The 288358-nt window shown below is 38.5% G+C and overlaps 2 protein-coding genes across 3 annotated transcripts; one reads left to right on the forward strand and one right to left on the reverse strand.

Annotated features, from left to right (window-relative positions):
- Positions 1-23870: 23870 nt before the first annotated feature.
- Positions 23871-206101, forward strand: LOC149264036 (putative magnesium transporter NIPA4). 2 transcript variants are annotated; one of them, XM_089427459.1, is made up of 10 exons: positions 23871-24685; positions 72423-72479; positions 95780-95870; positions 96013-96173; positions 96399-96526; positions 96656-96793; positions 144613-144705; positions 204856-204930; positions 205117-205240; positions 205480-206101. In XM_089427459.1, the coding sequence occupies exons 1-10, from the start codon at positions 24508-24510 to the stop codon at positions 205575-205577; spliced, it is 1143 nt and encodes a 380-aa protein (XP_089283585.1). In that variant the 5' UTR covers positions 23871-24507; the 3' UTR covers positions 205578-206101. The 2 variants fall into 2 exon arrangements, with proteins under 2 accessions (XP_089283585.1, XP_089283589.1); XM_089427463.1 differs by lacking the exon at positions 204856-204930 and having other exon boundaries at positions 23876-24685.
- Positions 206102-218705: 12604 nt separating this feature from the next.
- LOC149264037 (uncharacterized) lies at positions 218706-219836 on the reverse strand. The gene has a single exon (XM_089394196.1). It carries the CDS (start codon positions 219834-219836, stop codon positions 218706-218708), a length of 1131 nt encoding a protein of 376 aa, XP_089250322.1.
- Positions 219837-288358: the final 68522 nt, after the last annotated feature.

Genomic DNA, 288358 nt, shown 5'->3' on the forward strand with positions numbered 1-288358 from the left:
GTACCCAGCTCTGAGGATCTTATGGGCAGTGGTTTTCCAATAATGGTGTCCTCCACACATGCTGGAATGAAACTGCTGCATAACTTCTATTGATTGTTCTTTGTCCAGACACCTCAAAAGGACTCCAGATGGATCCCTCCAGTAGAGCAAATTTTCATTAATACAATATTTGGCTACTCTAAGCTTGATAGTTCTGGCTTGACTTGTGCTTAAGCCTGGAGAGATTTCTAGCTTCAGTAGGAATTTAACTATTGCAGAATACCAATCACAAGAAGCTAGATTTTCGGCCACTGACTGCTTTCTCTCTGGTTCAGCTGCTTCCTCTTCTTCATCTGTCTGACCAATTTCTGCAACTGTGCACAGGAAATCTATATCCAATGATCTGCAATTTTCTTCAGCTAACAATCTAGCAAGACCCTGACCTCTGACCAGCTTGGTGGGCTTTAATTCTATATTAAATTCAATCAACTTTGCAATCCATTTATCCCTTCTTCCATTAGCATCAGGTTGTGTTAAGACATTTTTTATTGTAGCAGAGGGCACATATGCAATTATCTTGGAATGCATAATGTAAACTCTGAAAGCTTTCAAGGATTTGATAAGAGCATATGCTTTTTTCAATAATGTCATACCTCAGTTCTGCATCCCTTAAGTTTTTGCTGAAAAATGCCACTGAATGCTCTGAACCTTCTTCATCTGCTTGCAATAAAACTGTTGCAATGGTGTCTTCAGAGGCAAATGAAAATATATGGAACTCCTTGCTGTAATCCAAACTTATTAAAGTGGGAGCTTCCATAATGGCTTTCTTGATGGACTCGAAAGATCTTCTTGCTGAATCAGTCCATTTTATCTCTGACCCCTTTCTCAACATGGAGGTAATATGCTTCATCAACTCTGCAAAATTTGGTATAAACCTCCTCACAAAATTAATCTTGCCCAGAAAGGACTGGATATCCTTCTTTGATCTCGGGACAGACAAAGTCTGTATTGCTTTTACTCTTTCTGGATCAATTCGGACACCTGTAGCAGAAACGACATGTCCCAACAACTTGCCTTCTTCTAAAGCAAATTGTGATTTTTTAGGATTGACTGAAATTCCTTTAAATGCTGCAAGTGATCTTGATGGCTGCTAGAGTATACTGTTATATCATCAAGGTAGATAAGGACAAATTTATCCTTCTCTCCCACAAATGTTATATCCATAGCTCTCTAAAAGGTGGCTCCAGCATTCATCAGTCCGAAAGGCATCTTGGCATACATAAACGTGCCCCAAGGAGTGGTGAATGCAGTCTTCTCTTGGTCATCTGGATGCACAGCAATCTGATTAAAGCCTGAAAATCCATCCAAGAAAGACATTACTTTGGCTCTTGATACCTTCTGCAGCAAATGCTCCATCTTGGGTAGAGGATAGTTGTCTTTTTTAGAGCACTTGTTCAAGTTTCTGAAATCAACACACAGTCTGATTTCTCCACTTTTCTTCCTTACTACCACCAAGTTGGCTACCCATTTTGAATATCTGAGAGGGACTATGATCTTGGCAGCCAGCAACTTTTTAATTTCTTTTTCACTCAGAGGAAGAAGTATAGGATTTATTGGTCTCAGCTTCTGTTTAAAAGATATGGTGTCTTTCTCCAGAGGGATTTTATGCTGAATAATCTTTTTGTCATAGGTTTTTAGGTCACTATACTCCCAGGCAAACACATCAACAAATTGCTTCACTAGAATGCAGTATTCAGCATTTTGGTCAGCAGACAGATGGGAAGACAGATTTATGTATCTAGGCTGACCTGGACTCCCTATGTCATGCTTACAGACTGCAGATTGGTCTTCTTTTTGGGCAGCCTTGTAAGGCACATCATTTTGGTCAAACAGTCTTTCTAAAGGAATTAAACCCTTAGGAATATGATTGTTGGGAAGCTGGACAATGCTATTTTTTCCAATTTTATTTCTAAGTTGGGACTGGGGTTTTTCTTCCAAAGCTTCATTTTCTTGGTCAATTTGCATTTCAGAAAATTCATCAATGACTTGGAGAAACCTATTTATTTCATCATCATCATCAAAAACTTTCCAGTGCTGGACATTATCAGGCAAGGATGGTTTGTATTTCATTTGCACTTCATAAACTAGTCTGGGAGGCATGGGAGGGATAAACATGCTAGCAGACACAACAAGGGAATAAGCAAGTTGATTTTTGGCTCTAGGGACATATGAGATACAAAAATTATCAAAAGAATCTCTGAGTCTCCATACCTCATCTCTGTACGCTTTCAGCCTTGGGTGCTTTGCCTGAAATGTTTTATTTACTTGCTGAATGATCAGATCAGCATCTCCAAACACCTTTATGTTCCTGATTCCTCTGTCTTTAGCTGCATTAAGGCCCAATATTAGAGCCTCATATTTTTCTATATTGTTGATGACTTTAAAATCCAGCTTGAAATACAGATGTGTGCTTTCTTGCTCTGGAGATACCAGCACCACCCCTGCTCCTGCAGTCTCCCTGGAACATGCTCCATAAAAGAACATCTCCCAAACCTGACCTCCTTGCTCTCCCTCGGCCTGATTCACTGGTTTCCTAAGCTACATTGAGGCCTTTTGGGATTCTTCTATTTGGAGGATACATGCTCCAAAATCAGTGTCCACAGCATAAATGGGATGATTAGTAGGATTCTTCTCATCACTGATGATGTATGCCAACTGTGCTTCTCAGTACAATCTCCTGATTTCTCCTCCAATAACTGGGACAGTGGCATAAGATAGATCATTCTGTAATGTCCCACCTAGTCTCTTAATCCACCCTCTGGACAACAGCATGCCAAAATTGGGAGGGACATCTGCTACCACAATATCCATCATCATACTCTTCATGGGCAGCTGAGTTAAGGTAATGGCCAAGTCTTTTATTAATCCTAGGCATTTCACCTTCCTTGAATCAAAAGAGAATAAATCATGATATGGTCTAGTGATGTCAAGGCCTAACTCTTCCATGACAGCTTTAGGCATCAAATTGTGTCTAGCAGACAATTGTGGAGGATTTTATCATGAGTGGTTAAGGAGACATAAAAAGATGGAGAATTATTATCAACAGGTTCAATCATGGGCCTAAGCACAACAACAAGCTTGTCATCTTGCAAATTGAAAGAGTTAGTGGAGGTTTGTGTGGCTTCCAGCTCAAGAGCTTCGAGGATAGGCTTTCTAAATACTTCACTCTTTACCAACTCTACCAGAGGCACAGATAGTTTCAACTTATGAACTTCTTACTCAACGCTGAAAGAGGAAGGTAACTTATCAAAACCTCTTACCTCTTGAACTTGAGCTTTGAGGATGGTTGGGTCAGCTGTTGGTCTTCTTTGTCTCATATTCTGTAACTATGTTTGGATAGCAGCTCTTTGGGCAGGATTCTCCTTGACATTTTTTGCATTTGACCTCAGATTATATCTTTGTTGTTCACCAGTCTGCAGAACAGCCTCTCGTCCCATTCTTGACTTATTTGGTCCTGTAGCAGGGATTCTTCGTATGCAGCCAATGTAAAAAATGCAGCACTGCCTTTATCTTCCATGCAATGAATTTCATCCTCATCTTCAAATTGTTCCTCCTCCATGACTACATTCTGGAAAGGAGCTTTAACCTTTTGTTCTTCATTTGTTTCTTTACCCCTCTGAATTATTTGTAACTGTTCATTTTCTCTTCTGAATGGATTTGGATTTCTTGGAGCAAATGTGTTTTGTTGCCTTGTCTTTCCTGAATTCTGCTCAACCTTCAGCTTAGATATTTCAGCAGCCAATGACTCTATCATCTTAGTCATTTTATCTAATTTGGGTTCTGAAGATGAAGCAGAGGAAGAAGAAGCCTCACCTCTCTGCCTCCGTCTATCAGCATGACTCTTTAGCTTTTCTGTAGCCATAATGTTGGATTCCACCTCTAGTGCTACATCCTGCATGTCAGCTAGAGTGGCACATCTTCTTTATCTCAATAATAGGCAAAAATCAAAGTCAAAAGCATTGGCATAAGTGAGTTTGGCAGAGGTGGGGGTAGGCTTTACCTCAGCTGGTATCTTACTAGACATACGATTAAATCTTTTATTAAAATTAGGCAATGATTCCCCATTTTCTCTCTTCAGGTTACCAAACTCAGTATGATAATATAGCAAGTCCTTTTTATCACCCCAGTGTTTCAAAAATGCTTCATCTAAGGCTTCAATATCAGCAATAGACCTAGGGGTTAGTTCTCTGAACCACTTTCTGGCATCTCCATCAAGGCTCTAGACAAAAACTCTCATCCACACATCATTTTCACTTATATCTAAGTTATCAACGTAACTGTAAAAAGCCTCAAGGTGTTCTTCAGCTGTTACTCCCTCTGTGCCAATGAATTTAGGAATATATTTTTGATATTCTCCTGTTGGCATAGCATTTAAAGGAACAGGCAGGACCAGGGGTCCATACCTGGCAGCTACAATTCTTTCTATCTTCGTAGGTGCTTGCTGTCCTGGCATGACTGGGATATGTGGAAGGACACTGGTAGATTGAGCAGTAGGAAACAATGAAATGGATGACAGAGACAAAGGGATGCTATGGACTGTATGGGAAGCTTTCTTTGGACTGAGATTCAATGCTCCTTTCTGTAATGTTTTCTTCGGTTTAACAATCTTCTCATGGTCAGGCATTGTTTAGCTGGTGATTTCTGAGGATTTCTTCGTGCATGTCTCATAAACTGAGCCAGAACTGCAATGTGGAGTAGCCAAAGGTTGGTCTTCCTCCAGTAGAGTCGCCAGATAAATGATTACAACCAGAAATGTGTCCAGACCTTGTCTATCATCAAAATCTGGAACTATGTCGTCTCCCAGGGAAGCTGAGCTTCAATCTCCTCTCCCTGGCAACGATGCCAATTAATGTTATCACCCCAAGAAACTCTCCAAGGTTGTATCTAAGAGATGCTCGGGAACATTACAAACTCAACAAAAATGTTGGAAATAAGTGGATGAATGGAAGGAATGATGCATATTCAAGCCAGATAGCCACTTCTACTATGCTTAACCCTAGACATGGGTGAACACCCCCAGACTACAAGGCTTTAGACCACCAACTACTCACAGTTTGAGGATTAGGTGAACATGAAGAATACTGACCACACCAGCAGACACAAGACCCTGTGATGGCCGGCTGCAACCAGTAAAGAGGTCTATAAATCTATTTCCTATTGCACAGACAGGATGACAGCTCTCTGGCACCAAGTGAACAAAAACCTGCATAACACATTCAATGATACATACTAGATTCTAACACAGAGGTGGGATGACAGCCCCTCTAATGCTAAACATCAAGAGCACATGAAAAATGTATAACAGGCACAACCTAGAACATAGCAGAAATGGAAAGTGAGCAATTAACAGCAAAAGAAGCTTGTATTAGCTGAAAATGAAGACCAGACGCTGCAGGTATCACAGTAATTACAATCTCCAGAAGTTGAACCTTACATCAAAACTACAACCATCAACCTCATTACATCTTGTTTCTGGGTTTATATAGAGATTGATTACAAAAAATGCTCTGCTATCCTATGCGTGGAGGGGTCATAATGGACCACCAACCACCTTAACTCTCTGATATGGGTCTCTGATACAATATGTTGCTTCAATAAATTAATTTGACATTCTCTGTTGATCGGCCGTCCTTCCTGCACAGGTGGAGTATAATATGAAACAGGCTCCATTACTGATAAATGCGTTTAACCGCTCGAGGCACGTCCTTCTTACTTTTTGGCCATAATACTCTTGAATTTAGTTGTTGAAGAATAACTGCACAGGATACTGGTAGATGGCCGCCATTGTCCTTCGGAAGCACAACTCAGTCAAAGGTGGTGTAGACTTCATGGCGGGTGGACAGAGTAAATGGAGGAAAGAGGCAGACCGTTGGATTGCGTAGATCAACAGCGGAGATAGCGCGACAGGGGTTATTAGGAGGTATGTGAGCGGGATAGACGAGGGCCGTCAGATCTTACATGGGTAGATCTAACAGTCGTCGGGGGTGGAAGATACGTGGATGATAACGAACGGGGGGGGGAAGGTACGATGGGCGGTAAGCCGTATTCCCCGCACCGCTATCGGGGTCGGGCGGTAAACGTACACAGCTGAGCGATCACAATAGGAGGACGACACGTGGCAGATGGGACCAACGGGAAACCGCTTTCCCCGCGAGTTAAAGCGCAGGCAACTCACGACATTGGGAGGAGCAAATGTCGTCCGATCGCGCAGTAGATGATCAGACAGCGGGAAAAACAACGGGCAAGTTATGAGCGGCGGGAACCGTTAGATTGGGCAATGTGCGATCAACGGCTGCAATTGCAGCAGAGGGTTATATGGGCGCGGGTTCGTGGGTTAAGCGCCCGAGGCTTAAGGAAATACAGGTTTATAGTGAAATATAGGTTCATGCCGATTTTTTGAAGGAAAACAGGGCTAGCGGGGGGGTATGGGAGTGTGGACGAAGTGATGGGGTAGGGGAAGAATGACAAATGCGAGCCCTCTTAGAACAGCAGCAACACGGCCACGCTTGCTTGCTTATGACTTCCAAATATTAAAAATGTAGCAGAGCTAGCATACACAAACCTACTTATGAGAAGGAAATGTTAGAAATACTACATGCACTAAAACAATGACAACCTTAACTAATGGGAAGACACTTCAAGGTAAAAACAAATCATGATAGTCTTAAATACTTTTTGGAACATAGATAATCTTCACAAGAGCAGCAAAAATGGGTCACAATGATGTTGGGTTGTGACTTTGAAATCATCTACAAAAAAAGGGAAGCAAAATGTTGTTGCATATGCACTCTCAAGAAAGGATGAGGATGTGAAAATATTGTTTTGTGCCATTTCTATTATCCAACCTGATTGGATAACCGAAGCAAGGGATGAATAAAAGAATGACGAAGAGGTGTGGACACTCATTCAAAAGTTACAACAAGATACCAACACATCTGATACATTTAGCTAGATAAATTATTCATTATGGTACAAAGATCACTTATATCTTTGTAAGAATTCGCAACTCAAGTAAAAAATTCTTTTGGAATTGTACACCTCCCCCTTATGATGGAATTTACAACTTTTAAAAACTTACCACATGGTCAAGAAGGAATTTTTTTGGGATGGCCTTAAATCTGATATTCAGAAGTTTGTGGCAGAATGCTTGGTTTGCCAACAAAATAAGTTGAGACAATTAAGACCCCAAGTTTGTTACAACCTTAAGCAATTCCAAGTCATCGTTGGGAGGAGGTCTCAATGGATTTTAACATAGGTTTACCCAATTCTGAAGTAAATAGTGTCATCATGGTGGTAGTTGATAGACTTACCAAGTATGCATAGTTTTGTGCATTATCTCATCCTTTTAAAGCCAATACAATGCTACTAGATTTATGGAAACAATTCAAAAACTACATGGAAACCCAATGATTATTGCAAGTGACAAAGATCCTGTTTTCACTGGAATTTTTTAGACAAAATTATTTTCTTGTCTTGGTACTCAATTAGCTCATAGCTCATCTTATCATCCTCAATCTGATGGGCAAACTGAGATAGTGAACAAATGTTTGGGAGGATATCTTCGTTGCTTTGTATATGATAATGGTTACCTCTAGCTGAATGACGGTATAACACTTTCTTCCATATTGCAACAAAAATGACCCCTTATGGATATCATCCACCATCTATCACATCATCTTTAAGAGAAAATTATAATGTTAAAGTAGTGGAAGATCACATCGAGCATCAACAACAAGTTCTCCAACTCTTAAAGAATAACCTCATTATGGCATAGAATTGAATGAAACAACAATGAAATGAGCATCGCAGTGAAAGAAGTTTTGATGTAAGTGACTGGGTATTTTTACGGCTACAACCATACAAACAAACATCTCTCAAGCAAACTAAGAAGGATAATAAATTATCACCTAAGTACAATGTTCCTTAAAAAGTGTTACAAAAGATTGGTACTATGACATACAAATTGGAGTTGTTTGCATCTTCTCGAGTACACCTAGTTTTCCATGTTTCATGCTTAAAGAAGGTTATCGGTGACAAGCTCCCAGTTCAAATAATTTTGCCAGAACTTGACGAAGAAGGAAAAATCATATTTGAGCCTGAAGTAGTCACAAAAACAAGAACCCAACAGCAACACAATTGATTAATTTATGAGTATCTCATTAAGTGGAAGAACTTACTCGTTGAAGATTCCACATGGGAGGATGAGAATTTTACACAGAAACATCTAGAATTACTCAAGCATTGAGGACAACACTGTTTGAAGGAGAGGGGCATGTTAGGTCACTATAATACTAGTGTATCCCCCTTTTTGTTATTGTTAGTGTAGCCCCCAGTTGTTATTGTTGTGCACATGTACCCCCCATGTTGTTATTGTTGTGCCCCATAGAAGCCCATTATTGTTATTGTTGTGCCCTTACATTATTATTGTTATGTAGGATCTGATTATATTGTGACCCCTTCAACTCCTATATACGCCAAGGAGGTTTTATCATTGGTATCATCAAAGAATTGTTCATTTATGTGATGGAAAGGAGGTTTCCCCCTCAAAGATGTTATTTCTCAAGTCGTTGATCTATCTTTTATTTTATTTTGTGCACTAATTGCATAACAATTAGAAAGACAAAGAATTAAAATACTCGAAAGACACATAAAATATTAAAAAAAAAATGTTTAAAATTAAGACTAACTAGATCATAACGTAAATAATTAATAATATTATTATCTAGCAGGAGACAAAGTCATTAAATCTACATTATTTAATAATATTATTATTTAGAGAGTAGCCTTGGGTTATTAAATACTATTATTTAAAAGGGAGGTAAAGGGAGATTGAGTTATTAAATATAATGTTAAATAACTATAAAAATATAACATAATTATTTATTAATATTTATTAAGAAAGTTATAATATTTTTTTAAGGTAAATTAGAAAGAATAATTTGAAGTAAAAGGAAAAGAAATAATAAAACTTGAAAAATTAATTATATTAATATAGAAAAAAATAAAATTAAGATTGAAAAGGTAAAGTTAAAAAATTAAATAGTTTGATTAAAATAGAGCCTACATTTTCTTCTCTAGGTTTGATTTTCCAAGGCAATTTTGGCATGGGGGACCATTTCTGCCAACAAGATGATATGACAAGGAGTTATGGAGGGGGTAGCATGGCCAACCCCATGCATGCTTAAGGATGTAGGTCCTTGATTTTGTCATGGTTCTCGACTTTAGAAGAAGGAAATCTTTGTACAAAACTAGGGAGAGGTGGAGCACTGATAGGAAAAAGCCAACTGCCCTTAGTGTGGAGGCTCCACCTGGTTTGAAGTTTTTTCGAGTGCATGAACACAATTGCTAGTATACTGTGTGGTGGGATTTAAATTGGCAGCTAGGCTTGGGAGAGTTGGCTTCTTTGTGCATCCTCAACTTGAGACTAAATTTGGGGAGGTTGTTTCGTAGGTGACATATTATTTGTTGTGTGCTTGGAGATAGTAAGATCGACATAGGGGCTAATTAGCAAGGATCCACAATCAATTGCGGTGTCAGGAATACATAGTTTGTGCTTTCATTGTTGGGAAGATTGGCGGGTTGTCTCTAGAAGGCCTGCAACAATTCGGTAATCTCGAACAACCATCCCCCTTTTTATTTTGAGAAATATGTTGTGTTAGAGGTAGGATTCTAGTCTTATAACTCTTTACTTGGGAGTTTTGTAGTTTAAGAGACTCTAGCATTATTTGGGTGTTCTTGTCCCTTGGGAATTGGGTGTGCCACCTCGCCCCAGGTGTGCGTGTTGGTGGTCAAGGTACTGTATTGTTCGTAGGTGGTTTCATTGGTGGTTGGTTTGTCAACTTGGCTTGTTTGAGTCTCGTGGCTAGAAGCAAGACAAATCCTTGGCTTTGTTTTCTTTGTTTGGTTCTATTGTGTATCGACCTGTTCACTTTCTCTGGTTCCCTGGGCTGCTGAAACTTTTGAAATTGTTGTACCCTTGGAAACTCGTGATGAAATCCGCCATATGGAAACCTCAATGGTAAGAGAGAGACTGGCTTTCTTTGACTCATAGATTTTTTGTGCTCTTGAACAATGGGTCCATGACCCAGGAAACACTAGGGGCAAAAGAAAATAGTACATCAATGCCCTCTCCTTGTACTAGAAAATGAAAATCTTGTTGGACAAGGTGTTGGATGAGAAATAAATGGAGAATTACAATATTTCTGCCAGACTGGAGGAATCTATAAAGGTGCAACAAAACCAACAATTTAGTTTGGAAAGGGTTGATGCAAGATTAGATCGTATCGAGCATCACATACCATGCATAGTTGTTGCTATAGCCTTGTTAGGTTCAAGTGCAAAGAACCTAACCCCGATCACCTCTTTAGAGTCCTAAGTAGTTCATGTTTGGTCTCTAGATGTAGTTTTGGGACTTGTCTGTTGCGAGTAATATTTGACTTCTCTTGCTCAAGATGTTTAAATTTTGGACAACATACTTGATAGGGAAGTGACAAAAAATACTTGGTTTCCCATTGGGCAGGTTGAGGCCACCCCTACAGTTTTGGTTGATGATGATGGGTTGAATAATGTAACTATTTCAAAGTCTATGTGAGGTAATACAAATCAATACACAAAAAGAAAATATAGTCTACATTTAAAAGATATTAATGCACAACCTTACCTTACACCTACACATATCCCCCATACTAGGCTTTAGAGCACCCCTTGGCACCATAAACCAACTTATATTCATCTTGGTTCTTTTTAAGTCTAATAAATTTGCACCTTACTTTCCTTTTATCCCTTTTGTTACTTAATATATTAAAAGTTAAAATGAATCTACAATTATAACTAATCTAAATGAGAATGTATTACTTAAATTAGTCCAACCACATCCACACAAAAAATACCATCCACCGTCATGCATAAATGCTCACCCTTATTCCTCACCAAAATAAAAAGTAAAAATGTGTGTGTGTGGGTCTATTTAAAAATAAAAATCTACATCTATGTATAAATCTATTTAAAAATAAAGATATGCATCTATATGTGGATCCCCTCTACAAATAAAGACATACATTTGTATCCCAAAATTCATAGAATTAATAATAATTATAAATCACAACCCTTTCAAAAAATAAATAAATGAAATTAATATTTATTCACACAAACAACCACACACCATTTTTCTACCATACATCCTGACCTGATATTCACCCTATGAGTGACATCAGTTAAAGATTTATTAAACTAAGGTATTATAGACTCATGTGCTGGTGTGTGTTCTATGTTATTGAAGAAACGGATCGATTAGATTGCCAATATACAGACAATAAAATGGAAAGACAACAGAGAAATACAGTAAGAAACACAAAGACACAGACAATTTTAATAAGGAGTTCACCCTATTCTCTAGGGCTACGTCTTCGGTCCAGCTCTCAATGGTGGCCTTGTTTTATTGTGTCTTTAAGCAGAGAAATTACAATACAGGGACTCAATGTGAGTTCTCCTGACACAGGTTTTTCTTGGCAGGGTGGTTTCTTGGATTCCCCAAGCCACTTGGAGTACACAGACTCTTCTTCTTCCTACCAGCTTTGACTTTCTGGTCTCCAGTGGAAAGAGCCAAATGTGACACTCAGTCCGGACAGATTCCTCTATGAGAAGGCTTGAATCTTCAAGCTCTTTGGTGCTCGACGCTGCCTTTGGTCAGCTCGTCCCTCAGTCTCTTCTGCTTTGCGTTACTGCTCTCTGTGTTCAATCCTCCTCTCCGCGTTCATTGTTCCACTTTGTCTCTCAACTTTTATCTCTCTCAACTCTACACTGACTAATTCGATTGTCTCTATTCATGGCTTTAGCCATTCGGGTCCTATGCCTATTCGGTTCCTCTTCCGCCTGTCGATTCACCTTCTCCAGCTGCACTTGGATTTCCCTGTGTTCGACGTCATCATGAACGCTCAGGGAGTGGCCACTTGTCCTCCTCTAAACGGCGCCATCAATGCTTCGTCGATTCGTTCCTTTAGTTACTCCGTGGATGCGTTCTTCCTCCACCGTGGCAGTCAAACGGATTCCAAATCCCTTTAAAACACGACTTAATTCCTTGTTGATTCCGCTTCCTCCATCAGGCGCGATCTCAGCCGTTCGATCTGGGCCCTCCAGATCCAACGCCATACGCATATTTCGTGCGATTGACTTGCTCGACCGATAGCACGTGATCAACGGCGGTTTTCTCTCACCTCCGCCTGCCACGCGTCGATCGGTGTATGGAATCGCTCCGCTTTCATCCAAAACCTCTTACCGTTCAAGGGCACCCCGATCAAAACTGTCGGTTTCCAGAGTGCGGGTCCCACCATTTGTGTTTAGAACTTTTTCCCTTTTCTGCTCGCGGTCCTCTGGTTCCCCCACGCGACCGAGTGCTCAGGCTTTTCCTTCGCAGCCCTGTTCACCTAGCAATGCACAATTGCGCTTATCAATCATCAAAAATCACTTCCTTTTCCCATTCCGGGGCTCCCAGGGGCTACTTTGGCCTCCTGTGCGGTCTCCATGGGCCTCGGTTAGCGCGCTTTGACCGAGGTCCTCGTCGTTCCAAGTTGGTTGCCATTGCCACTAGTTCAAGGTGTTTTTTGATCGCTATTTTGGATTTCTTTAGAGATTTGTTCGACCTGATACAGTCATGGTTCTTTGACAGTCTTTCACAGATATGATTCAGATCACAACCTGCCCACTGAAAAAGCTTTTGGACCACCAAAAGTTGGTTTTCAAGCATCGACTAAGTGAGGATACTGTTTCTTCACTTGTCCAATCTCAATCCACTTTGCGCTACTCGGCTTTGAACCTTTGAGCCCAATCCTGAGGTGCTCAACTTCTCCCTTGCGCGTTGTCCTCACCTTCCTGTCCAACACCGTGTCTTCCTGCAACTCATTGAGGTATTCCAGTAGCAGGTCATCAATAGAAGGCAATTGAATTTGCTCTTCAGGGTCCTCAATCATTGAAGGTTCAAACAATCTCAAGCAATCTGCATTTACGACTGAGTAGATGTGCATGTAAGCTGGTAAATCAAGGCAAAAAGCATTTTCACCAATCTTCTCAAGTATCCTAAAAGGTCCATACCTGATAGGCTTTAGCTTTTTACCTTCACCTTGCATCCTGTCTTTGCTGATATATAGCCAGACTTGGTCTCTAACTTGAAAACTATGCTCCATCCAATGCTTATCATGCTTAGCCTTATACTTGGCCTGGCTCTTTTCCAGATGTTCCTGTACTGCCTGATGGATCTCCTGGATCTGTTCAATGAACCTAGTTGCCTTATCCACATCACTGTGTCCATCAACCATGGTATTTTTACCAAAGACAAAATCCAAAGGAGACCTTGGTGTGAAACCAAAACAGGTCTCAAAAGGAGATCTCTATGTGGAAGAGTGTTTGGCTCTGTTGTAAGCATGCTGCACATAACACAAGTGTTCATCCCAAAGCTTAGGATGTTTACTGCAATATCCTCTCAGTAACTGGATCACGGTCCTGTTTACTACTTCTGTCTGGCCATCTGTCTGTGGATCAAAAGTTGTGCTTTTCTTCAACTTGGTGTCCATCAGTTCCCACAGACTAGACCAAAACTTTCCCACAAATCGGGTGTCTCGATCAGATACAATGGAAGTGGGTAATCCAAAATGAACCCATACATGTTCAAAGAACAATTTTTCAATCTGTTCAGCTGTGATCTGTTTACTACAAGGTATCAAAATACACATTTTGCTAAACCTATCCACAACAACATATAGATAATCATGACCTTTCCTAAATTTAGGCAGTCCTCCAACAAAATCCATGGAAACACTTTCCCTAGGGTGAGAAGGAACTGGCAATGGAGTGTACAAGCCTAGTTTTCTATTGCTGGGCTTGCTTTTAGCACACATGGCACACCCTCTTACATATCTAGAAACTGTCTCATTCATTTTTGGCCAATAGCAAAATCTCTGCAGCTGTGCAACTGTTTTACTTACCCCAAAGTGACCTAATATTAGAGAAGTGTGTGCTTCCCTAATTATCTTTATTCTCTCAGTTTATGGAATGCAGAGTTTCCCACAATGATATAAGAGTTGGTCCTTTATGTGATAGTCCAATTCTTCTATTCTTTTGCCTTGACTTAAAGTTGCATATACATCTTTAAAATCCATATCCTAAGCATATTGTTCTATGTAGCTTTCGTGTAGCACAAAATTATGCTTAAGTATGGTAGATGCATTTATAATGGGTCTAGATAACATGTCTGCAACCTTGTTATGTATGCCCTTTTTATATCTGATGACTAAGTGAAACTGTTGTAGAAAACCCATCCATTTGTAATGTCTTGATTGCTGCAACTTAGTTTGGGAGTGTAGATATTGAAGTGGCTGATGATCAGTTTGTATTACTGTCTCTTTGTCCATTAAATAATGTTTCCACTTTTTCACACTCTGAACTAATGCATACAATTCTTTGTCATATGTAGGATAGTTAACTACTGCAGGGTTAAAAAACTCAGAATGATAACATATGGGTTTGCCGTGCTGTGTCAACACTGCTCCCATGGCATAGTCACTGGCATCAATTTGGATCTCAAATGGTCTTTGCAGATCTGGCAGTGCTAGTACAGGTGTTGTACTTTTTTCTCTTTCAAGGTGTCAAAGGCTTTTTGATGTTTGCCTTCCCACTGAAACACCTTATTCAATCCTGTTAAAGCATGTAAGGGAGCTGCAATTGAGGAGAAGTTAGAAATGAACTTTCTCCAATATTGTGCTACTCCTAGGAAGCTTCTCACTTCTGTAGCAGACTTGGGTTTAGGCCAGTTCACAATGACTGCCACTTTAGAGGAATCTATTTTCAATTCACCTCCCCCTACTATATGACCCAAGTAATTTAGAGATCTTTTGCCAAATTCACATTTTGAGAGTTTAACATAAAGTTTTTCTCTTTTCAAAACATCTAATGTCTACTTAACATGCTTTAAGTGTTCTTCCCACGTTTTACTAAAAATTAGAATGTCATCCAGATACACAATAACAAAAATCAAGAAAAGGTCTGAGTACATCATCATTAATCTCATGAAAGCCGCAAGAGCATTAGTTAAGCCAAAAGGCATAACCAACCATTCATACAATCCCTGTTTTGTTTTGAAAGTAGTCTTCCATGCATCTTGCTCTGCAACTCTGACCTGATGGTATCCATTGTGCAAATCCAGCTTGGTGAAATAAACAACTTCTTTCAATTGATCTAGAAGATCATCTATGCGAGGAAGAGGATAACGATTTTTTATTGGTATCTTGTTTAGTGCTCGATAATGAATGCACATTCTCCACGATCCATCTTTCTTTCTCACCAAAACGATTGGTGACCCACATGGTGATGTGCTAGGCCTGATGAAGCCCTTCTTGAGCAACTCCTGCACCTGCTTCTTGATTTCAGCGTTCTCTAAAGCAGACAACATGTACATCCCAATGTTAGGCAATAGAACATCTTGCTGCAAAATAATATCATGTACTATTCCCTTTTTGGGTGGCAGACCTTTAGGTTCCTGAAATAAGACATCATACTCTGAAACAACCTTTTCTATATCAGCTTGTTGTTCAGCATTACAACCCTCAAATACATTGGTTTTATCAGGTTTCTTTTCCTTTACAACCATCAGTAAGAATTGTTTACATGAATTTATCATTCTTTTCATCTGTCCTGAATTTATGAGAGTATAATTATTCTTGAGCTTATGAGCTCTTACAAAGTATTCGATTCCATCTTTAACAAGTAGATACTTGTTCTCAGCTCTATAAAAAATAGCCTTTCTATCATACAAGTAAGGACTTCCTAAAACAATTCCACATATATCCAAACGAATTATGTCTAACTCAACCTCATCTACAAATGCTGACCCAAAAGAAAACTTGAGTTTGCACTATCTAGTCACTTGTAGTTGTTCTTTATCATTCAACCATCCTAATGGGTATGGTTTCTTGTGAGGTGTAGTTGTTAATCCCAAATTCTTTATAATTGCTTCAGAAATCAAATTTACTTGAGAGCCACTATCAAACAAAGTATCAATCTTTTGATTTTTGGAAATAACTTGAATATGGAAAAGCTCATGTCTTTTTCTCTCATTTTCTTCATCAATCACAGATTGAACATACTTACTAGTAGATGCTTCAGAATTCTTACCTTTTATACCTGTGGTTGCTATAGTTATTTCACCTCCTAAGTCTGACCCCAAATCTCTCTGAATAGTTGCAGCTGTCTTCTTCTTCTTGCACTCAGACTTCTTAGGTCTCAACTCTGGATGTAGAATCCAACAATGCTCATCATCATGCCCCTCCTTTTTACAGTGAGTGCATGAAGCTTTGGCTTTCTGTGCAGTGTTAGCCTTCCTTGCTTTCCACTTCTGTTTTCTTTTCTCCTTGCCCTTACTTACAGTGGGTTGGGATGGTCCCCCAACTTCTAGATTGCCATTCTTTCCTCTAACCTCTGGATGAATAGCTTGTACAGATACCTCATCTATACTAGTGGGGTTAAACATGAGGATGGTATGCCTCATGTAGCTGTGTAGACCACCAATGTACTTCAAAAGAGTCTCTGGTGAGTCTAATGAGATACCCAGCATCAATGCTGTCTTTCTGAACTCTTGAGTATACCCTTGCACACTTTGCCCTTTCAACTGTCGAAGAGTTTTCCAACTCATCACGGCTTGTTGCATGTAGGCCAATGGATAGAACTGCTTTTTTATTGCAGCAACAAATTCAATCCAGAAAGAGATGGTCCTGCCATGTCTTTTCATGTCAGCTTGGGTTTTGCCTTCCCACCAAACCAAGGCAGTGCCTCCTAGGCGTAGGCTTGCCAGTTGAATCTTACTCTTGTCTGAGTTTATGTTTTGTACCCTGCAATACACATCAATTTGTCTAATCCAGTTGTCCAACTTTTCAGCGTTTAGCTCTCCATCATATATAGGCAAATCAAATTTAACATCTAACTTAATCAAAGATGCTTTCTTATTATGCACAGGGCTATTAGGAGGTGTGAGAAAGTTTTCCTCTTTCCCCTTTCCTTTGGAGTTGTCATGGAAGTGAGACTCAGCTTCTTCTTTCTCTTGCTTGGAGCCTGATGCATCTTCCACCTTTTGCTTTCTAAAGTTTCTGTACATTTCTTCAACCATAGAATTTATGGCTAGGAAACTCTCTATGAATTGAGGGTCTGGCCCTACAGAACCTTCTTCTGACATGGTCTTTCGAGGATAGACTCTCCCAATTTCAAGATTAGTTTCCACCAACTCTCCTTCTCCTAATTTGAGCTTTGATCTTGTGAGCAATCACAGCTAAACCAACACAAGCTTGTCTAACCTTTCAACCTAGAGCTCTGATACCACTTGATCTAATATTCACCCTATGAGTGACATCAGTTAAAGATTTATTAAACTAAGGTATTACAGACTCATGTGATGGTGTGTGTTCTATGTTATTGAAGCAACGGATCGATCAGATTGCCAATACACATACAATAAAATGGAAAGACAACAGAGAAATACAGTAAGAAACACAAAGACACAAACAATTTTAATAAGGAGTTCACCCTATTCTCCAGGGCTACGTCTCAATCCAGCTTTCAGTGGTGGCCTTGTTTTATTGTGTCTTTAAGCAAAGAAATTACAATACAGGGACTTAATGTGAGTTCTCCTGAAGCAGGTTTTGCTTGGCAGGGTGGTTTCTTGTATTCCCTAAGCCACTAAGAGTACACAGACTCTTCTTCTTCCTACTAGCTCTGTGACCTTCTGGTCTATAGTGGAAAGAGCCAAATGTGACGCTCAGTCCGGACAGATTCCTCTATGGGAAGGCTTGAATCTTCAAGCTCTCTAGTGCTCGACGCTGCCTTTGGTCAACTTGGCCCTCTATCTCTTCTGCTTTGCTTTACTACTCTCTGTGTTCAGTCCTCCTCTCTGGGTTCACTGTTCCACTTCGTCTCTCGACTTCTGTCTCTCTCAACTCTACGCTGACTGATTCAACTGTCTCTGTTCATGGATTTAGCCATTCGGGTCCTATGCCTGTTCAGTTCCTCTTCCGCCTATCGATTCACCTTCTACAGTTGTGCTTGGAGTTCCCTATGTTCGGCGTCATCATGAACGCTCAGGGAGTGGCCACTTGTCCTCCTCTAAACGACGCCAACAATGCTTCGTCGGTTCGTATCTTCAGTTACTCCGTGGATGCGTTCTTCCTCCACCGTGACGGTCAAACAGATTCCAAATCCCTTTAAAACGCGGCTTGATTTCCTGTTGATTTCGCTTCCTCCATCGGGCGCGATGTCAGCCGTCTGATCTGGGCCCTCCAGATCCGACGCCATACACACGTTTCGCGCGGTTGGCTTGCTCGACCGATAACACGCGATCAACGACGGTTTTCTCTCACCTTCGTCTGCCACGCGTTGATCGTTGTATGGAATCGCTTCGCTTTCATCCAAAACCTCTTACTGTTCAAGGGCGCCCCGATCAAAACCGCCGGTTTCTAGAGCGCGGGTCTCGTCATTTGTGTTTAACACTTTTTTCCTTTTCCACCCGCGATCCTCCAGTTCCCCCACGCGACTGAGTGCTCGGGCTTTTCCTTTGCGGCCCTGTTCGCCTAGCGATGCGCGATTGCGCTAATCGCGCATCAAAAATCACTTCCTTTTCCCATTCCGGGGCTCCAAGGGGATACTTTGGCCTCCTGCGTGGTCTCCATGGGCCTCGGTCAGTGCGCTTTGACCGAGGTCCTCGTCGTTCCACGTTCGCTGCCATTGCCACTGGTTTAGGGTGTTTTTTGATTGTTGTTTTGGATTTCTTTAGAGATTTGTTCGACCTGATACAGTCATGGTTCTTTGACAGTCTTTCATGGATCCGATTCGGATCACAGCCTTCCCACTAAAAAAGCTTTTGGACCACCAAAAACTGGTTTTCAAGCATCGACTATGTGAGGATATTGTTTCTTCACTTGTCTAATCTCAATCCACTTTGTGCTGCTCGGATTTGAACCTTTGAGTCCAATCCTGAGGTACTCAACTTCTCCCCTGCACGTTGTCCTCAACTTCCTGTCCAGCACCGTGTCTTCTTGCAACTCATTGAGGTATTCCGGTAGCAGGTCAGGTCATCAATAGAAGGCAATTGAATTTGCTCTTCAAGGTCCTCAATCATTGAAGGTTCAAACAATCTCAAGCAATCTACATTTACGACTGAGTAGATGTGCATGTAAGCTGGTAAATCAAGGCGAAAATCATTTTCACCAATCTTCTCAAGTATCCTAAAAGGTCCATACTTGATAGGATTTAACTTTTTATCTTCACCTTGCATCTTGTCTTTGCTGATATACAGCCAGACTTGGTCTCCAACTTGAAAACTATGCTCCATCCGATGCTTATCATGCCTAGCTTGATACTTGGCCTAGCTTTTTTCCAGCTGTTCTTGTACTGCCTGATGGATCTCCTGGATCTGTTCAATGAACCTAGTTGCCTTGTCCACATCACTGTGTCCATCAACCATGTATCTTTACCAAAGACAAAATCCAAAGGAGACCTTGGTGTGAAACCAAAATAGGTCTCAAAAGGAGATCTCTGTGTAGAAGAGTGTTTGGCTTTGTTGTAAACATGCTGCACATAACACAAGTGTTCATCCCAAAGCTTAGGATGTTTACTGCAATATCCTCTCAGTAACTGGATCACGGTCCTGTTTACTACTTCTGTCTGGCCATCTATTTGTGGATCAAAAGCTGTGCTTTTCTTCAACTTGGTGTCCATCAGTTCCCACAGACTAGACCAAAACTTTCCCACAAATCGGGTGTCTTGATCAGATGCAATGGAAGTGGGTAATCCAAAATGAACCCATACATGTTCAATGAACAATTTTGCAGTCTGTTCAGCTGTGATCTTTTTACTACAAGGTATCAAAATACACATTTTGCTGAACCTATCCACAACAACATATAGATAATCATTACCTTTCCTAGATTTAGGCAGTCCTCCAACAAAATCCATATAAATACTATCCCAAGGGTGAGAAGGAATTGGCAATGGAGTGTACAAGCCTAGTTTTCTATTGCTGGCTTGCTTTTAGCACGCATGGCACACCCTCTTACATATCTAGAAACCGTCTCATTCATTTTCGGCCAATAGAAGAATCTTTGCAGCTGTGCAACTGTTTTACTTACCCCAAAGTGACCTGATATCAGAGAAGTGTGTGCTTCCCTAATTATCTTTATCCTCTCAGTTTGTGGAATGCAGAGTTTCCCACAATGATATAAGAGTCAGTCCTTTATGTGATAGTCCAATTCTTCTATTCTTTTGCCTTGACTTAAAGTTGCATATACATCTTTAAAATCCATATCCTGAGCATATTGTTCTATGTAGCTTTCATGTAGCACATAATTATGCTTAAGTATGGTAGATGCATTTATAATGGGTCTAGATAACATGTCTGCAACCTTGTTATGTATGCCCTTTTTATATCTGATGACTAAGTGAAACTGTTGTAGAAAACCCATCCATCTGTAATGTCTTGATTGCTGCAACTTAGTTTGGGAGTGTAGATATTGAAGTGGTTGATGATTAGTTTGTATTACTGTCTCTTTGCCCATTAAATAATGTTTCCACTTTTTTCACACTCTGAACTAATGCATACAATTCTTTATCATATGTAGGATAATTAACTACTGCAGGATTAAAAATCTCATAATGATAATATATGGGTTTGCCGTGCTGTGTCAACACTGCTCCCATGGCATAGTCACTGGCATCAGTTTGGATCTCCAATGGTCTTTGCAGATCTGGCAGTGCTAGTACAGGTGCTGTACTTATTTTCTCTTTCAAGGTGTCGAAGGCTTTCTGATGTTTGTCTCCCCACTGAAACACCTTATTCAATCATGTTAAAGCATGTAAGGAAGCTGCAATTGAGGAGAAGTTAGAAATGAACTTCCTCCAATATTGCACTGGTCCTAGGAAGCTTCTCACTTTCGTAGCAGACCTGGATTTAGGCCAGTTCACAATGACTGCCACTTTAGAGGGATCTATTTTCAATTCACCTCCCCCTACTATATGACCCAAGTAGTTTAGAGATCTTTTGCCAAATTCACATTTTGAGAGTTTAACATAATTTTTTTCTTATTTTCAAAACATCTAATGTCTGCTTAAAATGCATTAAGTGTTCTTCCCACGTTTTACTAAAAATCAGAATGTCATCTAGATACACAATAACAAAAATCAAGAAAAGGTCTGAGTACATCATTCATTAATCTCATGAAAGTAGCAAGAGCATTAGTTAAGCCAAAGGGCATAACGAGCCATTCATACAATCCCTGCTTTGTTTTGAAAGCAGTCTTCCATGCATCTTGCTCTGCAACTCTGACCTGATGGTATCCACTGTGAAAATCCAGCTTGGTGAAATAAATAGCTTCTTTCAATTGATCTAGAAGATCATCTCTGCGAGGAAGGGGATAACGATTTTTTATTGTTATCTTGTTTAGTGCTCGATAATCAATGCACATTCTCCACGAGCCATCTTTCTTTCTCACCAAAACGATTGGTGACCCACATGGTGATGTGCTAAGCCTAATGAAGCCCTTCTCGAGCAACTCCTGCACCTGCTTCTTGATTTCAGCATTCTCTAAAGCAGACAACCTGTACATTCCAATGTTAGGCAATGGAACATCTTGCTGCAAAATAATATCATGTACTATTCCCTTTTTGGGTGGCAGACCTTTAGGTTCCTGAAATAAAACATCATACTCTAAAACAACCTTTTCTATATCAGCTTGCTGTTCAAGATTACAACCCTCAAATACATTGGTTTTATCAGGTTTCTTTTCCTTTACAACCATCAGTAAGGTTTGTTTACATGAATTTATCATTCTTTTCATCTGTCCTGAATTTATGAGAGTATAATTATTCTTGAGCTTATGAGCTCTTACAAAGTATTCGATTCCATCTTTAACAAGTAGATACTTGTTCTCAGCTCTATAGAAAATAGCCTTTCTATCATACAGGTAAGGACTTCCTAAAACAATTCCACATATATCCAAAGGAATTATGTCTAACTCAACCTCATTAGATCGATTAGATTACCAATACATAGACAATAAAATGGAAAGAGAGCAGAGAAATACAGTAAGCAACACAAAGACACAAACAATTTTAATAAGGAGTTCACCCTATTCTCCAGGGCTACGTCTCCGGTCCAACTTTCAGTGGTGGCCTTGTTTTATTGTGTCTTTAAGCAGAGAAATTATAATACAGGGACTCAATGTGAGTTCTCCTGAAGCAGGTTTTGCTTGGCAGGGTGGTTTCTTGGATTCCCCAAGCCACTTGGAGTACACAGACTCTTCTTCTTCCTACTAGCTCTGTGACCTTCTGGTCTACAGTGGAAAGAGCCAAATGTGATGCTCAGTCCGGATAGATTCCTCTATGGGAAGGCTTGAATCTTCAAGCTCTCTGGTGCTCGACGCTGCCTTTGGTTAGCTCGGCCCTCTGTCTCTTCTGCTTTGCTTTACTGCTCTTTGTGTTCAGTCCTCATCTCCGGATTCACTGTTCCACTTCGCCTCTCGACTTCTGTTTCTGTCAACTCTACGCGTACTGATTTGATTGTCTCTATTCATGGCTTTAGCCATTCGGGTCCTATGCATGTTCGGTTCCTCTTCCGCCTGTTGATTCACCTTCTGCATCTGCGCTTGGAGTTCCTTTTGTTCGACGTCATCATGAACGTTTAGGGAGTGGCCACTTTCCCTCCTTTAAATGGCGCCAGCAATGTTTCGTCGATTCGTTTCTTCAGTTACTTCGTGGATGCGTTTTTCCTCCACCGTGGCAGTCAAACGGATTCCAAATCCCTTTAAAACGCAGCTTAATTCCCTATCGATTCCGCTTCCTCCATTGGGCGCGAACTCAACGGTCCGATTTGGGCCCTCCAGATCCGACGCCATATTCACGTTTCGCGCGGTTGACTTGCTCGACCGATAGCGCGCAATCAACAACGGTTTTCTCTCACCTCCGCCTGCCACGCGTCGATCGTTGTATGAAATCGCTCCGCTTTCGTCCAAAACCTTTTACCGTTCAAGGGCACCCCAATCAAAACAGCCGGTTTCCAGAGCGCGGGTCTCGCCATTTGTGTTTAGTGCTTTTTCCCTTTTCCGCCCGTGGTCCTTCAGTTCCCCCATGTGACCGAGTGCTCGGGTTTTTCCTTCGCGGCCTTGTTCGCCTAGCGATGCGCGATTGCACTAATCGCACATCAAAAATCACTTCTTTTTCCCATTTTGGGGCTCCCAGGAGCTACTTTGGCCTCCTGCGCAGTCTCCATGGGCCTCGGTCAACGTGCTTTGACCGAGGTCTTCGTCGTTCCACGTTGGCTGCCATTGTCACCGATTCAGGGTGTTTTTTGATCATTGTTTTGGATTTCTTTAGTGATTTGTTTGACCTGATACAGTCATGGTTCTTCGACAATGTTTCATGGATCCGATTCAGATCACATCCTCACACTCCAAAACCCATCCTTCAAACAAAAAAAGACTTGAATACGCCAAAACAAAACTTTTTCGATCATTGGATGATGAGAGTTTTAATCCTCCGTCTAAACTAACATAAAAAGAACTAAAAAATTGACACTAAAAAATTTGAAAATATTAAATATCTTTAAAAAATTAAAAAAAAAAGCAAATTAAAAAGTCAATATCACTCTAACTAATAATATATATACATACTCAATGGAAATGAAGATACTTTTCTCCGTCCTCCTCCTTAATAATTAATATAATATGTATTTTTAACCAAATAACTACTATAAAATCCAACGGTTCTTCCCTCTTGATTTCTTAATCACCCCAACACTGCAGTTCTTTCCTTTTTATTTCCCATCACCCCACCTGCTCCTACGGGCCTGGGTTACCTTAGGAGGGACCCTCGAAAGTTCTATTTTAGCCTTCCTATGTTGGAGATTGGCACGATTGGACCTGTTGATTGGCTCTTATGATCTGTAAATGGATGGAATAGTGAAATTTAATGTGTGCTGGTTTGCCCCAAACATAACATGTGTAGACAGCCCTTTTATACGCGTTTCTTACTTCTTTGCTTTACGCTTCCACGGACCTGCATTACCACTGGGCACTTTTTGTCGTGTTTCCAAGTGAAATAGTAGGATGCAAAATTTCACGGCGTCACTTTCACACTGATCATAAATTCCGTCCAGTTTGAAATCCAGAGAATTTACAGAGCGTTCATAGTGCGTGGGCTTTCTTCTTCTGCCTTATTCTGTGCACGCGGGCAGTTGAGAAAATTGCTTTTGGAGTTGTTGTGGAGGATTGATGCTACACGTTCTACAACAAGATCTACAGTTTATATGTACATTTCGTATTCCAGCTGTGGACAGAGATTAACTGCTTTTGGTTGAAGCGACCAGCTAATTTGTAAGAGGAATAGCAAGTTCGGATGGATTGTGCTTTGGACTGAAGAAGACCACAGTGGTTTTTTTAAAGCAAAATGGGTCGTATGAAATTGGCAGAGTCATCTGGTGGGTCTTCGATAATCCCAATGGCCATATCTTCTGATAATGTAAATGGGCTTGTGCTTGCCTTGTCTTCAAGCCTTTTCATTGGTGCCAGCTTCATTATCAAGAAAAAGGGCCTTAAGAGGGCAGGTGCTTCTGGGGTTAGGGCAGGTATGTATGTTTTTGTTTCTCGTTCTCTCGATACCTTCAACTCGTTTTATGCATTTTTGACCCTCTAAATTGATGTAAATGCGTCTGAACCCCATTTCCATGGTTGCAGTGATTTTGTTATGTCAGGCGGCAAATTGTTTTCTTTTCTGAAAAAATTATGATTTCTAATTTTTGAATTTTTTGGTTATGGTGATTCGAATTGTATGCACTATGGTTTCAATTTGCCCATGTGGAATCCATTGTGAAAGTCCTCCTTGTTAGCAGATGGATTCAAACTGTTGGAAACTTTGTGAGATTCGTCTTACTAATTAGACAGATGGACAACCCCCAAACGCTGTGGGAGGAGATGTAAAAAAACAATTTACCGATCTGTTCGCTTAGGAAAATAATTAAAAGAACCACAAATCCGTCATTGTACTGAAAGAAGTGGAATTCGGAATTCCGTAACTCAGTGCAGTCAAGGGATTAGTGATTTAGGATTTTCTATCACACAGATCCTAAAACACAGGCCTTTCTTGTCCAGTGAAAAAGTTATGATAAGAATTAACTTGCTGGCACAGCTATACCGAAGAATTGTCAGCGGATAGACTGTCATGATTAGAATTTGTAAGATGCCAGTTCAGACCTCCTCTCCGAAAACGGTGAGAATGTGGGTGCCTGATAAGCATGGAGTGACCTTTGAACAACGCAGTTCAAAACCATCTCAAATTTCATACTTTAAATTTTCTTATTTATTGAGCTGAGATAAGCAAGGTGCATCGTTAAATCCGTGTCGGGGGGAGATCTTCAACACTTTACAAAGAAAAATCTGGCTGACCTAATACATGAGCAGACCTTAGTTAAAAAATGACCGCACATGATCAAAGAGGACTAAAAATATGTCATTCTACTGAAAGAAGACAAATTCAGAATTCCATAACTTAGTGCATTTAAGGGATCAGTGATTTTAGGATTTTATATCACACAGATATTAAAAGACAGGCGCCCATTGTCCAATGAAATCAGATAATAAAATTATGATAAGAATTAACTTGCTGGGACAGCTGCACCGAAAAATTGTCAGAGGATGGACTCTGGTGATCGGACGTTTGTAAGTGGCCAGTTCCGACCTCCACTAACCATGTTCAGAATGTGGGTGCCTGATAAGCATGGAGGTACCTTTCAACCCCGCAGTTCAAAACCATTTCAAATTTCATACCTGTATTTTCTTATTGATTGAGCTGAGGTAAGCAAGCTGTATCCTTAAATCCAGGTCGAGGGGAGATATTCAACACTGTGTGCATATAGCTATGTATCGCTCAAAGAAACAACAAAAAATATGGCTGAACTAATACATGAGCAGACCTGGGTTAAAAAACGAGTGCACATGATCAGAGAGAATTATCATAGAATTATCATAGGTCGATGATTGTTTTCTGGGTTGGTGAAAGCGGGGTGCTGTTATTGCCCCAATGGGGTTCAAGTCTCTCCAATGACATGCTCGTGCTTGTTTGCGTCACTTATTGTGAATAGCAGGTGTTGCTGGGTGCAAGCCTTGGGCGACTTTGCTGGATTAGATACACCCCCACTCACAGCCTTTTAGCCAAAGGTGAGTAATGTAGCATGCTGAGATGTTTTTGTCCAATGAATATCTCATGTAAAATAATTGTCACTTGCTCATGTGGATTGGAAGAATTTGGTAAACACAAAACTACCATAAATCCATTTTAAACCTAGATATTCAACGTGTTGAGAGAGAAAAAAATTCAAGTTGCTAACCTCAATGCTTTCACACCCTTAAATACTAACCACATTGAGGTTTGCACCTTGAGTTTTTTTGATCCCTTGCCATACTTAATAAATCCAAGGTTGTGATGGATTTATTATATTTTTAGTTAGTTTCCCTCTAATGTGATCCTTGTGTTGCTCAAATGTTCAATCTCATTGGACATCTCCAACCATGGTAAGAATATGGGTCCTTGATAAGCATGGAGTTACCTTTGAGCCCTTCACTCTGCACTTCACATCTACATCCATTTTTATACTTTTGATTTTCTTATTTATTGCTTGGAGAGATGAAAGTGCATTCTTTCGTTAGGAAGGGGGATATTTTCAACACTTCGTCTGTGTGTGTATGTAGTTGAGTAACACTAAATCAAACAAAAAGAATAGCTGACCTAAAACACAAGTGGGCTTGGATAAAAAAATGAGTAGATATGTTGCAATAAAATTAGCATACATCCATCTTAACTAGAAAACTCGAGTGCAAGCCTCAATGCTTGGGCACCCTAAAATACTATTACACAACATTGAGGTTTGCACCTTGAGTTTCTTGATCCTTCTCTATGTTAGTATATCTGGGGCACCCTTGTTTTTAGTATATGCTTGGGCACCTAAGTCACCTGACACGGGGATTCGGGACACGTAGGATTCGGGATTCGTGGTGTCGGATTCGGGACACGCTGACCCCCCGGAACAGGACACGTTATATATTATTTTATTATATATATATATTAAAAATTAGATATTATCATATTTCTTACACAAATTTTAATTAATGATACAAATTTATTGATTTCAAACATAGATCTTGATTCTTCATCTATAGCTATGCCTATTAGCAATTACTAATTAGCATGCATAGTACATACAAAATTCAAATAAATGTCAGTGGTACTGGTCACATAAATGATAAATTTATTAAAAATTTAAATCATGATTCATAATTCATAACTGAAAGACAACTTACAACTAGATTTCACCATTTTTTTTAAATGGTGCAACCCTTTCAAAAGAACCAGATAAAAACTGAATCAATCAAGGTGGCACATCATGCTTGTTTGACCTCTAAATATCAACAATAATATTTGACCACTTTTTTCTCTGTAAATAACGCTGTTCCCTCCAAGCAAACCAGATTCAAGATGAAAAGATATAATGTTGTCCAGACTCCAAACCTTAGGGTTATATATCTCACATCTATACTCAGGAAAAACTGAAAGCAACCACTTCGTCAAATGCTTGCTTTGATATTAAAATATTGAACTCCATGCCAATCTCAAGCAAGGAATCTCAGTGAACCAAATCCCATTTATTACAGCAGCATTCCTTTAGCAGCATTTAGCATCTCAGTGAAGCAAGGGTTGTTCAAATTTGGCTCTTGAATATGCAACTACATTCAAGACAGAGGCCATATTTCATTAGAAAATCATCCAATCAATCAAAGAATAAAACCACCATTTCACACAGTTAGGATATGGAAGATACTAGAATAGGCCTTTCTTTTCTGGCAACTTATAATCGATTCATTAATCGCCAATCTTATGAACAGTACAAAAGAATGCTGAAAACTCTGGCTTGACACGTCCCAAAAACAGGACACGTCCCAAAAATCGCGACACGCACTGCAAATTCAGGACACGTTATAGGACACGACGTGTCCTGAAGTTTGGACACGAATCCGCAGAGAATCGTGTCGGATTCACTGGATTTGCGATTCGACAGGGCTTTTGGACGAATCCGGTATCTTAGTTGGGCACCCTTAAATTCTATTACACAACATTGAGGTTTGCACCTTGAATTTCTTGATCCTTCTCTATGTTAGTATATTTGGGGTTAAGATGGATCTATGATAGTTTTAGTGAGTTTCCCTCTAATGTAATCCATATGTTGCTTGAATATTCAATCTCATTGGTCATCCCTCTGTGGATAGTCAGCAAAATTTCCCAGTTTTTATTTTGTTTTATATCCTGTGGTCATTATCACAATTATAGACATTATAATTGTAGTTCCATTCACAGGAGTTGTTGGCCAAAGACCTAGATGCACTACTAAAATATTTTTTTTTTGGTGAGTAAAAATCCTTATAACAAGGGATTTAAACATCTCTAGTGAGTGTACACAATGATGAAATTGATTGTTGCTCACAATTTAACAACACTAATATCATACCATGAAATTAGGAAATTGAGAAGCAATGCTTGATTTTCCATTTATTGATTTCCCAAAAATACTTGATTACCCATTTATTGACAAGTTTGGAGGTTTTTTTGTTTATACTGCTCCTCCAAATTGGTTTTGGGTCAGTGTGGCACTAACTTAACTTGCAGTCCTAGAAATGGAAAAGAAACAAACAAAAACAAGCCTAGTGAAAGTACAAGAGTGTTTCTAAACCCTAAACCTACCTTATTTAAATATGAATCCCCCATTTCATGCTTCTCATTGAGTGTTTGTGAGCATTTGAACATTTATGATTTGTAGTGAGACTTGAGTTGATTTGGAGTTTCTTGTGCCTTCCTTTCAGTAGAGAAAGAATCTACATCAATGATCTACATATTATACAAGCAAAAAGTTTCAAGTCCTCATTGTCTTTCTATATAAACTTCTTGTTTTTTACAAATAAATAAAAGGAGTTTTTATTGTTAGACATTCTCATGGCTCCCAAGAAAGATAAATAAGAAAACTAGAAATAATTACCCTTAATAGATAGAGTAACCATATAGTAATATGTCATAAAGAAATTCATTAGTTGGGTCATTAGTGCTTTTAACTCCACGACAAAGCTCGAACCCACAAGGACTGAATATTTAGATTGATTAGAGGCCTTCCATGCATTTAATTGCCCCTCCTTTGTAAGATAGAAGTGCCAAAAGATTGAATAAGAACTATTTATAGGTGTGGGTTAAAATTGAGAAGGCATGTGGGGGAAAAGGGTGAGTGAAAAAAAGGTCAGTTAAAAGAAAGGAAGGCCAAGAGTTGAAGGTGGAAAGCAAGCCTTACCCATCATCATACGTGAGGATTCAAATTGATCCATCATGGTGGGGGTTCAAATTGATTAATGATAGTGGGGGTTCAAGCCTAGCCTAGTCAGGAGTGGTGATTCAAAGCTAACTTTACTAAGCATAATGGGGGGTCCATAATAGCTACCCTTTTGGGGGTTGGTTCATAGTTAACCTTAGTGGGGGTTCAAGGGCAGCTTAATCATACGAGTTAAAAGCCAATCTTTATGTGCATCTTTTCTCATCAGCTTAGTTCTTGGCTAGCTTTTGTCTTTCCTTGCTTGCCTGAAGTTGGTTAAAATCGAGGTGGTGTAATTTCTTAGGGTAAATTTTAATTGTAATAACCCGGGGATTTTTTTCCTTATTCTGCCTAGGGTTTCCAACAAAGCTTAATACATTACAACAAACATTACTTCATAAAATACATAGTTTATTTCAATAACAACAAAGGACAATAATTTTCCAAGATTCACACTGAAGAGAATGATGATCCAATGCACCAATATTCAACCAATACTTTGTAGATCCACACGTATGAACCCTACTAATAATGTATGAAATTCTTGCTAATTCTACTGACAGAGGAAATGCTCTTAATATGCCTTCTCTCAGTAATTTAGAACAAAACCCTTATAATATCACCATACTGAGTCTTGCCTGCCTTAGGGTGGATCAACTTGCTTGAAAAGATTCTACTGCTTCCAAGGTTACTTAGCAAGTCTCCAAACAAACACACATCTCAGAAAGGGTTCTATCTGCCTTGCACCCAAAGAATCTCGGTCTATTTAGGAGTTAACGTTGGTCAGGAACTGTCTCAACCTTGCCTCAGGAAATGGTTCGAAAATCCTTCAGAAAAGTACAAACTTGTGCTTCAGGAGGTCGAGCTTCCTCAGAGATGTTATAGGGATAGCCCTTAGGGTGATTTCCTGCTACAAATATGGGTGACAAATTGATACCCTAGTAACGCTGAATGCACAATAGATCCACCCCATCGAATTTACGAGGGTGCCGCACAATCCTGTTATGGAGAAACAAACTGCCACAGAGTGATCTTGCAGAGATTTTCCCTAAGAGACTTCAATTGTTGGATGGTGTTGTCATTGATGTCAACCCATGGAGTTGACTGGATTTGACTTTGACCAAAAACACCAACCATTGATGTCAAATCGTTAATGAACGCTTCTCAGTAATTGTCGAATTACATCAAGATGGCAGCTATACCATTGGATGGTTGAAAACCCCAGTCCTAGGGTTTGGGTTCCTTGGATTGAGGATGTACCACGACTTTGTTGAGGGTTTTTGGTAGGTCAAATAATTGATTTTGGGTCGGAGATCTATGTCATTAGTTTCTCCTTGAAAAGATGTTTTTGTTGACTTGTGGTATGCCCTAAGAGGCCTCCTGGTTTGAGAGATATTCACAATTGAAGTTGGTGACCTCAGTTTCTAGTCTAAAGCCTAAAACCCCAGGGGTAGTGACATGACACCTCCTCCTACGATTGTCAATATATGACATTGTTTATCACCATGATCTCACCATGTATAAGTTACATAACTTCAAGAACCAAAGACAATAAATCAATCATTGACTTCATGCACCCATGTGTCACCTACAAAACACACCAAGAAAGGGTTAGTGTACAAAATCCTTAGTATTTAAACAAACAAATAATGATTACTAAATTAAATTAAATTTATTAATAATAAGAAGTTTTTAAAACATCCTAAAAGGATGTACCTAATGAAGCCCCTAAAATTTCCTCCAACGTTCATCTAAAGAGCCCCTCACTTACTATAAAAGGGTGACCAAATGAACTCTTAATTGGCATCAATTTCTTAACAAACACTCTCTAAAAATTTATGTCTAGCTAAGGAACATTCTCTATGATTTTCGGCCTTCTGTGGTAGGAAAATCTCGACACCTTTGAAGCATAGTGCAATGAACATGTTTGGGAGCTAAGGCTTGTTGTTTTGCGGTCTTTTGAAGAGCGAAGGGACTAGTATATCCCTCTTGTGGCCGAGTGCAGGAGGAGCTCTCTAGGTAGTGAAGACCACTCATTTAAGGTATGTTTTCTTGTGTTTAGTGTGGGAAAACACCCTATGGCTAGGGCTTCCACAACAACCACAGTTAGGGCACATGAAGCATGAGTTTGTTTCATGTTTGGTTGATGACTTGATGCACAAAAGTGATGAAGTAGGTCTATTCCTTTAGGTCTCATCATGACATAGTAACAACAATGAAACAATCTTGCTAAAAGACAGATGCATCCTTTATCTTTTGATGAAATTATGCTACAATGAAAACCTTGATGATTAATGCCACATCATGTGGAAAGACGATCTCCTTCCATAAGTAACTCGTTGTTTTTATTGACATTAACAATGACTTTAATTTGAATTTGTTGACCTTGACATGATACAATGACAAGTATTTATATGTTCTTGCAAAAATAGTGACATAGATTTAACAAGCATTATTGAGATGATTAGTTGATACATTGACGTTGGATGTATTTGTTGTCTTCAACATTACTTTCAGAAGTTGATTTCTTGATAATAGGTTGGCAACTAAGGTTTGACAGATTGGAGGAAGAGATGAAGTATAATACATCAACTTATGATTGTTTACATGCATTCCACATAGTGTGGCCTTGTTTGAGTTTAGACTTATTAAATAAAATTGACATTTCAAGCAAGCATCTATGAATGTTTGACCTTGACCCTACTTGACTGTGACATCATATCACTGACATATCAACTATACCTTGGCCTTGATCTTTACTCTTGATGACAAGTACCTTTACTTTGACAATAAAATTTACATGCAAGTATCTTAACCATTGACCATGATGTTTGACTTTTGCAGTAACAATGTTTGACTTCTGCAGTGATAGTGAATCTTGAGACAATGATGATGGGATATCAATCCTTAAAGAAATGTTTGAGTTGACCTAACTTAACTCACTTCATAGTTAGCAGTTCATTCATGACAGTTGACAGGATCCTAATAATTCATCATTGACTTGATTTGAATTGATGACAATTGGTTGACTTATGACAATTGACTGTGAATTGGTTTGGTTTGTATGATGACACTTTGACTTGACTTTGACTTTTTGAAAGCTAAATAGACATAAAACACATGACCTCTCAACTTGATCTCGGATTGCAATAGTGACCATACATTTAGTGATGTGTCTTTATATCTATTTGACATGTACTTGACACCTGAACATTGATATGACAATGTTGTAGTACTATTGAGGACATTAACATTTGTGTTAACACCTGAACATTAGAATGAAAATATTTGATGTTAAAATTGGCAACTAGGGCCAAATTCCACCTTAGGACAACTCATTTGGAGATGATGATTGCATTAAATTCCTCTTTTCGAGAGAACCAAAATTGATAAAAAGATCATCCAATTTGGACAAGCGAAAATGTGTTTTTGAATTTATGCCCACACATGTGCAAATTGTTTAGGTCAGCCACATCATGACGTAGGCTGAAGCCCAATGGACGTGACTCTTCACCCACAACGAATTGTATAAATACAAGTGACCTCTCACCTCATTTGGCATCATCATCACTCACACATTCTCTCTCCATCCCTCATTGGTTCGTACAACTATTGGGCTCTTCTTTTCTCTCACACGTATGGATTAAGAAGGACGAATTTCAAAAGCTAAATTATAGGGCTGAAATTACAGAGTTGATTGTAGTTTGACCAACATTGACTTTGACCTTCCAAGGAGAGTTTGACTTTAATTTTTTTGGGAGATTACCTGTTTGGGTAGGTCGCATCTTTTGGCATACAAACCGAGGTATTTTGAGCACTTTGACCGCAAACCAAAATTGCATGTTGACCGTAGATTTCAAGACAATAGTTTGACTGTTGAATTTGTCACTGTTTTGCGCTGACTTTGACCTCCTAATCAGGCCGAGTTTGACTGGGGAAGACTGAGCTGTTTTGAGGACATTTTATTCCTTCTTTGACCAACGTTGACTTTCTAGTTAGGGCTGTTGACTGCTGCAGAAAATTGCGGATTTGACAGGGTTGTTTTAACAATGATTTGGCAAGTCAATTTGACTTTTGTACTCTCTCTCTGAGTCTTTGCTGAAGATTTTGATATAATAATAAGAAGAATTGATCAAAGGGTTTTCCCCACATTGGGGTTTTTCCCTAGCATCCGCCAAATCTGGTTTCCTCTTGTCTTGGGTTGTCTTCTGCATTTTGTTTCATGTTCTATCTACTTTTATTGTCAATGTGATTAATGGTTAATATGATTGCTACAAGAAATCTAAATTGGAAATTGTCATTTGGTTGTTAAAGGAACATTGAAGTAATTGTGCTAAGCATAGAACATACCATTATTAACTAAAATTAACATGGTATCAGAGCACAGGTGAAGACAAAGCCCAAGCAAGAGAGAGAAAAACAATCACTAAGAAAGTGCTGTTGGACAAGAATATTGGTCTAGCTTCAATGGCGACTACATCATACTTCAAATCTGAGGATAAGCTCAAGGACAAATTTGACTATCATGCATGGAAGATGACTTTGGACTTGAATTTGGAAGAGAATGATGCTATGGACTATGTGCAAGGAAAAGTGGTGGAGCCTCCTTCAAATGCACCTGCTGCTGCAAAGACAAAGTACAAGAAAGGTGAGGTCAAAGCTAAAAGAATTATCATTGATTCCATTCAAAAGCATTTAGTTGCCTATATTTATGATTTGGGAACATCTAAGGAGATGTATGATAAGTTGATTGGGATGTTCAAAGTAAACAATGCAAACCAAATCCTCTTTCTCAAGAACAAGTTGAAGGACATCAAGATGGATAGATTGGAGTCTATCCAGTCCTACTTCATGAGGATTACAGAAATTAAGAATGATCTTCTATCTATTGGTGAAGTTGTTGCTGACAGGGAGCTCACTCTCATCGCTCTTGGAGGTCTCACAAGAGCATGTGATGTCTTTAACACCACCATTCTTAACAGTGACAGGATTCTTAGTTTCGATGAATTATTGGCTAGATGCACTCAAGAAGAGATGATGATGATGGAGAGAGGCAAGCCTTCAAATGGAAATGAACCTATTGCTTTCTCCACTCATGCAAAAAAGAAGAACAATGTTGGTCTAAAGAGACAAGGTCAAGGATTCAAGTAGGGATTCAAAGAAGGAAGAAAAGGAAGGTGCGACAATTGCAATAGGTTTGGTCACTATGCTAGAGAGTGTCCTCACAAGAAGGATACTCCACGGGATGGCGACAACAACAACAACAATCACAACAATTTCAAAGGCAATGACAATCAAAGGAACAATAGGTTCAACAATAAAGGAAAGAGGAATGCTCCTGCTGCCCCATATGGTAATGGTCGAGCCCCCAAAAGGACGAGAAATTCAGGTATGAGGAAACTAATGTTGTAGAAAAACAAAAAGAATTTTATCTTATTTCTGCCCTTACTATTGCCTCTCCTCTGGATAGTTTGGATGATTGGTTGATTGATAGTGGTGCCTCAAGGCACTTCACTGGGTAGAAGGAGGCCCTCTCAATTTTAATCGAAAAGAAGACTAATTTGGAGATCATACTTGGAGATAATGCCACCTATCCCGTGAAAGGAATAGATACTATCATCCTTCACTTAAATCAAGGTCAAACCCTTCATCCACAAGAAGTATTGTATGTAACCGATTTGAAGAAGAACCTAGTGTCTATTTCTGCAATGGAAGACAAGGGCTTCAAGGTAGCTTTCATTGATGGAAAGGTACGTATTTGGCAAAGAAACTTGAAAGATGCATTTACACTTGGATTTAGGGTTGAAGGTCTCTATCAAGTTGGAGGAAGTCCTTTGGGAGCCTTAACCTGTGATACTTCTCTTCAATCTAAATTATGGTACCGAAAGTTTGCTCACCTTCATTACAAAGCCTTACCTAGGTATGCCCAAGTTCAACATAAATCATGAAGGTTTTTGTTAGGGTTGTGCAACTGGGAAACTTACAAGGGGACCATTCCCTTCAAGTGAAAGTCAAACAACCAACATTCTTCAATTGGTCCATTCTGATCTATTTGGTATGTTCCCTGTAACATAATTGGGCGGATACTTATACTATGCAATTTTTGTGGATGACTTCTCTTGCAAAACATGGATCTATTTCTTGAAGAAGAATGATGAAGTGTTCAAATGGTTATGTCCTTTCAAAGCCTTGGTTGAAAATTATCAAACAGGGAAGAAGATCAAAATATTGAGGAATGATAATGGAACCGAATATGAATCAAATGAATTCAATGACTTTATTAAAGAGGCTGGCATTAAGAGGGAGACCACCACTCCATATACTCCTGAGCAAAATGGAGTTGTTGAAAGGAACAATCGAACAATCATAAAAGCCACTCGTGCCATGCTTCATGACCAAACCAAGGCCTACCAAAGTTCTTACGGGGTGACGCTGCCAACACTGTTGTATATGTTCAAAATAGAAGCCCAAATCAAGCATTAGATTTCAAGACACTTGAAGAAGTTTTCACTGGTAAGAAACTTGATGTTTCTCATTTTAGAATATTTGGATGTCCCGTGTATTTTCATGTGCCTAAAGAGAAAATAAACAAGTTAGAAGCATCTGGGAAGAAAGGAACATTTGTGGGCTACAGTGAAAATTCGAAGGCATATAGAATCTATGTGCCTGGTCAAAGAGAAGTGGAAATAAGCCATGATGTCACTTTTGATGAATATTTTGCCCATGGGAAAGCCAAAGATCTCCCTTTCCCAAGAAAGGACAATGATAATGTTGTAGGAAAGCAGGATGAATCTTCGACATATGACTGATGCCTGATGTTGAAGGCCCGATGGATCCCATTGATCCACCTCTTGATGATCCCTCTACCTCAAGGAAAAGATCTTTGTTGCTCAAAGACACTCTCGAAGATGATGAAAGACATATTGTTCCAAGAGGGAAATTTTGTGAAAGTAAGAAGCCGAATAAGTATCAAGGTTACTTAGCTGCTATGAGTACAATTGTTCAATCTGAGCCATGTACGTTTGAAGAAACCGTAAAACACCAAGTATGGAAGGATGTGATGAATGAGGAATACGAATCAATCATGAAGAATGATGTCTGGGACGTGGTTCCTAGAGCCAAGGACAAGTCTATGGTCACTTCTAAATGGCTATATAAATTCAAACATGGAGTTGATGGGAGTGTTGAAAAATTCAAGGCTAGGTTCGTTACTCGAGGCTTCTCTCAAAAGGAAGGAGTGGACTATGATGAGATATTTGGATCGGTTGTCCAATATACCACTATCTGATCTGTTATGGCTCTCGCTGCCTCTCAAGGATGGCTTACACCAAATGGACGTTAAGACTGCTTTCTTGCATGGCTCGCTTAAGGAGGAAGTCTACTTGAATTTCAATCGATAGTAAGTTTTCTCAATCCTTAGGCCAATAATGTGATTGGCATTTTGAGGCCACCAAAACTTTTGTGCCTCTATAACACCTTGCTTACTTTTGTAAATACTCCTAACCTCAATGAGGTCAGACCAAACACATCTACAACCACGAGTCATGACTAGCAAACTATAAGAAAAATACCAAACTGCACAATGTTGAAGACAATGTTGAAGACAATGATGATGACCTCCTCTGTAAAGGTAGAGAAAGAATAATTGCAAACATAAACCCCTAGGCTGACACCTCCATTGCAAAGGGAGTTCAATGCACAAATAGAATTTGTTGAAATTGGCACCTTCGGTCAAAATTTTCATTGGAAAATCATGAAGAAAAGTCCAAATTTTAACTCTTGACCAAGTTAGCCTAAGGAAGACAAGTCGACTACACAAGTGGAAAGGCACCTCCAAACACTCATATAAATAAGACCTCAAATGGACCTCATTTGGACACACATCTCATCATCTCATCTGATCTGAAATAACAAAAGTGAGTTCACACGTGTGAAGGAATCTGAAGGAGAATCTAATCTGTGTTGACCAACATATCTTTGACTTGGGATGGTTGTTTCTATTTTGACCGAGATTTTGATTGAGGAAAGAGGCTAGATATTTTGTGGAATATTCTTCTGCGTTGACCGAAATTCTGATTGTCTTTTTGGGTGTTCACTGTAGGATTTGACTGGATTTTCCGAGGCAAATTTCAGGATCGAATTTTGGCCCCTTTGTTCAACTACCACAGGCCGAAATTTGGCCCTATGTTGTAGATTGTAATCTTTGACTAATGTTGACTTTTCTCTCTCCTCGTTGACTGGTTTTGGCTGGATATTGTTAAGGTCAGATTTGGAATTTTGTTGGAACATTCTTGATGAACAAATTGGATATTGTATCTCAGCTGAACATTGAATGAATATCTCCTAAGAAGAAGATTGATTTGGGTTTTCCCCCTTGTGGGGTTTTGCCTTGGTGTTTGACCAAAAATCTTTGTGCATGGCTGTCTTCTATTGTTCATTGCTATTACTATTCTCTCTATATTTGCTTCACTGTTTTGGGGTGAATGTAATTGAATGAAATATTGCTTTAAGTAACTATAATAACAAAGAACATGTGGAAATTAACAGAATCAGGCTGCACTGATAGCACCAACAAACCACATGCTATTAAGAACCATAAAGCACATTCATTGAAGAGTTGAACCATCTTGATGTTGAAATGTCTTAGTGTAAAGGAAGAGAGGCATCTAGAGTTTAGGGGAGTGATGAGCCATAAATCATTGCCCCAACGAGTTTGTGTGACAAAACTAGTGTAGAGCACTCGTCAATTTTTAAATGCAGGGAATTATCATGGGAGAGGAGACAAGATAGGCACCCCCTTATTCTTAGAGTACCTTCATGCACGCCTATACTAACTTTAGACACGAGACCTACATCACTCTTATGGGAGTGCAAGACTTTGAAGAATTCAAGTGTAGTCAAGTTCGTGGCCTATGCTTTTAGCAATAAAAGAGTCTTGATATATAGGGGTTTTGAGATTACACTTGTTGGTGAAGGAGCTTGATAATTATTTATAAGTATCCCACCATTACTGCATGTCTCACTCCATGCTCCTTGAGAATCTAGAGGTCTTTGTAAACAACGAATGCCTCTACCTCATTGTTGGTAGTGACTCTTATTCCCCATGCAAAGTTTGCATTCACATTTCCTCTAGGATCATAAATGATTCCTCTTGCACCTGCCACTGCTTAATTTCCTTATTTCCTACCCATGTGAAGATATGTTGATTAAATGAGTAAATGCACTCAATCTTGTGAAGGATGCATAGTTATTATTTCAACTCTTGGATGGATTAGTTTTGGAGGTTTGGGGGCAAATTTTGTACATGTCCTCCTTATGATACCTCTAACTATGTTCTTGCTAGTAAGTTGTTTGAGGAGAAATACCTCACTATTTTTTGGGCCCCATGTGTTGTGCATTACCTGGACTTGATGCTTAAGGATATAGGCAAATTTTGATTGGGTGAATATAGTTGTAGAGCAACCTGAAAGCACTACCAAATACATCTACAACCACACGTGGGTCTTGAATTGTTTGAAAAAAACACAAGGGTTAGGGAGCTTGTTAGCAAATTGTCATTCAATTTGCAATGGACTTCCTCATGTCACAATTTTTCATTCCCTAGAAAAATAACTTAAGATATTTACTTGTGATGAATGGAATACATCTTTGTGCAACCACATGCTTGATGGGCAAGACATTGGTGATAGTTTGTGAAATCTTATAAGATCTCTTTTTGGCCTTTAAAATAGAAGAGATTGCTAGAATCATCAAGCTAATTGCTCAAGTTTTGTGGATGGTGGATAGGGATATACCCACCATGGTTATATTTATGGGGCCATGTATCATGCTAAAGAGAAAATAGAGGCAACATACAAAGGTAAAAGGCAAAAGTATATCATTATTTGGTAGATCATTGATTAGAGATGGAACAGGTGACTCCATCAACCTACACATGTTGTTGGATATTACCTATATCTAAGACACTGTTATATAAGACTTTGAAGCATATGCATGGTCCATCCGAGTGACTAGAATGTTATACACAATAAGCTCCTAGAGTACAATGAAAACAAAAGTACCTTCGGCAAAACAATGGCTATTAGGAGTAGAAGGAAAGGCAACTAGGTAGACAATTTTAAGTTTATAAACTATATTATCCATTATTCTAGACATTATAAAATTATTGTCAAAGTTTGAATCTCATTTCTTGAATTTTATAGCTTTATCTTTGACTCTTATCACATCTTATTAGGGGAGTTAGTTTGGCAACCAATGCCGTAATTTGCAAGGGTTTGCAGTGAGGAGCTTGACCTAGACATGTAGTGCTTCTAGGTGTGAGCACAATTGGAGTGTGTTTGAGTGCACACACATGAAGACGAGAATTGAGAACATCAATTAAATGATTTAGTCTTCATGTAGTACAACCTAAGATACCGGATTCATCCAAAAGCCCTGTCGAGTCGCGAATCCGACACGATTCTCTGCAGATTCGTGTCCAAACTTCAGGACACGTCGTGTCCTTTTATGACACGTCGTGTCCTATAACGTGTCCTGAATTTGCAGTGCGTGTCACGATTTTTGGGACGTGTCAAGCCAGAGTTTTCAACATTCTTTTGTACTGTTCATAAGATTGGCGATTAATGAATCGATTATAAGTTGCCAGAAAAGAAAGGCCTATTCTAGTATCTTCCATATCCTAACTATGTGAAATGGTGGTTTTATTCTTTGATTGATTGGATGATTTTCTAATGAAATATGGTCTCTGTCTTGAATGTAGTTGCATATTCAAGAGCCAAATTTGAACAACCATTGCTTCACTGAGATGCTAAATGCTGCTGTAATAAATGGGATTTGGTTTACTGAGATTCCTTGCTTGAGATTGGCATGGAGTTCAATATTTTAATATCAAAGCAAGCATTTGACGAAGTGGTTGCTTTCAGTTTTTCCTGAGTATAGATGTGAGATATATAACCCTAAGGTTTGGAGTCTGGACAACATTATATCTTTTCATCTTGAATCTGGTTTGCTTGGAGGGAACAACGTTATTTACAGAGAAAAAAGTGGTCAAATATTATTGTTGATATTTAGAGGTCAAACAAGCATGATGTGCCACCTTGATTGATTCAGTTTTTATCTGGTTCTTTTGAAAGGGTTGCACCATTTAAAAAAAATGGTGAAATCTAGTTGTAAGTTGTCTTTCAGTTATGAATTATGAATCATGATTTAAATTTTTAATAAATTTATCATTTATGTGACCAGTACCACTGACATTTATTTGAATTTTGTATGTACTATGCATGCTAATTAGTAATTACTAATAGGCATAGCTATAGATGAAGAATCAAGATCTATGTTTGAAATCAATAAATTTGTATCATTAATTAAAATTTGTGTAAGAAATATGATAATATCTAATTTTTAATATATATATATATATATATTTTTTTTTGTGTAAGTCAGCATTTGATATTAACAAAAGAAAATATAGTACAAAACCTCTGCAACTGCAGATTACGGGCCGCTTAACAGCAGGCCTATCTTCAGGAGACTAAAAAGAGTAGGCAGAGAAACTGAAAACTAAGATCAGCACACCGCGCAGGGCGGCAGATAACCAGAACTATCAGAAGGACATAATCATCAAAATACTTGACAGAGAAGACACTAGACACCAAAAGAAACATCTTCAGAATCCCGAAGAGACCGGGCAGCCGGAAAGGATAGACTATCCACCTCGGCCCCGAAGAGAAGTTAAGAAGAGAGCAGTGCTAGGCAAGAAGAAACCAGAAGAACAGAGAAACAAGAGCAGCACCACGGATTCTACTCAACGTGGGTAGAATCAATTGTTCGGCCTTTTTTTCCTTTCTTTTTACCAACCTTGACCCAACCAAGATTACTCTGCTGGGCTGGCATGATTTGTAAACTGAGCTGGGCTGAAGGAGAGATCTCCTTGTCTGAATCCGAAGGAGATGATTCATGAGTTCTTTTCTGAGAATTAGGAGGGACAGTGGATTCCTCAGGACCAAACGAGGGCGCATCCTGTGCCAGCGTTGCGTCCATATCTTCCTCAACTTCCTCATCCTCATCCTCTTCATCTGAGCTAGACTCAAAAACATCCAATGGGGGAGGATCATGAGGTTTCCAGCTTTTGGATTTTGGCTTAGAATTGGCTTTCTTTTTTTGGGTAGGCATCGAAGGACACGAGCTCTGAAGGTGCCCTGTGAGATGGCAAATTCGGCAGCGAAAGGCTGTGTTCTCGAAATCCAGGGTCTGAGTCCAATGGAAGTCTCCAATTTTGAGAATAATCTGATCAGGTAGACCTTTGCTTATATCTATTTCTGCACAGATTCTGGCGTAGGTGTATATGCCCTTTTCCCCTCTAGAGGTATCTGTATCAAGAAAACGTCCTAGAGAATTGCCTATTCCTTGAAACACAGCAAAGTGCCATAAATGCGCCGGGAGGTTAGGGAGTCTGACCCAGATGGGGAGTTTGGTGATAATTGCTGTGGAAGGATCAAAATCTGGGAACCAAGGGGTTAGGAATAAACCCGCTGAGTCCCAAAACCATGGGCCTTCAGTTAATGCTTTTTGGTAGTCCTTACTGCAAGCAAACACTACAATGAAGAAACCTTTTGAGCAGAAAAGAACCCTGCAATTTTTGGTCCAGTTAGAGTGAATCCATTGGTAAAGATCTGCTGTGCGTGGCCATAGCCCATTGAACCTGCAAATAATGCCAAGCTCTGCAAACAGTTGGTATTGCCTGTCCATCGTAGGATGCATTATTTCAATGGAGGGGGTTTCCTCCAGTTTGTCCACCAAAAAAGGTTTTGGAGCCTGATCTGGTGGAGCTGTTTTCTTGGGCATCTGAGCATGGACAACATCTTTGTAAGAAGAAGCTGCAGCTGAAGATGATTGTCCTACAGCTCCCCCTCTCAAATGAAGGGAAAAAATAATGGATGCATTTCTTTGAATGTTGTAAAAAGAAAGGGGATAGAGATCCTCCAGTTGTTTACCTTTGTAGAGGAGTCGTTGAGATGTTGAGGGAATCCCCATCTTAAGTTCCAGGATCTGCTTGAGGTCCTGCACAAGATCTAAAGAGCTCACCCACTGTAGCAGAGTTTTGCCAGAGAGGAGCACAATCAAGATCTGGAAAGATGCAGAGAAATCTACTTTCTGCTTTCCTCTGTAAATCTGAGACGAGAGGACGCTGGTACATGCACAGCTTGCTGAGGGCCCTAACTGTGCCTGTTTTTTATTTTCCTTCACAGGGCAGCAAGCGATTTTAATCGCTAAGTTAGGCTTGCCTGGAGTCAAGGCCCCACTGAAACCCACGGCTCCATTTTCTGCAAGGTCGAGCAGAGGCCATACGGCAGTGGAACACTGCATCTCACGCAGGTTTCTCAAGACCTCTTTCGAAAAACCATTCTGTGCAAAGAATGAGATCAGGCCCCTCCAGGAGACCAAATCTCGGTAAGGCATTTCTTCAAACACTTGCCTCGCATCCTCTTTGGATTTGATATATGAAGACATCCGTTGCTGGTCCAGGAAATCCACGAACCGATTCTCCAGAACCTTTAAGTTCAGTTCCTCTGCTTCACCATAGATTTGCAACAACTTAATGACCCTCATCAGAAGCCGCTGCTCCACTAAATTCAACGTTCTGTCCTGGAAAATACTCGCATGGGGATCCGGCACCGGCATTAACCCTTGGCAGAGCGACGAGTATCTTATCGATATTAATTTCTGGGTTTGGCCTACAACGCGGACAGAGGACTTGCTTTCTTGCACAGCCACAGAAAGCTTGGCTTCGAGGCGTAGTGCCAAGTCTTCAAGGCTTGCAGACCGAGTTGAACTTCGAGGCTTAGGCCGAGCCTTGTTTGCCAACCACTCATGAAATTGCTGGCGCCTGAGGCCGGCTTCTTTGAGCTTAGCTTCAATTTCTTCAAGACTGGATGGCGTCCTGGGCTTGTTTTCAGGCTCCTCCAAAAGGTGGCGTCTGACCCTCTTCGGCAAACTTTGAGGCGTCCCATAAGAGTCCGTCACGTCTACTTCACAGGCCATCCCGGCAGCAGGGCTTTCGCCGCCAATACCCACAATATCCAGGCTTGAAGAACCGGCCATTTTTTTTCCTCTCTCGGCTCTCGCTCTCGTACAATTCGTTATTATTCAACTATATTTAACTTCTTTTGAAATATATATATATATATATATATATATATATTTTTTTTTTTAATAAAATAATATATAACGTGTCCTAACGTGTCCTGTTCCGAGGGGTCAGGGTGTCCCGAATCCGACACCACGAATCCCGAATCCTACGTGTCCCGAATCCCCGTGTCAGGTGACTTAGAGTACAACCTTTGGTTGATCCATGACTGATTGTTGAACAAAACACATGATGTAGATCACATTGCCTAGAAAGTTATTGATCCTTCCTTGGAATGCGTCGTGGAGAGTTAGCCTAGTGAGTTCAAATGATGACTTTAGTTGGAGGGTCATGCAACCAATTCCATCATGAGAGGTTCTAGCCACTAGTGTTGTATAAGGATTGAATTGAGAGGATGATAGTGATACCTAAGTAGAGGTTGTTGATGATGATCTGGATCAAAGGAATGATCTTAGATATGAAAGTGATTAAAAAAAAATTAGTTGCTTCATATTCACAGGAAAATACAAGTTGATTGAGTGTTAGGTTGTGTTGTCGCACAAAGTGTCTAGGCACCGCGACAATGCTCATAGTAAGGGCTGTCACTCTAATCCTTACTCCGTTTAAACTCTCTCCTAGACAAGTCAAGGGGGCTAGTCCCTAGGTGAAAATGAATGAAGGAAACCTGTGGAACACAGGCTCTAGAAGACTAAAGGATGAACAACTTGACGAATATAAAATAAGTCTAGGTTAACCAAGATGGATAGATCTAACAATTAAAACAAATAGGACAACCACAAGATGGAAATGATTTTCAGACCAGTGCATTAATATTCAATTAACCATAAACTAAATGAAAACAAGTTATCCAGGGCAATTTATAAATGAGATGAAAGTGACGATTATGAACGATTAAATGTAAATGTTCAAAAATTTATTATGCAAGATATTCTAGCAATTAAATACCATGAAGAGCTATGAAATTTAACTGCTAAGCAATATATGATTTTAGAAAAACAATTTTCTTCAATAACTCAGATCTAGAATTTATCTTTTTCCTATAGTCAATTTGTAGATAGGATTCTAAAACATAAATCGTGCTTGACAATAGAGAAATCAATACCACAAAATTTTACACTTGAAATTTTACACTTAACACAAAAATGACACCAAGGAACTTTAGATTAGAATTTAGTTATCACTTAGATAAATTTTTAATGTACTAAGCTTATGAAGCAAATATGATGTGGCAAATGTTTAATTAATTTTTTTTAATGTGACCAAAGATAAAAATCAAAAGACCTTAATTAAATTTAAATTTGTTATAGGCGATAGGCCACATAAAAATTTAATTGTTTAACTGTGAAAGTGTTGGTCCTCTTTTGATTTAATTCCTTAGTAATCTCATAGTTACAAAAATGTTTTGTTTTGTTTTTTAGTTTTTTAGATGTTTTTAAATGTTTCGAAAAAAGGCAATCAAAACATAAATCAAAGTCATGGGTTAAAGAAAAAAATGTAAAACAAAAACAAAATTAAAGTCAAATCAAAATAAAATAAATCAAAAAGTAAAAAAATAAAAAAATAAATTTTGATTTAATCGTGAAACCTAAACCTAACTCAAACCCAAACAATAAAGCAAATAAAACCAAAGTCGAATTTTTGTGAGTGTTGTGCAGGTCGAGAGCTGAGCAACGATGACAGAGGCAGTGTTTGGAGGAGAGCGAGGATGAGGAGAAGGAAGCCGTAGAGTGTAGCGAGGAAGGGAAGGAAGGGCTTGAGGGAGGTAAGACGGGCTGCAAACAAGGAGGGATTGGACTATGCGAGTCTATTTGACGGCAGAAGGCTCAGGCGTTAGGGAGAATGGCGACAGAGGAGAAGAGAGACAACAATGAGGAGCTACAGGTAAGGGAGAAGGAGTTGCGAGGGTGCAAGTTGAGATGGGAGTAAGGCAGTTTTAGAAGACCACGGGGATAACAGCGAGTTTGAGCAACACACAAGAATGTTAGAGAAAATGTAGGTTATGGCAGCTGCGAGGGGGAAGTGCTTGAGTAGCGAGGAAGAGGGAAAGGTTGGGAGAATGGAGGAGTAAGGGGTTTTTGAAAAGAAATTTTGAAATTTGCAGCAGATCAAAAACCTCAGGTAGTATTTTTTTTTTTCGAAATTTTCCAGAGGAAGAAAAACGCAGCCAAAAGCTGGTAGTTCAAACCCTTAAAAAAATTTCTCAAAAATTTGTGATTAAAGGGAATTCTTTTGCTTCAAATTTATCCTTGAAACTCTTATAAAATCTTCAGATTTAAATTTTAAAACCCTCAGACTGCAAACTTTTCTAAAAAAAATGTCCCTGCAAAATGATACTAAGGCTAGATCTTACCCTCAAGGGCCTAGATTTGGCTTCAAACAAGAATTTTCCTTAAGATCTGTACCTGCAAATGACAATAACACCAAAAAACGATATATACAATGATAAAAAACCCTAAAAAAACCAGTTAAATAATTACAATAATGACAAGCTAAAAGCTCTAAGTAGCAAGATCTATCAGTGTGCCACACACATATATATATATTTTAAATTTTAAAGGAGGTGCTAACTCGAAACCCTCATGCATCAATAAAACAAAAAATCTTATGATAAGCCCGAGATTAATTTAGTTGGCCTCTTTAGGAAACATAGATCGGGAGTTGGTCGGTTCAACTAAAAACTTCCCCTAACGCCCGAGGATTTAAATAAAGATTTCCATGCAAAACTCAATCCAACCCTTAAAAAAAGGGTGAGAAAATAATAATAAAAGTTAGACAAATAGAGATACTTGCTATTACGTTCAAAATTTAGATTATTATTCAAACCACAACGACTGAGTAAGATACTTGTACTCAAATCACTCGTCATAAGCTATCATCAATGGCTTTAGAAAAAATCAAGCATGAAAATAAAACATCTTACAATATTCCCATGAAGATTAACATTAGTAGAATTTAATCCCAAAGTTTTTGTTTTTTTGTTTTTTGTTTTTTTTGTTTTTGTTTTTGTTTTTAATTACACCAGAGCCTCTTGTTAAGCACACGACTCAGACATTGGATGGATCGACTGACAAATGACCTCCTATTTAAAGATAAATCCTCCAACGGCTAGTTTGAGTGATTCTCATCAAACCAATCTCGACCGTTGATGAAGATCAAAATTTCTTTTAATCTCATCCGTCGAAATATTTAATTTTTGAGGAAATTCGAAATTTTCATTTAAATGTATTTTAATTAACTCAAAAATTAAATTTTTGAATTAATTTTCCCAAAAAACTGACTTTCACTTAACCCCAGGGATCAAAGGTTTAAAATTTATCAAAATAATCAATTTACTTTAGTCCCTAGACCTCTTAAAATTTAATTTTTTAAGAGGCTAGAGCTTACCCTCAAGGGCCTAGATCTGGCTTCAAACAAGAATTTTCCTTAAGATCTGTACCTGCAAATGACAATAACACCAAAAAACGATATATACAATGATAAAAACCCCTAAAAAAACTAGTTAAATAATTACAATAATGACAAGCTGAAAGCTCTAAGTAGCAAGATCTATCAGTGTGCCACACATATATATATATATATATATTTTTAAATTTTAAAGGAGGTGCTAACTCGAAACCCTCATGCATCAATAAAACAAAAAATCTTATCATAAGCCCGAGATTAATTTAGCTGGGCTCTTTAGGAAACATAGATCGGGAGTTGGCCGGTTCAACTGAAAACTTCCCCTAACGCCCTAGGATCTAAATCAAGATTTCCATGCAAAACTCGATCCAACCATTAAAAAAAGGGTGAGAAAATAATAATAAAAGCTAGACAAATAGAGATACAATGCTATTACGTTCAAAATTTAGATTATTATTCAAACCCCAGTGACTGAGCAAGATACTTGTACTCAAATCACTCGTCATAAGCTATCATCAATGGCTTTAGAAAAAATCAAGCATGAAAATAAAACATCTTACAGTATTCCCATGAAGAGTAACATCAGTAGAATTTAATCCCAAAGTTTTTTTTTTTTTGTTTATCCAAAAAAAGATTACACCAGAGCCTTTTGTTATGCACACGACTCAGAGATTGGATGGATCGACTAACGAATGACCTCCTATTTAAAAATAAATCCTCCAATGGCTAGTTTGAGTGATCCTCATCAAAGCAATCTCGACTGTTGATGAAGATCAAAATTTCTTTTAATCTCATCCGTCGAAATATTTAATTTTTGAGGAAATTCGAAATTTTCATTTAAATGTATTTTAATTAACTCAAAAATTAAAATTTCGAATTAATTTTCTCAAGAAATTGACTTTCACTTAACCCCAGGGATCAAAGGTTTAAAATTTATCAAAATAATTAATTTACCTTAGTCCCTGGACTTCTTAAAATTTAATTTTTTAGGACCGACGAATTTTGCCTTTGGAGAATTTAAATTTACCTAGGACCTAGAATTAATTAAATTTTTTGCTTAGGATTTTAATTTTTGGGCCAGGAAATTTAATTAATTAACTTATGAGGGGATAAATTATTTTTTCAACCCTCAAGACACTATATCATGATTTTCATATTTTTTACATCATAAGGGGAAAACCCATTTGTAATAGACCCTCACAGATTATCCATTTCCGCGACACAAGAATAATCCGGCCGACCAAGTAATTTGTAATTAAATAATCTAACCAAATAGTTAGGAATAATCCCAAACTACTTTTACATAGACTGGATCTAGAACACTAGGACTCGCGTAAGATCCTAGCGATTAAATCCATTCCAGCTTTGGGGTAAGATTGGAGGGAAAAACTATGCCGATCATCTGAAAATGAATCGATGAGACAAAAAACCTCCCAGAATGGAAATTGTCACTAGAAAGGTAGGTTTACCTAGGTCGTTACATACATGATATGGGTTTGCTAAGATTATTTACATTATACACATGCACAATGGGTTTACATAACATCTTGGAAGTTAGGTTGATGATAATAGCTTGGACAACACGGACACATTCATTAGGCGCTATCCCTTTTGCGAAAAAAGCGGGTGTGTTGCTATGGGTTGTTGACACGTAGTGGTCTACATCTGGCTCTACTTGGGTACACGTTGCTGCATCAGAGGAATGTGAGAATTCATAATTTGCATCCACGCAACAAACAATATAATGTAAGTAACGTCCATCCAAAAATCATCATACAAAATTAAGCATAGGAAAGATATGAACTCTTCATTTATTAACTATCCTAATAACATGAAAAACACAAATCTAACTACAAAATGAAACACTGAAATAATAGGGTATAAAGTTAGAAATACAATACAAAGATGCTCCATGGCATCAAATGTGTTCAATATTAGTGCATCCTGAGCATTTGCCTGCTTTTAGGCAAATATGTTTGTTGTTTCTCGGATGTGCCATGTCTAATCCTGCACACGGTAGGACTTTTTCCTATCCGAAAATCAAGTTGCTCATGGCCATCAGATGGATCAAACAGCTTTCTCATTCTCTTGCACATTTTCTTTGTGGCAGGGTGTATCACTGATGATGTGGAACAATTTGCTTGAAAACTCTCAGATGAAGAATGAAAGATATGCGTGACATGTCTTTCTTCATTCTGCATCTGCTCTGTCAAGAATGATGGATTAGTCTCACAGGTGTTATGAGTTATAACTTGGTCCTTTTCAATTTCTTCTTTGATCATGTCATCTTCAGCGAAATCTTCATTAACGGGGTCAACCACTTTCTCAGGATATTCACGACAAGACGGGACTTGCTTTAATGGATCGGGAGAGTTATGATCTGTTGAAAGCTCCTTGATTTTCTGACATCTATCATCTGGATCAGATTGAAACTTCTGTACTTGTGATTTCGCTTCTTCCAACCTCTTATGTATGGAATTCATTTCTCTGGCATGCCTTACCATTAATTTCGCTTGATTGAGCTCAATTTTCACAAATCTGTCTTGCAGAGTGATATGATTGACCTCCATATTTTTCATTTCATGAGTGTGCTTCTCTTCCATTGCAATTATATGATTCTGAATAATGGACATCTAATTAGAATGATTAACTTCCATTATCTTTAATCTGTTTTCGATGGTATCCATTTCTCCCATATTTATATCACATGGTGCTTGTTTTTTTCTCTATGGCCAATAATTTATTCTGAAGAGATATTTGACCAACTTCCATGTCCTTTATAATTTTATCATTCTTCGCTTTCATGCCCATGAAGCAATTTTGCATATAGTTTATTTCTTTCTCATGATGATTCTGCATGTTGGTCCTCATGGCCCATCTTTAGAACACACTTTTCTACTATGGTGGCTATGCGATCGGAGTGATTAATTTCCATGATCTTCATTTCCTTAATGTGTTTTTCTTCTATAGCCAACAACTTATTTTACATAAAACTCATTTCCTTGGCGTGATCTTCTGTTAATCTAGCTTGGTTAAGGTCCATGCTCTTGATGAGCTGAGCTTGGTTGTCTTCCATATTCTTGATTACCTGCGCTTGATTTAGTTGCATATCCTTCTCATGGCCAAAATTATTGATACTATAGGAAGATGTAAAAGGTCCAACTTTTTGACTATGCTTTTTAACTTCTGACCAATTTTCTTGAGACAAATGATATTCTTTACCAACAACATTGACTTGATTATTTGTCCTTGCCATTCTATTATCTATGATTCTTTTGACAACATGGCAAGTAGCCTCTTCATGAAAAGCATCGCATGCCCTGCAATAAGGCGGAGCCTCATTTACTTGATTTGCAGATTCAAGCGGATTGGGAGGTCTTTGCTCACTAGATTGGCCTTTTCTCTGCCAAGTATTATTACTTCGATTATTATCATGATTCCTAGGCTGAAAATTCTGTGCTTGAGCCATTTCCATTTGAACCAACCTAGACTGCAAAGTACTTATCTCCTTAGCATGGTTATAGATTAATTTCGCTTGGTTAAGTTCCATGCTTTCAAGTTTTTGCAGTAATTTTTGCATAGGGTCGTCATCAGATTCTTTAACCTCTTTTTCTTTAGGCTCTTTCAATTTGGTCGAAGCCTTATCAAAATCTGGGATTTTAGACTTCCCAGATGCTTTCTTATATTTTTTAAGCTCTATAGTTAAAGTCTGAGCAACTTTATAATCACAATTCTTAGCTCGTCTCAATTCATAAGATGTATTAGGATTAAAAGCATCGATATAAAAATCTAGAAGAGATTTATCAGGAGGCTTATAATCTGTATATTTCTTTAATAATACCATTAAATCTCTTGTTGAACTCTTCAACCGTCTTGTTTTCTCTCTTTTTTATGACACTGATAGCTTTTACGAGATGTTTCTCTTCTCTCTTCTCTCCATACTTTTCCTTAAAGGCATTAATAATCGATTGCAAAGAATCAAATGAATTATCAGGCTTTTCCGTAAACCAATCCAAAGCATCTTTCTCCAAGGTAAAAACAAAGAGGCTCATTTTAATCAACAACCCTTGCATACTTACCTACCCAAGAACCAACAACTTTCAGATGAGCATCAACACTAATTGTATTATTGCCTTGAAAAGAAGGCAATTTATCAATCCCATTCTCTGGAAGATCATTAGGATAACCTTGAATATTAGCAAAGTTACAAGGGGCGAAGTTGCGAACACATCCATGATGACTTGCTTAAAGGGAAATGGAGGGGCCAAATAGATGCTAGAGAGAGAGATCCTTGCTAAAAAAAACAAGAGATCCACAAGAAGGGAGCTTCTTGCAGAAATTCTTGTAAGAAATGAAAGAAGTGGAGTCGCCATTTGAACATGAATCTATCTTCAAGATCCAAAAGGCAAAAACTGAAATGTTAGTCGAGGAGAAGCAAATGGATATCAGGGAGGGTTTCTTGTCTGAAAAATAATGGATGAATAAGTGGAGTCGCCACTCAAACAAGAAACCAACCGAAATGTCCAGGTGCTAAATGTGCAGATAGAGAAGATGAAAGGATTAGTGAGAGGAAAAAGATAAGGCGATGAAAAGATGAAGAGATGAAATGGCATCATAAATTATTGTGCCGCTTGACGGGCTAATGAATGGCGGAAAAGATTAGATGATTAGAAAAATGTCGTGAGGATCAAGGTCAGAAAAACTCTATCTCTGGCAATGACACCAAAAAATGTTGTCGCACAAAGTGTCCAGGCACCGCGACAACGCTTAGAGTAAGGGCTGTCACTCTAATCCTTACTCACTCCATTTAGAATCTCTCTTAGACAAGTCAAGGGGGTAGTCCCTAGGGGTAAATGAATGAAGGAAACCTGTGGAACACAGGCTTTAGGAGACTTAAGGATGAACAACTTGACGAATATAAAAAAAGGTCCAGGTTAACCGAGATGGATAGATCTAACAATTAAGACAAATAAAACAATCACAAGATAGAAACGATTTTCAGACTAGAGCCTTAATATTCAATTAACCATAAACTAAATGAAAGCAAGTTATCCAGAGCAATTTATAAATGAGATAAAAGTGACGATCATGAATGATTAAATGTAAATGTTCAAAACTTTACCATGCAAGATATTCTAGCAGCTAAGCAATATATGATTCTAGAAAAACGATTTTCTTCAATAACCCAGATCTAGAATTTATCTTTTTCCTATAGTCAATTTTTAGATATGGTTCTAAAACATTATTCGCGCTTGACAATAGAGAAATCAATACCACAAATTTTTACACTTAACACAAAAAGACACCAAGGAACTTTAGATTAGAATTTAGTTATCCCTTAGGTAAATTTTTAATGTACGAAGCTTATGAAGCAAATTTGATGTGGCAAATGTTTAATTAAAATATTTTAATGTGACCAAAGATAAAAATCAAAAGATCTTAATTAAATTTAAAATTTTAATGGGCCATAGGGCACATAAAAATTTAATTTTTTAAATGTGAAAGTGTAGGTCCTCTTTTGATTTAATTCAGTGTTACTTGGGAGCGGGAGCGAGAGCGAAAACAGGTGTAGTAGTGACATTTTCAAAAGCTCTTGGTTTGGGAGCAAACCCTAGAGTGTTATATATATATATATATATTATATTTTGATACAAATATGTCAACAAAAACATGTAGAATGATGAATTAGATATAAAAAACATAAAAAAAACATAGATTGATCATTGAACCATATAACAACAATCATCTAGAAGTTATAATCTTCATCAACCACGTCCACAAGTTAGTAACATACAACATATTGAGTCTCATGAATCATGATTCATCAATTATAAAGTTTCAACTTCAAGCTTTCAAAATTGAAAATTGAAAATTTCAATATATAACATTTATAATCATTGATCACCAAAGTTGTACTTGTAAGCTAAGTTTAACCATTACAACAAATAATATCTAACATGAAATGAAATGAAACAACTTTCACAAAGCATCATATTCATAATCCATTACCAATGAGTTATAATTGCCAACTTCAAATTTCAAACTTAAATTGTCATATATTGTGTACAAAAAATATCATAATAAATATGAAAGAGTCAACTGTCAACAGTTATGAAAACTACTAGAAACTAGAAAAGACAAGCAAATCTATTATCTAATACTTCATGGTGGCCCTTGCCACGAGAAATGTCTGATGTATGAGCAGGTCGTGGTGGTTTTCTAGGAGTCTCCTCCCGCACAGACTGACGACTAGAACCAGAAGGCACATGCCCTCCACGTGAGGGTAGATGGAGGCGGCGACAGCAAAGGAACAAGACTCGGAACTTGAGCACTGCTACTGGATGGTGGAGGTGGCATGGTTGTCGCTTCATCTTCCTCTCTCATAAGTTTCTTTTCCAGTTCTTCAAGATGTATAGTGCCATCCTCCAAATTATCATCCTCTGGGTGGTTGTCCCAAATTTTATATGTTGGATTCTCATAAGTCCAATCACAGTAATGACTCAACAACCTCAAGTTGTAGTGCACATAAACCAAGCGTTCTGCCCGATTTTCATTGAGTCTGTTTCTTTTCACATTATGTATGAAGCTGTAGGTGCTCCAACACCTCTCTGTAGAAGAAGTATTTACAACCTATGAGAGAACTTTTTTTTGCCAATTTTGGCAAAAGTCCTTGGCCGCCATATGCTTCCCACCATGTGAGAGCATCAAATCTGTCTCTATCTTCCATTGCATGGAAGGTACCAAACAAACCAGTGCAACTGAAGTATCTGCCTAATTCAAGACGCAGACTAGCATATTCCTCCCTGTCAGGTATCAACATGACTAATGCTTGCAAATATCTTGTAGATGCCTCTTCATCTATATGGGGTTTGACCCTAACCCCACCCTTGGTGCAGGTTGGCCCAACCAAGATGCAGAGAAGTATTTTGGCGTAAGGATATACGCCAAGGCATGTAGTTGAACATTATGTTTATCCCACCGTATACACACACAATTGTGAATCAGTGTATACAAGTTGCGATCATTTTTATGAACAAGATTTTTTATTTGCCCCAACCTGGTATCCATCTGCTCATACACCTCCCCAATCACTAGTTTATTTGTATCTGCAAATCGAATCTTGTGATAAACGGACTTGGTGAAATCCAATACTTGCCTCACAGGTGCCCAAAACAGACTCTCAAGAGCGGTCTCCTCCACCTGTTCAAAAATTTGCCTGTCAGCTGCATTTGTAGCCTTTTCCTTTAATACCTGCCAGTGTGGACTTGATACCATGTTAGCCAATGACTCTCTTACCTTCAAAAGGCGCCTGAAGGTGAGGTAATAGCTACCAAATCTAGTCCTCGCAATCTTCAACAACTCCAATCTTGAGTGACTGCGGAAAAGGCCATGGGTATTGCTATGATTTGTAATAAATTTTATCATTTCTTTGCCTCTCTTGTACAAATAACCAATCCATTTGTGTTGTTGGTTTTTGTTCTTAACAATATCATGCATCAAAAGGGTTCATTGTGTGAACCAAACACCCAGACCAAAATATGTTGGGGTATTTATCCTCAATAATTGCTCCTGCTGCCTTACAATTAGGAGCATTATCAGCGATGACTTGGATGACATTGTATGGCCCAATGCGGTCAATTGTTTCAAGTAATGGTTCTGCAATGTTGATGCCGGTTTTGAACTTGTTTGAGTAATCATATGCTGAAAGAAAGATGGCACCACTAACAGACATAGCAAGAACACTTATCAATGACTTGCCTTTTACATTTGTCCATCCATCAGATATAATGGACACCCCATGGTTAGTCCAAAAACTTGTCATTCTACTCAAAGAATGTGATATTTTTGCTTTTTCATGATCAAGTCCAATGGTTCTAGCCTTGTCATACCTAGGGCTCTTGTATCCTTTAGGGGCATCATTTATGGTAGAAACCGTTTTGTGCGAATAAGTTGAGCGAAGAACATTGAATGGTATCCCACATGCATAGAGAAACTTGTAAACTTTTGAATACACATCATTCTTACACCCTTTATCAAGGAAACCTGATATGCTTCTACGCCTTAAATTTGGTGACCCTGTGCCTCCATATCCACTGCCACGGGAGGATGATGAAGGAGTTCTTTGTGCATGTGATTGTGAGCTTGGTTCAAAGAAACCCTTTGATCTTTTAGATTTTTATTGGGCTTCCTTCTCTTCCCTTATGTATTGGCTCTATCTGCTGCTGACACACATGTACAAGTTTAGATTCCTATTTGTTTATCTCCATCCCATGGCCTTTTCCCGCAGAGGTGCTTTTTGGCACGGGTGTATGAACCTGTGTAATTATTGTTGCAATGGCGGCAATGAAATTTAGTGGTTCCACCCCCTTTCCTTGCTTCAGGCCTATTAACATATTTCCACAATGGGGTTTGGTCTTGTTTAGTTTTTTGACCTAACTCATGTTCACTCTCCTCCAGCTCCTCCTCACCAAGGTACTCCTCTTCGGGGTTTTCATCAAATCCACTATGACCCACTTCTTCATCCCCTTCGTCATTTTCAACCCTCCTTTTTCTACTCTCCAACACCATAATAACCAAAAAAGGAACCAAGAAGAAGAAAATGCCAAGAAATATAACCATGATGTTTGAAATTTGAAGCTTTGAATTTGCAAAAAAATGGAATGGGAAATAGAGAAAAAAATTTATTTATTTATTTAGGAATGAACATTAAAAAAAAAATTGCTAGAATAGAGTGTAGAGCTGTTAAGTTTAGGTATGTTCTATGCTTAGAGCAATTTATTTCAATTTTCACAGTTAGCTCAATATCTTCTCTAGATTAGCAATCACATCAGCATTAAAGTAAAGTGCAGATAGAACATAGACATAATTCACAGAAGATAAGCCAAGACAAGAGGACACAAGATGTGGCGCTAGCTAGGGACAAACCCCAATGTGGGGAAACCCTTGATCAATTCTTCTTATACGTTCTTTAATAGTTACAGCAGAGAGAGAGAGAGATAGTACATTTACAACAGAAGTCAACACTTTGACTTATCTAGATAAGAGCATAGATCATCTCTAAGAAGATGATACATGAGATCAGTTGAAGACATGTTGCTTCAACTGATTCTCCAAGGTGACTCCTTCACCTATCATCGTGCTGCATCTTGTCATCATGCTGCACCATGCTGCACCCATCATCACAATGCTGCATCTTATCATGCTTCATCAATCATGACAATACCCATCACTGTACTACATCATGTACCCTCATGTGCCATTGCTGCACCTTGTTTTGCCACCATGTGCTTGCTGCACCTTGCTTACCATACTGCTGTCCCAATTGCTATTGCAGCACCATGTCTTGCTGTTGTCCCAATTGCTATTGCAACACTATGTCTTGCTACTGCCCCAATGCTTACTGCTGTCCATGTGCCTTTGCTTCCATGTCACAGCTCTCCCATGTATCTATACAACACTATGTACCTTGCTGTCCCATATATCTTGACAACACTATGTACCTTGCTGTCCCATATATCTTGACAACACTGTGTACCTTGCTGTCCCATATATCTTGATAGCACTATGTACCTTGTCCCATATATCTTGATAGCACTATGTACCTTGCTGTCCCATATATCTTGACAACACTATGTACCTTGCTGTCCCATATATTAGCACTGCTGTACGAGTTGCCTTGCTGTCCCATGCATCTAATTATCAGTCCACAAACAAACCTCAATTCGCTGCATGCTATTGCTGAATTCTGCCTAGGGTTCTGTGCATGTACTTGACTGGTTAAGGCACACCAACAAGCCTAACGTCTAGGGATAATACCCTTGTTTGCCTTGCTGTCCTTAGAGATGACTGCCGTCTAGTTAGGAGGTCCTTTCTCTTCCAACAACTACTGTATTAGTCCCTTACTGCGTCCCTATAAATAGAGATATACACCCCAATATCATGCATAAAACCATCATGAAACTCACCACTAGTCTGCGTCCTGATTTGCATGGTAAGACTGCTCCAATGTGTCACCTCAAGCCATCCTTCTTGCCTCATGCAATGACTAAGAGCTGCAGCGCTTCTTTGCTCCAAATTCGCACTATATTTCAGACCTTAGGATTGCATTAGGGCATCCAACGTTAGCGCTGTTTTAGGTCTGTGTTAGGGCAGCCTTCCATGTGTGTCTAGGGCAGCCTTCCATTTGCGTCTAGGGCAACCTCTCTTTCTCCAATGTCTAGGGCAACCTCTCTTTCTCCAATGTCTAGGGCTTCCACTCTTAGATTTCTCTTCCACTAAAACCCAAGACAAGTGGAGAGAAATCAAGATAGAAGTGTGTATGAAATGACTCTCAAGACATCTCCTTTTATACTAAAACGTTGAACACATGAGGGGTTTATTTGGTTGCTGGCCGACCTTGACGAATTGTCTTATAACACAAATAAATTCATAACTCCATGAATACTAATTGGAATCGAATAATCTTTAGATCAATCCTACACCTCTCGATGAGAGGGATCCAAGAAAAATATCAGCTGCCATAAATAAGATGACCCACATGGAGTTTGGCCCTAGTTGCCAATTTTAACAAGTGCCTACCTCTTTGGCCTCCAATCTCCCTTGGAAAGCTCTTCAATCTCCCCTTGCTCCTTGCTTTCTCTTTCTCCTTGCTCCTTGCTCTCTCCTTGCTCCTTGGTCTCCTTTGCTCTCACTCTCACTTGCTTTCTCTTGCCCCTCACTCTCTCTTGCTCCTCACTCTCTCTTGCTCTCTCTTGCTCTCACTCTCACTCTCTCAATTTCTCAAATAATGAAATTCATTTGAGGGAGGGTTTAATTATATTCCTTCCCTCCCTCCCTTTTGTTGTTGGTTTTTTTTTGCTCTTGTTGTGTTAATTTGTTTAATCCGGTGTAATTTTTTTTCCACGAATTTATTTATTTATTTATTTTTCGTACGTTTTTTTTTTGGGTGTCGCGCTCCTTAAAACGATTTGGAAATAAGCAGGGAGCACAATTTTTTTTTTTCGAGAGCACACTCCCGACCCGCTCCCGCTCGGAGCACGCATTGGGAGCAGGATCAAGGGGGGTGGCGCTCCCCCGCAACACTGATTTAATTCCTCAGTAATCTCATAGTCACAAAAATGATTTTTTTTTTTTTATTTTTTATTTTTTAATAGTTTTTTAGATGTTATTAAATGTCTTTTTTAAATGTTTTGAAAAAAAAGGCAATCAAAACATAAATCAAAGTCATGGGTTAAAAAAAAATGCAAAACAAAAACAAAATTAAAATCAAATCAAAATAAAATAAATTGAAAAGTAAAAAGAATAAAAAAATAAAATTTGATTTAATCGTGAAACCTAACCTAACTCATACCCAAACAATAAAGCAAATAAAACCAAAGTCGAATTTTTGTGAGTGCTGTGCAGGTCAAGAGCTAAGCAGCGACTACAGAGGCAATGTTTGAAGGAGAGCGAGGATGAGGAGAAGGGAGTCGTAGAACGCAACGAGGAAGGGAAGGAAGGGCTCGAGGGAGGTAAGACGGGTTGCAGGCAAGGAGAGACTGGACTACGCAGGTCTACTCAATGGCGGAAGGCTCGAGCGCTAGGGAGAATGGCGATAGAGTAGAAGAGAGACGACATTGAGGAGCTACATGTAAGGGAGGAGCTGCGACGGTGTATGTCACACCCCTACACCTGCGGTAGTCTCCCAACCGCTTGTAGCAAGGTGCGACACCACCGAACGCTTTCTTTTCACCAATACTAACATTCGTGGACTACGCCTACTTTCACATTAACATTACTTAGCTTGTGTTTCGCAACCAAGTAAACATGCAATTATCCTTTATACTTAATGAAGCCCATACTCATTCATTATCATCATGCAATTATAACAAGAACATCAACAATTGCAACAAGTATAAAGGGGAGGGGCAACTCCCCATAATGTGAGTCTGCTCGATAATATATTAAGAATATCAGATTACAATACACAAGCGTGTCTTGGCCGAACCAAGTCTCACACTTAACCAAATAATACAAAGAGAGGCAAACCTGCCTTTTACAACAGTCTTGTGCACCTCTTGCACGAAGGACGGTGCTCACCCGAGCCACCTAAAATTCCAAGCCAAGTCTTACACCAAAACCGCACCTCAGAATCCACCCCGGGCACACTTGCCCAACCTTCGACTTAATTACAAGACTCCACCCAAGCGTACAGTCCTCTTAGAGCAATGCGCATGAGATATGTGCAACTCCCTCTTTAACTGCGCACTTCCTTCTTGCTCCTTGCGAAGATGTAAGAGTGAATGAGATGATGAGTTATGAGCTCTCATGCTCCGCTCATATATATGCTTCTTTGTGGGTTTACATGGGGTGTGCAGCCCCTTGGCCGACCCCCAAAGCCACTAACATGCGGCCACATAAGGGTCTTTACCAAGTCGGCTTGCCCTCACCGCAAGCTCCTTCCAAGGCGTTATATAAAGGTTCAACACTTAGTCGCATTCTTAAAGTGTCGCTGGTTTCGTCGCACATGACTCTTGTAAACGTCGCATTTCTTCTGCACTCCCGTCGCACTTCCGTTCGTCGCGCGCCCGTCGTGCGCCCGCCCACGCCCTCGTGCACGGCGACTTCGCCCAGCGCCCATCGCACAATCGCCCGGAGGCCTTACATCCTCCTCCACCTGAAATCGTTGTCGTCCTCGACAACATACCATCCCGGTAGCCATCCACCAAGATCATCATCATCCACGATGTTGACTTCTCCACACAAATCAAACATCCTTGCAACATATGTAGAGCCTCATCTCCATCATGCCTCGACTTAGTGACCAACTGCCACCAAGCTCACCATACCAAGGTATGCACCTCAACGGTATGCTCTCCATCAGATGTCATCTCGATCCATGATTACCTGACCCTCTTGTCTTCATCATGTGTCCCCATGTGAACCTCTGTCATGATACTCCAACATAATGCTAACACATCTCTGCCCACTGCATGCCCTCATGTCTCGAACTAGTCGGGTGATCAGTCCAACTATCACGCTCAAACCATGAGAGTGAACATCCTCATGCCATCATCAGTTGTTCCTCAAACATCTGCCACATCCTCGACTCATCAAGAATCTATCTCCATAATCCATGCTCAGGTCCATGGAACTCCATCCATCTCATCTGCAACATGCTGTCCATGATGTTTGGTGTCAATGTGCTACAAGAAATCAGCCACATCTATCCCAACATCATCATCTATGTGTGTGTCTCCTCCATATGAAGAGACCATCTCCTCAAACATCGACTCTTGATGTGCCACATCCAGGTCCATGAAGCAACCTCCATCATATCCGCAATGTGCCATCCCTCAAGTCATCCATAGAAACAAGTATGCACTTGTCTCATCTATCCATGTGCCAAAAGTAGTTGAGTCTCGGCTCAACCCATGCCCAAGCCAAGGAATCATCATCATCATTGTAACTCCATCACTCCAAAGTGTCTCATATTGATCCTCCACATCAAGTCACTCTTCCAAGCCATGCCCATACATGTACTTCGAAAGTATGCATCCCATACTGCATCAAAGTCTCTTGACCTCAGCTCCTCAATGCAACATATCCTCTTAAGTCCACCATATATGAAGTCCCTAAAAGTCACAACAATCTCATGTCATCACGAGCTCCATAATCTGCTCACAAATCCATCCAAGTCCATGGCCTTGTTGTACATAAGTGCACAACCTCTCCATCGGCTCATAAGTAATAAGTCTCCATGTCACACTAGCAAATCCATCTGCACAACACCTCTGCCTTGGCACTCCTCATTGGATGCCCATAAGTGACACCTCTACAAGTGCTCCTGCATCATGTCCCTGCATAAGACTGCCATGCTTCATGTCTCCAACCTGATGTCCATGACTATGTTGTCCATGTAGTCCAACCAAGTAGACTCATCACAACAATCGGTCATCCTCATCCAAGCTGCAATCTTCGGTTTAGTGAACTCGATCACTCAACCATGTCATCATGTCATGAGTCCCTCCATCATAGCTCCTCCACCAAAGTGTCCACCAAGACTATCTCTTGGTCTCGGCCATGAGAAGTCCACCCAAGAGTGTGCCCTCCAATCTGTCCATGAGTCATGCCGGGCACTTAGCCAATCTTCCATATGGCTAAAGCATGACCCAATCCTCCACAACGATCATCATGTTCCTCCCTTGTCAAGGGCCTTTGCACCTTCTATCATAAGGTCACAAATAACCCCAACAAGTTTTGCAACAATCAACAATCCTTGCTTCTACATACAAGGTCTCATCCTAGTCATCCATGGCAAGATCCTCCATAGCATAGGCAAACTGGCTTTGCCTCTCCCTGCATATGGTCCATCCACCAAATGCCCAAATGAAACACAAGTATCAATACTTACTTCATCATCATGAGGCTCCTCCATGTGAGTGTCCTCATCCATCCATGTTTGCAAATTGCACGATCTTGGTCCAACTTGATCAATCTCAAGTTCACCAACCATCGTTGTCATGTCTGCAACATCTTCAACTATCATCACTTCCTCTTCCTTGTCAGCACAATCTGCAACTTCATCTTGCTCCATTGTCCAACCAAGTTGAAGAAGCTCTTCTTCAACATTCTTTTCCAAGACTTCAAGTTCCTTTTGGATCCGGGGCTTCTCTTCCTTCAACCTCTTCAACCTGTATAAGGTAAGCAAGAGCTTCCCTTCACCTTCTCCCAAACTTGCCATGCCTTGTCGTTCAGCTTGGTCCAAGCACTAAGCTTCACCTCTGCTAAACCTGCTTCCACTGTCACGAGCAACCCTGCTCAAACCGAGTCTTGAAACTACCTTCAAATGCTTCAACACCTGAACCTTGTTCAAGCCTCAATATCACCTGTCATCAACTGTCATACACTTGGAAGTTCACTTACTTCACCCAGCTTCCTGCAAGACTTCTCCAAGTCTTCAGACCTGCTCTGATACCAACTGTCACGCCCCTACACCTGCGGTAGTCTTCCAACCGCTTGTAGCAAGGTGCGGCACCACCGAACGCTTTCTTTTCACCAATACTAACATTCGTGGACTACGCCTACTTTCACATTAACATTACTTAGCTTGTGTTTCGCAACCAAGTAAACATGCAATTATCCTTTATACTTAATGAAGCCCATACTCATTCATTATCATCATGCAATTATAACAAGAACATCAACAATTGCAACAAGTATAAAGGGGAGGGGCAACTCCCCGTAATGTGAGTATGCCCGATAATATATTAAGAATATCAGATTACAATACACAAGCGTGTCTTGGCCGAACCAAGTCTCACACTTAACCAAATAATACAAAGAGAGGCAAACCTGCCTTTTACAACAGTGTTGTGCACCTCTTGCACGAAGGACGGTGCTCACCCGAGCCACCTAAAATCCCAAGCCAAGTCTTACACCAAAATCGCACCTCAGAATCCACCCCGGGCACACTTGCCCAACCTTCGACTTAATTACAAGACTCCACCCAAGCGTACAGTCCTCTTAGAGTAATGCGCATGAGATATGCGCAGCTCCCTCTTTAACTGCGCACTTCCTTCTTGCTCCTTGCGAAGATGTAAGAGTGAATGAGATGATGAGTTATGAGCTCTCATGCTCCACTCATATATATGCTTCTTTGTGGGTTTACATGGGGTGTGCAGCCCCTTGGCCGACCCCCAAAGCCACTAACATGCGCCCACATAAGGGCCTTTACCAAGTCGGCTTGCCCTCACCGCAAGCTCCTTCCAAGGCGTTATATAAAGGTTCAACACTTAGTCGCATTCTTAAAGTGTCGCTGGTTTCGTCGCACATGACTCTTGTAAACGTCGCATTTCTTCCGCACTCCCGTCGCACTTCCGTTCGTCGTGCGCCCGCTCGCGGCCTCGTGCACGGCGACTTCGCCCGGCGCCTGTCGCACAATCGCTCGGAGGCCTTACAATGTAGGTCGAGATGGGAGTAAGGTAGTTTTAGAAGACCGTGGGGATAACAGGGAGTTCGAGTAGCACGCAGGAATGATAGAGAAAACGCAGGTTATGGTAGTCTCGAGGGGGAAGAGCTTGAGCAGCGAGGAAGAGGGAAAGGCTAGCAGAATGGAGGAGTAGGGGTTTTTGATTTGTTTTTCTTTTCGAAATTTGCAGCAGATCGAAAACCCCAGGTAGTAAAAAAAATTTCGAAATTTTCCAAAGAAGGAACAACGCAGCCAAAAGCTAGTAGTTCAAACCCTTAAAAAATTTCTCAGAAATTTGTGATTAATGTGATATTATTTTGCTTCAGATTTATCCTTGAAACCCTTATAAAATCTTCAGATTTAAATTTTAAAACCCTTGGACTGTAAAATTTTCTAAAAAAAGTGTCCCTGCAAAATGATACTGAAGCCAAATCTTACCCTCCAGGGCCTAGATATGGCTTCAAACAAGGATTTTTCTTCAGATCTGTACCTGCAAATGACAATAACGCCCAAAAACGATATATACGATATATACATCAAATGAAATATTTAGTCTATTAGTGGTGAGGTAGATAAGACTTCCTACAAGTTGTCTATACTTGGTTGCATCCTCAAATTCATTCCTTTCTTTTGAAGTGAGCTTCAAATTCTGTTCCATTGGAGTATATGAATGATTGCATTCAACTATGCCAAACCTATTAAACAATTCTCCAATGTAGTTCTTTTTGAGAGAGGAATATATAGTTTGGATGTGGAGTCACTTCAATGCCCAAGTAGTAGTGAAGATTTCCCAAATTCATCATCTCAAATCCTTTTTCCAACTCTTTCTTTATGGATGCAATAGAATTTTCATTGTTCCTTGTTATCAACATATCATCTACATATACCACATGGTAGACAACAATTTTGTCATTTTGATAGAAAAACAAAGTTGCATCATCAATATTAAAGTGTTTGAAATATAATTTTAGAGGATGCTCAGTCAACTTTTCATACCAGGCTTGTGGTGCTTGTTTTAGGTCATATAAGGATTTGATGAGTTTGCATACTTTTTGTTCTTGTCCTTCACAATAAAACTTTCTGGCTGAGACATGAAAACATTTTCTTTCAAGTCTCCATTCAAGAAAACAATGTTCACATCCATTTGATGAATTGTTCATCCATTCTGAGTTGCTAAGGGCAAGAGAGTCTGTATGGTGGCCCATTTTGTTGTAAAAGTCTCCTCATAATCAACACCTTTTTGTGCAAATCCTTTTGACATGAGCCTTGCTTTGTTCTTGTCAAGTGAGCCATTTCATTTGTACTTGTTCTTGTAGACCCACATGCATTCAATTGATTTTGTTTCAAATGGAGGGTCAATCAACTTCCATGGTCTATTCTTTATGAGAGCATCATACTCTTTTTGCATTGCTTCTTTCCATTCCTCACGAGAAACATCTTTAAAGGAAGTTGGTTCAAAGTTTGTAGATAAATTCAATTCACAATGTTATGAAACATCTATATTATGAATTGAAACATTCATATTATTAACTGAATCAAAATTATCTACGTCACCTTCATCTTGTTTGGTTGAACTTCTGGTTCTTGTCTTCTCAACCTCATCAGAATGAACACTTTCAAGTGTTTTGGTGAGCCATTTTTGGGGAGCTTTCTAAGATGGGGCTGCATCAAGGTTTAGCTTTCCATTCCTCTCAATCACATCACTCAAAGGGTCTTCCTGATATGAAGAAGTGGCCAAAACTTCATGAGGGGGAGACAATGCTTCAGAAGGAGATTCCATAAATTGATCCAAGATAGGGATCTCCCCTTCAAGATGTGGAATCTCATTATCAAATTCATAATAAGGTTTTGTATGATTGAATCTATCCAAATGATCACGCTGCTGTTGAACAATTTTGTCAGTCTTGGAAGAGTCCAGAAAAATCACATCTTTAGATAAAACAAACTTCTTATTTACCTCATTGTAAAGACGATATGCCTTGGTGGTATCTGAATACTCCAAGAAGATGCATTTCAAACTCCTTGCATCAAGCTTGCTTCTTTGTTACTTGGGAATCAATGTGATATTCACAATGTCAGGCCAAGTTGATTTTTGTATTGGTGTGAATAAACTTATATTGCATTACAAAGCGACCCTTCATCTTCCAAGGTTGGTTCCTATTCTAACCATTCATATTTCTCCTATTTACATATTTACAAAATATACACCAAATCCCCAAGGATTAGGTGTCTAACAATATCATTGTCCATATCCATTAACAAATAATTTTGCATCCTCTTGCCATGTGATCATTGTCCTTGTTCGCTCCTTTAACACCCCATTCAAGGGTTTGGAGTCCTCCTTAATGATGGTTAGACAATCCCTTTAGAGATGACCAACCTCTAGATCCTCCCAGCTTGTGTTTAGGTCTTTCTCTTCCCTTTTGACCTATTCATTGGTTAGCCTATCCATTGAACGGTGTCTAACACTGGAGGGGGAGGGGGATTTTAAGGATGGAAACTTATGTTAAAGTTTAGAAACCTTAGCGAATGTTACTAGTCCTTAATATTCAAATTGTAAAATGCTTGTCCATATTTTTTTGAAAATATTCAAGTTTATAATGATTTTATATAGTATCTATAAAATTTTGGTGGTATTTAAATTAAAATAATTTTATACAACAAAATTTGGGCAAACCATTTCTAGAAAAAAATGGAAATTGGCAAATCTTTTTTTTTTCTTTTTTTCTTTTTTTGAAAAAGCATGGAAAATTAGCAAACCTGCAAATATTCGCCTCTAAAATTTTCCTTAGTCTAACATGGGAGGGCATGATCCTCAATATTTGTTTTATGGTATCAATGATGTCTATGTCAGTAATTAGAGGCTAGTTTATGGTGTTTTTCTCTCGCTTGGTCCCATTTTGTTTCCTAGTAAGAGAGTTTATTAGGATTTGAGAGCCCTCTTCCACCTCCACTTTGCCATTTTGCAATTTACAACTATTCAAAGGCCTTTTCTGAATCTTTTTATTTTGTTGAATTGTTGGTGTCTTGACCTCTAGACCATGTATAGATTGTGGGAATGGCTCTTTTTTCATCTCTACAATCGTCGTGGATCTTTGAAAGTCTCGGGTTAGCTTTAGACCCTTTGTCGAAGTCAAATTTTATGAATCCAATGAGTGGTGCGTACCATTCCATTGGGAAGTTAATCTTAGGGCTGATTTGCTCACCTCTGCTTTTGATGCTTGTTAGGTTCAATCACCAGGCTGCTAAAATTCCTTTTTCTCTACCCGACATTTCTTGTTGTTCGCAAGCCAATTTGCTATGTAGATTGTTTCTTGAAAGTTTCCCAATGGTGCCCCATAGCTCTCCCACCTCTATCTTGAGTCTTGAATATGCTTCTGTTTCTTTGCAAATTGTTGACAAAAGAAATCTTGGAAACAATTGCAAAGTATTGCTCAAATTTTGGTTTGCAAATGGAGTAGGTCACCATTTTCCCAAGATAATTATAGTATAATTTATGTTCCTATTGGATTGTCAAAAGAGTTATGCTCCCATGGATTGTAAGGCTACAAAGATACTACATTGTTAAATAGGTATGCTACATTTTCCTCCTTACCTATACACATCTAATTGGTAAATGACCCTTTAAAGGCTCTTCTTTTCGGTGTGCCCCATGCAGGGAATTTTCTTCTTGCTGAGAACCAAAGAAACATAATGATATTGACCAAAGTGGTAGAATTTAAATTTTCTTTCAAACTTTTCCTCGTTCCTCTCCTTGATTAATTGAGCCTAGAGAGGTAAGCTTTCTTGACTAAGTAAATTCCTCCTTTTTGCTATCCCCATCTAAGTATATCCTCCCCATCGTGATGGTGGATCTTCCCTTTTTTAGAATGTTCCATGTGATCTATGTGTTTCCTCGAGTTATATCTATTGACCAAGCATTTAATGGTTTCCATGTTTGCCACCAATTCTCCTATCCTTCCTTCATGTTTATCTTGTTTTGATTGAGGCAACCCTAGTGGTCTACTAGGAGTATATTCCTTGCTTTTAAAAGGCTACGATTCATGTTCAACAGAGGGTTTTGTTGCCAACAATCATCCCAAAAGTGTATAGAATTCCCTTGTTGAACTTCCCAAAAGCATCGTTACTAGGCCTAGTTTTGGGTTTTCCAAGCATTGTTCCAAATCATTGATACTAGACACACTTTGCTCATTCTAATGATATTAAAGCTTCAATGTTTATTTATTTTCATTTAGAACTCTAGTTATATGTATCACACAATGGCATTTTCCTATATTCACACTTGCATGCCATATATATGAACAAACATTGCATATTTGGTTTCTAATGGTTTGTATTACATTGAAGTATACACACACATATACATACATACACATATGTGTGTGTACACATACATACATACACAAATATAAATACATGTGTGTGTGTGTGTACTGGATACTGTGTGCAAACATTGCATATGTGGTGTCTAATGGTTTGTATAACATTGAAGTAGACACACACACACATACATAACACACATAAACATACACGTACATACATACACGTGTGTGTATGTATTGTATACTATGTGTGTATTTGATATTTGAATATTTGATGCCATTTGATTGGTTTATACATTGTTTTTTTGGCTGGTTAAGACTAGTTAAGGTTTTAGTTAGTATTTTTGTTGGTTCCAATTTGGTTCTAGTTTTGACAAGCTTGGTTGGGACCCCAAATATCTGAGTACTGCCCTAAAATTTGTAAAGAGAGAGCTCTTGATTTCTTATTGTTATTCTTCTAGTGAAACATCTTGGGAGGTTTGTGTTCCATGAATTTGGCCCTAATTAGATCTTAGGACTCACTTATGGTGATCCTCCTATATTATTGTTTTTTGACATCCCTTGGTCTTGATCCTCTATCGGAGGAGGAGAATGTGTTGTTGAAGCTTGTTCCATTGTCATCTTTTCTTGCAGAGGGGGATCTATCTTTATACAAGGCTGAGTCAAGTATGGAGAGTAAAGCCTCTTTGTAGTTTGGTGTTGGGGAAGATTCACCATTGAGATAGGTTCCTTAGAAACCTCTATGACTTAGGTTGATTTCATTTAGGCTTCTTAGGAGCTTGAAAATGGTTCATATTTGCTACAATCGAATCAATGTTTACCTTTCCTTTTGTTTCATATTTTGAACTCTATTAAGTCTTCTTTTTGATTGTTCACAAACTGAAAGGGCTTTTAAACTATGTGCATGGGAGAGGAGATTGGGGAGCACCTAGTTCAAAGGATTTTTCACTATATTTTTGTCTGCTTTGGTTAATATTGGCATACATGGTGCCAACTATCTATTCTTGAAGCATACCCTATAGTTGAAGGGAATATTTTTCATATTTCAATTGTTGTTATAATCCAACAATAACTATTTGATTGCGTCAAATTATGTAACTCCTACTTGTCTATCATTACAAAGAACTAAACGCGGTATCTTTTGACTGTATTTGTGAAGAATTCCCTTATACTTATCCCCCACAGGATGATTTTCCTATTACATAGGGTATTTATATAATTAAATTGGCTTGTTAGAATTTGGGTAGCTCTGAAAGTATTTATGAAAGGCGAAAACCCACCAAAAGGAGTTGGTTGGGCAAGTTACCCAAGTAGTTGGGGTTTTGACCTAAAGATGTGGGGTTGGACCCAAGACAATTAATTTTTTATTTTTATCTTAAAGGGTAAGTGACAAAACCCTAAAGGATCTAGGGTTTTTCCCTAAGTTGCATGAAGTGGTGAAATGTTTTGGAGTTTCCGAAATGGGTACATTTGGAAATGTCACCTCCCAAAAATGGAGACGTCAACTGAAACATCACACACACACACATATATCTTGCAAGGAAAAAAAGGGAATAAGACCCATAGATGACAAGTTAGAAGGAAAACCAAGTCTGTATTAACTCTAATAGATGATTACTTGATGGTCGAGTTTCCATCGAGTTTCAGAGTTTTGGGTAGGCGTATGACCTGAAATGCTGGGTTCCTAGAAGTTTCATGCAACATAGGTTTTGCCTAAGAAGTTCTAAGAGAAAAATGTAAATAAGAGCCAAAGGAGAGGCTCATTGTACACAAGTGGAAAGACTCATTTGTGTGCAAGGAGTGCCTTAGAGGAAGGCTGAGTTCTGCTCATGGAGGCCGAGATCTGCCCTTGAAAGAAGACTGCAGCAAGAATACCTTCTGTTCTATGAAGCCGAGTGAAGGATTAGATAAGCAGCAAGAGAGCCAAGATTTTGGAGGGCTGGTTAAAGTCTGTTTAGGCTACAAGGGAGGTCTGTTTAGGGCTAGGTTATGCCCTAGTCTTGGCTGCAGCCATAAAGGTGACCATCCTTGCTGAACAGATCAGGCTGAGCTTGGTTCAGGGCCTGGTCAAGGCCAATGAAGTGATCCATGCCATGCTGCTATGTCTAGAGGGGCTGGTCGCAAGCAGCCGTAGTCTTTGAATGAGGCTGAGTGCCTCAGCCATTGTGAACAGAAGTACTGTGGTGGGCCGAGGGCTAGTTAGAGGGCATCCATGAAGTCTGAACAGAGCTAAGATATGGCAATCCATTCTTGTGAAGAACATTAGCCTAAGGAAGGAGCAGCAGAATCTCAAGGAGAAGCCGAGCTCGAAGAGGACAAAAGGAAGTCTTTTCTGTGCATGTGAAGAGGCCGAAGTCTGTCCAGAAGCAAGGCCAAAGTTCTGTTTCTTTTCTGAGCTCTAGAAGGATTTGTTTATAGGCAGAAATAAGCCCACTGAAATTCTGCCTGAGGTGTATTTTGTTCTGAGTCAAAAGGGGTGGGCCGAAGCCCTAGAAAGAGGCCTAACAGCCTCATATCTGCCCACTGTAGGAAGCCAAAAGGCCTCAGGACTTGTGCAAGAGTTTGTGGGGGGCCGAAGCCCTAGAGGAGGCCAAAAAATATCTCAGCCCTTGACCAGTGGTAGGTGAAGTGCCTTAAATAGAGATCATGCCAGAGAGATTGCAGGGAGGGGGGCACGGTGTGCTGAGATGTTGGTGTAGTTGGATTCCCGAGTGTGTATGTTTGGTAATGGAGATGTGAACAGCATCTATAGCAGCTTATTATGCAGTGAATTTGAAGGACCAAATTGGCTGAGTAGCTGTTGGCACAGAGGAAGAAAAGAGACTTTCTTTGTGATTTTTGTTAGGCAGATTATGGATCTGATGGAATAGAAGCCCCAATTGTGTATACTAGTTGTATCAGGGTTTTATGAAGGGCAATGATCCCTAGTACAGGAGCCCCATGATTCTTTTATTAATGGACCAATAAAGATAGAGTGTTGGGCTCATAAAATATGTGTACTTAATTGCAATGTTCCACCAAGACTCTGGGACAGGGAGACGCGGGTGCGGGGAGACTCACAAAGGGGACGCGTGGGAGTACCCTCAAATTTTAGGGAAATTTAGGGGGGATGGGGGACGTCGGGGTATATAGTTTTTTTCCTTATATATATATATATCAAATTCATATTCTATAATGAAAGCATAAATACAATAATACATACATACTTGAATTAAATAATGAAATACATTGATCCATACTCATCATCCTTACTAATACATACATGATTCATCCATAGACCATGAGATTCAATAATGAAATACTCTGATCCATATTCATTATTCATTATTCACCATTCTAGAATCTACATTGATTTAAAAATTAAATTCAGCATTCTAGATTCTAAATTGATTTAAAATTTAAATTCATTATTCATTGTTCTAGAATCTAATTAGTACTAGGAAAAATAGACTATAATAGATACTGAAATCTGAAGTCTGGAATAGTAAATTGATATAGCTAAAACTCAAAAACAATGGACTCTGGAGTGATGAGTCTAAAAGTCACTTTAAAATACACAAAGGGATTGGTGCTCTTGATTAAATACTAATTCCATACCCTTGTACATGACAAAATGCAATGGAAACATTGCAATCCATCGAATCCTGAATTCCTGAAAAAGTGTTAAGTCTGCTAGATTTTGAGTGAGATCTAAAATTCTACTTTCTCCATATGAATTGAATAGCATTAGTAGGGAAATATGGTCAAATACTAGGTTTTCCCTGTCATAAATCATTGTTTACAAGCAAATTTAAGGGGGGGGACGCATAGCCCATTTTGAGGGGGGACGCCCAGGCGTTCCCCTTTTGGGGAGTCGCGTCCCCCACACTGGGGAAACGCCCCCCTTGCGTCTCCCCGCGTCTCCCCAAAAGGGGGACGTGGGGAAATGTTTCCCCAGACGTTTCCCCATCCCAGGTTCGTGGGGTGCGAGGGGTGCGCGCACCCGACCCTGGGGGACGCGTCCCTGTGGAACACTTCTTAATTGATTTCACTACTGTTATATTTCCGCTGTGCAAAGTATGTGTTGGGGTTCCTAGTGTGTTTATGTGCTAAGATCTAGTCATAGACCAGATCTAGGGCCTAAGGAAAATTCAACATGGCCTTAAAGCTGGATTGCTTCCAGGTCAGCAGCCAGCCCAGATGAACCTTCTAGTACTGATTTTGTTGAAAATAGTTTGCTTTGTGGAACAGAAAATCTTGGATTAACAAATTAAATTTTGTTAACTATATTGAGTAATAAGCATCAAATGATAAATCTCCAGATGGAGACAAAGCATCTTTAATAGCCCCGAGTACTTCTCTAGGGATTATCATTTTCTTTGATGACCATAATGGGGTTGTTGAGAAGTCTTTATATGAATGTGGAAGGCAGATAATATTCCACATCCATTAGCAGTGAATGCATACATGCTTTAGAATCTAGATAGCCATCATAATAAGTTTAAACATAACTATAGTAGTTTACCGTTTATTGCATGAAGAGTGCATACTGTTAGCTAGTAGAAAACTATTTGAAGGTTATAATTTTATTTTTACCCTCCCCTTCAACTAATTTCATGTTTTCGCCCTTTTTGGAAAATCTTCAATTTGTTGTTTAGCAACTTACTCACCACATTTCATTGTATCAATTGTCACTTTTCTCTTTAGCATTTCTGTTTGCTGGTTGTAAAAATTATGATTAAACTTTTGAATCATAGTCTTGTGTATTTGTTAACTACAACTGTGGCAATTAATTTCATGTTCCCCACATTTTGGCAAATCTTCGAATTACTGTTTTCCATTTCATCATTTCCTGTTCTTGTTTCTAGCAACATTCTTACTATGTTTAAGTTGCCACTTCTCCATTTTGCATTCTGTTTGTTACCTGGGTACATATTATATTTGAACATTTGACTTTGAAGTTTGAACCATAGTCCTGTACATTTGATAACCACTACTGTAGCTTTTCTTTGCAAAACGTGGCTGCTTTTTTAAGGCTTACTGCTGCATTTATCATATGGTAGATATGTAATTATATAGATGGATATGGATTAAGATAGTTCATTGCTGTGAGAGTTACTAGCTTCTTTATCCAGAAACTAAGCAAGTAAATGATTCTTGCAGGAGTAGGAGGCTACTCATATTTGTATGAGCCACTTTGGTGGGCAGGCATGATTACCAGTAAGTTTTACATGCATCTACACCTACAATTTATTTCTCCTGAATGGACTTCTTCAGATTTATATTATGAGGCTGATGTTCCATCAATACTGTAATATGTGGCCTTTGTGTTGTTTGTGAAACTGCTAGCCATTCAAGAAAATGATGGTACAGAAGGGGAAATAATAGCATCCAACAATTTATTTATAAAAATGTCCAATAAATGTCATCATAATAATGATAAATTTCAAGACTGAACCTCCATGAATTGATGTATTCTGTAATCATTTAGAACTTTAAAAGCTTAAGAGAGTTGATTTTGCCAGTCCGTTAGTTGCATTTATTGAGTCCATTTGTTACATCTTGTTTTTGGCCTGTTCATGCCCCAGATATTGATATTCGCTTATGCTGCTGTCATCACCACTTTGCTGTCAAGCTTATAATGCATTACCATACATGTTCACAGAAAAATCTTTCAGTGCTATTGTTTGTAGTATTTTTTATGGGCCAATCCTTTATATTATCAGATTCCAGCTTTATATCATCTGTAGCTAATAATTCCTGCTTTATATCATCTGTAGGTAATAAATCCTGCTTTATTTTTAATGCTTCTCACCTTTCTGAATCCTCTAGATCCACTTCTTCCCTGATACCATGGACTTCTGATAAGCAGACTGTCCTACCTGATATTGTCATCATTCCAATGATGGTATTGTTTCCAGCTGTAGACCCATTAGAAGGATGGGACTTTGTTACCGGGCTAAGTGACCACTTGAGAAGATTTATTTGAGGAATTACACAAAATCTCTCTAGAAGGATGGGACTTTGTTACCGGGCTAAGTGACCACTTGAGAAGATTTATTTGAGAAATTACACAAAATCTCTCTAGCACTTGCCTTATCAAACTTCTAGTTGTTGAATATTGTTGATATGAGTAATGTATGCATTTTGAAATTTTTGAATGTTCCATATGTTCTGAGGTTGAATAAGCAGGTTATCTCTTTTCTCTTGCTGGTTATCTGCATGGCTCAGGCTACCATCCATCCCTTCAAATGATGTCGGGTTGAGTATGACTCACTATTGAGAATTATGATGTTCTTTTCAACAATGGTTAGATAGGAGCATCAAATGAAAACCTAAAACAAATCTTCCAGTCTTCACAGGTTGAATACATATGAATGCACTAATTTGGATGCTTACCTCAATATTAAATTAGTTACGTGGGGCAGCAGCCTTTTTCACAGCATACTACATCTGGTGGAGCCTTGATATGTTGGGTGACATGCTCTCAGAAAATTGAAGTCATTGGCCATGAATAAATGCTTGAGGTGGACTATGTTCTCTAAGGTTTATTTGTGACATCTATGGGGTTTATTTGACATTGAATCTGGATTTATTAAATATGAATGCACTAATTTGGATGCTTACGTCAATTTTAAATTAGTTATGAGGGGCAGAAGCCTTTTTCGCTGCATCCTACATTTGGTGGAGCTTTGATATGTTGGGTGACATGCTCTCAGAAAACTGAAGTCATTGGCTATGAATATACACTTGAGGTGGACTAAGTGCTCTAAGGTTTATTTGTGACATCTATGGGGTTTATTTGACATTGAATCTGGTTTATTAGTTGCTGTTAGGTGCTATTTTAATTGAAAATCAGAAAATCAACTTGTGAAATTGTTTGGGCAGTGTCACAGCAAAATAGAGCACCTCGTGCATACTTGCAAAGCCTCACTAGGTGACCTAGAAAATGTGCGACACACAGGAGTGTTACCACTGTCACCTCAGCAACTACTCCCTTCGCTAGGTGACCTAGAAAATGTGCAACACACAGGAGTGTTACCACTGTCACCTCAACAACTACTCTCCTCCCTTTAGTGAACGACACAATCCAACACAAAGGAGGCTTCCTTGGTAGGGCTTAGGAATCAAGTAACCCAAGGATTTTATGCGAAGTGCCCCGTAAGGATCCTACAACATAAATCCACTGAATGAAGGTATAGTGAATTAGGGTTGAAGAAAATACTCAAGGCTGTTATAAACTAGGGTTTTAGGCCAGCAAATTGCAGCAAAACAATAGCTTATAATAGCAGCAAATTTATCTGCGAATAATGATCACACTATCAGAGCTAAATTAGAGTAAGCTAAGGACAATTACAAAAAATTTTGATGGTTGACAAGACATTTAACAACAAATAAAACCTTGATGTCAACCCTAGAAATCACTGAAAAATGTTTGAAATTTTTTAATTTTTCTTCTATAATGAATGTCTAACCCTATGGCACACATTAGCAAGCCATTAAATGCTGAAAAGATAAGATTTTGCTGTAGTTTAACCCTAACTTACCATTAAAAAACGATTTTTATATTTTAAAAGAATGCCAAAAGTGAGAAAGACAAGTGCCTTCTCAAGCTAGGGCATATGGAGTCTAGGTTACAAACTATTTTAGGGATTATTTGAAGTGATTTAAATCTGAACAAAACTAGGGCAAATAAACTAATTTACCCTGGAGTTTGACATTTAGGTTCTCAATTTTTGGATGATTAATGAAAAGAAAAACCTATCCCTATTCCTCAAATACTTGGAGAAAGGGTTTAGCTCAACAAAGGACAATGAAGAAAATACCAAATAAACTAACCTAGTGCAAGAACATTAATCTTGTGGAACATGATACCTAGATAAAGCAAATGAACTAACTTCACCATGCAACATCCTAGATCCACAATAAGCATCCGATCACATCAAATCACAAGATCCACCCAAGACAGTCCCTAAACTAGTCCTTCTACACAAGAGAGAGAAATCACTAATGAATAGAAGTTGTAATTCAAGTGTTGCAATGAATTCAAGAGGTAAATTGACCCTCTAGTTATATGAGAGCAACTAGGTTGATTTATCCTCAAATGAGCCTAAAATCCCTAAAAATTGCTAAATACAAGGTGGATTGTTCATTAAGCTGATGCCCAAAGATAGCCAAAATAATGAAATAACATGAAAACAAGCCTCAATCAACCCACCATGCAAGTATCGAAGCCTCTAAGGGTGACATCATCATCGAAAATACATCTCTCTCCACGAAAAGGTGCAAGGGTTGACCAAAGAGTATATACCTTAAGTCATGTTTCCTCATCCAAATGGTGCCACATCACCAAATAAAACCATGTCAAGCCCAACATCATCCTCAAGAAAGCCCCACATCATCATGAAATGCATCCCAAGCGTGACATCATCATGCTAGGCCATGTTGTCACTATGGTAGGTGTAAAGTACCTTCCAATTGGATCTTGAGTCATCATCACCGTCGAAAGAAGAGCAATGCACATCAAGAAGGTACAATGCCATTCTAGGGGCATCTTATCATCACTTGGGCACATCTAAGGCTCTAAGGCTAAGGGAGGGTCTCATCAACTGTGCCAAGTCACCCTCAAGGTCAACGTCCCTCAAAAGGTGCCCAACATCCTCCGTTAGAGTGCTCCGTGTCACCATCAAAGTGGTTGGGCATTGTCTATGTAAAGTTGGAGAGGCATCACATCATTCCTCAAGGGATCTTAGCTACACTTAGAAGAATCATCTAACACATACTCAAAGAATCAAGTGACATCAACATCATGGGTACAAAATCCATAAGAGCATCAAGGTGGACCATATTTAATGTTTGATCAACTTTGATTGAAAGGTTGCACCAACACAATGCAAGCATCGGCTTGCCCTGGCACCACTTGCCACCTTGAAGTGTTCTCTGGCACCAACTTGAAGGTGACCTCAATCTTCGCATTGCACTACCTGCCACCTTGAAGATAGAAGATGTTCTCAGGCACCTAATTGAAGAAGTCTTCGGTCTCCTCCGTGCACCACCCAACCACCCTTAAGAAGGAAAGATAAATGAATTTGATATTTTACAATAAATACGTTGCACAACCACTTGATCACTGCATTACATAATCACTACTCTGATAACTATCTAATCACTGCTCTAGTTCCTTTGCTATTGTCCAATAGTCACTTATTGGTACACTATCATAACACTGCCACTCTCTTTTGTTGGTTGTTATACCGATGTCCCAAAAACTCTATTTCAACTAGAACTTCATTTTGGTCATTTAACCTTTCCTCGGAACCTATTGACTTCATGTGTTTGATACACTCGCAATAAGCTCATAGACCTTTCAAACATACACAAGAGGTTTTGGTCATCAATCATGAGCAAAAACACTATCAATCATGTCTAGTTGCATCTGTCTCTGAGCTACGATTGCCCAACTTCTTCCGGATTTCAATTTAGATTAATAATGACTTCTAGAACCCAAAATAATGATATAGAACCATGTATTAAATTAAATGTTCTACAATTTGATTCTTTCTAGGCATTTTCCGGCACTGGCGCTACAAAACGCACACCGTCAGTTTTCTTAATTATTCGACAAAATGGAATTTATAACCCAAAAATAAAATGATAAAATTTTGGCCTTACTGCAAGGGGCCTCGAACTTGTGACCTTGGGTGCAAGGTTGCGTGGGAGCGAGAGTGGGGAGCAACATTTTCAAAAGCTCTCGGTTTGTGAGCGAATCAGGAGCGATTTTTTTTTTTATATTTTATATAATTTTATATATTTTGATGCATATATGTCAAAAAAGTCATATAGAATGATGAATTAGATATAAAAAGCATAAAAACATGGATTGAACCATAACATCAATCATCTAGAAGTTATAATCTTCATCAACCATGTCCACAAATTAGTAATATACAACATATCGAGTCTCATGATTCATCAATCTTAAAGTTTCAAGCTTTCAAAATTTGATATATAACATTTATCATCATTGATCACTATAGTTGTAACTTGTACTTGTAACCATTACCATTACGAAGTAACCAAACGATAACAAAGAATATCTAACATGAAATGAAACATTTCAACTTTCAACTTTCAAGAAGCATCATATCCATAATTCATTACCAATGAGTTATAATTGCCAACTTCAAACTTAAATTGTCATATATTGTTTACAAAAATATCATAATAAATATGAAAGAGTCAACAATTATGAAAACTACTAGAATCTAGAAAAGACAAGTAAATCTATTATCTATTGCTAATGCTTGGGCTCCTTGCCACGAGAAATGTCTAATTTCTAAGAAGGTCATGGTGGTCTACTGGGAGTCTCCTCTCGCATAGACGGACGACCAGAACGAGAAGGCACATGACCCGCACATGAGGATGTAGATGGAGGTGGTGACAACAAAAGCAATGATTATGGAACTCGAGCACTACAAACTGATGATGGGGGTGGCATGGCTGTTGTTCCTTGATCAACATCTTTCAAAAGTTTTGTTTCCAATTTTTCTAGATGTAGAGCGCCATCCTCCAAAGTATCTTCCTCTGGGTTGATGTATCATCACAAGCCTGCTCACAATAATGTTTCAACGACCTCAAGTTGTAGTGCACATAAACCAAGTTTTCTACACGGTTTTTAGAGCTGTTTCTTCTCACATCATGGATGAAGCTATAGGTGCTCCAACACCTCTCTGTAGAAGAAGTATTTGCAACCTGTGAAAGCACTTTTTTTGCCAATTTTGCCAAAATTCCTTGGCCGCCATACGTGTCCCACCATGTGTCAACGTCAGATCTTTCCCTATCTTCCATTGCATGCAAAGAACCAAACACTCAAGTTGTAGTGCACATAAACCAAGTTGTAGTGAACCAAACACTCAAGTTGTAGTGCACATAAACCAAGTTTTCTACACGGTTTTTAGAGCTGTTTCTTCTCACATCATGGATGAAGCTATAGGTGCTCCAACACCTCTCTGCAGAAGAAGTATTTGCAACCTGTGAAAGCACTTTTTTTGCCAATTTTGCCAAAAGTCCTTGGCCGCCATACGCGTCCCACCATGTGTCAACGTCAAATCTTTCCCTATCTTCCATTGCATGCAAAGAACCAAACACTCCACTTCTAGTGAAGTATCTGCCTAATTTAAGACACAATCTAGCACATTCCTCTCTATCAGGGACCAACTTGTCTAATGCTGTCATATACCCATTTTGTACCTTTAATCTGTATGGGGTTTGGCCCTAACCCCACCCCATGTGCAGGTTTTCCCAACCAAGATCGAGAGTAGTATTTTGGTGTAAGGATAAACGCCAAGGCATGTAGTGGAACATTAAGTTTATCCCACCACGCACACACAAAATTGTGAATAATATCATACAAGTTGGGATCTTTTTCTTGAATAATATCTTTAATTTGCTCCAACATGTTATCCATATGCCCATACACCTCCCCAATCACTAGTGCATTCATATCTGCAAAATGAAACATGTTTTAAATGGGCTTGGTGTATTGCAAAACTTCCTTCACACGTGCCCAAAATAGACCATCAAGAGTGGTCTCCTCCACCTCTTCAAAACTTTGCGTGTCAACTGCGGTTCGAGCCCTATCCTTTAATACCTGCTAGTGTCAACTTGATACCCTGCTAGCGAATGACTCTATTAACTTCAAAAGGCACCTGGAGGTGAGGTAATAGCTAGCAAATCTAGTCTTCACAATCTTCAACAACTCCAAACTTGAGTGATTGCGGAAAAGCCCATGGGTATTGCTATGATTGGTAATAAATTTTAACGTTCTCTTGCCTCTCTTGTACAAATCACCAACCCATTTGTATTGAGGGTGTTTGCTCTTAATAATATCATGCTTCAAAAGGTTCATTGTGTGAACCAAACACCTAGAACAAAATATGTTGGCCTATCCTCAATAATTGCTCCCGCTGTCTTACAATTAGAAGCATTATCAGTGATGACTTGGATGACACTATATGGCCCAATACTTTCAATTGTTTGAAGTAATAGTTTTGCAATATTGATGGTAGTCTTGAACTTTTCTGAGTAATCATATGTTGAAAGGAAGACTGCATCACTAGTACCAAGAACACTTATTAATGAGTCGCCTTTCACATTTGTCTAGCCATAAGATATAGTGGATACCCCATGGTCATTCCAAGAATTTATCATTTTACCCAAAGCATGTGCCATTTTTTCTTTTTCATGATCAAGTCCCATGGTTCTAGCCTTGTCATACCCAGGGCTCTTGTATCCTTTGGGGGCATCATTAATGGCAGAAACTATTTCATGCCAATAAGGTGAGCGAAGAACATTGAATGGTACCCCACATGCATAGAGAAACTGGTGAACTTTAGCATACACATCATTCCTACTCCCTTCGTCAAGGAAATCTGATATGGTTCTACGCCTTAAAGGAATATTTGTTCCTATGCCTTTATATCCACTACCATGGGAGGATGTTGATGGAGTTCTTAGTCTATGTGATTGTGGGCTAGTTGTGTCATGTTCAAAGTTACACTTGATCTTTTAGATTTGTATTGGGCTTCCTCCTCTTCCCTTATGTATTTGGATCTTTGATTTTGTGACACACCTCCACAAGTTTTGATTCCTATTTGTTTATTTCCATCCCATGGCATTTTCCCATAGAGATGCTTTCTGGCGTAGGTGTATGAACTTGTGTAAGTGTTTTTGCAATGGAGGCATGTAAATTTAGTGGTTCCACCCCCTTGCCCTCATGTAGGCCTAGAAACATATTTCCATCATGGGGTGTTGATTTGGGGTAGCATCGGATGTGCTCTAGCCACGAAAATTGGTGGAGAGGCTAAGGCACATGAGATCTCCAATACCCAGAAAGGGTTTGGGCAGATTCTAAACAGTTTGGGAGATGTTAAAATAATTAATATTTTTAATGGAGTCCCTAAGTCGAAACTTTTAGGGAAAATAAAATATTAATTTGAATTAATATAAAACAATGTTAGAATGGTCCAAAAGGCATGGATCAAGCCAGATATAATCTTAGCTGTTGATTAGGGAACTGATCTCGGCCGTTGATTTGTCAACGAGAAAAGTATAAGAGGAGGCTTGAGGGTCACTTGGAGAACACACCAAGAGATCAAAATTTCGACTTTCTGGTGTTGGGTTCGCTGAGAAAGTTGAGAGAGTGATCAGAGTTGCAGCTAAGGGGCAATGAATACAAAAGCAAAAAGGTAGAGATGGCACTGGGAGGATCAGTGCAGTAGCTGGAGAGAGGGACACAAAAATAGCTAGGGTTAGCCAGTCTTGTGCCGGAACTGTCGAAATAGCAGGGAAAGTTGACGCAGAGGGCAGAAGCTGGAACTGCCGGGAACGCTGACGCAGAGGGCAGAAGCCGGAACTATCGTGAAAGCTGACGCAGAGGGTAGAAGCCAGAACTGCCAGGAACAACCGGAACTGCCGGGAGAGCTGATGCAGTCCTTAGAGGCTGACGTTGGGGTTTCGTGGGGCAGATTGGAGCTGTGGAGCTGTCGGAGTGTTTATCCAGGGTTTCGGCTGGAATATCTGCTTCCGAGTAGAGAGGTGCTACTGCCGAGATTTTTCTTTGTTGGGTGAGCCGGATTTGGCACCCAGATTGTATTCTAAAACTGCTTAATAAATCAAACCCTTAGATAGCTGCACCGGTTTTCTTGCATTGGGTTTTTTCGGGGACATTAGTCTAAAAATAACGATGTCATTTGTGTGCTTGTTTTTGTTTCCTTCAGTTGATGATCTGTAATGTGTTGAGCATGTACTTGTATTTATTTCCAGTATTTACATGGTAAATAACTTGTTAATTAACAGAACAAGTAGGTAGGAATAAATCAGTAAAGTGCATGAAGGGTTTCTATCGTGTCAGACTTAGAAATTCCAACATGGGGTTTGGTCTAGTTTGGTTTTTGTGCCGTCATCATCTCCATTGTCATTATCCTCCTCCTTCTCACCAAGGTACTCCTCTTCTCCAGGGTTTCTTATTCCAACACTCCCCACTTCTTCATCATTTTCATCATTCCTCCTTCTTTTGCTCCCCAACATTATCATAACCAAAATAGCAACCAACAAGAGAATGCCAAGCCACATACCCATCATGTTTGAAGTTTTGAACTTTGGTGGAGTTATAGTTTTTTTTCCTGCAATAAAATGGAGGAATGGGAATGGGAAAGAGAGAAGAGAACATTTTCATTTAACAATGAACATATAAAAAACACAAATGCTAGATTAGAGTCTAGATCCTACCTCTTTGGCCTTCAATCACAAGTTCCAATCTCCCTTGCAAGCTCCTCAAGCTCCCAAGATACCTTCTCAATCTTCCTCCTCAACTCAAGCTCCAATTCGAAAAGTCCTCTCTTGCTCTCTCAATATGCGAATGGTGAATTGTGGTAGGGGAGGAGGGCCTTTTATTTCTTTTGGCCCCTCCCCTCCCCTCCCCTCCCTCTAAAAATTCGTCGTGCCTTTTTGCCCACGGGGAGCGAACGGGAGTAGTTAGGGAGTGAATGCTCCTTGATCGAACCCTCGTTCGCTCCTGATAAACCAGGGAGCAATTTTTTTTAAGTGAGCGTGCTCTATATATTTGTTTCCTGCTAGAGCGAATTTCGGGAGTGTGCTCTCGTTGTTTCTCCTGATCTGCTCCTGCCCCCACAACACTGCTCAATCTCACTTGAAATTATATCCACACAAATTGATTTTTGTTACGATTCTGAAATGGGAGAGAATGAGATTCTATCCTGTATCCAAACCACATCTAGTCTAGCACTAGGTGTAATCTTACATAGTTAGAGTTAATACTAAACATATGTCAACATGTCTGCCGAAAATTGCATGTCATATTTGGAAAACAAAGGTGATGCCCACCATCGAGGCGGATCCAAACTTCAATCTCTACTCTGACCAAAACTTCAACTCTACCTTAGCTAAAGTCGTGGAATTTTGCCATTATAACCGATCTTTTGCTACATATATGACTTGTGCTATATTTATTGCCAGAATAGCATACTATGATATAAATATATTCCCTAACCAACAACCTTCGCTACATATGGCCTCCTCTACTAGATTTGCAACCTCTGGTATGGGACTTTTTATATATATGATCAAATATTTAGGCTCCATGAAACTCGAACCACAATTGAGAATCCCACCTTTCGCGATGGTAAGATCATAACAACATAGCAACCAAATGAAACAACTTCCGTAGTGAAATTCCTTAGCAAGTCAGGTTCCATTCTTTCCATTGGCACCTTGTTAAAGTTGCAACCAAGACACTGTGTTCAAAAGGAGACCAATCACAAGTGTTGCAAGATATGTGGTATATCAATCAAAAGGAAATGCTCCTCGTCGCATGGCATGAAACAACCCTGCCTAGAGAGCTTCTACATAATAAACTTTATCTCCGCCACAATAACTGGTTCGAGGATTCTGCTACAGGAGATAAACCTAGCCTCTGCTAAAACCAAAAACACGGCTTCCAGTTATTTGAAATCTCCGCCATTGTACCCAATCTTTTGATCTTTGCTAAAACAAATCTTTAGGCTCGACTACCAATCATTCGTCCTCGGTTAAAGATAATGGAGTTGTTTCATTATTGTTGAAAATGTAACTAGTATTGGTCTTCATAATTTGGCTCATTCTCATGTATTTGTCAAAAGAAAGAAAAAGAAAATTTATTGTAAAAGAAAATTATTTATTTTTATAAGCATGGGTTTCATGCTCTATTTATTATGTTTCTAAGTCAAGGCAACCATTGTGTGCTTATAGGGTTGAGTCATGAGTCATTGTCATAGTCATCATGTAAAAGACCATTCTTATTTGTAATCATCTTACATCAATTCTTCATACAATATACAGTTTACAATTACTATCCTACGATGGATGTCTTTGTCTACGAAGTATTTTAAATATTTCTGCTACGTATACGACTTTTGGTTGTTACATTGGTATTTGAAGATGAACATAGAAACTATGGATTCTATACACAACTCTACATTTTGGACCAGATGTGCATTTTGTGGAGCGAGAGATCAATATTTATCGATATATAAAAATCGCACAATACCTTGTCCCAAATGTTGAAGATTGTTTACTTTAGAAGAATATCAAGATAGCGCCCAGACACAAATTAAAAAATTAAAAGAAGAAATCACCAAACTCCAAAAAAAGAATGAAGCATTTGAAAAGTAATATAAAGATCTCCAAGATCGGTTTCATGAAAAATCAACAGAAAGCAATGAAGAAATTTTGCATCTAAGGAACCACAATGAGAAACTTCTTACACAAGTCAAAAAGTGTAAAACTAAGAAGCACAAGTTAAAACAAGAAAAAGAAAGCTGTGACAAAAAATTCAACGAAAGTCTATCAAAGAAAGAAGAGGAAAATTTATGCTTAAAAGACATTAACAAAAAATTATTACAACAAATCAAGTGTTTAAAAGACGAGAAGCTTGAAGGTCAAAATAAAGTTGACTCAGAAAATGAGGAATGCTTACGTCACAAAAATCATAACCAAAATCTGCTCAAGCAAATTAAAAAGCTTAAGAATGATAAGAAACCATTGACGAATAGGTTCGAAGAAATTGTCGCAAAAGAAACACTAAAGTTGCTAGATGTAGTAGTCCAAGTTGGGGAAGAAGAAACAAACATTGATTCCACTAATCTAACAGTTTAGGCAAATCTGAACCCAACTGAAGTAAAGACGTACACAAAGGTTGCCGTTCAAACAACGAACATTCCAAGTGATGATTCATTCGCCAACTCAACAACAATAATGCCTGAAGAAAATCAGGAATCAAGCACTAACATGATAAGGGGAAGTCCAACCAAAAGAACTATGTATCAACATTCGAATCAGAAGAGTAGACTTTCCCATCAATCTACGTACCAGTATCATGTGAAAATTCTATCACTGCAGCAACTGATTTACTTCTCCTACTTATTTCATCATAAGTTGTTCATGAAATTACTTCAACAAACATTGAAATAAATACTGCTGCAAATATCACACTGTAATACAGAAACAAACATATGCACACATTGACACAGTTATTTTGGACTAATCTCCCCGGAAAAACCCAATGTGAGAAAACCGATGTAGCAAGGGAGGATTTTATTATTCAACAATTTTCTTGTACAAGAGGGTGCCAAATTGGCTTATTCATAGATAGACAAACTTCCAGCGCTTTTCTAAACCTAGCGTAGGCCCTATTGGCCTTTGCTACAACCTGAAACCCTCTGCGTCAGCCTATTGAGGCTCTGCGCAGCCTCCTTGGGCTTTTGCTTCACTCCTGTAGCCTCTGCGTGGATGACGTAGGCCCTTCTGGCTTTGCGCAATCTTTGCTGCCTCTGTGTGGCTTCCTTTGACTCTGCGTCTGCCTCTTCTGCGCTAATCTGCCATCTCTCTGTTCCGTACTTGCTGCCTCCTAACTGCTCTCCAGACCACTGGTTCAATTTCTTAGCAAACCCCGCTCCAGAAATTGAACTGATTGGTCTCCCTTAGTGTGTTCTCTTAGCTCTAAGTGCCCCTCAAGCCTCCTCTTATAATTTTTTTGTTGACATCTCAACGGCCGAGATTAAGTCTGTAATCAACGACTAAGATTAGATCTGGTTTGATCCATGTCTTTTGGACCATTTTAACATAGATTCATATTAATACACATTAATATTTTATTTTCCCTAAGTTTAGACTTAGGGACTCCATTAAAAATATTAATTATTTTAATATCTCCTGATCTGTTTAGAATCTGCCCAAACCCTTTCTGGGTATTGGAGATCTCATGCGCCTTAACTTCTCCATGAAATTTCGTGGCTAGAGCACGTCCGATGCTACCCCAAATCAACACTCCCTCTTAGCTAGGACTGTGTTCTAGCAATACTCCTCACTGAGTATTACTCTGATCATCTGGCATCGGTACCTGTGCTGATGCTAGGTCTTCCTGCCCAACATCCTCTGCACTATTGCCTCCTGTACTGCTGCCTATGACTTTGCTACTGCCATTGCTGGTCCTTTCTCCCAACATTGCATCCGCACTGCAACTTCCTCTGCATCTGTGCTGCTGTTGGTCCTTTATCCCAACACTACATTTGCACTGCAACTCCCTCTGCATTTGTGTTGTTGTTGGTCCTTTCTCCCAACACTGCATCTGCATTGCAACTCCCTCTTTATCCGTGCTGCTAACACACTACTTTTGAAAGGGGTTCTTTACCATCCCCATCTTTTCCCTAAAGTAGTCAAATTTTGACTTTCCAAGGGCCTTGGTGAGGATATTTGCCACTTGTTCCCCCATAGAAGTGTAGCTCAACTGTATAGCTCCTCGTTGGACACAATCTCTGACAAAGTGACACCGGATATCAATGTACTTTGATCTATCATGAAATACTGGATTCTTAGAGAGTTTGATGCAACTTTGTTTATCACACATGGTCTTAGTCGCCTCCATATTTCTTCTGAATAGGTTTACCAATAGTTTTCTAAGCCATATGGCCTCAAACGAAGCTGTGCTTGCTGCCATATATTCTGCCTCAGACAAGCTCCGAGCCATAGGCTTTTGTTTCCTATTGCACCAGGAGGTTATCCCTGATCCAATGTTGAAACAATAGCCAGAGATACCTTTCCGATCCATTGAACTTTTTGCCCAATCTGCATCAATAAATCCACTCAACCTGATATCCTTCCCCTTGTTGTACAAGAGCCCATAATCAACTGTTCCCTGTAAATACCTGAGAACATGCTTGGTTGCTGCCCAGTGAGCCCTCTTTGGTTCCACCATGAATTGACTGAGGGTGTTGACAGCGTAGCAAATATTTGGCCTGGTATTGACTAGATACATCAGGGACCCTATGAGCTGTCGGTATAGGGTGGGATTGACTAGATGCATCAATCTTCTTCCAGTTGGTGATCATTGGCATAGCCATAGGTCTACAGTCTCCCATCCAAAACCTTTTAAGGATTTTTGTAACATACCTTCCTTGCCCAAGGAAGATTTCTCCTTTCTGCTGCCAAACTTCCAACCCTAGGAAATAGTGCATTCGTCCCAGATCCTTCATATCGAACTCTATGGCTAGATTCTTCTTGCAGTCTTCAATGAGTCTGGATGATCCTGTCAGGAAGAGATCACATATAATACTAAGATAAGTGGCTCACTCTCTACGACCAGATTGTAGAGATTCGGATCTGCGTCACTCTTGACAAACCCCATCTTCTGCAAGTAGCCATCTATTCAACCATACCACGCTCTTGGTGCCTGCTTTAGCCCATACAAGGCTTTCTTCAGTCTGCATACATGAGACTTCTTCTCATGAGGTTCAAAGCCCTTTGGTTGTTCAATGTTTACTTCTATTACCCCATTCAGAAATGCCGTCTTGACATCCGTTTGATGGATCTCCCATCCCATCTAGGCTACAAGAGATATCATGGTCCTAATAGATGTATACCTGGCTACCGAGGCGAAGGTTTCCTCATAGTCAATCCCTTCCTTTTGAGCATACCCCTTAGCCACAAACCTGGCCTTGTATTTTTCAATACTGCCGTCCGCAACATATTTGATCTTGTAGATCCATCTTGAACCTACCACAGATCTGTCTTGAGGCCTTGACACGACCTCCCATACATCGTTTACCATTATGGAGTTATACTCCTCCACCATCGCATCTAGCCAGACCTAATGCTAAGCTGCCTCCTTGAAGCTGGCAGGTTCTCCATCCTAAGCTACTAACGCCTGATACCTGTCTTGCTGTTTTCGCTCCCTTTTACTGTTCCTTGGCTCTTCGATGAAGTTATCTGCATCACGCAGAATTTGAAGAAGTTCCCTGCTGGTTCTTCCTCTGCCAACAAGTGCTTTTGTTCGCTCCTCTTCCTCATCCTGAGAATCTTCCTGATTTGAGGAAGGATTCTTCACTTGCGTTGGTTGAAGAGGCATGACCAACGGATCCTCTTTTGACTGCTCCTTGGAAGGCATTTCGCAAGATCTTCTGAAAGCTCTGTCCTCCATGAACTTTACATTTCGTCATACAACTACCTTCCTGCTTCCTGGAAGATAGATCCTGTATGCCTTAGAGCTCTCGCTATATCTTGCCAGATACCTCTTTTCTGCAGTCTGATCCAGCTTCTTCCTCTTTTCTTCAGGTATGCGACAATATGCCAAACTCCCAAATATCCTGAAATCACTGACTTCAGGTGTCTTCACTGACTTTTTCTAGAGTATTCTTGCCCAATGCCCGATGAGGAGTCCTGGTTAGAACGTAGACAACTGTGTTGCATGCTTCTGCCCACAAGAATTTTGGCATATCCTGATCATACAACATGGCCCTAGCTGCTTCTACAATAGTCTTGTTTTTCCTTTTTGCCACCCCATTCTGCTATGGATTGTAGGGAGCTGTCCACTCTCTTTTGATGCCCTCCTTAGCGCAATAATCAGTGAAGTCCTTATCGACATATTCTCCACCATTATCTGAGCGCAAGACTTTTATTTTCTTACCTATCAGATTCTCCACTAGAGCCTTGAACTCCTTGAATCGACATAAAACTTCATCCTTGGTTTTCAGAAAATAGATCCAAGTTTTCCTTGAGTGGTAATCAATGAAGGTAAGGAAATACTCGACACTGCTGAGAGCTTTGACGGACATAGGTCCGAAGATATCTGAGTGTATCAATCCTAGTACACTCTTGGCCCTATGGTTGCTCCTAGGAAATGTCGCCTTGGCATACTTTCCTAGAGCGCATCCCCTACATACATCTTCTCGTTTCGTACTTAGATCCGAAACTCCTGTTACAGTGCTCCTGAGAATTCTCAGAGCTCCATGGTGCAAGTGACCCATCCTTTTGTGCCATAGTTCGTTCAAGTCTTTGTTCCCATGACTGCTTATTAGTGCCATTGGAGATTCTAGTTGTAATCTGTAGAACCGATTACTTTTGATCTCGATCTGCACTTTCTTTTTCCAGTTCGGGTGTTTGACGTATACCTTTTCCTTGATGAAGTAGACGTCATAGTCCTTGCCTTGTAGTTGTGACATGGAAAGTAAGTTCATCCCCAATCCTGGCACATGCAACACATTTGTGGCACGAAACCGCTCTCCCGATTTTGTCTGAAAAACTATGGTACCTTTTCCTACTCTAGTACACTTTGCCTTGTTCCCCATGGTGATCCGAAAGTTCATCTTCTCTTCTTGATATTCTGAGAAACACTTCCTGATTCCCATCAGATGCCACGAGGCTCCACTGTCTATATACCATATATTTGATGATGCAACACTAGTCATGCACGCCACTTCTTCTTCCAACTTGGAAGCCAACATAGAGAAGTCAGAATCTCTCTCTCTTGTGCAATCTTCTGAAAATCTGCGTGAGTCCCCTGAGGTGGATGCCTTTGCATCGTGGTCTCGCCCCATAACTGATTTTCCCTTTTTGTCTCTGATTACTTGTTCTGATACCGTGTGAAAATTCTATCACTGTAGCAACTGTTTTACTTCTACTTATTTCATCATAAGTTATTCACGAAATTACTTCAACAAACATTAAAATAAATACTGCTGCAGATATCGCACCGTAATACAGAAACAAACATATACACACATTGACACAATTATTTTGGACTAATGTCCCCGGAAAAACCCAATGTGGGAAAACCGGTGCAGCGAGGGAGGATTTTATTATTCACTAATTTTTCTTGTACAACAGGTTGCCAAAATGGCTTACCCACAGATAGACAAACTTCCAGCCCTTTTCTAAACCCAACGTAGGCCCTACTGACCTTTGCTACAACTTGAAACCCTTTGCGTCAGCCTGAAACCCTCTACGTCAGCCTATTGAGGCTCTGCGCAGCCTCCCTGGGCTTTTGCGTCACTCCTGCAGCGTCTGCGTGGATGACGCAGGCCCTTTTGGCTCTACGCAATCTCTGCTGCCTCTGCGTGGCTTCCTCTGGCTCTGCGTCTGCCTCTTCTGCGCTAATCTCCCGTCTCTCTGTTCCGTACTTGTTGCCTCCTGACTGCTCTCCAGACCACTGGTTCAATTTCTTAGCAAACCTCGCTCCAAAAATTGAACTGATTGATCTCCCTCAGTGTGTTCTCCAAGTGCCCCTCAAGTCTCTTCTTATACTTTTCCTGTTGACATCTCAAAGGCCGAGATTAAGTCCCTAATCAATGGCTAAGATTAGATTTGGCTTGATCCATGTCTTTTGGACCATTCTAACACAGATTCATATTAATACACGTTAATATTTTATTTTCCCTAAGTTTAGACCTAGGGACTCCATTAAAAAAATTAATTATTTTAATATCTCCTAATCTGTTTAGAGTCTGCCCAAACTCTTTCTGGGTATTGGTGTTCTTATGTGCCCCAACCTCTCCACCAAATTTCGTGGTTAGAGCACATACGATGCTTCCCCAAATCAACATATCACTCAGAAAATAAACGACAAGTTTATGTTTCCAGGAATATTGAAGTTTGCAGAATCTACTCCCACGATAACGATTCATCACAAAATTTGATTCTGCAGAAGATCAATCTAGGATTGTTCGATTTGTTCTCAGTACGACAATTTTATATATCACCGGAATGAGCATATCAACATGTATCAACAAAGATGACTGTCTTGAGGAGAGAAGACATTCGCAGCAGATAAGAGTTCAAGTCCTTTCATCAACAAGCTTTGAGGACAAAGCTTTTTGAAGGGGAAGGCAGTGTTATGAACATAAATTATGTAAAAATAGATAATAAATAATAATCATAATAATATACAAATAATAATAAATAATATAAATTAACTAATGTTTAGTTAGTTAATAATGAAAAGGCATGTCTTAAAGACATGCCTGTTCGTGAAAGGGTACTTACCTGGCTATATATATAGGACCCTCTTTCTCATTTGTAATCATCCTACATCAATTCTTTATACAATATACAATTTACAATTACTATACTACGATGGATGTCTTCGTCTACGAAGTATTTTAAATATTTCCGCTGCGTATATGACTTTTGGTTGTTACATTGTCCTATATATTTTCATGTGCCAAAAGAGAAAAGAAACAAACTAGATGCATATGGGAAGAAAGGAACATTTGCGGGCTATAGTGAAACTTCTAAGACATATAGAATCTATCTGCCTGGTCAAAGGGAAGTGGAAGTGGAATTAAGTCATGATGTCACTTTCGATGAAGATTTTGCTCTTAGGAAAGTCCGAGAACTTTCTATCCCTAGGAAGGACAATGATGATTTTGATGCAGAAAAGCAGGATGAACCTTCGTCTGATGAACTGATGCCCGATGTGGAAGGTTCGATGGATCTCATTGATCCACCTCCTAGTGAGCCCTCTACTTCAAGAAAAAGACCTTTGTGGCTCAAAGATACTCTTGAAGATGCTGAGAAACATATTGCATCGATGGGGACATTTCGTGAAAACAAGAAGCCAAATAGGTACCAAGGGTACTTAGCTGCCATCAATACAATTGTACAATCTGAGCCTTGCACATTTGAAGACGCCGTGAAACACCAAGTTTGGAAGGATGCAATGAACGAGGAATATGAGTCAATCATGAAGAATGATGTCTGGGATGTGGTTCCTAGACCTAAGGATAAGTCAGTGGTCACTTCAAAATGGCTCTACAAGATCAAACATGGAGCTGATGGGAGTGCTGAGAAGTTCAAGGCCAGATTTGTTGCTCGAGGCTTCTCTCAAAAGGAAGGAGTAGACTATGATGAGATATTTGCACCGGTTGCCAGATATACCACCATCCGTTCGATCATAGCCCTTGCTGTTTCGCAAGGATGGTGCCTACACCAGATGGATGTCAAAAGTGGAAGTCTATGTGGAACAACACGAGGGGTTCAAAGTATAAGATCGTGAGACACATGTATGCAGGTCGAAGAAATCCCTCTATGGGTTGAAGCAAGCCCCTAGGGCTTGGTATGAGAGGATTGATAACTATCTTATGAAGCTGGGATTTACAAGGAGTGATGTTGACCTGAACCTATACTTCAAGGTTGAAGAGGACAAGCCCCTCACTCTGGTCATTTATGTGGATGATCTCTTTCTGAAAGGTGATGACCCTCTCATTCATCAATGCAAGAGGGAGTTAGCTTGTGAATTCGAGATGAAGGACCTAGGATTGATGCATTACTTCCTAGGGTTGGAGGTTTGGCAAAAGTAGGTGAGGTTTTCCTTTCTCAATGAAAATATATTGTGAAGCTCCTTGAGAGATGTGAGATGGTGGATTGTAAGTCGGTGACTACTTCGATGGAACTCAACTTTAAGAAGCTATGTGGAAGTGTTGTTGGGCCTGAATTAGCGAACCCTTCCAAGTGTCGTCAACTTGTGGAGGCCCTGATGTTCTTGGTCAACTCTTGTCCTGACATATGCTTCGCTGTGAACACGTTGAGTCAATTTATGGTTGAGCCTCATCACATTCATTGGATTGCTGCCAAGAATCTCTTGAGATATCTTTGGGGCACATTCCACTATGGAATGAGATACATTACTGGGAACTTGAGACTTCATGGATATTCAGATGCTGACTGGGTTGGCAGTGTGGTGGATCGTAAGAGCATATTTGGTTGCTGCTTCTCTTTGGGGTCTGCTTCAATATATTGGATGAGCAGGAAGCAAAAATTGGTTGCCTTAAGCACCACCGAGGCCGAATACATTACTGTGAGTATGGTCTGTTGTGAAGCTGTTTGGTTGAGGAAGCTCTTCAGTGAGCTATTTGAGCACGTGATGGATACCACTGTGGTCTTCTGTGATATGGTACAATGGGGAGCAATAAGGCTCCAACACATTAGAACAGATGAGCAGGTCGCAAACATTCTCACGAAACCTTTGGGGACGGTCAAATTCTTAACCTTCCGAGAGAGACTTGGAGTTGTGGAACGACCCTCCTATAAGCGTCCCATATGAGTTGGACATTGAGCTCTGGGAGCCCCTGGGGGCTTGGGGTACTTCTTGGAGCTATGAGCGAAGATAGGGTGAGTTTTTCACCTTCCTTAGTGGTGTGCTAGATACAGGGTGAGTGGTTCACCTTCCCTTGTGATACCCCATTATGGTTGACAATGGACATGTGTGTAGGGTGAGTCGTTCACCATCCCCTACCCGGACACATGCATGTAGGGTGAGTGGTTCACCTTCTCCTACGATTGACATATGCATAGGACGAGTGTTTCACCTTCTCCTATGGCATATGAGCAAGATGAGTGGTTCACCTTCTCCTGTCGATGCCCAACACACATCCTACCGATGGATTCCGGGACTCATGGGAAGTACCTCTCATCTGGGCAATGAGTTGGTAAAAGATGGTTAGGGACCATAGCACTACCGATGGATGCATTGTGTACTAATGTACTCCCTGTGACTAGAATGCATGGTGTTCAACAACTTGATCTGGGATCAAGCACTGACTTTTGTTGGTGGAGAATGGTATGATCATATGACTCACTCTTGATCACTTCTTCTTCATTATTATTTCATGGTTCAGCAGAATAGAGCAGGGCAGTGATGGTACAGGGTGGAAGATGGGATGATGATGACAGATGGATTGGCAGGTGGAATTCTCCCTATTTGAGAAGGAGTGTTAAAATTGAAAACTAGTGCCCAATTCCACCTTAGGACAGCTCATATACTTGAGATTATTATTGCATTGGATTCCTCTTTTCCTCTTTTTAGGAGGTCCAATTTTGATATAAAGATCATCTCATTCTGACAAGAAGAAGTGGAATTTTGAATTTATTCTCTCTCATGCCCATGTCAAGGTCGGCTCTGCTTTGACTGGTTTGACCAAAATATTTTGGGCTAACTTTGACCCTTTTGGAAGGTCGAATTGATCTTCTCTTGACCGAGCTGCTTGGTGGACATTTTGGAGCTGCTTTGACCACTGTTGACTTTCTGGATAGGGCTGCAGTTGACTGCTGATTTGACAGGACTGCTTTGGGCAAGTTAATTTGATATTTGTACTCTCTATCTCTCTGCTGAACTGTTGAAGAATAATAAGAAGATTTGATCAAAAGGTTTCCACACATTAGTGTTTTTCCCTGGCGTCCGCCACATCTTGTGTCTTCTTGCCTTGACTTGTCTTCTGCACATGTTTTTATGTTCTATCTGCATTTACTATCAATGTGTTTAAATTAATGTGATTGCTACTGGAAATAATTGGAAATTGTCATTGGGCTGATAAGGAACATTGAAGTAATTTGTGCTAAAGCATAAAACATACCATTGTTATCTAAAATTAACAGGTTGGAAAAAATGACATAAATTTGCGATGGGTTATCCATCCCCAAAGGCTACGTTCACTCTCTCCATCGTTATTTTCAAAACAAGATGAAATTATTTTCTTATTTGGATCGAGTTGCATTTCATTGTATTTTATGAAATGAGTTCTAACTTCTGATCTTTGAATAGCTCAAATCAAAAGAAACACCATTACTTTTGAGTTTTATTATAGGTACTAGAACACTGGGCAGATATATAATTTCAGTTGCATCTTCCCTTGCTACCAACATATTGTAAAAGTGAACAAAGAAATCAATCTCTCAATTTGCATACGAATGCCCAATACAAACTGCATCTATATCATATTCAAGACTGCTTACATTTAATGCAAATGATCCAAGAACATATACTTTTGCACGAGCTTTACTTAAAATAGTATCTTTCTGTGCATACCTTTTAGGAACTTTTAGTAACCATTCCTCAACAATCTGCTTGAGAATTTGAAGCACATTATTCTTCCTGGCTGTGTCATTTTTGGTGTCAAAAACCTGTTGACTCTCCAAATAATTTATCAATGAATTGTTTCTTTCTCTGTCATCTGGAGTTGGAGGGCATAATGACAATGGCGGAGACAGACCACAAGAAAGGGCTGGGAACAACTCATCACTAGTAATTTGCCTCTCTGGCATGTGGGCCATGGTTGTCTTCAGTGTGAAGGGAAGCATGCTCCTTAATATTCTGTCTAACACGATTGGGCAATCTAGATTATAATGATTATTAGAATTAATAAAACCAAAATGATTCTCACGAGGAAAGGAATTCCCTTTGATACCAAACACGACATCATTTACATTGTGGGAATAAATGGCAGGTAAAGAATTAACAGCGAAATTTGATTGTAGGGACAGTGATCAAACATCACTACTCTCAGTGTTCACACTGGGTTTTAATGGCGGATAAGATATCAACGACGAAATTGTATTCATTAAATGCTGGTACGTTGAAGAAACCAACATCGTCCTTAGATTCAGTCTCATGTATAGCTTCTACATCTTCAGATGCTGTATTTTCAATAATTTCATCATTGACGTTAAGGTCAGCTTCTTTTGTACATGCTGGATATGTTTCAAAAAGATTTATTGATTTTGCAAGTATTTCTCTCATTTCCAGTAATAATTCTCAGGTAGTCATATGGTCATACAATGAATGATCTTGGGAATATGTTTCCATGATTTCCAGACTTAAAACTTATGGTTGGACTGTGCAGTGGTTAACGGCCAGAAGATCGAACTACTCTGATACCACTTAAGTAACTAAACTTAGAGTCGCTGTGCCTTTAAAATGTAAAATACACAAATGTATTGTAAATAATATTTTATTAATAAGATGAATGTACAAGGATGATTGAATGTTACAATGAGGGCCTGCCCTTTCATGAATGGACATGTCCTTTAAGCATGCCTTTCCATTTAACTAATGACTATTTAATTATTTATGATTTACATTTGTTTATATTTATTTTATTTTTATATAGCAGTACTGACCAAGGATAAGAGAGAAAGAAATAAAGCTATATTTTGGGAGGAGGCATGGCTGGTGGACAGTATTGTGAGAAGAGAGTCAATAGACAGTGTCATGGAGAATTGACTTTGTGGATGGTGTCTGTCATTTAGGTTGGAGTTCACGAATCCTTTCTTAGAAATTATTGTTTCAAATGATTTAATGAATGCCATAGTAAACTGCAATTATTGCCAGTAAAACACATACAATGTTCAGCATGTCTGATAAAAAGGCATATAGTGCCATGTAGGTATTAACTTTTAAGGATCATTCTATTATTAAATATTTTGGGTTTTATCTGCGTGTGAATTTTTAGGCTCAAAATTCTCAGGCAGATGAACTAAAAATCCTTAGGATTAAGTTGGCAATTTGATTGCAACCAGAACATGATGTCTATTTGACTAGCATCTGCCATCTGTACTTTCTTGTCTCTTGTTGGAGATTTGGCTTTGTACATGTGGCATGTTTACCCTTCTGTCTGGTCTACTGTATTGGCTGTCTGGCAGATTTGTGTATTTTCAGTGCTTTTTGCATTATCTCTTTTTATAAATTTATAGTTCAGTGTTGATGAGCAATACGATATGTCTATTTTAGAACTCTATCAGCAAGCGTTCAATATGATTTCAGTTCCCATGCTATGCAAAAGTGGAGTCTTGTAGCTGCTCTGCTGAGCACTAGTTCAGTTTGGTTTGATGTTCAGTGCTGTGATTGTTTACTACAGTGATTGTTGGAGAGGTAGCCAACTTTGCAGCTTATGCTTTTGCTCCAGCTATTCTTGTGACTCCCTTGGGAGCACTCAGCATCATTGTCAGGTATGGCATGAGATTTTCCATCCGAGGATGGCCTAGAAATTTGCTTTGTACAGGGCACTGTTGAAGAAATCTGAGAAAATCTCATTATAAGTGTAAGTGGAATTTTGAATGACTGACAATTCTGAATGTTTGTATTGTACAGTGCAGTTCTTGCACATATTATTTTAAGGGAGAAATTGCATATATTTGGAATTTTAGGTTGTGTTCTTTGTGTTGTCGGCTCGACCACAATTGTTCTACATGCTCCTCAGGAAAGGGATATTGAGTCTGTCAAGGAAGTGTGGAACCTTGCTACTGAGCCAGGTAATATAGCTTCTTGTAGGGGTCGAATTACCTGCATCCATTTTCTGTTTACTTTTCACACATTCCATAACTTTTGTAGTGACAAGAAATGAGTTGAAGTTATATAGTCTAATTGTGACAGCGATGTTTCTTGTAATATTTGAGAAGAATATGCATTTCTTGAAATATTTTGATATACAACTTGTATTCTGATGGGTTTAGTGGGTTGTTATGTGCTTTGGACAGCCTTTTTGTTTTACGCATCTCTTGTGATAGCAGTGGCTCTTGTTCTTATTTTCCACTTTGTGCCACTTTATGGCCATACACATGTTTTGGTCTACATCGGCATTTGTTCTCTTATGGGATCTCTTTCGGTAGGTAATACTGACATTTCCAGAAGGTGTTTGTGATATCACCCAATGTGTTAATGCTCATCTTCCATATTATGATATTGTTTTTTCACTTTTCTTTTACTGATTCTGATGTCCATTATCTATTGACAGGTTATGAGTGTCAAAGCACTAGGTATTGCTTTGAAGCTGACTTTTTCAGGGATGAACCAGCTAATATATCCACAAACTTGGTTCTTTGCCATGGTTGTTAGTACCTGTATTATTACACAGATGAATTATTTAAATAAGGTGATTGTCTTTTCCTTGAGTGTTGCTTATCAATGCACTTGTTGATTCGCTTTGTGCATTCCAGTACAAGAAGCTAGTTTTAAAACATATTATTGACTATTGTTTCTACATAATATGCATCCATATAGTGGTAAACTTGCTGCATGAACCCAATAATTGTTTAAACTGATTGTAGGCATGTGTTCTGAATGATGTAAAATGTTTTTGAAGTGTTTGAGACAGATAAGGGAACTACAACCTTATATAAATGTTGTGGGTAAAGGGGGATGTTTGAGGACTGGTGTCCTTGATGTTTGAAGTAGTCCTTAAGAGATCTGGTGTGCGTATAGTTTCAGTGTTGATCAGTAGGGTGTGTGTGGACAGTGTGCACTTGGAAAGAATGCCAAGGTTGCTTTTCCAACCAGTGAGAGCAGGTACAAGGGAATCTTGAATCTTGTTCATTTAGATGTGTATCGACTAATGCCAGTGGCATCAATACATGGCTCACTATACTATGTTTGTTATACTATTCCAGGAAAATTGGGTTCTTCTTCATGAAGACCAAGGATGAGGTCTTTAGCTGGTTTCGGTAGTTCAAGACCTAGGTGGAGATCCAAACAGAGAGGAGGATGAAGGTCTTGATGTTAGATAATGGAGGAGAGTATACGTCCAACGACTTAAAGGATTTTTGCAAAGAGGCAGGGATCAAGAGGGAGATGATTGTCTCGCACAACCCTCAATAGAATGGGGTTGCAAAGAGAAGTAACCAATCCATCTTAGGTTTTGCCAAGGCCATGATACTTGACTAGGATCTGCCTATGCCCCTTTGGGTAGAGGCATGTAACACATCAGTGTATGTGAAGAATAGGAGTCCTCATAGGATATAAGGGGAGAAGATTCCCGAGGAAGCATTTACAGGGGTAAAGACAAACATAGGACACTTGAGGATTTTTAGTTGTCCGATGTATGCCCATGTTCCTATGGAGAAGAGGATGAAGTTGTAGCCCTCAGGAGGGAAGGGCATATTCGTGGGATATAGTGAGACTTTGAAGGCATACAAGATTTTCATTCCAACAAGGATGAAGACGATGGTTAGTAGGGATGTGAAATTTGAGGAGGACCTAGCATCTATGAAGTCTTATGAACCACTTCCAGTGCAAGAGGATGAGGAACAAGGGGCTCCAAACAATGAGTAGAGTTCATTAGCTACTTGTAGTTTAGGAAGTTATGTTTCAGGTGGGGAGGAGTCAACAATACCTCCTACCAATTTTGTTAGGAGACCTCGATGGTTTACGTAGACATTAAGGGATGCTTAGGAGCACGTGGAGGCTTCTAGAAGCACATTTAGGTTGAGTAGGTATTTGAGGAAATTTCTAAACTACATGTCACTTATGAGCAACGTTTTTTATTCAGAGCCTCCTTTTTTAAAGGAGGTAGCAAATCCATAGCTTTGGAGGATGCCATGTTTGAAGAGTATAACTCCATTATGAGGATTGATGTATGGGATATAGTGCCAAAACTGGAGTGCAAGTCAGTGGTGAGTTCCAGGTGGTGAGTTACAGGCGGGTTTTCAAGATCAAGCATGCTGCAGATGGTAACTTAGAGAAGTATATCACGAGGTTTGTGGCGAGAGGGTTCTCCCAGAAAGAGGGAGTGGACGATAAAGAGACATTTGCTCCAATCACCAGATATACTTCCATTAGATTTGTCTTAACTATTGCTTCAATTATGAGGTGGAGGATACATCAAAATGATGTCAAGACAATGTTCCTTGATAAGGTGATTAAGGAGGAGTTGTATATAGAGCAACCTCAAGGCTTTGAGGTACATGGGAGGGATTCTCATGTGTGTAGATTGAAGAAATATTTATATAGACTCAAGCAGGTACCTAGGGCGTGGTATTCCAAGATTGATGGGTATTTACTGAGCATGGGATTCACCAAGAGTGAGGCAAATTCAAACTTTTACTTCATACTTGTTGGAGATGATCCACTCATCTTGGTGTTATATATGGTTGATTTGTTTCTCACAAGTGCAAAGAGACTCATAGTAGTGTGTAAGGTAGACTTGGCTACATAGTTTGAGATGAAGGAAATCAAGTTGATACATTACTTCTTGGGATTAGAGGTATGGAAAAGATCAGGTGAGATCTTCCTTGGTCAGGGGAAACATGTAGTGGAGATGGAGGATTGTAGACCTATGGCTAAACTTATGATCACCAACTTGTAGAAAGTTTTGGCTTCAAATTCTGAGTTTATGGATTCCACGTTGTATAGACAACTGATAGGGTCCTTGATGTATTTGGTCAACTCCAGGCTAGATTTTTGTTTTGTTGTGAATAGCTTGGGCTAGTTCATGGTGGAGTCATGGCAGGTGTATTGGATGGTAACGAAGGATGTGTTGAGGTACTTGGATAGTAGTGAATGATGAGATTTTCCTTGGTCAGGGGAAGTATGCAATGGAGATGCTAAAGAGATTTAAGATAGAGGAATGTAGACCTATGGCCAAACTTATGATCACCAATAAGAAGAAAGTTTTGGCTTCAAATTCAGAGTTGGTGGATCCCACGTTATATAGACAACTGATAGTGTCCTTGATGTATTTGGTCAACAATATGCTAGATTTTTGTTTTGTTCTGAATAGCTTGAGCCAGTTCATGGTGGAGTTGAGGCAGGTGCATTGGATAGTAGTGAATGATGTGTGGAGATACTTGAGAGGAATAATGGAGTGTGGTTTGAGGTATCTTGGAGGTGATGGAGTGAGGTTGCAAGGATATATGGACTTAAATTGGGTAGGGCGTACAACGGATAGGAAGAGCACCTTAGGGTGTTGCTTTAGTCTTGGATCAACGATGATTTCCTGGTTCAGTAGGTATTAGGAAGCAAACTTTTCGTGGCACTCAATTTAGTAGAGGCGAAGTATATGGCCACGAGTATGGTGAATTGTGAGACCATTTGGCTTCACAAGTTATTTGTAGGATTATTTTGTAGCTTACGATGATACATTGTGATAATCAAAGTTGTATCAAATTCTCTGAGATTCCACTGTGTTGCATGCATTTCTCTCCTTAATGGCATGAGTTACACTCCCTAATTGGCATATGTAACTCTTCCTCAAGGCATGCGAGTTACTCCTCCTTTATGATTCAAACTCCTTGCTCCTCTTATATATATGTGCCTCTCATCCTCTCTTCTCACTATTTGTGCATTATGAAACAAGGATTCAAACTTGAGAGAGAGTTGGAGAGACTTGAAGAAGATTGTGAGAGAGAGAGACTTGGGGAGTAAGAGCACAAACTTGAAGATTGATTCAGTGTTTGCATTAGCTGCTGCTACCAGTGACCTTCATGCTACAACTTGTTCAAAATTGGGTGAACTTACTCATTTTCTTGATCTCTCATTGTACTTTATATCTATACTGAACAATTGATATCTTATAGAAGAAGAATCTGGTTGGGTTTTCCCCTTGTGGGTTTTGCCCTGGTCATTGGACCTAAATTCTCTGTCTTACACTGTTCTTGGCTGTCTTCTATTGTGTATTTGGTTTATGTTCTATCTACAATTCTTTAACTAATATTGAAACATAAAGAAGTTTTGTAATGAGTGATTGTTATAGCATAGAACTTCATAATTTCAACATGGTATCAAAGCTTTGGTGAAGACCAGCTCAAGAAGACAAGTGCTGCTCCAACCCATTTTTTGCTAAAATATCCCTTTTCGTCCACTCTATTTGCAACCCATTTTTTGCTAAATATCAATTGTTGTCCACTCTATTTGTAGCCCATTTTCTGCTAAAATATCTCTCGCTGTCCACTCTATTTACAACCCATTTTCTATTGAAATATCAAGTGCTATCCACACTATTTGCAGCCAATTTCCCTTTGAAATATCACTTGTTCCTTCTACTTCCTGTTCACTTTCTGCTGAAATATCTCCTCTTTAGCTCATTTACCACTGAAACATTTTTTGCTTTCCTTTTCTATTTGTCGCTGAAATTTTGAGCAGATCAAAATGTTTTTCTCTTACTTTAGGAATGAAGAGAATCTGGTCGATGCTTCAAACTTCTTCCCTTGGATATTACTCTTAAGACCAAATTGGATATTACTCTTGAGGAACATGATGTTTTGGAGTACGTTGAAGGAGAGGTAGAAAAACCAATTGAAAACTCCCTTGCTGCTATCAAGGCTAGATACAAGAAAGGGGAAGTCAAGGTTAAATAAATTATACTTGACTTTCTTGGAGACCACCTCATCACTTATGTCTCTAATTTGAAGAAAGCCAAAGAAATGTATGACACACTGATTGGAATGTATCAAGTTAACAACTTGAGTCAGATTATTACTCTAAAGAATAAACTCTATTAAGATGAATAGAGGAGAGACCACTCAAGCCTACTTCATGAGGATATCAAAAATCAAAGATCAATTGTCAACTTTTGGTGAAGTCGTTTCTGATAAAGATTTAGTGCTAATTATGCTTGGAGGTCTTCCTTTTTCTTGGGAAACTTTATTACTACAATCAATAATAATGACAAGTTTCCTACCTTTGATGAGATCCTGGGAAAGCGCAATCAAGAGGAGGCCAAAATGATTTCTAGAGGAAGAATTCCCAAGCATGAGGAAGGAGAACCTATTGTCTTTGGCTTCTAAGGCAAGAAGAAGAAAGGAAGAAGAAGCAATCGCTATTCGAAAAAGCCTGCTTCCAACAGTTCCTCTAAATGGAATAGAGACTTGTCAAAAGTCAAATGCTACAACTGCCATAAGAATGGCCACTATGCCCGTGATTGTCTAGAAATTAGAAGAGCTCCAAGATCCAACTTCAACAATCATTCCAACAAATCTAATTATAAAAGAAGAGAAGCTCCTTCTACTCATACATGTTAGTTTTTGTAGCATCGAATGTGTTCTGGCCACGAAATTTGGTGGAGAGGCTAGAATACATGAGATCCCCAAGACCTAGAAATCATTTTTTGGAAATTCCACCTAAAGATAGCTTAATTAGATTATTAACCAATTTGTAAATATTTCCCAAGTCTAAACATAGGGAATATGGTTAATTAATCATAATTAATTAAACGAAGGTGAGAGTATTCAAGAAGCTCACGCAGATCAACTTTAAGATGGTCCTAGCCTTTGATTAAGATTTAATCTTGGTCGCTAGAGTCCCAAGAGAGGATAATAAGAAGAAGTCCATGGGCACTTGGAGAATACACACTAGCAGTTCGATTTCCTTGGCAGATCGATTTCTAGAGAGCAGCAGCGGTTGCTGGAGAGCCAGAGATTGAAGCAGAGTTAGTAAGGGGCAGAGATAGTGATCCGGAGGAATCTCTCGAGATCCGGAGAGGTAGCAACAATAGGTTGAGTTATTCCCAGTGGGGCAGTGCAAAGGACTGTGTAGTTGCTTCAGAAGAGTAGCTCGATTTAGCTGGAGGAAAAATCGTTTTCAGTTCTAGAGGCCAAACAGAGGTTCTAGAGGGCCGGAGAAGCGATTTCCTCATCAGAGACTGGCAGAACAACTTCATCAGAGGCAGTTCAGAGGCTAAACGTCATAGGGTTTGCGCAAGCACTGCGCAGAGGCTGACACAGAGGGTCCAGGAGGACAAGTTTCTAAAGGAAAGTTGTGCTGGGGCTGCTTGTGGAAAAATGGTAATTCGCTTAGATAATTTTTGGCCTGATTTTCTTGTTGTTTGGATTGCCAGTTGGGTATCCATAGATTGTACTCAGAATTCACTGCTGCATGATAATAAAATCCGTAGCTGCTGCACTAGTTTTCCCAAGTTGGGTTTTTTTCCGGGGACATTTGTCCAAAAATAACAGTGTCATTTTTATGTGTGCGCTAGTATTTTCTCAGTTTCCAGTGCTATTATTCCCACAGTTTTATTTGTGAAGATTGCATTGTGATTTATTTGATATTTGCTGTAGCAGATAAATTGTTAAAATAATTAACAATTAGAAAAATAAATTCCAGTTGCTGCAATAGGATTTCAGTCTTGAAATTTTCACATGGTATCAGAGCGTGAGTGATCAGCTCGGAAGCTCAAAAGTGGAAGAGAGAATTTTGCTGCTCGGAGGAAGCAGTAGGCCGAAATTCTTAGAGGAAGCATAATTCCTTGACAGGCAGGGTGAATTATTGAGGAAAAAATTCGATTTTTAGTTGCAGGGTTGGAAGAAAGTCGAATTGCCCGAGAGAGTGATTCCAATAGTCAAGAGGGAGAAACAACAACACAGATTTTCGCTGAGCAGATTTTTGGCTGGATGTAGAGGGTTTTGCATCAACAGAACCAGCGGTAGGCTGAAATTCTTAGAGGAAGTGTAATTCCTTGACAGGCAGGGTGAATTACTAAGGAAAAAATTCGATTTTTAGTTGCAGGGTTGCAAAAACGTCGAATTGCCCGAGAGAGTGATTCCAACAGTCAAGAGGGAGAAACAACAACACAGATTTTCGCTGAGCAGATTTTTGGTTGGATGTAGAGGGTTTTGCATCAACAGAACCAACGTCGGGTGGAAGAGAAAAGCACACACAAGAGAGGCAAAATTTATCTCAGGGGACTTCGAATCTCAGAAGTTCGATTTTTCTAGGCATATTGGCAGTAGCAGCTAGCAGATTTGCGCTTTCCAAAAGGGAGTCCAAGTAGCCGAGCAACAACCAAGTAGAGGGAAAGAGGGAGTTTTCGACTTGATCAGAGATGGCCACAGCTAGGCTTAGAGATCAGGATAGGTTGGATGGATCTTCCGACTATGTCATCTGGAAGGCTCGGATCAGTGTTGTGAAAATCGCTATAAATTCAAATTATCCGGATTTTTTTGTTATGCCGATTTTATCGTGATTATTATAGGAAATTATCGCCGAAATTTTTTTTTTCGCTGATTTTTATGAAATTATCGTGATAAAAATTGAAATAATCGTGGGGCTTCGCGGCAGCGAGGTTTTATAATGTTTTTTTGGTTTTTTATGAGTTCATTTGGACAGTCGCGCACGGAGGGCAAAGGAGAGCTAGGAGACCAAGCTGGAGAGGGTTTGACGCTAATTCTAAGTGCTTAGAGGAGAAAATCAAGAGGAGACCACCGATTTCTCTATAGAAACGGTATGTGGATTAATTTTTTTTGTTTTCATTGTTTAAAAACATTGTTTTTGCATTTTTTTCATTGTTTTTGGTTGGGTAACTTGGTATGGACACCATTTTTTTTTTTGTTTTCATTGTTTTTAAAGATTGTTTTTGTATTTTTTCATTGTTTTTGGTTGGGTAACTTGGTATGACTATGGGGACCATTTTTTTTTTTTTGTTTGTTGTTTTCATTGTTTTTAAACATTGTTTATGTTTTTTTCATTGTTTTTGCCATTTGGTTGGGTAACGTGGGTTTGGAATGGTTGGGTAACTTGTGTTTGAACTTTGGAATGGTTGTTTTAGGTTGGGTAACTTGGGTTTTCATTGTACAATGTAAAAATTAAAAATTAAAATACTAAATTGTAAATTTGTAACTTGTAATTTTGTAAATACTAAATTGTAATCCTTATCTTCCCATAGGTTCACAACTGCACCAAAACACCATTCAAGACTTAAAGTTTGCAACTTCAAAGTTCAAAAACAAACATGCCAAGGAAATTAGATCCTTTCTGGGAATATGGTGAACCTGATGCTCCGAATGATAGACTAAACTTGAGTTGCAAGTTGTGTGGCCACCCTATGTCTGGGGGGTGTACAGGTTGAAGTTTCACCTTGCACAAATCCCTGGAAAAGATGTGGGGCCTTGTACAAATACAAATCCTGAACTCATCTAAAGAGCCATGAGAGCATTGGAAAATTTAGAGCAGATTAGAGAGGCCAAAGAAGAAATCAAAAGGCAACTAAAAAGGTCAGTTGAAGCAAGTGGCACTGGTTCTACTGCAGCATCAACCAATCCGATAGCTGCAACATCATTTTTTGTTCCTCGAACCACACATGGTTCACAGCCATCTATCACTTCAATGATAAAAAGAACTGAGGAAGAACAAGCTGACAACTTGCTGGCAAAATTTCTCCTCTGGAGTGATATTCCTTTCAGCATTGTAAGGAATAATCCATTTTTCCAAAATCCCTTCTTATCATGATTTCAGAGGCCAGATTCTTCAAAATGAAAAGCGTGACTGCACCCAAAGATTGGAGGATTTTAGGGCATCATGGGCACAAACAGGATGCACTGTTATGTCAGATGGTTGGACTGACCAAAAGGGGAGAACTCTTATAAACTTCTTGGTTAGTTGTCCCAAGGGGACTATGTTTATCAAATCTGTTGATGCATCTGCACAAATCAAAGATGCAAGAACTTTATGTGATTTGCTAGATGTGTTTATTTTGGAGGTGGGTGCAGATAATGTTGTCCAAGTCATAACAAACAATGCTGCAAATTATGTTGCTGCTAGCAGGATGCTTATGGACAGGCATCCTAGTTTATTTTGGACCCTTGTGCTGCACACTGTATTGATTTGATGTTGGAGGACATAGGGAAAATTCCCTTTGTTAAAGATATTGTTGATTCATCCAAAAACATTACAAAATTTATATATAACCATACATCTGTGCTTAGCTTGATGAGAAGATTCACCAACAACAAAGAGTTGGTGCGCCCCGCCATTACACGGTTTGCCATTAGTTTCATATCTCTTCAATCCCTCTTGAATTCTATGTGGGATGTGAAGAGAATGTTTCTTTCAGAGGAGTGGCGTGCTTTGCTAATGAGTCGCAAACCAGAGAGAGAGGCCGTATGCAGACTAGTTTCATACCAGGAAGACTTCTGGGCGCGAGCGCAGGAGGTGTGCGCCGTTACTGAACCTTTGGTAAAGGTTCTTCGGTTGGTTGATGGTGAGAAGCCCGCAATGGGCTATTTGTATGAGGCCATGGACAGGGCCAAACAAGCCATTCGGGCCTACTATGATGGTAAGGGAGATGATGGGTTTCAGAGACAACTCCTCCTATGGGGAGTGATTGATGAGCGTTGGAACAACACACTCCATCGTCCCATTCATGCTGCTGGGCTTTTCCTGAACCCTGCATTTTCTTACACGTGGGTTTGATTTTGATGCTGAGATCATGGATGGATTCTTATCATGTGTCCAGAAGATGGTGCGATCTCCAGAACAACGTATAGAGATCTCTAAACAAATTGAGACATATAGGATGGCAGGTGGCACATTTGGCTTTGACATGGCTGTCACTGATAGGACGATTAAAATGCCAGGTATTTTTTAGTTTGTAACTTTGTTTCAAATTTCATTGTCTCTTCAAATTCCATTTTTTTCTTATGTTTATTTAAAATTTTATTTGTAATTTTGTTGTAGATGCATGGTGGAAAATGTATGGTGGCAGGGTACCCCTTCTGCAAAAGCTTGCCATTCGCATCCTCAGCCAAACATGTAGCTCCTCAGGATGTGAGCGCAACTGGAGTGTATTTGAAAAAATACACAACAAGAAGCGCAACAGGTTAACACTTAAACATTTAAAATATTGCAAATTTCCAAATAAATTTTTGAATTCATTAAACAATATTTTTTTTATAATTATTAATTATTATTTCATGGTCTTTGTACAGGTTGGAGTCCTAGCGCCTTAATGACATGGTCTATGTCTACTACAATCTTCGATTGTGGGTGAGGCAACTTGAGAAGACACCTGATGTGGAGGCCATCTCATTGGATGGGATTGACACCACTGCTGCATGGAGGGTTGAGATCGAGAGGCCTCTCATGGAGTCTGCTGATGATTGGTTAGTGCAGGATGTAGTGGAGGGGGAGGAGGGGGGGAGGAGCAGGAGGAGGAGGAGGAGGAACAGGAGGAGGAGGTGACACCACCTGCCCGGGCTACCACTGCCACCAGTAGAGGACGTGGTCTACCTCCTATAGCTCCTACTTCTAGTTCTTCAGCTTCTAGAGCACATCAGACTCCACTGCGATCTCCACCAGCACGGGCACCAGCATCTACATCTAGAGGGAAAGGGAAAGCTGTGGCATTTTCTCGCAAGAGGGGCAGAGGAAATCACTAGGATTAGACTTTAGTTATTTTCTTCATTTTATTGTATATGACATTATGAGACGATGAGATACATTATCATATTTTTTGTTGATATTTTGAGGCTGAGTTTGGGACTCAGCAGTCGGGACTTACTATTCAGGACATGATTCAATGTTATGCTTGATTTTAGCACTAGAAATGATATTAAACATCTTATATATTAGTTCTTTTATCATATTTATGTGTCAATGTATTTATTTTATGTTGTAGATGGTTTAGATATTAAAAAAATTGAAAAAAATGAAAAAAAATGAAAAAAAAATGAATATTTTTGTACCAAACGATTATTTCCTGATTATTTCCCGATAATTACGATTTTTTCCGATTTTTCCCTCGCGCCGATAGTATCCCTATAATGATTAATGCAACATTGGCTCGGATGTCCTTCTAAATGAATATGGCTTGAAAGCCTACATAGATAATGTGGTGGCAGTTCCCCAGGATGCGGATCAACAGAAAGAATATAGGAAGGAAATGGCGAAGGCGAGGTGGTTGATCCTGGATGGAGTTTGAGACCATATAGTCTCACATATAGCGGCCATGGGAATGGCCAAAGAAATGTGGGATGCTCTCTCCACGCTATATCATGCTACTTCCGAGCAATAGAAGATGTTCCTGCAAGAAAAGTTGAGATGCATCAAGATGCAGAAGGGGGAAGGCATAAATCCCTTTCTCACCAAGATTCAGGAGGTCCGAGACCAGCTTGAATTTGTTGGGGCATCGCCTCAACCATCAAAGCTAGTGAGGTTGGCATTGAACAATGTCTCAGATGATTGGTAAGTATTCGTCCAAAGTATATTGAGAAGAGACAAGCTACCAGAATGGAACAGGATGTGGTCCAACTTGCAGCAGGAGGAGTTGAGGTGAGCTCTGCTAAAGAGATCCATTAGTGGTAGCAGTAGTAGCGGATCGAAGGGGTTGAAGGAGGAAGATAATGTGGCCCTCGCATCAAAGGGTTCCAGTGAAGGGCAAGGGGAGCAGAGAAAGAAGAAGGACCTATCTAAGGTCAAGTGCTTTAGGTGTGGCGAGTTTGGCCACTATAGTACCTAGTGTCCTCTTAGAAAGAAGGACAAGCAAGAGAAGCAGGACTAGGCAGCAACACATGCTGAGATAGATAGGCTATCCTTCAGGATGGAGGAAGACTTCGGGTGTTCGTTGATATACCTCCAGGAGTGAGGTGGGGTGAGTTGGAGTTGTAGCCCCAGAGAGCTAGAGAGCTACAAACTTTGGCAGGGTTCATTGAGGAGTCCGCCTCATGGATCATTACCTGGCTACAGGGGTCCACAATATTCAATAGCAGGATGAATCAATGACTGAAGTGCAGTCAGAATTCCAGAGTGACAGTTGCAGATTAGTAGCAGTCAGATGTTGGGGATCGCAGTGCAGAGTGGCATAGTGCAGAGTCAGCAACAACGCAGATTCTTCAGTTACAGTGCAGAGGGTAGTAGTAGTCAGGACTCAGGAGACAGATGCAACAGGCACAAATGATTCAGTATTTTAGATGCTTCTCAGTTGTAGTAGTTGTAGTTACAACAACAACAGATGAGAGGGAGTTGCAGTGTTGGCAGCAATACAACAATGTCAGCAGGAACACGAATGCAACGTCAAAATTGTGCAGTGGTTGGTGGGCAGTGGCAGGCAGTCACAGAGGCTAGACATCAACAACATGATAGAGGATGATACATAGATAGAGCGTTGTGGCAGGGTGTGCAACAATGGAACACAACCTTGCTAAGAGGGAGTGTTAGTTTTTTAGCATTATATGTGTTCTAGCCATGAAATTTCGTGGAGAGGCTAGAATACATGAGATCCCCAAGACCCATAAATTGTTTATGGAAATTCCACCTAAATATGGCTTAATTAGATTATTAGCCAATTTTTAAGTATTTCTTAAGTCTAAACTTAGGGAATATGGTTAATTAATTAGAATTAATTAAATCAATGTGAGAATAGTCTAGAAGCTCACATGGATCGACGTTAAGATGATCCTAGCTCTTGATTAAGATTTAATCTTGGCAGTTGGAGTCCCAACAAAGGATTATAAGGAGAAGTCGATGGGCACTTGCAGAATACACACGAACAATTCGATTTCCTTTGCATATCGATTTCCAGAGAGCAACAACAGTTGGAGGAGAGCCAGAGATCGAAGCAGAGTTAGTGAGGAGTGAAGACAATGATCGAGAGGAAGTTTTCCAGATCCGAAGAGGCAGTAGCAAGGGGCTGAGTTATTCCCAGTGGAGCAGCGTAAAGGATTGTGTAGTTGCTTCAGAAGAGCAACTCGATTTAGCTGGAGGAAAATTCGTTTTTAGTTCTAGAGGCCGGATAGAGGTTCCAGAGTGCTGGAGAAGCAATTTCTTCAACAGAGACTGGTAGAACGACTTCATCAGAGGCAGTTAAGAGGCTAGATGTCATAGGGCCTGCGTAGGCACTACACAGAGGGTTTAGGAGGACGAGTTTTTGAAGGAAAGTTGTGCCGAGGTTGCTTATGGAAGAAGGGTAACTCCCTTAGATAATTTTTGGCCAAATTTTCTTGCCGTTTGGATAGCCAGTTGGGCATCCATCGATTGTACTCAAAATTCACTGCTGCATAATAATAAAATCCTCAGCTGTTGCACCGATTTTCTCAAGTTGGGTTTCTCCGAGGACATTTGTCCCAAAATAACGGTGTCATTTTTGTGTATGTGTGTTAGTATTTTCTTAGTTTCAAGCGCTATTATTTCCACAGTTTTATTTGTGAAGATTGTAGTGTGATTCATTTCATATTTGCTGTAGCAGATAAATTGCTAAAATAATTAACAATTAGGAAAATAAATTCCAATTACTGTAATAGGATTTTAGTATTGAGATTTTCACAGTAAAGAGAGCTTCCGTTCTTCAAGGAATCCAAGGTGTGATAACAATGTAGTTGAAACTCAATCATAATACTTTCTTGTTTTTGCTCTTTTTAGTTCCTCTCTTGCAGATTCTTGTGACAACTTGTTGGTTGATAGTGGTGCCTTAAGGCACTTTACTAACTATAAAGAAGCACTTTCTAATTTGGTTGAGAGGGAGACTAATTTGAAAATCATTCTTGGAGACAACTCTACATATCTTATAAAGGGATCTAGTTCTGTTTCATTCCATCTGGATCATGGTAAAACACTCTCTTCAAGAAGTTTCGTACCTACTTGGTTTGAAAAAGAATCTTATTTCTATTTTTGCTTTAGAAGATAAAAGAATGAAAGTTTCTTTTATAAAGGATAAAGTTCTCTCTTGGCCGATGAGATCTAACATGAGAGATGCCTTCACTCTGGGATCAAGATGTGAAGGTCTGTATAAAGTCAATGGTAGAACTATTTATGCATTGATCCGTGAGAACAATCATCAAAGTGAACTTTGACACCGAAGGTTCGCTCATTTGCACTATAAAGCATTACCTCATGCGAGAAAGATGGTTTCCAGAATGCCTGAGATTAGATCTGATCATGAGGGAGCTTGCCAAGGGTGTGCTAGTGGGAAGCAAGTAAAGGGACCATTCCCTTCGAGCAAAAGTAGAAATTGTCAGGTACTTCATCTTGTACATTCTGATTTATGTGGACCAATGCCTTTAACTTCTCTTAGTGGCTGCTTGTATTATATAACCTTGTGGATGATTTTTCTCGCAAGACATGGATCTATTTAAAAAAAATAAAAGTCAAGCATTTAACATGTTTAAAGATTACAAAGCTTTGGTAGAAAACAAATCAAAATCTTTAGATTTGATAATGGAGGAGAGTTCACTTCAAATGATTTCATTGACCTTTGCAAAGAAGCTGGAATCAGGACCAGAACAAAATGGTGTGGCCGAGCGAAATAATGGAACTATCATGGAAGCAGTCAAAGCTATGTTGCATGATCAAAAACTACCAAAGTTTCTATGGGAGAAGTTGGTAACACCACTGCCTTTGTTCAAAATAGATATCCTCATCGTGCCCTAAACAACAAGACTCCAGAATAAGTCTTCTTTGGTGAAAAACCCGAGGTTGGGCACTTGAGGAAATTTGGCTGCCCTGTCTACTTCCATGTGCCAAAAGAAAAGAGGAATAAGCTAGAAGCTTCAGGTAAGAAAGGTATGTTTGTTGGCTATTGTGAAAAGCAAGAGACTGTCCTCTTCCTCTTGCTAATGATGATAGTCAAGATGATGCATTTGAGAAACAAGAAAATCTAGAGCCTAAAATTGATCCTGTTGATGAACCCATGAAGCCCATGGATTCTCCTGCTAACAGGAAACCCTTTATGGCTTCGTGACACCCTTCAAGATGCTAATAAACATGCTGCTCCCAGAGAAACCTTCAGGGAAAGCAAGAAACCATGCCGGTTCCAAAGATATGTTGTAGCCATGAGCAACATTATTCAAGTTGAGCCATTCACTTTTGAAGAAGTTGCGAAGGCTCAAGTGTGGAAAGATGCAATGGCTGAAGAATATGAATCCATCATTCATAATGATGTGAGAAGTGGTTCCAAGACCCCAAGGTAAATCTGTTATTTCTTCTAAATGGCTGTATAAAGTTAAACATGGTGCTGATAGTAGTATCAAAAAATATAGAGCTAGATTTGTGGCTAGAGGGTTCTCTCAGAAAGAGGAAATAGACTATGATGAAATCTTTGCACCTATTGCCAATTATACAACCATCCGATCTATTATGGCTCTAATTGCTAGTCAAGGATGGTTCCTTCACCAAATGGATGTGAAGACTGCATTTTTGCATGGCTTCCTCAAGGAGGAAGTATTTGTGGAGCAACCACAAGGCTTTGAAGTACATGATCGAAAAACTCATGTGTAGATTGAAGAAAGCCCTCTATGGTTTGAAGTAAGCTCCAAGAGCTTGGCATGCCCGCATTGATAGCTTCTTGATGAAACTTGGTTTTATTAGAAGTAATGTCGATCCAAATATTTACTTCAAGATAGTCCAAGGTATGCCTTTGATTTTGGTATTATATGTTGATGATTTATTTCTGACCAGTGACAAACCTCTTATCCTTCGGTGTAATAGGGAGTTAGCTTCTAAATTTGAAATGAAAGATCTTCATTGATGCACTACTTTATGGGTCTTGAATTATGGCAAAAACCTAGTGAGATTTTCCTTTCTCAAGGAAAATATGTTGTCAAGCTGCTAGAAAGATTTGGTTTGATAGAATGTAAATCCATGAATACTCCAATGGAGATGAACTTCAAGAAGCTGTGTGGTGAAGCTACAAGTTTTGATTTGGGAAATCCTTTAGAGTATTGACAACTGATTGGGGCACTGGTGTTCTTAGTGAACACTAGACCGAGCATATGTTATGTCCTCAATACTTTGAGCCAATATATGATTAAACCAACTCATGCACACTGGATTGCTGCAAAGCATGTGCTGAGATACTTGCATGGGACTGTCAATCTTGGATTGAAATATACTGCCATAGATGTAAAGACTACTTGGGTACTCTGATGCTGATTGGGCTAGTTACTCTACTGACAGAGAAAACACATTTGGGCACTGCTTCAGCTTTAGGATTTGCCCTGATATCTTGGATGAGTAGGAAGCAAAAGTCTGTAGCCCTCAGCGCAACTGAAGCTGAGTATGTTGCTGCTAGCATGGCTAGCTGTGAGGAAGTATGGTTGAGGAAGCTCTTTGGAGCGCTGTTTGAGCATGTCTTGGACACAACAATAATTTACTATGACACTAAGAGTGAGATCCGACTTGCAGAGAATCTCATGTTCCATGACAAGTCCAAGCATATTGAGATCAAATATCACTATATTCGGGATATGGTGCAAAGCGGAGCAGTAAGACTCCATCATATAGCAATTGATGACCAAATCACCGACATTCTTACCAAGCCTTTGCCGAAAGGAAAGTTCTTGGTTTCTAGAGAGCTACTTGGACTGACGGATGTGACCCTTCCTAGAAAGGGTGGTCATGGCTGATGAGCCTTGGTTGTGCAAGATCCTTGTCACGTGTTGACAAGTGGATCCCCCCAAGCAGAGATGAGCCTTGATTATGTGAGATCCTTGTCATGTGTTGACAAGTGGATCCACCCAAGCAGAGATGAAACTTGGTTGTGCGAGATCCTTGTCATGTGTTGACAAGTGGATCCCCCAAGCAGAGATGAGACTTGGTTGTGCGAGATCCTTGTCATGAGTTGACAAGTGGATCCACCTAAGCAGAGATGAGACTTGGTTGTGCAAGATCCTTGTCATATGTTGGCAAGTGGCAATGGCCCCAAGTGAATATAAGGTGATGGATGAATATCCCATATGATGATTCTTCTTCATTAGATTGTAACATCATTGTTCCAAAGCAGAGATCGCGGAGATCCTTGTGTCAGAAAGAAATTCCTCCCTAGCCGAGAGGGAGTGTTGAAAATTGGCAGCTAAGGGATGAATTTCCTTGCAAAAAATCTCCTTTTTCTAACTATTCTAGAGTGACTTTTTAAAAATAGAAAGTCATGTCTATCATCTCAAGCATGACTTTCCAAGAATAGTAAAACACTTTGCTTCAATTGGTAACCAAGTATGGATGATGGAAAATCACTTGCTTATTCTTAATCAATCTTAATTGTTCAATTTTTACTTAATTATTATTATTATTAAAAAGAAATTCAAGTCACTCATTCATCGGACCCAATCATGTGATATGTAACTCCCCTCAATCAATGCATATGTTACTCTCTCTGTCGCTTAATGGATATGTTACACTCTCTCTTATGCGCTCATTAAAAGCATGGCATATTCCTCTTACACACTCATTAAAGCATGTCATAAAAGATTCCTCTTACACACTCTTTAATGCATATGTTACATTCTCTCCTTTATGCAATAAGTTACGAAGGCATGCATTTCTCTCATTAATGGCATGAGTTACACTCCCTAATTGGCATATGTAACTCTTCCTCAAGGCATGCGAGTTACTCCTTTATGATTCAAAGTCCTTGCTCCTATATATATGTGCCTCTCACCCTCTCTTCTCACTACTTTGTGCATTATGAAATAAGGATTCAAATTTGAGAGAGAGAGTTGGAGAGACTTGAAAAAGAGTGTGTGAGAGAGAGACTTGGAGAGTAAGAGCAGAACTTGAAGGTTGATTCAGTTTTTGCATCAGTTGCTGCTACCAGTGACTTTCATGCTACAACTTATTCAGATTTGGGTGAACTTACTCATTCTCTTGATCTCTTATTGTACTTTGTATCTCTGCTGAACAATTGATATATAATAAAAGAAGAATCTGGTTGTGTTTTCCCCTTGTGGGTTTTGCCCAGGTCAGTGGATCTAAATTTTGTGTCTCATTCTGTTCTTGGCTGTCTTCTATTGTGCATTTGGTTTATGTTCTATCTACAATTGCTTAACTAATATTGCAACATAAAGAAGTTTTGTAATAAGTGATTGTTATAGCATAGAACTTCAGAATTTCAACAGTCATAACTCAAACTTATAAAAAAACAGCCAGGCTAAGGGAGAAGATATATTACTGCGCACAAGACAAAGCGGGACAATGAGATCCCAATGATTAGGTGAAGGACATTCATCCAAGTGTGCAACAACTAGAAGAAGATAAGGGCAGTGTGTGGCAGCAAGAGAAATCATCCAATTGTGGAGGCTGTGGCTGTACATGGGCAGATTGAGCAAGTTGAGGTGTAGATCAGGCCATATGATGGCTGTGGAATAGACGAGATCACAGATTCAACTAGCTGTGTGATTGTATAGCAGTCTAGAGAGGCTGTACAGGCCGTACAAGTCACATCAGCAGTCAGCAAGAGGTTTGTGGGTGATTCAGAAAATTTGGGAGGGCCATAAAACTTGTATAGGTGCCCCGTTTATTTCCAAAAATTTACTGTGGTTAATATTGTTTTCTGATTGGGCTATTTTCCCAGTAAGGGAGCCCTTGGATGCTTAGAAATTCATTAAATGAAAGATAGATTTTGAAGGGTATATATTTGTGTATTTTTTATGGAAATTTGCTGTAAATTCTGCTTCCACTAAATTATTTTTATTTGCTACATAAAATCCCAGTGGTACTTTTTATTCAGTAAAGCTGAAATTTAATTTAAGTCAGCAAGGAAAATTTACTAGGAAAATATTTAACATATTCTATTAGATACCCTCTTCAGCTCCAACGTTTGACTTGGTCTTTATGGTGATCAACTCCACTCCATTGCATGAGGACACTCTTTATGTCCATCTTCTATGGCCATGTGCCTCACATTGCTTGTTACTGTCATGGATTTGACTGATGAGATATTGTCTGTTCTTTCCCCGTGGCCACTTTCCAGCCCACCATGTGGGTATTAGAGGCCTTTTATGGGTTGACTTGTGGGTTGTTCCACCCATTATTGCATTTTATTGTATTTTATTGTATTTCAAGGTAAGTTTGTCCTAGTGTCCTCCTTGGGGCTAGTGCCTCAACCTTAGTGGAGTGGTATAAATACCAGTGTTGCACACATCGCGATCGGGATTTAATCGGCGCCGGGAAAAAAGCGGAAAAAATCGTTAAAATCGGGAAAAAATCGGAAAAAAGCGGGAAAAAATCGTTTGGCACAAAAATATTCATTTTTTAAAAAAAAATTGAAAAAAAATGAATATTTTTGTGCCAAACGATTTTTTCCCGCTTTTTTCCGATTTTTTCCCGATTTTAACGATTTTTTCCCGATTTTAACGATTTTTTCCCGCTTTTTTCCGATTTTTTCAAAAAATCGCGATTTTTTCGATAAAAATCGTTATAAAAAAAGTGGCGATTTTTATGTATAAAAATCGCGATTTGAATCGGCTAAATGAAAAAATCGCGCTTTTATGATAAAATCGCGATTTTATCGCGATTTTAACAACACTGATAAATACACAACCTCCTTCATTTGTAAGATCATCTCTTTCAAGTGAGTGCCTCAACCTTAGTGGTGTGGTATAAATACACAACCTCCTTCATTTGTAAGATCATCTCTTTCAAGTGAGTTTATTCATCCTTTTGCCCAAAGGCATCTACACTATTTCAATCTTCTTTTGTTGCACAATGCACTCGTTTGAAGTATTATATGTTCATCAATAAGGCGCTGTTATATTACAGCTTGATTAACTTATTGAATTAGAGTTTGGTGGATAATTCACCATAGATCCTCCACTTCATGATTTTTGTACATGGTGTCAAAGCTGGTGTGTATTTTCTCTCTATCCAGTGTTACCCCCAATTCACGGGTGCCACTAGATATGGTCATGTAGGTAGGAGACACGATCTGATAGTGTCAGAGGTTTGGGGGGGTTGCTTGTCTTGTACAAGGGTCGGGTTACTATGATGTCATTGCACAAACACACTAGATATTTGTGGGTCTGGGTCCATCAGAAGAGTTCCTTGCTATGAGACAACTATGCCATGGTTTGCCACTTTCCCCCTACTTTGTCAAACTTTGGGGAATCCATTGTGGTGGGGCGGGGGGGGGGGGGGGGGGGGGGAATTTTCTTAATATTTATGCAGACATCTCCCACTATTCCACTCTTGAGGATATCATCCTTCTAGGTGACTTAAATGCTCGCACAAAAAGCCTTTAGGTATCCCTCCATGATCGAGCTGAGGATGTAGTCTACCTCTAGGAGACGGAGCCAGAGTCCATGGGTCTCCATAGGTGCCCACAAGACAGGAATGGGCCCCTTACAAGTTATTGGAAGCTTCTTTTGCAACTAGGGGAATCCATAGTCTATTGATTTTGAATGGGCTCGCTTACTTCCCAGGTTTAGGTGACTTCACCTGCTTACCCATAGTGGGGGGGGGGGGGGGGGGGGGCGCTATTATGGTGGATTATGTTCTAACCAAGCATGATTTCCTCCCACATATCTAATACTTCTCCATATCTTGTCTCTCCTTGGAAGACCATCCCCTCCTCGCTTTCTCCCTCTCTATATCCCCACCCCCACCCCCCCAACACATAAAATACCCCCCAACCCCCTCTAATACCACCTTCCTTTTTGACTGAGACTACACCAACCACCTTAAGGAGCTTCTTCCCCCCATTTCCCACTTTAGATCAATGGGCACACCCACAACCAAGTGCGAGGTCCTCTCCACAATCCTTAAAGAGGCTACCCTTGATTCCTACCCCATTCGATCTTATCAGTATGTCCATAACCTACTACGGGATCCTGACCCATGAATTTTTGGTTTGATGATGAATGCAAATCCTTCCACAAATGGCTCTGCTTTACTCTCATGCATGACCCCCAATCCTCTTCTCACTTCCGTATTGCCTATTGTCAATTTCCTCGCTGTAAAAAATGAGCATTTCTTCCCCAACGAAGATGCAAACTTTGTGCAATCGTTTGCCACTCTCCAAAAGCATTATGGCGTGTCCTCCTTCCTAGACGCCATAATACCCCATTTGACCTTGACCCTCAGTTTATCCTCTTCCATACCACCTCCCTTTATGCAATTTTCTGACAAACCCCAACACATATTCCCTCTCTCCCCTCCTCATGTAATCTTTTCTTTGAGTGGGATATCAAGAGAGCAGTGAAAGTTATGAGCACGAACAAAATAGAAGATGAGGAAGGTTTTTAGGAAAAATTCTTGAAGCATGGCATCCAGTGTCTTGAGTCCTCTATTGCTGATATATTCAACCATGTGTTGATTTGGGGTAGCATCGGATGTGCTCTAGCCACAAAATTTGGTGGAGAGGTTGGGGCACATGAGATCTCCAATACCCAGAAAGGGTTTGGGCAGATTCTAAACAGATCAGGATTTTTAATGGAGTCCCTAAGTCTAAACTTAGGGAAAATAAAATATTAATGTGTATTAATATGAATTTGTGTTAGAATGGTCCAAAAGACATGGATCAAGCCAGATCTAATGTTAGCCGTTGATTAAGGACTTAATCTCAGCTGTTGAGATGTCAACAGGAAAAGTATAAGAGGAGGCTTGAGGGTCACTTGGAGAGAACACTAGAGTGATAAGTCATTCTATTCTTTAGAGCGGGGTTTGCTAAGAGAGATAGAATCAGTGATCAGTTGCAACGAGGGGCAGTGAGTACGAGGTAGAGAGGTAGGGACAGTGTCGAGAGACCAGCATAGAAGCAGAGAGAGGTAGACACAAAGCTAGGGGGAGCCACGTAGAGGGCAGAAGTCGAAAGAGACCAGCATAGAAGCAGAGAGAGGTAGACACAAAGCCAGGGGGAGCCACGTAGAGGGCAAAAGTCGGAACTACCGGGAACAGTCGAAACTGCTGGGAACTACCAGAACAGTTGGGAAAGTTGATGTAGAGGGCAGAAGTCGAAACTGCCGGGAACAACCAGAACTATCGGAACAGTTGACGCAGAGGGCAGAAGTTGGAATTGCTAGGAACTGTCGGGAATGGCTGAAACAGCTAGGAACGCTGATGCAGAGGCAGAAGCTGGAACTATCAGGAACAACCGAAACTGCCGGGAAAGCTGACGCAAAGGGCAGAAGAGGCTGACGCAGTCCCTAGAGGCTGACGCTGGGGTTTCTCATGGGGCAGATTGGAGTTGAGGAGCTGCCAGAGTTTTTATCTGGGGTTTCAGCCGAAGCATCTGTCTCTGAAGGAGAGGTAATACTGCCGAGATTATTCTCTGTTGGGTGAGCCGGTTTTGGCACCGGTTTTCCCGCATTGGGTTTTTCTGGGGACATTGGTCCAAAAACAACGGTGTCACTTGTGTGCTTGTTTTGTTTACTTTAGATGATGATCTGTAATGTGTTGAGCATGTACTTGTATTTATTTCCAGTATTTACATGGTAAATAACTCGTTAATTAACAGAACAAGTAGGTAGAAATAAATCAGAAAGTACATGAAGGGTCTCTAACGGGTTAGACTTAGAAATTCCAACACCATGTAGTTTGTCTCGACTTCTGCCCTACTTGGGAAATACATGTTATCCATCTGATCCAAAAATCAGGGAGTAGTTGTGAGATGAAAAACTATAGGACTATCATGGTTGGCCACACCTTCTCTAAGCTTTACGCCACGGTCTTACATTAGTAGCTTTCGGAGAAGCTAGAGAGTCGATATCTTAGAGCTAGAGGACAGACAACCTTTCACTTGGGTTACCAAACAATTGACCACATCTTCACATTGAGTCATCATTGAGGAGGCTCGTCACCGCTCTTCAAAAATGTACAGTTGCTTTGTTGACTTTTGGAAAGCATTTGTTATTGTGCGTAGGGAGGCGTTATTCCAGAGGCTTCGAGAGATTGGCATATTTTAGACTCTTCCGATAGCTATTATGAGACTATATGAGTTAGTTTTGGGTCGACTCAGGGTGGCACATGGCCTTTCTGACTTTATCCAGACTACCGATGAGGTAAAACAATGGTGCTGCCTCTCACTGACCCTCTTCGTGATTTAAGTTGATGAGCTAGAATCTTTCCCTCAGGAGCACATCTAGGAGGGGGATGGTTGTCTTCTACATCAAGAATTGATCTCCTTGTTTGTTTTTGCAAATGACTTGTTCTTTTTGGCATCTGCTCCCAAGGGCTTGCAGAGAGATATCGATGCCCTGGCCAACTTTTGTGACCTTCGACAATTGGCGATCAACCTAGGTAAAGCCCAATGTTACTTGGGAGCGGGAGCGGAAGCGGGGAGCGGGAGCGGAAGCGGGAGCGGGAGCGACCATTTTCAGAAGCTCCCGGTTTGGGAGCGAATCCCGGAGCGATTTTTTAAAAATATATATATTTTTTATATTTTTTAATTTTTGATACATATATGTCAACAAAAACATGTAGAATGATGAATTAGATATAAAAAAACATAAAAAAGCATAGTTTGAACCATATAACAACAATCATCTAGAAGTTATAATCTTCATCAACCACGTCCGCAAGTTAGTAACATAGTAACATACAACATATTGAGTCTCATGATTCATCAATCTTAAAGTTTCAAGCTTTCAAAATTCAATATATAACATTTATCATCATTGATCACCAAAGTTGTACTTGTAAGCTAAGTGTAACCATTACAACAAATAATATCTAACATGAAATGAAATGTTATAAAATGAAACGAAATGAAACAACTTTCAACTTTCATGAAGCATCATATTCATAATTCATTACTAATGAGTTATAATTGCCAACTTCAAACTTAAATTGTCATATATTGTTTAAAAAAATATCATAATAAATATGAAAGAGTCAATAGTTATAAAAGCTACTAGAAACTAGAGAAGAGAAGTAAATCTATTATCTATTTCTTATGCTTGGGCCTCTTGCCACCACGAGAAATGTCTAATTTTTTAGTCTTGTTGCAAAATCAGGATCTTTGTCATTAATATCACCCTCCAAGCATTAATATCCAGAGGTATCTTTGTCATTACCTTTGTATCTGTATAGGGATCTTTGTCATTAATATCACCCTCTAAGCATTAACATAAGATAGAAAAAGCATAGCATGTCAAGTCAAGATTTTGTTTGAGTGATGCGTACATTTTTAGAAGGGTCATGATAGAGGAGTTCGACAACCAATGTCACTAACATCAAGGTACATAGAGGGATTGGTACTCTTGATTAAATATGAGTTCCATACCCTAATACATGACAAAATTCAATGAAAACATTGCAATCCCCCAATCCTGAAATCCTGAAAAACTGATAAGTCTGCTGGATTTTGAATGAAATCTAAAATTCTACTTTCTCCATATGAAATCCAATGAGGACGAAACCACTCTCAAACATCCTGAGTCATTTCATGGTAATGTTAAAAATTTAAGTAAAAGGATGAAAATGAAAATTAAAGAAAATGTCACTTTTACTTTAAGAATTTAACATTACCATGAATAGCATATCAATACTAGGGCCTAGACTTGATCATTAAGTTGCCCCACTCAAAAACTATTTGTTTCTTTCAAAAAAAATTGCATTTCGAACATTACTACAAAAAAAAAAATGCAAAAAAGGCAAAACGCTCCCGAAAACGCTCCCGAAAAGGCAGGGAGCGAAATTTTTTTTAGGGAGCGCGCTCCTGAAATCGGGAGCGATTTCGGGAGCGCGCTCCCGACCCGCTCCCGCCCGGAGCGCGGATCGGGAGCGGGAGCGAGGGGGGGGGGGGCGCTCCCCCGCAACAGTGGTAAAGCCAATGTTATGATCTTAAATGCTTTGAAGAAAACTCTTACAAACATGCATTTATACTTCTGGGAAGAAGAGATTGAAATCACCAGATCATACATCTACTTGGAAGTATAGTTCACGAGACCTTGTTTTGGTATGCGATAAGTCCTCCAGCCTCGAATTAGCAAAGGGTATGGTTCCTTGGCCCTTATTGAGAGACAATGCTTCTAGAGTCAGTTTTAGGACATCTTGTCCAAGATCTACCTCATGGACACGATTATTAGGCCCACAATCCTCTATGGGTTCGAGATCTGGGAGCATAGCTTGGTATAGAGAAAATGGGCCTAGATGGAGAGAGTCTAGACCTTGCTTCTCAGGTGCCTCATCCATTGCAAACGTACAATTTCACAACCCATTATTCAGGTAGAGTTTGGTGCTAACCTCTTTTGCCTCAATGTCATCTTTTGCTTGGTTTCTTTCCTCCACAATGTTAGATCTTTCAGAGATTCAGCTGCCAGGAGAGACCGATACGCCTACCTTGCTCTTTGTTCCTCGAAGGCCCTTACTTCAGCCCACCACTAATGTTGGACACGATGTTGGTTCTTAGATGTTTCATGACTTCTCTAGACACTGACCATCTCTCGAGAGCATCTCCCCCCCTTCAGGTTCTCCCTTGTTGCATCGAGCCATCTCACACTGCCCAGACAAGTACTGAATCAATCCATTAGAGAGCATCTTCCCTTCCCCCCAAAACGATCAACTTGTTCCCGAAGATGTCCTTCTACCTTGAGCATTTCCTGGAGTTATAGGACGGTTTCATCATCCGCCCCCCATACACACGTAGACATTGGATGCTCTCGCTCAGGATCCCTTTCGGCCAATTTTGGGTTGGTTCTCATTGACTCTAGGTGGAGACTGACCACCATATACCAGGATTTGATGGGATATGTCAGGTATGCCACCTTCAAGAGCCAGATACAAAGCAACACTTCATTTTTAGGTGCCCCCTATCCTACGAGTTCAGAAGGGTGCTACCACTGCCTCTATAGAAGGAAAATCCCTCTTTGCCTTCTTTCAATATCCTGACCAAAGATGCCCAACCCTCTTCACTAGGTAGATATTCAAACATAGATATCAAATCCTACATACCTTGCCTCACTCAAGGATGATCCAAATGATCACGCCATACTTCCAAGTTGATCTGGCTGATCAGAGCAACAAGCAACAAGTTGAGTTTCAGAGTATTTCAAGTAGTAGAACAATGAGACCTTGGTCTCCCCTCCACCCCCCCCTTTAGGAGGCCAACTGGTTTCCTTTAGATAGTTGCAGAGGTGTCAAACAACACATTAGATCACTCACACCCAGAGCATCGGAGAGATTAGTTCCTGACGGTTCTTGAGTGGGGTGCGGCCCCTCGACGGACTCCTCCCAACCCCAGTTAAACAACCAAAGATTTATCTAGAGATTCATTCCGTCAACCTTGGATCCTAGGAATATCCCTCGTTCTTATATCGTCCATAAGATTGTGCAAACAAACACCTCGTTGGATCCAAAGGACTCTGATAGCGAGCTAGCGCTATTGTCGCCTCCATTGTCGTCGACTATCAGATTAGAGCATTCTTGACATCATTGACCTCTAGCCTTGGACTTATTCACTTAGGCTTCGACATCACGAGGGGCCTTTGATTTGGTTATATACATGTTCTTGAGGTTGTGCTATTGTTGTATCCTTCTTTAGTTCATTTATCCCAGTTTTAGCTTTGGCATCTTCTAGGAGTTGCCTTTGCACTCTCACATTGTACTTGTACTGGATGTACCTGTTACACACCATTTTGTGGGTGATATCCCTAGGAGAAATTTTCTCTCCAAGATGGTCCTCAGGTGATGGCCAACAACACCTTGCAGCCACCAACTAGCTTGTTGTGCCATTGCTCTGCCACCTAAGCCAGCCATGTGTTCCCTCACCCATCTGTCATGATCGTATGTTTGAAGGTGGGCCTTCCAAACCTAAAGGTATGCCTTGTCATTTGGTAATTGAGTATTGTAGTTTACTTATCATGGAGACTCTTGGGCATGGATTAATGGGGGGATTCAGTGGAAAGAGTGCGCTAGGTCTGTGCTCCTATCCCCTAGACCTCTTTTGGATGTTACTCTTGGATCCTAGTCCCGTGGGATCTCTTTTATTGACCTTTGGGCTTTAGGGATGGTACAACATGGGAAACCCTAATTTTGGTTGCGTGGTCTCGCTCCCTGCACATATATCACTCCACTTCTGTTCATTACAACCCCATTCATCATTCTTCTCACCTGAGTCCACACACCTCCATTGGGTCCACATAGGGTTAGCCTCCCCTTCCCCTTGCCCACTCCTTGGGTTGGGTCTAAAATGATGCCCCAGAGGTTGATGCAGCTGAAAAGAAAAGCATAATTGGCCACATTCAATAGGGAAATGTACCACAAAATGCAAAAGATGGCAGGGACAAACACATTTAGCGTGTGGGCAAAAGCCAATGCATTAGATATAGCCCATCCCCATGGCCATCACCCTGGTTCCTATAGGCCCTAGATGAGGCTCCTTATCATTTAGGAACCCATGATTGGCCCAACCGTTGGTGGGCAATGAACCAGCCTACCTTAACACTGGGATATCCACTGTTGTACCTTACACATCATGCTCTTATCCCTTGATCCCCGAGCAGTTAATCAAAGAAAAATCATAAAATTTAAAAGGCATATGAAGAAGGGTGGAAAAATCGTGGCCGGGGTAACTCATGTACCATGTTTGCTCCCTCCTATACGTTATATACCCCAGCGTGGGCTTCCCTTCATTAGCTACCCTTGTGCCTCGACATGTGGCCCAAAATTGCCCCTTTTCATCCCCTATTTCGTTCATCACTTTATCACATGCCACCACCATTTGAAGGATGTACCTTGGGTATATTATCGCCTTTAAAGGTAGAAACCACCTAATAGGGTACTTGGTTAACCCCCCATGGAGCTTGGAGACATTAGCACATACCAGAGCCCAGTGTGGAAGGGTATGCCATTATGAAGTGCCCACTTGTTGTCCATTGTTTGTAAGCTCTTTATCTCGATTTCTTTATATGACCTGTTGTACTAGAAGGCAAGGGGACACATTAGATCTTATGCAGTATTGTAGATGGTCTCCATTTTGGGTTTGGTCTCCCTATACGGGGTCCTAACCCTCCAGAGGGATACATTGACACATGTAGGGTGTGTGTAGACAGCCATGGGCCTCCACAACAGTAGGCAACATTCCATGGATCCCCAGAGACATTCAAAGATTGCTCAAGATTCACCTATTGGACGAAGAAGATGCACTTGGTTCACCATGCCTAGCGAGCCCCACAGTTACACCGTGAACTTGGCAGATGACCTGAGACTTGTATGATGATGTGACATCACTTATACCATCATTTGAGCTCTTGCAGATGATCTACAAGCATCTTCGATCTATTTGGAGACCCATGAGGTTACTTGTGTGCCCTCACACCCATTGGGAGCACCACAAGTTTATTATTTGGAGAACAAGGGGCCAAACCCTTGTCCACTACTTTTTGGAGTTTTGTCTTACATTATGGCACATATGGACTTCATCAAGCCTCTTAGAAGGCCCAACGACATGTACTATTGATCATTCGACCTCTTGAGAGGCTTATTCTTTCATTTATGAGAAGTTAGTTTTGTGGGCTTGTCACCAAAAGCTAGTTATTTTGCACATTATTTTATTATAGGGGCTAATGTAGGCCTAATTAGCTAAATCGAACTCATTAGAAGTGTATAAATACAAGCGATGTGAATTTATTTTAACATCATCACTGGGTTGGACTTGTATCTCTTTAGAGAACTTCGCTAGCCTTCTTGGAGGACGAATTTTTGGAGCATGGAATGAATTTTGATGTTTGGATATTTTTCTCTTGTCTTGGAGCTTCTTGATTGGCAAAGTTTTGATGGTTGGATATACTTCTTATACATGTAAGTGCAATTTATTGTTATTCTTTCTTTCTATTTTGTCACGTACATTGTTGTTGGGATTTCGCTATACTAGGGTTAATTTACTGCATCCATTTATGCAAAGTTGTGGAAATTCTATTTCTAGATAGTGGTGCTTCATGTATGGGCCATGTGTAATGAGTGAATGTTCCTATAGATGTTTCATCGTTAAAATTCATCTTGATAAGCCTTCTATTTTCAAAACAAAGTATAAAGTCTTTGGAGTTGCTTTTGTTGCTGCCCTAATGCTAAGCGAAGTTGTCTTTGAGGCCTCCTTGACATAGAAAATCCAAAGTCCATAGTCATAATTCATCTTGACTCAAATCTCCCCAAAGGATTAGGCACTAGTCCACCATAAGGTGATCACCTTAAACCTATTTTTCCTCTCCACCACTTCTTTTCTAGGACTAGTCGCATAGGTCACCTAGGGCATTAATTATCTCACAATCAAGCCATCCAAACACTTCGATTTTTGGTCCACAACTGCACTAGTGTGTCCTTAAGAAGCCCTCCAAATTTCATGAGATTTCGATAGTGGGATCTTGAGATATCGCAAGCCCTAGCTTGAAGATGGATTCTTTCCCCTAGTTTCCTTAGGCTAGAAGCCTCATTGGGATCATTGCATTAACTTTCATTGAAAATTCCTTCCTTGATCCCCTTCTCTTCCCTGATTAGGTCAAATATATCATTGGTTGCTAAACCCTACCCCCTTGGCCTAACCCAAGTCCACTTGGTCCCGTGTGGTTCCACACACTAATAAGGATAATTCTTCAAAGATCACTTGGAAGCCAAGTTTCCACAAGGATTTTAGGAGCTAAGAATATTCTTGACAAAATATATGCTCAAACCCTAGCTCTTAGAATTTCCCTTGACCATTCCTAGAGAGCCTTTCATCTTGCTTTCAAGGCAAGCAAGCCATATATCTGAGCCTCTCTTGTGAATAGGATTTTAGAATCACCTCTCATTCTATCATTGATCCATTGAATTCGTGATCCTTATTATAGTGGGTCTCCTCCCATCGGTGAAAGTCCGTAAAGAGTAGGGAGCCATAGCCGAGGTGGCAGTGGGCTATTGCTCCATTGTTGCCCTTAATCTGGTAGTAGCGCTCAAAAGATCCCATTTAGGACCCCTGCTAGTTTGAGCGATAACAATACACTTCAGTCCCATTGCTCTACTTTTGTGGCCATGTGTTGGACATTAATAAATTTATCTTATCTTAACTTATCTTAATCTAGCACTCTTCAAGGATTTTGTTAATCATATTTGAAATCAGGTTTGTTTAACACCCTAATTTTTGGACAGCAATCCCTTTTTAAGGGTTTTACCTTTATCTTCACCAATGTGCCTGAACTTGGCTGTTTTTTCTTGGTTTCTGGGTGAATTTAAGAAAGTTTCTGCAATTTGGGTCCCTCCTTAAGGGAAGTATACAATTTTTGCTCATTATTTCAGCCACAAGCCATTGTAGATTTGCACTAGTATTTTCACATCCATGGATGGAAGGTTAATTTTTCCACACCTTAGTGAGGCTTGTTATGAGAAAATCTTGCACCTTAGTGCAAAGCTTCATTGGGTGACTATGACAATGAGTAACATGGGAGAGACACCATTATCACCATAGGCTTCCATAATAGATCATAGGGATCAAATGATTTCGTCAAACCACATCAAGAGCTCCCTAAGGCTTCTACTTCTATCACCACTACACAAGAATTAACGATTAGGGTCTATGGAGGTTTTGGAAGGTGATTTCCAGATTTGAGTTCAAAGGGTCCTATGGATGTGCTAAGGGCTTACGTCAACCAATATAAGCCAAGAAAGGTCCCCAATGTCATGTCCCTTCCTAAATCATTTTGGAACAAGATTTATTTTTGTATTATGGGGCCAATTTTGGAGTTAGTGGAGGTTAGACTAGGAGAAGATGTTTTGTTTTGTAGTTAAGATACACATGGGTGCCACCCTCACTAGGGAATTACGCACTCCCTAGTTCGATATGCATGGAGGGGGGTAATTTTTGCATGGTGTTGGTTAAGTGGGGCCCACGATGGAGGACGAAATGGAGGGAAAGGTACCCCACGAAAACTATATAAGGAGGGCAACTCTCCTCTTCTTATTCATTCATGAGTGTATATTGATTTCTCTTGGTTGCTCGAGCTACTTAGCCGAGTCACTAGCTGTTTAACACGAGTTCTTCAGGCGAAGAGCTCACCCTTTCTTCGGGAGACTTCGAGTGCCACCCTAGGAAGGTTTCCTTCATTTCTTCCGGAGGAGAATCACATTGTGGTTTCCAGCAGTATCATTTCCTTCTTGGTGGTGTGTATTTCTGGAGGACGCAGTGAGAGAGGAGGCCGAGTTGTTTGTGGAGCTGAGTAGTGGAGTTTTGTTGTGAGATTTTCAGAGGAGAGGCTAAGGAGGATTGTCAGCCTTTGGGGGAGTTTGGGAGCTGATTGAGCTGCTTGTTTGATAGTGTGACTTTCACATTACCTGGGCCAGCACAGAGGTAGTGTTTAGGAGCTCATTTGGTGGGTAGAGTATCAATCCTTGAGGCTGAGATTTGCCGTGGAGGTTGGAGGACTTATTCGGGGTGAAGTTTGCTCCCTTTCCAGAGCTTGGAGGAAGACTTTGTGGCCATTTCTTGCAGGCCGTATTTCTGGAGCTATTTGGAGGGCGTAGGCCATAAAGGAGGTTGAATTTGGGAGGTTCGGTTCATGCCAAACCCTTTTCGGGTTTTTGTGGGTTTTGGCCAAGGAGCCTGTGGCTGAAGTTTTATCATTTTCTGAGCAATGGAGGCAGTGTTTCTTGCAGCTCCTTTTCAACCAGCAATCTCTGTTACTAGGAGACAACACAGAGCTTTAGAGGAGCAATTGCTTTCTAGCATTTGGGATTTCTGTTGACACCTGGGTCCTGTCTAGCTTGCCCTTGAGGCAAGCTCAGGTGCTTTTCCCACACTATTGTACTTGCTCCATTCATAAATAAAATGGCTCAGTCGGTTCTCATTTTTGTTGTGTATTGAGTATTTGCTGATTGTTTAATTTTTCTGTGCATAAATTGAATTTGCTTTTGTATATCACTGTTTGTTTAAGTTTGGAACATTATAATGGTAACAAAGCTTAGATTCTAGCTCAATCATGGGGAAACTTTTCTATGAGTGAAGAAGATTGACAAAATAATACTTATAGAAGGCAAAGGTATCGGAGCAGGGAAAGGGAGTTGGAGATTACTCCAGACACAGAGGATCATGGGAAGACTGCAGTAGCAGAAGATATGGGTGAGCCCAAGAGCAGAGAGGAGATGGCCTTTGATAGCCTCTTGAAGGCTTCGAGTGATTTGGGAAAGGGGTAGAAGGAGATGCTGGAAGAGATCAAAATGCAGAACCGGGAGCGAAGCACTCACCAGGGTTTCGTAGTTGGAGAGACTTCCGGGGCCTCTCAATGGTTCGCTCATCTTTCTCCCACTGCGCTGCGGCCATCCTCGAGTGAGCCAACTCGAGCTACTTTACCCTATTTTATACCTTTGGCGCAGGGGGAGACTGGAGGAGGTGAGGATCCATCGTTGATATGGGAGCATTTGCGGGAGTGGCAGTCCATGGGGGCAGACTTCAGAGAGGCTTTGACCTCCAGAGACTTTTGCAAGCTCAGGTAGAACGAGAAGGGGAAAGGCTACGGTACACAGAACTATGAGCTAGATCGTTCTGTTTTGAAAATGTATTTCCCTACATATGATTGCACTTCCAAGTGCACAACACGTGCTTGGGTGGAGAAGCTGGATACATACTTCCAGCTAAAGCGAATGACAGAGGTAGAGGCCATCAAGATGGCCACATTGCCCCTGGAGGGGGAGGCACACGATTGGTGGTTTCATGGCTCCTATGAGGATTTCACACGGAGAGTAGTGGAGCGCTTTGATCAAAAGTATCCTATGGCTCACTTCAGAGAGTTGACCCAACTCCGACAGAAGGGCATCCAGAGAATTATATCTCAGAGTTTTTGATGGTCTCAGTCATGGTGCCTGATTTGTCAGATGTGAGGAGTATACACATTTGTGGAGGGTTTGATAGAGCCATTGCGAGGATCGGTGAAGTCTCGCAAACTACTATCTACTCTTTTGGAGGCAGTATCTTGCACTTGAGATTCGCAGGTGGCCATCACCAAGGTTCGAGCTCCATTTCCTGCACGCACTGCCTACCCTTAGAATGGAAGTGACACTCGAGCACGCACAGTGCAAAGGGAAGCCCAAGGGCATGGTCAGTTGGATGACGAGACCAGGAGAGACCTCAGGAGGAAGAAGGTATGCTTTACATGCCGAGATCCTTGGGCACTTGGTCATCGGTGCATAGTAGGCAAGGCCCATTACATTGAGGTATACTCAAACAATGATCAAGAGGATGATGAGGAGTTCGAGTTTGGTGGCGAAGACTATGAAGAGCTAATGGGGAAGGACCACCACTACCACCTCAGGGAGGAGCATCCTTCGCACCAGTAGGTGGAGACCTAGCTTCTCTGTGCGGGATTCCCAAATTCTTGACTTTGAGGATCAAAGGTACGGTATAAGGGCAGCGTGTCTTAGTCTTGGTAGATAGTGGGGCCACCCACAATTTTATTGATGCTTAGATGGTCCAGAAGAGGGGCATCACCACTACAGAGTTTGAGGGGTTTTCAGTCCTAATACCATGGGACAAGACTATGTAGTGCACTCGATATGTTCTTGCTCTGACAATGACTATGGGGAACTATTCGATGACAAACCACTTTTTTGTGGTGGATGTACCAGACACCAATGTGGTGCTGGGTGTCCAATGGTTGTATTCCCTTGGTTGGGTTGCCACCGATTGGAAACTGTTATGAAACCAACTCACAAAAAGATAGAAAAGATAGATCAATGACTTCAAAATCAACCTCTTCGAGGGGGCAACCTCCTTTACATTACACAAATGAATAGTTCTTGGATGATACAAATGACAAGACCTCCTTTCTATATATAGGAGTCTAAGGGGCCCAATACAATCAGAGCCTACATAACAATAATATTGTCGAGGCACAACAATAACAATAGTGGGCTTCTGTGGGGCATAATAATAACAACATGGGGACTATATGGGCACAATAATACAATAAGGGGTTGCACTAATAACAATAAGGGGTTACACTAGTAGTATAGGGACTTAACATGCCCCTTTCCTTAAAAAAGTGTTGTCCTCAACGCTTGAGTAGTTCTGGATGCTTCTGTATAAAATTCGCATCCTCCCATGTGGAATCTTCAGCGGGGAAGTTCTTCCACTTGATGAGATTCTCTGAAATTGATCGATTTTGTAGCTGTCAATTTCTTGTTTTTGTGAGTGCTTTAGGTTCCAATATAGTTTTTCCTTCCTCGTCAAGTTCTGGCAATATTTTTTGAACTGGGATCTTCTCACCTATAACCTTCTTTAAGCATGAAACATGGAAAACTGGGCGCACTCGGGAAGATGCAGGAAGATCCAATTTGTATGCCATAGTACCAATCTTTTGTAACACCTTGTACGGACCATAATACTTTGGTGATAATTTGTTGTCCTTCTTAACTTGCTTGAGGGACATTTGTTTGTATGGTTGTAGTCGTAGAAATACCTAGTCACCTACATCAAAACTTCTTTCGCTGCGATGTTGATTTGCCTGTTGTTTCATTCTATTATGCGCCAAAGTGCGGTTATCCTTTAAGAGTTTGAGAACTTGTTGTTGATGCTCAATGTTATCTTCCATTTCTTGAACCTTGGAATTTTCTTTTAAAGATGATGTGATAGAAGGTGGATGATGTCCATAAAGTTCCATAAATGGGGTCATTTTTGTTGTGGTATGGAGGGAAGTGTTATACCACCATTTAGCCAAAGGCCACCACTTGACCCATTGTGTCTGTTTATCAGATACAAAGCAACGAAGATATCCTTCCAAACATTTGTTTGCTATCTCAGTTTTCCCATCAGGTTGAAGATGATAAGGTGAGTTATGAGCTAACTGATTAACCAAATATTCCACCTCTTGTAGTCCAAAGAAACATTTGGAGCTTTTTGCATATAATTGTTTCTCCGCCAAAAGTTTGAGCACCCTATCAACATGTTGAACATGATCCTTCCAAGACTTTCTATAGATTAGTATATCATCAAAAAATACTAACACAAATTTTCTAAGGAAGGTTTGAAAATGGAATTCATCAAACCTTGAAATGTAAAAGGTGCATTGGTAAGGCCAAAAGGCATGACCAAAGATTCATAATGATCCTCATGAGTTCTAAATGTTTTTTTTGGAATGTCTTCAGTCTTCATTATGATGATATCCTGAACGAATATCGAACTTGGTGAAGTAAATTGCTCCATGTAATTCATCAAATAAATCATCAATGACAAGAATGGGAAATTTATTTTCAATACTAAGTTTCTTGAGCTCCCTATAATTTAGACCAGTGTTGCACGAAGCGCCCCCCCCGGATCGAAGCTCTGAAGCGCGCCCCGTACGAAAGCGCCTAGGAAGCGCCGTACGAAGCGTGCTTCGGAATTTTGGAAGCGCGCTTCGTGAAATTTTTAGCGCTTCCTGGAATTTCCGAAGCGCCGGCTCCGAAGCGCGCTTCGTACGGTGCTTCGGAGCAGGAAGCGTGCGCACGCTTCGGCGGAAAGGGGCGCGCCCAAGGGAGAAAAACACATTTTTTTTAATTTTTTTTTTAAGTTATGTTCACTCAACCTTAAGGGGGTGGGTTAGGGTGAGGTTAGAGTGAGGTTAAGGTGAGGAATGAAAAGAATAAAGCCCCCATTCATTCCTCATTTTCTCACTTTGAGTTTATGAGAGTTGGAGAAGAGAAGAGAGGAGAGGAGAAGAGAAGAGAGGAAAGGAGAGGAGAAGAGAGGAGAGCTTGGAGGAGTGAAGAAGGAGGAGCTAGGAGAAGGAGGAGGAGCTTGGAGCAAGAGCTTGGAGGACTTCATCTACAAGAGCTAAAGAGGTAAGTTCAAACCCCAAACTCCCTTGTTTTTTTGAAATTTTTTTTTGTATTTTTCTCCTCCCTCTCCTACTCTTTCCCATTGTTTCTACTTGCTCCTTTATTTACAGGTTGCCGTTGTCCACCACCTATATCCATATTCCAAGATGGTGTTCTTTTGGCTTCTATGTATCATTCCACTCTTGGTTTTAATGATGGCAAGGGTGAGGAATAGAAGGGAAGAAACAGAAGAGGACATTGGTGATGGTCCTAATAGTAGTGACCCAATGTATGATGAGGAGGAAGGGTTTGAAGAGGAAGGGGATGAACTTGAAGGGGACACTGAAACACAAGATGGGAAAGCTACATCAACACCCTTGTGGAACTATGTGACCAAACTTGATGGGGGAAAGGGTGGTGGATCTTACAAATTTGTGTGCCCTCATGGTTGTTATGGAGGAAAACCATATTGTGGTTCATATACCCGTCTGAGGAGGCATCTTTGTGGGGTGCTGGACAGTGATGAAAAAAAGGGTTCTGTGGGGGTACAAATTTGCCCAAACATTTCAACTGAAGAAAGAAGAAAATACATCCAAATAGAGATGGCTGCACAACAAAAAAACAAGAAACAAAAAACTCATTCTGAATCAAGTGCAACCTCTAAATTTGGTAGTTGCTCATCTCCTCATGGTACTTCTGCAAGCTCTGGAGGTAGAAGAACAATAGGGGATTTCCTTAATGTTGCTGGGAGGGATGATGTGGATGGAAAGATAGTCCGTTTTCTTTGTGCTTGCGGTGTACCATTCAATGTGCTTCGCTCTCCCTATTGGCATGAAATGGTAAAGGCCATCAATGAAGCCCCAAAAGGATACAAGGCCCCCAACTATGAGAAAGCTAGAACAGTGTTATTAGAAAGAGAAAAAGCTAAGGTTCAAAGAGCTTTGACACGTTTTACAAATGAGTGGGTAGATTCTGGGGTATCCATTGTATCAGATGGGTGGACAAATATTAGAAACCAACATTTGATAAATGTTCTTGGTGTTTCTTCTAGTGGTGCAGTATTTATTGCATGTCATGACTCCTCCTCCATCACTGCATCTGCACAAAACATTGCAGATCTCCTATTGAAATCAATCAAAGATGTTGGTCCGAATAATGTGGTTCAAGTGATCACAGATAATGCAGCAAATTGTAAGGCAGCAGGAAAAATTATTGAGCGTACTCATCCACACATCTTTTGGTCTGGGTGCCTGGTTCACACATTGAACCTTTTGATGCATGATATTGTGAAACACAAAGAATGTGGGTGGATTGCTGAGGTTTACAGGAGAGGGAAGCAGCTCATTAAATTCATCACAGGGCATACAAGGGTAAACTACTTCTATGGCACTTACTCCAAGTTGCAATTGCTTAAAATTGCAAAGACAAGATTTGCTAGTTATTACCTCACCTTTAGGCGGCTAGTGAAGGTGAGACAAGCTTTAACTAATCTGGTGTGTGCTGAAACATGGGATGAAATTAACACTGACATAGATGGTGCTAATGCAGTCAAGGACACTGTTCTTGACAGTTACTTTTGGGGACAGGTTAAATATGTTTTGCAATTCACCAAACCAATTTATTACATGATCAAGTTTGCAGATTCAGATCGACCAGTAATTGGGGAGGTGTATGAGCAAATGGATAGCATGTTGGGGCAGATTAAAGACATTGTTGAGCCTAGAGATATCAACTTGTACAATTATATTCGTGTAGAGGTGCAAAACCGATGGGAAATGCTAAATGTTCCATTGCATGCATTAGCATATGTTTTGACACCTAAATACTATCATCCATCATGGCTTTCAACACCAGCACCTGGGGGGGGAAGCAGGAGAAAACCACACCAAGATCAAGAGGTTCACCAAAAATATATGGCTGCATTGAGTAAATTAATCCCTGATGAGGAGGAGGCTGCATTGGTACGGAGACAGGTGAGCAACTATACGCTCAACACTGGTCCATTTGGGAGCATGCATGCAATTAAAGATCGAGAGACTTTTTCTGCTCTTGAGTGGTGGAACATGCATGGAGGGGGTACTCCACTTCTACAGAGTTTGGCATTGCGGGTGCTATCACAGGTGGTAAACACTTTTTCTGCAGAGAGGTGTTGGAGCTCTTATTCTTTCATCCACAGTGTTAAAAGGAACAGGTTGAATTTAGACCGGGCAGAGAGCTTGGTTTATGTTCATTACAACTTGCGATTGTTGTCCCATTACTGTGAAGATGCAAAGTCTAATAAAGACTTGTTGATTTGGGACAAGAATCCAGAGGAGCCCAATTTGGAGGATGGAGTGTTGCGACTAGAGCAATTAGAGGATGCTCTTATCTAGGTATGTCCATTGTGGTATGAATTTTCCAATTTTCCCTTATAAAGCATTTCTCTAATTCATGTTTTTAATTTTTTTGTTAACTAGTGTTTTTTTTTTTGCATGAATTTTTTGAGCGATTCTAGGATGATGATGACCGTGTTGATATGCCACCACCCCCACCCCCATCTGGTCCCTTAGTTCCTAGGTTCCATGGTTCAACACCAACAGCAGGGGGTTCTTCTTCATCAGTGTCAGTGCCACGACTTCCACAAGCACCATCTTCTTCATTGCCACCACGTGGAGGCCCGCCACCACGTTCTATTCGTGGTGGAAGGAGGAGAGATTAGTAGATATATTCACAATCTACTACTTTTTGTCATAGATTACTCATTAGACTTGTAGACTTGTGAATTTGAATTTTGAACCTTTTTGGCTTGGCGGTGACCAAGTGACATATTTTGTAAACATTATTATTTGAATTTTGGACATGACAAATGTTGACAGTTGCTCACTTGCTAGATAAATCATAATATGCTCTATGTTTTATGTTTTATAATATGCTTAAATGTTTTATGTTTTATAATATGCTTAAAAATTTGATGTATGTTTGTAATAGCTAGAATATAGATGATTGTTGTACATACTAGTAACTACAATGGAATCATGGATGCCATATCTATCTTGATTTATGCAAAAATATGCATGTTTTCATGTCTTCTACAATTAATTTGGTATTTGGGATGTTTGTTTTGAGTATAAATGCAAAAAAATATAAAATATATATATATATATATATATATATATATATAGCAGACGCTTCCGCGGACGCTTCGCTTCCTAGATTTTTGGAAAATGACGCTTCGGCGTCCCCGCTTCCAAAAAACGCTTCCGCTTTGCTCCCGCTTCGTGCAACATTGATTTAGACACATGCGCCATGATCCATCCTTATTGTGCAACAATACTACTGGAGCAGAGAAAAAACTTTGACTAGGTTGAATTATACCAGCCTCTAGCATTTTTGCAACCATATGTTCAATTTCACTCTTTTGGACATAGGGATATTTGTTAGGCCTGATGTTTGGAGAGAACACTTCCTGGAATCAAATGCATAGCATGATCATGATCATGAATAGGTGGGAGGCCTTTGGGGGTCTCAAATACCTTGAAATGATTGTCCAAGACTTTTTGGAGATTTGGAGAAATAGATGATTTTGATGTAGGAACCTCTAGCGAACATGATTGTGCAATTACGCCTTGTTGTTCTTTCTTTATAAGCTTTGCCATTCCATTATAGCTGATTATCTTTCTCGGTCTCCTTGCAATACCCCTTAATTCAACTTCCTTTCCTTCTAAAAAAATTCATGAAAAGTTCTTGAAAATTAAAAGCTATTGTACCCAAGGATTGTAGCCATTGGACTCCTAGTACAACATCAACACCACCCATTGGAATGGAAAGCATTGGGCTATTCAATACATATTCTCCAATGGATAGCTTGATATTATGGCACTTTCCAGAGCAATTTATGGTTCCTCCACTTGCAACCATCACTTGACACTCTGGTTCTGGATATAGGAAGCAATTCAATTCCTTGGCTATCTTACAATGAATAAAATTATGGGTACTGCCCGAATCAATCAACACTATTACCTTTTTCTCCTTGATATGCCCTTCTATCTTAATAGTTTGAGGAGTGGTAATTCCAGCCAATGCATTACAAGATATGGTCTGATTTATTTCTTCTTTCTCTAGGGTTTGTTCCTGGTGTTATCCTCTTCTTTTGACGTTTCTTGTTCCTTTTCTTCTGCCTCTTCACAATCTATGTAAAATAATTTATTCTCAGCACACTTACGACCTTTAGTGTATTTTCTATCACGAATGTAACAAAGCCATTTTGCTCTTTTTTCTTCAATTGTTGTGGTGTCAACTTTGTAGGTTGTGGAAGGCTAGGAGTAACAACACTTCCATCTTAATAGTTGTGAGTGGTAAGCTTCTTTGTTGCCATAATTTTGCTTTCCATTTTTCTTGCCAACTTGAATGCCTTCTCCAATGAATCAGGTTCCCAAATGCGAACCTCATGTTAGATGTTATCCTTTAAAGTCCCTATGAACACATCAATCTTATGCTCCTCTTGAATATCTTTTACCCTTATATTCAATTTTTAGAAGTCCTCAATGTGCTCCATCATTGAACCCTTTTGTTTGAGATTTATTAATTGGCTAAAAAAGGTGTTGCCTTTTGTATCCTCATAATGTGCTATAATTTATTTCGTAAAAATTGCCCAAGTGACAATTTGTTTACGAGAGCAAAGCCATCGATACAATACAAACTGATTTGGTTCCAAATATAAAGTTGCAATGCGTACCTTTTGTGTGTTTTGCACATTATGGAGATCGAAATATTGTTCCATCTGTAGTATCCATGTTATGGGATCCTTGCCATCAAACTTCCTCAACTTTGTAGGTTGTGGAAGACCACGGGCAACAACACTTCCATCTTTATAGCTGTGAGTGGTAGGCTTCTTTGTTGCCATAATTTTGCTTTCCATTTTCTTTGCCAACCTGAATGCCTTCTCCAATGAATCAGGTTCCCAAATGCGAACCTCATGTTGGATGTTATCATTTAAAGTCCCTATGAACACATCAATCCTATGCTCCTCTGGAATATCTTTTACCTTTATATTTGGTTTTTAGAAGTCCTCAATGTGCTCCATCATTGAACCCTTTTGTTTGAGATTTATTAATTGGGTAAAAAAGGTGTTGCCTTTTGTATCCTCATAATGTGCTATTATTTATTCCGTAAAAATTGCCCAAGTGACAATTTGTTTACGAGAGCAAAGCCATCGATACCATACAAACTGATTTGGTTCCAAATATAAAGTTGCTATGTGTATCTTTTGTGTGTTTTGCACATTATGGAGATCAAATTATTGCTCCATATGTGGTATCCATGTTATGGGATCCTTGCCATCAAACTTCCTCAACTTTGTAGGTCGTAGAAGACTACGGGCAACAACACTTCCATCTTTATAGTTATGAGTGGTAGGCTTCTTTGTTGCCATAATTTTGCTTTCCATTTTTTTGCCAACTTGAATGCCTTCTCCAATGAATCAGGTTCCCAAACGCGAACCTCATGTTGGATGTTATCCTTTAAAGTCCCTATGAACACATCAATCCTATGCTCCTCTGGAATATCTTTTACCCTTATATTCAATTTTTAGAAGTCCTCATTGTGCTCCATCATTAAACCCTTTTGTTTGAGATCTATCAACTGGCTAAAAAAGGTATTGCCGTTGTATCTTCATAATGTGCTATCATTTATTCCGTAAAAATTTCCCAAGTGACAATTTGTTTATGAGAACAAAGCCATCGATACCATACAAACTGATTTGGTTTCAAATATAAAGTTGCAATGCGTACCTTTTGTGTGTTTTGCATATTATGGAGATCGAAATATTGCTCCATTTGTAGTATCCATGTTATGGGATCTTTGCCATCAAATTTCCTCATATCGACCTTTGGAACATGGTGGATCTTCAATCCAATGTTAGAGTCTATGAAATCATGATTAACATTTCTTTTGTTCTCATCATGAGTTTCCTTTACTACCTTTTCCCCATTAGTAAGCATTTCTTGTAGCAACTTTGTCAAATTTGTTTTCAAATCTTTCATGTTGCCTTTAAGTTTTTCTTCTATACCATCTATCTTAGCTTCCACGCCTTTCTTTAAACCATCCATCTTAGCTTCTGTTACTTTTTGTGAGAGTGAATTTTGTTGCACTTGGTCTTGTAATTTTGATATATCATGTTGCATTTCTTCCTCTTCTTCATGAGTCATGCTAGAGCTTTCAAGTTGCTTACTAGGTGTTTCCATCTTCTTTCTTCGGGGCATCAACTAATGATAATAATGCTTCACTATGCCCTTTGAATTCCTTCAAACTGTGTTTTCAAACCAAACTTATGCAAAATTTAAAAAACTACACACCCTTTTTCACTTTGTAGGAGCTTGATATTGAATCTTTTATATCTCTGTAATTTCGGATCCCCAAGGCTGAATTTGCGTCCTGTGGTAGCCCTCTAAGTCCTCTTTCCAACCCCGCAAGTCTGATCAAGATTAGATTCTCCAAGGAAGAGTTATGCCAAATCTCCCACGATGACCTGATTATAGACTGGTTCAGTAGAGCGAACTTGTACGAAGTGCCACGTGTCACTGTTTCGACCTTAGGACCTGAGGCCGATACACAGAAAACTATAGGCCGCCCTCTTTTTGTAACATCTTACGAAATTTCAATCTAATGCTCAGAGAGAAAGTTATGATGTTTTTCCCCATGTCACTTGTTTGAGATATAATTCGTGAACTTGCAAAAACCCTAATTTCCTTGGATCCTATCTCCGAAAATATAGCGAGAAAGGATCTGAAATTCGGACCCGAGGTTCATCGAGATTTCGTTCAAATGAGTTTTAATTTCAGCTTCCGAAACGTCGTAGAAAAAAGTTATAGCGAAAATGCCACGATGACATATTTGGAGCAGTGAAACCTTAGAATCCAAAGGCTTTGATATCAAATGTTATAAAACCAACTGACAAAAAGATTTAAAAGATAGATCAACGACTTCAAAATCAGCCTCTTCGAGGGAGCAACCTCCTTTACATTACACAAATGAACAATTCTTGGATGACACAAATGACAACACCTCCTTTCTATATATAGGAGTCTAAGGGGTACCAATACAATCAGAGTCTACATAACAATAATATTGTAGGGGCACAACAATAACAATAGCGAGCTTCTATGGGGCATAATAATAACAACATGGGGACTATATGGGCAGAATAATATTATAAGGGAGTTGCACTAATAACAATAAGGGGTTATGCTAGTAGTCTAGGGATCTAACAAAACTGTTGGTGATGGAGTTTACTGGGCCAGATGGCGAGCCATTGGTTCTTAGGGGCATGCATCCATACCCCGCTTAGATAGTTTCGACTCATCGGATGGAGGCCAATTTGAGGCATGGAGACATAGCATGGGCAGTAGAGCTGAGGATTTCAGACGTTGGGGTAAAGATCACACCACCACATCCGGACATAAAGGTAGTACTGGATAGATATCCGGTAGTTTTTGGAGATATACCACCAGGGCAACCACCTGACAGAGGATTTGAGCACACTATAGAGTTGGAGCCTGGTGTGCAGGCGATCATCACCACACCCTATAGGCATCCCAAGGCCTATAAGGATGAGATCGAGAGAGCCATCTGGGAGTTGTTGGCATTGGGTCACATCAGACCGAGTTCTAGTCCGTTATTTTCTTTGTTTGTGCTAGTGAAGAAGAAGGACGAGACTCTTTGCATGTGTATTGAGTACAGGGCCCTCAATAAGAAGACACTGAAGAACAATTATCCCATTCCGCGCATTGATGAGTTGATGGACGAGCTTAGAGGGGCCAAGTACTTCTCTCAGATAGATTTGCAGTCATTGGGGTATCATCAGATTTGGGTGAGAGAGGACATTCTGAAGACAACTTTCAGGTGTCATTATGAGCATTTCGAGTTCCTGGTCATGCCTTTTGGGTTGACCAATGCATCGACTACTTTTTAGTCATGCATGAACCATGTGTTCCGAGGCTAGCTGAGAAGGTTTGTAGTGGTATTCTTTGATGACATCTTGATCTACAGCAGGACATGGGAGGGGCACCTGCAGCACTTGGAGACAATCTTTTGCATATATTGGAGGAGCAACAGTTCTACGCAAAAATGTAAGTGAGAGTTTGGGTTGACAGAGATGTTTTACTTGGGACACATCATCGGTGCAGATGGGGTCAAGGTGCATGATGAGAAGATTCTGGCTATTCGAGACTGGCCAGAGCCCCAAGATGTGACAACATTGAGAGGAATTTTGGGCATTTGTACCTATTATCGGAAATTCATGAAGGGCTTCTCACACTTGGCAGCACCCCTTACTGATCTGACTAAGAAAGGGGCCTTTGCATGGATAGAGGGAGCTCATAGAACATTTGATCGCCTTAAGGAGGTGATGAGTAGTTGTCCGGTTTTAGCACTCCCAGATTTTTCACAACCTTTCACATTGGAGTGCGATGCATTCGGTGTAGGGATCGGGGCAGTCTTGTCCCAAGGTAGGCACCCCATTGCTTTTGAGAGTAGGAAGCTTCTACCTCATGAGCTGTCGTATTCCATTTACGACAAGGAGATGTTGGCCATAATGCATGCATTGGCCAAATTTAGACAGTATTTGGTGGGGAATCAATTTCGGGTGAAGACGGATCACAACAGTCTTCGCCATTTCATGGGGCAGCAGGGCCTCAATGACAGACAACAGAGATGGGTCAACAAAGTGCAGGCCTACAATTTTGATATTGAGTATGTGCGGGGGAAGCACAACGTAGTGGCAGATGCACTATCCAGGAGACCAACTGGGCTTTCACTCATGAGCATTTGTCATGACTGGAAGGCTCAGTTATTGGTAGAGTACTCCAAGGATCGTTGGGCATGTGAGATCTTGGAGGGTAGCTATGCAAATGAGCACTACAGGGTGATGGATGAGGCCTTTAATTATAAGGGGCACATATTTTTGGTTTTAGGATCACAGTTGAGGGAGCGCGTCCTTCGAGCAACTCATGATTCTCCTTTGTCTGGGCACCAGGGGTTTAGGAAGACATATATGGTCGTGAGAGAGCGCTTCACTTGGAAGGGCGTCAAGGGAAATGTGTTGAGGCATGTACAGGAGTGTGAAGTTTGCCAGAGGAATAAGGGAGAGTGGACCCATCTAGCAGGATTGTTGCAACCTCTTCCTATCCCTTAGGGGAAATGGGAGAGCATCTCTATGGATTTCATTACTCGACTTCCCTCATTGCAAGGGAAGGATTGTATTTTTATAGTGGTCGACCGACTGACCAAGTTTGCACGCTCCTTTGCCATACCGACACGATATTCAATCTCACAGGTGGCAAAGTTGTTCTTCAGGGATGTCTTTCATCTGCACGGACTCCCTAAGACCATAGTCAACGACAGGGATAGCCGATTCATTGGAGGATTTTGGCAGGAGCTCCTTAGACTAATCAGCACTGAGCCCACCTCGAGCACTAGCTATCATCCGCAGACCGATGGTCAGACAAAGAGGGTGAACCAATGGTTAGAGGGTTATCTTAGGAATTATGTGACAGGGCAGCAAAGGGCTTGGATTCGATGGTTGCGCCTGGGAGAGTATTGTTACAATACCACCCATCATATGTCCATTGGTATGACTCCTTTTCGTGCTTTATATGGTTATGATTCTTTATCATTTGCTGATATTGTTTTTGGAGACAGCTAGGCCCAAACAAGATATCCTCAAGGCTCTTAAGGATAACTTACAGGCAGCCCAGAACCAACAGAAGATGTATGTTGATCCGCATTGAGTAGAGAGACATTTTGAGGAGTGTGACTTGGTCTACCTTTGATTGTAGCCGTACTAACAATCCACACTCAAGCAGAAGGGGGTCGAAAAGCTGCAACTAAGATTCTTTGGGCTATAAAGAATGAGAAGGAGAGTTGGAGAGGTGGCTTACGAGTTGGAGCTACCACCAGGGAGCAGGATTCATAACATCTTTCATGTGTCATGCCTCAAGAGGGTGTTGGGGCAGCAAGTTACAACAATCATGGAGTTGCCTCCACTTGATGATGAGGGGCATTTGATCTTAGAGCCAGAAGCCATCTTTCAAACCAGAGAGAGAAAGCTCAGAAACAGGATAATCAGAGAATATTTGGTATGATGGAAAAATCTACCGAATGAGGATGCCACTTGGGAGGGAGAGCACATTCTGGAGCATCCGACATTGAAGTTGCTTGGGGACAAGGAACATTTGGGAGGGGAGGACTGTCATGTCCCTTCCTAAATCATTTTGGAACAAGATTTAATTTTGTATTATGGGGTCAATTTTGGAGATAGTGGACCCCATTCGATGCTATTAGGAGATTAGACTAGGAGAAGATGTTTTGTTTAGTAGTTAAGCTACATATGGGGGCCACCCTCACTAGGGAATTATGCACTCCCTAGTTCGATATGCATGAAGGGGGATAACTTTTGCATGGTGTTGGTTAAGTGGGGCCCACGATGGAGGACGAAATGGAGGGAAAAGTGCCCCATGAAAACTATATAAGGAGGGAAGCTCTTCTCTTCTCATTTAGTCATGAGTGTATATCGATTTCTCTTGGTTGCTCAAGCTACTTAGCCGAGTCACTGGCTGTTTAACATGAGTTCTTCAGGCGAAGAGCTCACCCTTTCTTCTGGGGACTTTGAGTGCCACCCTAGGAAGGTTTCCTTCATTTCTTTGGGAGAAGAATCACATTGTGGTTTCCAGCAGTAGCATTTACTTCCAAGTGGTGCGTATTTCTGGAGGACGCAGTGAGAGAGGAGGACGAGTTGTTTGTGGAGCTGAGCAGTGGAGTTTTGTTGTGAGATTTTCCGGAGGAGAGGCTAAGGAGGATTGTTAGCCTTTGGGGGAGTTTGGGCGCTGATTGAGTTGTTGGTTTGATAGTGTGACTTTTGCACTACCTAGGCCAGCACAGAGGCAGTGTTTGGGAGCTCATTTGGTGGGTAGAGTATCAGCCCTTGAGGCTGAGCTTTGCCGTGGAGGTTGGAGAACTTATTCGGGGTGAAGCTTGTTCCCTTTCCAGAGCTTGGAGGAAGACTTTTGTGGCAGCATGGTGCAACAATGGCATATGGGACAGCATAAGGTCCAACATTGTGATGATGGGTGCAGCATGGTGTAGCACGGTGAGGTGCAGCGTGATGACTAGATGCAACACAATGATAGGTGAAGTAGTCACCTTGGAGAATCAGTTGAAGCAGCATGTCTTCAACTGATCTCATGTATCATCTTCTTAGAGATGATCTATGCTCTTATCTAGATAAGTTAAAGTGTTGACTTCTATTGTAAATGTACTATCTCTCTCTCTCTCTCTATCTGCTGAACTATTGAAGAACATATAAGAAGAATTGATCAAGGGTTTCCCCACATTGAGGTTTGTCCTTGGCTATTGCCACATCTTGTGTCCTCTTGTCTTGGCTTGTCTTCTGCGATTTATGTTTATATTCTATCTGCAGTTTACTTTAATGCTGATGTGATTGCTAATCTGGAAAAGATATTGAGCTAACTGTGAAAATTGAAATAAATTGCTCTAAGCATAGAACATACCTAAAATTAACAGTAGGCTTAATCTACTACAGCTGTTTCTTGCTTGTCAGAAAACAACTCAAGCAAGAAAACAACTTGCCATTGCATTTCCGAATTAATGAAAGAGAGTATATTAGTTATGGACTTGTGTTTCTGGTGCCTATAATATACTGGATTTTCTTTCTTTGGTTGCTCTCCCAGCATCTCAATTAATAGTAATTACAGCATGTCAATTAATAGTAATTACTCAACCCTCCATTGACATGCGTGACACTTTTGAGAACATATCCCAAGGTTTCAACTTTTTCTATCTCTATGGAAGCAAGGGATGTTAACCTCTAGACGGGATTTTCATTCTATGACTATAAGCAATTGCTTGAAGTTAGTTGGTCCATAGGTCTGTATCTCTCAGTTTCCTTTCCCCCTGATGGTGTATTCATTACTGAAAAATAGCAGCTTTTCAGCCTACAGTGCAGAGTGTTTGGAATCTTAATTTGAAATTTATGCTGGAAGACGTTTTAATGGATGATCTGCGTTCTGCCCTCTTTCTCTTTCTGTCAGACCTAGGCTTGGGTTTGCAGGTGTCTGGTGCTGTGTGGATTTGTTTATATCATTTTTAAAGTTCAGTTATGGGTTCATGGTGCAATAAACCTTTGATAGTTAATATACATGTGCCAATGTAGGGAAGCACTCAACATAAGCATAATACTGTAGACGACAACATAGAAATAATCAATAGATAATAGATATAGATTTTGACTTGTACATCACGATTTCATGGCCATACAAAAACTAGAGCATATATGTATATGGCTGGCAAAAAATATTCATATTGTCTCCTTTTTCATTTATATCTTTTTGTTTTTCTGCTTTTAGGAGTGATGTTTGTACATGGACTATAATAATTGTGTGAGGTTAGTTCTTTCTGAAGTGATTTTATTTTTTCTTTTGGTTTTCTGCCGGAGGATCCCTGTGATCTGCAGGGTTCTCTGTGAGATTCTTACAAGATTGGTCTTGAGGAATCTTTAGTATTTGCGTCAGATCTAAAAGAATTAGAACCCAGATGGTACCTTGTTGGATGGATCCAAGAACCCAGCTATGTAGATTATTTCATTTTGGTAGTATATCATTTTTGTGAAAAGGAACTATTGTCAACAGAAAAATGTTTATGGTCATCACTTCAATTAGTATATATTATTTAAATTTTAAATTGTTTTTGACATTGATATCATGGATGGTGTATGGGTTGAGATCTTCTGACATGATCTGTTACCATGTAATGCAGGCACTGGATACATTTAACACTGCAGTTGTATCACCTATTTACTATGTGATGTTCACGTCACTTACCATCCTAGCAAGTATAATCATGTTCAAGGTAACTTGTGAAGTTCAATCCATAGTGAGCATACTTGTCAACAAGGCTAGAGTGCTACAAATGTCTTGATTGTTGAGCAATTGCGTGTTGTTATAAACAAATAAAATGTTGACACTGTTATGTTCTAACTAAGACATAAAATTGAGTTTCCACACTGACATGCAAGATTATGTTTTCAAGCTGTTTTTAAGGCTATGCTTATAATTTTCAAATGTTAAACATCCTATTCTAGTTGACATTTGGAGGCTTTGATAAATTTGAATCTGCTATTTAATGCCAGTGAAAGTTCCTTGTTTTGTGGCCTAAATGATCTTCAGCCTCAGTTGTCATACATAGCCAAGAAATGCCTTATGTTCAAAAATCTTTTGGTCCTTTATATTTAGCTATATGAAGTATCCTTTTGGAACTGTCACTTCCTGCTTAAGAATGGCTGAAAAAAACAATGCTTGAGGTTAATTTTGAATCTATAAATATGCCAACCTCGTAACCTTGAGTTCTGGAAAATAAATCTCAAGCGAAAAAACAAAGTATGGAGTGGAGTACCTTGTTTTAGTCATGGGAGAAAGTGAGACACAATCTGGCCAATATAGCCAAGACGAGTAATCCACAAGAAGAAATCCCTTGTGTCGAATATCTGGCAGAGGTCAATCTGCCTATAGTGGTATGCTCATCAAGAATAGTCTAGATCCATAGATGACTCATTGGAGACCATATCAATGCATTTTTCTTATATACCATTAATACCTAACAGTTATGGCATCTGAATGTTAATTTTCCATAAGCCCTAGACCTGGTCTATGACTAGACTTAGCACATAAACACACTAGGAACTTTTAATCAGCAACTTTGTACAGCAGAACATATCAGTAGTGAAATCAACAACAGTACACAAGAATATTGGCCCAAAACTTGTCTTATCAGTCCTTCAATAAACAATCTTAGGGCTCCCATACCAGGGATCATGGCCCTTCAGAAAACCCTAATACAGATACAATAAAGTACAATACAGTCTGTCCTTTGACTGAAACCTAGGGCTTGAGGTCTAATCCTTCAGATACTCAATCTGCCCTCTGAAAACAATGACAAAACCCTCAACTTGCTGGTTGACACTCCTTTTCCCTCCTTTCAGTGCTGTTGTCCTCAGTTGACCAGCTCCCTCTGATCTCTGTCCTGGCAGTCCTTTGCCTCCTAATCACACAGGGAACTTCTCCTTTAGTCCACTACATCTAAACACTGCTGTTTGGACTTTCTTCTCCAAGCAGAGTTTACCCTACAGCTCAACGACCCACTGACAACAAACAACAACCTCCTTACTAACATATCAGCAGGTCTCCTTGCATCCTGAGGCTCCTCGACCCTCTGTTCACAGTGCTGAGGCTTCTTGGTCTCCTCTGCCTGTGGCCTAGTCTCAGACCACCTTCTCTGCCTGTGGACTTAACATAGAGCTGATGTGACCCTCCTAGACACTTCGACTGACCTCCTTAAGGCTTCGACTTCCTTGCGACATGCATACAAATCAGCCAAGCAGACTCGTCCCTTCTTCTTTTGCAGCCTGAACAGGGGTCTATCGCATCCAGCCCTCTTCTAGGGCTTGGATTACCCTCAAAGATACATAGAAAAATCAGTATCTTAGGCTTGAACTCTCCGCCTTCTTGAGGCGAGATACTCGGCCTCTTTCAAACATAAAACGAGCCTCTCAATTCGTCCTCAACTAGATGCGGCTCTCTTAGGGCTTCAACCCTTGGTCTACCAAACATGGCATATGATCTTGCACACTCCTTGCTTGCAGCAGCTTCCTCACTCACGAATGCCTCTCATGAATGATCTCTTGCAATGTGTGTGTAGGGCCAAGGCCTTTCCATTGGCCTCTATTTATATTTCACTTTTAGAGTTTCTTAGGAAAACTCTAGATCCTTTAAGGGTTTTGCCCACTTACCCTTATAATATTTAGAGCTCTTTTCCCACTCACTTAGGGTTAGAACTGTGAAAATTCTATTGCAGTCACTGGTGATTATTCTTCTATCTCTTGAGATTATTTGTCTCGTGTAAATTTCTTACAAGTTACAACAAATACTGAATAAAAACACAATTGCAGTTTCACCAAAAATGAATCACAGGAACTGAAAAAATACCACATGTAAAAATTGGACACTGATATTTTTGAACAAAATAATCCTGGGAAAAACCAGTTTTGCAAATGAGGGTTTATTTTATTTCTTCAGCAAATTGAGAATTACATAAACTACTTTCTTGACACCGGAAAAGCTCCGATAAATTAATTTCTTCACTTCTGCGAGCTGACTCAACCCCTTGGAAGCAACTCGACCCTTCTAAATCAATTTGGCCTCTGTGACCCTGAATCGATCCAACTTGTGTGTTTTCGGAAAATAAATCGACCGCTCTGGAAACTCGCACTTTCTGGAAAAGTAACTCGGCCTCCATTGGAATTTCGAACTTCATTGGAAAACTCGACTTCTCTGTGCAAATCAATCACACTAGAAAATTCACGTTTGCTTCGACAGCTCAGCCTTACTAAATCAATTTGCCCTAACTGAAGAAACTTGACCCTTGCAGATAAATTGATCTCCCTTTGTCACTAAGAATATGGAAACTACTGTGAAGAATCTCTTTTTGGCAACATGATCTCAATAACTGCTAATCCCTACTACTGGTGTCTCCCACACTATCACTACACCCTTGCTATCATTACAAATCGTCTTGTTCAAATGATTTCCAAAATCCCCATTCATCTTCTCTTCTAATCTCTCATTGACGAATCAATGGCCACGATCTAACTCTAATCGATAGCTAAGATCAATTTGACTTCTTCCAATCACTTTTTTAAAAGTCACCGGAGAAAAAATGATTTGTCTTAGTTAATCCCAATTAATTAACCCGCTTCCCCAAGTAAGACTTAGGAAAATAATTAAAATTGGTTATTTAAATCTAATTAAGACATTTCATTTAGAAAATTTTATGGGTATTGGAGATAATTAATCCACTTGTGCTCCTAGCCTCATAGACACGCTCTGAGACTAGAACACTTGTTCGAGCTACAAATTTAACACTCCTTAGTGAGAAAGGTGTTCTCCATGACCCCCATGTTATCCCTGAAGAAAACAAACTTTGCTTTACCCAAGGCCTTTGTTAGAGTATCTGCACCCTACTAATATGTGGAAACACACTGTAGCTGAACTAATCCATGCTGTACACAATCCTTGTTGAAGTGGTATTTGATGTCCATGTGCTTTGACCTATCATGATACATTGAATTCTCAGAGAGCTTGATGCAAATATGATTATCAAAGTAGATACTGGTCGACTCCAACCTCTGACCAGATAGTGCCACTAGCAACTTTCGAAGCCATATGGCCTCACATGTAGCCATGTTCATTGTCATTGATCCAAAATGGATCCAAGATAGACTTCTAAGTCTAAAGTGTTCCTCACAGTGGAAAATGAAAGTCCAAGGATGCTCTTGGAAATAGTCCCATTGCATAGATCATCTCATTCTGAATCTACTGCAACTTGAATGGGCTAAAATGGACTTTGGATGAAGAAGTTATCGCAGATTGCATAGATCATCTCATTCTGAATCTACTGCAACTTGAATGGGCTAAAATGGACTTTGGATGAAGAAGTTATCGCAGAAAGAAGATTGCCTTTGTCCTTTGGAAAATGAAGCATTTCTTCTAAAAATAGCTTAAAAGGCTCCTTAAGGAAATCGCGTCGTAAAAGGCCAAAGGGAAGGACTTAACGCAAAGGCGGAAGGACCCCCGATCAACGATCTTCGATATATCAGATCGGAGGTAGGCCTTCACCCAACATCGGGACCCCAGACAAGGCGACATGCAATAATGCGATAATGCGATTGCGATATCGGCGATCAGAGGGGCAGAAGGCATAGACCCCCGCTGATGCGATACACGAGGTGCGATATCGGCGATCAGGGTGATCGGCGGTCGGCATACCCAAAGGGCAGACCCCCGGGTCGTTGTGATTGCGATTAGCGATCAGGACCCGAACTCGATAGGGATTATGGACCTGATTGCATAAAATTTGAAGTCCGGGAACTTCGGAATTTCAATGTATTTCCCATGTATTTGGTTTTTTGCCATTACGCCATGCGATAGCGATTTGCGATAGAATGGCGGACCCAAAATGTTTATAAATGCATCCTTATAAATTTTGAAATCCGTGGTAAGCGGGATATTGGGCGGGCCCCAGGCGGTAAGTGGTTTTGAACGGGTGCGGCCCGAACCCATACACTGGCTGACACGTGGCATGGCTGAGGAGAGAGAAAATCGCCTTTTCGGGCGGGTAACCTCCGTGCATGTAAGCCACCTGAAACGCACTGTTAGCTGTTGGATCGGCGATCACGCAGATCAATGGTGGGCTCGTGATAGCCATAAAAGGCGGACCTGAAGGGGTTTTTAGTGGCGATTCAATAATATTTGAAGTCCGATTAAACGCTCCATGAGGCGTTTTCCTGGGTATTTCCGATATATCTCTGTGTATTGGGAAATAGGGTTTTTTTTTCGGGTTTTCACCTGAAAAAAGGCCTCTATTCCTTGTAACTGCCCCTGATCATTGTGCCACGCTACAAGTGGGTGTTTTATAGGCAATGATGCATTTGTAATGCCGAGAGAGAGCCACAGAGCCAGATGGCCAGTCGAAGAGACAAGGAGCAAAAGAAGCCGTAGAGCCGCAGAGGAGTGATTACACGCAAAGAAATGGCTGGGGAAGCCGCAAAGCTGGAAGAGGCCTCACAAAAGCCAGAGAGCACAATTGCTGAGGCAGAGCACAGAGAGTTTCGAGAGTCACTTGGAGGTCGAGTGAACCAGAAAGCTCAATTGACAACAGCAGAGATTGCTGAGGGCCGCTGGAAGGTTGCTAAGGGGCACTTGGAGGTCAAGCGATCCATTGATGCATGCAGAGGCCGAGAGAGAGCTCAGAGAAGTCAAAGCTGAAGAGCCAGAGCCAGAGCCAGAGCCAGAGCCAGAAAGCCTGAGAGCTTCAGAGCCAGGGATGAGATGGTGTTCTAAGCCCATTGTTTCTGTGTAATACAGTGGAGTTGAGCATGGAGTTTGTAAAAAGACCTTGCCATAATCCCAGAGAGCCTAGTCGAGTTGACTAGAGTTCAAGGAGACGTAGCCCAAGAGTTTTGGGTGAACTCCATATTATATTGCTGTTATGTGTGTTTGTTATTTGCTGCATTGTTCTACTGATATATGTTTTATATCAGTTCAAGCAAAACATCTTACAACACACAAACAGTTTTAAAATAAACACAAGCATACACCTATTTTAAAGCATATTTAATTCTGCAATTGGTTAATCATAATAACTTGGGAAGATTTAAGCTTTGGAAGTGGGAGAGGTTCTTGTAAGCTCACAAAAGCCTTTAGTGCCCCATTTTCAGATCAGGTGGTATCAGAGCCTAGGATTTGATTAACCCAACCTTCAAAGAAGGTTATATTAGATTGCTTGATTGACAGAGCAAAGATTGCTTGCCTGGAAGGTGTTTGGGCAGTCAAGGATTGATTGTATGCTTGTTGCAGATTGACTATTGTGTTAGTTTGCAGAGGTGAAGGGAAAGCTATTGATAGCTTAGTCCAGGAGGGACAAGAAGGAAGAAGGGTTGAAGGCATTCTTCTTATCCCAAAAGACCTCAAGGCAATCCTTGAAGCACAAGAGGTTTGTTGCAAAAGGTTGTTGAATGAGCTCTTCGTTAATCTTGTTTGAAGTTCTTTTGTTCATTGGCATAATGACAACTTCTACAAGTGAGTCCTCAAATTTTGCTTTCTTCACAAGAGTCTTTGATGAAGACATGAAGCAAGACTTGTCCACCATGATGGATATGGTGAGCGAAATGTATGAGGATGGAAGGAAGAGCAACATACTTAGAGATTAGTTGAATTTCGTGGAGGAAGAGAAGCAGTTTCTTTCTGACAAATTGCAGAAAATGGAGAGGCAACTTCATATTGCAAATATGAACCTAGAAAGGATGCATGAGTTGGAGGCACAACTCTTTGTTGTATAAGAAGCCTTGGTCAAGTATCAACTTGAAGAAGAGGTAAATAATTCTAGTTTGTCTTCAAATTCTTCTAAGAATGCTTATATTGGTTCTTTTGAAAAACATACCCGAGGCATAGGTTCCAAGCTAATGTCTAAGATGGGCTATGAAGGGAAAGGTTTGGGTAGACATGCATAGGGTATTGTTCAACCAATAATAGTTGAGGAAAGGCCTAAGTATTTGGGTCTTGGCTATGGATAGTGTAATGGAGAAAATTCCAAAGCTACCATGAAGGCCATTGAAACAGCTCCAAGAAAGAGTTGCATTGCAGGTCTTCTACTTCAAGAGTGTGAAGATTGTACTTAGGAGGAATGCAATAGCTTGAAACATCATTTGCAGGATGCAGGTGTTCAGAAGCACACACTTGAACCAGAGAGTTGTGGAGACTCTAACATCTTTGAAGAGATTGATGGTGTTCCAAAGGGAGCCACTTCTTCATTTGCTTCACCTCCTCATGAAGGCAATAAGGTGAAAGAGAAAGGTATAAATCTAGTTCTAATCATCTTCCTTTTGATTTTGGAAAGCATGGTAAATTTCCACATAGATATGGGAAAAGAATTGCATGTTCCTTTTGTGGTTTGGATCACCATAATGTTTCTAGATGTTGGAAGAGAATGGCCACATACAGGAAACTTTTGAAGGAAAGGAAGCAAGAAGCCAAAGGTCCATCGGACAAGGCAAATCATGCTGTCAAGAGGATGCACATGTGTTGCACTTACTGCCATAAGCAAGGGCATCTTGCTGAAAGGTGTTGGACTCTGAATCCAACAATGCTTCCACAAAAGCTGGAGAAGGTGGAAAGAGAAGATGGCAGAAATGGAAATGAAGTTTCCATGGATGATGTGTTTCAGGATGATTCACATGTTGATGCTGATGTGCAGAAAAAGGTAGTACCTTTGAAAGGAATTGGTGAGAAATGGTTAGAGTTCTTATCCAATTAAGATTGCATGTCTATTGATGCATCTGTTTGCATTTCTTTGTTAATGGAATGCAAGTTGCAGGTTTTTACCAAGAAGGTGAATGGAAAAAGTTGAGTAGGAGACTCACTTTGTTGCTGCAATATTATATTTCATTTCAGCTTCGAAAGTACAGTGTGCTTAAGCGAAAGTTGAAGGATGAAATGCATGCATGAGAATGTTGTGCATGAACACAGGGATGTTGATGATTTCCTTGTTTTTGAACATGTATGTGTAATTAACTTGAAGGGTTGATTGCTTTAAACATGCATGTAATGTTGACTTGGGAGAAGTTAACTTGGTCTCCAAGATGGAGATAATGATGAAGTTTTTCATCTTTGAAAAAGAGTCCTAGAGGTCTTTTTCTACATGCTTGACTTGAAGGGTCATTTGTTTTAAAGGCATGTTTTGTGGGCTTGTTATCTAGTCCATCATTTGTATGCAGATGTAAGACATGGAGGTGTTCACAAGATGTGAAAATCTGTTTCTTTTGTTGAAGCAGGAGTTTAGGCCATCCAATTGTTGTCTGTATTTTTGTTGTTGTTAACAGTTGTTGTTGACAGCTTGTCAAACAGGTGCAAATGAGAATTTTGTGGAGCAGATGTACTTCACATTTGTTTGAGCCACCTTGGATCAATGATCAAGACAAAGAAGTTCAAACTACCTTCTGTGAATTGCATGAAGTCAAGGAGGAAACTAGTTCTTTCCAGGGGAACTAGCACATCCAGGAAGGAGAGTGGTCAAAGGCTTTGGCTCAGAGGCACTATGCAAGGAAAGTGTATGGAGTCTGAAAGAAGAGGGTGCTGTTACTCTGATTTACTGTTCAGATTAGTATGTCAGTCTTTTGGAGACCAAAAGTTCTTTTAGTGGGAAGGTGTGATCCAAAATGGATCCTAGATAGACTTCTAAGTCTAAAGTGTTCCTCACAGAGGAAAATTAAAGTCCAAGGATGCTCTTGGAAATAGTCCCATTGCATAGATCTCCTCATTCTGAATCTACTGCAACTTGAATGGGCTAAAATGGACTTTGAATGAAGAAGTTATCACAGAAAGAAGATTGCATTTGTCTTTTGGAAAAGGAGGCATTTCTTCTAAAAATGGCCTAAAAGGCTCTTTAAGGAAATCACATCACAAAAGGCCAAAGGGAAGGACTTAACACAAAGGCGGAAGGACCCCCGATCAACGATCTCCGATATATCGGATTGGAGGTAGGCCTTCGCCCGATATCGGGACCCCAGACAAGGCGACATGCGATAATGTGATAATGCGATTGTGATATCGGCGATTGGAGCGATCGACCGATAAACGATCGGAGGGGCAGAAGGCATAGACCGTCGCCGATGTGATACGCGAGGTGTGATATCGGTGATCAGGGCGATCGATGGATTGGTAGATCAGCGGTTGGCATACCCAAAGGGCAGACCCCCGGGCCGTTGTGATTGCAATTAGCGATCAGGACCTGGACCCGATAGGGATTATGGACCCGATTGCATAAAATTTGAAGTCTGGGAACTTCGGAATTTCATTGTATTTCCCATGTATATGGGTTTTGGCCAGTGTTTTAAAAACCATTTTCAAAAACCGGTTACCGGTCAAACCGATCGGTTAGCAAGTTGGCCGGTTCGAACCGGCCAAAAAACCCGGTTCTACATGGCATTTTGCCTTTTTTGGGCCCTAACCGGTGAAAACTGGCCGGTTTAGGACAGAACCGGCCGGTTTTTGGCATGCCCACCGAACCATGCAAAAAGGCGGATTTGGTTTGTGGTTTAGGGGTTTTGGGGGGGAGGTAAAGGTGTTTTCCCTCCAAAAACACCCTTTCCAAGCTATAAGAGACCCATCTCACTCTCATTTGTCTCACACAACTGATTTGGAGTGTTTATGAGTGTTTGTGAGTTTGTTTGTGAGCTTGGAGAGTGTGGAGTTTTTGCTGAAGTAGTCATCTTGGAGTTGGAGTTGGAGCTATTTTGGAGATAGTTTGTAGCTGTCAGTGGAGTTGCCATCTATCATGTATGCTATAAACTCTCTAGCTCTATGCTATCAAATTTTGTAGCTTGAGCCTTGCATGTGCATTTGTTTTCCTACATTTATCTTTGGTTTTCCATTTTGCTTAGTTGCAATTTTTTTTAAATGGTAGATTTCTTTGCAAATTGTTATTATTTCAAGCAAACATGGCTCCAAAAGGAAAGGACAATGCAGGGGCTCTTGTGATGTAATTGATGGAAAAATGATATGCAAATTATGCCATAAATCTATTGGAGGTGGGGGTATTCTTAGGTTGAAACAACACTTGGCTGGGATAAGAGGCCAAGTAAAGCCTTGTGATGCACCAAATGCACTGTTAGGTCCTATTAGGGCATAATACATTTCCAAGCTTGAAAAATTTTATGAGGATAAGGCTAGGGAGAAGGCCATCCAAGATGACATTGCAAGGAAGAGGGAATTATTAGAAGCCATAAAAGATAGTGGGTATGATGATTATGAGATTCAAGGCTCCACTTCTATCCCTTCCACCAATGACCCCTTTCACTATGTTCATCCTTCTGTTGGCCAACCATCAAAAGGAACAAAGAGAACAAACATCCAAAGTTATTTCTCATCTTCTGCCAACATTGCCTCTTCTAATCCCACTTCCTCCCAGCCAAGTTCTCAACCCACTTTGGATCAACATTGGAAAAGAGAATGCAAAGAAACTTCTCACCAATACATTGCTAGATGGTGGTATGATTTAGATATCCCATTTAATGCTGCTCGCTCACCTTATTACCAAGCTACGTGGGACTCTGTTATAGCTACAGGAAAGGGCTTCAAAGGCCCTAGTATGCATGACTTGAGGGGAGCTCTTTTGCAAAAAGAGATATCTTTGATGATGATCCTGTGTCTAGTAGTGGTGATGGACTTGATGATTGATCATGTGTACACTGTAGACTTGTAGTAGCCCAATGGCCACATAGCTTGCAGCATTGTTTTTGGACTTCATAGGCCATTTAGAGCCTCATTTCTTATGTATTTTGCTATTTTGTCGATGATATGTATTGTACTCTGTGCCATTTTGATATATTCACCTTTACATGGTATATAAATGAGCAAACTTTGCATATTTTGTCTCTATTGGCTTGGAATCATGGTTTTACATCTTAAAAATAGTTTTGTTTCATTAAAAATTAATTATTTAATGTATTTTTTTAAAACCGGTTCGTTTAGACCAAACCAGTGCTGGTTAGACCGGTTCCGGTCGGTAAACCGGTTCATTAGGTGGACCGGTCTGGTCACCGGTTCCAGTTTTAAAAACATTGGTTTTGGCCATTACGCCATGCGATAGCGATTTGCGATAGAATGGCGGACCCGAAAGGTTTATAAATGCAGCCCTATAAATTTTGAAATCCGTGGTAAGCGGGATTTCGGGCGGGCCTTAGGCGGTAAGTGGTTTTGAACGGGCGCGGCCCGAACCCATACACTGGCCGACACGTGGCATGGCTGAGGAGAGAGAAAACCTCCTTTTTAGGTGGGTAACCTCCATGCACGTAAGCCACCCAAAACGGATTGTCAACTGTTGGATCGACGATCACGTAGATCAACGGTGGGCTTGCGATAGCCATAAAAGGCAGACCTGAAAGGGTTTTTAGGGGCGATTCAATAATATTTGAAGTCCGATTAAACGCTCCATGAGGTGTTTTCCTGTGTATTTCCGGTATATCTCTGTGTATTGGGAAATATGGTTTTTTTTTGGGTTTGAAAGGCCCCGATTCCTTGTAACTGCCCCTGATCATTGTGCCACGCTAAAAGCGGGAGTTTTATAGGCAATGATGTGTTTGTAACGCCAAGAGAGAGCCACAGAGCCAGATGGCCAGTCGAAGAGACAAGGAGCAAAAGAAGCCGCAGAGGAGTGATTACACGCAGAGAAACGGCTAGGAAGCCGCAGAGCCGGGAGAGGCCTCACAAAAGCCAGAGAGCACGATTGCTGAGGCAGAGCGCATAGAGTTTCGAGAGTCACTTGGAGGTCGAGTGAACTAGAAAGCTCAATTGACAGCAACAGAGATTGCTGAGGGCCGCTAGAAGGTTGCTAAGGGGCACTTGGAGGTCAAGTGATCCATTGATGCATGTAGAGGCTGAGAGAGAGCTCAGAGAAGCCAGAGCTGAAGAGCCAGAGTGAGAGCCAAGAGCTAGAACCATGAGCCAGAGCTGAAGAGCCAGAGTGAGAGCCAAGAGCTAGAACCATGAGCCAGAGCCAAGAGCCAGAGCCAGAGCCAGAGCCAAAGCTAGAGCTAGAAAGCTTGAGAGCTTTAGAGCCAGGGATGAGATGGTGTTCTAAGCCCATTGTTTCTGTGTAATACAGTGGATTTGAGCGTGGAGCTTGTAAAAGGACCTTGCCATAATCCTAGAGAGCCTAATCGGGTTGACTAGAGCTCAAGGAGACGTAGCCCAAGAGTTTTGGGTGAACTCCATATTATATTGCTGTTATGTGTGTTTGTTATTTGCTGCATTGTTCCACTGTTATATGTTTTATATCAATTCAAGCAAATCAACTGACAGCACATAAACAATTTTAAAATAAACACAAGCATACACCTATTTTAAAGCATATTTAATCTCACAATTGGTTAATCATAATATCTTGGGAAGATTTAAGCTTTGGAAGTGGGAGAGGTTCTTGTAAGCTCACAAGAAGCCTTTAGTGCCCCATTTTCAGATCAACCATGTATTCTGCTTCCGCAAAATTCAGTGCCACAGACTTCTGCTTCCTGCTGTACCAAGAGACAACCCTTGATCCAATACTGAAGCAACACATTGAATTGCTTTTTTGATCCACTACACTACCTGTCTAGCCTGCATCTATGTACCCCATCAACCTGACACCATCACCTCGATTAAATCACAACCCATACTCAACTCTACCTTGTAAATATCGCAGCACATGCTTTGCTGCTGTCCCATGTACCCTCTTCGGTTCAACCATGACCTAACTAAAAGTGTTGACCACAAAGCAAATGTTTGGCCTCGTGTTGACCATATACATAAGAGACCCTATAAGCTATCTATACAAGGTGGGGTTCACTGCTTCTTGCATTGAGACATCTATCTTCCTCTAGTTGGTAATCATAGGAGTAGATATGGTTTTATAGTCTAGCATCCTGAATTTCTTAGAGATCTCTATAGTATATCTCCCTTGACCAAGGAAGATCTCTTCATCTGTCTGCCATACTTCTAGACCTAGAAAATAATGCATCAACCCCAAATCGTTCATCTCGAACTCTGCTGCAAGTCCCTCTTATAGTCCTCTATTAGCCCTGGTGACCCTGCTAGAAATAGATCATCCAGATATAGCACAAAAGTGAGAGGCTCACCTCATACCATCAAATAGTAGAGGTTCCAGTCCGCCTCACTCTTCACGAAGTCCATCTACTGCAAGTAACTGTCAATCTGACCATGCCATTCTCATGTATTGAAAAATGGTTGATTGTTCAATGCTCCTTTATATGTAGCTTCTTCAAAGGTGGACGTGTCCTTTCATTCGGCCGATTTGAATTGATGAAGAGGCCAACTTGCAAGGGGACACAACCGATTTGATGGAGGAGAAACAAGACTTTATTTTTGACAATAAAACATTTTTTTTCTTTGACAGCATGAATGCAAGAAGGGTTTCTTACATAATGACTTTGACCTTGACTCAACAAAAATCCTAGAGCACTCAATGGGTGCTTTGACCTATTGACCATTGACCTAAGCATGAAACCCATGCTTTAATAAGTCAATCAAAATTTCTTTTATAAATAGTTTTCCTTTTTCATGACTCAAATACAATGTTAAGACTGACACTAGTTAAATTCTTCAACATTTCCTCTTATTTAGGGAGGTATTCATAATTACATATATATATATAGGTACATGGAAGATCACAAAATGATATACTTTACGTAGAGTCACGACTCACAACACACATAGTGCTACAGATTAGATACTTGACCAGGGTGTCTAATCCGGTTGGGACTAAGGTGAGTTCCAAGCTTCAAACACTCTAGGTTCCATTAGGCTTCCACTCTGACACCAACCTAGGGATCTAGGTGCGTATCCAAGGTCAGAGCTCTAAGACTAACGCCACCCTCCCTACTTCTGGATTTAGATTTCATCACAGGCCAACCAAATGTCCTCCCAAGCATCTTGTCGCCCCAAGATGCTTCATGTCTCCTTGTCAACTAAACCAGATATATCCACCAATCCAAGCATGCTTCAAACGTTCAACCCTTTTATGGAGAGATCATGCAAAATCACAACCCTATCAATAATGAACTTTCAATATATATATATGTGTGTGTGTGTGTGTGTGTGTGTGTTTACCACAAACCTTCAGGATCTTTAGTTATTATGATGTTGCTTAAATCATCATCATATTATCCAAAGACATCTTGTCGGAAGCTTCCTTGAATTTTCCAACAACACCAAACTCATCCTCAACACTTTTCAATGTAACCAAGTTTTGTTTGCACTTCATCAATCATGAACAACCCGTTTGTAGTGCTTTAGCTATTCTCCAATCTCAATCATCCTTCTGATCTTTATCTCAAGTTATTAACTTGAAGAGAAAATTTTTTCGACCAAGCTCCCTCTCAACTAGGGAATAAGTCCATCAACAATTTTTATTCTTTCAGTCACATAGACTCTTTCTTTTGCGTCATCATTACATCAGAGAACTTCAATCTTTCAAGGCTTCATTCCTTTAGGAACACCATGCTTATTCATCTTTAATTATGAACATCTTCAACATCTTGGAGATTATGTACCTGCAAATCTTTAACATCAAGTACAACAAATATACAAAAGCATGAAGTCAACCATATCAAAATATTGTCATTTACAATGGAAACATCAAAATAATCATGCTTTAGATATCAAATACCTAAACCTAGTTAGATTCATAGTCAACAAGGGTTATATATTTTATATTATGGACTTCGACAACTTGCTAGTGATTTTGTTGCAAACCCTAGATTCCATCATCGAGACTTAGAGCCTTAGATATCAACAACTAAATCAGGATATCAATCCAATCTCAACATTTTTACATCTAGGATTTCAATGTCAAGCTCTACTGGAGTTTTGATACAAATCTTAGATTTCAGTAATAAATTTCCTTGTTATGTGTTGACAAGTGGTAATCCCCCCAAGTAGAGGTGAGACTTGGTTGTGCGCAATCCTTGTCATGTGTTGACAAGTGGTGATCCCCCCAATGTCTGTGGATGTAGGTGTTCTACCACTTGACTCTTATGGTAAAGCTTGGTTGAACGTGATTCTTGTCATGTGTTGACAAGTGGTAATCCCCCCAAGCAGAGGTGAGACTTGGTTGGGCGTGATCCTTGTCATGTGTTGACAAGGGAAGATCAATGGATATAGGGTGATAGATGGATCTCCCTTATGATGATTCTTCTGCATTAGATTGAGACATCATTGCTCCATAACAAAGATGAGTAAAAAAAGCAGAGATCTTTGTTGCAGAAAGAAATTCCTCCCTAGCTGAAAGGGAGTGTTGAAAATTGGGAGCTCAGGGATGAATTTCCTTAAATAAAATTTCATTTCTAACAATACTGGAGTGACTTTCTAAAAATAGAAAGTAATGTTTAGCATCTCAAGTATGGCTTTCCAAAAATAGTAAATCACCTTATATAAATTGGAAATCAAATATAGTTGAAGGAAATTCACTCAAATTATCATTAATCAATCCTAATAGTTCAATTTTGACTTAATCATCAATATTATCATTACTATTATCATTATCCTTATGATACTATGATATTATTATAAAAAAAGTCAAATCACCGTACCTTCATACTTCACTCTCCTCTTTCCTTGATGTCTCACATGACTCTACTTCACACTTTCTCTTACACTCTCTCATTAAAGACTTGACATATTCCTCTTATACACTCACTGAAGGCATGTCCTAAAAGATTCCTCTTACGCACTCTTTAAAGCATATGTTACACTCTCTCTTAAATGCATAAGTTACAAAGGCATGTACCTCTCCTTAAATGGCATTCGTTACCCTCTCTCCTTAAATGCATGAGTTATACTTCTTAAAAGGGCACGCGTTACACTCCTCAAGGCATGCGAGTTTCCTCCATTGAAGGCATGCATTGCCTCTCCATAAAGGCTTAAGTTACTCTTCTTTATTTGGCATACGAGTTACTCTAAGGCATTCTCCTCCCTTATGGCATGAATTCGTTGCTCCTCCTATATATATGTGCCTCATATCTTCTCCCCTCACTACTTGTGCATTGTGAAAGAAGGATTCAAAATTGAGAGAATGTTGGAAAGATTTGAAGAAGATTGTGAGGAAGAGAGTCATGGAGATTAAAAACAAAACTTGATGGTTGATTCAGTGCTTGCATCAACTACTGCTATTATGATTTGGTTGAACTTACTCATTCTCTTGGTCTCTCATTGTACTTTGTATCTCTGCTGAACAATTGATATCTAATATAAGAAGAATTTGGTTGGGTTTTCCCCTTGTGGGTTTTTCCTTGGTCATTGGACCTAATTCTCTGTGTCTCATTATCACTTGGTTGCCTTCCATTGTGCATTTGGTTTATTTTCTATCTACAATTGCTTAACTATTGTTGCAACATAAAGAAATTTTGTAATATGTGATTGTTACATCATAGAACATCATATTTTAACATACATACCACTGTTCAATGCCCTTGGAACAACCCCTCCACTAGTAACAATACTCCATAGACATTATCCCACACTTCGTAGCTCTCCTACAACCCTAACACCACTTCGACGTCCACATTATGCCACTGTACCAACTGTACAGGCTTTGACCCACTCAATAGGCTTGCAATTCCCTTAAACCAGCGTGTAACCACCCTTAAACTCGACCCACAAACCTTCTAGACCTTTGTGATATGACTTGAGGCAACTCGGGCTTCAATCTACAAGTTACAGGACCCGAGGACCCCATTGTTCAAGTAGTTCAGTGCGGTGGATCTCCTCCTACAACCAACTATACTTCAACTCTTCCTTCCTCTTGCAAGACAAAGTTGTTAAGCCTTGTTCTAGGCCTCTTCCAACATGAAACTTGGGTGCACAGAACTTAGACAAAGAGCAATGAACTTGACCAGACCTTAAAACAAAAGAAGAATAACTCACATCTCCTGCTACAGCGCCAACTAGGCCTCTTGAGAACTCGATCACCTTAGCTAATTATCTTCTTGAGATGTTGCACTTGGATGGATCGATTGAATGACTCAATCTTGCCTTCTTTTTATAGGGTTTTATGGTTGTCTCACATACCACCAAGGGTCACACCACATCATTAAATCCGTCCTAAGCATCTTGCTTAAACACCACTTAATCATAAGACAAAAATTGCTTTCACTCATCTTTTGCCACACCATCGAAGCCTTCGGTGCCCCTTAGCCCTTCAAGGGTGCCCCACACGCTCTCATTGAATAAACCATCAAATTCTCCACTTGGTCTTGTGCCTACAACTTTGGCTACAAAGCCCACCACTTGGGTTGCACTGCCCACAAACCACTTTTGCGGGTCAACTCCTCACAAACCCAGTATGTTAGGGATTGCGGGAGTACCTCCCAAGCTACACAATTCAACAATATAAGGTATGTATCATCGTTCACTTTGCTTACAATGATTTCATTTGAGTTCTTAGGCTTCAACTATGAACACTAAATAACTTTGTCAATGAATATAATTTACTTGTATTAAAGTTGTTTCACAAGAGACTGTGATTCTCCCCTTACTCAGATCACATGATTGTGTCAAAACTCTGATCTATTGCCTCACATCAAAGGATCCTTGAAGAAAACATTAAGCGTAGTTATGCTGACAATTAAAGGGGTCTTTTATCTACGAGTTGAGTGATGTAATTCGCAGTGACCTTCAATCATGCTCATATTGTTAATTTCTCCCTTAATCTATAGCATGAAAATTATCTTAATTTGGATTGTGGCTAAAAGTAGGACAAGGCCAGTTAAGGAAATATATACAAGTATATCAAACCTGTGCTCTTATTTGAAGATGTTGCTTTGTATATGTTCAAAAGCAGTGTATATAATATCAATGAAATATCGTCGATATTCGGAAATATTGCGATATTTTAGGGGAGACGAGATATCGCCAAGAAAATATCGCGATATTTTGTCTCCTGGAAAATATCGCGATATTTCCGAAATATTGGCGATATCTCAGGGAAATATCGCGCTACGACCTAAAATATCGCCGGGAGACAGCAAAAATTGCCGCCGCGGCTATAAAAGTCCAATTTTGTTTTTTTTTTTTCAATCATTTTCATTTCTGATTGCTGGAGAAGGAAGGGGAGAGCTATGTGCTTGTTGCCAAGGAGGATTTGAGTGTTGAATAACTATTATCACCACCAACAACGAAGATTTTGTTGATCTAAGCTTGAAGAACAGTGAGACAATTTCATTTCTTCCATTAACAGGTATGTTCAAATAAACCCCTATGTTAATGAATTTTTTGATAGTTTTAGGATTATTCTTGCTTGCCTATTTGCCTACAATCATTTTGCTTGTTTTTTTTTTCCATTTGCTATGATTTTCATGCCCATGAGGAAATGCAAGGGTTTTCTCCATATTCAGAGAGCAAACTCTTTTTTTTTTTAAACTTTCAAATACACCCTCTTATTGTCATTTATGGTTTTTCATTGAATTCACATTGCAAATAATGTAGCAAAAAAATTATTTTGTAAAATGATGTGGTTATTACTTATTAATTCCAATTTTTTTTTTGGTGCCCTAGGTTTGAGTTAGCTCACTACAAAATTCAAATATGCCAAAAGCCTTGGACCCATTTTGGGAGTATGGGGACCTTGATGGTGGGACAAATCGGGCATATCTTACATGCAAATTGCGTGGGACCAGGATGACAAGAGGGGTTACACGACTGAAATACCATCTGGCTAGACTCGCTGGACATGATGTTGGGATTTGTACAGTGTCTAGTCTGGAGCTTATACAAAAAGCTCTTGAGGTAATTGATGAAAAAGACAGAGAGAAGGAAGAGACAGAAAGAGACAAGGCTGAACGTGCAGGTAGATCTTTTGGGATATCTTCTCCTGATTTTGATGTTGAGGGTAGTGGGAGGGGCTCCACAGCTGGCACATCATCCCCTGCTACTGCTAGTGCGAGGTCATCATTTTTTGTTCCACGAACAGGACATGGATCACAACCTGGCATAAAATCGCTTGTTAAAAAAAAGGAGAAGCAAGAAGCAGATAGAGTCATGGGGAGGTGTCTTTTTTGGAGCGACTTATCTCTCAGCATCACCAAAACCAATCCATTTTGGCAGCCAATGTGTGATGCTATTGCTATTGTGGGCCCAGGGTACAAAACTGCCACATATGAGGAGTTGCGGGGGCCAATTCTTCAAGCAGAAAAGCAAGATATCAACTCTAAATTGGCGGAGTTGAAAAAAACATGGGAAGTTACTAGATGCACAGTGATGTCTGATGGTTGGACAGATAGGAAGGGTAGGGCCCTTCTAAATTTCTTGGTACATTGTCCTAAAGGTACCATGTTTATTAAATCGGTTGATGCGTCAAAACATATTAAAGATGCAACAACGATATGTGAGTTGTTAGATGGGTTCGTTTGGGAGATTGGTGTGCAGAATGTGGTGCAAGTCATAACAAACAATGCAACTAATTATGTGTCTACCGTCGAGATGCTTATGGAGAGGCATCGCACATTGTTCTGGACTCCGTGTGCAACACATTGTCTCGATTTGTTGCTTGAGGATATGGGGAAACTCTCCTTCATCAAGGAGGTGGTTGATATGGCTAGGAGCGTCCCCAAGTTTATTTATAACCATGCTTTTGTTCTTAGCCCGATGAGTAAGTTCACTAGAAACAAGGAGTTGCAGCGTCCTGCGATCACACGTTTTGCCACAAACTTTATTACTCTTCAATCTTTTCTTCGATGTCAGTTCGAGTTGAAGCAAATGTTTGTGTCTAATGACTGGCGTAATTGTAGATACAACAGGAGACAGGACGGGAAAGCCATTGCAAAAATGGTGTAGTCTGAGACATTTTGGCGTGGAGTAGAAGAAGCATGCTCAGTTAGTGAACCTATAGTAAAGGTTCTCAGATTGCTAGATGGGGAGAAGCTTGCAATGGCTTATTTGTATGAGGCCATGGATAGGGCCAAGGAGGCCATTCGTTCTTATTATGTAGAAAAGGGTTCTGTTGGCCTTGATAGGCATATGATGTTATGGGATGTGATTGATAGTCAGTGGACAGGGATGTTTCATCAACCCATTCATGCAGCAACACTCTTCCTCAACCCTGCATTTTCATACAAATGTGGCTTTGATTTTGATGCTGAGGTGATGAAAGGGCTCCATTCCTGTATTCATAGGATGGTACCTGATCCTGAGCTTCGTAGCAAAATCAATCGCGAGATACAGTATTATCGGGATTGTGTTGGCCTATTTGGCTTTGATGATGCTATTAGGGAAAGGACCCTCTTCATGCCACGTAAGTGACAAGTCATCACTCATTAGAAATTATAATTTTCAATTTAGAATTTCCTTACTTATAATTCTATTTTTTTAAAATTCAATTATGTAACTTTTATTTGAAAGTTTAATTATGTTTTAAGTTTTTGAATTTTTTATTTCTTTATTTTGTTGTAGATATTTGGTGGCAAAGCTATGGTGCAAGGGCACCAAATTTGCAGAAATTGGCCATAAGAATCTTGAGTCAAACATGTAGCTCTTCACGGTGTGAGCACAATTGGAGTGTATTTGAGAAAATACATGCAAAAAAGCGCAATAGGTATAACTTTGAGCTCCAACCTTCAGTTGAGCAATTACACTTATTGTAATTTTTAATTTTTAATTTATGACCTTCAAGTGTTAAGAGTCAAGATTCAAGACTCATTAGTTTTTTTGACACTCTTACAGGTTGGAGTTCGCATGCCTCAATGATTTAGTGTATGTGCATTACAACATCCGACTTTGAGTGAGGCAAATAGAAGCACCAATGGATCCAGATTCCATTTCCTTAGACAATATTGATGTATTGTCTCAGTGGAGGGTGGAGTCTGAGGAGCCCATCTTGGAGGAGTCAGCTTCATGGCTAGACCCAGATGATCCATTAGAACAGGGGCAACAAGAGGAGGACGACTCGGAGGAGGAGCAGGAGGAGGAGGAGGAGGACACTGTGGGAGCATCAACATCAACACCATCTGCTATAGATTTAGGAGAGCACAGCTCCATACCTAGCACTCATTATTTGACATTAGGTGTAGAGGCAAGGTCAAGGTCTTCTACTACTAGGGGCAGGCCGGGCAAACAACCCATCATGTTTTCCTGTAAAAGGGGGAGAGGGTAGTGATTTTAGATAGATAGCTACTAGTTTTATTTGTTATGCTACATATAACTCATGATGATGAGATACTTTTATATATGTGATGTTATTTTGTATTGGTTCTCCACATTTGAGTTTTTGAATGGACAATTATCAGGGATCAGCAGGATTTGGTATCGCTTTTGATGTATCATTTCTATTTGACATCATATATATCAGTGCTTTCTTCATATTTATGTGCCAATGTGTTTATTTCATGGTGTTATTGATTTATATGTTTAAAAATCTGAAAAAAATGAATATATTATGCCTTTTTTATGCTTTCCGATATTTGCCGATATTTTCCCTGATATTACCGATAAGATATTTTCTGGACCCTCGTCGATATTTTGCCGATACTGATATTTTCAACACTGTTCAAAAGCAAGATGTTTTGAAAACTCTTGAAGCATCAATGCTATTTGTTGAACCTTGCACTATTAAGAAAAAGGCCTTGAAAGATGCATTGCATTCACTGCTAATATTGATTATGTATGCTAGGATGTTTGGGTACTAAAGAATGAGACATATTTTGCAAATATGAAATATGGATGCTCATCCCCATAATCTACTCTTTGCAATGAAAAAGGATCACTGTCGCTAATATACTTTTGAAGAAATCATTCTTTGATGAAGCAAGTTCGTTGGATATGACAAATAGGTCGAGTACTCTTTTCATGTTTGAAGACCAAAGTCCTCTCATGTAAGATAAGTCATTTGCAGAACTTGATAAAGCCTTATTATTTCTACTACTATGATAACGAATAAGCTCTTGGGTTGAAAAAGTTAAAATCAAATTTCAACTGAGAATATATATTTGCGAGAGTATCATTGCAAGTAATGCTGAAGCAATGACTAAGTATGCTCTCTTGAGAAAGATATCTCACATTTATTGGAGATCCTTAATATCTGCCTAAGTTTGATATATCCTTGATTGTTTGCTGAGATATGGAAAAGAGAATTGGCAAATTACAAAGTCTGTCGGACTTGCAGGAGGTGTAAAATGAATCTAGGGTTTACCCTAGAAGAGTAAAATTCTTGGATATAAAAAAAGTCATAGGGTTTGTAAAACCCTAGATCTGGACCTAGATTAATGTTTCTATTGAAAAAAGAAACCCTAGCCATGGCAAGGACTAAATGACATCGTGCGGATGATGAGGACAAGGTTGATAAATTTGCAAGTTGGATGCAAGGAGGCTAAGATCAAGAGGGAGCTGACATTTCCCTATAATCTTCAAAAGATAAGTATTTTGTATCTTTCTTCTTTGATTACTACTATTGTTGTTGTTTTGTTCTTGTCTTTGTATCCTTTGCTTGATTGTAATTGTTCTTCCATGGCCTGCTAGTGAGGATTTCAAGTACATAGTAAAGGTTGCCTAGACTTTAGCAACAGATGGAGTAGTGGAAGAACGAAACAAAGCAAGTGACAAAAGGACTTTCCCAAACTCATTGTTATGTGAGTTCAGAGGGAGCAAGCAGATCAACAAGTTTGAAGTAAACCTTGACTGTGTCGAAGGTAGATCTAAATTATCTAGTGTGCGACAAATGGTTGCATAAACAAGTATAAAGCGAGAGTTGAGAATAGAAGGTTCTCCTAGAAAAAGGGAGAGGATCATGACAAGACGTTTGCTTCAGTTGTGAGGTACACTTCTGTTAGAACTATTATCATTGCTTTGAAAATTGCATGACTTGGATATAGAGATCATTTTCCTCGATGGAGTAATTGAGGAGGAAGAAGTGTACATAGAGCTACCTCAGGGCTTTGAGGTACATGAGAAGATGCCTCATTATTGAAGAAGAATTTGTATGATCGCAAACAAACATGTTGGGCTTGATACTTTTGGATTGATGGATCGAGGTTGATCCTATATGATTTGTCTCTAACGGAAGCAAAATGACTCGTGTTAGAGGCAACAACTATGGCAAAAATAATTTCTTCTGTAACAGAGAGAGCAGTAAGAGAGCCTTGTTTTAGCTTCAAAGGAAGTTGACCACTAAGTTTGAGATGATGGACTGTCATTGAGATTGTTAGGTTAGATAATTGATATGCTAGAAAGCAACAGTGGCAGAGGAAGCAACCAAGATTGCCACAACAAAAGCTATTTTTAGAAAGAGCACCCAGTTAGGGGAATTAGAAAGTAGCCGATCAACTTATGGTTGAGCTAAGGTATGAAGTTCAACAGCTAAGGTATGAAGTTCAACATGTGTTGAAGTACCAACATGGTATAGTTAGTTATGGCACAACTAGTTATGGTTTGAGATGTCTCAAACATTGAAGTACAACTACATGAATTCACAAATTCAGATCGAGTAGAAACTACAAAAGACAAAGAGTTCATCAAGATATTGCTCCAGTTTGGGCTTCGTGATGATTTCTAGGGTGAGCAGGAAGTAGACCTTTGTTGCACTTATTATTGCAGAGGTTGAGTATATTGCAACTTGGTTGGTGAGCTGAGAAGCAATATGGCTTTAGAGGCTACTTGTAGGATTGACTTGATCAGGTGTAGGTGACGACCACAATGACAGGTCGAAGCATAGTGAGGTCTAGTACCGAGACATGGTACAAATGGAAGTAGTGTGGCTTTAGTACTATTCTACAATCAAGCAGATTGCTGACAAAGCCTCTGTCCTAAGATGAAGTCTATATACTTCGAGGGCAAGCTTGGAATGATTGAACATGTCTTTCTCAGCAAGAGGGAGTGATGAAATTGCAACATCTAGGACAATCATTCTCCTAGGATCAGGGAAAATGGTTCATATTGATAGCATCAGGGATAAACATTCTCCCCTTGTCAAGTATGACCGGAATTAGGGAGAATGGTCCAACAGAGGACAACCATTCTTCTCATGTCAAGTATATTGACCATAATTAGGAAGAATGGTCGTAGAGGCCCAAAATCACTTAGTTGAGTGGGTGCCTTTCAGCATAAGGCTAAGGACTCTCTAGATAGATTGAGTGAGATCATTTAGCATCAGGCCCGAAATTAATCAAGTAGAGTGTGGCCTTTAGAGACAACATGTGTCAAAGATATTGATCAGAATGATGTTGAACCAAGACGAGTTTGAACTTTGTATACTATGTATCAGATAAACCAAAATTATGGTGACTAGTTGATGTACCATGTGTTAGGAGTATCGACGATGAATATGGTGAGAATACACCATAGGTCAGAGGTACCAACCGTAATTATGTTAACTTATTGATATTGATGATTTGCCATGTATCATAGTTGTTGATCGAGATTATGGTAATTGAATGATGCTGATGCTGATGATGAATTGGTATAAACTTTTCTTAGAGAAATTTGGCAACATGAGAACATTTGGATAGTCATTATGAATACCTCCCGAGCTAAGAGGGATTGTTGAATTTTGTAGGTATGATCAGTCTTCATAATTAATATTTTAGCCCTTGATGTATTTGGAATAAAGAATATAAGACATGTTCTTCAAATCGACTTTAAAAGAGATATTTTGAATTTTGAAATTTAAATTATTGTTACCTCCGAAATGTAAAGCCAACCCTCCAAAAGTTCAGGCTGGCCTACAGAATTGTTAGAAAATAAATCATCATAGAAAGTGGAGTTTGGAGACAAAAATGCTATATCAATGTGGCTAAGAGGGGTTGTTTCGATCCTAGATGACAAAACATTCCATTTGTTAATGCATGGCAATGTTCCTTGAATTTTTTAACATCAAATGACTTGATTTGACCATACAGAAGACCTAATGTCTAGGAGAAAGGTGTACGACTCCTCAAAAGATAGCTACAATAAAGGCTCAAATAATGCTTATTATCCTTCAAGATACGCCTTAAGGGCCATGCCTATACTATAAGTCAGGACTCAAGACACTTCCATGAGGCATGGCAGTGACATCAAACATAAAAGAAATAATTTTCCTTGAGGATGCAACATTCCCTTGGATTCTCTCTTGATTTGGCTTGGAATAATTTTAGGAATACTTGGAACCTTGAACGACCTCCTTAACTTTGCTTATTTTCCTTGAATGACGTATTGACCTTTCTCCAGTGGTCCAAAATCACCAACGACAACAATACATGTTGAAGAAACACTTGAAAAAATAATTTTTGCTTAATAACACTTGAATTAGCCCTTGGGGGCTTAACTTCTTCCATAATCCTTACAATGTGTTGCTTCACTTGCTTAATTCACCTCCTAAGAGGGCTTGACCTCCTTTGGTCCAATAATTGCCACAACGACCTTTTATTGAGAGAAAACATTTCAATTTGACATTTGATTTGACTTTGCTTTGCTTGATTTAGCCCTTGGGGGCCTAATTTCTTCATTACTTTTCCAACGCTCACTTGAAAAAACTTCTTTTGCTTGCTTGCAGGGCTCAAGCTCCCTTTCTTCCCTTGGAATGCTAGTGGCTAAGCTGATTTGGAGTGCGTTGACCTTTTCTTAAGTGAATTTGAGTTGAAATATTGACATTCTATCCCTTGGGGATTTCAAATTGCATCATAAGACTTGAATGTTCAAGTATTTACCTTGATCTTCCCTTAAACTTCATCCAATGACCAAGGAGAAGATGACATCATGCCCCATGTGTGGTACTAAGTGCTTGAAAGTGCTTTGATGGTTCCATCTAGCTTGAGCGTTGAGCTGTTTTGGAATGGATACGATACTTGCTTGACTTTGCTTCTTTGTCCACCTCATCATTGGTCTTCAAAACTTGCTTACTTGGATGCCACATGGAAAGTCCTCTTTCCCCCCAAAAGCGGGTCCATAGTTGCAACTAGAGATCTGTGAAAGCGTTTTGACTGCTTTAAAAGACAAGTGGTTCATCTTGGCATGGAGAATCAAATGGACACCCTCTCTACCTTAAAAGATGTAGCATGATGCCTTGGGAGATGCAAATGCATTGGGACTTGTGAGACTATCAAGATGCAGAGCCAAGGCCAAAGGGGAGTGCAAAATACATCAAAGACACATGACACATGTGGGGTAGGGGGTTGCACCTAGATCAGAAGGGTTATCATCAGGGAAAAGTACATATGGTGATCACCTTTACAAGGCATTATGACACATTTGCTCCCTTAAACCATGAGTCCTGTTACCCACCATTTTATGGGTGATATCCCTAGGAGAATTCTTTTCTCCATGATGGTCCTCAATTGGCAGCTAGCAGCCCCTCGCGGCCACCAACTAGCTCGATGTGCCATTTATCTGCCCCCTGAGCCATCCATGTGGTCTCTCACCCATCTCTCATGATCGTATGTTCGAAGGTGGGCCTCCCAAACCTAAAGGTATGCTCCTCCCAAATCTAAAGGTATGCCTTGTTATATGGTAATTGAGTATTCTAGTTTATTTATTGTGGAAACTTTGGGCATGGATTAATGGGGGGATTTGGTGGAAAGAGTGGTCTAGGTATGTGCTGTTGTCCCCTAAGTCTCTTTTGGGATGTTAACCTTGCACCCTAGTCTCATGGGATCTCTTTTACTGACCTATTGGTTTTAGGGATGTTACTACATGGGAAACCCTAATTTTGGTTGTGTAGTCTCGCTCCCCGATTCACATATATTACTCCCCTTCCTCTGATTAAAGCCCCAATCATCTCTCCTCCCACCTGGGTCCACATTCCTCCACTAGGTCCACATATGGTCAACAACCCCCTCCTCTTGCTCCACACCTTGGGTCGGGCCTAGAATGATGCCACGAAGGTTGATGCAGCTAAAAAGAAATGTAAAAGCATAATTGGCCACATTCAATAGGAAAATCTACCACAAAATGCAAAAGATGGTCGGGACAAACACATTTAGCACGTGGGCAAAAGTCAATACATGAGCTCTACCCCATTATCATGGCCATCACCCTAGTTCCTATAGGCCCTAGATGAACCTCCTTTATCATTTAGGAACCCATGATTGTCCCAACCCTCGGTGGGTGATGAACTGCCCCACCTTATAAGGGGGTATCCACTGCTATACTTTACACATCATGCTCTCATTACCTAGAGATCTGAGCAGTTAACCAAATAATCATAAAAAGGAAAATGGCATAGGAAGAAGGGTGGAAAAATCAAGGCTGGGGTAACTCATGCACCACGATTGCCCCTTCCTACACATTATTTACCCAAGTGTGGGCTTCCCTTTTATTAGCTACCCTTGTACCATGGCATGTGATCTAGGTTGCCCTCTTTTATTCCCTACTTCATTCCATCATTATGCCACATGCCACCACCATTTGAAGGATGTACCATGGACATACCACCCCCTTTAGAGGTAGAAACCACCTAATAGGGTGCCTCGTAAACCGTAATGGGGGCTGGGAGACATTAGCACATGCCAAAGCCCACTGTGGAATGGCATGCCATTATGAAGTCCTCACTTGTCATTCATGGTTTATAAACTCTTTTACTTGATTTCTTTAATGACTTGGTGCGCTGGAAGGCACGAGGATACATCGGATCTTATGCAGGGTTATAGGTGGTTTCCATTTGGGTCTGGTCTCCCTATACAAGGTCTTGACCCCAGAGAGCTACATTGGCACATGTAGGGTGTGTAGAGAGCCATGGGCCTCCACAGAAACAGACAACACTCCATGGATCCCTACAGCCATTCAGTGATTGCTCGTGGTTCATTTATTGGATGAGGAATATGCACTTGATCCATCATGCCCCGCTGGCCCCAAAGTTGCACTATACACTTGACAGATGATCCAGGACTTGCACGATGATATGACATCACCTACACCATCATCCTAGCCTTTGCAGGCATCTTTTATTTGTTTGGAGACCCATGAGAACACTTGTGTGCCCCCACATGTCATTTGGAGCACCACAAATTATTTCAAGGGGCCAACTCCTTTTCCGTTGCTTTTGGGAGTTCAACTACACATTATGGCACATATGGACTCCATTAGGCCTCCTCCATGGCTCAATGACATGCACTATTCATTATTCAACCTCTTGAGAGGTTTATTCTTTTGTTTATGAGCTAGTTTGATGGGATTGTTGATTTGGGGTAGCATCGGATGTGCTCTAGGCCTCAAATTTTGCAGGGAGGCTTGGGCACATGTATTCCAAAGAACCTAGAAAGCATTTTGGGAAATTCCACCGAGAAACGATTTTATTAAAATAATTAATATTTTTAATGGAGTTCCTAAGTCTAAACTTAGGAAAATTAAAATATTAATGGGTATTAATCTAATTGTGGGTGTAACTTCTAGAAGAAGACGAAGATCAAGCCAAAATGATCTGAGCCTTTGATTAGGAGTTAATCTAGGCCATTGGTTGTCCAACAGAAAGATATAAGAAGGGGCTTGAGGGTCATTTGGAAAACACATTGAGAGACATCAAGAGATCGAATTTCTGAAGTGAGAAGTTCTCAGGAGGAAATTCAATTGAGAAGATTTCTTGCAATTGAGGGGCAGGGATAGTTAGGGTTGGAGTATCTTCTCTGAACCCCGAATACTCAACAAAGAGGTAAAGAAACACCAGTGAAGGCAGCGCAGACCCATGAAGGACTGACGCTGGACCAGGAGGGCCCATGCAGTGGTTGACGCGGAGGTAGAAGGGCCAGTGCAGAGGCAGAATTGCCTTCCAGTAGAAGTCCAAAATTTGCTAGGGAGTTGCCGGATCAGCCGGGAGGGTTGATGCTAGAGCTCCAGGAGGCAAGGATACCCAGCGCAGAGTTGACGCAGAGCCTCAGAGAGCTCCACACAGGGCCACACAGTTACTGTGAAGGGGCAATGTAGTTGTCACTGGGGATAGTTAGTTTAGCTGCCGCATCAGCTGGGTGAAGTGAGGTAATCTCACTAAGTTTTCTGCCAGTGCCTTTTTCTCTGTAACTGGATTGCCGGAAGGGCATCTAGAGTTGTATTCAGAACTACTGCTTAATAATAATAAACCCTCAGAACCGTTGCACTGGTTTTCCCGCATTGGGTTTTTTAGGGGACATTTATCCAAAAATAACGGTGTCTATTGTGTTGTATTTTCTTTCTTGCTCAATATCTTGTTTCCACTTATAATTAAGTGTAGGCTGCAATAGTATTTTCTTCGATATTTACTGTAGAACATAGTAAATAACTTGTATGGATTAACAAGTAGGAGAAGTAACATCAGTTTGCTACAGTAGGGATTCCTGTTGTGGAATTTTCACACTTGTCACCAAAAGTTAGTTATTTTGCACATTATTTTATTGTAGGGGCTAATGTAGGCCTAATTAACTAAATCAAACTCATTAGAAGTGTATAAATACAAGTGATGTGAATTCATTTTAGCATCATCACTTGGTTGGACTTGTATCTCTTTAGAGAACTTCACTATCCTTCTTGGTGGATGAAATTTTAGAGCATGGAATGAATTTTGATGTTTGGATATTTTTCTCATGTTGGAGCTTCTTGTGTGGCAAATTTTTGATCTATGGATATACTCTAATACATGTAAGTGCAATTTTAATGTTATTCTTTGTCTATTTTTGTCACATACATTGTTGCTGGATTTCGCTATTCTAGGGTTAATTTGCTGCATCTATTATTGCGAAGTTGTGGAAATTTTGTTTCTAGATAGTGATGCTTCATGTATGGACCATGTATGATGAGTGAATGTTCTTAGGGATATTTCATGATTGAAATTTATAAGCCATCTATTTTGCAAAACGAAGTATAAAGTCTTTGAATTTGCTCTCATTTTCCCTAGTGCTAAGTGAAGCTGCCTTTAAGGCCTCCTTGACCAAGAAAATCAAATCCGAATTTATAATTATTCTTGACTCCAATCTCCCCAAAGGATTAGGCACTGGTCTACCATAGGTAATCACCCTAAAACTTATTTTTCTTCGACTTCTCCTCTTCTTTCTAGGTCTAGCCCCATAGGTCATCTAGGGCATCAAATATCTCACAATCTAGCGATCCAAATACTTCAATATTTGGTCCACAACTACGCTGGCGTGTCCTCAAGAAACCCTCCAAATTTCATGTGATTCCTACAGTGGGATCCTGAGATATTGCAAGCCTTAGCTCAAAGACCAATTCTTGCCTTTGGTTTTCCTTAAGCTAGTTACGTCATAGGGATCATTGTGCTGCCTTCCATTGAAATATTTTTCTTTGATCCCCTTCTCTTCCCTGATAGGTCAAGCTCATCATTGGTTGCTAAACCCTCTCCCCTGACCTAACTTGTGGTCCTTTTGGTCTTGTGTGGTCTTGTTTCTTATCAAAGCTAACTTTTCAAGGATCACTTAGGAATCCAAATTCCATAAGGATTTTGAGGAATAGGAAGTTCCATTGCATGACATACCCCCTAAACCTAACCCTCAAATCCTCATCAACCTAGAAAAACCCTACGCCTTGCTTACAAAGCAGGCAAGCCCTAATTTTGAGTTTCTCGTTGGAAATGGTGATTTTAATCACTTCGTATCCATTGTATTGATATATTCGTTGTAAGTGAGTCCTCATACTGGGTCTCCTTCCATTGGTGAAAGTCCATAAAGAGTAGGGAGCCTCAGTTGAGGTGACAGTGGGCTAATTCTCCATTATTGCCCTTGTCCTAGTAGTTGCCCCTTTAGGATTCCCTTTAGGACCCCTTCTAGTTTGAGTGGTAACAAGTCCTAGTACTATTTAATCCATGATATTCGCAACACCATCCCACAACATAAGAATACCCATCAAGGCAAGGAATCACTGTCCACCATCGGGAAGTCAACAATGCCACAAAGTTGGACATACCATGAATAAAACAAAATTGGGAGTAGCCATGGTCAAACCACACCAACGAGGATCTAAGAGTCTCTTTCACAAAAATAACACACCCACATGGTTTCACAAGGCTACAAGGCACATTCTTTGGTCTTATATGGCGTGGCCAAATTTTTTTGAAGTATCCCTGCTGAAAGAGGGGTAACAATCCCTACAAGGTGTTGCAGAAGATTGGAGGTATGGCTTACAGATTGGAGTTTCCTTCGTCTACACATGTACATCTAGTCCTCTGTGGTTTTTTCTTAAAGAAGGTAATCAATGAAGAGTTCTCAGTCCAAACTATTCGATCAAAGATTAAATGAAGGGGGGAAAATAACACTGGGACCAAACTAAGTAACTACGAAATCAAACAATTACTGAGTACCTCATCAAATGGAAGAACTTACTAGTGGAAAAAGTGACATGGGAAGATGGGTTGTTCAAGTAGAAATACCCATAGATAGTCATGTTTTGAGGAGAACATTTCTTTTAAGGGGAGGGGCATATTAAGCCCTATATAAGTCCCATGTTAACCCTAAAACCCCTTTTGAAGTCCTAGATATTTAGTGATTGCATTTCTATTGTGATATTGTTATGTAGGGTAGAATCTCTTATGGTTTCATATTATTATAATTGTACCCTTTGTCTCCTATATATATACTAATGAGACCTAGTCTTAGCATCATCGAATTTTGTCTTGTACATTGTATTCATTGTAAAAGGAAGTTTCCCCTTCAAAGAGGACTGTGACTATTGGTTTCTTATTGTTTTTGACGCACAAGGTTTATAATATGACCTAGTTGGGTCATTTGTTGGATATTAATAAATTCATCTTATCTTATTAGTTGGAAGCAGAATACTATTGGTGTTGGAACCAACAACAAAACTTTTATGCTTGAAATGTCATCCCTTGAAATCCATTTCTTGAACGAGGAATGGGATTAGTTTATTTCTAATTTAAGTGGGGACCATAATGCTTCCATGTTTCCCATACCGTTTACCATCTTAGTTCCACTATTAGCAAAGGTTTTACTCCCCCCTTTATTTCCAAAAGTGGAAACAACAAACATCGTTGTTGGTGTCTGAAATATCATGCTCAGATCTTATCAAATTGGTCTATCTATGCCATGAGCCACAATTTTTTGGTTTAATATCAATGACATATTGCTCCTATTCGGAATTTTAATTCATATATGTAAGCGAGCTTCACTTTCTAGGGCCTAGTTAATTTTTCTGGTTCTACTCTAACAAGATATGCTTGTTATCTTGGAGGAAATGCTATATATCTATGTAATCTATAGACACATATGTGTTGATTTTGGTAGCATCGGATGTGCTCTAGCTTTGAAATTTTGTGGAGGGGATAGAATACATAAGATCTCCAAGACCCAGAAATCGTTTGAAGAAATTCCACCTGGATTGTGAGTTATTAAAATAATTAATGTTTTTAATAGGGTTCCTAAGTCTAAACTTAGGAAAATAAAAATATTAATGGGTATTAATAAAAATATGGGTTAGAAGCTTCTAAGAGACGAGGATCAAGTCTGTTTTAATCTTAGCTGTTGATTAGAGACTTAATCTCGACCGTTGATTCATCAATAGGAAAAGTATAAGAGGAGGCTTGAGGGTCAGTTGGAGATACACCAAATTGATTAGTCAGTTCGATTTTTCTGGGGCGTGGTTTGCTGATAAAATTGAACTAGTGATCTGAGTTGCAACGAGAGAGGAAAAAGTAGAGATTTGGATCGGAAAGGAGTTCCGAGCGAAAGAGTACATGGCAGAGAGGCAACACAGAGGCATACACAACCCAGGAGCGGCTCACGCAGAGCTGACAAAAGCCAGGAGAGTCTCTTGTAGTGGCAGTGTAGAGTATTCATCAGAAGTCTGAGATTTTGCTGGAGAAGCGAGGTTTTGAGCCAGGAGGGTTGAACAACAGTCTTCCTCTGGCAAATTGATCTAGCAGAAAGGGTGACATAGTCTTCTAGAGACAAGATGCTGGCCCACACTGTGATTGCGCAGGGAGTTTGCAGTGTTTGTCGGGAGGGTCAGATCACTCATTGGATCAGCGGTGACTTGGGGAGTGAGATAAACCCTCGTATGTATTTCTTGTTGTCATGCTTTCTTTGTAAGGTTAGCTGGTGTGAGAGGCAACCTATTGTACTAAGATTTTGCTTACTTAATAATACAAACCCTCTATCTGCTGCATCGGTTTTCCCGCATTGGGTTTTTGTGGGGACATGTTGTCTAAAAATAACGGTGTCCCTTATGTGTTTGTCTCATTTATCAGTTCAGTTTATGAACTGTATGTCATTGTAGTCTGTAGTAGTGTTTTTCATCACTGTTTATAAATTAAATAACTTCTTGTATGAAATAATAGGTAGGAGATGCTAAACCAATGACTGCAGTAGGATTTCTGTTTGTAAAAATTCAAAAATTTTCACATGGTATCAAAGCATTGCAGATCATAGGATATTGAAGCCATTAGTCAGGAGATCCAACAAATCCGCTGTAGAGAGGCAACTGTCCCGAGTGACAGTGCTGTTCCAGAGCCAGAGACGTAGAGGGAGAGTGACGCAGTGTAGAAGAGGTGATGTAGAGGCTCACGTAGTGCCTGCATCAACACTTTGAGCCAGGTGAGGGTGACGTAGTAGCTGGGAGGAGCCCATGCAGTAGTTGTGTCAGCTATCTAGGCCAACGCAGAAGCAGAGAGGGGCAAATTAGGCTCACATAGAGCCACGTCATCTTTCTGGACTAGGAAGAAGTGACGCAATGGCCAGGAGGCGCTGATTTAGCTCACGCAGTGACTGCGCAGAGCCTAAGAAGCTCTGATTCTTCAGTTGTTGGGGTAGAGGGAGCAGTGCAAATCAAATCTGAGGTGCTGATGGGACGCTGTTGTTGAGGTGCAGGACAGTGTCTGAGGAGACTGAACCAAGGTAGAGGGAGTCACTGCCTTACTAGATTTCTTACCAAAGAAATCTAGATTCGGGTTGCTGAGCAGCAGCAAAGGAGGATCGGAGGGGTGATTCGACATTATGTGGCAGGAGGATGTCCCTTAAGGAAATCAGGACTCAGAGGGAGTTTAGAGGAAACTTGTTCCTTAGAGGATTTCTAGCGCCAAAGAAATCTAGATTCGAGTTTTGCTGGGTATCAGTGAAATAGGGAGGAGAACCTGTTCGACACTCATTTGAGCAGAGATGGCAGTTAATGGAATGAGGGATTAGGACAGATTGGATGGAGCATCCAACTTTGTCATCTAGAAGGCCAGGATCCTGGCAGTCTTGGACAAGAATTGCCTCAAGGATTATGCCTTGAAGGTGGTTGTTGTTTTGGTCGATGGTGATCCTCTCAAGAAATACGAGGAGGCTCAAGTAAAGGCAAAGTGCATGATCTTGGACAGGGTCAAGGATCATTTGGTCCCACATATTGGTGAAAAGGAAACAACAAGGGAGATGTTGGAGGCCTTGACCACCTTGTATGAGGGAACTTCTGTTCAACGGAAGATGTTGCTTGAGAATCAACTAAGATAGTGCCAAATGCAGAAGGGAGAAGAAATCGATCCCTTCCTTCTCAAGTTGCAAGGGATTCGAGACCAGCTAACTTCCATGGGGTCTACACTAGATCCTGAGTTCATGGTCAGGACTGTCCTGAATGCAATCACTGAAGACTGGGAGACCTTTGTCTAGAGCATCTTGGGCAAGGCTTCTCTCCCCAGTTGGGAGGAAATGTGGGCAGCGCTTCGACAGGAAGAGATTAGGTGATTCACTGTTGAAGTTTGTAAGTTTAGTTAGTTAGAAGCCTTGCATGCACTTTATCTGGTTTATTCCTACCTACTTGTTATTTTCCTTAACAAGTTATTTACAATGTAAATATTGAAAATAAACACTAGTGCATGCTCAACATATTTCAGATCAACAACTAAAAGAAACAAAAACAAACACACCATATGACACCATTATTTTTGGACTAATGTCCCCGGAAAAACACAATGTGGGAAAACCAGTGTAGCTATCTAATGGTTTTCTTATTAAGCAATATTAGAGTACAATCTGGGTCCAAAACTGGCCTACCCAACAAAGAATTTCCTTGGCATACCTCTCAGTTTCTGACAAATCTCTTGGCTGAAACCCCAGATAATCCTTCCGCCAACTATTCAGCACCAATTTGCCCAAGAAACCCCAGCGTCAACCTCTCTCTAGTTTGCATCAGCCCCTCTCTGCCTCACGCTGGCCCTGCATCACCCCGGATGGGTCTGTGTCAGCCTTGGGAGGTCCTGCATCATCCCTCAGGCTCTTTGCGTCAGCAACATTGACCTCTCTAAGGCTCTGCGCAGCTCCCAGCTGCCTCTGCATGGCCCTGCGTGAGCCCTGGTTGGCTCTGTGTCACTCTCCTTAGCTACTGCACTGCTCCCCCGACACTGTCTTTGCCTCTCTCTCTCTCTGTACTCAAATGCCTCTCCGCTGCATCTCCCGATCGCTAATTTTATCTCTCGTAGCAAACCCCGCTCTAGAGAATAGAATGATTGATCACTTTGGTGTGTTTTCCAAGTGACCCTCAAGCCTCCTCTTATACTTTTCCTGTTGACATATCAACGGTCGAGATTAAGTCTCTAATCAGAGACTAAGATTAGATCTAGCTTGATCCATGTCTTTTGGACCATTCTAACACAGATTCATATTAATACACATTAATAGTTTATTTTCCCTAAGTCTAAACTTAGGGACTCCATAAAAAATATTAATTATTTTAATATCCCCTGATCTGTTTAGAATCTGCCTAAACCCTTTCTGGGTATTGGAGATCTCATTTGGCCCAACCTCTTCACCAAATTTCGTGGCTAGAACACATCCAATGCTACCCCAAATCAACATTAACCAAGATAGGAAGTAGCGGCAAAGGACTTAGAATCAAGAAGGAAGAAGAGGATGCAGCGCTTGCATCAACGAGATAGCCAGGGCAGTAGAAGAAGAAAAAGAAAGACATAACCAAAGTCAAATGCTTCAGATGTGGGGAACTGGTGGATTTCGCCACTCAGTGCCGTCGGAAGAAGGGCAAGGAAGAGAAGTTTGACTCTAAGGCTGCTCCAACAAACGCTGACAAGGAGGACGATGACGAGGATTGCGCCATGAGTGCTCATGCACCTTTGGAGAAGAGATGGGGCGATATTGAGCTGTAGTCGGTAGGACTACATGGGTGTAGGATCTTGAGGTGCCCAAACTCTTGGATCACATATGACTATGGAAGCCCCTAATGACAATAGCAGAATGACGGGAGTTAGTTTGTGTGAGGGATGATAGAGCGACAATGGCAGAGCTAGAGTGCCAAAGTCTGAAGCAACGCCGTAGAGTGTTGATCAGTGCGAGAGGCACAGAGCAGATACAACAACAACATAGTAGCATCAGAGGGTCAACACAAATTAGCAACAAAGGTAGCTTAAGCATCACGGGGTATCCAGACTGACCAGCGTGTCAGCGTTTGGGTGACTTTTTCAGTTGCTTACTTCTCAGCAATTGAGTTGCAGTGCAGTAGGTAGAGTGGTAGTTCTATGGGCAGCATGATGTAGCATATTGAGAGGGAGTTGTAGTACAGATGCAGCTGTGGTAGTGGCAGTGTCATGGGCAGCAGTATAAGTTGTAGCATTGCAATGGATGAAGGGAAGTAGGCCGAGCATCAACAACACAGAGGACCGATGTCGTGGATGAGTGTGATACTTATGCTGGGAAGTATTGCTAGAGCACATTCTTTGCTAAGAGGGAGTGTTGATTTTGGGTAGCATCGGATGTGCTCTAGCTCCGAAATTTTGTGGAGGGGCTAGAATACATAAGATCTCCAAGATCCAGCAATCGTTTGGAGAAATTCCACCCGGATTGTGAGTTATTAGAATAATTAATATTTTTAGTGGGGTTCCTAAGTCTAAACTTAGGAAAATAAAAATATTAATGGGTATTAATAAAAATATGGGTGAGAAGCTTCTTAGAGACGAGGATCAAGTCTGTTTTAATCATAGCCGTTAATTAGGGACTTAATCTCGGTTGTTGATTCATCAACAGGAAAAGTATAAGTGGAGGCTTGAGAGTCAGTTGGAGATACACCAAGTTGCTCAGCTTGTTCAATTTTTCTGGGGGCATGGTTTGCTGAAAAAATCGAACGAGTGATTTGAGTTGCAGTGAGAGGGGTAGAAGCAGATATATGGATTGAAAAGGAGTTCCGAGCCAAAAAGTACATGGCAGAGAGGCAGTAGTAACACCAGAGAGGCAGCGCAGAGGCCTGTGCAGCGCAGGAGGGGCTCACGCAAAGCTGACGCAACCCTGGAGGGTCTCTTGTAGTGGCAGTGCAGAGTATTCGTGAGAAGTCCGAGATTTCGCTGGAGAAGCAAGGTTCTGAGCCGGGAGGGCTGAACAACAGTGTTCTTCCAACAAATCGATCCAACAAAAAGTTTGACGCAGTCTTCTAGAGGCAAGACACTGGCCCACGTAGTGATTGCGAAGGGACTTCGTAGTGTTTGCCAGGACGGTCAGAACACTCATTGGATCAGCTGTGACTTGGAGAGCTAGATAAACCCTCGTATGCATTTCTTGTTGCTGTGATTTCTATGTAAGGTTAGACAGTGTGAGAGGCAACTTGTTGTACTCAGATTCTGCTTGCTTAATAATGCAAACCCTCTATCTTGCTGCACCGGTTTTTCCGCATTGGGATTTTCAGGGACGTGTTGTCCAAAAATAATGGTGTCCCTTGTGTGTTTGTCTCATTTATCAGTTCAGTTTATGATTTGTATGTCAGTGTAGTCTGCGGTAGTGTTTTTCATCACTATTTATAAATTAAATAACTTGTTGAATGAAATAACAAGTAGGAGATGCTAAACTAGTGACTGTAGTAGGATTTTTGTTTGTAAAGATTCAGAAATTTTCACAATATGCACACTCTCATGTCTAAAATTGGGGCAAACTTCAAGCTAACAAGAGCTTATCCTAACTTTTATTTTGTAGTGAAGCCTTTCGGTCTTTTGTTTGTGCCCTGTTTGCTACCTACCAAAAGTGAGTAATCTCATAGGAGAAATTTTCTCCTAGTCTTGTCTTCAACCGACAACCGACAACCAACAACCCTGACAACCACGAGTGTAGCTAATGTATTGTGCCATTTGATCTCCGTTCCCTGAACCAGTCATATGCCCCCTCACCCATCTGTCAAGAGCATATGTTTGTAGGTGGGCAATCCAATCCCAACGATATGTTTTTCATTGTGCATTCGGTTGCTTATGCTTTTTTTTCCTTGGGCATATTAGGTATGGATTATTGGGTGACTCGGAAGGAGGAAGGGTTTTCACTGTAGTTTTGTTCCCTCACCTTAAATGGGGGGTTAATCCTCAATCTTAGTCTTGTGGGATCTTGTTAAAATTGGAAACTAGGGCGAAATTGCACTTTGGGCAATGCCTTTGAGGACATGGAATTCCTCTTTTCGAGAGGACCAAAATGAACCTAAAGATCATCAAATTTGTTTAAGAAAAAATGTGTTTTTGATTTTATGCCCACCCATGTGCAAAAATGTCAAGGTCGGCCTCACCTCCATAAAACCCAATCAACATGTCTCTTGACCCTCTCCAATTCCTATATGTAGAAGCGCTTCCAACGTCATTTGATAGATCATCAAGGTGAAATTTCTTCTGAAATAGAGTGCGGATTTGAGGTTAGGTCAGCCAAGAGCAAGGAGCCGAGTTTGTAAGAGGATTGTTCTTGTTTGGGTACAGTTTCCATGTGGGAGAGAGGCAGAAGTTGTCTGAGGGTTGCAGTGGCTAGCAAGGAGGTTCGAAGCACTGTTTTAATGTTGTTTAGGGCTACAGATCCCTTGCTATCTTAGGACGCAATCAAAAGAGAGGTAGTAAGGCCTTTCTATGTTTGATTTGTATATTCGATGTCTCTGTTCAGGCCGCAGGAAAGGAATAGCTACAACAACAGGTAGGGTCACTAGTTTGAAGGGTCATAAGGCCTAGGAAGGCTCTTCCCTTCAAGCCGCTGTCTACAACGCAATTGATTGAGGGCTTCTTTCTTCGTTTTGGGACTATTTCATATATATGTTGATACAGGGTTTCTGTAGGGTGCGTTGAGGAGGAGCCTCAAACCCTTGACTAGTGTATGAATGTCTAGAAGTGGACTACAAGGACACAGAGCAGTGAAAGGAGGATACAACATGTTTAGAGTATTGGTTTAGGGTTGTTGGTGTGCCCTAACTAGTCTTATTGATGGACAAAGTTCTAGATCTTAATCTTTGTTGTACTCTTTGTCTCTACTGAACATTTGATATTAATAAAAGAAGAATTGATAAAGGATTTTCCCATCTTGGGGTTTTTCCCTGGCTTGGGCCATTCCCTGGCTTGGGCCATTCCCTGTGTTCTCTTGTCTTGGCTTGTTTTCTGCATTTTCGTTGGATGTTCTTTCATCAGTGATTGTTATAAGACAATTGTTAATGTGATTGTTAATGAATTAATGAAATCAATAATGGGCTAATAAAGTGATTGACCTAAGCAAAGATCATGTTAATCCAAAATTTAACATGGTATCAGAGCCAGGGGAGGTCAAGCCCAAGCAAGGGTATCACTATTCACTGATGAACCAAGGTATGTATCAATATTCATAAGGTGTCTAATATATCCCTGCGACAAGGATTGGAGAACCAAGGTTTTCTGGGATTGCATTTTTTTTGGTCCTTGGAGTTACACTATTTTATTATTTTGCAGGGAAATCAAATCTGGAAAGATCAACGTAATCTCTGTGTTTTGGTTGGCACATATCCTAGAATAGAAAGTGTTTTTGCTAAGTTACCAGGATACGGATCCGGATATGGATACGCCAGTTTTTTGAAAACTCAGGATCCGGATACGGCAAGTACAAAAAATATAACATAAATTAAATTTATATAAAAATAAAATAAAAACATATATTAATTTTTAAATACATAGTTTTTATATATATACTTATAAAATACTTATAAAAATATCTATTAAATGAATGATATCTAAAATTAATATATTATTGATGAGTTGATATATTATACTTATAAAAATATCTATTAAATGAATGATATCAAAATTAATATATTATTGATAAATATTAATTAAACATTAGTTAAATTTATTAAAATATAAAATTTATAACTTTTATTTAAAATTATAAATATAAAACTTAAAAATTGAAAAGTCAGGATCCGGATACGGCAAGTACAAAAAATATAACATAAAATTAAATTTATATGAAATTAAAATAAAAATATATATTAATTTTTAAATACATAGTTTTTATATATAATAATTATAAAAATATTTATTAAATGAATGATATCAAAATTAATATATTATTGATATATATTAATTAAAGATTAGTTAAATTTATATAAAATAAAAAATTTATAACTTCTATTTAAAATTATAAAGATTAGTTAAATTTATATAAAATAAAAAATTTATAACTTCTATTTAAAATTATAAATATAAAACTTAAAAATTAAAAAATTAATGTATCGTAATATTCAAACATTAATAACTATTATTATTAATAGTTATTAAAGTGATATGCGCCGAAATCTTTCTCTAACTATTATTATATTTAAATTAATGAGCATTAAAGTTACTTTATAAAACGAATTTATAGAGAATATCCAAACGTCCATACCATATAATTTTTCATTAAAGTTTATCATATTGTCAATCAAGGAAAAATTAATGAACGCAATTATCCAAACGTCGATAGCTTATAATCTTTCTTATGATATTGTCAACCAAGGAAAAATTGATGAAGGCTGGCAGCGAACTAAAAAATTATTAGGTCCGCTGATTTTTCAATTATAGCGTGATTCGTCCGCTGACTTTTCATTCTGAAATTTTGTGATGACATGTAATTTGGAATTATGTGTTGCCGTCGAACAGTTTTACATATACACAATGGCTGGGCGGATTTGGGCGGATCCGAGTCCGAATCCGTATCTGATACGGGGATCCGCGGATCTAGCCACTGGGACTGACGAATCCGGTAACGTAGGAATTTTTTCGGCATTCTCTAAGGGCATCAATTTGAGTATAAGACTGATTTTTGAAGCATTGTTTGTGGTGGTTTAGAGGGTTTTTTCTTTTTTTTTTTTCCCTGATTCACATTCGCCGAAAGAAAAATCAAGATCTGAAATTATGCGGCCTTTTCCAAATTCTGTTAGGTACGCAGACCATTAGTCTGTTTCCTTATGAAGATCAGTGCATTCAATTGGAACTACTATACTCTCCTTCTATGGCAGACTCAGGGAAAGGACCAACAAAGATCCACCAAAAGCGTGATATTGATGGAAGTGCAAATCGAACAACAAAACCCAAGATTTAGTATGACGATTGGTGACAAGATAGTAGTTTGATTAAGTCTGGAGAGTTGAGCAGCAACAAGATTGATGCCAAGCAGCCCTGTCACACTCGATCTTCTCTAAATCGTCTTCGTTGCCTATCCCTGCCCTTTATCAAGGAAGAGAAACCTTAAAATATTTTCGAGCATCAAGATTTAAGCTTCGTTTGAATTCAGTGTCAAATGGTAAAAAGTATATCCGTGTAATGTTTGAAGCTCTGAAGCACTGAAGCATTCAGCCTTTTCTGACACAATTGCAGTCATATTCTCTATGGTTATAGTTTGACTATGATCAGGAAAATCTTCGATACACATCTGGAAGTTCGTGACTATTTGGTAATCTGGGCAAGTTCGTTTGGCAATGATATTCTGAAACTTTTATCTTCCAGCAACTTCTTGTGCCATCACCAAGTCTGATCATAAAGATTAAGGTTGCAAGAATAACTCATTAATAGCTGCAAGCATTCTTCGCTAAGCTGAAAGGATATATTGTCATACGCATTATCATTGCAAATGGATTCCTCCTATTCAGAGTTGCTTTTGATGGCATATCCGAGCTCTAAATACGGCATTATAACTGAAGGATCTGAAAACTGTCTGAGGACGCTTTGACCACATTTCAATAACCTTAACACTTCAGTTCTGTATTGCAACAGTTGATCAGATCTTGCATCCTCAACGTATTTGATGTTTGTAGATACTTTTGTCACGTTCCAAGAAAATAATGACATATCGAAACCCTATATATATATATTACAAATCCTTGGAGATTGGCAGATTGATGATAACACCTATAAAGGATATATCTCAGATTTCTTATAACTGACAGTGAATTCTCCTAAATAAACTTATCCAGCAGCCTTTAGAGGGTTATGTATTCAAGCCCGACCTTAAGCACTAACAATACGACTGTAGATATCATCCCCAATTTGTATTCAGTTCCAAAGCCAAAAGTGATAGCGGTCTTATGTATTGAAGTAGAACTTGTCATCATTCGAGGAGGTAAACTTTCTCAAATCTTAAGGTTACAAGGATGTTTTGTTACTCAAAGGTCTACATAAAATAAATAATATTCCTGATAAATGGCATATGCTCTGTGGTAAAGCTGGAATGGTGGCGAAAGAAATATTGTTGTTTTTGTGAAGGATTACTGTGCACTAAATTGAAGTCTACATCTTGGGTTGTAAGCACACGTATGTTGCCAGAAATACAGTACCTTCATCTTACATATTAAGTTCATTTGAGCAAAACTAAGCATGAGGATGGCAAGGCCCTCATTAGTGCAGTGACAAGGAACTAAGCCATTTAGTGTCAGTGATAGCTGAGGAATCTCCATGTGTCAGATCTTAGTATGCAGTGAAATAAGTGAATCCAGTGTTTTGGTGCCTTGTGTGGTTGAACTGATGATATGCAGCTAAAGGTTGATGCAGAAGGACAGTAGTATTGACAACAGTAAGGGTTTGACATAACAACAATGAACAACGAAGTTCAGGTGCAGCAATCAGTAAGAGCAGTGGTTGGAAGCAATGGAAGCCTTTTTTGTTACCTTAGCAGTCTTGTTCACAAACGAAGTTGTGAACAAGACAGTCAGATAGCTTATCTTTTGAAAAGTTATCCTCTATGAAGAAACTACAGGGATCTTCCAGTAAAAGAAATTGCGGCAACTTTGATAAGGAATGCAGCACACCTGAAGCTTTTATTTTGAAGGACAGCCGGAAGGAATGGAACAGTTTCTTTTGTGACAATCTTCATCAGCATGAAAACAGAGCTGCCTTCTAGGAGGTGCATGCCAGATTCTATGTCTTAACAAGTACAATAAGCCGGAGACCCTGATTTTAACATCCGAGTTGCATTAAGTCAGGATCTTATGAAGAATAGGGTTATAGATATGGACGCCTGAATGTGAAAGAAGTTAGAACCTTCCTCGTAATAAATCGGTTGCCTCGTGAGACAAGATCACGATTGAAGGCCAGATGCTTACCTTAAGAGGGAGCTATAAAATCCCTGGATAGCAGGTTGCAGATGGTTACATTGTAGGCAAGGTTACTTTCTCAATGTTCAGAGGGAGCTATCAAGTTTATGTTGTCTGTCCAACAAGATGGTGATCCTCTCATTTATCAATTATATGCCTTGATTCATAAACAATTTATGGGCAACTGCTCAGTCAGATAATATGATCTGAAGATCACTGCAGAGAGTTGCTGATCTGACAGTATGGTAAATGGTAAGAGCACATCTAAGTGCTGTATCTCTCGAGGTCAACCTTTATTTCTTGAATAAATCAAAGACTGAAGTCTGAAAGCACCATTAAAGCAGAATTTACGAAGCAGCAATCATGGCTTATCATGAAACCATATAAGGAAACTCCTCAGCAACCATTTATGCTCATCACCATTGTTGTATATTGGAGGGTTGGATTTAAAGAATCCAGTGCTTCTCATATTGTCACCAGGTACCACTTTATTTGGAATATGGTACAACATGAAGCAATCAAGTTCCATCATTCTAGGATGGATGCACAGATGTTTGTCATCCTTACAAAGCCTTTTCCTTCAGAAAGAGGCTGAAAGACATGAATATACCTTATTAAGAGGGCCCCAGTTGAACATTGAGCTCTGGGAGCTCTTGGGGGATTGGGGTACTTCTTGATGCTATGAGCAACCATAGGGTGAGTGGGTCACCTTCCCCTATACGTATGTTGGGTACAGGGTGAGTGGTTCACCTTTCCCTATGGTGGTTGACATGTGTGTAGGGTAAGTGATTCACCTTCCCCTACGATTGATGATATATGCATAGGATGAGTGGTTCACCTTTACCTATGGCATATAAGCAGGATGAGTGGTTCACCTTTTCTTGCGGATACCCCAATGAGAGATGCATATAGGCATCTTCTTGTTGTCACATGTGGACATGTCAGTGTGACGTGGTTCATCTTTTCCCCACATGTAGGAAACTCATTCCCTACGATCAATGGTTGACATATCGGTGGGATGTGGTTCACTGTTTCCCCACGTGTAAGATCCTTCCTACAATTGTTGGTTGGCATGCATGTAGGATGTGGTTCATCCTTTTCCTACTCTCAGTGGTTTTTGCATGCACGTAGGATGTGGGTTAATCCTTTCCCTACATTGGTTGTGACATGTGACTGTAGGATGTGGTCTATCCTTTCCCTACTCGTGGTTGTGAGCAGGATGTGATATCTTCTTTCCCTGCTGTTGTTTTAGTATCATCCTACCCATGTAGTTCGGGACACATGGGAAGTACCTCTCATCTGGCCAATGAGTTGGGAAAAGTGGATAGGGACCACAACACTACCAATGGAAACATCGTGTACTACCATACTTCCTATATCTAGGATGCATGATGTTCAAACAACTTGATCACTCTGGATCAAGTTCGATTGGGGTTCTACCCTTGGTTATGTGAACTGACTTTTGTTAGTGGAGAGTGGCAAGGTCTTATGACTCACTCTCAATCAATTTTTCTTCATTATCTATATCAGTGTTCAACAGAGTTGAGATGAGATACAGAGAAGGTGTATGATGATAGGATGGCATGAAGAATGGATTGGCAAGTGGAATTCTCCCTAGTTGAGAGGAGTGTTAAAATTGGCAACTAGGGCCAAATTCCACTTTGGGTAACTCCTTTGAGGAAGATAATTGTGACATTGAATTCCTCTTTTTGAGAGGACCAAAATTGACCTAAAGATCATCAAATTTGGTTAAGAAAAAATGTGTTTTTGATTGTATGCAAAAATATCAAGGTCTACCTCACCTCCATAAAACCCAAATGACATGTCTCTTGACCCTCTCCAATTCCTATATATAGAAGTGCTTCCAACCTCATTTGATAGATCATCAAGGTGAAAATTCTTTTGGAATAGAGTGTGGATCTGAGGCTAGGTCGTCTAAGAGCAAGGAGTCAAGTTTGTGAGAGGATTGTTCTTGTTTGGGTACCGTTTCCCTGTGGGAGAGAAGCCGAAGTTGTTTGAGGGTTGCGATAGCCAGCAAGGAGGTTCAGAGGAATGTTTTAATGTTGTTTAGGGCTGCGGATCCCTTGCTATCTCAAGCTACAATTCAGAAGAGAGGTAATAAGGCCTTTCTATGTTTGATTTGTATATTCTATGTCTAGTTTGGGTCACTAGGTTGAAGGGTCGTAAGGCCTAGGAAGGCTCTTCCCTTCAAACCGCAGTCTTAAGAAGGTACAATGCAGTTGATCGAGGGCTTCTTTCTTCGTTTTGGGACTATTTCATATCTCTGTTAATATAGGGTTGTTGTAGGGTGCGTTGAGGAGGAGCCTCAAACCCTTGATCGATGTATGAATGTCTAGAAGTGGACTACAAGGAAGCAGACCAATGAAAGGAGGATACAACATGTTTAGAGTATTGGTTTAGGGCTGTTGGTGTGCCCTAACCAGTCTTGTTGATGCACAAAGTTCTAGATCATAATATTTATTGTACTCTTTGTCTCTGCTGAACATTTGATATTGATGAAAGAAGAATTGATAAAGGGTTTTCACCATCTTGATGTTTTTCCCTGGCTTGAGCCATTTCCTGTGTTCTCTTGTCTTGGCTTGTCTTCTGCGTTTTCGTTGGATGTTCTTTCATCAATTACTGTTATAAGACAATGGTTAATGTGATTGGTAATGGATTAATGAAATCAATAATGGGCTAATAAAGTGATTGACCTAAGCAAAGATCATGTTAATCCAAAATTTAACAGATCTACCCTTTTGGCCTATGGCTTCAGGAAGGAAACTACTTGGGAAACCCTGATTTTGGTAGTGTGGTCCCATTTTTCCATTTCACATTTTTCACTCTCCACACATTACAAGCCCTATTTCATCATCTTCCCTTTCTGGGTCCACAAGGCACTGGTACACCCCCTTCCCTTGTACACATGTCTGGGTCAACCCTGGAAATGTTGCCTGTGAGGTTGATGTAGCTAAAAGAATGTTAAAAGCATATGATTTCCACAAGCAAGAAACAAAATAAAAGAATATCATAAAATGCAAAAGTTGGCTGAGACATTTAATATAACATGTGAGAAAAAGCCAAACATGAGCTCTACCCCTTCATCATGGCCATCGCCCTGGTTCCTACTGTTGAGAAATCTAGGGTATCAAGATTAGGTGATTTCTCTATTAATGATAACTTGCTTGTGAATGCTTTTTACTTCTTAGATTATGATCTTCTTTTACTTATGTTAGCATAGTGTTATTCTTCATCAAACAACTACCAATGCATAAACCATAAAGAGAGAAGAGACACAAAATATAGTCTATCATCCAGGGCCAAAACCTCTCCCACTAGAGAGGGAAACTCTCACAAATTTTTCTTCTTATAGAGACTTCATTTGACGAATACCAAGACCAAGACCCTTGAACTATTTGCCACTCCAAGATCAACACACAAAGCTTCCTTGATGAGATACTTAGTCAACGATAGTCAACCTTCTGCTCCTTCCTCCTTCTCGGCTTCTTTTCAACTTCGACTTCCTTCTGCTTCAAACCTTCACTTATTTCAACCTCCTTGAATTAGGTATGTAATATTTGACCCTGATTCAAAAACCCTTGCTTCTCCTTCTAGCAAATGTCCTTGATATCTTTGGTTAGGATAAAGTTTCCTTCTAGCTTGTCTCGACTTCTCCTTTAACTTGCCCCTCTTTCAATTCGGCTACCTAAGAGGACTGCAATTCCACTCGGCTTCTTCTGTAGCGAATGAGCCCTCTCTTCTTCGCACGTCTGATCCAAAACAGACCCAAAAACATGCCTAAAGACTTCACTCTTCCTTTGCTTTACTTTGCTGGCTATAGGACTATCTTCCTAGACCCTTTTTACTTGTTTCAGACTTGATGATGATAGAGATTCTTGTTATGAAATAAGGCCGAACTGCCTATTTATATTTGTTGGAGCCTCCATAATAAGCCAACTTGGCAGTGAGCTAGGTTAACGTGACTTTTGGAGAGGTTTCCTCACTTTATTTAAGGCCGACTTGCTAGGAGATGCTTTTGCTTGTCTTGGAGGGCTATATGACACTTTCATTGACTTGTATACAAATATAGCATGCCCAAGAAGGGTCCTTCATACATGACATTGAATCTCTTTGACATTATGACCAATCCTAAGGGTTCACAATGGGAGCCACCACTAAAAATAAAATTCCTTGCTCATGAAACCCATGAGACAAGCATTGCAAAAATAATTTTAATTTCTTTTTTACATCAATTACATAAAATCACATTTACACATGTCATTAGGAAGACCGAACCTAGTTACATTTTTCAACGCCTAGGGCTCTTGAGTGCCCCGCACATCATCGAGGAATCCATGCATGTCCCAACCCTGGGTGGGTGATGAACTACCCCACTTTAAGGGGGTAATAGTTGCTACATATCTCTCACAACATGCTCTTATTTGCTAGAGCCCCGAGCAGTAATACAAAGAAAAATCATAGAAAGACAGAAGGCAAATAATGAAGGGTGGAAAAGCAGTGGCCGGGGTAATTCATGTATCCATGATTGCTCCCTCCTACATCTATACACCCAAATATGTGGACATCCTTCATCATTACCATCCTTGTACCCATGACATTTGGCTTTGAGACCCCTGTGCCCCTATCCATCTCATCATTATTCACATGACCCCTATCAATTGAAGGATGTACCTTGGACTTGTCTTTCCCCTTAGGGGCTAGGAACATCTAATAGGGTTGTTTATTAACTACTTCTACCTAGGGATGTAACACTATTACGAGCTTAAAGCCCCAAATTTGGAAGGGAAGCCCATTATGAAGTCTTAATGTGCCCTTGATTAACAAGCTTGGTTCATTTAGATGGAATAATTAATTATGGTACCTGATGGATCTTATATGTAATTGGCAAGTGGTTTAATCATGGGCTGGGCAACTTAATTGGGGCCCAAACGCACCAAAGGATCATATTGACGCCCATAGGGGATGCATTGAGAGCCATGGGACTCCATCTTGTGTTAGAGTGTCATTTCATGCCATGGACACCTTCAACACCCTCAACAGTCTGCTCATTGCCCCATATTATTTGCAAGATGATGCACTTGGAACAGTGTGCCCTGACCAACTTAGCATAATTATGGCAACTGATCTAAGGCCCAAAGGAAGTTTGTTTCTCCTGTGAGACATGGGAGGGAAAGCACCATCGTCAAAGCCCTCATTTGGAGCATTATATAGGCGTATCTATTGTCGGGAGACCCATGAAACCAACATTTGTGCCCCAACACCACTTTTGGGTCCCACATGATGACCTACATGGAGGATTAGGGGCCATACCCTAGTTCATATTTTATGGAGCCCTCTCTCACATCTTGGCACTTAGAGGACTCAACGTGGCCCTCCAATGGCCCTACACCAACATGACGACATCAACTCAACTAGCAATTAGATGGCTAAATCAAAATTTATGAAAGGTACTTAGTCGGCTTGTGACCAAGGCTTTGTTTCTTGCCCATTATTTAAATGTTTGGGGGCTAATTAGATTGATAGAGGCTCATTTAAATAGAACTAAGCCTCATTTGTTTTGAATCATCATCATCACTTGGATTCTTCTCTTGTAAAATAAATCACACTTTTTCTTTGGAGCTATTGGAGGTTCTTTGATGCATATTGACATTTGGAGCTGAAATTTTCGATCTTCTTTGGAGCTATCTCATGATTTGTGGATGCATATATCATATTGTCATGTTGCAAGTGCTTCTTGTTGAATATTTTCTTGGAATAATGTCTAATGTATGGAATTGTTGTAACTAGGTTAATGCTCTTGTGCCCTAATTTGTTGAATATCATTTTGGAAAGCTATTTGGTTCTTAATTGCATATGTTAGTCATTGTATGTCAAACGATGAATGTTCTTAGTGGATGAAGTTTTGTCTTTCTTCCATAAAACTCCACAAATTTTGAGTGGGTGAATGTTGAAGGTTGGTAGCTAGGGCATCAACCTTTAGCCTCCTTAAGGACGATTTTGGCCCATTTAAAAGCATCTATGACTCCATAGCCCAAGGAAATAGGCACTAGTCCAAGGATTTTGGTGATCAAACTCCTCTTTCTCCATATTTTCTCCTAAATTTCAGTCCCCTAAATGTAGGGCATAAATCTAGGGCTTGCAGTGAAATTTTATGGAGGTGATTTTTCAGGAATATGAAGATCCAAACATCAAGCTTAGGGTCTAGGCTACCTATGCTCCAACTTTGGTGGGCATTTGTCTGAGTTTCATCCATAAAATATTTTGCCCTAGGTGCTACTTCATGAGGGAAAGCTTAGGTCTTTCTTTCTCACTTTGGAGATTTCTTTGAGGGTTGTATGAGCATAGTATTTGGTGGAATAAATATCAAGAAGTTCTTGCTTCTCCTCTGCTTGACCTTGGCAGTGCCTTGGAAGTATTTCTTCCGACGATTATTCTTAAAACCCTAAGTATAGTTCTTTCCTAGTATCTCAAAGGGAGCGAAGAGCCTCGTGAAAGTGTTAAAGCATCACATATAGCTTCTTTGAGAGGTCTTACCTCATCATTTGGAGTCTTGATCTTAAGAATACATATTATCATCACAAGTCTCAAACCCTAAGTCTTGATCTCTTGCTAGGCCTTTCCCAGAGAGCGTTTAGCTTCCTTGAAACATTGAATGATTTGTTGTGCCTCTCCTTGAATGAGATTTGTGGAATCACGTCATACCTAAATCATTGATCTATTCATTCCAACTGATTCCCTTCCTACCAAAACTCCTCCCATTGGTGAAAGTTTGTACAGAGAAGGGGACTTTGATTGAGGTGACAATGGGTCATTGTCCCATTGTTGTCACTTAGTCTAGTAGTTGTCCCTTGGGTTTTCCCTTCATTAGGGCCTTGCTAGATTGTGTGGTAACATGACCTATCATTTAGGTTGGGAGAAATGGGTAGAGCCATGTATGTTTCATTGGCAAATTCCCTGGCTTATTGTGGATTTGTGTCTTTTTTGTTTTCTCAAGGAAACAAAAATTTCTCCATTTTATTGGACTTGGAAAGCATGGAGCCTCAAGTAAGTCATAGTGATTCTAATATCAGTATTAGTTCTTTTTATTTCTAGTGGACCATTTTTGTTCTTGCTAGCCTTGAAACTTGAAATTTTCTCCATGGGTTTAAGTGGTTGTTTTTAATTTCTTTCCTCTTCTAGCAGCTGCTGTCTTTCTCAGGAGAACTGAGGAGTCCATGCCTGCTGAGACATAGTGATTCTAATATCAGTATTAGTTCTTTTTATTTCTAGTAGATCATTTTTGTTCTTGCTAGCCTTGAAACTTGAAATTTTCTTCATGGGTTTAAGTGGCTGTTTTTAATTTCTTTCTTCTTCTAGCAACTGTTGTCTTTCTTAGGATAACTGAGGAGTCCCTGCCTGCTGAAACGTCGCTTCCCTATCACCCTTTCAACCTTCTTGTCAGAGTTTACGACTTAAACGGTTTTCTATTGAGGCTCAACATGTTTTTGTTAAGCCTACATTTGAGGTTGTTTGGAGACTTTATTGTCAAACACTATGAGACTCTATTTGATTCTCCTTGAGAATCTTGAAAGAATCCTTCTGGTGTTTTAGCAACTCCTTAGTTCTTTAATTTTTTTTTTTTTTAATTTTTTTAATTTTTTAATTTATTTTTTATTTATGTATAATTTATTCACTTATCCATTTTTCCTTTTATAACAATCCATCCTCCACTGACTCTTGCTTCTCCACTTTCAGGCAGGATCTTGCCTAGTGCTCCGCTGAAAGCACACTTTCCATTTCAACTTTGAAGGGAACACTCTCATAATCAATTGCTCGTTCAAGACATGATTTCAGTGCATCACTGAAACAGGGAATCCTTTCTCCCTCTTCAGGTCTAGATTCACACAAATTCTGGGGAATTGATCACATTTCCTCCCTTTGGTTATCTTTAAGGATGAAATGGAACTCCCCAAAGTCTTTGAAAAAGCTCCAAACATAGAATCATGCCAAAACTCTAAAGGCAGTCTGAGAAGCCTTACCCTTAATGGGATTGTATGAGGATGCCAATAAGAGAATCAAAGCCTATCTTCCAGAGTTTCATAGAACTAATGGAACTACTGAAGAACTGTGGACCACTTTGAAATAATATTGTTATATAAAAACTAATTATTTTGTAAACTATTAGTTAATTAGGGCATAGGGCATGATCAAAGATCATGCCCATTCACTACGAGGCACGTAGGGCTGTATTTAAGCCCGAGCCTCTCAATCTGTAAAATATCAATTCATTCATTAATTAATAAAATATATAACTAGCTGATAATTGCTGAGTTTGTTGATTCCATTTGGTATCAGAGCGAGTTTTCTCCTCGGACTCGGTAGCTGTTTGACCTCGGTGCGCACACAGTCGGCGGTTCCTTCGCCCTCTTCTTCGCCATCGAACCCACACCTGTTCCCCGCCCTTCTCTGCCATCGAGCCACACCTGTTCCCCGCCCTTCTCCGTTATCGAGCCACACCTGTTCCCCCTGTTGTTTTGGGGTAGCATCAGATGTGCTCTAAGCCTCAAATTTTGCAAGGATGCTTGGGCACAACTATCCCAAAGAACCCAGAAAGCGGTTTGTGAAATTCCACCCAGAAGTGATTCTATTAAAATAATTAATATTCTGAATGAGGACCCTAAGTCTAAACTTAGGAAAATTAAAATATTAATGGGTATTAATCTAATCAGGGGTGAAACTTCTAGAAAAAGCCACGGATCAAGCCAAAACAATCTGAGCCTTTGATTATGTTTTAATCTAGGTCATTGGTTGTCCAACAAGAAGATATAAGAAGTGGTTTGAGGGTCATTTGGAAAACACACAGAGAGATAGAGAAAATTGATTTTCTGAAGTGAGAAGTTCTCAAGAGGAAAAATTGATTGAGGAAATCTCTTGTAGTTGAGGGGCAAGGATAGCAGTTTCTAGAGAGATTTTCAGCTTGAGATACATCAACAAAGAGAGGCAGTGAGTGATCTAGAAGCCTTGACGTAGAGGTTGACGCAGGGCCAAAAGGGCCACACAGAAATCAAATTTCTTGGGTAGTAGATTGACCAGCCAGAGAAGTGGCACAATACCCAGAGAGCTTGACGCAGACACTGCGTAGCGGCAACCAGAAAAGCGGGTGAGGGGGGGCAGTGAGTTTGGGGTTGGATCAGCCAAGATTTCTTAGTGATTGTGTGAGGTAAAACTCACAAAGCTTTTGCCAATATTTCTCTTTGTAATTGAATAACCCTGTGAGGTATTCAATGATGTATTTAGATTTTGCTACTGCTTAATAATAATAAATCCTCAGAGTTGCTGCACCGGGTTTCCCGCATTGGGTTTTTCCGGGGACTTTTGTCCAAAAATAACTATGTCCTATGTGTTTCTATTTTCCTTGCTCAATTTCTATGTTTTAGAATCATATTTAATTGGTGTAGGCTGCTTCAGTAATTTACTTCAATGTTTCATGAAGAAATCTAAAATAAGCTTGTAATGTAATTTACAATCTAGGTGAAATAGATTCAATTGGTTGTAGTAGGATTCTTGAGATTGTTAGATCTAGGAATTTTCACACCCACCCTCTTCTCCGCCGTCGAACCCTCTACCTCGATGTGCCTTCACTGTTGTCGCTTCATTCCACTGGTTGTCGTTGCCATCAGTCCAACCGTAGATCGTCTGCCGCACGTCTGAACCACTAAACAAAAAGAACACCACATTTTTTTTAATCGGTAACCTGACATTAAAATTACAATATATATATATATATATATATATATATATATATATATATATATATATATATATATATATATATAGCTTAAATTAATTAATTAATTTATATATATATATATATATATATATAGCTTAAATTAATTAATTAATTTATATATATATATATATATGTATATTATTAGTCAAGTTACGTTGGATAAGTATACTCTACCGCATACCAGATTAATGGCTGCATCAATGTTGATATCCAATTTCAATAAAAAAATTGATAGAAATTGATAGAACTCGAGGCACTGCAAGACACAACAAATGGAATAAAGAGTCAACTTGAGGAGAACAAGAATGATTTTAAAAAGGATCAGGCAGACCTTTCAGTTAAGGTGGATCAAGCTATGGTGATGTTGGGTTGTATTTGTACCAGCCTGAAGATTACACCCGATCAAATGCTCCAGAATAATGAGGCTACTCAACATCTCAATTCTCTAGATTCGTCAAAATCATCATACGCACATGAGAAACCCGGGTCTCTGAAGACATCTTCCACGCTTAATCAAGGAAACAATAACACGAATTTTCAAAATAAGCAACTCTGGAATCCATACACCAATATGTCGTTTTCAAATCAATACCCTTTTTTTGCTTCGCCGATAGCGACATATCAACGAAGAGCAAAAATCAAGTTACCCAAATTCGATGCTAACGAAAATGTAGCATTCTTGGCTCAATAGAGCAGAAGAATATTTCTAGATTTACGATATTGACAATGATGATGAAAGGATTATGCATGCTTCCATGAAAATGGACAACGAAGCATATAATTGGTATATCTGGTGGAAGAAGACGATACTTGCCATCAATTGGAGGAAATTTAAGGATGTGTTCTTTAAAAGGTTCCAAGGTGTCAAGGAAGAAGAGTTCTTCTCAACACTCACCAGATTACGACAAAAAGGAGATGTGGATGAATACACTCGAGAATGGGAGACTTTAGCAACACGAGTACCTAGATTATTAGAATCTCGTCTCATTCAATCGTACACCTCGGGACTTAAACCCCATTTACAAGCAGAACTTGAGATTCATGACATTACATCGATAGAAGTAGCAAGACAAAAAGAAAAAGTTGCTGAAAAGAAATTTGAAAAAATACTGTGGTCAAAGGCTGAAAGAGTATATTCGAGACGGAGATTTCCCCAGTCTACGAACACGGATAATACAAAATATGTTCCACCACATCTTTGTGAAGGAGACAAAACAACATGGGAATGCAAAGGATGAAAGAGGGCAAGTGGAATTGTGGTGAAAAGTGGGACCCTAAACATTGGTGTGCTAAAGGAAAAGAGACCAAAAACTTGTATAAATGCGAAGCAACTATTGACTCAGATAGTGATGAATCAAACATAGAAGAAATCGAAGACTCTCCGGAATTTTCTCCAAAACTAGATGACGAGAGCATTCCGCAAGTATCACTATCGGCCATGACAGGTATATCACAACCCCAAACATTAAAATTAAAAGGACATATCAAGAAGAACAATGTGATGGTTCTGATCAATACTGGTAGCACCCATAATTTTGTGGACTCAACCATGGCAAAGAGACTCAACATTTTTTCATTTCCTATGCCCAACATGAAGGTTATGGTAGCTGATGGTAAGAAAATTGAATAGTTAAGAAAATTCCATAAAGTCAAATTGCAAATTCAAGACTTTAATTTAGAATCTCCATTCTACATTGTACCATTAGGAGTGGATGTGGTCTTAGGTATCCAATGGCTACAAATCCTCGATACTTACTTTGCCAACCATCAAAAGCAATTTATAAAATTTAAACAGGAAGGGCAAAAATACAAATTATATGGGTTTCCTGCTATTTATGAAAATAACCACAAATTAGCCTCTGTTGAACCCATAGTTTCCCGTTATTGGAAAACCAGGTCAAACATTTGGTGGGAAGGCGACACACCTATAAATATGCAAATTATTGAATTATGATAGTGTTGATTTTTCAAGTGCAATATAGACAAGCACAATTTCTGAAACTAATAATTACTTCCAATGATATTGTTATTACTTTAGCACATTCCAGATTATCATTAAGCAATTATACTTTCAGAAATTTCAACCATAAATGCAATAATGACAGTAGGATCATAAAGAGACAAGCAAACACAAGAGACAAATTTTTACCTTGGGAAAACCCTAACTAGGGAAAAACCTAACAACCTTTTCTTAGGAGAAATTGTCCAATTCAACAAGAGATACAATCTGATTTTTCTAATCAATTTAGGTCAAACTGACCACAAAACCAAATGGGTCAAACCTGGTCAAACAGACCAACATTTCAGCCTTCCTGCTGCTGCCTCTGAAATTTGGTCAACCCTGGTCAACAGGGTCAAATTTTGGCCTCCTGCAGCTCCTCCAAAATTCAGTCAACCTGTGGTCAACTGCCTAGAAAATCTTGGTGAAACAGTCAAACCCTGCGGCCACACGTGCAAGCTAACCTGCTGGTCAACACTGGTAAAATATAAGATAAACTCAGCTGCCACAGATTATCCTCCAAAGAAAAACTCAGCTGCCACAGATTATCCTCCAAAGAAAAACTCAGCCTCTTTCCTCAGCTCTTTTCATGTATGATTAGAAGAATAGATGTGTAGGAGATGATCCAAATTGCTCTTGAAGTGATGAGGTTGAGTGGCAATATATAATGATTAGGGTGCCTGAATTGGTGTGTCTTTTTACTGAGCTGCCTTGTACTTTTTGGAGGGCCAACTTGACTTTTGGAGGAAAAATAATTTCAAATTCAAATTGAACTTTTCCCTCTTTTATTTGGAGCCAACTTGAATTCAAATTCAAATTCGTATTTTCATTCTCTTTTAATTTTTGTGGGCTAATGCAATTGAACAATACTGACTGCAGCTACCAAAACTCAACAGATGGAACTCTGTTACCATATTTTAGAGGTTCAACATTCAAGGGAATAGTTAATTCTTCTGCTGATTGCATGAAGGCATGATCACTATTGTCTTTGAACAGATGAGTTGATCAGGAAGATGCTCAAATACGAAGATAAGGATCCATATGATCACACATAGACAGGACAAACACAGTGAAAAAGTTTTATATTAAAAGGAGAAAATGTTATAACGTCTACTAAGTTCTAGTGCTAGTAGTGTTGCTATTTGATTTCTACTGCCGAACTAACTCACCATCGACTCAATTAATGACTTGATATTCTGTAGAAAATTAACATGCACATACTCAGAGAGATGAAGTTGGAGAGATAAGAATAAAAAATAGACTATTATTAATGTTGCAGCATTAGGTATACCACTAACATTATGTCCCATTGCAATTTCTAACATCCCATTGTTAGTTGTTAAGATGGTTTAACCCAATGTTATTGGAACTGAAATGGAACCTGTAAAATCGACCAATTCGATCTTTTTTGGAGGTTTCCAGTCAGAACTGGCCTCCTAAACTGGAATAGACTGTTTTCGATCTGAGGTGGTCAGAACTGGTCGCCGGTTCAAGACAAAACCAGTCAGAACTCGCTGGTTTGAGTGGTTTTGTACCAGAGAAGTAACTCCCCCCCCTTCCCCCCCATGAAAATTCCAAACTGGAATCCTATTGCAACAACTGATATTATTTCTCCTAATTGTTAATTAATTAACAATTTATCTGCTATGGAAAATATCGAAATAAATACACTACAATCTTCACAAATAAAATTCTGCAGAAAAATAAAACACTGGAAGCTGAGAAATGCTAGAACACACATAAAATTAACACAACTATTTTTGGACAAAAGTCCTTGGAAAAACCCAACTTGGGAAAACCGATGCATCAATGAGAAATTTTGGGTAAAACTGGATGCCGAAATCTGGCAATCCTACAAAGAAAAATATTGGCAAAAATCTAGTGAGGAATTTTCCTCACCCCACAGGCAATCTCTCGACACAACTTGCCTTCAGAAACTCGGCCCTTTGACGCTCTGCGTCAACCTTTGCGCTGCTCTGTGCAGCTTGCTGGACGTCAAGCCTCTGACTGGTCTTTGATGAATTCGTTCTGCCTTCTGCTAGCTGGAAATATGCTTCTCCAGCTCTTTGGGACTCCTTCCCAGCCTCTAGAACTGAAGACGTCTCTCCCTCTCAGCAAATCGAACTTGCCTCTAGAAACTGTTGTGCTGCCCTTGCATCAACTTCTCTATGGCTCTTCTGCCTCCTGCAAATGCACTCGCTGGATCTGGAATGCCTCCTCTAACCTCACTGTCTTTGCCCCTCACTCACTGCTTTGATCTCTAGCGCTCTCCAGCAACTGACTACTACTACTCTGGACATCGATCTGCCAAGAAATCGAACTGCTCAAGTGTCTCAAGTGATTTCTCCATCACCACATCTATCTCCTCTTATAATCCTCTGTTGGAGCACAAACAGCGAAGATTAAAACATAATTGATGACTAGGATCATCTCTGGATCGATCCGTGTGAGTTTCCAGATGATTCTCGCCTTGACTTAATTAATATTGATTAATTAACCATATTCCCTAAGTTGAGACTTGGGAAATATTTAAAAACTGGTTAATAATCTAATTAAGTCATTTCTAGGGGGAATTTCTAGAAACGATTTCTGGGCTTTGGAGATCTCGTATATTTTAGCCTTTTCACCAAATTTCGTGGCTAGAACACATCCGATGCTACAAAAACTAACACCCCCGTGAAAAAAGGGCCAAAACTTAAATTAAAACCACACAAAATTATAAGCCTACAACTACTTGGATCAGTTACAGCTGCTTCCATGGCCACAGGATAAAGATATTGATGTTGCACCTTCAAGGACATCAAGTCAAGATGCCAAGCCATATGAATGCAGAGAATGTGGAGGATTTAGATTCAGATAACACAGTAGTTTGATTTCATTGTAGACTATACTATGATTATTTTTGAACCTTGCAGTTCATTTAGAGCCTCGATGTTAATGTATTTTTGTTCAGTATGTATTAGACTCGGTATCGTTTTGCTATATACACCCTCACAATGCTATATACATGACAAACTTTGGATATTCACTGTATGATGGTTTGGATTTACAGGGATGTACAAGAAGATATATTTTTATCATCAAAATTTGATTATTTTTATAGTTTTCTGTTTCTTTTCCTTTTTTTGCTGGTTCCAGTGCAGTTTGGGTTTTCGGGGTCAACCACCTAACTTCTGACCACAACATCTAAATTTTATTTTTGCTCATTTCACTATTTTAAAATGACCATTATACAAGCTTTTACTACTAAATATTATTGGTGTCTTAGTAATCCAACAATGCCCCAAACAAGAAAATAGTATTTCTCAGGTTTAAACTTTAAACGTGATACCTGCCCATGCAAAAGTCCAAAATTTTCAAAAGTATTTTTTTGCAAAGAAGTGGAAGGCTAGAGATTTATTTATGTGAAGACTGCATATTGGTCCAGCTCCATCCCTTGATCCACCCAGCTTCTCTCCATTTTCAGATTTGTTCCATCATACTGCCATCTCCTTCATTTGGAACTTCGAAGGCAGAGCTCCACCAAATCCACCTAGTCGATCATCCAAATCTATTAGATTGCCTTCGCCCCCATGCATCATTAAGTTGAAGGCAGGATTCAGATGGTTCTGCCTTAGACAATCAATTAAATTACGCATTCCAATTTCTGGAGACTGAGCAGTTAGAGATGGTCTTTACTATTTATTGTTTTCAAAATGACGTTCCACCACTTTTTTGTTTGTCTTCCTTTAGATAAAACAGACTACGGATGTAAACTGAAAATGTTTCTTACAGGTCTTCTGAAACAGTGTGCTTAAGTTTAGGGATAAATACTTTGTTACGAAAACTGTGACCAATACAATCATTTCAACATTTTAGTATTTCTTGCCCCAGTATATTTCTGCTAAATTTTATAGTCTATATGATTTTTTTTTTCCAAGTAAATACCTTTGAAGAATGTCTCTTATTTTCTCACTGCCACTTCAACAATTTCTCTGAGGCATCTGCTATTTGTCTGAACTGTCTTGACTCTTACAATTTCTCTGAGGCATCTGGTATTTGTCAACTGTCTTGACTCTTACAATTTCTCTGAGGCACTGCTATTTGACTGAACCGTCTTGACTCTTATGTTAGAAATCTGTATGGTGGAATCTGACATATATACCTGCTATGTCAGTCTGGTGTCTGGATTCTGGTGCGACCACAACAATGTCAGAATATCTTTGATGTCTGCATTTTTCTTTTTTCACTCTGCAAAGTACGTGCATGTCAACGACGATTCTGTGTCCTGGCAAGTGTCCAGACTCCAAAAAGCCTTTGGAGATTTGAAATGTCTTAGAATATGTAAATAATAAATATGTAGCAAATTGGATGTTTTTACTTGCAGGGCCATACAGTTCATGTCTTAAGACAATCTTCTTCCATAATGGTCATGCCTTAATGAGGGTGTCTACAAGTCTTCAATCAGGGCATTAACCTTTGTAGATTTTTCAGTCAAATGGTGTTCTTTGAGATGGATGTCTGATCTACTGGACTCACATTGAAAAATACTGGTGCATCTTCTTCTATGGTGTCATTCAGGTTTTGCAAAATGTTTCTGCATCATGGCTACTTGTCTGCAAATACTGTCACATCTTCTCTTGCATTTATGTTGCTGTATTGCATTCTGCAAATTTGTTGTGACATTGTTCTGGCAAAGCATGCCTTAGTGGATGGAAATCTATTTTGTTTTGCTGTTGCGGGCTACCTTTGTTTGTCATCTCTTGCTTAAAGTGAATCTTCTCTATGCTCTGGTGCATTGTGGGCTTCCCATCTACACTATTTCCTCTGCTGGTCGTCAATGTGGATATGCTGTTTTATCTGAATGCAGATTCATCTCATCGCAGCTGTACATCTTCATTGTCTTCCCTTAACTGTCACATTTCAATATTTTTGAAGTCACAAGTTTTCTATATTTTTTAAATTCGTGAGTTCTCTATATATTTTGAATTTATACAACACATCTGCGCACATCTTTTGGATGAACCTAAATAATAAATTTTAAACTCTAGACATGTAAATAATTTGAAATCAAATGTAACTTTACTCGGTTCTCATGGTGATTTTAGATTTGCATAACTCTAATCATATCCTCGTTTGTCTGAGACAATAATTGCGATGTTTGTAATATATTGTAGAAGTTTTAGGTGCACACTTCATAGAGATGAAGTTGAAGAGACAAAAAATAGACTTTGAAGACGAAAAGAGACGAAAAATAGACTTTTATATTACTGTTGCAGTGATACGTTTCATTACAATTTTGTAACATGGTCAAATTGTTTTATTAACCAATTTTGTAACATTGTTAGAGTATTAAACTTTTCGGAGATTGGTTCAACAAACACTCGGCTTATTCCACCAAAGGATCAAATTAAGCAATAAGATGACATAAGTCAACTTCCAACAAATCAGTAGAAGGCTGTAACTAAAACTTCCCTTTATTTTCCAAAATTTCCTTAGATTTCCTAGGTTCAGGGATTGGCCAAGGTTCTGGGGTCACATTCTCCCAAAATGTGGCATGTGAGGTCATTGGGCATATTGGGGTCTCTCCTCCACTCTGTTCAGAAGAGAAAATGAAACTCTTAGGATGCTTATTTTATTCTTTATTAGTGCTGTCCAATCATCCTTGGGGAAAAGCTGACAGAACTCGGGGCTAAGAACTTTGTCCATCACCACACCCTGCCTGCATGCACTGCCCATGATGGCCCCCCCATGCCCCCTGCTAGTTATTTGGAGGGGACTAAATGTGCCATACTGTTGCTTGACCAAACCAGTCACTCTCTTGGTCACTAATGCAGAAGAGAAGATTGAACGTTTGTGACATTTGGGCCCCTAGTGGGCCTGCAGCCCTAGCTACGCTGACTCTCACCAGAAATCTTTCTGAACCTGAACAGAGGCATCACCTCCAAGCATCCATCAAGATCAATCTTCTTTCTGGACATATTTTGTTGAGGAGAGTATATTCGTTGGTATGTATACACACCTACTGACCCATCAGCATGCACAGTGCACACGTGTATTTGTGATATTATTTTTCTAGTTCTCTTTAATGCCAGGTACCGTTCTACTTCTAATCTAAGAACTAATTTAGATTTCCATTTGATTATTGTTTTAGGAGTAGTCACTAATCTTATTTTTTTTGGTTGCTGTTTCAGGACTGGGATAGACAAAACCCATCTCAGATTGTGACTGAAATGTGTGGTTTTGTTACAATCCTTTCTGGCACCTTTTTACTCCATAAGACGAAGGATCTTGGTGATAATTTATCCTCAGGAATCGGTATGGTTCTCATTGTTGCTTCTCTATCATCAACAGCATATTAACTTCCATGGTTCACCAACATATGTTCATTTATTCAGTCTTATTTTTCATATTCAGTCTCAGTATTTCTTTGCTCTCAGCAGTGTAGTACTTTCGATTGTCTCAACATTTTCTTGATCTTTTCATCTTATCTTTCAATACTTCATGTGTTGCATTTAGCCTCATTTCTAATTTGCATCTTGAAGTTGTATTCATAGGTCTTCAAGCTCTCTCTTCACGTAAGCGCCCTGGGGACAATGACTTCGCATCTGAGGATATTCCACTTCGTCGACAGGATTCCTTTAGGGCAACTTAACATGTTCATATGACATGCATGTTGGATGATTCTCCCAGTTGGTATTGACAACAGTGTCGGAGGGCAGTTATTTTGGAAGAGATTTGTTTGGTTTCACTCATTAACGATGACTTCAATCCAAATTCCAGATCTGTTGTACAGAAGAACAGGCTATGCAAATCTACAGATATTGAAATGGAATCATGGATGCAGAGTTGAATTGCATAAGCTGCACTTCAGGTTTTGTTACGATCAGTCCAGATCCTTTTCCTTAATAATCTGGAAAGAGCCGGCTGCTGCTTTTTGGCAGCGTATAATTCACTAACATATCCATAAAGAATTGCAAAGCTCTATTGTTTAATTGTGCATAAATCTCAATTGGCCAAGGCCAATTACATTTTTGTCTAACCAAATATTCTTGAAGACAAATGACACTTTCTGGTTCTATTTTTTCATTCATTATAGCAGCAGTTACAGACATGCAAAAGGCAAATCTCTATTGTAGATTTTTATTATTTGGTTGATTTTTGTTCGTCTTCGCTCCCTTCGCTACTTAATTTCGAAATGAACTTTGTAATTGTTAGTCATCTTTCGTTTTGAAGAGGCAAAGTGGAGCCTTCTTAAGCTGCAGACAGCACTGTGTTCTACTGGAAAACCTGGTTAAGTTGAACATGCTTCAGTACTTCCCATTCTTGTTTGCTTTGTGCCCACTTCAGGAACCTACTTTTAATTCCCTAATTTTCCGTCATTTCGTTCTAAGTTGATTTATTAGTAATATCTTTATTTGGAACCCCAACAGTTCGTTCTACATGGGGTCAGTATCTAGTTGAAATCGCTTGAAAAGATGAGTGATATATTAATCATCTCAGCTGGTTCTGCAGCGAGGCACTCTGTTCTAGTCTTCTTGTTGGCGATGCATATGCCCACAGTTCCATCTTTTGTGATACTGGTGACTAGAACCCAAGAGCATAATCACATTCTCAAATGCACTTTCATAGTTTATAGTCTGATATTTCATCAAGTAGGATTTCTGAGATTAGCTTTTGGCACTGTCATTGTCTTGTCTGCACTTCGCTCGGTGAATTTTGCCGTAATTGATTGACTTCACTGGTAGTAATTTTGAAAACCTTTTACAAAAAGTCTAAATTTAGCAGGTGATAATGATAAAACAGAAGTCTCTGGCTCTGAATTAAATCAAGTCAATCATGCAATTCATTGATTACTTAACAAAATAAAAAAGTAAAAGATAATCTGTTTAAAGTTGATATAAAAATTCTAATGGGAAGGGTTCATTGTTGACAGCCTCTTGGCAGGTTTTTTTAACTGTTGCTGCGGTCAACCCCAAACAAATGATCTGAGTTTCTCAGATTTAAGATATTGCGCTTGAGCTGAAATATTTGCTCCAAGCTTTATGCAGTACGTAATTTATAACAATTATTTTATTTTATTAAACAAATTAATAGAACTTGTTAATTATCTGTAAAAGTCAATTGAAACAATTCGTCATGAAAATTTGGAAGGAGAATATATATGCCAGAAATTTACTATGTTTATTCAAAAGATTAAGATTATAATGGTACGGGTCTTTTGAATAAAATCAAATTTAAAAGTTGGGAGAATATATTGATGAACATTGGTTCAAAATGAGATATAAGGCAAAGCACTTAGATTTTAAAGGAAATAAAAAATGTATGATTGAATTTTGTAATTTTGATTTAAAAAAACTATTTTATTGATAAACTTGTATGCTGTGAATTTAGCATATTTATTTATATTAAATTTTGTATTTTTGAAATTTTGATTATAAGAAAAACACAACTTTTACTTTGGAAAATGGATTTTTATAAATACTTTTAAAGAAGGATATATCTGTTGATAATTCAGTATATTTAGTCAAGCTTATGTTGTATTCTGCATTTAAAAAAAATAATATTTTATATTCTGCAGTTGAAGAAAAAAACAATAATATTTTATGATAATAATTTTTTTCCAAGAAGGATATATGTTGAGATTTAGTGTGTTTATTATAGTGTAGGGATCTTGAATAAAATTGGATTTAGTATGCAGAGAATATATTGATTAAGGCTGGTTCAAAGTGATTTATTTAATATTTATTTATTTAATTGATTAATACTTTAATATTTATTTATTTAATTGATTAAGGCTCGTTAAAAGTGATTTATTTGTTTTTATTTATTCATTTATTTTTTTCATGGAAAAGACTTGGACATTGAAGAAAATGTGGTTTTGTATTATGAATTTTTATAAAAGTTTTATTAGATACAAAATTTAATTGAAAACTAATTTTGATATAATGTTTAGTTGAGGCAATTTGTAAACATTTCATATTTTATTTATGAAAATATCGATGTTAGATATAATAATTATAATAGAGTTGTGTGTATTGATGTTAGATATAATAATGATAATAGAGTTTTTTTACAGCAGCTATGAGGATGCTTGTTACTCTACTAATGGGTGTTTTATTATTTTTTAATTAAAATATTAATTTTATATGACAAATATGAAACCAAACATGAGGAGATTGGCTACTTTACTAATAGGTATTTTATTATTTTAAGTAAAATATTAATTTTATATAATACAATATCAAAATAATCAAGATGTTATTATTATAATAATGAGCAGTTTTTTGTTTTTTTGTTGGTTTTTTTTTAAAGTATCAAACAAAACATAATAGATGAACATGATACAATATCAAATAAAATAGATAAAAATAATCTCGATGTTATTATGTTAATGAGATTTTTATTTTTATTTTTATATTTGTAGTATCAAACAAAATAGAATGGATGAAAATAATCAAGATGATATTTTATTTATTTATTTTTTTGTGCGTGGTTCACGGATATCTTTGGTCAATGGGTGGCGCTACGTCCACCAGAAAAATCTGGGTTGATGCCCTTCGGACTACTTGTTGACACCTAATCCTTGTGATGGGGTGAATTTATGTAAATAAATAAATTAAAAATATGAACAGTCATCGGGAGATGAACTGAACAGTCTCTCCCTCATGTATATAATGAAGACCTACCTTGTAGAATAATATACGAATTAGTTTTTTCTTTGTGGAGTTACTGCCTGGCCTGACATGGTATGAGAGCCAGCTTCTTTCTTAGCTCTTATGTCCCTTGTAACTCCCTAGTCTGCTCTCCATATAATTAGCTGCTCCTGACATGGTAGCTGCCCCCTCCATATTGTCCACATTGTCCATGCTGTCCTGACTGTCCATAAATGTTTCATAAAAGAAGCGCTGTTCTGACATGGTAATTTTAGCGTTGTCCATCCACAGTTTTTTGCTCAGAAAGCGTCCTCTCCACGGTTATTCTCGCTATGGTTTTCACACAGTCAGCGTACACCGAAACAAACACTCCCTGAGTGCTTCAAACTGACGATTTCGCAAACTCGAAGTTCGCTGCAGCGCACAACATTTGGCGTCTGTGGAGACTTGCGTTCGAACGCCATTGATGGTTTGCTGTTGTTCATTGTCTTTTATATGCATCTTGACTAGTGTCGGGCTGCTTGTTTATTAAATCCCCTCCAATTTTTTTTTTTTTTTGTTTATCTATGTTGTTCATTATCTCCCATGGGAAATCATCATCTCTGCTATGATGTTTCGAATACAAAAGTGCCGGCTACAATACAAAGTGTCCTCTCTGTTATTTCTTCAGTTACACCATCGGATAAGTGTAGGATATTGTTCTTATGGTTTGGTCAAATGCTGCCATCACTAATATCATCCAATTGAATTATATAATATGTCAGGACTATGTTCTTCGGCCTTTTAGTGGACGCAGTGCTTTATGCTGTTGAGGGTATTTTTTTGGACTGAGTATACTGCGATATTCTATACTTTAACATTGTGCAGATGAATGCAAATTGATATTTGAGTTTGCTGTCCAGTCACATCAGAACTATATTTTTTTCCATTAAGAGTAAAAGTTTTGCAGCAAAAGTTTTTTTTTGCTACAGTATGCATTCAATCATATCCATGGTGGGAATAGTTCTCACTAGCAAGGAGAATGATCCTGAATGGTCCCAGATGATAAAACACACCCTCATTTTCAATGAGTTGTGGAAAGGAGTGTGTGTCGAAGACGAAGACAATGAACCAGTACAACCTACCTCAGACAAAGAGCTCGTCATTTGGGAAAACAAGAACAACAAAGCTTATGCATTAATCGTAGCATCTGTAAATGAAGAGGTGAGTCGCCATATTTTGTCATATTCAACTGCCTTTGAAGCCTTAAAAAAGCTGAAGAACTCCATGACTCACATTCTGCACTTGAAGTTGTTCAACTCATGATTAAACTCTTCACTCTTGAACTGCAAAATAATGATCCTCTTGCTCTTGCATCTGAAGTAAAGTCTATAATGCATGATATCAAATCCACTAAGGTTGAATTGGATATTCCTCTTATCGCTTTTCTCAAGGCACTTTATCCTACTTACTCCAATTATCTTGAGTCATTGCAAGCAAATGGAAATCTCAAAGATATAACTTTTGACTCTCTTGTGAAAAAGTTTGCTAAAAGAGAGAAAGCTTTTGGAAAGAAGACAACCCCTGAATCTTCTGAAGAGGCTGTGTGCCTTGCTCATAAAGAAAAGCATCCTGCTCAAAATTCTACAAGAGGAAGAGGTGGTCGAAGAGGAAGAGGAAGATATTTTAGAGGCAGGGGGGGCAGACATTCTCAAGGAGAAAAGGCAGATTTTCACTGCATTCGCTGCAAAAGAAATGGATCACATGATGCCTCTACATGCAATCTACCGTGGGACAAAATTGAGCAGAAAAGAAACCAACAAAAAGGTAAAACTAATGATACAGACAAAGGTAAAGCACTTGAATCCGCTCACTATGTTGTGGCACAATGTAACATTGGAGTAAATGAAGATTTATTTAATGCTTCACTTGCTTCTTGGAAAAATGACTGGTTGCTTGATTTAGGAGCAAACTGCCACATGACTCATAAAAAAGTTTTTTTTGAAGATTTCACTGACAATGTTTATGGAGCAGTATACTTTGCAGACCAACCAAAAATTAAGCCATCAGGGCTTGGCACAATCAGGCTTAAACTGCGTGGTCTTTTAGACTTTCTTCTGCATCATGTTCTATATCTCAAACAACTCAAGAGAAACTTGCTGTCCTTGGTCCACATCCGCCAGCAAGGTCACTCCATTCATATTCATATGTTTGATGGCAAGCTTGAGGTAAGAAAAACATCTGACCACTCACTTGTCATGAGGGGAATAGAAGAAGAAAGGCTTCTCAAGCTGCAAGGAACCTTTGCTCATGCACAACATTTCTCATACAATTCTTATCATGAAGAAGATACACTTCCATCAAGTTTATTATGGCATGCTAGATTTGGACATTTGAACTATGACAGTGTCCGCTTGTTGAAGAAAAATGGTGTTGCTGGTTTGCCTACAATTCCTAGGAAACTTAAGCAATGCGATGCTTGCATTCTAGGAAAGCATAACAAACAGTGTTTTCATGATTCACATTCAAGAGCACATAGAAAACTTGAACTCATTCATTCAGATTTATGTGGTCCAATGCTTGTTCCTTCTGCAAATGGAAATAAATATATCATGACATTTATTGATGACTACACCAGAATGTGTTGGGTTTATTTATTGAAGAACAAATCTGATGTTTTTCAAACATTCAAGAATTTTTATAAATGGATTGAAAATGATGCAGAATCTCATATTGGGTCTATTCACACTAATAATGGAAAATAATACACATCAAATGAATTTGAAAACTATCTTCGCCAACATGGGATCAAACATCAAACAACTGTGTCTTATAATCCCCAATAGAATGGTGTAGCTGAAAGAATGAATAGGACAATCTTAAATATGGTACGATCCATGCTCTTCTTAAAAAATGTAAAGATAATGTTTTGGGCTGATGCTGTTCTATGTGCTGCATATATAAAGAATAGATGTCCATCTAATGCTATAAGAAACAAGACTCCATATGAAATGTGGTATGGACATGTTCCTTCGGTAAAGCATCTCAGGGTCTTTGGTTCCACCTGTTATACCTTGATACCAAAGGTACATAGAAACAAACTTGGTGCTAGAATTCGTAAGTGTATCTTCCTGGGGTATTCAAATACCTCAAAAGCATATCGCCTCTATGATGAAGTAAATAAGAAATTTGTTGTATCTAGAGATGTAATTTTCCTTGAATCATCCAAAACTGACAATGTTGTTGAGCGGCAACTTGATCGCTAGGATAGATTCGCAAAAGCAAAATCATTTCAAGAATTTGATAATCAGATTCCACATCTTGAAGGGGGGATTCCTATATTAGATCAACATGTGGAATCTTCTTCTGAAGAACACTCTCCCCCGCATGAAACTCCAACAACGAATGATGCTTTAAGTGATGTAATTGATAGAATTGGGAGACCCAATCTTGATTCAGTCCCAACTCAATCAACGGAGCAGCGTGGACCATCTGAGAAAGGCCCCAAAGTGGCTGACAAAGACACTTGAAAGTGTTCATTCTGATGAAGTTGGAAAGATAGGAACCAGAAATTCAAACCGACAAAATGGAGGTGATGTAGATGACTCTAATTCACCTGTTGATATGGATGTTTCTTATGATTGTGAATTGAACTTGTCTACAGATTTTGAACCATCTTTCTTCAAAGAAGCTGCTTCTCATGATGAATGGAAAGAAGCGATGCAAAAGGAGTATGATGCCTTCATAAAGAACGACACTTGGAAGTTGGTTGATCCTCCATTAGGAACCAAACCAATTCTCTGCAAGTGGGTCTACAAGAACAAGTATAACGCTGATGGCTCACTTGACAAGCACAAAGCTAGGCTTGTGGCAAAAGGTTTTGCACAAAAGGAAGGGGTCGATTATGAGGAGACTTTTGCCTCCACAGCAAAATGGGCTACCATCCGGACACTCTTTGCACTAGCAGCTCAGAATGGTTGGAAAGTCCATCAAATGGATGTAAAACCTGCTTTCTTGAATGAAGATCTAAAAGAGAATGTTTTTATGTCCCAGCCTGAAGGATTCGCTGTGAAAGAACATGAACATAAAGTATTCAAACTTGTGAAGTCCCTGTATGGCTTCAAACAAGCACCGCGAGCCTGGTATGAAAAACTAACTGAGCATCTTCTGAAACTCAATTTCAAACATTTTGATCTTGATGATGCAACTTTATTTGTCAAGAAAGTTGGCAAAACAATTGTATATCTTGTGGTATATGTAGATGATCTTTTGATGACAGGGAACAATGAAAGCTACATTGCATCCATAAAGAAGGAATTGGGGAAAAGTTTTGAAATCACTGATTTGGGCTATGTTCATTACTGTCTTGGCATTGAAGTAACCCAACATCCAGAGTCTATATTTCTGTCTCAAAAGAAATACATTAGAGATCTGTTGAACAGGTTTGGCATGACAGAGTGCAATCCTCTTACTACTCTAATGGAACAAAACTTAAAGCTCACATCTATTGAAAGAAAAGAATTTGAGGATGCAACAAAGTATAGACAGCTTGTAGGAAGTCTCAACTACCTAACTACTACCAGACCAGACATTTCCTTCGCTGTTGGAATCCTCTCTAGGTTTATGCAAAAGCCTTGTGAGGGACATTGGTCTGCTGCAAAAAGAGTTCTAAGGTACTTGAAGGGAACTCAAGACTTTGGAATCAAGTATACACAGGTGGACGACTTCAGCTTGATTGGATACTCTGATTCAGACTTCGATGGGGACAAAGAAATTGGAGTATCAACTTCAGGATATGCTATGAGTCTTGGATCAGGAGCTGTTTCCTAGAGATCACGCAAACAATCAGTTCTAGAAAATTCCACAATAGAAGCATAATACGTGGCAACAGCTGAAGCAACAAAAGAAATTGTGTGGCTCAGGAAAATTCTTGAAGATTTGCAGGTAAAACAAGTACAATCAACTCCACTCATGATTGACAATACCTCTGCAATAAAGTTGGCCAAAAACCCAAAATTCCATGATCGAACGAAGCACATCAATACTAAATGTCATCTGATTTGACATCATGTTGAGGCCAAAACAATCCATCTCTTTCATTGTTCCACAAATGAGCAAATTGCAGACATCTTCACCAAAGCGCTTGGAAGAGAAAAGTTTGAACGATTTAGAATGATGCTTGGACTCACCAACATCCCTTTAGATTAAGGGGGAGAACGTTGACACCTAATCCTTGTGATTGGGTGAATTTATGTAAATAAATAAATTAGAAATATGAACAGTCATCAGGGGATGAACTGAACAGTTTCTCATGTACATAATGAAGACCTACCTTGTAGAATAATATACGAATCAATTTTTGTTTTGTGGAGTTATTGCCTGGCCTGACACTACTGTAAGACTTAACACCAAGAGATTTCGGGAATTGATCCTGTGACCTCCCATCTAGCGAGGCCCCGACTTGACCGATTGAGCTAACCCTGGCTAATCAAGATGATATTATATTAATGGGGTTTTTATTTTTATTTTTATAGTAAAATGTTAATCTTGTATGATGCCATTCAATCATGATAGAAATTGTTTTTTATAAGATATTCCATTGTTAATCCTGTTAATCTTGTATGATGCCATTCAATTATGATAGAAATCATTTTTTATAAGATATTCTATTAATGGTTTTTTTTTTAAAGAGAGAGAAAGCAAAATGTTAATTTATTAATGGTTTTATTTATTTTTATATATAGAAAATAAAATGTTAACTATGTATGACGTTATATCATCTTTTATAAGATTATAAGAGAAATATTATTAAAAAACTAAGTTTTAAACAATTTTATCATAGAGAATGCTAGTTTTACACATTATGATATTGTTTTATGCTTTTTTTTTTTTAATTCAGAACAAAATTAAAATTAATATTTTATTATGGCATTTTTTTTAACATCATGAAATTGTTTTGTATTCTCTTTAATTTAGAAAGACATTAATATTTTATTATGGTGTTTGGATTTTTTATTGAATAAAAAATTATATTTGTAAATAAGCTGTATAATGTTTTGTTATTTCTAGAATTTCGATGTGTGAATTTCTTCTTTGAAAACCTGTTATCAACTGTCTTAGTCATTAATAGGCTGTCCTGTGGTGAGTCCTTTTAAAACAGAATAGATGAACATGATACAATATCAAACAAAATAGAATAGATGAAAATAATTGAGATGTTATTATATTAATGGGTTATTTATTTTCATTTTTACAGTATCAAACAAAACAAAATAAATGAAAATAATCAAGATGTTATTATATTAATGGGTTTTTTTATTTTTATTTTTATAGTAAAATGTTAAGCATGTATGATGCAATTCAATCATGATAGAAATTCAATCACGATAGAAATCGTTTTTTATAAGATATTCGGTTTTATTTATTTATTTTTATATATAGAAAGCAAAATGTTAATTTATTAATGGTTTTATTTATTTTTATATATAGAAAATAAAATGTTAACTATGTATGACGTTATATCATCTTTTATAAGATTATAAGAGAATTATTATTAAAAAACTAAGTTTTAAACATTTTTATCATAGAGAATGCTAGTTTTACACATTATGATATTGTTTTATGCTTTTTTGATTCAAAACAAAATTAATATTTTATTATGGCATTTTTTTTAACATTATGAAATTGTTTTGTATTCTCTCTTTAATTTATAAAGACGTTAAAATTTTAATTATGGTATTTGGTTTTTTTATTGAATAAAAAATTATATTTGTAAATAAGCTATATAATGTTTTGTTATTTATAGAATTTCGATGTGTGAATTTCTTCTTTGAAAACCTCTTATCCACTGTCTTAGTCATTAATATGCTGTCCTGTGGTGAGTCCTTTTGGTTTTCTTATTAATATGTCATTATTTATTTGAATATTCTTTATTTTGAGCCTTCTTTCTTTCTGCCTTATTTCTTGCTTCCCGAAAGCCCCCTTTGTTACACAATATTTTGTCACACCTCCTACACTTCCTCGTGACATACCCTGAAGTGCCTAAAACATGACCATCATGCACTTCCCCCCTCTTTGTTCCCCCTTTTAGTTGATCATTTTGATTGGGTGACAGGGCAGAGTTGTGAGTTGTTATTATCCTCCTTACCCAAGTTCCAATCCTACCAATATTGACATGCTCACTCCTTCAAAGCCATGTCTACATAAAAGATAACCGGCTCACCTAGACATTGGTGGGTATTTCGTGGATGTAGCCAGTATCGATGGTACAATCAAATAAAGAAAATATTATTATTTCTTCCCATAATTTTTAATTGTTTTTTTTTAAGAAACATGTAGTTTTTATATTAATGCAATTGGAAAATGGGCCAGTGCCATTACATTCAGGAATTGTTCTTCTTCATCATCGTTCAAAAGTTGTTTAGAAAACATCATATTTCTACCTTGCCTTTGTCTTACTAATTTTCTAACTACCCTTATTACATACAAACTCCAGAAGACTCCACTATATATCACAAACTTAAAACACATTTTAATCAAAATAGGTATAGCTAGCCATTGTTGTCCTTTTCAGCTTGAGGGCTTCCATCTTACCCGTTCTATTTTGCTTCCATCTACTGCGGGAGCCCTGAATCCAAAGTTTGGTCCAAAGGATCTTCAGGTTGAGAAGCGGTCTGCTCACCAAGAGGGGAGATTTAAGGGATCCCAAACACTTCTTTAAGAACACCCAGAGTCATTGTTTCCACTTTTAACTTCCACTTTCAGATTCAAATCATCCATCTTGGTTAACATGTTGTCCGCTATTAGCTGAAGACGTTCAACACCCTCACACAATGCTTCTAGATTCCTTGTAATAAGAGCGTAGTGGGAGCGGGCTTTTAGAGCCACATGATCACCAAGCTTGGCTACGAGGGCTGAAAGGTTTGCCAATTTTTCCATCAATTATTCTTTACCACGATCTCTGCAACTATCCTTGCTTGGAGGCACCATTCTGCATTGCACTCAAATTCTTACATAGACCGATGTGTATTTCATGGCCAACATACACCACTTATATTCCTTGGCCTGGTCTATTCCCGCTCTAGTCTCATTCTTGTAACATTGAATGCCATTGTCCCTTCCCTACATACTCCTAGCACAAATTTCCATCACTAAATCCTTCGCCTAATGTCCAAGCTCATACAATTTTAACTGCGCCAGATCTAGTGGAGTACTAGTTTGCATGCCCTTGATATGAGGTATAAATGAGATGGGGATTAGACTCCACCTATTTTCGAACATCACGTTTCTCACCTTGCTCTCATAGCTGGTTTCTCTTCCTCCACGACCCAACTTGCGAGGATGCCATCCGCCAAAGACCTTCCTTATCACGAGATTACAGTTTTCATTATTAGGCTTGACAAGCCTTAATTCTCATCTAATCATACCCTCGAGGGTGGTTACTCGGTAAATATTGGATACATTCATATAACAATTTAAATTCATGGTATGTGAGATATATATGGGTCTCCTTGATCTTGGATTATTATTTCTTGTTCAAGAGTTGCTCCCCTATTTGCTTGCTCGTCAACACTTGGTTATTTTCCCTTTTAATGTGGAAGAAGGCTATAGATTCAAACTTCTGAATTTGCAACCATATTTCGAGGAACATCGGAGGTAGGTTCTTCTCTATGAGGTCTTTGGCTTTGTTAAACTTTTGAATAACTATCATTGAGTCCCCAAAGACTTTTAGCTGTAGAATCCCCTTGAATGGGTAATCTTCAAGCCTTGCCAAAGAGCTAAAGCTTCCGCTTTGTTAATTTTTGCCTTGCCTAACCCCAATCAAATTTTGTCTGTATTTCTTCATCGGGGCGGTAAATGACCCCTCGCTCTTGCCTCCTCCAGATTGCCTTTCAAGGCTCCATCAAAGAAACATTGATGGTGCCCTTTTCAACATTTCCACGCCTTCAACTGATCTCCATCGCCTAATAATGAATGGCTTGACATTGTGTGTCTTCAAGTTGCCAGCATGAATAGATGGTTTACTTAGCTTCAACCATTCTTTTTCTTTAGTCGAGAGTTCTTCCAATTCAGAGGGTTCATATCTCCTGGAAGAGATGATTTCACAGTGAAGTTTGAGATGCTTTCAAAGTAGAAGAAACAGGGTTAAGCTTTATATTCTGGAATATGGATTGATTTTGGGTGAGCTAAATAGACCAATGTATATATTTGGGAATGGTGGCCCAACATCTAACAACTATTGATTTTGTCTTTCAATGCCAATGATACTGCGACCTCCAATTTTCAAACATTTCTGTCCAACCTTGAGGAATACTTTGGATTTGCCCAATAGGATTCAAAGCGATCTTCCACATCTCTATTGAAAAAGGGCAGCGACAAAAGACATGTATTATATCTTCTTCATCTGTTTCATAAAGAACACAATGTGAGGGGCCATGAATCTTCCTTTTTTTTAGATTTTTCGTCGTCAACACCTTTCCACCTTTCCATATACTAATTCCCAGCGAAACAAGTTGATTTTGGGGATACCATCCTTGTTCCAGATTTTCCCCATATTCTAGAAATAAGAGGATGGGGAAGGTGACTGATTTTTATTTTTTTATTTTTTATTTTATTTTATTTTTATTTTTTTTATTTATTTATTTATTTATTTTATTATTATTTTTATTTTATTTTTTATTTTATTTTTTTATTTTTTATTTTATTTTTTAATTTTTTTAATTTTTAATTTTTTTTTTTTTTTTAATTTTTTTTTTTTAATTTTTAATTTTTAATTTTTTTTTTTATTTTTATTATTTTTAATTTTTTATTTATTTATTTTTTTTCAGAAAGAAAAAGCATGATGTATTATATAAGATATATAATGAACATATACATTTTACAGATAGATCTTCATAGGGGCTATTTTAGCCGACTTTGGATTTTCAAAAATTGACCAGCCCATTGAAGTGACACAAGTCGCTGTAAAAAAACATGATAACTAGATACATTGATAAAATAGAAGCATAAAGATCTCTCCAAAGAGAGAAACAAAATTCAGAAACTTGTTCAAGAGATTCCAAATTTGCTTCAGCCATAATCAGAGTTGTATGGAAGAAAAGACCAAAATACTAAAGGCAGATGCAAAACTAGAAAACGAAGATTTGAAATTAAGAGCCTGGCAAGGAAAAGTCCTGGATAGAGAAAATTTCCTTGCCAGATTTTACCTTCATATACCATATACCTTGCTCCAAAAGGAGACCTTCCTTTGATAAGGTATCTGCTTGCTGATTCTGTGATCTGAAAATGTGCTGGATGGAGCATCCTTCCAATTTCCTCCAAAGGAACCTGATTCTGTCCAACCAACCTGTAAGGTGAGGGCTGCTGATGTGGCTCTTTCCTGCTACAAAATCAACCATGACTTTTGAATCTCCAAAAATTGACACAGACTGAATGTTAAAGAAAAGGCATATGGATAAAAGGCTTGCAAGGGCCATCGCCTCGGCTTTACTATTCGTGCCCTTTCCTCCATTCCAGGGAATGAGATATTGATCTTTTTCATTCATGATAATGTGAATGCCACAACCACATGAGCCATTCTGAGCAGCACCATCGAAATACGCTCTTGGAAGCATTGAGAGATTTTGTGCTTGCTCCTTCTGATTACACTTTTTTTGCTTTTGTGGTTTTTGTGGTAAAGAGTCATAAAGAGCAATAATGTTTTGAAGAGTTCCCATAAAAGGCTCTTTACTGTCATTAAAGATAATTTTGTTTCTCCATTTCCAAATACACCATAGAGCAATGATAATAAGAGGCCTCCAGGATTCCTTTTGCCCATTCCACCATAGGAAAGCTTCTTTAGTAGAAACATGAGAGATATGAGGAAATTTATATAACTTTGCCAGATCTTTCCATATTTGTTGAGTTATACAGCAATTGAAGAACATGTGGAAATTGCTTTCCTCATCGGACTTGCATATTAAACAGAGACCTGGGCCATGCCAACTCCTCTTTTTCAGATTCTCCCATGTTAAATTTTTATTGTGGAATACAAGCCAGGAGAATAGAATCGCCTTGGAAGGACATCCCGATTTCCAAAAGGCTGGTGGGAAAATCGGCCTTGGTGGATCATTCTTTATCCCAATCAGATTCTGATATATATCCTTAACACGAATCAGGGAGATTCCTTTTAAATCCTTCCAAATAAGGACATCAACATCCCGCGTACGGTATATGCCACAGTTCCTCAAAGAAGTTCTGAGATTTCTCCATTGCCGAGCTAAGAGATCCGACATCCCCATACTGTCCGCCTCTTTCCAAAGAGGGAAAGGGCCCTGCCATTCAGCTATCAGCTTGTCCCAAGTGAAAATTCCTTTTCTATGGAAAAAATTTAGGAGAGATTTTGGCAGGATGATTTCCTCCTGTCCACCCAGGAAAGAATCAACTCCAATGAGAATCCGGCTACCAGATTGAAAACTCCAAGTTAAGTTGCTTAAAAAATACTTTTCAACCTTACTAAAACTCAGCCATATTGCTGACCCATAATTGGATCCAATCCTACCCTGTCTATACCAATAAGAGATATCTTTGCTTGCCATGTATTTCTTTTTTATTGTATTGTTGGGGAAAGTGACTGATTAGAGTTTCATACCCTTTTACATTGTAATAATTCTTCTTTCCTTCTGTCCAAATTCAACAGTCCAATCGATTGGAGGCTATAGGCGCGAATCATTTAATGTTATAATAAAGGCTAACCACTGTTGTGAGAGGTATGGTGGACAATTGAGACATTGCCATCATTTCCATGGTCCCTCTTCATCCCATTATGAGATAGCGACAATCCTATGAAAGCCCAGTTCTTCCATCCAACTTGCCAGATCCCTGACTCCTTGATCTTCTCTAACCAGTAAGGCAGAGGGAACCCAATCCTTTCATAGGTGAATATGCCTTCCATTCCCAGAATGCCAACCCAAATGGTCCAAGACAGACTATGGGAGTCCACAATTTGCATAGTTTCCAGATCTTGGTTCCTTGATTGGTCCAATTTTCTCCCTCCAACCTTAGTAATTGATTCTTATGGAAGTATTTTCTTAAGAATTCTTTTTTCCACCATTCCGTGAGTAAGAGAGAAGACGTCATAGCGGATTTGCTCCCAAGGCTAAGTTCATATAATCAGGCTCCTTTATTGCCAATCCTCCTAGTTTTTTTTGGCAACGATATTCCAATTTACAAAAATGAAATCATTTCTCATTCTTTTTCCTGCCTTGCCAAAGAAACTTTCTAATCATGCTTCTCATGCAAAGAATGATTCTCTTGGGGGCAAGAAGCCCAGAGCCTATATACGTAGGGAGGCGAGAACTAATTTAATGAGAACAATTTTCCAGCCACATTTAGCCATTGTGTTTCTCATTATAGAATTCATTTTTTAAACTTCTGGAGTATTGGTTCCTATTCTTCTCCACTTGACCAGCTTAAAGAGATGTGAATGCCCAGATAGGTGAATGATTTCCAATCTCTGGCTATGAGGAAACCCATAACTTGAGATATTTATTGCAAAGTAGACTCAGACAAATTCCACAAGTAATTGAGTTTTCTGCTTATTGACTAACCCACCTGATAGCAACAAATAGGAGTCTAGGGTATTTTTGAATCGAGAGCATATGATTCGAGAGGCGCCATCAAGCAGGAGGGTGTTATCCCCAAATTATGAATGATTGATCTCTTCGACGTTTCGTGCTATACACAACCAAAAGTTTCCCTTTTTGCCTTGCTGGCTCCAGGTTTTTGTTGAGACTTTTTGCCATGATTATATACAACTGGGGTGAAAGAGGACAACCCTGCCTCAAACCTCTTGAAGCTGAGGAGAAGGGGGATGGCTTACTATTTACAAGTGGTGATATCCAAGGAGCTCCAATACAAGTTTTGATCCACTGAATAAAAACATGACATAACCCTATTTTTTCAAGAACAAAAGAAATGATTTATCCAGTCTAAAGCGTTGGCCATGTCTAGCTTGATGGCCATTCCTTCTTCATCTGCGCTTTCGCTGGAGTGAATAGCCTACTGCACCAAAACAATATTGTCCAGAATATTCCTTTGCGACATAAAACCCCCTTGGTTTTCAAAGTGGAGGAGGGAAAACATAGTTACAATGCCCTAGCACCCGTTTTTTTGAGGTAGCAAAAAATCACATGATTTTGAAAAGTGGTGAAGCAGAATACATCTTTTTTTTTAGCATATTTTTGGTATTTTAAATTTTCTTATGTATTATGTATGAACATTTTTTTAAAAACGTTAGTGATTTTCATCTTGATTTTGAAAAGTGTTGATGCAGTTTCAACACATTTTTTTTAAAGAGTTTATTTTTGATACTTTAAATTTTTATGTATCATCAAGTATGAACAACATTTTTTTTTAAATGTTAGTGATTTTCATCTTGATTTTAAAAAGTGTTCATGCAACATCAACCCTTTTTGTTTAGACGACTTATTTTTTACACTTTAAATTTTTTAATATATCAAGTGTGGATATTTTTTTAAATGCTTGTGATTTTCATGTTGATAAAAAAACATAATTTTTTTTTAAAAAACATGACAAAAAAACTAAAAACTAAAAAATAAATAGATAAAAAAATTCAACAAAACATATAATTTAAAGAAAAAATTTGAAAATTAAAAAAAAACACGGTTAAAAAAATACAACCAAATAATAATAATAATAATAATAAAAATAAACAAAATTATAATTTTTTTTGAAAAAGAAATTAAGTGTTGAAATTTAAAAAAATTAAATTAAAAAACTAAAAAAAATCATAAAAATTATATTAAAAAAATTGAAAAAAATGAAAAATACAAAAATACAAAAAATTAAAAATATTTAAATTAATTGATTTTTTAATTTAATTTAATTTTTTAGTTTTTATTTTTTTAATTTAATTTTTTTTGTTTTGTTTTGTTTATGTTATTTTTATTTTGTTTTTAATTATATATATATATATATATATATATATATATATATATATATATAATATTTATAAGTTAAATTTATTTTATATTTTACATACATTTATTTTATTTTATTTTATTTTTTTTTTGTCTTTTTTTAAAATGTTGTTGTTTGCTTTTGTTTTTGTTTTTTATTATATATTTGAATTTTTGGTGTCTCTTGTATTATTTTTTGTGTTTTTTTTTTACTGTTTTTAATTTTTTATAATATTTATTTTTTTTAATATTTGAATTTATTTATTTATTTTTTTGTGTGTGTGTTTTTATCAATATTAAATTTTTTATTTTCTTTTGTATTATTTTTGTTTTTTTTTTTTTTTTTTTTTTTAATCAGTATTTGAAGTTTTGTTTTGTTTTATATTTTTCATTTTTATTCCTTTATACATTTATTTTTTTTTATTTTGTTTTGTTTTGTTTTTTATTTTGTTTTTTGTTTTTTATTTTGTTTTTTGTTTTTGTTTTTGTTTTTGTTTTTTTTGTTTTTGTTTTTTGTTTTTTTGTTTTTTTTTTTGTTTTTTGTTTTGTTTTGTTTTGTTTTTTTTTTTTCTAAAGGGTCCGTGTCGATGCTCGTCTAGCAACCCGATCCCATCATGGGCAATCTCATAGTTGATTTTAAAATTTTCGTTATAATGAATCGAGTTTTCTCTCACAATGTATCAATTTCATGGTTGGTCTTTAAGTTTTCCTTACAACGGGTCTAGTTTTTCATTACAATGGGTCTAGTTCACCTACATCGCGTGTCAATTTGATGGTTGATTTTTAAATTTTTGTTGCGATGTATCGAGTTGTCGCACGCTAAGATTTTAAAATTGCTATATATTAAGCATTTAAAGAATAAATTACTCTTGTGTGTTCATTTTTAAAATTTTTTGTCATAAAATTTTTCCATAATGTCATGCTTGAAATATTTTGAAAACTTGAGATTTTTTTGTAGTCAAAACTTTGGTTTTAATTGCATTGTTGAAAAATTGTCAAGATTTTAATGTTTTCTAAGTCAATATATTTGATCTTTAATGTTATGGTTGAAAACAACTACAATTTCAGGGTTTTTTAGAGTCAAGATATTTTATCTTTAACAACATGGATGGAAATCGTTGGAATTATCAGGATTTGAGATATGATATTTTATCTTTAACATCATGTCCGAGAATTGTTGGAATTTTACAGTTTTTCAATGTCCGAATATTTTATCTTTAATTCCATTACTAAAAAATGTCAAAATTATAACTTTTTTTTTTTTTGTTATTCTAAAATCAACACTTATTTTTAAGGGCATTTTTCATCCATTTTGCAAAAAAAAAGGTGGTTTTTACTTCCATTTAAAAATAATGTTGAAAATTTACCCAAAAAAAACATTGTTTTGGGATACACAATTTTAATTTTTGGGTTGTTTTTCATGTTTTTTGGGGGTTTTTGGGCTAGAGTACCCATTTTGAGGTAATAGTTTCCATTTGATCGGTAACTATGTTGGAAGCAATTTTTCCAACCGATTGGCTATAATTTTTATTATAATTTTATATGCCGCATTGCATAGAGAGATAGTTTGGAAGAAAGAGAAATTGGTTGGATTTGATTCCTTTTGGAATGAGGGAAATAAAGGAGGATTCTTTTTCTCCTCCCAATTTCTTTTTCACTTGGGAGTTATTCAACATCTGAAGCAGGTCTCTTTTGATCATGGCCCAAAAGGATCGAAAGAAGCTGATGATGAATCCATCGGGGCCTGGTGCCTTATCTGGATCAAGGTCTAGATTGCCTCAAAATTTTCTTCCTCTTCAATATTCTTGATGAGATCTAGATTAGAGGAGGGCGAGATAACATTGGGAACAACTCAAAGGAACTCGTGCTTGTTCCAAAGAGATTTGATCAGCCCTGTATAAGGAGTGAAAATGGATGAATGCCTCATGTTTTATTTCCTTAAAGGAGGTAACTCTGTGCTTTCCTTCCAGAGTTATTTCCTTGACTCTATTTCTTGATTCTCTAGCCTTTGCCTGCTTGTGGAAGAATGTGGTGTTCAAATTCTTTGCTTTTATCCACAAACTTCTCGATTTAAGACACCATAGCTCTTCCTCTTATCTACTTATTAAAAATATGTTTCGTGTCAACTCCCTCTCCTTTCTTCAATGCTAGCCTTCAATAGGTATCTCCTTAGTTAATCTGTGATGATCGTCTAGTTGTTTTACTAGGTTTTTCCTCTTATGAAAAGGAATTGATATGACTCCTTTAACCATTTCCTAAGAGATTTCTTGATGTTTCGAAGTTTGGTTTCCCAAACAAATGTTGATGATCCTTGCACTAGAGAGTTCCAAGCTTGTGCGATTAGATCCACAACCCTATCCTCTTGGATCCCAGCAGGATTATAACGAAAGGGAATTAGGTCAAAATTTTCAAACTTCTCTAATTGCAACATAATCGGGCGATGATCCGATTCACCTTGGGTTTTTTAATTGTGGAGAGGCAATCCAACCCTTTCAGAAGCCAATTAATGTGGATTAAATACTTGTCCAAATGAGAAACTATGTGATTATCCCTCGATCTGAGGTTCTTCCATGTATATTTTCCAAATTTTGGAATTGCATCAAACATGTCCCATTTTGCAATCAAATCCTCCATTCGATCCCTGAAGGGGTCTTGATCCGAATTTAAACAGGAACACAACAAATTACAGATATAACCAGAAACACAGAGATGCAACAGAAATAAAACTTCATTTAATTAATATTAAAGAACTGAAATATGCTTACATACAAAATGGAAATAAACTAGCTCGAGCGACGGTAGCTTATATCTAAGAAGAGATATGGTGGCTACATGCCTTTGAAATGTCTTATAATGAGGCTTGGAGGCATTATTGAGAAACAATGAAAAACCCTAACATCCAAAAACATAACCCTAGGAGATGAAGCACCAAAACTATGGGTTCCGTTTGGGTAAATTGGTACATCAACTTCTCGGGGTCGTAACTTGGCATACGATCTCCGTTTGATGTGCACAATACCTCGTTATAAATATCTATCCAAGGAATACAAATTTTGAGTGGCCAACATTGGTTGGTCTCAGTTTTCCCAAAAAAACGTCATTTAGGGCCTCAAAATGGATTCAAAAGTTTAGGACCCGAAAAACTGCAAAAAATATTAATCTGTTCTACAATTAAGGAAACTGAAAAACTAAAAGAAATAATGTTGGGGGTTCAAGTGGAATAGGTGGGTGGCCACCAATATCCACCTGGATCATTGCTCCCCCCTTAGGAAGCAATGATCGCCATTGTGTTGAGTTCCTCCATGAGATGAGGAAACTTCTGTTGAACTTGGTCCCTGGTGAGCCACTTACCCTGGTGAAGGAGTTGGCCTTCTTTGACAACTCGATATAGTTGGATCCTTTGTTGTTGGGTATTCTTGATTCGTGTGTCCATGATCTGATCAGTTATGGCTTGTTCCATGTAGTCTGGATTTAACTTTGTACCTGTGACCTATTCTACAATGTCTGATGTGTCCAACAATGGTGGGAAGTATGGTCGAAGGCGGTCCACATTGAACACTGGGCGCAGGCCAAGGAATGGGGGAATGCTGAGATCAAATGCATTGTATCTCACAACCTTGGTAATGGTGTAAAGACCATATTGGAGTGGTCTGAGTTTCCGATAGGCTGCGGTATGGCATTCCTTTTGCAAATGCAACCAGAGTTTGTCGCCCACCTGAAAGTTGTGTGGCACCCGATGTTGATCATGTCACTGCTTGTACTTGGCATTTGATTTCTCCAGAGTGTCATGTACTTGCTAGCAGATGTGCTGAATGTGATCAATGAATTTGTTTTCCTTGTCGACTTCGGATTGGACATGAGCTAGATCTTCCTGAGTAGCTGCAAATGGTATGACCACATTAATGGGACATAGTGGCTGGAAACCCAAGCCCACCTTAAAAGGGTTGTGGCCAGTTGAGCTGTGGAGAGTTCGATTATAGTTGTGCTGTACATAGGGGAGGCTCTCATCCTATGTGTGTGGATGCTTTGAGTTTTACATACGCATAATGTGTACGATCATCCTGTTGACGACCTTTATCCAACCATCAGTTTGGGGATGGAAAGCTGTGGACTTAGTGAGCTTGGTGTCCAACATCGATCAAAGACTGAACCAAAATGTACTGAGGAACCTGTTGTCTCGATATGAGATGATAGACTGTGGTATCCCAAAGTGTACCCACACTCGTTCAAAGAAGAGTTTAGTAGTGACTTCTGCTGTGATATTCTTTTTGTAGGCCGCCATAATGGCCATCTTTGAGAATCTATTGATGACCACAAAAAAAAAGTCGTTTCCCTGCTTAGTAGAAGGAAGGCCCGACATGTAATCCATGGAGATGAATTCCCAAGGTCGACTAGGGGTAGGCAGCGAAGTATAGAGGCCTTGCTTCTTGATGGTCGGATTGGCAATGGCGTAGGCAGTGTAGGATATGATGTACTTCCCAACATCCTATCAAAGATTTGACCAATAGAAATAATTCTGCATTACTACCACTGTATTCTTGACCCTGAAATTCCCAACAAACCGACTATAGTGCGCTTCCCAAATCATGTTGGCACGCTCGCTTGAAGGAACACAAAGGTGTCCTAGGTGGCATAATAGTGCATCTTGGAGGTGAAAATATGGAACTTGTTGACCCTCTAAGAGTGTTTGGTATGTGTGGCCAAATTCTGGGTTGTTTTTGTAGAGAAGTGGCCAATTAGAAGTCTCGCGCCCATAAGAGTTGAGCACGGTGGTTAATGCCATGATCGGTGGTCAGCTGAGACAGTCTGCAACATTATTGGTGCTACCCTTTTTCTACTTAATATTCAAATGGAACTGTTGCAGGTATGTGGACTACTTCTGATGGCGATCATTTTGCAACTTCCCTTGCATCTGTATGAACTGCAGGGGTTGGTGGTCTGTGTGGATGACCATTTCATTCCCCAAAATGTAATGCTTCCATTGTTGGCAGGCCTGCACAATGGAATACATCTCTTTGTCATAAGTGGGATACTTCCGGACTATGTCTGAAAGTGTCTCGCTATGATATGCCACTAGATGACCCTATTGAGTAAGGATTGTCCTAATAGCATAGTCTGAGGTATCTGTCCTGATCTCAAATGGTTGTTGCAAGTATGGTAATGTGAGCACTAGTGTAGATAAGAGGCGACATTTTAACTCTGCAAACGCCTTTTGTTGAGATTCAGACGAAAAGAATTTTTCTTTCGCTCCTCCCTTGGTGACTTGACTCAAGGACTAAGTGATATGAGAGAACCCCAACATGAACCTACAGTAGAAATTGACAAGACACAGAAAGATACAAAGCTCTGTCAGAGTGGTTGGGGCTGGCCAATCTCGAATGACTTGGATTCTGGCCGGATCCACATGAACCCCCTCTTAATCAATAATGTATCCCATATACTGAACTTGGGTCATGCCAAAAGTGCATTTATCCAAATTGGCACACAACTTGTGTTGCCGCAGTGTTTGGAGAACCTGTCGAATGTCGTGGAGGTTCTCTTCCCAAATCTGGCTAAAGATCAGGATGTCATCCAAGTATACCACTACAAATGAGTTGGTGTATGGCCACAATATGTCATCCATTAGCCTCATGAAGGTTGCAGAAGCATTCGTCAACCCGAAAGGCATAACCAACCATTCATAAATGCCCTCCTTGGCTTTGAAGGAAGTCTTCCACACATCAGAGGGTTCGATTGGTACCTGGTGATATCCAGACTTCAAGTCGATCTTGCTGAAATATTCCCCCCCCACCCCCTTGAGTTGGTCCAGAAGATTGTTAATTCATGGGATCAAGTACCTATTCTAGACAATGATCTTGTTCATCACCCGATAATCAATATAGAGTCTCCAAGTCCCATCCTTCTTATGTACCAACACGATCAGGCTCCCATAGGGTGACTAACTTGGCCAAACATGACCTTTTTGCAGCAGCTCCTGAATCTGCCTCTTGATTTCATCGTTCTCCAGAACAGAGCGCTGATAGATTGGTCCATTGGGAAATGGCGCACCCGGGGTCAGATCGATGGAGTGTTTGACCCGACAGTGCAAAGGCACCCCCTGCAAGGGAGGTGAAGATGTTCTTGTACTCCTACATGACCTTGTCCATTTGTTGTTGTCGTGCGAAAGGGCCCTGTCTAGAGGTCGCGACCACCGTCTTCTTCTTTCCATGAGGGTGTATCATCGGGAAAATAAATTTCCTAGTTTTGGAAATGAGCTTATTGCATTGTTTTGCAGTAACCAAAGAGATGGCAGTAGGCGGTGCAACCTTCGATATCCTGTAAAACTTATTTCCCAAGGTAAACAATGCGACGCCTTGAATCATACACAACATGTCACTTCCACAAATATGGTTGGCCTAATAATACATCACAAACATCAAGAGGAGCAATGTCACATAATACCTCATTTGTGAAGGGCTTGATGCTATATGGAAGGTGACACTGCTGGCTGATGCGAAGATCCCGTCCTTGGTGTACGGTTGTGGGTGGGATGTGGTCGGTAAGCCCAACTGCTTCATGACCTCTGCTGAAATGAGGTTCTTTTGGCTCCTGTTGTTGATAATGAACTGTAGTGGGGAACCCTTTACCCACATCTAGGAGTGGAAGAGGCACTCCTCCTCCTTAGGATCTTTGGGTTTGTCCTTCTGGATCTTCGTGGTGGAACAATGGCATTGGGCTTCGCATCGATAATATGCTTCCCTTTATAATTTCCCTTGTTGGGTTATGACTCAGATTCAGAACATGCATATGATTAAGAAGCCTTCAGCTTGACCATAAGTGACTGCTTGGCCCAACACTCACTTGTGTTGTGAGTGGAGCTCTTATGGAACTCACACCACTTTCCTGTGTCCTTCTTCGGCTTCACGGTGTTGTTCTTTTCTTGCGGCTTTGGCGGGTTGTCCTGGGCCGCCCCGCCTTGGCTTTGTCCTTTGTTCTGCGGTTTGGGGGCACCTTTCCCTTACTTCATATTCACAGATCCAAAGTCTCACTTTTTCTGTTTAAGGTTCTGATCGATCGTGACAATGTATTGATACGCCGTGATGAGCAAGGAAATGTCCAAGAACTCCATCTCATCCTAGATGTACCTGTGTAAGCAGCTGCGATACTTGAGTACCAAATGTTTCTCAGAATCCTTGACACCCAACTTTGTGTGAAGGGTATAAAAAACATTGGTAAACTTTGGCACGTCTTGGTCCCTTCCCTGCCACAGCATGGTCCACTTTATGTATTTATCCTCATAGCTCTTGACAGGGTAGTACTGCTGCTTGATGGCATCCCGGAATAAATTCCAAGTGGGTGCCACTGAAAATAGTGAGGGCGTACTTTCATCTTTCTGCTCACAGTAGGTTTCTCACCAGTGTTTGACTTGGGGGGTGACTTTGAGAAGAGAAAAAGTAATCTTTTCCCGACTAGAAAAATCATGAATATAAAAATATCCTTATAACAATTTAACGATTTATCTACGACATCTGCATATATTTGACCCTCAAATATGGGAGTGTCAAAGTTTACTTGTACCTTAAAAGGAGTGGTGGCTAGATGTGGATGCCCCGTCGGTGGGCAACCGTTGAAGGATCTGGGCAAAGTTATCCATCATCACATTCCTTTGTTTATCGAGGGCCTCCTCGAGCAATATTTTGATAGGATCTCCTACTCCCTCGTCTTTCTTTTCTTCCGCCATGCGCAGTCATCGGGGTTGGCAAGGCTGATCTTGCAGAGATTCAACCAGATCGACCCCTAACTCCTTATACCTGACCTCATTGGGGACATGCAAAGAAAAACAGAGAAAGAGCAGACTACTCTGATACCACTGATCTGAATTTAAACATGAACGCAACAAATTACAGATATAACCATAAACACAGAGATGCAGCATAAATAAACTTCATTTCATTAATATCAAATAACTAAAATATGCTTACATACAGAATGGAAATAAATTAGCTCGAGCGACGGTAGCTTATCTCTAAGAAGAGATGTGGTGGCTACATGCTCCTAAATGTCTTATAATGAGGCTTAGAGGCCTATTTATTATTGAGAAACAATGGAAAACTTTAAACATTCAAAAACCTAACCTTAGGAGATGAAGCGCCAAAACTATGGGCCCTGTTTGGGTAAATTGGTACATCGACTTCCTAGGGTCGTAACTTTGGCATACGATCTTTTGTTGACGCGCACAATACCTCATTAAAAATATCTATCCGAGGACTAGAACTTCCGAGGACCCCAGAAAGTAGTTATACCAATTTTTGCCAAAAACGTTGTTTAGGGCTTCAAAACGGCTTCGGAAGTTCAGGACCCGAGAAACTGCAAAAAATAGTAAACTATGTTACAATTAAGGAAACTTAAACGCTGAAATAAATAATGGTGGGGGTCAAAATGGAATAGGCAGGTGGCCACCAATATCCACCTGGATCAAGTCTCTGACTATGCTTCCTCCTTTTTTTCAACAACACTTAAAATTGTGTTAGAAGTCACTCAATAACACAATTATAATGCAAAATTTTAATTAAATTTTAAATCAATGTATTATTATTATTATTAATAATATCTTAACAACGAGAATAATAATAATTAATTTTGACTAATTATTTAATTATTATCTTCAAATTAAATTTCTCTTCTAAAAATTTAGTCACCCATCCCATTATTAAAACAATTTTTAAACCACTCTAAACATTGGACACATTAAAAATCCACAACGAAATGCATGACAATAGATGACTACAAGCTCCGAAAACATACATACAAAAAAGCGAAATGCTAAAAATGACAATAGATGACTACAAGCTCCGAAAACATACATACAAAAAAGCATTTAATATCATTAGTATAAATATTATAGACTTTTTATTTATATAAATGCATTAAGATGTGATTTATATAATATGAATGAATAAAGTCTACACAATTTTAATTTACACCATTAATAAAAAGGCAATAGTGTTTAATATATATAATTACGTGTGGATGCAAAAAAACTATTAACTAATTTTTAATTGGGTTATTTTTTCTTATGATATTAATTTTAAATATGAAAAAATATGAAATACAAAAATACAACTTATAATTTAAGAAATGAGAGAAGCTGCCTATGGGTTCACTGAATTGTGAATTCTTTAATTTATACCATTAATAAAAAGATATATATATATATATATATATATATATAAAATTACTTGTGGATGAAAAAAAACAATTAATTATTTTTTAATTGGGTTATTTTTTCTTATGATATTAATTTTAACTATGAAAAAAATGAAATACATAAATACAACTTATAATTTAAGAAATGTGAGAAGCTGCCTTAGTTTTGTTTTTTTTTTTTTTTTTTTTTGGCTCATATGGCATTATCATTTGTCCAATTATTAGGACAATTTTTAAACTTTTCTTATGATATTAATTTTAACTATGAAAAAAAATGAAATACACAAATACAACTTATAATTTAAGAAATGTGAGAAGCTGCCTTGGTTTTTTTTTTTTTTTTTGGCTCATATGGCATTATCATTTGTCCAATTATTAGGACAATTTTTAAACCACTCGAAAAGTTGGACACGTTAAAAATCAACAACAAAATTCTAGAAATGACCGTAAACATGATTACGGGATTTAAAAATATACATAAAAAAACCATATAATTTCATTGTTTATAAAGATGTATCAATATGTGATTGATATAATATAAATGAATAAAGTCTACACATTTAATTTACACCATTATTAAAAGTAACCATGTTTATTTTACAAATATAAAACAAGGAGCCACTGTTGTGGCGCTAGTCCCTGCCGGTTAATAGAAGGGTTTGGTGAGTTGTTATGATGAGATTTAATAGGTGTTTAATTTGCATTGTCATTAGAGCTGGTTTGCATTACTAGTGTGTTGTAGGCATGCTTATTTGTATTAAGATTTAGCGAATTCGATGGCGAATTGTTGTATGGACTTTTTGACTTTATGCCATGAGTGAAATATAATGAAGTTTGCGTTTGTTAAGTAAGAATTGTGATAAATGTAAGAATAGTTTTAGACGTAATTTTGCAATGTGTCATGATTTAGAAAGTGTTTAGATTAATAATTAAAATGTAATAAAATTTAAGAGTGAATCATGGAAACCTTGACGGGGAAAAACTATAAAAGGTAATAATAATGCATTATAATGTATGAAGAATTAGAGAGTGTTAAAGTAAGTAATGTATTTTAATAAGCATGGGGTATAAAATATATTTAAATGCATAATAATGAATTCATGGTGCATAAAAGATAGAATTTTGTTATTTTTTTACATTTGAATATTATGGAAATATTCATAAAATGATAATGAGCAAATAAACATTAATATGAATATAAATTTGTTAATTAAATCCGTGGTGGAGAGTGTTCAATATTTAGATAAATGATTGTCGAAAGTCAAAGAAAAACTTAAGCATTTAAAAATTATGGAGTCTTGAACCCATAATTGAAAGATTAGATATCTAGTAACATGTTTGGACATAAGTGATTCCATTGGGGTTAATGTCAATGATTGGGGAATTATTCCATGGTCAAAAGAACAAAAGATATATTTATTTAAAAATATTGTTTATCATAACTTTAGTGTGAACTTTAAATTTGTCCAATTACTAATTAGTAAAGAAAATAAACCCTGCATCTAATCTCTAATTAGTAATTTGTTGCATTTAATTAGTAATTTGTTGTGATGCAAAAGGACATGACTTTTGGTCTTTTTTATAGTTTTGGGTTAGTAAATATAGTATCTAAGTACAATAGCAAAGCAATTTTGATAAGTTTATTTTATAAATTAAAAACTAAAATAAACATATTAAAATTGAAAAAACATTTAAACTCTACAAGTCGAAATGTAAATTGATCATGACCTGCAAGAAAAAATTCATTATCTTTTGGTGTTGTATACTCTTGCTTTTTGCAATATCTGTGTTCCATTTAAGCAAGTTAGTTTTCTTATTGAAATTTTTTCAAAGTATAATGGAGGCACTTACATCACAGATAAACAGATGGCACTAAACATAGTTGCTTTTCTATTTTGTGATTATCTTAATTAGGGAGTATAGTTTAATATAATTCATTTATTTGACATAACATAAACATAGGAGATATGATGACATATAGAATGACGAAATTTGGGATAATTGAAAATAATAAAAGAATGGAGATTGACTATACCAGTTCAAATTACTCTATTTATTAGTTAGAAATAATGTTTTGACACTTCAAATTACTTTATTTATTAGTTAGAAACTATTTATTAGTTAGAAATAATGTTTTGACACTTCAAATTACTCTTTATTAGTTAGAAATAATGTTTTGACAGCTTGATTTTTTAAAAGTTATTATGTTATTAAACTTTATACCTAGTGACAAGAAAGGCTTGCCTTGCCATAAGCTAATTATTGCAGGTTAATACAACTGGGAGAAATGATATTACATGTTATAAATTATGAAAGTCATATTCAATTAATACTGTTTTAAATAAAAAATAGATAACAGTTCATTTCAATGTGCGAATCTTTTTATTCAAGGAATTTTATTTCTTTGTGATTGGAAGTGTAGTCTTTCCATTATGAATACTGAATAATAAAAATATTATAGCAAATTTATACTTAGTTAAAACTATAAATAATTTAATAGTTATAATTAAATATGAATGGATAAGCAGTATTTAATATTATATGGGTAATTTAAATCATAAAATGCATTATTTATTTAAACAATGCAAGATAGAGTGTGATATTACAATTAAATAAAAATAAATAATAATAATATTTTTATATTAGATCAGAGATATTGAAATTTAATTAAACATTAGCATAATGAATCAAGAGCCATAGAGACAAAATAAAAACTGCCAATGCAATTTTTATTAACTAATAATTAATGCATTAAACATTGGCATAATGAAAAAATATTGGACCACAGATATTGAAATTTAATTAAACATTAGCATAATGAATCAAGAGCCATAGAGACAAAATAAAAACTGCCAATGCAATTTTTATTAACTAATAATTAATGCATTAAACATTAGCATAATGAATCAAGAGCCATAGAGACAAAATAAAAACTGCCAATGCCAATTTTTATTAACTAATAATTAATGCAATGCAACATTCCACTAGATGAATGTTCACATACAGACAAAATAAAAACTGCCAATGCAATTTTTATTAACTAATAATTAATGCATTAAACATTGGCATAATGAAAAAATATTGGACCAGAGATATTGAAATTTAATTAAAGATTAGCATAATGAATCAAGAGTCATAGAGACAAAATAAAAACTGCCAATGCAATTTTTATTAACTAATAATTAATGCATTAAACATTAGCATAATGAATCAAGAGCCATAGAGACAAAATAAAAACTGCCAATGCCAATTTTTATTAACTAATAATTAATGCAACATTCCAGTAGATGAATGTTCACATACAAGATGATCATTTAAGAACATAGCATTTGTGCTGTAACATTTTGCCATTCTGTCAATACAATGTCATTTTGCCGGCAATGGCAGCACTTCATTCCAAGTCTGCATATTTCAAAAATTTCAGTTGAAAGGGATCCCATGGAATTTGCAGAAATTTATGCTTCTTTATACTGCTGAATTTTAACAAGATCATTTCCAGACTTTCCTAGAATGGCTGCAACTGTGCGTTCAGATGTTGCAACTTCAACTGTAGTTTTTGTGATAAGCTGACCAGCTGCTGTCACACTGCCAAAGGTGATATACAATGCCAAGGACATTAGCACAGAAATACTGATCAGCGAAAGCACTATGATAGTAGCAATTGACAAAATTTTGCAAATGTTGTGTAGCTTTCAAACCTGGCAGAAGTCTGTTGACAAAGAATTGGGTCCTCAAACTCAGAGAAATTGCCAATACTGTTTATATTGCGATTTGACTGAATTTTGAAACAAAGCATATAGTTAGTACTGCAGGGGTTCGTGTTTGCAGACAGATTTATGGTTAATTAACTTAAATAGAAATTTAATTGAATCAAGGAATCTGCTTTTGTTCTAAGAAATCAAAATCAAAAAGTAGCAACAGAGGGACAGTAGACGAATTGTTGGCAAATGTTGGAAAATGTCGGAGGGAGATCAAGAACTGCATACAAAATTGGTGCACTTGTTTGCTGTGGATTGCCTGAAATTTCAATCAGTGATTCAGATTTTCCTGGTCTAACTTCAAGAAGATTAACTTTGGCATGAGAAATCTGACCATACAAAGAAAACATGATCAGTAAATAAAGTGTGTTCATAGCAAGGCATCAACAATTGAGCTTGTTATTTGAGCATGCAAGAGTCCATGGTTATTTGAGCATTATAAGTTAATGGCATTGTGGTTGAATACTGAGGGTTTGTCTTAGCTGTGGTCAGCATGCGCTGTGGTGGTCTGATTGGCGGCCAGCTGTTCCTGCTCGAGATGCTGGAAACTTCGGCTTGGGTTTTACTGTCTTCACGGCCTTTGGGTTGGTATTGTTACTTGCTTGTTTAGCTCTGCAGTCTGTGTGATTTTTCGTCTGTGGTGGAGTTCCTGGTTGCTCGGATATTGTTAGTTGCTTGTTTAGCTCTGCAGTCTGTGCGATTTTTCGTCTGTGGTGGTCTTGTGGGCGGACAACTGTCCCTCGTCGAGATCCTGGAAAGTTACTCGACTTGGGTTTTACCGTGTTCGCGCCCTTTGGGTTATTATTGTTACTTGGTTGTTTAACTGTGCAGTCTTGCCTGCTTCGTAGGTCCAGCAGTATTGTCTCTTCGTTTGCCTCAAGAGTCCATGGCTATTTGAGCATTATAAGTTAATGGCATTCTGGTTAAATACTGAGGGTTTCTCTTACCTGCATGGCTTTTATGAGCAACATAAGCTAAGTCGAACCAAGGTTTTGGAGGTTGGAAAGGTTGGTTTTGGGGGTGGAAAGGTTTTGGGGTGTTATTGGGGGCCTCGCATCGTTGGAGGTGAAGGGCATCTGGTCCGGTGACTCCCAAGCCGTTGTGTAACGTTGGTATGAATCGGACCGTGTTCGCGCCCTTTGGGTTATTATTGTTAGTTGGTTGTTTAGGTCTGCAATCTCTGCGATTTTTCGTTTGTATTTGTTGTATTGTCTGCGGTGAAAACACAATGCGGTTTCTGCCGGCCGTGATGCTGTGGACTTGTCTTAGCTACATGGGTTTTATGGAAATTTCTGTAAATGTCGGTTTCGACCGGCATTTGGAACGAGATGACCTGAGTCAAGCTATGGAGTGTATTCAAGGTTTTTTGGTTGTATAATTTATGTGTATGTTTACTTTGGTGCATAATGTTTTTTTAAGTTTGTAATTCTGTTATGGATCTATGGATATTCGACTTTGATATTGGTCCTAGAACGGAAGGTTGCTTTGTTGACTAAAGCTGTATAAGACTAAAACAGATGCCTAAGATGGCTTGTTGCAGTTTTGCAATGTTGACAAGATCTGTTTTGATTTGCAAAAACAATTTATTAGAAAGTGAGTATTGTACATACCTGAACCAATTGATCAGTTTCGAAAGCACACCGAGGAAGCTGTTCTCTTTGTAATATTCTAATATTGGCAACTGTTGTGTGCCTCATATCAGAAGTCAGTACAACATCCCTGCCAATTAGACAACACAATTTCAAAATAAGATCAAGTTGCTGAAACGTACTTTATCATATGCAATCCTATTACTGGTTACAGAACTGTATCTGCGATCAAACTTCAGATTCACGCTAACTAGCTAAACATGAGAATGCAGAAGGAGAGATCAAAAGTGTGAGGCTACAAAGCCATAAACTTTTGGAACAAGGCCTGTAGCATGTGCTTTTCAATGAGGTCTAATAGAAACATTGGCTGAAAATATTGCACAATGCTGAGGATGTAGGCAATTAAATGCAAAGAAACGACTAGAAATTTTAGGCACGGGTTTCATAAAAAGTTTTAAGTCTGCTTGCCAAAGTACTCCAAAGGTAGCTTCTGCATACACAACACTGTGTGTGAAGTGCACTTCAAATGATATAAAAAATGAAATGGGTTGAGGTAAACTTACTGCTTGGACATTCTTTATCATGCTTATTTTAAAACGCCAAATAAACCTTATTCTCCGCCCCGTAAACCTTAATTCGACTTAGGAAAAACGCCAAATATTTCCAAATATCGCCGCGGTCAACCCAAAGTCAGCGATCTATCGATCGCTTATAGTCCCCAGCAGGGACTAATAACTATGTGTCATGATCTTTGTTTTTTTATTCTCGAGTCAAATGAATGCAATTAAACTAAAACAGAATGCAGACTAACACGTAGCAAAGTTTTAGAGACATATATGTAAAAGCAAGTGAAGCAGAAAATAAATGTAGTTTCACGTTTAAGTCTGAGCGGTTCTGTTTTAGAAGATAAAGAATTGCAAAAAAGTCATTTCTATCTATATCTGAATCCAACAGAATTTGATGCGGTGCTCCATGCGATGGAAAAATTTGACAACTTAGATAAGCTAACAGAAATATTTGGGAAAGAATAAACACATGTAACATCATCATGATGCTCTGTGACGAGTTGCACTTTGTATCATCAAGTGCAGTTGCTCATGCAAATAAACTAGTTGAGTCAAAACAACAGTCAAATTATGCAAAACTGAAATAACATGGAAGTGTAACCTAAAACATCTCAACTCAATTTTGCATCTAATAATATGTTGAGCCATAAATAAAACAAAGATGTCTGGATAAGGTATTTGCAAAAAAACCTGAAATACTTGCAAACAGAAAGAAGCATCAAATAGTTGCAGATTGCACTTGCCTTATGTGAGCAGGGAAGAACACAATTTCAATATAAGATCAAGCTGCTGAAAGGTGTTTTATCGTATGCAATGCTATTGCTCGTTACAGAATTGTATCTGCAATCAAACTTCAGATTCACGCTAACTTGAGCCTCCTTTTACCCTGATTGAAGCTGTTTTTCTTCTGATGCACCACCAAGTAAAACAGAATGTCAACAATGTACCAGAAGATTAAAACTGATATAAAAGTGGTTTCCAACATTAATGCAATTGATATATCTAGCCATTTAGCTAACCAACGTATGCAAAAGGTATCACCCCATAAACCTTGTTCAGACTCCTTTATATTTGTAGATGCAGAATAACGCATTTTATGAAGATATGTACCAATATCATTAACACGATGTAACTCGTATAGGAACTCAGGTGCTACTTCATATTGATATGACTGTATTGCTTCAACGTCATTGTTCTTTAAGCAAAAAAGAAAGTGGTCTATTAACGCATTTCGCAATTCATTTGAAGTATAACGAAAATGTAGAAGCATTTCGAACGAGTCAAATAGACAATCTCCTACAGTATATGAAAATGCATTTAGTCTAAAAAGACCATTTCTTTTTAATACAATATCAATGTTGTCAGCCAAAATGCATTGCAATCTGAATTTGTAATTGTCAACATCTATTATTTCTTCGATTATTTGCAATTGCTTACCAGAGTTGGCTTTTGCAATTGTCTTGTACAGCTTTGCAAAAAATATTAATGAAGTTAGCAAAAACTGAACATGACTCTCATCGATAGGCCACCAAACCCTCCTGAAGCTTCTCAATGCCAAAGTGTTTCCCAAAGAACGATGCCCCTTTTTCAACAAAACTACCAATGCAAACATTTGCAGTTTTGTTGAAAAAGGGAGATCGTTCTTTGGGAAAGACTTTGGCGTTGAGAAGCTTTAGGGGGGTTTGGTGGCCTGATCTGACATATATACATTTAAATATACATATGTAAAAAGAGGAGATATATATAGTAAACATTAATATTTTAAATAGCAAATAGCGTATTTGTATAGTTGCCATACATACCTTTTCAAAGCAAGTGGTTGGTTTGCCTTTCCTAATTGAGTTATGTGGTCTATTTCTTCAGTTGTTTGTTTTCCTTTTTCAGGATTTATGCTATGTTATAGAATAGGAACATATATTTAGTTCAATTTCAAAGAGCATATAGAAGTAAACAGTTAACAAGGAACATTAAAACCATAGAACCATACATATGTAAAGATAGAATGGATATATACTAAACATTAACATTCTAAATACAAATTGGCATATTTGTATAGTTGTCATAGACATGCCTTGCTGAACATTATTATTCTAAATACAAATCAGCATATTTGTATAGTTGTCATAGACATACCTTTGCAAAACAATTGGTTGGCTTGCCCTTTCTAATTGCGTTATGGATTGTATTTCTTCAATTGTTTCGTTTCGTCTCTGAAGATTTAGGCTATGTTATAGAATAGTAACATATATTTAGTGCAAACTAGAAGTAAAAACTGAACAAGAACATTAAAACCATAGAACCATACATATGTAAAAATAAAAATAGAATGCATATATAGTAGACATTAATATTCTAAATACAAATTACCATTTTTGTGTAGTTCTCATAGACATACCTTTGCAAAACAAGTGGTTTGTTTGCGCTTTCTAATTGGCTTATGCATTCTATTTCTTCAATTGTTTCATTTCCTTTTTCAAGTTTTATGCTATGTTATAGAATAACAAGACATATTTAGTACAAGTCAAAAGAACATATGAAAGTAAAACTTGAACAAGAAGACAAGATCCATACAAAAGGAAAGGCAAAAAGAATATACTGTGTTTGTTTATGTTGCATGTTGTTGCTCTTTTTTCTTTGTTGTTCTGTTCAATTGAAAAGGGTTTTACTAGCAGAATCTGCATGCATAAATAGATGGGGTCATATCTGCAAATTTATGATAGGATAGTTCTGTTGATTAATTGAAAAAGCTGTCTCTGGCATAAGTTGCATTGATCAATACAGAACGCCATATATGTAAATGTAGAATAGAATGCATACTATGTATGCTGTTATCACTTCGTTTACCACAAAAAGATATTGTAGTATGCTTTAGTAAAATAGATATGGTAAAAGCAATGAGATATTGCAAAAATGTCAAAATTTGGAATTTTGTAAACTGTTTCATGTGTATATCATAGGTCAAGGACAAGAGATATTATATCATGGTCAGACCAATATGCATCCAATACGAAAATTCTATAGTTTATATTGCCTAGATTTGCCGAAACATGGTCAATCAATGATTTGTGCATGCTATTAGTTTTGTCAACTAGGAAATGAAGATTGTAGTTTTGCATGCAGGTTTCTAGTTGCTTTGTTTTTTGATTGCAATGCACCATATCAATATTCAAGTCCCCTAGTATAACTATGATATTGTTTAGATCTAACTGGTATAAGGATTTTGCAATGGCGTTGAGGATATTGTTTAGGTTTGCATATGGCAATGCATATATAATGAGTATTGCAATTTCTAATGTGTCAACTTTTATTTTTGTAAACAATGCTTTTACAAAGCAGTCTTCAAAATGGGTATGTTCAAGGATAATGATATTTTACTTTATCAATATCATTACTTCATGCTTAATGCAACTTGAGATGCAATTGAAAATTTTGAAGTCTTCATTTAAGTCGAACTAAGGTTTACGGGGCAGAAAGGGTTGGGGGTCTTATTACGCGCTTTGCATGGTTCGAGGCGAATGGCACGTGGCGCATTTGAGGGGCACGTGGTTGCATGCGGTCTGGTGGCCTGATCGGCGGCCAGGTGTCCGTCCTCGAGATGCTGGAATGTTCAGCTTGTGTTTTACTGTCTTCGCAGCATTTGGGTTGGTATTGTTACTTGCTTATTTAGCTCTGCAGTCTGTGTGATGTTTGGTTTGCGGTAGAGTTCCTGTGGTAAATGTCTGCGTGAAGCTATGATTCTTAGTTGTATTGTTTAGAGGTTAAGTTCGGCTACTGCATTATAAGTTAATGGCATTTGGATATGGTTATACTATATGGATCTAAACAGAATTCAAGGATCAAGGAACCCAAACAAGGCATTGAGAACCAGATACGAGCAGTGCATAAGCATAATTCCATAACGCTTCTCAAGAAGATCCATCATTATGGGACACTGGAGGTATGATCCATATAAATGATGAACATGTAATATATTCAAAGGGCAGGTTTGGCAAACACAGCAACAATCTGCCTAAGCAAATTGTCCCAAGACTATTGGCAATTGTCGCATGTGAAAGAAGATGCCCAAAAATTACAGATCTTTGATGATTCACAAATTGTGGTGAATTCGATGAATGGAACAAATTGATTGGATAATTATAAACTTCAACCTATATTTCAGGAGATTCGACTTCGTTAAACAGAGTATTTAACAGATTATGTTTGAACATGTTTACAAAGACAGGAACATGGAAACTGATGGACTGTCAAAAGCAAGATTACACTTGGTAGCATGAGCTTGGCTCATTCAACAGAGAGTGGAAGGAGAGCTGATGGAATGTGTTTTAAATGCCAATATCTATGTATAATTTTTTATGCCACTGTTTATGAACATATCTAGGACCTGATTCTTCATGAGACAAAACTGGTTTCAAATGTCTGATGTATGTCAGAATGACCATGACAGGGCTGTCATATTGACATTTTTGAAAACTGGTTATGAAGCAACATATCTTCTCAGCCATACTTTTATCACTTCCTATGCTTAAGCATATCTCTATATCTATATTTTTTTATGGGACTATTTATGGACATATCTAGCAGCTAATTTCTTATGAGATAGAACTCACTTCAAAGCTCCGATATATGTTAGAATGACTATGATAGGGCTGTCATATTGACATTTTTGGAAACTGTTTATGAAACAAGATATGTTCCCAGCAATACTTTTATCACTTCCTATGCTTAAGCATATCTGTGAAATGCAGGAACATATATAATAAATGTAATTTTGTTTTCATAATAAAATAATTTTTTCTGTCTGAGCAGAATAAGGTAGTTGAACATCATATGAGAACCAATCTGGTTATAACTAGCTAAGATGACATTTTAATCTAAGGTTTAAATAGACAAAATGTCTTGATTCATCATTATACGGAGCTAGTTGCATGCATTACTCAACTTCTACTTGTTGGGATCATCTCAAATAATATTGTTGTTATGATTATAACAATTGATAATATTAATATTAATATTAATGTAAACACAGAATAAACAATGACAATTTCAGATTTGAATTCCAATATAATTGAGTGACAAAAAAGATATAAATGACTGAATACAACTTAAATATCTATGTTTTTTAAAACAATCACAGAGTAACTCAACTATAAATCTAGATTAACTGAACCATAAACCTACACAATGCAAAAATTAAAAGCCTAACAAATTCACAAAAAGCAATTAATAGAAAAATTGACAAAAAGCAATTAGTCGAATAACAGCGTACCTGGAACAAAGCCGACTATTCAAATTGCTTCTCGTCTAGACCATATTCATGCACAACAGAGCCTGTACCAAGAACCACAGCTTCACCTAGGCCATCTCAGCCCAAATGACAAGGAAGTCACATGGTGCTCGAAGCTGACATTTACGGGAATTTCCATAAAACCCATGCAGCTAAGAGAAACCCTCAGTATCACAGAAAAGCTTATAATCTTCGCAAACGAAACATTTCATCCAATATATAAGCAACAGCAAATGAACAACATCTAGTACCAATATAGCAAATCTTCAATTCAGCACTTGTTAACAAAGCAAATGAACTTAACATTAACTAAATGAACTTAACAAAGTTGTTAACAAAGCAACCTTCCGTTCTAGGAGTAATATCAGAGTCGAATATTCATACATGCATAACAGAATTACAAACTTGAACAAACATTATGGACCAAAGTAAACATATACATAAATTATACGAGCGAAAAACGTTGAATACACGCCTAAGATAGCAAACCGTGCAGTTACAAAACAGACTGCAATCTTCAATATTTTAACATTTCAAACAGTTCAAAATCCCCAATTTATTTAGATCTTCATGTGCAAAAACAGTTCAAACTACAAAAGACTGCGACTCAATCTGTACCAAGAACCATAGCTTCGCCCAGGTCCACTCGGCTCAAATGATAACGAAGTCACATCGTGGCTGAAACCCACATTTACAAAATTTTCCATAAAACCTATGCAGCTAACAGAAACCCAGAGTATCACGGCAGCCAGCAACCGCATTGGTCAACCCAAAGTCAGCGATCTATCAATCGCATATAGTCCCCAGCAGGGATGACGGAGTAACTGGACTATAAACCTAGAGTAACTGGACCATAAACCTACACAATGCAAAAATTAAAACACTAACAAATTGACAAAAAGCAAGTAATACAAAAATTGACAAAAAGCAATTAGTAGAATAACACCGTACCTGCAACGAAGCCGAGCGTTCGAATTCCTTCTCGTCTAGACCATATCCATGCACAACGCAGCCTATGCCAGTACCATGAGAAAATGTGCAAATGACGAAATTCGTTAACGAAGTCTGCACACAAAACCCTCAGTATTCAACCAGAATGCCATTAACTTATAATGCTCAAATAACCATGGACTGTTGCATGTAGGTAACATAAACCCTCAGTATTTAACCAGAATTCCATTAACTTATAATACAGTAGCCAAACTTAACCTCTACACAATACAACTAAGAATCACAGCTTCACGCAGACATTTAGCCAAATTTCCATAAAACCCATGCAACTAAGACAAACCCATGCAACTAAGACAAACCCTCAGTATTCAACCAGAATGCCATTAACTTATAATGCTCAAATAACCATGGACTCTTGCATCCAAGTAACAGAAACCCTCAGTATTTAACCAGAATGCCATTAAGTTATAATGAAGTAGCTGAACTTACCAAAGCGACAACACACAGTCGAGCGATAGAAGCTGCACCTAGAACAACACAACCGCAACCAAACGTTTGCGATAGAGTTAACCGAGCAGCCAGGAACCGCATTGTGTTTTCACCGCAGACAATACAACAGATACAAAGGAAAAATCGCAGAGACCGCAGAGCTAAACAACCAAGCAACAATAATAATCCAAATTCCATTAACTTATAATGCATTAGCCGAACTTAACCTGTAAACAATACAACTAAGAATCATAGCTTCACGCAGACATTTACCGAAATTTCCATAAAACGCATGCAGCTAAGACAAGCCCTCAGTATTCAACCAGAATGCCATTAACTTATAATGCTCAAATAACCATGGACTCTTGCATGCAGGTAACAACAATCCTCAGAGCAGGCAGGAACCGCATTGTGTTTTCAGCGCAGACAATACAACAAATAGAAAACAAAAATCGCACAGACCGCAGAGCTAAAGAACCAAGTAACAATAACAACCCAAAGGCCGCGAACAGGGTAAAAGCCAAATAACCATGAACTCTTGCATGCACGTAACAGAAATCCTCAGTATTTAACCAGAATGCCATACAGTAGCCGAACTTACGAAAGCCACGCCCAGCAGGCAGGAACCCCACCGCAGATGAAAAATCGCACAGACTGCAGAGCTAAACAACCAAGGAACAATACCCGAGCAGGCAGGAACTCCACCGTAGACGAAGAATCGCACAGAGTGCAAAGCTAAACAAGCAACTAACAATACCAATCCAAAGGCCGCGAAGACAGTAAAACCCAAAGGCCGCGAAGACATTAAAACCCAAGCCGAACTTTCCAGCATGTCGAGGAGCAACAGCTGGCCGCCGACGAGACCACCACAGCGCATGCCGACCACAGCTAAGACAAACCCTCAGTATTCAACCAGAATGCCATTAACTTATAATGCTCAAATAACCATGGACACTTGCATGCACGTAAGACAAAACCTCAGTATTCAACCAGAAGACAAACCCTCAGTATTCACAATAATAACCCAAATGCCATTAACTTATAATGCAGTAGCCGAACTTAACCTCTAAACAATACAACTAAGAATCATAGCTTCACGCAGACATTTACCGCAGGAACTCTACCGCAGACCAAACATCGCACAGACTGCAGAGCTAAACAAGCAAGTAACAATACCAACCCGAATGCCGCGAAGACAGTAAAACACAAGCCAAACGTTCCAGCATCTCGAGGACGGACACCTGGCCGCCGATCAGACCACCAGACCGCATGCAACCACGTGCCCCTCGCGCGCCACGTGCCATTCGCCTCGAACCATGCGAAGCACGTAATAAGACCCCCAACCCTTTCCGCCTCGTAAACCTTAGTTCGACTTAGGAAATATGCCAAATATTTGCAAAAATCGCCTCCGTCAACCCATGGACAAACCCTCAGTATTGAACCAGAATGCCATTAACTTATAATGCTCAAATAACCATGGACACTTGCATGCACGTAAGACAAAACCTCAGTATTCAACCAGAAGACAAACCCTCAGTATTCACAATAATAATCCAAAGGCCATTAACTTATAATGCAGTAGCCGAACTTAACCTCTAAACAATACAAACTAAGAATCATAGCCCAAATTTGCATAAAACCCATGCAGCTAACACAAACCCTCAGTATTGAACCAGAATTCCATTAACTTATAATGCTCAAATAACCATGGACTCTTGCATGCAGCTAACACAACAGGCAGGAACCGCATTGTGTTTTCACCGCAGACAATAGAATAAATAGAAAGGAAAAATCGCACAGAGTGCAGCTAAACAACCAAGTAATCATAATAACCCAAAGGCCGCGAACAGGGTAAAACCCAAATAGCAATGGACTCTTGCATGCAGGTAACAGAAACCCTGAGTATTTAACCAGAATGCCATACAGTAGCCGAACTTACCAAAGTTACACCGAGCAGACAGGAACCCCACCGCAGACGAAAAATCGCACAGACTGCAGAGTTAAACAAGCAACTAACAATACCCGAGCAGACAGGAACTTCACCGCAGACGAAAAATCACACAGACTGCAGAGCTAAACAAGCAAGTAACAATACCAACCCAAAGGCTGCGAAGACAGTAAAACCCAAAGGCCGCGAAGACAGTAAAACCCAAGCCGAACTTTCCAGCATGTCGAGCAGGAACAGCTGGCCGCCGATTAGACCACCATAGCACATGCCGACCACAGCTAAGACAAACCCTCAGTATTCAACCAGAATGCCATTAACTTATAATGTTCAACTAACCATGGACTCTTGCATGCACGTAAGAGAAACCCTCAGTATCTAACCAGAAGACAAACCCTCAGTATTCAACCAGAATGCCATCGACTCTTGCATGCAGGCCACACAGTAGCCGAACTCACCAAAGCCTCCACCGTAGACGAAAAATTGCACAGACTGCAAGCAACAATACCCGGGCAGGCAGGAACTCTACCGCAGACCAAACATCGCACAGACCGCAGAGCTACACAAGCAAGTAACAATGCCAACCCAAATGCCGCGAAGACAGTAAAACACACCCTGAACGTTCCAGCATCTCAAGGATGGACACCTGGTCGCCGATCACACCACCAGACCGCATGCAACCACGTGCCCCTCACGCGCGCCACGTGCCATTCGCCTCGAACCATGCGAAGCGCGTAATAAGACCCCCAACCCTCTCTGCCCTTAAACCTTAGTTCGACTTAGGAAAAACGCTAAATATTTCCAAATATCGCCGCGGTCAACCCAAAGTCAGCGATCTATCGATTGCTTATAGTCCCCGGCAGGGACTAATAAGAATTTCTCTTATATATATATAATCTCTTTATTTTAAATATGAAGCTTAACATTATTACAAAAATATTATTACAAAAATATTAAATATAAAAATACAACTTATAATTTAAGAAATATGAGGGGTTTTCATTGAATTGTGAATTTTTTTGTTTTTGGGTGACATAACATAGTTTGTTTTTGGCTTGTGTGGTATTATTTCATCTTTATTAGTGAGGGTTGGGAGGTTTTGATGGTTTCTTGTTTTACATAGTGATTGATTGAGGTTGAATATGAGCGAAAGAGTTAGACTTATCTCACTTAGGTTCTCAAATTTACAAGGATTATTTAGGGTAAAAGCTCATAACTATGGGAAAGTTGCTCGTAGTTGTGGATTAAGACAAGCTAAAGAGAGCTTTCCTAGTAATTAGATTGATTAGGACAATTAATGAAATATATACATTGAAAACAAAGATAGAAATATAAATGTGGAATATAAGAGAGACTTTGATATAGGATTTTTTTGGTGAAGATAAAATGATGATATGTACATTTATAAATAGATTATATTGGTGAAAAGGGTGAGAGGACTATCAAGATATTGAGCTGTACGAGATGAGTATTCTATTTATGATTGAAGAGTGGGCATGCTTCCTTAAATGTAAAGGTTTTTTCACTATAAAATGTGCTAGTATTTGTTTGGGATATGTTGTTATTTTTGACTTTGATATTAATATTTATTAGTGCACGAGTTCATGTGAGATGTAAGTGGGGTGATCTTTTATTCCGGAGAAATAATTATTTTTGTTCTTTTGTATTCAAACAAAATGTAATTACACATTTAAGTACTTACAAACATTGCACATAGTGCATATACAAGGGAAATTATCCTCATCATTTTGGTTATTATTGGCATTCATTCAACCAACATTTATGCTAAGGATAAATTATTATAGACATTGATAAAACTCAACCTTTAAAATCAAATAAAACTTAAATTAACAATTCCTATGAAACAATATACAAGGAGAACTCTATTCTCTCTAAAAAATAAACATAAAATTACAAACAAGTATAAGTCAAAATCTATATATCACATTGCACATTAGCTAAGTTTACTCTTTTAGCTAAGTTTACTCTTTTATTTGGCACTCAAAGTTTAAGACATAGAGTGGGAAACAAAAAGGCCCATTAGGGATGTTGAAGTCATTGTAGAGCTCTTAATCAAACTTTTTAGAAAATAAACACCCTTTCTTGAAGAGACCATTCCACCTAGTTCATTTGAATCCATCTTCATAGTAGTAGAAGGAAAATAAACATGATCAAATTTAGGTCCTTTATCCACATTTGACAAACCATAAAGCGAGAAACATGGTCTCAAGATTAGCCTTGAAGGTAGGTGGGAAATCACGAACCTCAACAATCATTTGAGATGTCTTCCCTAAAAAATTGCAAGTTGGAGAATGAATGCTTGGGCATATCACATTGAACTTACTCTCTAACTGAGCAATCCATGGCCCAATGCTTTGAACAAATGACTTATCAATGGGGTGAGAAGTCGAGGGATCCAAAAACCCCTAAAATAAAATGTCTTCGAGGGTGGACTATTCCATCAAACCACATTAAGGTGCCATTTTATCGACTATCTAGTGATCCCCACTATCTGACTACTAGGTTGCTTTACGATACTATTCCGAAATTACATCCTTTCTTAAAATTCAATTGAATCCTTGAATTAAAGAACCCCTAGCAACCATTTCTTGTATATTGCATCTTAGAGACCCCAACACTACAATTCTAACTTGCTACAAAGACCTCACCAACTATAGGTAATGCCTCCAACAACAATAGTCTTCAAGGTTATTTTTAAACACTCACAAGCCTTGTTTGATGGGGAGGGACATTGACATGCTTCCATTTATGTTTTCCTCATTGAATGGGCATTGAGTTTGAAGATGTCCATATTTTTTGCAATATTTGCATTAGAAGGGAAGGCTTTCATAGTCTAACCTTTGAGCCCTCTCTTTCCTAATTGTAACCAAAATTATCTTCTCTAATAGCCCTTCATTAATGGACATGTGAAAAATATCTACAGCCCCCCCTCATGAGTCAAAATATCCTTAGTGGTATCATAAGAAGGAACCTAACTTCTCCCCTATGGATTGCAAAGCCCTAGTGTTGGAGTAGTGGATTAGAAGCCTAAAAAACATGCCCATATGACGACCTTGTCTTGAATGACATATCTTGAGTTGAATGATACTAACCACTCCTAAACAAGGGAAAATTTATTAAATAACCAAGGACCACCACTTCCAATAACTATCATATTCCTTGCATTTTCAAATATGAAAACATAGGGCCCTTTATAAAGTAAATAAATCTAGATATTCCCTTTGTTATATTTTCCTATGATGCTTCGGTTCATAGAGCCAACCTTGACTTTTTTGGATTTTCTAATGAAAATCCATGATTGTAGGCTTAACATGTTGAACTATAGGCATTATTAAGGGTATGGGAACAAGCATAAACTCCTTAGTTTAATAACACTTGGTCCTAAAGAAAGATGCAAAAATTATAGGTACAACAACAAAAAGAGTCAAATATTGTTCTAGGTACAGACTTTGAAATGTAATTTTAGTTTGTTTCTTTGGTTATTTCATGTGAAAGGTGCTAATATAGTGATTTACAATAAAATGTGATTACCTTGCTTCTAAGGGGTAATGCTGAAAAGTAGTCTTTAGCTGGCACAACTAAAATAAGGAAATAAAATATTTTCTTCATAAATTAAATAGGAATTTCACCATGCAATGTAATAAGGTCTATGTAAACCTCTATTTCATCTAAACTAACCTTAGGATGCAACTGCTTCTTAAATGCAATGTTATTGTTGGCATATTCAACAATGTTGAGAGAAGTTGTGGGGGGGGGGGAGGGGGAGAGTGTGAATCAATGTTGAAAATTTTTAGCAATGAAAAACATGCAAATGTTACTATTCGAAGGTATAAACCAAAGCACATAAAAATAAAAATATATAGTACACAAAGATTTTTAAATGGAAACCCAAAGCGGGAGAAAGCCATTGAATGCTTTTTTTAATATATTAAAGAGTACACTCAAATTTATCAGCACCAACTAAAAGGAAGCACCAACTCCCTATTTTATCAACACCAATTGAAAGGAAGCACCAACTCCTTGATTTATTAGCACCAAAGCTTGTACAAGAGTCAATATTAGTCAAATAAAGAACTTCCCTCAACAAATGATCCTTGAAGTCAACCCCCTTATCAATAAAACTCGTCCTCAACAAGCCCCAAAGTGAGACTTAAAATTGGACTTTACTACAGTTAAACTCAACCTTCAAGGAATTAGAACTCGACTTCTAGAACTCTACCTCCTCAATAGGATTTGACCTCCTAAACAGAGAACATTAATAGGTGTTAAAAATAGACTTGCAACTTGCCTTCAAACACACCAGGATTTGACCCTAAAAAAAGACCCAAGTTTGACCTTCTTTGTACTAGAACTTTGGTCCTAAAATTCGGCCTCAATAGGGATAGGTCAATGCTCTCAGGGCATGCTCAAAACTCAACCTTTCATACTATTATTATGTTAGGTCCCTATAATACCAGTTTAGCTCCCTTATTGTTATTGTTAGTGTAGCCCCCTTATTGTTATTGTTGTGCCCATGTAGCCCCCATATTTTTATTGTTGTGCCCCATACAAGACCACTATTGTTATTGTTGTTCCTTTACATTATTATTGTTATGTAGGTTCTGATTATATCGTGACCCTATAGACTCCTATATATACAAATGAGGCCTTGTCATTTGAATCATCCAAGAACTGTTCATTTATGTAATGTAAAGGAGGTTTGCCCCTAGAAGAGGATAACTTTTAATTTGTTGATCTATCTTTTCTTCTATTTTGTGATATGGTTGCATAACATTTGGTATCAGAGCTTTGGATTCTAGGGTTTTGCTGCTTCAAATAGGCAATCGTGGCATTTTTGCTATAATTTTTTTTACGAAGCTTTAGAAGCTAAAATTGCGACCACATGGAGTTGAAACCTTGGTGAACTTCGTTCCAAAATTTACGATCTTGGTTCGCTATAGTTTCTAAGAAATGGTCCAAAGAAGTTAGGGTTGTTTCATGCTCCACAATTCAGTCTCAAACAAGTGACCAAGGGAAAATCATCATAACTTTCTCTTCAAGCATCATAGTGGAATTTTGTAAAAAGTGATAGAAAGAGAATGAACTTTAGTTTCTTGTGTATCAATTTCGGGGCTGAAGACTGAAACAATGCCACATGCAATCACTTACAAGTTCGTTCTACTGAACCAGTCTATAATCAGGACATTGTGGGAGATTTGACATAACATTACCTTGAAGAATCCAATTTTGGGCTGACTTGTGGCGTTGAAAATAAGACATAGAGGGATAACATAGGAAGAAATTTCATACCTTAGAGATATGAAATTACTGAGTTGCAACTGTTTAAAGATCGATCTCCTAAAAGCAAGAAAAATGTGTGTATTTGTTTCTAAAAAATTGCATAACTTTTGTTTGAAAAATAAGTTTGAAGTGATTCCAAGGGCATATTGAAGCACATATATTAGTATTGGGTTCTAAAATGCCTCCCAAAAAGAAGAATTCTACACCCATTAATCCCTCAGAAATCTCTATTATGACACATGAAGAGAAAGAGTTGCAGCATGATATATCAAAATTACGGGACTAAGTGCAACAAATTTCGCTCTCACAAAGAGCAACCAAAGATGAGCTAAAAGGGGACATGGATGGTTTAAAAGTAGAAATAAAAGGTGACATGGATGACATAAAAGGAAATGTGGAGATTTTTAAAGTAGACATGGATGTGATGAATGTCAAGTTGGAAGGGTTGACAAAGTTGTTACAAGAAAGGATTCCCAGTGATGACAAGGTAATTCCATGAAAATAATGATGAGGGAAAAAGGAATATGAGTTATGATTTTAGAAACTCCTCCAATGTGGGGTTTACGAACCACCACATTCTAAAAATATATATGGGGAAGTTTGATGTCAATGATCTGGTAACATGGATACTACAGATGGAGCAATATTTTGATCTACAAGATGTACAACCCTCACAAAAGGTACATATTACATCTTTATATTTAGAACCCAATAAGTTTGTATGGTATAGATGGATTTGTTATCGTAAACCAGTTGTCACCCGGTCAATTTTTATGGAGGAAATGATAGCACATTATGAAGATATAAAGAGCAGCAACTTCCTTAGACAATTGATAAATCTCAAATAAAAGGGTTCAATGACGGAGCACATTGAAGACTTCCAAAAATTGAATATTGGGGTAACTGATATTCCAGAGGAGCATAGGATTGATGTCTTCATAGGGAATTTAGAAGGTAATATCCAACATGAGGTTCTCCTTTGGGAACTTGTTTCATTAGAGAATGCATTTTTATGGCAACAAGGAAGTCTACCACTCACAACTATAAAGATGGAAGTGTTGTTGCTCCTAGTCTTACACAACCTACAAGGTTGACACCACAAAAATTGGAGGAAAAAAGTTAAAAAGGGATTTGTTACACTTGTGATAGAAAATACACTAAAGGTCATAAGTATGCTGAAAAAAAATATTCTACATAGATTGTGAAGAGGAGGAAGAAAGGAACAAGTAACATCAAAAGAGGAGGATATACACCAGGAACCAACCCCAATGAAAGAATAAATGAATTTGACCGTATCTTGCAATGCATTGGCAAGAATTACCACTCCTCAAAATATCAAGATAGAAGTGTTGGCATTATGAGACAAGTGTTGTCCTTGATGGCAAATCACACAGATGACAGATTATAGTGCAACAAAGTTATTTTCAAGTTCACGCACTTTCATGCAGAGAAAAGTTCCTTTCATGTAGAGAAAAGTTCACGCACTTTCATGAAGATAAAAGTTTCTTTCATGTAGAGAAAAGTTCACGCACTTTCATGAAGATAAAAGTTTCTTTCATGTAGAGAAAAGTTCACGCACTTTCATGAAGATAAAAGTTTCTTTCATGTAGAGAAAAGTTCACACACTTTCATGCAGAGAAAAGTTTCTTTCATGTAGAGAAAAGTTCACGCACTTTCATGCAGAGAAAAGTTTCTTTCATGTAGAGAAAAGTTCACGCACTTTCATGCAGAGAAAAGTTCCCTTCATGCAAGAGAAATGTTCACACACTTTCATGGTTGGTTCATGGTATTAGTCCGATAGTTTTTGATCCTATGGTTTTGGTCCGTGGTATTGCATCCAAAATTGTTGATCCCAAGTATTGGGTCCGTGGTATTGTGTTATTATGGTTTTGGACCATGGTATTGTGAAAGGCCTAAGACTATAAAAGAGGAAGGAGATCATTTGGCAAAGCATCATCTGAATTATGGAATATCTGATAAAGTGCTAGATCTGGAATACTGTGATTGGGTTATGATGCAGATTTGGATCTGAGCTAAAGAGGGATCTCACCGGTTGATGGAGAACAAGATCTAAGGATAGACGGGATCGAATGGTTTGAAATGAACTATCTCTATATAGTTGATTATGCTTATTCTAGATCTGTATTTTGACGCTTGTAATGATATGAACTGGGTATAACTTAAGTTTGAAATCGCTGCAAGTCATGATTGAATATTTATAGATCTGTACACGGGTTGGCTTTGGTGAAAGCGCGTATGTACGTAGGTTTGGTTTATTGTAGTAGCATATACCATTTGAGCTATGATGTTTAAAGTTACAGGTGGTTCAGGTTGTTGATGTGTTCTAATGACTGTTTAATGGTGTCAATGTTCTACATATTCAGTTTGATTGATTGTGTTGATGGATGAGATCTAATAATGGATCAGGATCATAATGACTCATATTTATGTGATCTAATGGACTAGATCTGATTGCTGACACACATATTATCCTTGTATATGTATTGATTTGGTGATTGGGTGATTCAGAAGATTGATTGATTATGTGCTTCAATGATATTTATGGGTCCAGTATGAAAATTGGATGAAACGTGGCCTTTCAGATTATGTGTTGTGCTTCACATGTATCCAGTCTGAAAATGTATGAAACGTGGTACCCGAAGGAGAGAAGATTGTAGGCCGGTGCCTACGTACTAGTATCTTAGCTAGTACAAGAGCTACGGGGGTGGTAGCTCCCTTCCAGTAGCAGTTGAAAACTTTGGAGCATTGTAGCAGGTAGCAGCCTGCGTACTAGTAAATGGATCGGCTATTACAAGAACTATGGGGGTTGTAGCTCTCTCCAGGTAGAAGCCTGCCTACTGGTATAAGACTGCACCAGTACAAAAATATTGTAAAATGATTTTCTTATTAAGAAGAAGATTGAGATGACTTGCAGCAGGTGGTTTTCTCCCACATTGGGTTTCCACCTTATATCATGGTGTTCATGTGTGTGGCTTATGTGTGATGATCTGTTCTATTTTACTACACCTGTTTACTATTAATATGGTTGATAATGTTCTAATGCACTCATTAAGGATCAACTAACTGAATCATAAGAAGTTGTGGAAGTAGCATATATGAATCTGAATATGGAAATGAAAAAGTTTTATTGATGTGATAATACTGATTCACCCCCCCTCTCAATATTATTTCCAACAATTGATATCAGAGCAGGTCCTTTTGTAGAAGCTTGATCGCTTGAAGGAGATCCGTGGAACAATGGGAAATAAGCTTAAGAAGAAAGCGCCTAAGCAGAAGAAGACATCTCAGAAGAACTATGCTAGTGGGAGAATCGATTGGGGATTATGTGGAAGAAGCACTTCAAATTCAGAATCATTTCAGAATGAAGATGAACTATCAGGTATGAATTTGTTATCCTCTGATTTTCCAGCTATCTATCCATTTGGAAAAGATGAAAGTGATAGCGAAACAACTGAATTTTCTTTTATGGGTGAGCAAGAAAGATATCAAATAGATGCAGAATTTAAAAGGCTTACAGACAAAATTAGAGATCAACAAGATCTATTGAACAAAAGGGAATGTGTCTTCAAAGAAGAAGCTGCCAAATTAAAAGCTCAACTAGAGGAATGAAACAAGGTAAGGAAGTTATTCAAGGACAAATATCAAAAGTTGCAAGATGAAGTAACATCACTAAGAGATGAAATCAATGAAAGAAGCACAACCATCAAGAAACTTAGAGATAGATCCAGTTACTATGAAAGTATTGAAGCTACGATCTGCTTGCTAAAAGAAGATCTTGAAGAATCAAAGAAGCAGAATAAAGAACTACTCCAAGCTCATGAAAATGAAGTTCTTGAACTAAGACGTTAGTTGGAAGAAGAAAGAAATGCTGAAGAAAACGTGAAGAAGCAGTATCTTGAAAAGGAAGAGCAACATCAAGTTGAGGTAAATATTCTAAAAGATAAATTAGAAGAAAAGGATAAACTGTTACGATTTCAAGATAGTACTAAAGTATTGGATGATATTCTTAATAGTCAAAGGTCTCCTGCTATCAAAACTGGTCTTGGTTTTCATAAATCTATTGAAGGTGAATCTAGTTCACAAAGTAAGACAAGGGACTCGACTGCAAAATCTGAAATGCTCAATAAGGAGATGAAAGGTCAATCTCATCATCAACAAAGGAAAGAAATTCTTCAAAGAAAATCTTTTACTCCTCCTATGAATAATGTTGAATGTTATGTATGTCATAATCTTGGACATGTTGCAGCCAGATGTAGAAGAAGAAGGTTTCAAGACCATCATGCAGAAAGATCATCACATTCAAGGTACTTTAATGGATATTGCTTTGCTTGCAATATGTTTGGTCACAGAGTTGTTGATTTCTATATAAGAAATATGAGACATGTAAGATGTTACACATGTAACAAGCTTGGACATATAGCTAAGGAATGCAGGAACAAAGTATGGGCACCATACCAAAAGGAGAAAACATCATCATCACACTTGAAGATGTGGAAGAAGAAAGAAGTACAGTTAGAAAGAGGTGGCACAACACAACATACAGACATAACAGAATCAGAGGGAGCTGGAAGTGCAAAACTTCAGTGTCCTAAATCTCATACACAAGTTTCTTAAAGAGAAGTCACGTATATATGCGAGTTGGTTATGGCATAGTCGCATATATGATTGTTTGAGGAAAGGCAGTAGGGAGAGGTTCAGGAAAAGGATCAGTTATGATTCAGTTTATTATTTGCGCTGTTTGATAATGGTTACAATTTGCTGATGATGTGTGGAAATGACTTGATGGTTAGAAGTGTTTTGTTTCTAACTTGATAATGATGATGTCTCGATACTTCTTGCTGATATGCATGATCAGATCTGACAATAAACAAGATGGCACAGGTTTAGGGGGAGCATATGCTTTTAATGCATTGTTGGCATAATGGTTAATAGTCCTTGGTGATGATGCTTATATGGATAAATGATTCATCTTGCTATGATATATTCTTGGGGTTACATAGTTGATATTTAGATCAGATTTGTGGTTGATTCTCTAATGGTGCTTACATGGTGATCTTCATAAGGATAAGAAGAAGTACATAGCTTGAATTCACATCTTCTTTACTTGATGATGAGTCACTCATATGCTGTTGTCGTCATATGCATAAAGATCATATATTACAGTTATGATGCAGGATTCCTATTGTTCTTGGCACATATATGGATGAGGATTGTTGGCTGGATACATGGATGATTATTCAAAGTTGCATTGTTGGAGACATGATGATGATGATAGGTTGTTTCATACATACGTTGATTGATGCAGATATTCCCAATTGATGATACTTGGTTCATGAAGATCTGGATGGCTATGGTGTTTCTCACATATGATATAATGTGAATGATTCTGTATATACAGAATTCTGTTCAAAAGGATGAGTTGATACGGACATACCTTGATGATTCATGCACTAATACAAGTTGCTGGTCTAGTTGCTATTGACAGATGCTATGGAGCAGATCATACAGTGTTGTTGCTGATGTTTACCATGATCTTATTTAGGTGTTTGGTCTTTGTTATAAATGTCATGTATATCATTCGATGTAAAGGTCATATCAAGACTCATGATGTAATAGTGTGTCTCTATCTAATGTAGTCATTTGATGAGATCTCTTCAGGTCATGTAACGACCTATGTTGGTTTCCCCACTATGCCTGGGATGAATGATGTTATTCTCTTATGTTATCATATGTAAAATTTTGGTATATCACCATTGTGATGGGAGATAGATGTATGTATGAGTCTTTGGTGATAGGAAGGTCATTTATGATGTATAGAGTCATGTTCTTCTTGTAGAACATCTTTTTGCAGACCTTGCTTACAGTCAGGGGGAGCATGAAGAGCATATTTCAGCAGAGCAGAGATTTCAGCATGGATAGATTGGTGCACCATGGCATATACAAAGGGGGAGCTCATTCAGAGATTTCAGCAGGTACTCAGGGGGAGTATGGACAGCAAAAGAAGAGAATATCTTGGTTCGCCCTTTGCCCTTGATATCAAAGGGGGAGAGTGATTTGGTATTGTTTCCATCAAGTCCAAAGGGGGAGATTATTGGCATTATGATGCATGTGTTGTACTTGATGGCAACCAACTCGTAGAAGATCAACTCACTTATATATATCTAGATGAATCTACGGAAGAGATATCAGATGTGATAGAATGCATGGGATGCCAGACAACTCAAAGGAATCAGATGATAGTTCTCAGTATGACAAGTTAGCTTTGCCATCAAGTCCAAAGGGGGAGATTGTTGGCATTATGAGACAAGCGTTGTCCTTGATGGAAAATCACATAGATGATAAATTATAGTGCAACAAAGTTATTTTCAAGTTCACGCACTTTCATGCAGAGAAAATTTCCTTTCATGTAGAGAAAAGTTCACGCACTTTCATTAAGATAAAAGTTTCTTTCATGTAGAGAAACGTTCACGCACTTTCATGAAGATAAAAGTTTCTTTCATGTAGAGAAAAGTTCACGCACTTTCATGAAGATAAAAGTTTCTTTCACGTAGAGAAAAGTTCATGCACTTTCATGCAGAGAAAAGTTTCTTTCATGTAGAGAAAAGTTCACGCACTTTCATGCAGAGAAAAGTTTCTTTCATGTAGAGAAAAGTTCACGCACTTTCATGCAGAGAAAAGTTGCCTTAATGCAAGAGAAAAGTTCACGCACTTTCATGGTTGGTTCATGGTATTAGTCCGACAGTTTTGATCCTATGGTTTTGGTCCGTGGTATTGCATCCAAAACTGTTGATCCCAAGTATTGGGTCCGTGGTATTGTGTTATTATGGTTTTGGACCATGGTATTGTGAAAGGCCTTAGACTATAAAAGAGGAAGGAGATCATTTGGCAAAGCATCATATGAATTATTGAATATCTGATAAAGTGATAGATCTGGAATACTGTGATTGGGTTATGATGCAGATCTGGATCTGAGCTAAAGAGGGATCTCACCGGTTGATGGAGAACAAGATCTAAGGATAGATCGGGATCAAATGGTTTGAAATGAAATATCTCTATATAGTTGATTATGCTTATTCTAGATCTGTCTACTGACGCTTGTAATGATCTGAACTGGGTATAACTTAAGTTTGAAATCGCTGCAAGTCATGACTGAATATTTATAGATCTGTACACGGGTTGGCTTTGGTGAAAGTGCGTATGTACGCAGGTTTGGTTCATTGTAGTAGCGTATACCATTTGAGCTATGATGTTTAAAGTTACAGGTGGTTCAGGTTGTTGATGTGTTCTGATGACTGTTTAACGGTGTCAGTGTTCTACATATTCAGTTTGATTGATTGTGTTGATGGATAAGATCTAATAATGGATCAGGATCATAATGACTCATATTTATGTGATCTAATGGACTAAGATCTGATTGTTGACACACATATTATCCTTGTATATGTATTGATCTGGTCATTGGGTGATTCAGAAGATTGATTGATTATGTGCTTCAATGATATTTATGGGTCCAGTATGAAAATTCGATGCAACGTGGCCTTTTAGATTATGTGTTGTGCTTCAGGTGTATCCAGTCTGAAAATGTATGAAATGTGGTACTCGGAGGAGAGAAGATTATAGGTCGGCACCTACGTACTAGTATCTTAGCTAGTACAAGAGCTACGGGGGTGGTAGCTCCCTTCCAGTAGCAGTTGAAAACTTTGGAGCATTGTAGCAGGTAGCAGCCTGCGTACTAGTAAATGGATCGTCTAGTACAAGAACTATGGGGGTTGTAGCTCTCTACAGGTAGAAGCCTACGTACTGGTATAAGACTGCACCAGTACAAAAATATTGTAAAAGGATTTTCTTATTAAGAAGAAGATTGAGATGACTTGCAGCAGGTGTTTTTCTCCCACATTGGGTTTCCACCTTATATCATGGTGTTCATGTGTGTGGCTTATGTGTGATGATCTGTTCTATTTTACTGCACCTGTTTACTGTTAATATGGTTGATAATGTTCTAATGCACTCATTAAGGATCAACTAACTGAATCATAAGAAGTTGTGGAAGTAGCATATATGAATATGAATATGGAAATGAAAAAGTTTTATTGATGCGATAATACTGATTCACCCCCCCCCCCCCTCAATATTATTTCCAACAAGAAGGATATATCAAGAAGAAAAAGGTAATAGTGTTGATTGATTTGGGTAGTACCCATAATTTTATTCATTATAAGATAGCCAAGGAATTGAATTGCTTCCTATATCCAACAACAAAGTGTCAAGTGATGTTTGCAAATGGAGGAACTATAAATTTCTTTGGAAAGTGCCATAATATCAAGCTAACCATCGGGGAATATGTAATGAATAGTCCAATGCTTTCCATTCCAGTGGGTGGTGCTGATGTTGAACTAGGAGTCCAATGGTTACAATCTTTTGGGACAATAGCTTTCAATTTTCAAGAACTTTTCTTGATTCTTTTTTGGGAATGAAAGGAAGTTAAAATAAGGGGTATCACAGGGAAACCAGGAAAGATAATAATCTCTAATGACATGAAAAATATTTTGAAGAAAGAAAAACATGGCGTAATTGCACAATTATGCTCACTAGAGGTTTAAACATCGAAATCATCTATTTCTCCATATCTCCAAAAAGTCTTGGACAATCATTCCAAGGTGTTTGACACTCCCAAAGGCCTCCCACCTATTCGTGATCATGACCATGCTATTCATTTGATTCCAGGAAGTGTTCCTCCAAACACTAGGCCTTATAGTTATCCTTATGCCCAACAAAGTGAAATTGAATGTATGGTTGAAGAAATGTTATAGGCTGGTATAATTCAACTTAGTCAAAGTTATTTCTATGCTCCAGTAATATTGGTGCACAAGAAGGATGGATGATGGCATATGTGTCCGTATTATAGGGAGCTCAACACGCTCACTATTAAAGATAAATTTCCCATTCCCGTCATTGATGAATTATTGGATGAATTACATGAAGCAGTTTACTTCACCAAGTTGGATCTTCGTTCAGGATATGATCGGATTAGAACGAAGAATGAAGAAATTATGAAAACAACATTCAGAACTCATGAGGGTCATTATGAATTTTTTATCATGCCTTTTAACCTTACTAATGCAGCTTCCACATTTCAAGGTTTGATGAATTCCATTTTTAAACCCTTCCTTAGAAAATTTGTGTTAGTATTTTTGATGATATACTAATCTACAAAAGGTCTTGGAAGGATCATGTTCAACATGTTGATAGGGTGCTCAAACTATTGGAGGATAAACAATTATATGCAAAAACATTCAAATGGTTGGAGTACAGGATGTGGAATATTTTGGTCATATTGTATCTCATGAGGGTGTTAAGGTAGACCCTAACAAAATTAAAGCCATTAAGGAATGGAAAATCCCCACAACCATAAAGCTTCTTTGAGGATTTCTTGGGTTGATAGGGTATTATTGTAAGTTTGTTAAGAATTATGGGAGAATAGTGACACCTCTAGCATCATTATTGAAGAAATATGCATTTTCTTGGACTCCATAAGCAAATAAGGCCTTTGAACATATTAAAGAGGCAATTTCCAAGCACCAGTCTTAGCTATGCTAGACTTCACAAAAACCTTTATTATGGAATGTGATGCCTCAAGAAATGGAATTGGTGCTTTTTTAATGCAAGAAGGAAGACCCATTTCTTTTGAAGGTTGTCCAATCAAAGGAAAGTATTTAAACAAAACTATTTATTAGAAGGAAATGTTGGAGATACTACATGCACTAAAACAATGGTGGCCTTACCTAATAGGAAGGTACTTCAAGGTAAAAACAAATCATGATAGTCTTAAATATTTTTTGGAACACATATTATCTTTAAAAGAGAAGAAAAATTGGGTGACAAATATGTTAGGTTATGACTTTGAAATCATCTACAAAAAGGGAAGAAAAATCTTGTTGCAGATGCACTCTCAAGAAAGGATGAGGATGTGGAATCATTTCTTTATGCCATTTCTATTATCCAACCTAAGTGGATAACCAAATCAAGGGATGAATGGAAGAATGATTAAGAGGTGTGGACACTCATTCAAAAGTTGTAGCAAGATCCCTGTGTATCTGATACATTTAGCTAGAAAAATGATTTATTATGGTACACAGATCACTTATATCTTTGTAAGAATTCCCAAATCAAACAAAATATTCTTTTGGAATTGCACACCTCTCCCTTAGGAGGGTACTCAGGATTTTTAAAAACTTACCATGGGGTCAAGAAGGATTTTTTTTGGGATGGAATTAAATTTGATATTCATAAGTTTATGGAAAAATATTTGGTTTGCCAAAAAAAAAAGTTGAGACAATTAAGACCTTTAGCCATTCCAAGTCAGCGTTGGGAGGAGGTCTCAATGGATTTTATAATAGGTTTGTTGGAAGAATCACCGCACCTCTATAGAATCCTTAATTTCCACCCTGGGGATCCTAGTTACTGTTTGTTACGTTTACCAACACCTGCGGGTTTTGGTGTAACGGCAAACCTCCACATGGTATCAGAGCTTGGACCCAGGTTCGATTCCCCCAAGTTGCGTTTGAGGGGGGGTGTTGGAAGAATCACCGCACCTCTATAGAATCCGTAATTTCCACCCTGGGGATCCTAGTTACTGTTTGTTACGTTTACCAACACCTGCGGGTTTTGGTGTAACGGAAAACCTCCACAAGGTTTACCTATGTTTGAAGGAAAGAGTGTTGCCATGGTGGTAGTTGATAAACTTACCAAGTATGCACACTTTTGTGCATTATCTCATCCTTTGAAAGCCAGTACAATTGCTATTGAATTTACGGAAACAATTCAAAAGCTTCATGGAAACCCAAAGATTATAGTAAGTGACAAATATCCCATTTTCTTTGGAAATTTTTGGACGGAATTATTTTCTTGTCTCGGTACTCAATTAGCTCATAACTTATCTTATCTTCCTCAATTTGATAGGAAAACTAAGATAGTGAACACATGTTTGGAAGGATATCTTTGTTTCTTTATATCTTAATAACAAACACAATGGGTCAAGTGGTTACCTCTAGCTGAATGGTGGTATAATACTTCCTTCATACTACAACAAAAATGACCCCATTTATGGCACTTTATGGACATCATCCACCATCCATCACATCATCTTTAAGAGAAAATTCTAAGGTTCAAGCAGTGGAAGATCACATCGAGCATAAAAAAAAAGTTCTCAAACTCTTAAAGGATAACCTCACTATGGCGCAAATTTGAATGAAACAACAAGCATATCAAGATCGCAGTGAAAGAAGTTTTGATGTAGGTGACTGGGTATTCTTATGACTACAACCATATAAAAAAATGTCTCTTAGGCAACACAAGAAGGATAATAAATTATCACCCAAGTACTATGGTCCTTACAAGGTGTTGCAAAAGATTAGTACTGTGGCATACGAATTGGAGCTTCCTACACCTTCCTGAGTACACCTAGTTTTCCATGTTTCATGATTAAAGAAGGTTATCAGTGACAAGCTTCCAGTTCAAACAGTGTTTCAAAAACTTGACGAAGAAGGAAAAATCATATTTGAGCCTGAAGAAGTCATGGGAACAAGAACTTGACAACTACAAAATGGATCAACTTCAGAGTATCTCATTAAGTGGAAGAACTTACCCGCTGAAGATTCCCCATGGGAGGATGATAATTCTATACATAAGCATCAAAAACTACTCAAGCGTTAAGAAAAACACTCTTTTGAAGGAGAGGGACATGTTAGGTCCCTATAATACTATTGTAGCCCCCTTATTGTTTTTGTTGTGCCCCATAAAAACCCACTATTGTTATTGTTGTGCCCTTACATTATTATTGTTATGTAGGCTTTGATTATATTGTGACCCCTTAGACTCCCATATATACAAAGGATGGCTTGTTATTTGAATTATCCAAGAATTGTTCATTTGTGTAATGTAAAGGAGGTTTCCCCCTCGAAGATGATAATTTTTAAGTCACTGATCTATATTTTCTTCTATTTTGTGAGCTGGTTGCATAACAAATTAGTCCCTTTACACATATTTGAAATTTCACCTTCAAAGGGGACATAAGTCATCCCTAAAAAACAAGTGTTCAATTAGCCTTCTAACTAGGACTAGAAAACTTAAAAATGTGCCAATAATCCTTCCAAAATAAACCATTTTTTTTTTTCCAAAATAAACCAAAAGCCTTTAAAAATGTGTAAAAAATCCTTCCCCAGAAAGTCCCTCCCAATTATCTCTTCTTCACTTCTAGTTCATGAGGTATGAACCTTGGAACTCCTTTTCTTCACTTTTTTGAACATGTATGAACTTGCTTGAGTGTATGACTTGAAATTATCCTTCTTGTGTCTATTTATAGTGCATTCGAGGTCTAGACTATGCTGACTTATCCATTGGATGAGATGACTTGTCAACTGGCTGGACTAGCTTGTGCAACTAGTAGAATGTACAATGAATATTCAAAAAACCATTTATCCTCAACCATGAGGAGTTAGAGGGAGTGCCATATACCATTATTCCACTTGAGTTAGGTAAATGGAGTAAAAATTCATTCAAAGATAGGGTATCCAAATGGGGCATGAAAAGTCCAAAAACAATTTTTAAAAATGTGTTATTTGAATATGTAACTTTGTCTTTCATTTGGACAACCATTAACATCAATGACAACATCTTTAAGAAATCTACCCCCTTGTCATTGATGACAACCATCATACTCCCCTTATGATCATGCTCCCCCTGTATTTATGATTCTTGATCTTCCTATCCTCATTTGACATCAATAGAAAAGGGTAAAACCCCCTAACACTGTATCTTTCCTTGTCTTTCTTTGATGAAGATTGTGAAAATAAATTTGGAGTATAAATTACTCCCAATTTCTATCCGAGATACTCAAATTTCTCGTTGGGAATTGGTTTGGTGAATATGTTTTCAATCTGTTCCTTCCTAGAAACATACTGTAGCTTGATATTATTTTTTGTGTCTTTCTCCCTTAGAAAGTGAAAGTTGATAGAAATATGCTTGGCCTTGGAATGCATCAGTGGATTCTTGGAGATGTTTATTCCACTGGTGCTGTCACAAAGTATCAAAATAAGCTCATCATATTTTTTATTGTATGTATTGCAATATTTTCTTCATTTAGAGGAATTCAGTACAACATGTTTCTGCTGCATATATTCTCATTTTGTTGTAGACAAGGATACTGAAGATTGCTTCTTGCTCGACCAAGATACTAAACAATCTTCCTAGTAGAAGGATGCTGCACTTGTACATCTTTTCTCATTTATACTTCTTGGCCAATTTGTATCTATGTAACTTACCAATGTCAATTCCTTTCCTTTCGGATACCACAACACAATGTTTATTGTTCCTTTTATATATATGAAGATCCTTTTCATTGTTAGAACATGATTTTCCTTCGGCGCTTCTTGAAATCTTGCAACCTATCCAGCTGCTTGCATTACATTTGGTCTTGAAGATGTCACATAGAGTAGGCTACCAATCATTGATCTATATAGACTTTAATCCACTTCATTAGATTCATCTTCTTTGCTCAACATGCATTCGATGACCATATGAGTGCTCATAGGTTTACAACCTTCCATTTTGAAAATTTTCAACACTTATTTTATGTACTTGGTTTGAGAGATGAAAATTCCCCCATCTAGCTGAGGCATCTAGAGTCTAAAAAAGAAAGTTAAATCCCTAAGAATTTAAAAGCATTTCAAATTCATTTTGCATATCTTTTGCAAAGTTATAACTTAATCTATTGTAATCACTTCCAAATATGATGTCATCAACATTTACTTCAGTGATGATCATATTGTCTTGATCTTCCTTTATATAGAGATTATTGTCTTCATTTCTATTTCCAAATCCTTGTTGCTACAAATACCTGTCCAATTTTGAGTTCCAAGCTCTACGGGCTTCCTTAAGTCGTACTGAAATTTCTTCAATGTACAAACATAGTCTTCATATTTGATAATAGGAATCCTTATAGTTTTTTTATGTAGACTTATTCTTCTATCTCCCCATTAAGAAAGGGTGATTTTACATGCATTTGATACACTTTGATTCTTTTGGAGCATGCATAAGCTAAGAGAATTATGATTTCTTCCATTTTGGCTACTCGAGAAAACATTTCTTCAAAGTCTGTGCCTTCAACTTGGGCATATCCTTTGAACACTAGCCACTTACTTTGTTTTTGTTCACCTTTCCATCTTCATTTAGTTTATTTTTGAAGACCCATTTTGTACCAATCCCATTTTTTTTCTTGGGCCTTAGAACAAGTTCCCATGTAATTCTTATCAGTTTTATTTAGTTCTTCTTCCATGGCATTGATCCAATGTTCATAATTTCTAGCTTCCTCAAAGTTACTTGGTTCAATTGTGAACAATAGTGACAGAATCCCATGCTTCGGTGTTTGTGCTTATTTTCTTCTTCTGGTTTCTACTCCTGCACTTTTCTCCCCAATGATTTGTTATGGTGGATGATGCTTTTTATACCAACATTTAGGTGTCCTGGAAGGAATCTGGAAATATTTCTAACTATCTGCTTATTTTTGGTAACTTCTGGCTACTTCTCTTCTTGGTGTCCCTCTTCTTGTTTTTCTTCCTCTTCCTTTTCTTCAAATATATGTGGATTTTTTCTTTGCTTCTTAGTTTTCAACAAGTTTATTTCACCAATTTTTACATTAATTCTTTCGACTATCTTGTTTAGTCTATGATTGTAGCACTTGTGTGCTTTTCTTTTACATGAGTACCCAACAAGCATTCCTTCATCTATTCAGGAGTCAAACATTCATAACTTATGGTCTTCCCTCTTTATCTAACATTTGCTTCTAAATATTATAAAATGCTTAACACTAGCTGGTATTTCCTTCCATAGTTCATAAGGAGTTTCATCATTGTTTCTTCTGAGCAACCCTATGTTCAAAATGTGAACAATTATATGTATTGCTTGTACCCAAAAGATATTACTTAGCTTGGATTCATGCAACAAAGTTCTAGTAATCTCTTCCACAATTTTGTTCTTTCTTTTAACCACTTCATTTGTTGAGGAGTTCTAACTATTGAGAAGTGTCTTCTTATGCCATGTTCTTCATCATAATCATTAAATTCATTTTAAGTGAATTCTCCTCCATTATATGATCTCAAGCATTTTATTTTCAAATCGGTTTCATTTTCAACAAGTTCCTTGAATATTCAGAATTTTTCGAAATCTTCTAACTTCTTCTTAAGAAAGAAAACCCAGGTCATCCTTGTATAGTCATTAACAAGCAACATGAAGTATTTTTTTCCATCTAGTCCTTTTTCTCTTGTAGGTCCACATAAATTAGTATGCACACATTTTTGTTGTGGAATGTTCCTTAGTTTTGAAATCAACTCTTGTTTGTTTTCCATGATGGCAATTCTTGCACATAATATTTGAAGGCTTTGTAATTTCATGCATATCCCTTACAACTTCCTTCTTGTTGAAGTGTATATGCCCCAATATTCTATGCCAAAGCCAATTTTCTTCTTCCTCTCCCAGAAAACATCTTTCCTTTCTAATCTCATTTAGGATGTATATGTTGTTTGGAGTTCTTATTGTTGTTGCAACCAATTTCCTTAAATCCTTCTTTCCTTATTTCACATTATTTTGAATTGAATATAAGTGTGTGTCCTTGATCACACATTTGGCCAACAAAAAAAAAGTATGCTTCATATTTTCAACAATTAAAACATTTTCTTCCACCACAACTTTTCTTCCAAGGCTAATTGTGCCTTTCCCTATAATTTGGCAGGGTTATCATTGCCAAAAGTGACAAATCTTCCTTTTTCTTTCTTCAATGTTACAAACCTATTTATGTATCCACTCATATGCTTTGAGCAACCACTATCAATATACCATTGAATTTTTCTTCTTTGGGCATGTAACACAAACCCACATACCCCAACGTTTAAATCTTCCTACTTCCTTTTCCAAGTTCTTGGTTGTTCCCCCATATGATGGTCAGGAAGCTTCCTTTATTTCCCTTGAAGGAACTATCAAATTGCTTCTATAATTTCTAGACATGTCTCCAAAATTGTTACATTTGTAACAATATATTTCATAACTAAGAGTGCCAAATATATCACGATATTTTCTACCATAACCACCTTTGTAGTTTTTTGGGACTTTCATAGCTATTTATTGTATTTCTACATTTTGGGTAGGATTTAAAATTTATAGCCTTATGCCCAGTATTATTGCAAGAATAACACAAGGCACGATAAATATTCTACTACCTGAGTGTAGATTGTATTCTCAATGGTGTTGTTCTTTTGAAGTAATGATATTCTTCTTGAATCCTCTTCATTGCTAGTTGCTGTACATCCTCCTCTGGTGGCTTGTATTCTTCCTTCTTGATGGGACCCTGAATGCATCGACATAACTTCCTTGATTTGCTTCATTTTCTGTCATCATAGAGATTGAACATTTATCATTATTATTTTGTTTATATCCTAGTCTAAACCTTTCATTGAACGATTTCTGGTTGCTGATGATTTCATTCAACATTTTTGTGCTATTTTTGAAATTCTATTGTGTATCCTTTCTTCCGTAGTTCCTTACTCTAGGAGACTATCTCAACTTCTAGATTCCTGGTTATTCACTCCTTCTCTTCTATCACTTGAGTGTTTCTTAAATCACTTTGTCTTCCTTTGATTGTACTTTCAAATTTATGACAAACCACGTATTCTCTTCAGAGTTCTTATTGGGACTTTTTAAAATTTCCTTTATTTTCTTCACCTATTCCTTGAGTATTGTTAGTTTTTGGTAGCATCGGAAGTGATCTAGCTTTGAAAATTGGTGGAGAGGCTGAGGCACATGAGTTATAAAGAACCCAGAAACCATTTGGTGAAATTCCACCCGAATTTTATTTTATTAAAATAATTAATATTTTTAATGGAGTTCCTAAGTCTAAATGTAGGGAAATTAAAATATTAATGGGTATTAATCAAAATATGGGTGAGAATGATCTAGAAGGTGGATCAAGTCATGTTTTAATATTAGCCATTGATTAGAGACTCAATCTTGGCTGTTGAAGACTCAACATGAAAAGTATAAAATGGAGGCTTGGGGTTCATTTGAAAATACACAAAGAGAGAGAGAATTGATCTGGAGTTTCATTTTTGGGGCTAGGAAGCTCAGAAATTTGAACTAAGTGATCATTCAGCAGCAAAGGGACAGTGAGAATTTTGAAGAACAAATTTCCAGAGAATATTGTCAGAGAAGTAGAGAAAGCTTGTAGAGAGGTAGTGCAGTAACCAGGAAAGGCTGACGCTCGGCCAGTCTGGGCCCACATAGTCCTGATGTAGAGCCAGAAAGATGCATGTCACGCAAAATCCAACAATGTCGGAACAACTAGGAGAGTTGACACAGATGGCATAGAAGTTGACGCAGAGCCTGAAAGGCTGATATAAAGCCTACACAGGGCAAGCACAGAAATAGCTAGGGTTATCCAGTCTTGTGTTGGATCAGCCAGAATTCTGCTGGGTGAAGTGAGGTAAAACTCACTCAGATTTTCCACCAGTGTTTCCTCTGTAAAGGATTGCTAGATGAACATCCTAGATTTGTATTCAAATATTTATCTTGCATAATAATAAACCCTCAGAATTGCTGCATCAATTTTCCCGCATTAGGTTTTTCTGGGGACTATTGTGTCCAAAAATAAGTGTGTCCTATGTATCTTGTTCTTTGATCTATTTTCTGTTTCATGAGATCAAATATTTAATTAGTGTGGATTGTAGAAGTAATTTGCTTCATTATTCAGAAGAGTAACTTGGTTAATGTATGTTAAAAAATAAATTAGGTGAAGTAGATTCAAATTTGTTGTAGTAGGGGTTCCTTCGAGTGTAGGAATTTTCACAAGTATGCTATTTTTCTTCCTTGTTCTTCTAAGATATCTTAAGGCACTAACCAATTCTGCCTCAAGATCCAATTCTCCTTCTTCTTTTTCATAATTTCCTTAATAATTTTCAAGAGTATTATTTTGAGTATCTAATTCCATGAAGAGCACTCTGTCATAGTCATTATCACTCTCATCATCTTCATCAGACAAGCTACTATCTTCTCTTGAACAAAGACTTTTATTCTTGAAGAAATTCCCTCGTTCTTTCCTTTGTTTCTTTTCTAATATTTATTTTTTCCCTATAGCTTTATTCTTTATTAGTATTTAACCCCTTTGCAAACAAACATTTAGAAGCAAAATGATCAATTATACCACATTAAAACATTTTAAAGGAAGTTTTCCTTTATATTTTCCAATTCCTCTTTTCAAAATTTTGAGATAGTTGGATTCTTCTTCATTGTTTGAATGATCACTACAACTAGAGTTTACTTTTTAGTTTTTCTTGTCTTCTTGGAGGCCTTCAAAACTGCTTCCCTTATGGAAAGATTTTCTTATTATGTCCTTGTTTCATATGCTGCAAAAATTCCATGTAACTCATCCATGCTCAAAGTAGCTAGATCTTGTATTTCTTCTAAAGCTAATATTTTAGAATCAAATATAATTGGGAGAGATCTTAGTATCTTTTGAACAATAATTCTTTCTGCGATATTCCCACCTAGTCCTCTCATAGTATTCATTATCTCATCAACATGGAGAAAGTAAGCTGCAATATATTCAACTTCCTTCATCTTTAAGTGTTCAAACTGTCCTCTATAAGTTTGAAGCTTGGCCCCTTTTAATTTTTCATCTCCTTCATACACATTCTTGAGATTTTCCCATATTTCATTTGTTGATTCATAAATTGTGATCTTGTTAGCCCTTCCATAATGATGTACATAACCTTTGAATTACTTTAATAAATTCTTCTTCCAACTAGATTCGTTGGAATAGAAGCTGGTAACCAAGCTTTGTTACCAATTATGGGAATATTCAATAAAACTGAGAGGGAGGTGAATCAATATTGACAATTTTTGAGAATAAAAAAACTTGAAAATGTATACCAAGATATAAAACAAATCATATATAATAGAAATATATAGTACACAAAGATTTCTAATTGGAAACCGAAAGAGAGAGGAAACCACTGAATGATTTTCTTAATATATTAAAGAGTGCATTAAAATCTATCAGCACCAAGTAAAAGGAAGCACTTACTCCCCAGTTTATCAACACCAACTAAAAAGAAGCACTAACTCCCTTATTTATCAGTACCAAATCTTGCACAAGAGTTAATATTAGTTAAAGGAAGAACTTCCCTCAACATATGATCCTTGTACTCGACTTCCTTATCAGTAGAATTTGACCTCAAAAGGCCCTGAACTATGATTGAAACTTGGACTTTAATGCACCTAAAATCAACCTTCAAGCAATCACAACTCAGCTTCTAGAACTCTTCCTCCTCCATAGAGTTCAACCTCCTCAACAAAGAGCAGTGTTAGGTTTTCAAAAACATACCTAATAATTTCCTTCAAACACACTAGGATTTGGCCTTCAAAATAGGCATGAGTTCGACCTTGTTTGTACGAGAACTTTGGTCCTAAAATTCAGCCTCAATAGGGACATGTCACTACTCTCGAGACAAGCTTGGAACTCTACTTTCCATACTAGAATTCGACCCTCTACAGAGATCTAAAACTCGGGCTTCAAAGGGGACAAAATTTGGCCGTCAAGAACATGTATGAAATCAGAGTTCTAACCAAGACCAAAAACCTTAAAAAATGTGCCAAAAATCCTTCCAAAACAAGTCAAACATCCAAGTTTCCAAAATAAGCTAAAAACCCTTAAAAATTGTGTCAAAAATCCTTCCCCAGAAAGTCTCTCCAAATCAGTTCCTCTTCACTTCTAGTTCATGAGGTATAAACCTCAGAACTCCTTTTCTCTTCTTGTTTGAACAAATCCAAACTTTCTTCAGCGGGTGACTTGAAATTTCCCTTCTTACATCTATTTATAGTTCATTTGAGGTCTATACTGGGCCGACTTGTCCACTGGTTGGACTGATTGTGCAACTGGTAGAATTTATAGTGAGTATTTGAAAGATCATTTCTCAACAAATGTGAGGATTTGGGGGATTTCCATATATCGTTGGAAAGGTCTCAGGATAATATTTCAATTTTATATGTTATGCTTCCATTTGATTAGGTAAATGGAGTAAAAATTCATTAAAAAGTAGGGTATTCGAAATGAGAAACAAAAATCCATAAACAGTGTTTCAAAATGTGCTATTTGAATATGTGACGTTATGTTTAATTTGGACAACCTTTGACATTGATGACAACTTCTTTTGATAGTTACTACTCTAATTAGCATCTAGAAAGAAAGTGCAAGGCGACGTTGTGATTCTCACCTTTTCTTTCTTAAAGTTTCATAAAATGTCTTGTTTTGAAATTCTTATACAAGCTTAGAACATGAGCCAAATGTGAATGAAAATAAAATGAAAATAATACTCAATTCTCATGAATATTAGAGTTACAGGTTGTTATCCTTGAATTTATATATGGTGTATTGTACATATAAAAAATTATTGTGATGAAAATATCCATAAATATATCAGTTTGAAAGCCCTTTTGATAACACGAAAGCAATTTCCATAAATCAACTCATTTAAATGTTCTTTTATGCCAATACATAGAGGAAATTCTTGATTGTTGGAAAGTGAGGAGTAAGTTACTTTGAGAGGAGAAAAACCACAATGAATTTGAAATCAATCCTTTTGAAAGACATATATACATTTGCAAATTGGAATTTTGGAAAATTTAACATGGAATGAGCACCAACATCTGCTTACATCAAATGGACCAACTACCATTCAATTTTTATTCTAAATGACTTCATTTCTTAACCTAAACATAAAATATACAAGGTAATGGCATGTGTGTTTCTATCCTAACACATAAAAATCCATGCATAATGATAATATACTACATATCTATGAGCACCAAAAGGGGCGCTTTAGTAAACTATTTTCTTTATTAAAAATGTATCTCGTGTATTATAGTAAGGGATTTAGTAATTCTTATAAAATTATGTGTAGTGGACCATTTTCTCTATCAAACTTGTTTTAAAATATTTGCAAAAATAATCTTAAATATCCCAGGTGCATTATAATAAGTAATTTATTAATTCTAATGGAATTATATTTAGGTAAAATTTAAAATCTATCTTATAAGATCAATATATATTACGCCATGGAATGATTTGAGTGCCAAGTAAGTAGATAAAGTGAGGGGTTACCATTAATAATAATATATAATTTAGTTTTTACTAATTCCATCCATTTATTTGAAGCTTCTTCAAAGTAGGCTGTGTTTTTTGCTAACTAAATGAAAACATATGAATTCGAGGTGTGTTAAATAACATATAAGCATAATAAATTTTTAGAATAACATATAATGTTAATTGGGTTTTTAAATAATTCTATGTAATATAGGGTTAAACTTTTCATTTGATTATGTGATAAAATACATCTCATCATTCATCAAAATTTGAAGCATAGTGTGATTTATAATTTATATGACATTTTATGAATAGATTAGGTAAATGTTGGAGTAGCTCCGACAAACCCCACAGAATATGAAACAACCCCATGTAGGTGGAGATGGAAAAAGGTAGTAACGTCATTTTTTCATTTGATGAAGGATAGTAAGAGTTGGATAGAGAAAGTCTTGCACGTGAAAAGGTAAATAGTTTGATTTGGTTATGATCTTCAATAATATATGAAATTTTACTTGCAAATTATGTAATAAGAAAAATTTTGGATGAGAAGGATTCTTCCCCATTTAAGGCCTAAATTTTGACAAAGTTTTAAAATATTGGTTATAAGTTATGGTGATATGATTAATGGATGAGAAGGATTCTTCCCCATTTAAGGCCTAAATTTGACAAAATTTTAAAATATTGGCTATAAGTTATGGTGATATGATTAACGTAGGTTAGATGAGTTAGAGAATTGTTAGGAGTCATAAAGAATTGAGATGTCGGTTGCTAAATAGTGAACTTTGGAGGAAGGGGTACCCTGAGTAAAAACGATCGTAGATGGTTTAAAGGTTGAATGAAATGCCATTAGAAATAAGCTTAGAAAATGTAATAAGAGATAATAGACAAAAGAAAGGTCATAGTCTTTGATTGAAGGTGATCCAATGAATGGACACACTTCTTATGATATAGATTGTGTCTATTATTAGATGTTAACCTACAAGAGCCATTACTACAATGGAAGGAACTTTGATGTACATAAGGCTAAAAAAAAAACATTGGAAACAAGTTTGGAAGAGGTATAGATTTATGGCCATTATTAGATGTTATTTTATAAGTCATTGCTCTGATGTAACAAATTCCATTATAAAGAAAGTTTAGACAACACATTGGAAACAAACCTAGAAGAGCCATGAGAGAAAATGATCAAAAAGTGATTAGATAGTAAAATCAATAATATAAATATCTTAAATAGGAGATTGAACGTAAACCTAGAAGAACCATTAAAGAAAAAATAATCATAGTTCTAAGAACTTTATTAGAAGGTGATCCAGTGGTTAATCACATGAAGCCCAATGAAGACATCCAAAATGGACTTGGAAGAGCCATAAAAGAAAATGAGACAAGGAAAGATCCAAGAAATTTAATCGAAGGTGACCCAATGGTCAATCAAAGCAATCCTAGAGAAGGCTTTGCAAATAGAGTTAGGAGAGGCATCGAGAAGAAGGGACAAAGAAAGGATTAAAAAAATTGATGGAAAGTGATCTAATGGTCAAAAGAAAGCTAAAAAAAATGATAAAAATTAGATCAATGAAGCACATTAGGACAAAAAGTGGTTGTTATTGAATAATACAACAAATAAATGGATGGAGAAATATAAGACAAGATAATGCTATCAGTTGGGAGATCTATTCCATGGGGCCTTATATATGGTAGTATTACAATAAATGGTAAATAATATTGTAAAGGAGATATAACTTCATGAGTATAAAACCGCAATGGTGAGAGCCCCTATTTATTTGAGGAGAAGGAAACGAAATAGAATAAAGTTCATTGGAAAACCTTAGCCTTCATCTCCCACTCCAATCACCATAGAAGAATCACCTGGCCTTGAGAAGGAATGACCTAGAAAGGAAGAAGGGAAGAAGCTAAAGGTGACTCCCACATTGTCGAAGGGAAAAGAATTGCAGACACAACTAGAAGGTCCAAGCATTCAAATTTTAGTGCTATAAGAGCATACTGTAGCACTACATGAATATACAATAGAACAATATGAAGCTCCAAAGTACCCATCTTACTACTACTTTTGGATTGTGGCAAGGAAAGTACTTCCTATCCACCTAACACTAGTCTTATTCTTTGATTTCGAGGAGAAAAATGCTAGAACTCATAGGTGGAGGCAGATTATCATTAGAGAAAATTTCAGTCTAAAAGTGGTCTCCTAAGAAAAAATAAAGAAATTAATAAAAAATTTCATGTAGACAAGTTTTAAATATTACTTTACTTTTATCTATGTTCCGCAATATTTATTAGCATGAGATTTAACAAAAAATTTAATATATTATTTCTATTTTTTTACTTTTATTGAAATCCCTCAATATTTGGAATTTTTATTAAAATAATTGTCTATATATATTTTATATTTAAATTTAACTGTGAGTATTTATATTTTATATTTAACTATTTTTTTTTGGTGTTTTTCTAAAGCCGTTGTCTACTTAGGCCACAATTTACCCCGAAATATGTTTTTTGCTAGAATACAATAATGTCCTTTCTAGAATATACTTTTTTTTTAACTATTTAACTATTTTTTAACTATTTTATATTTCATATTTGACTATTTAAGTACTTTATATTTAACTATATATTTTATTTTTTTGGCCGAAATCTAGTAATTTGTCCTTTCTGGAATACAATTTTTAACTATTCATTTACTTTGTATTTATATATTTAATTATTTTATATTTAACTATATATTTTATATTTTTGAATGGTAATTTGTCCTTTCTAGAATATGTTTTTTAATTATTTAGTTATTTTATTTTTATCTATTTTTTGATTTTTTTGCGGCATGGTTATTAATGTCAAATGAACCCACATTTTTAATTTATATTTTTTCGCTAATATCAAGATTTACATTACATTATTATTTTCTTTGATATTCTAATTCATATGGGTAAGGTTAGTAAACAATATTAATAAAATATTTCACAAATACCCAAATTAATAATAAAATATGTTGAAAATGCAACAAGAAAAATCTTAGTTGATTTTCCTTGGTCAAACTAGAGAAAATTTGACTTTCCATTTCAATAGATAACTTGGATGAGTTAACTTGAGTGACATGGATTGTGTCACCCTATTAGCTTAGTTAATTTGACTTGGAAGATTTGAGTTTAGTTAAGCATGAGTAATTGCTAATTTGTAGCAATCTAATTCAGTTAGATTGAGTTATTTTCAGTTAAACTAGTTCTAATTGTTAGAGGAACTAGTTGAAGGGTAAGTTGTGTAGTGTGACTTCAGTCACACTCAATGATCATCTAGTTAACTGATAAATCAACCCAAAATAATTATTGCATGCAAAGAAATCAAATTACCCAGTTGAGGTGGAGGCTCCAAGGTAGTGAAATATCAATTGTAAACTATTCCAATGTGCACAAGTGGTGCATGCAATTAGAGGATTAGCCTAAAAGAATTACACAATCCAATTGAGGGAATTTCCTAATTAATAGGGTCCCAATTCCTCAAGGAACAACACAAGGAAATAGGAGCTTGGAGGGCTTGAAAATTGGCTTAGTGTTGGGCAGAGTCAGTTAGTTAGGCAGGGGGATAGACTATACACTTGCAATTTATGCTTATGTTTGAGAAATCATATGTATTCATAATTATTATTTGATTAATGCAATACATATAGGAAGGGGTTTTGAGAAATTTCTTTCCCCTAGATAAATATCTGTGTATGTGTGTTATTTCTTGATGCATGTTTATGATATGTGTTCTAGATTGTGAATAGAATTCTGCAGAGTAGTAAAATATATTTGAGTCTTGTGATTCAGTAAATTTCATGATAGGTTTCATATCTACACATTATTTCTACATGGTATCAAAGCAGGATTCATAGTAGAACAAGAATTTTGAATTTGTTTCTAAGTAAAATCAAATTTACATTTCAGTGTTGCAGGATATCTTCAGAGTTGGGAAGATGAGCTTCACCCGGTTGAGGCTAGAGTATGCCTTGGAAGGCAACTCTAATTTCATCGCATGGAGGTAGTATTGGATGACAATAAATTAATAGAATACATCAAGACAAATGTTGCAAAACCACAATCATATGATGCCCAAAACCTAGCTAAGTGGAAGAAAGATGTAGCTAAGGTGAGGAGAATAATCTTGGAGGGAGTATGGGATCACATTGTCTCAAATATCCACAAAAAAGAAACTTCGTTTGCAATGTGGAAAGAATTGAAAAAATTGTTTGAGAATAATAATAACCACAGGAAGTTGGCGCTCAAGGATAAACTTTGAAATATCAAGATGCAAAAGAATGACACTATTCCATAGTACCTGAGCAGATTCACACAATGTCGTGACGAACTTGGCAGGTTTGGTGTTAATGTTGTAGAAGATTATTTAGTAAGAATAGCCCTTCTAGGCCTTCCCAAGGCTTGGCATAACTACCAAGATTTGGTGAATGGGAGGGAGAAACTACCAAGCTGGGAATGCTTATGGTCCGATTTGGTACATGAGGAAATAAGGCATAATAGATGGTACTTCACCCAAAGGAGCAGATGAAGAGGATTTTTCTCTAGTGGGAAAAGGAATGAACGCCAAGGGAAAGAAGTCCCAAGGTGACGCTGATTCCATATAAGAGGGAAAGAAGAAAGACTTGTCCAAAATTAAATGTTTTAATTGTCATGAATTCATGCACTATGCCACTAAGTGTCCACACAAAAGTCTAGCAAGAAGGAGCCTGGAGTAGCAGTAGCCGGTGAAGCTTTGGATTCATAGTTCGAACTTGACTTCACCCTTATCGCATGCATAGTTAGCACCATGATGGGGAGCGTGTGGTACTGGGATTCGGGTGCCTCCTTCCACATGATGGGGGATATAGAATTTTTCAATGACTTGGAGGAGAAACATATCCAGATGAACATTGAGCTTGGAGATGACCAAGATTGGTACAATAACCTTTCATAGGGAGTCAGGCTCCCCTATCAAACTCAAGGATGTCATGTTAATTATGGGCCTAAAGAAAAATCTCATCTCTGTAGCAATTTTGGAAGAACGTGGTTATGATGTGATCTTTAGAAAAGGGAAAACATTACTGAGACACATAGCCATGGGGAAGGTGAAGGAGATCGGTGCTCGAGTCAATAAATTGTATGCACTTGAGGTATAAGATGCATGAAAATCCTTGAGGAGTGAGGCAAGGGTTAGAGACATGGTGGTTGAGAGGGAGCATGATTTACCTCTCAAAATGAAGCCTTAGAAGGAGCCTTAGGAAGTTGTGGAGCAACCACAAATGGAGAAGAAAAATGGAGGCAGAGTGGAGACATCCACTCAAGCAAAGACCTCCAGTAGGGGGAGAGTTTGAGCCAAGTGGGAAGAGGGAGCACATGTGTCCATACCTCCAAGTGTGAGTTGGGGCGATGTGGAGCTCTAGTCCCAAGAGTGCAGAAATTTGGGCAGGGTCCATTGAGGCGTTCTCCTCATGGATCATTACCCTTGCTACATGGGCCCACAATATTTAGTAATAGGAGAATCAATTTCACTCAAATATTGAGGAGTGCATAGGAGTGTTGACAACAGAGTAGAAGGCTTAGTAGCAACACAATTTTCCTAGTAGTAAGTTGTAGATTGATTCAATTTTTTTTTTTTGTTTTGCTTCTCAGTTGTCGATGTTACAGTAGAAACACTAAAAGTGAGAGGTGTTTCATGCAGTACATTCCATAGAGGGATTATATGGGTGGGTGGTAATCTCTTTATTGCTGAGAGGGAGTGTTGAAAATGAAACAAGAAAAATCTCATTTGATTTTCGTTGGTCAAACTAGAGAAAATTTGAATTTCTATTTCAACAGACAACTTGGATGTGTTAACTTGAGTGGCATGGATTGTGTCACCCTGTTAGTTTAGTTAATTCAAACTGGAAGACTTGAGTTTAGTTAAGCATGAGTGATTGATAATTTGTAGCAATATAATTAAGTTAAATTGAGTTATTGTCAGTTAAACTAGTTCTAACAGTTAGAGGAAGTAGTGGAAGGTCAAGTTGTGTAGCGTGACTTCAGTCACACTCAATGATCATCCAATTAACTGATCAATCAACCAAAAATAATTGTTGCATGTAGAGAATTCAAGTTTCCAAGTTGAGGTGGAGGTTCCAAGGTAGTGTACTATCAATTGTAGACTATTCCAATTTATATAGGTGGTGCATACAATAAGAGGATAAGCATAAAGGAATTGCGCAATACAATTGAGGGAATTTCCTAATTAATAGGGGCCTAATTCCTAAAGGAACAACACAAGGAAATTGGAGCTTGGAGGGCTTGAAAATTGGCTTAGTGTTGGCCAGAGTCAGTCAATTAGGCAGGGGGATAGACTATACACTTGCAGGTTGTGCTAAGGCTTGAGCAAGAATATGTATTCATCTCTATTTTTTTATTAATGCAATACATATAGGAAGGGGTTTTGAGCAGTTTCTCTCCCGTAGGTAAATCTCTATTTATGTGTGTTATTTATTGATGGATTTTTTTTTATGATATGTGCTCTAGATTATGAATTGAATTCCGTAGAGCAATAGAGTATATTTGAGTCTTCTAATTTAGTAAATTTCATGAGTAGTTTTATATCTACACATAATTTATACAAAAGATTTCGCAGATAAGCAAGCTAATAATAAAATATTTCACGGATACCCAAATTAAACAATTTAAAATTATTTAAGACATGTACATATTTTTAAATTTAAAGGATTTTGATTGGTTTACATATTATGACATGGAAATTGTGTGAAAATTTCATGGGCACTTGTAGGCTAAAATTTCCCTTAACGAGAGTCTAAAGGGATCGTCGATGTTATCGTGATGGAAGAAGAGATGAAAAATATGAGAGAGGAGATGACCCTCCTCAGATTTGATGAAGCTAACAAAAGAGAGCATATGGAAAAGGAGAATAAAAAATTGAGGACCCAACTGCAGCAAATACAAAGGCTACTGTAAGAAAAATAAATCTAGGTTACCACCTTAGAAACAAATTTGGGCATTATGGATCACCTCTTTAGAATCTATGAGCTATAGACACACCTCAAAGACCTATTTTTGTTTTTAAAATATCAATGGTGTCAATTCCAAATCAAAATGATGACAAAAAGGCGTTCTCTCCCTATGAAATATATTATAATATTTATCGATTTTTTCCTCTAGAGAAACATTTAGGACAAGGCCAAGATTGTAAAAATTCTAGATGAATAACTTGGTGATACATTGGATGAAGATATGGGACCCAAGTTATCATTTTGGTGATTCATAATTGATGGTCCTAGCCTAATGGCTAAGGAATGAAGAAATCAAGGCATAGAAGGTAAATATATTATTAGCCAAAGAAGTGGAGGAACCATTATGGGTAAAGCTAGAGCTTCCATCCCCACATCTCCTCACTGCCAATGGTGAAATTATAGTATAAGATCCTAATTTAGAAACAATTTATAGAAAAAGGCGGGAAGAGGTCATCCTCCACTTTGAGGATACCTTTAGAATATTGTGTGAGGAAAGCTTACAAGTGTGCCATAGGAGATGACACACACTACCATATATTTTGAGGATTAGGGAATACCATTCACTTGATAGGTTGAGAGTTTCATAAGCTAAAACTCCTTTGTACAAAAGAATCATACAAAAACTTGGAGTCCATTGGATTGGACTCAAATTCAATCCTCCCTTACTACTATGCCTGCCGGAATATCAAAATTAGGATAAATAAACAAGGGAATGGGAATACATTGAGGAAGATATAGAATTTCATCCAGCAGGGGCAACTACATCTAACACAACATGGGATGTCAAACATACCATCATAGGAATAAATGAAGAATATAAGAAAAATGAAGATGAGTAGGTTGGTTAGAAGATGAGCAACCATTTTAGTAGGGGGTATGATGGGCCTCCCAATTAGGTAAAAATTAACACCCATCTAACATTTCCTAGGCATATTTTATCTCTTATTCTACACTTAATAACATATTTCTCAATTTTAATAAGTTCTTAGGATTTTTAGAGATGATGATCATATTTTTTGTGCGTAATGTATTTATTGTGTAGGATATGAGGATGTTTGGTACATATCACCAGGAATCCAACAAAGAGAAAATTATAGTACCTATCCCCTACTGCAGGATAACCAAAACTACGATGAACTATGACAATTATTACTCCTCCCAGTAGCTGCGGGGTCATAGGGAACAAGATCCTCTTTTTCTAGGGATTTTGGAGGGAAATCAACCTTTGTTCAAGGAGGATTATCCTCAAAAATTTGTGTATAAATAAGGGCTCCAGTAATCCCATTAGGAGTTGAATTTTGGAGGTTAAGATCAACAGTAGTCAAGTGATGGATTTTGCCTCACATTTTAGTCTTGTAATATTTCATGTATGAACACAATTTTCAATTAATGAGAAGCATTTTTGGTTCCTATACTATTCTTTCTTCAAGGACATGAGGCTCCTTGGGTTAGGGCCACCCCAAGTTCTCAAGACGCCTATTTGTCCTTTTATTTTCCATGCATTAGTTCAACTAAGTCATTTCTGTTATATCATTTATATATATTGTTTTCTTCAAGTTAATAAGTTTGTTTATTTATTGGTCCCTTTATGCATTTTTTTTTATTAAGTTTAGAAAAATTTCTTTGATATAGTTAACATTATTTTTTGTGCATTTAGCTTGCTTATATTATTATTTCTTTACTTTCTATCATACATTTCTGCAACCTATTAGTGTATAATTTTCTTATTATAGAGCTACAAGAAACCCCATACTCACTCTTTTGTTGAATAAACTTATCCATCATAGGTATATAGACTTGGAAAATACCTCTTAACCATAATTTATCCTCCCCTCAGCTTATGCTTCTTTCAAGCCACATCTAAAACATGTTTTATTGCTCAATGGGCTGTCTCTAGTAGCAAAACAGGGACTCCTGTAGTAACCTATGTTTTGCATCAAAAACTCATTTAAATTTGCATCTGAAGAATTGTTAACATTAATTGGCATAACACAACATCCCCAAGACCCTGAGGATGAAATTTGGAAACCTAGAGACTTCATAGGATCTTTGGTATAGTTGCTGTAGCAAAACTGCTCTTTTTCTCTAAACTAGGGTTTGATGTTTCAAAGTTTTTCTCGAGCTGCAAGTTTGTTTCCAATGCATAGTATAATACATTTACTTTATTTTCTCAACATGATTGATTTGGTTTGCCTCCTTTTTCTGCAAACAGAATATATTTTCTTATTTTTCTCTCTTTCCTGAAATTTTAAGTATTTCCGATAGCATAGACAATAGAATGGTCTCTATGTAACTTAGTTTCTCTTTAGTTTATTTCTCTTGCATAGGACCAACAAAATAATAACACATTACATGATGCACACATATTTTCGATTCCTCCTATGTCTATATGATCTTCGGGTTGACAATTAAAGTCGAGACCCCTTGGGAGTTGAAACATTCTTTTTGTAATACTAAGGTAAATCAATAATGATACCAATTGATAGCCAAGGAACATGCAAATCTATACCAATTGTTTACTTATAATCCTAATTTCTAGGCATAATAAAATCTGCTACTTAAGTGAAATAAGAGTAAATCATAAAAGACATGCAATCCTTTCATTTCTCGAGCAATAAAATATTCTCGAGACTAATAGATGATTCCTTCTATTGCTTCATGTGCAACTCCCCCTAGGTATGTGCATGCTTCTCCTCTTTCATTTCCTGCCATCCACCTTCTTGTTTTTGCTTGAGATATGATCTCGCAAACCTGTCTTTACTCTTCTGCTACAACTCATCTTCTTCATCTTGATGTATATACTCTCCTCCTTAGACCGTGTTGGCTACATTTTATCTTCCTCCTGCAATGTTGTTATATACATATAAATGAATTCATTTTACCAACAAAAAATGGAATCAACAATACCTTAAACATTCAGACGCACCACTTTGTATATTTCTTCTTGTTGCCTACATCTGAATTTGGCTTCACTTGAAGCCATTCTCTCCCATTATTTAATGAAGAGAAACAAATGATCTACTCCCCTTGAGTAGATTATATTCCTTTTTCCTCTAAACTTCCTGCAAGGAGCATCTTCTTCTAGTTTCTTGTGCAGACTCCTATGGGTAGGCTGTTTTTTTGTTTGGATTGTTTTATAAAACTAAGCATCTTTCTCTTACAATCCCTTGCCATGCAATTTGAGCTTCTATAGTATTTATGCACGTTGTCATTTCCTTTTTGACTACATATGTCTATACCACATTTCTGGTGAATGCATGAAGATGGGTTACACTTTTGGGCCAAACGTGGTGATGAAATTTCAAAATTTTACTCTTTTATCAAATTGAAGCCCTTAAAATTCATATAAGCATTGTGAAATTTGATTTAGAGTAAAAAGAAATTTTGTGGAGAATTATGTTGTTGTCCTATTGATATTTTTTTGCAATTTTTTTTAGTGGGGTATAATATGCCAAATTTCCATTAAATGAAATGTTTTTCCTTGGATTTTTTTGTACATATTAAGTGGTATCTGTGTGTTCGTGTAGCATAACTTAGTCTAAAATGTGTAATTTAAAAAAAATAAATAAGTGAGAATGATCTACATGGAGAGAACTAAGTTTTTCTTTTTAAAAAATGTTTTTTAATACAAAATTACATTTTTTTCGTTATCTTTCGAAGTTGGCAAAGTAATATTTCAATTGCATTTTGCAGACACACGTGTTTGCATAAGTTTTTTTTCAACTATTCAAGTAAATTGAAAAACCAAGAGTACCCTTTTGAAGAGGACTCATTAGCAAAGTTAGTGGTAATTTTTGAAATTTCTTCATTGCGTATATTTTATGTTATTGATTTTTTATTCAGCCTCTTTGAAACTATCCAAAAACATGTCAAGCATTATGTTTAAAATAAATTAGATGAAAAATATCATATGAATTCGAAAATGTCAAAATCATATGTCATTGGATAGAGGATTCTTTCATGAATCCAACATGATCAACTCTGCCACTTAAGGAATTTTTTTTTTTCCCTACATCCGCTATGGTACAAAATGGTGTTGCAGAGAAATATGTAGAAGGGGTACTAAAATTGGGGTTTTTAGGACCTCATAAGCTCAATCAAGCGCTTAACTTATAAATTCAAATAGCTCGATCAAGGGTTTAACAAACCATCGATCGAGCCATTTATGTAATTAACCAGGGGCTTGATCGAGCCTTTGTAAAAATAAAGTTTTCAAAACTTCAAGGAGGTTTTATTTTTAAGGATATGATCCTTATGTGAATCCCATAGATTTAGAATCAAGAAAGATCTAAAATTTAATACATTAATAATTTAACCAAGTTGATATGATATTATTTTACTTAAAATATAAATTCAATTAGATCTAGGTTATGAACAACATTATAATTTTTTTTATGTTATTTTCACAAGAGGCACATTCTACAACCTCATATGGGGGGCAATGTGCATGTATGTCTATCCGTGCTTAAAATATACCTTATCATATACCTTGAATTTGGATGGATCATAAATTTAAACTTCCACAAAAGTTTTTACCACATTTAAATTCCAAATTATGTAAAATTTTAAACATCTTTACTCTTTACTAAAGTCAATACTGCTTCTCAAATCAAAAGAAAAAAGGTTAATTTAACACAAAGAATAAAAATACTTTAAGTTTTAAATAAAATAACTCCATTTTTTTAATATTTCTTTTAATTAAATCTTTATAAGATGAATCTTTAAAAGGAAAAAGCATCTCTTATTGATATATTAAAACGTTTAAAGACTAAATATTTCCAGGTCAAAGTTATAATAAAGGTTGTCATATTTGAAAATATTAATTTGATGTAATTTTATTATAATATAATATTTATATTATTATTATTATTATTATTATGAAATATGATATTAATATTAATATATTTTAATATTAATATTATTAAATTTAATAGTTTTGGATTAATAACTTGAATATAATATAATATTTGTTATATTATAATATATATTAATATATTAGGATGTATATTAACTCCAAATATATATAGGAGGGAATAACAAAGACTTAGAGTTATAGAGGTGGAGACATAGAGGGAGTGACAAGGGAGAGATGGAGATGAAGTGAAGGAGAAAGAAGAGGAGTGAAGAAAGAGAGGAGAGGAGAGAGAGAGGGAGAGAAGAGTAAGAGAGAGAGACAAGGAGGGAAGAAGAAAGACATAAAGAAATAAAGTTGAGAGAGAGAGAGAGAGAGAGAGAGAGAGGGAGAGTGTGCATATTTGGGGGTGATATAGAAAGACAAAGAAGTAGATATGGAGAGAAGGGGGATATAGAATGAGAGAGGGAGGGAGATAGTGACAGAGTTGTAGGATGAAGAGAGAGAGAGAGAGAGATGAAGGAAGTGATAGAGGACCCAGGAGAGAGGAGAGAGGGAGGGAGAGAAAGGGATGGAGTTGGAGGGGGGAGGGAGGGAGGTAAGAAGAAATACATAGAGAGAGAAAGGTGGAGAGAAAGGGAGAGTAGGAGGGAAGAGAGATAGAAGGAGAGATAGAGGGAGAGAAGGGGAAGAGAGAGAGAGGGAGAGGGAGGGAGAGGGAAGGAGATATAGATAGATATGGAGAAACAATGTGTATGTTTGTGGGGTGATATAGAGAGACAACGAAGGAGATACAAAGGAAGATAGATATATAAATGGAAGGGGGAGAGAGGGAATAAGAGAGAGATAGAGAGAGGGAGGGACAAAGAGATGGATAGATATGAAGAGAGAGAGAATGTGTGTTTGGGGGGGTGACATAGAGAGACAAAGAAGAAGAGATGGAGGGAGATATAGATATAGATGGAGGGGGCAAAGAAAGGGAAGAAGATTGCTTGCACTAGATGCAATAATTTCAGTGTATATGTTGATTGTTGGCTTGTAGGGGCCTGACCCAGGTGCGGAGTTAATCAGCCAAGAAAATCCCTATACTACTGGCCCTTTTGGCAACAGTCTGTGGAGCACAGACTAAGGTCTCACCTAAAGTAGTAGGGGGGGTGATGGAACTAGGTTTCCACACCCTTGAGATGTCTGAGGGGTTGATTTGGTCCAATTGAGAGTCTCTTCATGCAGGTTACTTCGTGCACTTCCCTGGCCTTCGCACCCTGATATATTTGCCTACGCACAACCCTAACCAAGGGCTGTGGGGATTTCACATTGCTAGAATAGCAATCTGTACTAATTCCCTAAGTCACATATGAGATCTTTACCTATCTTCTTATAACAGTTAGGTATCTTCGCATAAACAAATGACTTATATTATATTTAATTATTCAGCCTATTCATATGATTTCACGCAGTAAATAAATAGTAAACTTGCAATTCATACCCAATAATACATAAAACAAGAAAAAATACACATAAATATAGTAAAACTTCTCTTTTATTAATTCTTCCCACGGTTACAAAATTGACCTGCCCTACGAACTCAGCTACAGGGGTCCACACACTCAACTGCAGACTACTAGGCCTCCACACACTCAGTTGCAGAGCCTTCTCCTACTCTATGACCCAAAAGACACGACTTACACTTCGACTCAATGCCTTTATTCCTTATTTTCCATCGATCCATTTCTTACACTTAGAGCCTCGCTCTATTTATATAATCCCATGGTCATTGGACCATGGGTAGATCTTTCAAACCGTTATTACATCAAAAAAACAAGGGCGGACAACCCTATGACTCTATTACGACTTTGCATTCCGCGCCCACAATTCACAGAGTCTTTACAATGGACTTAGTCAAAACTTGGGCTTTAAGCCCCAAAACATGCCTTGGGGAGAATTCCACGTTCGACAAGCCCCCAACAAAAACATCGTGACTCGCCCTTGAGTCACTCTTTCGGTGCGGGGATCTTTGCGTGGAGACCCTCAAACTCTACTCAAACGGCTGCAAGGTCGGCAACGCACTGAGCGGCGGCTTGCTAAATCTCATGTACACGTTGTTCCGAGATCGCGGTGTCAGAACTACTTCCTTGGATCTATTCCTGGGTCCCCAGCATTTGCACGAGCTTGCCTTCAATTGTTGCTGTAATGAAAAAGGCCTCGTTGATCCAAGGTTGAATGCGCGCCTTCAAAACTACTTCTTTGTGTCGTGTTGTGTCCACTTGCTCTTTCAGAGCTTTGGCCTGTTGCATTCGTGTGAGCCTTTGAATGAGGGCCACCATCTGCACAGTCCTTTTGGCACTGTCATATTACTACTGGAGCTCATGCACCTCTGTCTCTAAGTGTTGGATGTTAGGGTCCTCCTACAGATTGGTGAGGACCTCGAATGACTCTTCCAACATACTGGTGCAGTCCCTTACTACACTGCTGATCCCTTCTATCACTGATGTAATAGCACTGACACACTATTCTCTTACTTCTGGAGGGGTGGATAGTTGCGCCTTCAACCGCAACTCTGCTATTTGAAGGTTCAGTGCCAGCTAAACCTTGGCCATTTCCTCTCGCGCCTTTTGCACCCCTACTACTAATCTGTGGATGCACGCCTCTGATGGTGCTTCTATTAGGATTTCTAGCTTAGGGACCATCTGGAAGGCCTCTTCCAGTACCTGTACCATTGGCCTGTTCTATGACACAACCTCGTCCCACTGCAGTCTCAACTGCTCCATGTTGATCTTCTACTCGCTCAACACCTGCAACGCGCAACTCTCCCTAGCCTGCAATTTTGTAGTAATCCCATCCTATAGAACATAGAGAATCTCCCGCGGGAGCGCATCCATGTTGATCCCGATGCCTTTCAGTGCACTAACCATAGGCCGGTCATCCTCATTTTCTGTAACCAGTGCCCCTTCTGGCATCACTATTGTGTTGGTTTTCCGAGTGCGTAGCATTTGCTCGGTTGCAGCTGTACCTACTGCAAGTCTAGTCGAAAGAGTACTAGCCTGAGGAGTGCGTACCTGCAACTCCTAAATATGTTCTTGGAGGGCCTGCAACACAATCTGATTCTCCTCAACGAAGTTCTAGAGGGCGTCTGTGGTGACGTTGTGCATTGTCTCTCCTATATCATGCAGATCACCCTCATTAAGGGTGATCGGGTTGATAGACAGTTTAGATGCTTTGACCTTCTTGTGTGGCCTCGTTCACTGTCTAGGGCGCTAGCACTTCAATAGTGTTGACGCTGTGTGTGGGTCTGCGCTACCCTCTTCTTCCTCTATTTCCATTTCTTTCTCCTACTCCAGCGGAGGCGACTTCTGGCTCTCGTCCGCCTTCTCTGCTGCCTTCTGTGTTGCTGCTGCGGCCTACGTAGAATCCCGCGCCTCTTACGCTTTTGCTGCTACTACTTCTTTCCTTCACTTTTCTTCCAATTGTGCCACGCGCAGTTTGGCATCCTCCTTCTTCTGCGCAACAGAATTCTCCACTACAGTGATGTTTGAGGTGCACCATTCTGGCAACCATGTCTCCAATACATCAAAAATCACATCATGGGTGGCTATGAAGGGTAGTTCGCTCCACTTCCTCGCAAGGTCCTTGTGCACCCTGAGGTATATGTGGTGGAAGTCCGCTTTAAATTCTGCAAAACTTTGTAGG

This window comes from Pinus tabuliformis, chromosome 6 (assembly GCF_031772625.1).
Source record: "Pinus tabuliformis cultivar Carrire ecotype Pingquan chromosome 6, CPIR1, whole genome shotgun sequence".
Lineage (NCBI taxonomy): Eukaryota > Viridiplantae > Streptophyta > Pinopsida > Pinales > Pinaceae > Pinus > Pinus tabuliformis.

Bases quoted from the DNA above. Each gene is read 5' to 3' on its own strand.
- LOC149264036 (XM_089427459.1), top strand. From the start codon at position 24,508: ATGGGTCGTATGAAATTGGCAGAGTCATCTGGTGGGTCTTCGATAATC. The intron at 72,480-95,779 runs GTAAGTTTTACA...TGTTTACTACAG, and splicing joins GTGGGCAGGCATGATTACCA to TGATTGTTGGAGAGGTAGCC. The intron at 96,794-144,612 runs GTGATTGTCTTT...CATGTAATGCAG, and splicing joins AGATGAATTATTTAAATAAG to GCACTGGATACATTTAACAC.
- LOC149264037 (XM_089394196.1), bottom strand. From the start codon at position 219,836: ATGGGGATGTCGGATCTCTTAGCTCGGCAATGGAGAAATCTCAGAACT.